The 242,474-nt window shown below is 59.1% G+C and overlaps 127 protein-coding genes and 4 pseudogenes across 131 annotated transcripts; 78 read left to right on the top strand and 53 right to left on the bottom strand.

Annotated features, from left to right (window-relative positions):
- Positions 1–4,076: 4,076 nt before the first annotated feature.
- Positions 4,077–5,496, bottom strand: EXG1.5 (Exo-B-1,3-glucanase (GH 5 family)-like protein; the record flags this gene model as incomplete). The annotated part of the gene is made up of 2 exons (XM_018883617.1): positions 4,077–4,123; positions 4,149–5,496. 2 exons carry the CDS (start codon positions 5,494–5,496, stop codon positions 4,077–4,079), a joined length of 1,395 nt encoding a protein of 464 aa, XP_018740359.1.
- Positions 5,497–10,262: 4,766 nt separating this feature from the next.
- On the bottom strand, positions 10,263–12,041 carry MSY001_1796 (uncharacterized protein; the record flags this gene model as incomplete). The annotated part of the gene is made up of 1 exon (XM_018883616.1): positions 10,263–12,041. The coding sequence occupies one exon, from the start codon at positions 12,039–12,041 to the stop codon at positions 10,263–10,265; it is 1,779 nt and encodes a 592-aa protein (XP_018740358.1).
- Positions 12,042–13,651: 1,610 nt separating this feature from the next.
- Positions 13,652–15,490, top strand: MSY001_1795 (putative phospholipase C; the record flags this gene model as incomplete). The annotated part of the gene is made up of 1 exon (XM_018883615.1): positions 13,652–15,490. The coding sequence occupies one exon, from the start codon at positions 13,652–13,654 to the stop codon at positions 15,488–15,490; it is 1,839 nt and encodes a 612-aa protein (XP_018740357.1).
- A 2,320-nt stretch (positions 15,491–17,810) lies between these two features.
- Positions 17,811–19,256, top strand: MSY001_1794 (uncharacterized protein; the record flags this gene model as incomplete). Its single annotated transcript, XM_018883614.1, has 1 exon — positions 17,811–19,256. The coding sequence occupies one exon, from the start codon at positions 17,811–17,813 to the stop codon at positions 19,254–19,256; it is 1,446 nt and encodes a 481-aa protein (XP_018740356.1).
- A 64-nt stretch (positions 19,257–19,320) lies between these two features.
- MSY001_1793 (uncharacterized protein) lies at positions 19,321–19,962 on the top strand (the record flags this gene model as incomplete). Its single annotated transcript, XM_018883613.1, has 1 exon — positions 19,321–19,962. The coding sequence occupies one exon, from the start codon at positions 19,321–19,323 to the stop codon at positions 19,960–19,962; it is 642 nt and encodes a 213-aa protein (XP_018740355.1).
- Positions 19,963–20,003: 41 nt separating this feature from the next.
- Positions 20,004–21,377, bottom strand: MSY001_1792 (uncharacterized protein; the record flags this gene model as incomplete). The annotated part of the gene is made up of 1 exon (XM_018883612.1): positions 20,004–21,377. One exon carries the CDS (start codon positions 21,375–21,377, stop codon positions 20,004–20,006), a length of 1,374 nt encoding a protein of 457 aa, XP_018740354.1.
- Positions 21,378–21,501: 124 nt separating this feature from the next.
- CHS1 (Class I chitin synthase-like protein) lies at positions 21,502–24,198 on the top strand (the record flags this gene model as incomplete). The annotated part of the gene is made up of 1 exon (XM_018883611.1): positions 21,502–24,198. The coding sequence occupies one exon, from the start codon at positions 21,502–21,504 to the stop codon at positions 24,196–24,198; it is 2,697 nt and encodes an 898-aa protein (XP_018740353.1).
- Positions 24,199–24,252: 54 nt separating this feature from the next.
- Positions 24,253–25,862, top strand: MSY001_1790 (uncharacterized protein; the record flags this gene model as incomplete). The annotated part of the gene is made up of 3 exons (XM_018883610.1): positions 24,253–24,829; positions 24,852–25,303; positions 25,338–25,862. The coding sequence occupies 3 exons, from the start codon at positions 24,253–24,255 to the stop codon at positions 25,860–25,862; spliced, it is 1,554 nt and encodes a 517-aa protein (XP_018740352.1).
- A 15-nt stretch (positions 25,863–25,877) lies between these two features.
- MSY001_1789 (uncharacterized protein) lies at positions 25,878–26,915 on the bottom strand (the record flags this gene model as incomplete). The annotated part of the gene is made up of 1 exon (XM_018883608.1): positions 25,878–26,915. One exon carries the CDS (start codon positions 26,913–26,915, stop codon positions 25,878–25,880), a length of 1,038 nt encoding a protein of 345 aa, XP_018740351.1.
- A 225-nt stretch (positions 26,916–27,140) lies between these two features.
- MSY001_1788 (uncharacterized protein) lies at positions 27,141–28,751 on the top strand (the record flags this gene model as incomplete). The annotated part of the gene is made up of 1 exon (XM_018883607.1): positions 27,141–28,751. The coding sequence occupies one exon, from the start codon at positions 27,141–27,143 to the stop codon at positions 28,749–28,751; it is 1,611 nt and encodes a 536-aa protein (XP_018740350.1).
- Position 28,752: 1 nt separating this feature from the next.
- Positions 28,753–30,642, bottom strand: MSY001_1787 (uncharacterized protein; the record flags this gene model as incomplete). Its single annotated transcript, XM_018883606.1, has 2 exons — positions 28,753–30,562; positions 30,587–30,642. The coding sequence occupies 2 exons, from the start codon at positions 30,640–30,642 to the stop codon at positions 28,753–28,755; spliced, it is 1,866 nt and encodes a 621-aa protein (XP_018740349.1).
- Positions 30,643–30,849: 207 nt separating this feature from the next.
- On the top strand, positions 30,850–31,507 carry MSY001_1786 (uncharacterized protein; the record flags this gene model as incomplete). Its single annotated transcript, XM_018883605.1, has 3 exons — positions 30,850–30,967; positions 30,991–31,043; positions 31,067–31,507. 3 exons carry the CDS (start codon positions 30,850–30,852, stop codon positions 31,505–31,507), a joined length of 612 nt encoding a protein of 203 aa, XP_018740348.1.
- On the bottom strand, positions 31,497–32,933 carry MSY001_1785 (uncharacterized protein; the record flags this gene model as incomplete). Its single annotated transcript, XM_018883604.1, has 2 exons — positions 31,497–32,823; positions 32,857–32,933. 2 exons carry the CDS (start codon positions 32,931–32,933, stop codon positions 31,497–31,499), a joined length of 1,404 nt encoding a protein of 467 aa, XP_018740347.1.
- Positions 32,934–32,986: 53 nt separating this feature from the next.
- Positions 32,987–33,351, bottom strand: MSY001_1784 (uncharacterized protein; the record flags this gene model as incomplete). The annotated part of the gene is made up of 2 exons (XM_018883603.1): positions 32,987–33,231; positions 33,258–33,351. The coding sequence occupies 2 exons, from the start codon at positions 33,349–33,351 to the stop codon at positions 32,987–32,989; spliced, it is 339 nt and encodes a 112-aa protein (XP_018740346.1).
- A 159-nt stretch (positions 33,352–33,510) lies between these two features.
- On the top strand, positions 33,511–34,880 carry MSY001_1783 (uncharacterized protein; the record flags this gene model as incomplete). Its single annotated transcript, XM_018883602.1, has 2 exons — positions 33,511–34,184; positions 34,208–34,880. The coding sequence occupies 2 exons, from the start codon at positions 33,511–33,513 to the stop codon at positions 34,878–34,880; spliced, it is 1,347 nt and encodes a 448-aa protein (XP_018740345.1).
- Positions 34,881–35,619: 739 nt separating this feature from the next.
- MSY001_1782 (uncharacterized protein) lies at positions 35,620–36,928 on the top strand (the record flags this gene model as incomplete). Its single annotated transcript, XM_018883601.1, has 2 exons — positions 35,620–36,800; positions 36,832–36,928. The coding sequence occupies 2 exons, from the start codon at positions 35,620–35,622 to the stop codon at positions 36,926–36,928; spliced, it is 1,278 nt and encodes a 425-aa protein (XP_018740344.1).
- Positions 36,929–37,401: 473 nt separating this feature from the next.
- MSY001_1781 (uncharacterized protein) lies at positions 37,402–39,810 on the top strand (the record flags this gene model as incomplete). The annotated part of the gene is made up of 2 exons (XM_018883600.1): positions 37,402–37,406; positions 37,467–39,810. The coding sequence occupies 2 exons, from the start codon at positions 37,402–37,404 to the stop codon at positions 39,808–39,810; spliced, it is 2,349 nt and encodes a 782-aa protein (XP_018740343.1).
- Positions 39,811–39,814: 4 nt separating this feature from the next.
- MSY001_1780 (uncharacterized protein) lies at positions 39,815–41,056 on the bottom strand (the record flags this gene model as incomplete). The annotated part of the gene is made up of 2 exons (XM_018883599.1): positions 39,815–40,595; positions 40,806–41,056. 2 exons carry the CDS (start codon positions 41,054–41,056, stop codon positions 39,815–39,817), a joined length of 1,032 nt encoding a protein of 343 aa, XP_018740342.1.
- Positions 41,057–41,206: 150 nt separating this feature from the next.
- MSY001_1779 (uncharacterized protein) lies at positions 41,207–41,521 on the top strand (the record flags this gene model as incomplete). The annotated part of the gene is made up of 2 exons (XM_018883597.1): positions 41,207–41,371; positions 41,396–41,521. 2 exons carry the CDS (start codon positions 41,207–41,209, stop codon positions 41,519–41,521), a joined length of 291 nt encoding a protein of 96 aa, XP_018740341.1.
- Positions 41,522–42,439: 918 nt separating this feature from the next.
- On the top strand, positions 42,440–43,422 carry MSY001_1778 (uncharacterized protein; the record flags this gene model as incomplete). Its single annotated transcript, XM_018883596.1, has 3 exons — positions 42,440–42,460; positions 42,492–42,647; positions 42,676–43,422. 3 exons carry the CDS (start codon positions 42,440–42,442, stop codon positions 43,420–43,422), a joined length of 924 nt encoding a protein of 307 aa, XP_018740340.1.
- A 130-nt stretch (positions 43,423–43,552) lies between these two features.
- MSY001_1777 (uncharacterized protein) lies at positions 43,553–44,248 on the bottom strand (the record flags this gene model as incomplete). Its single annotated transcript, XM_018883595.1, has 3 exons — positions 43,553–43,630; positions 43,656–44,065; positions 44,092–44,248. 3 exons carry the CDS (start codon positions 44,246–44,248, stop codon positions 43,553–43,555), a joined length of 645 nt encoding a protein of 214 aa, XP_018740339.1.
- A 337-nt stretch (positions 44,249–44,585) lies between these two features.
- Positions 44,586–44,930, top strand: MSY001_1776 (uncharacterized protein; the record flags this gene model as incomplete). Its single annotated transcript, XM_018883594.1, has 2 exons — positions 44,586–44,705; positions 44,799–44,930. 2 exons carry the CDS (start codon positions 44,586–44,588, stop codon positions 44,928–44,930), a joined length of 252 nt encoding a protein of 83 aa, XP_018740338.1.
- Positions 44,931–46,074: 1,144 nt separating this feature from the next.
- On the bottom strand, positions 46,075–47,893 carry MSY001_1775 (uncharacterized protein; the record flags this gene model as incomplete). The annotated part of the gene is made up of 2 exons (XM_018883593.1): positions 46,075–47,457; positions 47,483–47,893. 2 exons carry the CDS (start codon positions 47,891–47,893, stop codon positions 46,075–46,077), a joined length of 1,794 nt encoding a protein of 597 aa, XP_018740337.1.
- Positions 47,894–48,307: 414 nt separating this feature from the next.
- On the top strand, positions 48,308–49,011 carry MSY001_1774 (uncharacterized protein; the record flags this gene model as incomplete). Its single annotated transcript, XM_018883592.1, has 2 exons — positions 48,308–48,544; positions 48,574–49,011. 2 exons carry the CDS (start codon positions 48,308–48,310, stop codon positions 49,009–49,011), a joined length of 675 nt encoding a protein of 224 aa, XP_018740336.1.
- Positions 49,012–49,943: 932 nt separating this feature from the next.
- MSY001_1773 (uncharacterized protein) lies at positions 49,944–50,493 on the top strand (the record flags this gene model as incomplete). The annotated part of the gene is made up of 2 exons (XM_018883591.1): positions 49,944–50,374; positions 50,403–50,493. The coding sequence occupies 2 exons, from the start codon at positions 49,944–49,946 to the stop codon at positions 50,491–50,493; spliced, it is 522 nt and encodes a 173-aa protein (XP_018740335.1).
- A 142-nt stretch (positions 50,494–50,635) lies between these two features.
- Positions 50,636–52,105, top strand: MSY001_1772 (uncharacterized protein; the record flags this gene model as incomplete). Its single annotated transcript, XM_018883590.1, has 3 exons — positions 50,636–50,730; positions 51,062–51,425; positions 51,542–52,105. The coding sequence occupies 3 exons, from the start codon at positions 50,636–50,638 to the stop codon at positions 52,103–52,105; spliced, it is 1,023 nt and encodes a 340-aa protein (XP_018740334.1).
- Positions 52,106–52,108: 3 nt separating this feature from the next.
- MSY001_1771 (uncharacterized protein) lies at positions 52,109–57,015 on the bottom strand (the record flags this gene model as incomplete). The annotated part of the gene is made up of 10 exons (XM_018883589.1): positions 52,109–53,428; positions 53,497–53,600; positions 54,394–54,599; positions 54,650–54,807; positions 54,857–54,992; positions 55,386–55,452; positions 55,507–55,989; positions 56,087–56,498; positions 56,577–56,696; positions 56,800–57,015. 10 exons carry the CDS (start codon positions 57,013–57,015, stop codon positions 52,109–52,111), a joined length of 3,222 nt encoding a protein of 1,073 aa, XP_018740333.1.
- A 265-nt stretch (positions 57,016–57,280) lies between these two features.
- Positions 57,281–59,638, top strand: MSY001_1770 (uncharacterized protein; the record flags this gene model as incomplete). Its single annotated transcript, XM_018883588.1, has 9 exons — positions 57,281–57,335; positions 57,425–57,508; positions 57,578–57,909; positions 57,967–58,019; positions 58,168–58,371; positions 58,448–58,608; positions 58,775–58,902; positions 58,967–59,182; positions 59,255–59,638. The coding sequence occupies 9 exons, from the start codon at positions 57,281–57,283 to the stop codon at positions 59,636–59,638; spliced, it is 1,617 nt and encodes a 538-aa protein (XP_018740332.1).
- Positions 59,639–59,756: 118 nt separating this feature from the next.
- Positions 59,757–60,680, top strand: MSY001_1769 (uncharacterized protein; the record flags this gene model as incomplete). The annotated part of the gene is made up of 1 exon (XM_018883586.1): positions 59,757–60,680. The coding sequence occupies one exon, from the start codon at positions 59,757–59,759 to the stop codon at positions 60,678–60,680; it is 924 nt and encodes a 307-aa protein (XP_018740331.1).
- Positions 60,681–60,744: 64 nt separating this feature from the next.
- On the top strand, positions 60,745–61,275 carry MSY001_1768 (uncharacterized protein; the record flags this gene model as incomplete). Its single annotated transcript, XM_018883585.1, has 1 exon — positions 60,745–61,275. One exon carries the CDS (start codon positions 60,745–60,747, stop codon positions 61,273–61,275), a length of 531 nt encoding a protein of 176 aa, XP_018740330.1.
- Position 61,276: 1 nt separating this feature from the next.
- Positions 61,277–64,826, bottom strand: MSY001_1767 (uncharacterized protein; the record flags this gene model as incomplete). Its single annotated transcript, XM_018883584.1, has 4 exons — positions 61,277–63,766; positions 63,937–64,135; positions 64,236–64,339; positions 64,425–64,826. The coding sequence occupies 4 exons, from the start codon at positions 64,824–64,826 to the stop codon at positions 61,277–61,279; spliced, it is 3,195 nt and encodes a 1,064-aa protein (XP_018740329.1).
- A 113-nt stretch (positions 64,827–64,939) lies between these two features.
- MSY001_1766 (uncharacterized protein) lies at positions 64,940–66,664 on the top strand (the record flags this gene model as incomplete). The annotated part of the gene is made up of 1 exon (XM_018883583.1): positions 64,940–66,664. The coding sequence occupies one exon, from the start codon at positions 64,940–64,942 to the stop codon at positions 66,662–66,664; it is 1,725 nt and encodes a 574-aa protein (XP_018740328.1).
- Positions 66,665–66,714: 50 nt separating this feature from the next.
- On the bottom strand, positions 66,715–67,599 carry MSY001_1765 (uncharacterized protein; the record flags this gene model as incomplete). The annotated part of the gene is made up of 4 exons (XM_018883582.1): positions 66,715–66,780; positions 66,827–67,196; positions 67,221–67,314; positions 67,338–67,599. 4 exons carry the CDS (start codon positions 67,597–67,599, stop codon positions 66,715–66,717), a joined length of 792 nt encoding a protein of 263 aa, XP_018740327.1.
- A 199-nt stretch (positions 67,600–67,798) lies between these two features.
- MSY001_1764 (uncharacterized protein) lies at positions 67,799–69,170 on the top strand (the record flags this gene model as incomplete). Its single annotated transcript, XM_018883581.1, has 2 exons — positions 67,799–67,841; positions 67,870–69,170. The coding sequence occupies 2 exons, from the start codon at positions 67,799–67,801 to the stop codon at positions 69,168–69,170; spliced, it is 1,344 nt and encodes a 447-aa protein (XP_018740326.1).
- A 296-nt stretch (positions 69,171–69,466) lies between these two features.
- Positions 69,467–70,546, top strand: MSY001_1763 (uncharacterized protein; the record flags this gene model as incomplete). Its single annotated transcript, XM_018883580.1, has 2 exons — positions 69,467–70,357; positions 70,382–70,546. 2 exons carry the CDS (start codon positions 69,467–69,469, stop codon positions 70,544–70,546), a joined length of 1,056 nt encoding a protein of 351 aa, XP_018740325.1.
- A 197-nt stretch (positions 70,547–70,743) lies between these two features.
- MSY001_1762 (uncharacterized protein) lies at positions 70,744–71,951 on the top strand (the record flags this gene model as incomplete). The annotated part of the gene is made up of 2 exons (XM_018883579.1): positions 70,744–70,775; positions 70,811–71,951. The coding sequence occupies 2 exons, from the start codon at positions 70,744–70,746 to the stop codon at positions 71,949–71,951; spliced, it is 1,173 nt and encodes a 390-aa protein (XP_018740324.1).
- An 8-nt stretch (positions 71,952–71,959) lies between these two features.
- Positions 71,960–73,750, bottom strand: MSY001_1761 (uncharacterized protein; the record flags this gene model as incomplete). The annotated part of the gene is made up of 1 exon (XM_018883578.1): positions 71,960–73,750. One exon carries the CDS (start codon positions 73,748–73,750, stop codon positions 71,960–71,962), a length of 1,791 nt encoding a protein of 596 aa, XP_018740323.1.
- Positions 73,751–73,862: 112 nt separating this feature from the next.
- Positions 73,863–75,001, bottom strand: MSY001_1760 (uncharacterized protein; the record flags this gene model as incomplete). Its single annotated transcript, XM_018883577.1, has 2 exons — positions 73,863–74,351; positions 74,375–75,001. 2 exons carry the CDS (start codon positions 74,999–75,001, stop codon positions 73,863–73,865), a joined length of 1,116 nt encoding a protein of 371 aa, XP_018740322.1.
- A 2,377-nt stretch (positions 75,002–77,378) lies between these two features.
- MSY001_1759 (uncharacterized protein) lies at positions 77,379–79,040 on the top strand (the record flags this gene model as incomplete). The annotated part of the gene is made up of 1 exon (XM_018883575.1): positions 77,379–79,040. The coding sequence occupies one exon, from the start codon at positions 77,379–77,381 to the stop codon at positions 79,038–79,040; it is 1,662 nt and encodes a 553-aa protein (XP_018740321.1).
- A 56-nt stretch (positions 79,041–79,096) lies between these two features.
- Positions 79,097–81,087, top strand: MSY001_1758 (uncharacterized protein; the record flags this gene model as incomplete). Its single annotated transcript, XM_018883574.1, has 2 exons — positions 79,097–81,012; positions 81,063–81,087. The coding sequence occupies 2 exons, from the start codon at positions 79,097–79,099 to the stop codon at positions 81,085–81,087; spliced, it is 1,941 nt and encodes a 646-aa protein (XP_018740320.1).
- Positions 81,088–81,090: 3 nt separating this feature from the next.
- MSY001_1757 (uncharacterized protein) lies at positions 81,091–82,209 on the bottom strand (the record flags this gene model as incomplete). The annotated part of the gene is made up of 1 exon (XM_018883573.1): positions 81,091–82,209. One exon carries the CDS (start codon positions 82,207–82,209, stop codon positions 81,091–81,093), a length of 1,119 nt encoding a protein of 372 aa, XP_018740319.1.
- Positions 82,210–82,248: 39 nt separating this feature from the next.
- Positions 82,249–83,934, top strand: MSY001_1756 (uncharacterized protein; the record flags this gene model as incomplete). Its single annotated transcript, XM_018883572.1, has 1 exon — positions 82,249–83,934. The coding sequence occupies one exon, from the start codon at positions 82,249–82,251 to the stop codon at positions 83,932–83,934; it is 1,686 nt and encodes a 561-aa protein (XP_018740318.1).
- Positions 83,935–85,713: 1,779 nt separating this feature from the next.
- Positions 85,714–87,375, top strand: MSY001_1755 (uncharacterized protein; the record flags this gene model as incomplete). The annotated part of the gene is made up of 1 exon (XM_018883571.1): positions 85,714–87,375. The coding sequence occupies one exon, from the start codon at positions 85,714–85,716 to the stop codon at positions 87,373–87,375; it is 1,662 nt and encodes a 553-aa protein (XP_018740317.1).
- Positions 87,376–93,829: 6,454 nt separating this feature from the next.
- Positions 93,830–95,610, top strand: MSY001_1754 (uncharacterized protein; the record flags this gene model as incomplete). Its single annotated transcript, XM_018883570.1, has 6 exons — positions 93,830–93,861; positions 94,016–94,023; positions 94,073–94,288; positions 94,432–94,679; positions 94,818–95,394; positions 95,558–95,610. 6 exons carry the CDS (start codon positions 93,830–93,832, stop codon positions 95,608–95,610), a joined length of 1,134 nt encoding a protein of 377 aa, XP_018740316.1.
- Positions 95,611–95,783: 173 nt separating this feature from the next.
- MSY001_1753 (uncharacterized protein) lies at positions 95,784–96,429 on the top strand (the record flags this gene model as incomplete). The annotated part of the gene is made up of 2 exons (XM_018883569.1): positions 95,784–95,952; positions 95,978–96,429. 2 exons carry the CDS (start codon positions 95,784–95,786, stop codon positions 96,427–96,429), a joined length of 621 nt encoding a protein of 206 aa, XP_018740315.1.
- A 261-nt stretch (positions 96,430–96,690) lies between these two features.
- On the top strand, positions 96,691–98,295 carry MSY001_1752 (uncharacterized protein; the record flags this gene model as incomplete). Its single annotated transcript, XM_018883568.1, has 1 exon — positions 96,691–98,295. The coding sequence occupies one exon, from the start codon at positions 96,691–96,693 to the stop codon at positions 98,293–98,295; it is 1,605 nt and encodes a 534-aa protein (XP_018740314.1).
- A 200-nt stretch (positions 98,296–98,495) lies between these two features.
- Positions 98,496–99,633, bottom strand: MSY001_1751 (uncharacterized protein; the record flags this gene model as incomplete). Its single annotated transcript, XM_018883567.1, has 2 exons — positions 98,496–99,574; positions 99,603–99,633. 2 exons carry the CDS (start codon positions 99,631–99,633, stop codon positions 98,496–98,498), a joined length of 1,110 nt encoding a protein of 369 aa, XP_018740313.1.
- Positions 99,634–100,713: 1,080 nt separating this feature from the next.
- Positions 100,714–101,633, bottom strand: MSY001_1750 (uncharacterized protein; the record flags this gene model as incomplete). Its single annotated transcript, XM_018883566.1, has 2 exons — positions 100,714–100,817; positions 100,931–101,633. The coding sequence occupies 2 exons, from the start codon at positions 101,631–101,633 to the stop codon at positions 100,714–100,716; spliced, it is 807 nt and encodes a 268-aa protein (XP_018740312.1).
- A 746-nt stretch (positions 101,634–102,379) lies between these two features.
- Positions 102,380–105,139, bottom strand: MSY001_1749 (uncharacterized protein; the record flags this gene model as incomplete). Its single annotated transcript, XM_018883564.1, has 1 exon — positions 102,380–105,139. One exon carries the CDS (start codon positions 105,137–105,139, stop codon positions 102,380–102,382), a length of 2,760 nt encoding a protein of 919 aa, XP_018740311.1.
- Positions 105,140–105,204: 65 nt separating this feature from the next.
- MSY001_1748 (uncharacterized protein) lies at positions 105,205–106,767 on the bottom strand (the record flags this gene model as incomplete). The annotated part of the gene is made up of 1 exon (XM_018883563.1): positions 105,205–106,767. One exon carries the CDS (start codon positions 106,765–106,767, stop codon positions 105,205–105,207), a length of 1,563 nt encoding a protein of 520 aa, XP_018740310.1.
- A 105-nt stretch (positions 106,768–106,872) lies between these two features.
- On the top strand, positions 106,873–107,391 carry MSY001_1747 (uncharacterized protein; the record flags this gene model as incomplete). The annotated part of the gene is made up of 1 exon (XM_018883562.1): positions 106,873–107,391. One exon carries the CDS (start codon positions 106,873–106,875, stop codon positions 107,389–107,391), a length of 519 nt encoding a protein of 172 aa, XP_018740309.1.
- Positions 107,392–109,698: 2,307 nt separating this feature from the next.
- On the top strand, positions 109,699–111,730 carry MSY001_1746 (uncharacterized protein; the record flags this gene model as incomplete). The annotated part of the gene is made up of 2 exons (XM_018883561.1): positions 109,699–111,691; positions 111,720–111,730. 2 exons carry the CDS (start codon positions 109,699–109,701, stop codon positions 111,728–111,730), a joined length of 2,004 nt encoding a protein of 667 aa, XP_018740308.1.
- A 145-nt stretch (positions 111,731–111,875) lies between these two features.
- MSY001_1745 (uncharacterized protein) lies at positions 111,876–113,264 on the bottom strand (the record flags this gene model as incomplete). Its single annotated transcript, XM_018883560.1, has 1 exon — positions 111,876–113,264. The coding sequence occupies one exon, from the start codon at positions 113,262–113,264 to the stop codon at positions 111,876–111,878; it is 1,389 nt and encodes a 462-aa protein (XP_018740307.1).
- A 110-nt stretch (positions 113,265–113,374) lies between these two features.
- MSY001_1744 (uncharacterized protein) lies at positions 113,375–114,139 on the top strand (the record flags this gene model as incomplete). Its single annotated transcript, XM_018883559.1, has 2 exons — positions 113,375–113,406; positions 113,431–114,139. The coding sequence occupies 2 exons, from the start codon at positions 113,375–113,377 to the stop codon at positions 114,137–114,139; spliced, it is 741 nt and encodes a 246-aa protein (XP_018740306.1).
- Positions 114,140–114,167: 28 nt separating this feature from the next.
- On the top strand, positions 114,168–115,622 carry MSY001_1743 (uncharacterized protein; the record flags this gene model as incomplete). The annotated part of the gene is made up of 3 exons (XM_018883558.1): positions 114,168–114,788; positions 114,865–115,289; positions 115,382–115,622. 3 exons carry the CDS (start codon positions 114,168–114,170, stop codon positions 115,620–115,622), a joined length of 1,287 nt encoding a protein of 428 aa, XP_018740305.1.
- Positions 115,623–116,490: 868 nt separating this feature from the next.
- On the bottom strand, positions 116,491–118,227 carry MSY001_1742 (uncharacterized protein; the record flags this gene model as incomplete). The annotated part of the gene is made up of 1 exon (XM_018883557.1): positions 116,491–118,227. The coding sequence occupies one exon, from the start codon at positions 118,225–118,227 to the stop codon at positions 116,491–116,493; it is 1,737 nt and encodes a 578-aa protein (XP_018740304.1).
- A 61-nt stretch (positions 118,228–118,288) lies between these two features.
- On the top strand, positions 118,289–119,325 carry GPI18 (ER membrane glycoprotein subunit of the GPI transamidase complex-like protein; the record flags this gene model as incomplete). The annotated part of the gene is made up of 2 exons (XM_018883556.1): positions 118,289–119,194; positions 119,266–119,325. 2 exons carry the CDS (start codon positions 118,289–118,291, stop codon positions 119,323–119,325), a joined length of 966 nt encoding a protein of 321 aa, XP_018740303.1.
- Positions 119,326–119,550: 225 nt separating this feature from the next.
- MSY001_1740 (uncharacterized protein) lies at positions 119,551–120,448 on the bottom strand (the record flags this gene model as incomplete). The annotated part of the gene is made up of 2 exons (XM_018883555.1): positions 119,551–120,379; positions 120,408–120,448. 2 exons carry the CDS (start codon positions 120,446–120,448, stop codon positions 119,551–119,553), a joined length of 870 nt encoding a protein of 289 aa, XP_018740302.1.
- Positions 120,449–120,951: 503 nt separating this feature from the next.
- MSY001_1739 (uncharacterized protein) lies at positions 120,952–122,160 on the bottom strand (the record flags this gene model as incomplete). The annotated part of the gene is made up of 1 exon (XM_018883552.1): positions 120,952–122,160. The coding sequence occupies one exon, from the start codon at positions 122,158–122,160 to the stop codon at positions 120,952–120,954; it is 1,209 nt and encodes a 402-aa protein (XP_018740301.1).
- Positions 122,161–122,392: 232 nt separating this feature from the next.
- Positions 122,393–122,864, top strand: MSY001_1738 (uncharacterized protein; the record flags this gene model as incomplete). Its single annotated transcript, XM_018883551.1, has 2 exons — positions 122,393–122,666; positions 122,692–122,864. 2 exons carry the CDS (start codon positions 122,393–122,395, stop codon positions 122,862–122,864), a joined length of 447 nt encoding a protein of 148 aa, XP_018740300.1.
- Positions 122,865–122,948: 84 nt separating this feature from the next.
- Positions 122,949–123,584, bottom strand: MSY001_1737 (uncharacterized protein; the record flags this gene model as incomplete). The annotated part of the gene is made up of 1 exon (XM_018883550.1): positions 122,949–123,584. One exon carries the CDS (start codon positions 123,582–123,584, stop codon positions 122,949–122,951), a length of 636 nt encoding a protein of 211 aa, XP_018740299.1.
- A 125-nt stretch (positions 123,585–123,709) lies between these two features.
- MSY001_1736 (uncharacterized protein) lies at positions 123,710–124,639 on the top strand (the record flags this gene model as incomplete). The annotated part of the gene is made up of 1 exon (XM_018883549.1): positions 123,710–124,639. One exon carries the CDS (start codon positions 123,710–123,712, stop codon positions 124,637–124,639), a length of 930 nt encoding a protein of 309 aa, XP_018740298.1.
- A 2-nt stretch (positions 124,640–124,641) lies between these two features.
- Positions 124,642–125,691, bottom strand: MSY001_1735 (uncharacterized protein; the record flags this gene model as incomplete). Its single annotated transcript, XM_018883548.1, has 2 exons — positions 124,642–125,485; positions 125,510–125,691. The coding sequence occupies 2 exons, from the start codon at positions 125,689–125,691 to the stop codon at positions 124,642–124,644; spliced, it is 1,026 nt and encodes a 341-aa protein (XP_018740297.1).
- A 663-nt stretch (positions 125,692–126,354) lies between these two features.
- GPI17 (uncharacterized protein) lies at positions 126,355–128,608 on the top strand (the record flags this gene model as incomplete). Its single annotated transcript, XM_018883547.1, has 3 exons — positions 126,355–127,751; positions 127,820–128,070; positions 128,334–128,608. 3 exons carry the CDS (start codon positions 126,355–126,357, stop codon positions 128,606–128,608), a joined length of 1,923 nt encoding a protein of 640 aa, XP_018740296.1.
- A 24-nt stretch (positions 128,609–128,632) lies between these two features.
- On the bottom strand, positions 128,633–130,043 carry MSY001_1733 (uncharacterized protein; the record flags this gene model as incomplete). The annotated part of the gene is made up of 3 exons (XM_018883546.1): positions 128,633–129,234; positions 129,259–129,461; positions 129,799–130,043. The coding sequence occupies 3 exons, from the start codon at positions 130,041–130,043 to the stop codon at positions 128,633–128,635; spliced, it is 1,050 nt and encodes a 349-aa protein (XP_018740295.1).
- Positions 130,044–131,387: 1,344 nt separating this feature from the next.
- MSY001_1732 (uncharacterized protein) lies at positions 131,388–132,247 on the top strand (the record flags this gene model as incomplete). The annotated part of the gene is made up of 2 exons (XM_018883545.1): positions 131,388–131,602; positions 131,629–132,247. 2 exons carry the CDS (start codon positions 131,388–131,390, stop codon positions 132,245–132,247), a joined length of 834 nt encoding a protein of 277 aa, XP_018740294.1.
- A 38-nt stretch (positions 132,248–132,285) lies between these two features.
- On the top strand, positions 132,286–133,179 carry MSY001_1731 (uncharacterized protein; the record flags this gene model as incomplete). The annotated part of the gene is made up of 2 exons (XM_018883544.1): positions 132,286–132,633; positions 132,658–133,179. 2 exons carry the CDS (start codon positions 132,286–132,288, stop codon positions 133,177–133,179), a joined length of 870 nt encoding a protein of 289 aa, XP_018740293.1.
- Position 133,180: 1 nt separating this feature from the next.
- On the bottom strand, positions 133,181–134,796 carry MSY001_1730 (uncharacterized protein; the record flags this gene model as incomplete). The annotated part of the gene is made up of 3 exons (XM_018883543.1): positions 133,181–134,105; positions 134,221–134,443; positions 134,496–134,796. The coding sequence occupies 3 exons, from the start codon at positions 134,794–134,796 to the stop codon at positions 133,181–133,183; spliced, it is 1,449 nt and encodes a 482-aa protein (XP_018740292.1).
- Positions 134,797–135,085: 289 nt separating this feature from the next.
- MSY001_1729 (uncharacterized protein) lies at positions 135,086–135,598 on the top strand (the record flags this gene model as incomplete). Its single annotated transcript, XM_018883541.1, has 1 exon — positions 135,086–135,598. One exon carries the CDS (start codon positions 135,086–135,088, stop codon positions 135,596–135,598), a length of 513 nt encoding a protein of 170 aa, XP_018740291.1.
- A 3,354-nt stretch (positions 135,599–138,952) lies between these two features.
- Positions 138,953–139,640, top strand: MSY001_1728 (annotated as a pseudogene). The gene is made up of 3 exons: positions 138,953–139,069; positions 139,165–139,419; positions 139,542–139,640. Coding segments are annotated over exons 1-3 (471 nt in total).
- Positions 139,641–140,046: 406 nt separating this feature from the next.
- On the top strand, positions 140,047–140,929 carry MSY001_1727 (annotated as a pseudogene). Its single transcript has 2 exons — positions 140,047–140,319; positions 140,342–140,929. Coding segments are annotated over exons 1-2 (861 nt in total).
- Positions 140,930–141,479: 550 nt separating this feature from the next.
- On the top strand, positions 141,480–142,913 carry MSY001_1726 (uncharacterized protein; the record flags this gene model as incomplete). Its single annotated transcript, XM_018883540.1, has 1 exon — positions 141,480–142,913. One exon carries the CDS (start codon positions 141,480–141,482, stop codon positions 142,911–142,913), a length of 1,434 nt encoding a protein of 477 aa, XP_018740290.1.
- Positions 142,914–144,614: 1,701 nt separating this feature from the next.
- MSY001_1725 (uncharacterized protein) lies at positions 144,615–146,118 on the top strand (the record flags this gene model as incomplete). Its single annotated transcript, XM_018883539.1, has 2 exons — positions 144,615–144,876; positions 144,902–146,118. 2 exons carry the CDS (start codon positions 144,615–144,617, stop codon positions 146,116–146,118), a joined length of 1,479 nt encoding a protein of 492 aa, XP_018740289.1.
- On the bottom strand, positions 146,115–147,377 carry MSY001_1724 (uncharacterized protein; the record flags this gene model as incomplete). Its single annotated transcript, XM_018883538.1, has 2 exons — positions 146,115–147,270; positions 147,373–147,377. The coding sequence occupies 2 exons, from the start codon at positions 147,375–147,377 to the stop codon at positions 146,115–146,117; spliced, it is 1,161 nt and encodes a 386-aa protein (XP_018740288.1).
- Positions 147,378–147,541: 164 nt separating this feature from the next.
- On the top strand, positions 147,542–148,576 carry MSY001_1723 (uncharacterized protein; the record flags this gene model as incomplete). Its single annotated transcript, XM_018883537.1, has 1 exon — positions 147,542–148,576. The coding sequence occupies one exon, from the start codon at positions 147,542–147,544 to the stop codon at positions 148,574–148,576; it is 1,035 nt and encodes a 344-aa protein (XP_018740287.1).
- An 11-nt stretch (positions 148,577–148,587) lies between these two features.
- MSY001_1722 (uncharacterized protein) lies at positions 148,588–150,169 on the bottom strand (the record flags this gene model as incomplete). Its single annotated transcript, XM_018883536.1, has 2 exons — positions 148,588–148,858; positions 148,881–150,169. 2 exons carry the CDS (start codon positions 150,167–150,169, stop codon positions 148,588–148,590), a joined length of 1,560 nt encoding a protein of 519 aa, XP_018740286.1.
- Positions 150,170–150,259: 90 nt separating this feature from the next.
- MSY001_1721 (uncharacterized protein) lies at positions 150,260–151,071 on the bottom strand (the record flags this gene model as incomplete). The annotated part of the gene is made up of 2 exons (XM_018883535.1): positions 150,260–150,680; positions 150,704–151,071. The coding sequence occupies 2 exons, from the start codon at positions 151,069–151,071 to the stop codon at positions 150,260–150,262; spliced, it is 789 nt and encodes a 262-aa protein (XP_018740285.1).
- Positions 151,072–151,164: 93 nt separating this feature from the next.
- MSY001_1720 (uncharacterized protein) lies at positions 151,165–153,609 on the top strand (the record flags this gene model as incomplete). Its single annotated transcript, XM_018883534.1, has 1 exon — positions 151,165–153,609. One exon carries the CDS (start codon positions 151,165–151,167, stop codon positions 153,607–153,609), a length of 2,445 nt encoding a protein of 814 aa, XP_018740284.1.
- A 150-nt stretch (positions 153,610–153,759) lies between these two features.
- MSY001_1719 (uncharacterized protein) lies at positions 153,760–153,957 on the bottom strand (the record flags this gene model as incomplete). The annotated part of the gene is made up of 2 exons (XM_018883533.1): positions 153,760–153,908; positions 153,933–153,957. The coding sequence occupies 2 exons, from the start codon at positions 153,955–153,957 to the stop codon at positions 153,760–153,762; spliced, it is 174 nt and encodes a 57-aa protein (XP_018740283.1).
- A 101-nt stretch (positions 153,958–154,058) lies between these two features.
- On the top strand, positions 154,059–154,809 carry MSY001_1718 (uncharacterized protein; the record flags this gene model as incomplete). Its single annotated transcript, XM_018883532.1, has 2 exons — positions 154,059–154,337; positions 154,654–154,809. 2 exons carry the CDS (start codon positions 154,059–154,061, stop codon positions 154,807–154,809), a joined length of 435 nt encoding a protein of 144 aa, XP_018740282.1.
- Positions 154,810–155,086: 277 nt separating this feature from the next.
- On the bottom strand, positions 155,087–155,811 carry MSY001_1717 (annotated as a pseudogene). The gene is made up of 2 exons: positions 155,616–155,811; positions 155,087–155,475 (listed from the first exon to the last, which is right to left on the bottom strand). Coding segments are annotated over exons 1-2 (585 nt in total).
- A 1,449-nt stretch (positions 155,812–157,260) lies between these two features.
- MSY001_1716 (uncharacterized protein) lies at positions 157,261–158,119 on the top strand (the record flags this gene model as incomplete). The annotated part of the gene is made up of 3 exons (XM_018883530.1): positions 157,261–157,578; positions 157,602–157,763; positions 157,835–158,119. 3 exons carry the CDS (start codon positions 157,261–157,263, stop codon positions 158,117–158,119), a joined length of 765 nt encoding a protein of 254 aa, XP_018740281.1.
- A 1,436-nt stretch (positions 158,120–159,555) lies between these two features.
- Positions 159,556–160,674, top strand: MSY001_1715 (uncharacterized protein; the record flags this gene model as incomplete). The annotated part of the gene is made up of 2 exons (XM_018883529.1): positions 159,556–159,665; positions 159,708–160,674. 2 exons carry the CDS (start codon positions 159,556–159,558, stop codon positions 160,672–160,674), a joined length of 1,077 nt encoding a protein of 358 aa, XP_018740280.1.
- Positions 160,675–160,685: 11 nt separating this feature from the next.
- Positions 160,686–161,625, bottom strand: MSY001_1714 (uncharacterized protein; the record flags this gene model as incomplete). Its single annotated transcript, XM_018883528.1, has 2 exons — positions 160,686–161,374; positions 161,397–161,625. 2 exons carry the CDS (start codon positions 161,623–161,625, stop codon positions 160,686–160,688), a joined length of 918 nt encoding a protein of 305 aa, XP_018740279.1.
- Positions 161,626–161,929: 304 nt separating this feature from the next.
- MSY001_1713 (uncharacterized protein) lies at positions 161,930–162,742 on the top strand (the record flags this gene model as incomplete). The annotated part of the gene is made up of 1 exon (XM_018883527.1): positions 161,930–162,742. The coding sequence occupies one exon, from the start codon at positions 161,930–161,932 to the stop codon at positions 162,740–162,742; it is 813 nt and encodes a 270-aa protein (XP_018740278.1).
- Positions 162,743–163,484: 742 nt separating this feature from the next.
- On the top strand, positions 163,485–165,163 carry MSY001_1712 (uncharacterized protein; the record flags this gene model as incomplete). Its single annotated transcript, XM_018883526.1, has 2 exons — positions 163,485–165,088; positions 165,112–165,163. The coding sequence occupies 2 exons, from the start codon at positions 163,485–163,487 to the stop codon at positions 165,161–165,163; spliced, it is 1,656 nt and encodes a 551-aa protein (XP_018740277.1).
- Positions 165,164–166,120: 957 nt separating this feature from the next.
- MSY001_1711 (uncharacterized protein) lies at positions 166,121–167,187 on the bottom strand (the record flags this gene model as incomplete). Its single annotated transcript, XM_018883525.1, has 2 exons — positions 166,121–167,020; positions 167,044–167,187. 2 exons carry the CDS (start codon positions 167,185–167,187, stop codon positions 166,121–166,123), a joined length of 1,044 nt encoding a protein of 347 aa, XP_018740276.1.
- Positions 167,188–167,245: 58 nt separating this feature from the next.
- On the top strand, positions 167,246–169,311 carry MSY001_1710 (uncharacterized protein; the record flags this gene model as incomplete). The annotated part of the gene is made up of 2 exons (XM_018883524.1): positions 167,246–167,326; positions 167,350–169,311. 2 exons carry the CDS (start codon positions 167,246–167,248, stop codon positions 169,309–169,311), a joined length of 2,043 nt encoding a protein of 680 aa, XP_018740275.1.
- Positions 169,312–169,337: 26 nt separating this feature from the next.
- On the top strand, positions 169,338–170,309 carry MSY001_1709 (uncharacterized protein; the record flags this gene model as incomplete). Its single annotated transcript, XM_018883523.1, has 1 exon — positions 169,338–170,309. One exon carries the CDS (start codon positions 169,338–169,340, stop codon positions 170,307–170,309), a length of 972 nt encoding a protein of 323 aa, XP_018740274.1.
- Position 170,310: 1 nt separating this feature from the next.
- Positions 170,311–171,333, bottom strand: MSY001_1708 (uncharacterized protein; the record flags this gene model as incomplete). Its single annotated transcript, XM_018883522.1, has 1 exon — positions 170,311–171,333. One exon carries the CDS (start codon positions 171,331–171,333, stop codon positions 170,311–170,313), a length of 1,023 nt encoding a protein of 340 aa, XP_018740273.1.
- A 167-nt stretch (positions 171,334–171,500) lies between these two features.
- MSY001_1707 (uncharacterized protein) lies at positions 171,501–172,994 on the top strand (the record flags this gene model as incomplete). Its single annotated transcript, XM_018883521.1, has 1 exon — positions 171,501–172,994. The coding sequence occupies one exon, from the start codon at positions 171,501–171,503 to the stop codon at positions 172,992–172,994; it is 1,494 nt and encodes a 497-aa protein (XP_018740272.1).
- Positions 172,995–174,117: 1,123 nt separating this feature from the next.
- On the bottom strand, positions 174,118–175,609 carry MSY001_1706 (uncharacterized protein; the record flags this gene model as incomplete). The annotated part of the gene is made up of 2 exons (XM_018883519.1): positions 174,118–174,151; positions 174,201–175,609. 2 exons carry the CDS (start codon positions 175,607–175,609, stop codon positions 174,118–174,120), a joined length of 1,443 nt encoding a protein of 480 aa, XP_018740271.1.
- A 51-nt stretch (positions 175,610–175,660) lies between these two features.
- MSY001_1705 (uncharacterized protein) lies at positions 175,661–178,312 on the top strand (the record flags this gene model as incomplete). Its single annotated transcript, XM_018883518.1, has 3 exons — positions 175,661–175,991; positions 176,054–177,223; positions 177,933–178,312. The coding sequence occupies 3 exons, from the start codon at positions 175,661–175,663 to the stop codon at positions 178,310–178,312; spliced, it is 1,881 nt and encodes a 626-aa protein (XP_018740270.1).
- A 3,193-nt stretch (positions 178,313–181,505) lies between these two features.
- MSY001_1704 (uncharacterized protein) lies at positions 181,506–182,525 on the top strand (the record flags this gene model as incomplete). Its single annotated transcript, XM_018883517.1, has 1 exon — positions 181,506–182,525. The coding sequence occupies one exon, from the start codon at positions 181,506–181,508 to the stop codon at positions 182,523–182,525; it is 1,020 nt and encodes a 339-aa protein (XP_018740269.1).
- A 40-nt stretch (positions 182,526–182,565) lies between these two features.
- Positions 182,566–183,308, top strand: MSY001_1703 (uncharacterized protein; the record flags this gene model as incomplete). Its single annotated transcript, XM_018883516.1, has 2 exons — positions 182,566–182,850; positions 182,913–183,308. 2 exons carry the CDS (start codon positions 182,566–182,568, stop codon positions 183,306–183,308), a joined length of 681 nt encoding a protein of 226 aa, XP_018740268.1.
- Positions 183,309–183,312: 4 nt separating this feature from the next.
- On the bottom strand, positions 183,313–184,575 carry MSY001_1702 (uncharacterized protein; the record flags this gene model as incomplete). Its single annotated transcript, XM_018883515.1, has 1 exon — positions 183,313–184,575. One exon carries the CDS (start codon positions 184,573–184,575, stop codon positions 183,313–183,315), a length of 1,263 nt encoding a protein of 420 aa, XP_018740267.1.
- Positions 184,576–184,691: 116 nt separating this feature from the next.
- Positions 184,692–186,209, top strand: MSY001_1701 (uncharacterized protein; the record flags this gene model as incomplete). Its single annotated transcript, XM_018883514.1, has 2 exons — positions 184,692–185,927; positions 185,949–186,209. 2 exons carry the CDS (start codon positions 184,692–184,694, stop codon positions 186,207–186,209), a joined length of 1,497 nt encoding a protein of 498 aa, XP_018740266.1.
- A 123-nt stretch (positions 186,210–186,332) lies between these two features.
- On the bottom strand, positions 186,333–187,581 carry MSY001_1700 (uncharacterized protein; the record flags this gene model as incomplete). The annotated part of the gene is made up of 2 exons (XM_018883513.1): positions 186,333–186,811; positions 186,834–187,581. 2 exons carry the CDS (start codon positions 187,579–187,581, stop codon positions 186,333–186,335), a joined length of 1,227 nt encoding a protein of 408 aa, XP_018740265.1.
- A 941-nt stretch (positions 187,582–188,522) lies between these two features.
- On the top strand, positions 188,523–189,989 carry MSY001_1699 (uncharacterized protein; the record flags this gene model as incomplete). The annotated part of the gene is made up of 2 exons (XM_018883512.1): positions 188,523–188,627; positions 188,661–189,989. The coding sequence occupies 2 exons, from the start codon at positions 188,523–188,525 to the stop codon at positions 189,987–189,989; spliced, it is 1,434 nt and encodes a 477-aa protein (XP_018740264.1).
- A 55-nt stretch (positions 189,990–190,044) lies between these two features.
- On the top strand, positions 190,045–191,397 carry MSY001_1698 (uncharacterized protein; the record flags this gene model as incomplete). Its single annotated transcript, XM_018883511.1, has 1 exon — positions 190,045–191,397. One exon carries the CDS (start codon positions 190,045–190,047, stop codon positions 191,395–191,397), a length of 1,353 nt encoding a protein of 450 aa, XP_018740263.1.
- Positions 191,394–193,075, bottom strand: MSY001_1697 (uncharacterized protein; the record flags this gene model as incomplete). Its single annotated transcript, XM_018883510.1, has 2 exons — positions 191,394–191,641; positions 191,665–193,075. 2 exons carry the CDS (start codon positions 193,073–193,075, stop codon positions 191,394–191,396), a joined length of 1,659 nt encoding a protein of 552 aa, XP_018740262.1.
- Positions 193,076–193,417: 342 nt separating this feature from the next.
- On the top strand, positions 193,418–193,754 carry MSY001_1696 (uncharacterized protein; the record flags this gene model as incomplete). Its single annotated transcript, XM_018883508.1, has 2 exons — positions 193,418–193,554; positions 193,580–193,754. 2 exons carry the CDS (start codon positions 193,418–193,420, stop codon positions 193,752–193,754), a joined length of 312 nt encoding a protein of 103 aa, XP_018740261.1.
- Positions 193,755–194,314: 560 nt separating this feature from the next.
- Positions 194,315–194,914, bottom strand: MSY001_1695 (uncharacterized protein; the record flags this gene model as incomplete). The annotated part of the gene is made up of 5 exons (XM_018883507.1): positions 194,315–194,347; positions 194,371–194,509; positions 194,533–194,680; positions 194,755–194,884; positions 194,909–194,914. The coding sequence occupies 5 exons, from the start codon at positions 194,912–194,914 to the stop codon at positions 194,315–194,317; spliced, it is 456 nt and encodes a 151-aa protein (XP_018740260.1).
- Positions 194,915–194,987: 73 nt separating this feature from the next.
- MSY001_1694 (uncharacterized protein) lies at positions 194,988–196,762 on the top strand (the record flags this gene model as incomplete). The annotated part of the gene is made up of 2 exons (XM_018883506.1): positions 194,988–195,329; positions 195,353–196,762. 2 exons carry the CDS (start codon positions 194,988–194,990, stop codon positions 196,760–196,762), a joined length of 1,752 nt encoding a protein of 583 aa, XP_018740259.1.
- Positions 196,759–198,600, bottom strand: MSY001_1693 (uncharacterized protein; the record flags this gene model as incomplete). The annotated part of the gene is made up of 2 exons (XM_018883505.1): positions 196,759–198,231; positions 198,262–198,600. 2 exons carry the CDS (start codon positions 198,598–198,600, stop codon positions 196,759–196,761), a joined length of 1,812 nt encoding a protein of 603 aa, XP_018740258.1.
- A 140-nt stretch (positions 198,601–198,740) lies between these two features.
- On the bottom strand, positions 198,741–199,886 carry MSY001_1692 (uncharacterized protein; the record flags this gene model as incomplete). Its single annotated transcript, XM_018883504.1, has 5 exons — positions 198,741–198,939; positions 199,149–199,155; positions 199,242–199,388; positions 199,521–199,598; positions 199,733–199,886. The coding sequence occupies 5 exons, from the start codon at positions 199,884–199,886 to the stop codon at positions 198,741–198,743; spliced, it is 585 nt and encodes a 194-aa protein (XP_018740257.1).
- Positions 199,887–200,085: 199 nt separating this feature from the next.
- On the bottom strand, positions 200,086–200,671 carry MSY001_1691 (uncharacterized protein; the record flags this gene model as incomplete). Its single annotated transcript, XM_018883503.1, has 2 exons — positions 200,086–200,115; positions 200,141–200,671. The coding sequence occupies 2 exons, from the start codon at positions 200,669–200,671 to the stop codon at positions 200,086–200,088; spliced, it is 561 nt and encodes a 186-aa protein (XP_018740256.1).
- A 188-nt stretch (positions 200,672–200,859) lies between these two features.
- On the top strand, positions 200,860–202,081 carry MSY001_1690 (uncharacterized protein; the record flags this gene model as incomplete). Its single annotated transcript, XM_018883502.1, has 3 exons — positions 200,860–200,886; positions 200,984–201,057; positions 201,349–202,081. The coding sequence occupies 3 exons, from the start codon at positions 200,860–200,862 to the stop codon at positions 202,079–202,081; spliced, it is 834 nt and encodes a 277-aa protein (XP_018740255.1).
- Positions 202,082–207,179: 5,098 nt separating this feature from the next.
- Positions 207,180–208,127, top strand: MSY001_1689 (uncharacterized protein; the record flags this gene model as incomplete). Its single annotated transcript, XM_018883501.1, has 1 exon — positions 207,180–208,127. The coding sequence occupies one exon, from the start codon at positions 207,180–207,182 to the stop codon at positions 208,125–208,127; it is 948 nt and encodes a 315-aa protein (XP_018740254.1).
- Positions 208,128–209,182: 1,055 nt separating this feature from the next.
- Positions 209,183–211,444, bottom strand: MSY001_1688 (uncharacterized protein; the record flags this gene model as incomplete). The annotated part of the gene is made up of 1 exon (XM_018883500.1): positions 209,183–211,444. One exon carries the CDS (start codon positions 211,442–211,444, stop codon positions 209,183–209,185), a length of 2,262 nt encoding a protein of 753 aa, XP_018740253.1.
- Positions 211,445–211,853: 409 nt separating this feature from the next.
- MSY001_1687 (uncharacterized protein) lies at positions 211,854–212,304 on the bottom strand (the record flags this gene model as incomplete). The annotated part of the gene is made up of 3 exons (XM_018883499.1): positions 211,854–212,123; positions 212,187–212,244; positions 212,294–212,304. 3 exons carry the CDS (start codon positions 212,302–212,304, stop codon positions 211,854–211,856), a joined length of 339 nt encoding a protein of 112 aa, XP_018740252.1.
- A 221-nt stretch (positions 212,305–212,525) lies between these two features.
- Positions 212,526–212,775, top strand: MSY001_1686 (uncharacterized protein; the record flags this gene model as incomplete). Its single annotated transcript, XM_018883497.1, has 2 exons — positions 212,526–212,596; positions 212,622–212,775. The coding sequence occupies 2 exons, from the start codon at positions 212,526–212,528 to the stop codon at positions 212,773–212,775; spliced, it is 225 nt and encodes a 74-aa protein (XP_018740251.1).
- A 208-nt stretch (positions 212,776–212,983) lies between these two features.
- MSY001_1685 (uncharacterized protein) lies at positions 212,984–213,537 on the top strand (the record flags this gene model as incomplete). The annotated part of the gene is made up of 3 exons (XM_018883496.1): positions 212,984–213,220; positions 213,250–213,462; positions 213,529–213,537. 3 exons carry the CDS (start codon positions 212,984–212,986, stop codon positions 213,535–213,537), a joined length of 459 nt encoding a protein of 152 aa, XP_018740250.1.
- A 417-nt stretch (positions 213,538–213,954) lies between these two features.
- On the top strand, positions 213,955–214,977 carry MSY001_1684 (uncharacterized protein; the record flags this gene model as incomplete). Its single annotated transcript, XM_018883495.1, has 1 exon — positions 213,955–214,977. One exon carries the CDS (start codon positions 213,955–213,957, stop codon positions 214,975–214,977), a length of 1,023 nt encoding a protein of 340 aa, XP_018740249.1.
- Positions 214,978–215,036: 59 nt separating this feature from the next.
- Positions 215,037–216,281, bottom strand: MSY001_1683 (uncharacterized protein; the record flags this gene model as incomplete). The annotated part of the gene is made up of 1 exon (XM_018883494.1): positions 215,037–216,281. The coding sequence occupies one exon, from the start codon at positions 216,279–216,281 to the stop codon at positions 215,037–215,039; it is 1,245 nt and encodes a 414-aa protein (XP_018740248.1).
- Positions 216,282–216,388: 107 nt separating this feature from the next.
- Positions 216,389–217,512, top strand: MSY001_1682 (uncharacterized protein; the record flags this gene model as incomplete). The annotated part of the gene is made up of 2 exons (XM_018883493.1): positions 216,389–217,405; positions 217,429–217,512. 2 exons carry the CDS (start codon positions 216,389–216,391, stop codon positions 217,510–217,512), a joined length of 1,101 nt encoding a protein of 366 aa, XP_018740247.1.
- A 1,238-nt stretch (positions 217,513–218,750) lies between these two features.
- MSY001_1681 (uncharacterized protein) lies at positions 218,751–220,105 on the top strand (the record flags this gene model as incomplete). Its single annotated transcript, XM_018883492.1, has 2 exons — positions 218,751–219,972; positions 220,047–220,105. 2 exons carry the CDS (start codon positions 218,751–218,753, stop codon positions 220,103–220,105), a joined length of 1,281 nt encoding a protein of 426 aa, XP_018740246.1.
- A 117-nt stretch (positions 220,106–220,222) lies between these two features.
- On the bottom strand, positions 220,223–222,031 carry MSY001_1680 (uncharacterized protein; the record flags this gene model as incomplete). The annotated part of the gene is made up of 2 exons (XM_018883491.1): positions 220,223–221,864; positions 221,889–222,031. The coding sequence occupies 2 exons, from the start codon at positions 222,029–222,031 to the stop codon at positions 220,223–220,225; spliced, it is 1,785 nt and encodes a 594-aa protein (XP_018740245.1).
- Positions 222,032–222,834: 803 nt separating this feature from the next.
- Positions 222,835–223,404, top strand: MSY001_1679 (uncharacterized protein; the record flags this gene model as incomplete). The annotated part of the gene is made up of 1 exon (XM_018883490.1): positions 222,835–223,404. The coding sequence occupies one exon, from the start codon at positions 222,835–222,837 to the stop codon at positions 223,402–223,404; it is 570 nt and encodes a 189-aa protein (XP_018740244.1).
- A 389-nt stretch (positions 223,405–223,793) lies between these two features.
- MSY001_1678 (uncharacterized protein) lies at positions 223,794–224,540 on the bottom strand (the record flags this gene model as incomplete). Its single annotated transcript, XM_018883489.1, has 1 exon — positions 223,794–224,540. The coding sequence occupies one exon, from the start codon at positions 224,538–224,540 to the stop codon at positions 223,794–223,796; it is 747 nt and encodes a 248-aa protein (XP_018740243.1).
- Positions 224,541–224,693: 153 nt separating this feature from the next.
- On the top strand, positions 224,694–225,099 carry MSY001_1677 (uncharacterized protein; the record flags this gene model as incomplete). The annotated part of the gene is made up of 2 exons (XM_018883488.1): positions 224,694–224,942; positions 224,968–225,099. 2 exons carry the CDS (start codon positions 224,694–224,696, stop codon positions 225,097–225,099), a joined length of 381 nt encoding a protein of 126 aa, XP_018740242.1.
- Positions 225,100–225,112: 13 nt separating this feature from the next.
- Positions 225,113–226,162, bottom strand: MSY001_1676 (uncharacterized protein; the record flags this gene model as incomplete). Its single annotated transcript, XM_018883486.1, has 1 exon — positions 225,113–226,162. The coding sequence occupies one exon, from the start codon at positions 226,160–226,162 to the stop codon at positions 225,113–225,115; it is 1,050 nt and encodes a 349-aa protein (XP_018740241.1).
- A 150-nt stretch (positions 226,163–226,312) lies between these two features.
- Positions 226,313–227,968, top strand: MSY001_1675 (uncharacterized protein; the record flags this gene model as incomplete). The annotated part of the gene is made up of 2 exons (XM_018883485.1): positions 226,313–226,362; positions 226,396–227,968. The coding sequence occupies 2 exons, from the start codon at positions 226,313–226,315 to the stop codon at positions 227,966–227,968; spliced, it is 1,623 nt and encodes a 540-aa protein (XP_018740240.1).
- A 77-nt stretch (positions 227,969–228,045) lies between these two features.
- On the bottom strand, positions 228,046–229,101 carry MSY001_1674 (uncharacterized protein; the record flags this gene model as incomplete). The annotated part of the gene is made up of 1 exon (XM_018883484.1): positions 228,046–229,101. The coding sequence occupies one exon, from the start codon at positions 229,099–229,101 to the stop codon at positions 228,046–228,048; it is 1,056 nt and encodes a 351-aa protein (XP_018740239.1).
- Positions 229,102–229,209: 108 nt separating this feature from the next.
- Positions 229,210–230,955, top strand: MSY001_1673 (uncharacterized protein; the record flags this gene model as incomplete). The annotated part of the gene is made up of 1 exon (XM_018883483.1): positions 229,210–230,955. The coding sequence occupies one exon, from the start codon at positions 229,210–229,212 to the stop codon at positions 230,953–230,955; it is 1,746 nt and encodes a 581-aa protein (XP_018740238.1).
- A 59-nt stretch (positions 230,956–231,014) lies between these two features.
- Positions 231,015–232,925, top strand: MSY001_1672 (uncharacterized protein; the record flags this gene model as incomplete). Its single annotated transcript, XM_018883482.1, has 1 exon — positions 231,015–232,925. The coding sequence occupies one exon, from the start codon at positions 231,015–231,017 to the stop codon at positions 232,923–232,925; it is 1,911 nt and encodes a 636-aa protein (XP_018740237.1).
- MSY001_1671 (uncharacterized protein) lies at positions 232,915–233,681 on the bottom strand (the record flags this gene model as incomplete). The annotated part of the gene is made up of 2 exons (XM_018883481.1): positions 232,915–233,484; positions 233,508–233,681. 2 exons carry the CDS (start codon positions 233,679–233,681, stop codon positions 232,915–232,917), a joined length of 744 nt encoding a protein of 247 aa, XP_018740236.1.
- A 692-nt stretch (positions 233,682–234,373) lies between these two features.
- Positions 234,374–235,415, top strand: MSY001_1670 (uncharacterized protein; the record flags this gene model as incomplete). Its single annotated transcript, XM_018883480.1, has 3 exons — positions 234,374–234,857; positions 234,881–235,000; positions 235,024–235,415. 3 exons carry the CDS (start codon positions 234,374–234,376, stop codon positions 235,413–235,415), a joined length of 996 nt encoding a protein of 331 aa, XP_018740235.1.
- Positions 235,416–235,494: 79 nt separating this feature from the next.
- On the top strand, positions 235,495–236,580 carry MSY001_1669 (uncharacterized protein; the record flags this gene model as incomplete). Its single annotated transcript, XM_018883479.1, has 1 exon — positions 235,495–236,580. One exon carries the CDS (start codon positions 235,495–235,497, stop codon positions 236,578–236,580), a length of 1,086 nt encoding a protein of 361 aa, XP_018740234.1.
- Positions 236,581–236,642: 62 nt separating this feature from the next.
- On the top strand, positions 236,643–237,610 carry MSY001_1668 (uncharacterized protein; the record flags this gene model as incomplete). The annotated part of the gene is made up of 2 exons (XM_018883478.1): positions 236,643–237,028; positions 237,097–237,610. 2 exons carry the CDS (start codon positions 236,643–236,645, stop codon positions 237,608–237,610), a joined length of 900 nt encoding a protein of 299 aa, XP_018740233.1.
- Positions 237,611–238,955: 1,345 nt separating this feature from the next.
- Positions 238,956–242,419, bottom strand: MSY001_1667 (annotated as a pseudogene). The gene is made up of 3 exons: positions 239,866–242,419; positions 239,053–239,775; positions 238,956–238,966 (listed from the first exon to the last, which is right to left on the bottom strand). Coding segments are annotated over exons 1-3 (3,288 nt in total).
- Between the last annotated feature and the right edge of the window lie 55 nt (positions 242,420–242,474).

Here is a 242,474-nt window from a genome sequence, read left to right as displayed (position 1 = left end):
TCCCGAGCCGCCCCCCCAACAGGCTAGCTCTCAACAGGAGGGCGCACAAGCCCCCCTCACCGGCCAAGCTAGCCGCGACTCGACTCCAGAAGAACGCGCATGCTTCCCACGAGGCATCCCTCCTTCCTTGGTCGATCGCGTCCATACATTCGGCGCCCTCACCACACACCGCGAGATCGCCCACGAGCACATCGAAAGCGTCCTCATCGACCTCCAGCACCAGGGTCTCGACACACCAGACGGTCTCCTGGCCATCTATCTTCAGGTCGTCACATCCCGCAGCGTATACACACCACTGCCTAGCAAGTGGTAGCGGTCGATGCGCAAGGCGCTGGACGGCCTGTGTGCGTACCAAGTGCAGCATGGCTCACCCATTGTAGAGCTCATGATCCTGCTTCTGCCCAAGCTGGGCGTATTTCCCTGGCTGGATGGACGCCTGTCGAACGAGGAGCGCGACGACAAGCTGGCGAGTCTCGAGGCGTATCCAGTGCCTCAATGGAAGGCGCTGATCAGGCAGACGGTGGACCGAGGTGTGCAAACGATCCTGGCCGACTATTCCAATGGGTGGGACGTGCAAGATGAGACCGAGGCTGAAGTCGACATTGACAGGCAAGATACCGAGTCAGGGCAGCTGGACGCCTCGTAAGACCTGTCAGACCTGCCAGACCTGCCAGACCCCCCTGAGCTTGGATGGGACGAGGCGTCGGGCAGGGAAGACTCAACAGAGGGAGAGACTGACAGGGCAAGCACGCCCGACTTTGAGCATGCCGCCCACGGGACACCCAACGAGGCCACCTTGTCCGAGGGACTACTAGCCCTGGACCTGAGTGTCTCACAGGCAAGCGTGCGCTCTGAGAGCCCGCTCGCAGAGAGCCCGCGCGCACAGTCGCCGGAAGCACGCTTAGCTGCTCTGGACCTGTGTTCAGTGAGTCCTCTACCAAGGGCGTCGAGTCCAGTGGGTTCACCACATGGGCCCAACGGCGAAATGTTGACCGTGGACGTCTCGGCTGAGGCCTCCTTGGGGCCACAGTCAGAGGTCAGCCCTGGTGAGTACATTGGGTCCTTGAAGGGTCCTCCTTTGGCGAGCCCCTTGACGGGCCCCTTGACGGGCCCCTTGACGGGCCCCTTGACGGGCCCCATGACGGGCCCATTGACGAGTCCTTTGACGGGTCCCAAAGTCAGGCCCCCATTGAACGGTCCCTCCTTGGCCAGCCAACGCTCGCCCCCCCCGAACGAGGCGGCTTGGACACCAGCAGGCCTCTCGTCTCACCGCCTCGTCCCGTACAACATGTCCCACGTCCTCCAGCGCACCGGCCGCCAGGGACGCATCCGCGAAGCCACTCGCATCCTCGAGGGCCTGGTCCACAACGAGCGAGGCGAGGTCGCCCCTGCCACGGCGCAGACCCAAGCTGAACTACTCTCTCTCCACCCTGCTGGCGAGCCCAGGCCATTCGCAGGCACGGCACGCCACGCAGGTTATCGCCGCATTCGCATCACCATGGACCAGATCATCGACACGGCCAAGCACATGAGCACAGACAGTGCTGCGGGCCCGTCTGGCTGGACGGTTCTCCTGTGGCGCGACATGCTCACGATGAAGCAGCTGGGTCCTGATGCGGTCCACGAATATGTGCAGCAAAAGGCCCGCGAAATCACACAGGACACGGGGCCTGACCAACGTTTCCTATGCGGCGCGCGCATCACCCCTCTCCTCAAGGCGAACGGACGTATCCGGCCGATTGCTGACGGCGAGGTCCTGTACCGCTTGCTGATGCGGACCATTGTCCAACACCTCAAGGCCGACATCCAGTCGAGTCTCGGGCCTGGCCAGTTTGGCGTGGGCCAGGCGGGCGACGTCGAGCCCATTGTGCGCCTCGTCGAGCACGCCGTGGCACGGCCAGAGCTCGGGTACACGCACCTGACCAAGCTCGACTTTTCGAACGCGTACAACTGCGTGTCGAGGCGAGTCATGGCCGAGGCATGCCGGGCTCACTGCTCGGTACTGTACCGTACGGCGCGGTGGGCATACAAGTAAGCGACGCCGCTCGTGGCCATGGCGCAAAAGAGGCGAGTAGGCGCTGCAAGTGGGCAAGTGCCTGCTCTGGCTTTCCAATCTAGCGAGGGCGTGCGTCAAGGCGATCCTCTTGCTCCTATCCTCTTTTCCCTTGGCATGCGTGGTTTTCTCGAGGCGCTTCAAGAGTGCCTTGGGCCGGAGCACCTAGTCATGGCGTACTTGGATGACGTTGTGATCCTGTCCAAGATGGGCAGTGACTCAATGGAGAACAGCACCGACACAGTAAGCACCGCGGCCGAGGTCGCAAGACACGCGGCACCAGGGCTCCACCTCAACGTGAACAAGAGCTCATGCGCGCCGCTTACAGATATCCGCGAATCCGGCACGGAACTGCTCGGCACTGCGCTTGGCAGCGCCGCGTTCCGCTGGGAGTTTGGCATGGCCAAGGTCGAGCGCATCGAGCGCGTCCTGCCTGCACTGTGTGAGCTACCCAAGCACTTGGCTTGGCTCATCCTGTCCCGGTGCCTTGCTGGACGAAACGCACATCTCCTCCGCCAACTCAAAACAGCCGACCTCGTCACATACGGCATCAATCCCATTTGGGAGCGTCAAGACCGCGGCCTCGCATGGGTCGTGCGACACCTTCGGGGCAGTTCCATTTCTCTTATCACTGACCCGATACTGTTCGCACTACCACTGCGTCTGGGCGGCCTGGGCCTCCGATGGTACTCGTACGTGGCGCCACTTGCGCGACAAGCGATGGGCACCATGACGGACCACAAGTTGGTTCGTCGGGGGCTCGTCGACGGCGAGCTACTAGGCCTAGGCGACTTTGGCACGCAGAGTGACGAGGAGCAAAGAGACGCCATGGGTCGACTGCCCAAGCAGGGCATGCTGGTCAACGACATGTACAAGCGCATGGCGGACCATCTAGTACTGCATGCACCCGACGGCGTAGGCCGTGTGTTGCTGGAGCAGAGCGTCCCACTAGGCCGACGGTGGCTCCAGGTGCTCCCCTACTTTGGCCGGCTGTCCTTGCAGGATTACGACGTGAGCGTAGGTCTGCAACTTCGGACCATGTGCCCACCGCACGCGGCAGGGTGTCGAGCCTGCGCGGTAATCGGCGCCCGGCTGAGCCACGGCGAACACTGCGAGGACCGGGGGTACCGTGGAGAAACACTGCGACACGATGGCATTCGAGATGTGTTGTACGAGCATGTGCGGCGGAATGCGCATGTCGAGGTGGAGAGAGAGGCACGGATCGTGGCGGACCGGCAAGAGCGGAGTGATCTGCTAGTGCGAGGTCTGCACGCANAAGATGCGATGGACCCTTTGGCCTGGGTATTTACCGGGTACCTGGGTTGACTGCACGCGGCTGGCTCAGCCGAGGACCCTGACAGGTGCCTGCTGTTGCCTCATTGGTAATAGAGGCCTCCACTGAGTGGCCCAAGCGCGGATTTCTCCCATCTACATTCACCACTCGTACTATAGCTGCTATATCGTCTCGTAGCCAAGGAATCAGACCCCCTTCCCCTACCGGAAATGAAAGAAAGTGTTTATCAAGACTTTCTTTCTCACGATCCAACGATACTTCACTGTGCTTGACCATGGTAGATCCTTCATATGCTACCAAGGGGAGGTGAAGATCTAACAAATATTCAAAGCAGATATTTAAACCAGATACTCATTACAGTCACTAAAAGCTGTGATTTGCTTCGTTACGCTCGCCCAAATTTCCACCTCTAGTTTACATTACTTATATGACTATTAGAGAAACCCTCTTTTCATATCTACCACAGGGTATCTGTAGGCCGATGCCGTCGATGAACGATATTCGAAAATAGCAACGAGCCCTCCTGCGCTGCGCATCGATTTTTACCCGAGCGTGAATAGGAATAGACCTTACACTCAACATAAGAAACCCCATTCAGGAAACCCTGGTTGTAGTGCTCAAAATCAATTCCCCCATTCTGTGCAGCTGAGCGTCGGCTCCACATTATCCGGATATATTCATCCTTAAAGCCTAGTCGAGATATCGGGGATGTTGTAGCCAGCTTCTTGGCTATATGAAAGCCATCCTTAAAGCCTTGCGCCTTGTCATTATTACCACTTAAGGAAGGGAAGACAGCCCCACTCATGGGAGGAATAAGGGTAGGCAAATGGGAGAGAACCATGTTCGACTCTGACAAAGTCAGGTCATAACCTCCGTATGTGCTGATGTACTTTCCGTACATTTGGTCAAAGCACCAGCCTCCCCAAAATTTGCAGTTTTCATACTTATAGGACCAAAAGTACATCGCGGATGAAACGTTGCGATATGAGTCCGTCTGAGTCTGGCAAAATTCTCTCCTCTGTTGTACATGTTGCGCAGAATTGCCACTCATTGATCCTGCGTCCAGTGCGCATGACCATTCTCCGATGACCAGGCGGCCTTTGAGGGAGTTTTGAAGATTCATGAGCCTGTCATGATCAGAACCCCGGACCTTTTCCAGGATTTCAGACACTGGCGCGTTCCTATTCACGAACGTGTAATACTGGTGCTTGTCATAGGCCGTATACGAGGGCTTGTTCTCCGAATCGGCAATATTATGGGGAACGGCCGGGTCACTGTAGTAGATCGGCAGGTTTGCAACATGACCCCCGATGTCATGAATCGCTTTGGCCGTGGTCTTGAACCACCAACCCAGCCCAGACTCATTCCAAGGCTCGTTCAAGAGCTCAATGCCGACGAGGTTCGTGACATCTTTCAGGTCATTAGCAATCCAGACTAGTGCTTCCTTTGTGCGCCTTCGATTTTCAGGTTGGGAAAATTCAACAGAAAAACGATTGAAGCCGCTGTTCTCCTGCCCGTTCTGCGAGCCATATGCGCCATGCATATCTAAGAGTACACCAATGTTGTGGTCACCAGCCACCTTGATTGCACGTCGCACGTACTTCCAGCTATTTTTGTATACTTCCGACCACGCTTCGAAAGGAGTTCCCTGGGTGAACTGTGCGCCAGGCAAGTTCCAGTACCCAATGGGAATGCGGACCGAGTTCACGTTGTATTGGTTCCGCATCTTCTTAAAGTCTTCCTCAGTAATCCACGTGTCCCAGTGTTTCTCAAGAAGCGCACGCGCACTTCGGATACCCTGCGACGTGTTGCCGTAGCCGCGCAGGATTGCAAGTTCGCCCTTCTCGCCATCCAGTGTGCAATTAAAGAGCGAAGGAGCAATCCACTTTTCATTCACAAACCATGATCCCAAATTGACGCCAGCCTGGAAGCGGTAGCGCATTGCTTCCGCCTTTTCACGATCGTATGGAGGGAACCATACGTCCAGCCATGAACTAGGCCAATGGTCGGGAAGAACGGGGCAATTGTTGCCGACCGTGTTGGCACGGACGCTCAGAGAAGGGGCCCTTGATTCGTCCTGCGAGACATGCGAAGCCTTAGCAATGGCAATTAACAACAGCAAGAATCCCACAACCCTGGCAACCCCCATAAGGATATACGATCGCAACTGTGCAGGACCCTTAATCCATATATATATGGTCGCTCGAAATTTAATATTTCCCCGCTGCTTCTAGGAACGTGCCCTTGCTGCTTGGTGCTTTGGAATGTCTACCTTGTGGCGTGACAAATTCAGCTTCTAATGCTATTGGTCCCCCCCGTCGTTTACGTAGGTTTAATGTGGGGAGCAACATCATTTGTGGAGTTTATGCATAACTATGTATATTATGTTTACGCGCGGTTCTAAAAACGGAGGCTTACGTACTGTTGGTTGGTACCTTGCAAGTGGAACTTGTAGACCGGCGGCTTACAGTAGAGTGGTGATTATGAGGGTCATAGGCAGACCGGATGAAATCGACTCAATGTCTTCGGAGATTCTCAAATTATAGATTTCCCTTGTCTTTTCCAGAAATAATTATATGTCTTTCCCCAAGTTCGTGTTTATTGTTATTCAGCTTTCCAACCATGTAGGAGCGTTTCCTCAGCGAAACACCGTACAAATAGAACGTAAGCGTCACAGGAAGCAAAAGTATTGCCATTCCACCCAGTAGACTACATCCTCCTTGCACAGTGAGTTTTTTAAACATTTGCCTTGAGAACAAAGGAAATGCGCCACCCATTAGGGATCTGAATAGTCCATTACTAGCATATGCCGATGCTGTATATAAGGGATACACCTCACCAATGTATCCCAAAAACCCTTGAAATAATAAGAATACGGCACACTGAAAAATACCATATGCCGATAAAGGTACATAAGGAGGTACTTTTGGAAATGAAGTCCATCCAAACTAATGATCAGCTTTGCGTCCACCTACCCAAAATAAAGATACAGGGAAGAGAATACCACCGACAAAGCAGACATGCATCCTGTACTCAGGCTTCCAATTTCCGGAACGGAACCGAGGAAGTACAAAATTTTGGTTGTAGAGACAGTATAGCACGAGAGCCACAGCACACACAATCCAACCTGTGATAAAGGCACTGCTTGACTGTCCGATAGAAAACTCATGCTTCTCCTGGAATGTCTCGAGGTTAAAACAATCTTGCATACCAAAGGAAAAGCCTCAAAGCTGAGTCAGTGGCTATGACACACGCACAAACAAAATGTAATACCATACACGTACGCAATGTATAAGTCGCTAAAAAATAACACTGGCTCTGTGAATGTCATTCGTATTGGTCGACAAAGGGTGTTGTAGACAAGCTGCCGAAGCGTTCCCTCCTCATCCCTCTTTTCTCCTTGGGAGCGGATGTAATGTTTCCCCGTCATTCTCCGAAGTTGTTTTGCTCGGCGACTCAAAATCGCATCGGCGCTTGTTTCTGGCAGAAGAAAAAAGATAAAAATCCATGTAAGTGCTGTACCCATAAGAAGGGGCCAGACTACCCAAGGCCAACCCCTTTCTTGCACGGCAAATCCAGAGAGCAGGGGACCCATGCCTGGCCCTGCACAAGCTGCGTACGACCAAAAGGCAATACCATTCATTAAACCACCATTTAAATTCCAAATGTCCGCCATTGTAGCCCCACCTGTAGCAAGAACAGGACTCCCAAGAAATCCAGCAATGAACCGCAGGACCAAAAAACCTGCAGCTTCATGACATAGGACTGTAGGTACTTGCATAATCACAAAGAGTCCAATGCTGATCACGTACGGCCAATTTCGCCCGATGCGAGCAACTTCTGTGAGAGGGGATAGTAGCATAGGTCCTATACCATATCCCCATACGAAAAGTGATAGGCTTAGTGCTGCCACAGGTTGCGAGAAGTTAAATTTTTCTTGGAGATCTTCCATACCTGGTACCACAATACTGCTGCCCAGATAGACAAAGATCGTCATTACCATCACCAGAAAAGTTACAAAACACTTGTATACAAATGACCAGTTTTTTGGATTATCCTCATCGCCTTCCCCGTCCCAGTCGACGACTTCTCTGTCATTCCACGCTACATCAAAGTCATTCGATTCTGTCTTTTCTTGACAAATGACAGAGCTGAGAAGCTCTCGGATCCAAGAGATAATATCTCCAGAGGTAGTATACACGGTCATGGTTATTTTACTTGCGTTTCTTTTGCTACTATCCCATATAAGAGTGCACGACCTTAGGCCTCACTCACGCGCTTACCGTCGGATTTTCCGCGGACATACCATAATAATTCTTAAGTCAATGCTAGCAAATTTGGATGGATAAAATCCATGACATTGAAGTTTTTATATGCAAAGTAGGACGATGATTTTGGAAAATAGGGCTATTACATCGTGCTGAATGACCAGATGATCATATTACGTGGGCGAACGGCCCAGGTCTCAAGGATGGAGGACAGTAAATGAAGGTTGCGTTTAGTCATCAACAATTGTTTATTCGATTCAGCGGACACAAAATTGACGGTCAATGATGGGCGTACGTTGAGGACATTGTTAACTCGATGCCCCAATCCAGAAGAAAGAGAAAATTGGGGAAGGAGCGTGGTTATGAATTCTGTGATGTATCTAATGGCTCATACACAAGTGATGTGTCCTCTAGGAAGAAAGCTACATCGTCCCGGGCGATCAATTGTGAGCCCTGCCGCAAGAGGAAACTGAAATGTAACCGGGTACGACCATGCAGTTCGTGCGTGAGTCGACACGAAGAAGACCAATGTACATGGGAGGAAGGTACAAGGCCACTGTCTTCGAGTCTGCAATTAGACTCCGCGGACGTGCTGGAGCGGATCGAAGCGCTCGAGTCATCTATACAGTCTTTGAACTCCATTTTGCGAGAAACAGCTCAGTGCACATCATCTAACGAACAAAACCGTACATCTCTATCTGAAAGAGCTGGTGGCGTGAATTTGGAAAAACTGCGGAACATCCACGACGAGAAACAGACGGTATCGCTGTCATTCCATACCTCTGACATTCACAGGACCAGAGAACTTCTGCTTATGATTCATGCATTATTACCTTCTGTGCAGGTAATGAAAGATTTGGTTAACACGTTCTTAGCCAATGTGGACTGCCTGGACGACGTTGTGGGCTCATGTTTGGCGCATTACCATCTTTATCATGTCATTCGATTCAAAGATATGCTATCAGAGCACACAGACACAATATTCCGCTATGATCAAGAACAACTCCATCAATGCATGTACTCATGCTCTTTATGTCTAATCATGTTTGCATCCGCCTCGGCTTATTCCCACAGCCTCATCCGACACGTAAATAAAAAATCTCATCTTCTTGACTACATCCATATATCTTTGAATGGACTTGCTAGTCTTAACATCTACCAAGCACCTGATCCAACATTTGTTCTTATTGCAGCCTTACTCTTGACGAATTTTATGTACGCTCTCCGGCCGTTGACAGCGGCCGAATTATTATTCCAGGCTATGAATGTCTCCGCTCTGCTCGGCCTTAACCAAGAGCCGCCCGAGCAGATGGAGTATGACAAGGCAAAGAGACATGTAAGGTGGTTCGCTCTTTTATGTGCCAGCGATTGGGATCTTATGAGTGTCATGGAGAGACATCCGATTATTAACGTGGATAAGGAACGCTTTCCTTCTATTTTTGGAACAGATCAAAATCGTTGCCGCTATCTTCCTAAATCGATTCTGTGTCGTCTACTTTGTGCACGACTATCTTTTCGTACCACTACTCTATCACGTTCTTTGAACAGGACAAAAAGTAACACCGAAGAACTGCATCAAGATATCCTAGATGCCATGGCAATATTCCAGGGTGTTCTCAATGCATCTACCCCAGACAATGAAAATTCTCCCCATATTGTCAGGTCCAAGTTCGGCATTGCCTTCTTACATTACCTCCTCATCCACCTTCATGCACCATATTACGTTCGCGGCTGGGACAACGATGAGTTTTCCTTGTCCAAAAATACTTGCTTTGAAAGCGCCCTATTCCTACTACATCTTTTCAGAGATATCTTTCAATGTTCATTGTCCATCAAAGACGATGACAAGAGCGAAGGATCGCTTTCTCGAATGGCTAACCATTTTCAGTTTGCCTCCCGATGGTGTTGTGTGGCTGCACTACTGCTGGTGACGCATTTGTCCATGGCACATGAGCGAGAGTTTCCAAAGCCTGCGGATCCGAATCAAAAGTTTATTGTGGAAGATCTATGTACATTGAGCAAAATTTTGCATTTCCTTTCTCCCGTATCTGTGTCAGCCCGGGAAGGTTACACCGCCCTACTGCGAGCCTCTATGCATGTTATGAAAACTACGAATTCTTTATTGCAAACAGACGGTGAGAATGGGATATTGCTCTGGGCAAAAAGATTAAATGATCCTCAAACGGAAATGCAAGATTCCAGTTCCTCCGAGCCAATATCTCTATTAACGAATGTCATGACAGGAAAATCCAGTCTCTCGTCTCTTATGGCGGACCCAAAGTCGTCACAGCACCAAGAAAATAACGCTAATCATTATCCAATTTTGAGCGTAGGGCCCCACTCTGGTCAGGACGGGGGTACATCCAATGAAGTCACGCTTTGGGATCACTTTGGCGCCTCAGTTGCTAGTGATGACGTTTCAACTCCTCTTCCTGGATATCTTTGGGACACTTTTCAAGAGGATTGGGATCCTATGGGGCAGTTGCCCCTGAACGACTATGACTTGGACAAATTCATCAGTAGCTTATTGCCCCCAGTCGATCCTTAAGGATAGGATGGTCTACTATCCGTAGCTTCGTAACAAGGCCACAAGTCGAAGTGGGTCAATCATTATTATGCTATGAAAGTACTGTTGCAAAATGATGCATTAATGTTGCTTTTCCACATCTCTCTGTTCAGCACCCACCTCCTCCGGCGGCTCGGGCGGGCCTGGCTGATGCTTTTCCTCGTTGAGGGCTTGGGCGAACTTGGAGCGACCTCTAATGGCCTCACCATGATAGTAGAATACGAAAATAGGAACAATCACAAGGATCGAAATGAAGCCCAATAGCGTACTAGCCCATTCGTACGAGTTTGACTTGCCCATACCCTCGTACATGGGCACAGCGAACATCGCTGAAATACCGGCGAGCAGATCACGCGCCAGCGCATTACCACCTGTCGCAGAAGCCGAGTACATGCCATATGACTCCACCATATAATCAATGGTAGCCATGTAAATGGCGTAGTTAGCAATAGCAATGAGAAAGGCAAAGACAAGGGGTGCAATCCAATGGACTTGGGGGGGTCCAAGCGATGTCCATGCAAAACCGAACAGACCAATAATCTCCAACGGTGCCAAGAACAATAGCCACCACAGGCGGGCTTCAGGCGTAATCTTTTCAGGTGCCGCACGACGCATATGGCGCTGATGCATGATTGTAGGGAAGAACGAGAAGAATGAGACAATGTACCCAATGTTGATCGACAAGAACATAAGCCCAATCTTTAGGTGATTAGTACCGAACCACTGTGCGAATACGAGGTCAAACGACATCTCGAAGATGAAAATCAGAGCATCCGAGAATCCACTAAGCAGCGACAGAAACAGCACAATCGGCTCCGTCACGAACATGTAGAAGGGGCGCATCCAGTAAATGCCGATCTCTTTTATGCTGAATCGGTTCGGACGCAGCTCGTTGGGGCCGTAGTACTGCGTTTGACCTGCCTTGCGAAGACGCTTGGCCTCCCGATCCAGCAAGACTGTATTCAACGTCTCCGGAACGACCAGCGCATGCACCAGCTGTGTCGCACCACCAAAAATGAGCATCAGCCAGAACATCCAGTACAAGGGGTTGTATGGCATCACCTGTTGCACGATACCACCAATGAACGGACCAATCGATGTACCAATAACTGAAGACAACACCACAAAAGCAATGGCATATTGGTGGTCGTCCGAGTCGTACAAGTCAGCCACCACACCCAACGTCACACTACCACCGGCAGTGCTAAGACCGCCGAAAAACCGTGCAGCAAGCAAATTCTCATAGTTCGGGGCAAAGACGGCCCACAGCTGGAAAATGTTAACCAGGAACATAGAGGCCTGAAGAATCGGCCATCGTCCCAGCTCCTCACTCCAAGGGGCCCAGAGCTCGGAACCAAACGCATAGGCAACCAGGTAGATCATCTGACTCGCACGCGCTGCTTGTTCACTCACACCTTCGAAACGAGGATCGTCGGGAATCATAGACGTGGCGTTCGGATAGATGGAGGTATTAAAGTTCATGCTAATCTGCACCATAGCAATAACAGAGAGAATCATCCACTTCTTCCAGGACGGAAAGCTAAACGCTGTTTTATCGAAGGCCAGCTCCCGCGTAAGCTCAACCTGCCCTTCCTTGACCACCGGCTTGATACGCAATTCCACGTTGTTGGGCTTGCCGTACTTGTAATGGGCCAATTTACGTTGCAGACCCGACGTCACTTTCTGGTGCTCATTTCGCTCGCCCGAAAACAGAATTACTTCCGGCGTTCCGGGTCGATTGATGTCGCGTTCCGGCACCACCGTTTCATACTTTTGCGATGGCTCCGGAGAGAATGACTTGGGGTCCGGAATTCCATAATCAGGATTCGAGGTGGCCTCTTGCGCACCACTCTCAGCCATTATAGAGAAAGAGGATAACTGTCGAAGGCTGCACCGCGAGCCGCTGTGTATTATTCTGACATAATATATACGATATTATAAAAGTGCGTGGTATCTCACAACCGAATGAAGTGAAGCTGAATTGTAGCGCTGTGATTGGCCAAGTGAGCCTATATCTGGTCTCCGCCTTTGTATACCTCGTGGCATCATCCAGATTGTACCAATCAGAAATCACGAATCTATCCTCCGCTTACGTGCACTCGATGGTTCACATAGCCACGTGATGGATCTCACGTGTGTCGCGGATTTTGCTCAGATTGGGTGAATGTCGCGTGTGAGCAGAGATGGACCCTGTTGCTTCCTCCGTGTCTCATGGTGACGACGGGTTCAAGAAAGCCTACTTCCCATGTGTCGAATTGGGACTTTGATTCCAATGCTTCTTACATGAGGGATAATATGCACACAGGTCCGGAAAACACTGCCAACGAGTGTTTGGCACTTTCGGAACGTCGCGATCGGTCCAGCCAAATTCTTGACGCTTCAAATATCGAGAGTCTTCATGCTCGCTTTCGGGATCTGGAGGATCAGTACAATCGTGCATTTGGCGGTGAATTTCAGCCAGGACTTTACCCGCGGAAAGATCGCAAGCGGCCCAACCCAGCGCCTCTGGGCCTCTGTGGTATGGCCATGTGCAACTTCATTCTCGCTCTCATCAATCTTGGCACGAAAGGGCTGTCTAGCAACGCAATTATGATATCAGTTGGGCTCATATATGGTGGTCTCATTCAAATTCTCGCAGGGATGTGGGAAATGGCGATAGGAAACACGTTTGGAGCGACAACGCTGACCTCCTATGGTGCCTATTGGGTCACCTACGCTATCATTCTGACGCCGGGCGGCTTTCAAATCCAGGACACCCTTGTCAAGACGGAAGGGATGGCCGGTTATATGAACACACTCGGCCTCTACGAGCTTGGATGGTTTATCTTTACCACGATCATGGCTTTCATGACCGCTAAATCAACTGTCGCCTTCTTATCATTGTTCGTTGCCCTGGACTTGACGTATCTCTTTTCGGGCCTGGCGCTTCTATTCAATGATGGCTCGAATGCGAGTGTGACCCTTACACGCCTTGATGGTGCGTTTGGCATTACCACCGCCTTCATCGCTTGGTACAATGCTTATTCGGGCATTGCAGACGACACCAACTCTTTCTTCACTACACCTGTCCTTCACTTCCCGTGGTCTGCGGAAGCTCCGTTGATATCTAGGTCGCGCAGATCCTCAGCACCCCAAGTATAACCTGCGTCCCATAGCCACTTCTCCCCCGATGTATGTAAGCCTCGCAATTATGTACAGCCGTCGTAGATGACAAATGCCCTCAAAATTTGGCCAGGTTCGCGTCGCAAATTATAACCCACCCATATGATTGGTGCACGTGCGAATCCGACCTCGTCCACCATTTCGCTCATGCAGCCCTAAGTAACGGGCACAATTGCGTCCGTCGGGCCCCCCGACCCACACAACCCACCACCGACATGCGTGTGTCTCAGGCGTTGGTTCTGGCTGCGGCGGCCGCTGTACCCGCTCTGGCCGATGATCTCTCGAACATCAAGCACATTGTCCTGTTCATGCAGGAGAACCGTGCGTTTGACCACTACTTTGGTACCATGGCTGGTGTGCGTGGTTTCCAGGACCCCAACGTGCGCGTGTCGAACAACACCGGCAAGTCGGTTTTCCACCAGCCGGTGAACTCGTCGATGGCGACAGTCAGTGGTGGACCTACGAACGACTACTCTCCTCCGGAGAACGTCACGGAGCTGCTGCCCTGGTACCTGGGTTACCAGGGTAAGGACTGGCCTGAGCGTGCGCAGTGCATGCTGGCTGGCTCAAACTCTTGGCAGCAGAACCACGCCGCATGGAACGACGGCAACATTGATCGCTGGGCGCTGAACAACACGCCGTACAGCATTGGCTACTTCAAGCGTTCGGATGTCCCTGTCCACTTCTCGCTTGCGGAGAACTTTGTGGTGGGCGACTCGTACTTTGAGGGCCAGATTGCCTCGACGGACCCCAACCGTGTGACTTGGTTCTCGACTAGCATCAACGCGAACGGTAGCTCGGTTGGCGGCAACACGGACCTGGGTGGTACGGTGCTGGAAAACAACCGTGACCCTTACTGCTTGAAGGGCGAGGACGGGGCCAAGTACTCGTGCCGTCCCCTCTATTGGAAGACTGTGCCTGAGTACCTGAGCGAAGCCAACATTGACTGGAAGGTCTGGCAGAACTACGACAACTTTGGCGACAACACTCTTGTTGAATGGCGCCAGTACCAGGTGGCCGCGAAGAACAAGACCGACCTTGCTCGTCGCGCTCTTTCTTACAGCGGTCTCGATGCCTTCTACGAGGCTGCGAAGAACGGCACGCTCCCGGAGGTTTCGTACATTGTCGGTCCCGAGTACCTGTCGGAGCACCCGCCGTACACGCCTCAGGACGGTGCGTGGCTGCAGCGCAAGGTGGCAGAGGCTGTCATGACTGGTAAGAACTGGAACCAGACTGCCCTGATTGTCTCGTACGATGAGACGGGTGGCTGGGCCGACCACGTTATGGCCCCCCATGCGCCGAAGGGCACCCCGGGCGAATGGCTCAACGACCCCTTTGACGCGAACGGTACGCTGCGCCCGACCGGTCCCGGTTTCCGCCTGCCTTTCTACATCATCTCGCCGTACACGCGCGATGGTGGTGTGTTCACGGAGGTGTCATCGCACGAGAGCCAGACGCTGTTCCTGGAGAAGTGGGCCGAGGCAATTGGCAAGCCGTTCCACGTGAAGGAGATGAACAAGTGGCGTCGTGAGCACCTGAGTGATCTGGTGAGGGCGTTTGACTTCAGCAAGAAGAACCCGAGCGTGCCTAATGTGCCTGAGGTGCCGACGGCGAAGAAGGACCCGATCACCGACACGTACAACGGTGCTTGGCAGTGCCTGCTCAAGTTTAAGGGCGATGTGCAGCCCAAGGTGCCTTACGGCAAGCAGGATGTGCACAAGACACTTGAGACAGAGAAGGGTGTGAAGATGGTCCGTGGCAACCTGACTGAGGGCCGCTACCTCAGCTTCAGCTCGTCGGGCCGCCGTCTCTCGCACTCAGGCGATAAGCTACAGACAGCCAAGGACGAGGGTGACTACTCCCAGAAGCAGCTGTTTGTCATCCACTGGCAGGGCACTGAGCCGAAGGACAACCGCTACTTGATTTCGACGGCCGGTAACTCGACGCAGTACCTGACTTCGTCGCTGCACTTCACCTCGAAGAAGAGCCATGCCGCGTCGTTCTCGCTGACCGATAAGGGCAACGGTCAGGGTCACGCGATCCAGGAGCTCAGCTCGCACAAGTATGTGCAGCTGTCCTCGCAGGGCAACGTCTCGCTTTCGAGCAAGGACGATGCGCACATCAGCGTGGTGAGTGTCTCTCTATAGAAGGTAGTTTTGGTTCATTTGTACACTGGACCGCGGACGAGCCGCGGACATGCTTTGCTAAGCGTGACCCGCGTTGCTTGCGTCTGGACCGGCGTAGGAGTGTCTGGGAACGTAGCGTCAAATACGCGCCGCAAAGGAAGCTCGTCTTGTGGCACATCAGGCCACGCTCTTTCCCATTGAGGCCCAGAACCCGCGTCCAATGGCGTAGAACGCACTTGTGTACTCGTTTCTGTGGCCTCTGAAATGCGGTACATTGCGCTCGTTGGCTTTATCGATGTCGTGAGCGGGTCGTCCTGGGCCGGCGCAGCCGACGTGAGCGGCGGGCTGTAAAAATGTGCTGGCGGGCCCTGCATAGTATCGTGCAGCACAACCTGTGTCATGGGCTGGGGCGCGGAGATCGACATGACACTCGCCTTATCTTGGCTTGACAGGCGTTTCGATCGGCGCTGATGCCTGATGGAGAGCACCTTCCAAGTTACATACGATGCAAAACCCACGAAAATGGCAGCAACGATTGCGCCGACGACACCGCCTACTATGCCCTTGGAATGGGCTTCATCATGGGGCCTCGTGACACACACATTGGACGGGCAGATATGACAGTCGTTGGGATACAGTTGCTGGCACTGCTGGTGAGCCGTGCACGGGGGACAGGGTGGTATATTATCGCAAGGGACACAAACTACGTCGTCTCTCGGTGTCAGGATCATGAAGCTCGACAACGGCCACAGCCCTCAAAATGGGGTGGGCAGCCATTTGTGTCATGGAGACATAGGGGCCCCAGCGCCTGTGGAGGTTGTTCGCCCTCTTGGCATGTCCCCTGACTCGTGTGTAGCTGCTGGCTCACTGTAGCATCACAATCCATGCCAAGGTAATAGTGCCTGCGGATGTGGATATCCGGGGCACAGTAACCATCAAGACCGGTACAGTTCTGCATCCCCGCGTCAAGCTCGACGGGTCTCTAGCACCCCTTGTCCTGGGCGAAAATTGCATTGTGGAAGAGGGTGTACAGCTGACGAGTGGCCCTGGCGGCCTACAAGTAGGCGACGGCAATTGGATCCGTGTAGGATGCCGCGTAGCCAGCGAGGTTGTCGGCAACTGCAACGTATTCGAGGTCGGCTGTCATGTCCCAGCGCATGTGCGTGTGAGCAATTTTTGCGTCATCGGCGCGGGCTGCGATATGCAAAAATTTGAGCCGACGGAGCTGCCGGAGCGCACCGTCGTCTACGGTGCCGATGCAGCGCAGCGCACATGGAGTGGCGACGGTATTGGGCAGCAGCTCGCAACGCATGCAAAGCATTTGCACTATCTGCGCATGACCCTCCCTCAACACCACAAGCTGCGTGTTAATCGAACTTAGGGCCTATATCACAATACAAAAAAATCGTCCACCACACCCGAGCGGGCCAGGGTATCCACTTGACGCGCGAGGGCGTCCTGCGCAGGAGCACGACGCATCGAGGAAGCCGCGCGCGCGCGCGACCGGGGCACCGGGTGAGGTGCAGGGGCCGCGCGCCGAGGCCGCGTCGCCGCAAGCGTGGGATAGGCAGTCAGCAGATCCGAGGCGTCCACTGGCACAGGCAGGGGCACTGACACAGGCGTATGGCCCACTAGAGGTGCTGCAGCCAGCATGGACGCTGCCTGAGATGCGCGCGGTAGGCCATCAAGGGCCGGCGAGAAATCGTAGGGAAGGTCTGGAGTAAGCGGTAGTTCACGTACCACGCGCATGCACAGACGACGGCATAGCGCCCACTGGCGGGTACAGCTCTTCCTCCGATAGGGCAGGGGCGGGCACTTCGGTGTCGGCCTCATTGGGTGTAGGAGCGCCTGTCGTCTCTCCCAGATGCGCCTTGATTTGCCCTGCACGCCCGATATTATCGGCGGGCGTGACAAGGTGCATCGGTGGCGCCTGCCATGGGGTCTTGGACGGTGAAGCACCCCATGGGCCATCGCCTGCACCCCGCTTGGATGGCGACCGTGCGGCGGGAGACTGATTCGTCTTGTCTCCAAACGCGCTGCGGCCCGTGTACGACGAGCCGATCATAGGTTTTCCAACCCGATCCGCACGCTTAAACGGCGACGCAGCGCGGCTGCTGCCGGCGACCTTGGAAGGTGAGTGACCTTGTGCGCGACGCGTACTAGGCGTGCGCATAGGACTCAGAGCATCCAGATCATTTTCCTGGGTGAACGCGCGCGCGTGCAGCATAGAGGCAGCCGCGCGAGCGCAGCCGCCGCTGCGACGCGGGCGTATATCATCACGTGATACGCGTCGCCCCAAGGGGGGCAAGCCGCGGGCGCCTTGCGACGAACGAGCAGCAGGATGCCTGGCGTCTATGGCGGCGACGAGATTAATGCGATCGTCCTAGATCCAGGTGCATCGATGTACCGCGGTGGCTGGGCAGGCGAGGACCAGCCTCGCGCTATTCTTCCGTCGCACTACGGCTGGCGGCCCATGACGGCCGAAGAGCGTGCCGAGGCAGACAAGGCTGCGAGCAGCGCGGCTCCTGCCGCGGAGCCATCTCAGGATGGAGACGTGAGTATGGCGGAGGCGGGAGAGGATGGGCCGCCACCTGCTCCCAAAAAGGCACTGCCGCGCGGCGTGTCGTATGATCGCGGACAGGGCCGCACGCGCTTTATTGGTGACGCGGGTGTGTCATTCTGGCGTAGTGGCCTCGAGATCGATACGCCATTTGATGCGAATGGCATTGTGCAAGACTACGATACATTCGAGGAGCTCTCGCGCCATGCGCTGCAGGTGCTCTCCGCGGACCCTGCCGAGAACCCGCTGCTGCTCACCGAGCCGTCAACGAACCCGAAGGCGGTGCGCGCCAAGATGGCCGAGGTCGCGTTCGAGGGCCTCGGTGTGCCTGCATTTTACCTTGCGAACCGCACAGTGCTGAGCGCCTTTGCGTCGGGTCGGCCTACGGCGCTGGTCGTCGACGTCGGGGCGTCGCAAGTGTCGGCGATTCCTGTCGTCGATGGATTTGTGCTGCGCAAGGGCATCTGCACGCAGCCAAACGGCGGTGATGCCGTTTCGCGGGCGTTGCTGTGGGGCCTCACGCATGAGATGGGCGACAAGAACCGCAGCGGCTGGCTCGCCGACAGTCTTGTGCCGCAGTTCCTCGTGAAGAACAAGCAGCCTTGCGATCCCGGTGCGCCTGCTAATGCGACACTCCGTGAGGAGCGCTTAAAGGCGACTGCACCGTCGTTCCGCATGTACCAGACGATGGAGCTACTGAATGACATGAAGGAGGCCGTATGCCAGGTGCTCGAGGCACCCTGGGACGAGGCGCAGGCTGCCGCGCGGCCGACCAAGATGTACGAGTTCCCCGATGGCTCCAACGATGCGTACGGTACGCTGCGCTTCAAGGCACCCGAGGCTGTGCTCACGCCCGGGCTCTACGCGGATGTGCCAAATGTGCTGCCCAGACGCGACGACCCATACCAGTCGCTGACCGACCTTATTCTGCAGGCCACCAAGGCCGTTGACGTCGACTCGCGTCCCGCCATGTTCGGCAACATTGTGTGCGTGGGCGGCGGCACGCTTCTGCCCGGCTTTATGGACCGCTTGAGCTATGACCTAAGCACCGCTGCGCCGAGCCAGCGTATTCGTATCCATTCGCCCGGTAACTACACTGAGCGACGCCACTCCACGTGGCTGGGTGGCAGCATCCTGGCGAGCCTCGGTACTTTCCACCAGCTGTGGATCAGCCGGCAAGAGTACGAGGAGCATGGCAGTGCGATTGTGCATGTACGGTGCAAGTAGAGTCGTAGCTCATATTTCCCCGATTCCATCGCTTCGCGCGCCGCGCGACGCTGACACACTCGCCATGGCAGACGCCGGCAAGAAAATGAGCCGCCAGCAGCGGCGGCAGATGAGCAAGCAGGCGCGCGAGCAGGAGCGTCTCGATTCGATCCGTGCGGAGGTGGAGCGGGAGAACCTCGAGAACCCGCCCGTGGACCAGGGCGCCGTGGAAAGCGAGGCCATGCAGCGCCTCTGCCACGAGCTCCATGTGGAACTGCACGAAATCACACCGGATGGACACTGTCTGTACAATGCCATTGCCGACCAGATGAACATGAGATACCCTGCGCCGGAGCTGTACACGTATGCCAATCTGCGCAAGGCGGCAGCCAACTATATGCGGCAGCACGCGGACGAATTTATGCCGTTTATCTCTGACTACGACGAGCAGGCCGCTGGCGTGCCTGGGGAGAGCGGCAGCGGCTCTGCTGCTGATCCCAGGAGCAAGTACCTTGCATACTGCGACGCCATGGAGACAACCGCCGCGTGGGGCGGCCAGCCTGAGATCCTTGCGCTGTCCAAGGTCCTGTACACGCCCATTCACATCGTGCAGGCCGGCATGCCTGTGGTCAAGATTGGCGACGACGAGTTCCGCGAGCGCGCGCCCCTGCTCATCTCCTACCACATCAAAATGTATGGTCTCGGAGAGGTATGTACGCGGTTCTAACCACAGCACTACAACTCGCTACGCCCATCGAATATACAGACTCAGTAGTCACCGAGCAGACGCCTCTCTGCACTGGACCGCCGCACCGCACTTGAGAGAGCACGCCCGCCCGTCGTCGGCGTTGGCGCGGTCGAGGGTGTGCGCCGCGCTCCCAAGCCAAACAAGGTGTCGTCCTCGATCGAGCGACTGTGGCCCGTCGACGGCGGCGGCGCCACGGGCTCGTCGTCCTCGTCGTCCTCGTCCGCCAGCATCGCATCGAGCGTGCTGGCCTTGGTGGCAGGGGACGGCGCGAGCTCCGGTGGCCACCCTTCGCCCTCGTCCAGCAGCTTCCCGGCGCGGCTGTGCATCGTCCCGTCGCTGCGCCCAGCATCGGCCGGTGGGGGGTATACTTTCGTGATCGTCGGCGGCGTAGGCAGCGAGTCGCGACGCTGGAGTGTCGAGGTGCGGCGCTTGGTCAATGGCGTCTCAACGACACTTTTACGGCGTGCAGAGCTGGGAGGTGGGCGCAGCGATACCTCACCTGCCGATGCATCGGTGTCCTCCGCGCCGACCGAGCGCAGCAGGTCATCAACGACGCGCCGCGCCGCCTCGCGCGCCGGCGTCTTCAGGTACGTGCTGGGCGGTACACTGAACTGCATCGTGACGGGCGGCGACATGCCATCTGGCAGAGCCAGCGACGTGTCGTCGTCGTCGTCATCTGTGGCGCCAGCCGCCCGCTCTGCACGCAGGGGCGTCCGACGCAAGTCGGCAATGCCATTCCACATGCGCACCGTGTCGCCGGTCGCAAACGGATTGGCTGGGACGCCGTCCTGGCCAGGCACCACACTCACGCGCGGGCGTGCTGACAGGCGGCGCCGTGCCTTGAGGGGGCTCGATGAGCGCGGCACATCACTCACCGCCATGGACGGATCATTCGCCACTGAGAGGTCCGCGGCCGGTAGGACCTGCGAATGCGTCGTGTCTTCTGCGCGACTCGCTTCCACATCGCGTCGGAGGCGCTCAAATGGCGTATCAAGTGATGAGCCTTGGCTGTGCGGTACATAGCGACTCGTGCTCAGCCGCGGCGGCGAGAGCATCTCGTCGCTATCGCGTGTCATGTGCTCGGCACCGCTGTGCACCGCCGAGTTCCCCTGCTCGGGCTCATACATCGAGGTCGTATCATCCAGCTCCGCCAGTGGCTGCTGCGTCAAAGACACTTGGGCGGACGCCTCAAAAAACTGCTTCCAGAAACGCGCGGCCTGCCAGGTCTGAGAGCACGAGGCTTCGTAGTCGCGCATCGCCGGCAAGATGCGCGCCGTCACGACCTGGTGTGCGCGTGCAAAATTCTCGTCAATCTCCTGCAGCGTTAGCGTAATGGCCTGGTCGAGCTGCATGAGCTGCTCGCCAGCCGCCATGGCATCCAGCGGCCCACTCATGAGCGAGGCGTGAGCGACGCGCGCGTCGCGGGCCGCGCGTCATCAACGCTGACACATCATGACACATCCTCTTGAAACCAACAGAGGCTGTGCCTGCGCAGGGGCCGCTGGCCCAGCCAGCGCCATGGAGCCGCGGCGGCCGTCGTCGTCGACCGCGGGGCCTCACGAGCTTGTAGAGCAGCACATAATGCGCCCTCTGCCATTGTCACCGCAGGCGCCGGCGCGCCAAGGCCTCCGAGGACCACGCCCTCCTGCTAGATCCCCGCCCCCCAGCCACCAGGCGTCTCTCTCGTCCGTATACCCGCTCGAGGAGGCCGAGTTCAGCGGGCCGCTACACCCACACTTAGCGCCTGCAACGTGGCAACGCACGAGCAATGAGTCGCTCCTACCGCCCAAGAGCAGCTTCTCCCATCCCGACGAGTCGGAGCTGCACCTTGGCTTGCCGCCCGACGTGCACGTCGAGCCATGGCACGCACAAAGCGAGGGATGGCTCGCACGTCAGCAGCCGCCCGAGCATGGCGATACGCGGCAGGTACAGCTGACAGACGGCCACTGGATCGTGGACCATCCCGTGCCGACGCCCGTTGCCAACGCAGTCGAAGCTGCGTACCGCGCACAAGGCCAGTCGACGGAGTTTACGCATCTGCGCTACTCGGCTGTGACATGTGATCCTGATGAGTTCTTGAGCGAGAACGGGTGGGGTCTACGTACGTCGAGCGAGTATGGCCGCGAGACAGAGCTGTTGATTGCGCTTACCTACTACAACGAGGACCGCCATCTCCTGACGCGTACACTGCACAGTGTCATGCAGAACATCCGCGACCTCTGCAAGCACCGCTGGTCGCGCTACTGGCGCGCGTGTGAAGAGGAGGGACGGCCTGCATGGCAACGCATAGTCGTGTCCCTCGTGTTTGATGGGATCGATCCGTGCGATAAGGAGACGCTCGACGTGCTGGCCACGCTGGGCGTGTACCAGGATGGCATCATGAAGCGCGAGATCAATGGACATGAAACCGTCGCACACCTGTTCGAGTACACGACACAAGTGTCTGTGGACGCCACGCCGCGGCTCGTGCAGCCGACGCCCGGCAACGACTCGAACCTCGTGCCTGTGCAGATGATCCTGTGCCTGAAGCAGAAGAATGCGAAAAAGATCAACAGCCACCGCTGGGTCTTTCATGCGCTCGGCCGCCTCTTGCAGCCGGAGATTGTGGTGCTTATCGACGTAGGCACCAAGCCGGGCTCCAAGGCACTGTACTACCTGTGGGAGGCCTTCCACAACAATCCGCACTTGGGCGGCGCGTGCGGCGAGATCCATGCCATGATCCGGCACGGCACTAAGCTGCTCAACCCGCTCGTAGCCGCACAGAACTTTGAGTACAAGATCAGCAACATCCTCGACAAGCCGCTCGAGTCCATGTTTGGGTACGTGAGCGTACTCCCCGGCGCCTTTAGTGCGTACCGCTACCGCGCCGTGTGTGGGCGGCCCCTCGAGCAGTACTTCCACGGCGACCACACGCTGGCTGAGCGGCTCGGGCGCAAGGGGATCCAGCATATGAACATATTCCGCAAGAACATGTTTCTTGCCGAGGACCGCATTTTGTGCTTTGAGCTGGTGGCCAAGGCGGACGACCGCTGGACGCTGTCGTACGTCAAGCCAAGCAAGGCCGAGACGGACGTGCCGGAGCGCACCGCCGAGCTCATTTCGCAGCGGCGCCGCTGGCTCAATGGGTCGTTTGCGGCGTCCGTGTATGCCCTCGTGCACTTTTACCGCTTCTACCGCAGTCAGCACGGCGTGCTGCGCCAGCTTGGCTTCCACGTCCAGGCGCTGTACAACGTGGCGCAGCTCATCCTCTCGTGGTTCGCGCTTGCCAACATGTGGCTCACCTTCGCCATCATCATCCAGTACTTGCCGTCCATCCTGCTGCGCGACTTCTCTGACGCGTGGCTGATCGCCTTCCACTACGTGAACCTCGTGGCCATGTGGGTGTACGGCTTCACGCTTGCGCTGCAGTTCGTACTGGCCCTCGGCAATCGGCCCAAGAGCGAGCACCACGTATACGCCATCTCGTTCGTGGTGTTTGGCGTCCTGGGGCTGTACACGCTCGGCATCTCCCTGTGGCTCACAGTGCAGTCACTCGCGGGTCTGCACGTCGAGAACGGCGACTATGCGTCAGTCGTGCTCAGCAACACGACGGCCGTCCTCATCGCCTCGCTCGCGGCCATGTTCGGCTTGTACCTGATCGCCTCGCTGCTATACGCAGATCCATGGCACATGCTCACCAGCTCGGTGCAGTACACGCTGCTCGCGCCATCGATGGTCAATGTGATGAATGTGTACGCATTCTGCAACCTGCACGACGTGAGCTGGGGCACCAAAGGCGCCGACAAGGCCGACGCACTCCCCAGCGTCGGCGGCGCGCCCAGTGCAGCGCACGTCGAGACCGTGGAGGAAGTGGCCCTCACGCAGGAGGCGCTGGACCTGCGCTTCCGAGACGTGGTCGCGCGCGCCGTCTCCCCATTCCCGCGCATCAGCGAAGAGAGCACGCCCACCATGGACGACAGCAACAAGACCTTCCGCACGCGCCTCGTAGCCTTTTGGCTGCTTACGAACGCCATCCTCGTGGCCGTCATTATGAACCTGTACAGTTACCGACCACGCGAAAAGCTCGATACCGAGGCACGCGAGGGCCGGCAGAACCAGGAAATCTACTTCAAGGTCATGCTCTGGTCGACGTTTGGCCTGGCATTTTTCCGGTTTATGGGGTGCGTGCTCTTCTGGCTGCGTCGCCAGATGACGCGCTGCTGCCTCCGCACCTAGTTAGATAAGCAGCACGCCATCGTAGCCCCGCACGCACCACGCCACCGGCTGGCCATGTCGAAGCGCCCAGTGCTCCCTGCGATGCCGCGGATCCTGTACGGGACCGCGTGGAAAGGCACACGCACGAGCGACCTTGTATATGAGGCATTCGTACAGGGGTTCCGGGGTGTGGATACGGCCGCCCAGCGCAAGCACTACCGTGAGGACCTCGTCGGCGCAGGGCTCGCGCGTGCGTGCCGCGAGCTCCAGCTGCAGCGCGAGGACGTTTGGATCCAGACCAAGTACGTCGTGCTACTTACCAGATTCACGCCCCTGAGCGGCCAGGACACCAGTGGGCCACTGCCATACGACCCGGCTGCGAGCGTCGCGGACCAGGTGTGCCCGAGCTTCGTGAGCAGCCTCGCCCACCTGCACCCTGGTGCGCAGGTGCCAGACGTGCGGGCCCTGCTCGCGCGGTACGCCGTGCGCGCGAACCCCGGCGCCACGCACGCCGAGGCGCCACGGCAGGCCGTGTACCTCGACAGCTACCTGCTGCACTCGCCGCTGCCGACGCTCCAAGGCACGCTCGAGGCGTGGCTCGTCATGGAGGCGCTCGTGGATGCGGGCCTCGTGCGGCACATTGGCCTCAGCAGTACGTGCACTCGCTCACACAGACGTGTATGACCCCAGCATATTTGCGCTGCTGTTTGAGCGCGCGCGCATTAAGCCCTATGTACTGCAGAACCGGTGGCATAGCTCGACGGGCCACGACGTGTCGTTGCTCGGGCTCCTTTCGCCAGTGCTCTCGCCGAACGCGTTTCCGCCCCCGGCCGATGTGCTCGAGGCGCAGCCGCGGGGCGTCACGTACCAACCGTTCTGGACGCTGACCGGCAACCAGCGCTTCCTCCAGTCGGACGCCGTCGCCGTCGTATCGTCGCAGCGTGGCCTGACGCCCGCACAGGTCGTCTACGCGTTCGTGAGTCAGGGCATGGGCCTCCCCGGCCTCACGACATGTGTGCTGAGCGGCACCACAGATCCACAGCACATGCGCGAAGCCGTCGACGCCGTGCGTGTGGCCGAGATAGACCCCTGGGACGACGCAGAGCTGGCCTCGCTGCGTCGCGAGGTGTACGGAGAATAGGTCGTAGCGTCCCGCCAAGGTGGAGGAGTCTCCCATCTCCATGTTGGTGCCGCCGCCCAATTTTGGCATGGTCGAAGAGAGCCTGTACCGCTCCGGGCAGCCGGACCAGCTGAACTTTCCGTTCCTCGAGAAGCTGGGCCTAAGGAGCGTCATCTGGCTCGCGCCCGAGGAGCCGGACGTGGGCTTGTACGTGCACGCTACTCACCACAGCCAGCACTTTTGTGCGGACCAGAACATTGAGATGCACCACCTCGGTGTGCTGTACAGCACGAATGCGTGGGATCCAATTACCGAGGAGATTGTGCTGCAGGCCCTGCACCTGCTTGTGCGGCCATCGACGTACCCGTGCCTTGTGATGTGCAACCTCGGGCGGCACCGCACCGGCACGGTCATCGGGTGCCTGCGCAAGCTGCAGCACTGGAACCTAAGTGCGATCCTGGAGGAGTACCGCAGGTACGCGGGCCCCAAGGTGCGCGTCATGAATGAGCAGTTCATCGAGCTGTTCGACGAGGAGCTCGTGTTTGGAGAGAACCAGGCTGAATAGATACCCTATCGTACACTATGCACTTGCGCCTAGGCGCAGCACCAACTCGTAAATCGAGAATGTCACCACCGCGTTGGGAATCACACGCATGAGGTGCGCACTTAGTCCGCCGTAGAACGCCGCCGCGCCCTCCTCGCGCAGCACGACACGGAACGTCTGCACGAGGTGGCGGTACTTGCGCACGCCGTGCGCTGGCTCCTGCCGCAGGCGCGTGCGGATGACCTCGTGGGGGTATGTGATGATGGTGGCGATCATCTTGGCCGTGCCTGCCGCGCTCACCGTCGGCAGCACCGACGGCACAGATGGGTCCCGATTCCGCTGCTGCACCCGCTTCAGCTGTTCGTACAGCACCCACTGGATCGTGCTCTCCGACACGCCCAAGTAGCTCGCGCTCAGTCCCTTGTACAGGCCACGCAGGCCTTCGGTGCGCAGAATGGTCAGCGTCATGCGCAGCGCGTTCGTCGTAGGAACTGGCGGCGGCCGCGACGCTTCGAAAAACCGCGCATGGCGCCACGCCGAGGTCGACAGCGCCCGGCGCGAGAGCCCCTGCGCTGCGGCACTCGCACGCACTGCGTTGGCCGGTGCATGCACCGTGCCGACAGCGGCTGCACGCGCAGCGCGCGAGCGCGCCTCGAGCTGCTGCGACTCGAGTTGCAGGCGCGTCTTGACGACCCAGATGGGATTCGTCGCAGTCGCAGTCAGGACGCCAGCAAGCGCGGCTGCACTTAGGTGCACGAGTGGCGACTCGGCGCCGCCGTGCCAGTGCTCGGCGATGATGCGCTTCCCGTTCCCGTACGTGTAAAAGTTGATCGCGCGCGCGGGAATCACACCGACCAGTGTGGGGCCCAGTCCCTTGAAGAGGGCGCCCGAGCCTTCGCGCGCGGCGATCTCGACCAGTAGGCGGCTCGTGTCGACAAACTGCAGGAGCCCACGCAGCAGGACACCCGCAGCCCCGCGCTGCGCGATCTGGATGCCCCGCCGATCACGGTACAGATCAGACTGCAGGCGCGTCTTGACGACATCTAGAGGCGACGTGATGATGGCGCCACACATGCCACCAGCGCTGCATAAGTATACACGACGTACCCTCCGGCCGCAAAATGCAGCCAGGGCGGCGGGCGCCGCTCAGGAACGCGGCGCGTCGCAGAGGAAGCCATCTACGAAGGATCGGTGGCGCAGGTGCCGAGCGATCGACGCTGCTTGATCGCCCGTAAAATTTTTTTGTCCACGTGGGGCGACTCGCTGCTCCCCAGGTCGTCCCTTTTCCGCCCACTGCGAATGTGTGGAATCATTGCCGTGCTGTTGCAGCAGGGGCATGTTGCGACGGAGCTACACGAGGGTCTCGGTGTCCTGCAGCACCGAGGCCAGAACGCGGCCGGTATCGTGACATGCGGCCCGAAAGGGCGCTTCTACCAGTGCAAGGCGAACGGTATGGTCCGCGACGTGTTTGAGCCGCGCAACGTGGCGAACCTCGTGGGCTCGATGGGCGTGGGCCATGTGCGCTACCCCACCGCCGGCTCATTTGCGCATGCCGAGGCGCAGCCGTTCTATGTGAACAGCCCGTACGGTATCGTCATGGCGCACAATGGCAACACGGTGAACCAGGATGGCCTGCGCACCATGCTCGACACCGACGCGCACCGCCACGTCAACACGGACTCGGACTCGGAGCTGCTGCTCAACCTCTTTGCGGACCGCCTGCAGCGCACGGGCAAGGTGCGGATCAACGAGGAGGACATCTTCACGGCGATCCAGGGCGTCATGACCGAGGCGGTCGGGGCGTACGCCTGTGTCGCTATGATCGCAGGCTTTGGCATCCTGGCGTTCCGCGACCCCCACGGCATCCGCCCACTGGGCATGGCGAAGCGCCGCGCGGACGCGCCGGCGCCGGACGGCCACGGCTTTGACTATTGCTTCGCGAGTGAGAGCGTCGTGGCCGACTCGCTCAGCTTCGAGAGCTGGGAGGATGTGCGCCCCGGCGAGGCCGTGATCGTGACACGCACCAACTGCACGCGCCGCACCCTCGTCGACTCGCAGGCGTTCACGCCCGACATTTTCGAGTACGTGTACTTTGCGCGCCCCGACAGCGTGATCGACGGCGTGAGTGTGTACCGCAGCCGCATGGCCATGGGCGACAGCCTCGCCAAGGCCGTGGAGCGCAACTTGCTGAGCAAGGGTGAGCAGATCGACGTCGTAATCCCGGTGCCAGACACGTCGCGGGTGGCCGCACTGCAGCTCGCACAGACGCTCCGCATTCCGTTCCGCGAGGGCTTTGTGAAGAACCGGTACATTGGCCGCACGTTCATCATGCCGGGACAGAGTGTGCGCCGCAAGAATGTGCGCCGCAAGCTGAATGCCATGGCGCTCGAGTTTTCAGGCAAGAGCGTGCTCCTCGTCGACGACAGTATTGTGCGCGGCACCACGTCGCGCGAGATCATCCAGATGGCCCGCGACGTTGGCGCCAAGAAGGTGTATATGGCAAGCTGTGCGCCGCCGATCCGCTACTCGAACGTGTACGGCATCGATATGCCGAGCCGCCACGAGCTCGTCGCGCACGACCGCTCGATCGAGCAGGTCGCCGAGTCGATCCAGGCGGACGCAGTCATCTACCAGACCCTCGAGGAGCTCGTGGAGTCGGTGCGCTCGCTGAACCCCGGGCTCACCAAGTTCGACTGCTCCATCTTCGACGGCGTCTACGTCACAGGCGGCGTCAATGAGGCGTACCTCGCCACCCTCGAGAAGCACCGCGCCGACAACGAGCAGGCGAAAAAGGCCGCCCAGCAGCTGGGCGGCGCGCCGGCCGCGCCCGCGCCCGAGGGCCTCGTCAGCTGCAGCGGCCCGATGAACGGCGCCGAAGACTTGGGCCTCCATAACGAATGGAGTCGATAGACTACGTACAGTGTCCCCACCAGCCCTGCTCGTGACGATCCGCGTGGGCGCGCAGGAACGCCGGTAGCGTGCATAGGCCGTCTGCGCGGTCTTCGCACCCGTGCAGCTGTCGCAGCGGTACAATCGCATCGTTCAGCTTGAGCCGCACATACTGCGCGGGGGGGTACGTCGACAGCGGAAGGCGCCGCTTGTGTGGCGTCTCGGTCGGCGCCGGCACAGGACTCGCGCAGTCCCACACCTCAAAGATGAGGCGCGCAGCAAAGGGAATGACCTCGCTCGTGCGGAATGCACGCGCCTCGTCGGCACGCTGCGGCGGCGTGCCAAACGACTCCAGGCGCAGCGCGGCCAGCACACTGGTGAGCACGGAGTCGTGCGTAAAGTCCGCATACACCGCACGATCCACCGGGAAGAGCGCCGCATTGGCATTGCGCGTGCGGTTCTCGGACGTCTGCGTTGTCGCATTCCACGGCGTACGCGTGACGCGGCTCAGAAACTCGTCAAGCCACCCCAGACCCATTGCGGCACCAGTGGGGTGGCCCGCCCCATAGTCGTAGTAGAAGCGCTGGTCCCACCCATACTCGTACGCAAGCCAGTCCTCGCGCGTGAAAAGCGCACAAAAGTCGCTGCGCCCAAACGCGACTGTGTCGTACGAGCACAGCTGCTGCATGCCGTACAGCAGCATGGGCGTCAGCGTAGCGCCCTTGACGTATTTCTGCAGGCGGTGCGCCGTCGAGGCAAGCGTCTCGTTGACGTACGCTTCCGTGCGGAACGCATCCTTGGCCGCGCGACATGCAAAGTTCGGCGCGAGGGTCGTATTAAAGCCGGGCGCCTCGATCTGCACATCCATGTCCGTGTGCTGCGCCCACGATGCGCCCCAAAAGCCCGTGACCCACGCCAGGGCACTGTCGACAATGCGCTGCTGGCTGCCCGCACGCACAAAGAGGCGCCGCCCTTGCGCTTTGTCGGCCGCCGCAAGACGCCCATAGTCCATCGCCGCTTGCACACCGGCCATGTGCAGCTGCTCGCGGCCAAGCGGCACAAGAAGTTCCTCGCCCAGGCGGTACTCGTACGTCTTGAGGAACTCGAGGGGCCCGGAGAAGGCAAGTGTGTGGCGCGTGGCGAGCAGTGCCTTGACAAGCTCTGTTGGCGCGCCTTGCGTGGGGTAGCGCGCGCCGTGGCGATGTAAAATGTGCACTTGCGATAGCTTGCACGTTCCGTTCGCCGCCTGAGGCGTCGCCAGGTACCGCGCGTTGTCGACGCCAGCGAACTGCGCCGATTTGTACGGCGTAAGGGGGCCCATATGATCAAATGGGCGGAACTGTGTAAAGTGCGGAATGGCCGTCTGGATCGGCGAGGCACCACGCGTCGGCGTCGCAGCGACCATCTCGTCGGCAAAGTGCGGCGCCTCCCCCGCCCGATACGGACCGGGGTACCCTACATCCGTGCCGAACGTAGCGGCGGCCTGTGACGCCATGTCGATGTGTGCCTCTGTGGTAGCGGCCTGTGTGCTTGGCGCTGCCGCCGCGGGCTCCGACGACGACGGGCCTAGCGCAAAGTAAAAGAGGCCCGCCACCATACCTAGGATGACGACGAGCGTGCCAAGACGAACAAGTCGGCGCTGCGGTGGAGGCATCACCTGCAACGTCATGTTGCGCAGCCATTCAGGACGCCCTTGGTGATCGAGGTGGTCGTCGCGCTGGGCAGGCGGCACGTAGCCCTGCTCCAGTGGCGCAGACGCGTTCTCGACACCCTCACTCGGCACCGAGTGCATGACCGGGCGGCCATACTGGTCCGAGTCGATATGATGCAGGCTATCGTCAGAGTACGCCACATACATGAGCTTCTCCTGCTCGATCTCGTCCCCGTCCATCGAGTCGCGGGGGCCGTGCATGGCCAGCGAGGAGCGGACAGCCGAGGCGCAGAGCTCGGTAGGCTCTAGATCACGTGACAAACGCGATGTCCCAGGCGGCGGCGACCAACACGCGACGCTGCGATCATGTTGGGGTACGCGGCGCCGCTGACTGCGAGGCTTGCACGACCAACGGCGTTCTTGCCGAAGCGGCCTGCCAACGAGGGTAGCAGGGCCTAGTACGTCCCCATGACTTACCTCAGCCAGCTGAAGCGGCTCGCCGAGTCGACGCTGGGAAGCGGCAACCTTCGTGTGGCCGTCCAGGTGCCGGACGGTGAGCTGTTCGAGGAGTGGCTCGCCGTGCACAGTGCGTGTCGAAGGCTGACGCAGCGATCGACTTTTTCAATCATCTCAATATTTTGTACGGGACATTGACCGAGCTCGTACGTGCCGTGGGCTGACGCAGTGCACGCCGCGCGAGTGCCCTGTGATGTGTGCAGGACCCCGGTTCGAGTACCACTGGCAGGACCCGACGTCCGTCAAGTACCGCCGCTCGACGCGCCTGTCTGCGCCCGACTATATCGAGTGCCTGCTCAACTGGGCGCAGGCGCAGATGGACGACGAGCAGCTGTTCCCGGTGGCGCCAGGCGCGCCGTTCCCCCCGTCGTTTGTGGACCGCGTCAAGGCCATATTGCGCCGCCTATTCCGCATCTATGCTCATGTGTATCACCATCATTTTTCGCACGTGTGTGCGATGCGCCTCGAGGTGCACCTCAACACGTCGTACCGGCACTTTTTCCTCTTTGTCACCGAATACCACCTGATCGACCCCAAGGAAATGGTGCCGCTCGCCGAGATCAACGAGGCGATCCTCGAGGAGCAGGCGCGCCAGACTGCTAAGCCGTAGCCTCATCGCGCAGCACGAGCAATACACTCTCTAGCACATCCATCGCATGCGCCACCTGCTCGGTGCGCACCGTCAGACTGGGCGCAAAGCGCACCGTATCGCTGCCTGCCGTCAGGAACAGCACACCGCGCTCGCGCGCAAGCGCAACGACCCGACCGGCGTGCGCTGGCGTGCGCATGCTCATGCCCAGTAGCAGGCCGCGTCCGCGCGGACTCGCCGCGGTATCGACCAGGTCGGGGAAGAGTGTGCCAATGCGCGCGAGGCGCGATTGCAGGTGCGCCGACTCGGCCTGCGCGCGCGCCCGCAACGCAGGGTCCGCGAGGCGCCCCAGCACATGGTGCGCAATGCGGCACGTCAGGGGACCGCCGCCAAACGTCGTCCCATGGTCGCCCGGCTGGATGGCCGCCGCAATGTGCGCACGCATCAGCACCGCGCCAATGGGGAACCCGTTCGCGAGCGGCTTCGCGATCGTGACCATATCCGGATGAGCCTCTAGGGGCATCGCCGAGTGGCACCACATGGTGCCGGTGCGGAAGAGGCCACACTGCACCTCGTCGTAGATCAGCGCTGCGCCGACCTCGGTGCAGCGCTGGCGCAGAGCCACGAGCCACTCGGTATCGGCCGGCAGGACACCGCCCTCGCCCTGAATCGGCTCGACAATCACGCCGGCCACATCGTCGCGCACAAGCTCGGCGAGCTGCGCCGTGTCGTTAAAGTCGCCGTAGCGCACGTCGCCCAGCAGCGGCTGGAACGGTGCCTGGTACTTGGGGTTCGGCGTCACAGACAGCGCACCCATCGTGCGGCCATGGAAGCCGTTGCGGAAGGACACAAGCACAGTGCGCCGTTTGTCTTCGTTCTTGTGCGTGGCCCACTTGCGCGCGAACTTGAGCGCGGCCTCGTTCGCCTCGGTGCCGCTGTTGGCGAGGAACACTTGCAGCTCCTCACCAGGCGCAGCGCGCGAGCCCGGCGCAGCGCCGAGGCCGCCGTGCTCCCGCGTCATGGCCACGAGACGGCTCGCCATCTCGCCGCTCCACTGGTTGTAAAAGAGGTTGCTTGCATGCACGAGCTTGGAGGCCTGGTCGCCGGCGATCTCCGCAATCTGCGGATCCGCGTGGCCCAGCGAGTTGACGGCGATGCCCGCAGAAAAGTCCAGGTACCGCTGGTACTGCCGCGGCATGCCTGTTTCGGTCGGCAGCTCCGCGTACAGATCGAGGCCGGCGCCATGCGTGAACACCACGCGCGGACGCACATAGGTGCCCAGCGTCGTTTCGTCGAAGCGCGCGAGCTGCTGCGAGACGTCAGCAGTCAGCGGTGCGCTCATCAGATCAGGATGCGTCACATTCAAGTACCGGGCACAGGGACGCGCATTCGTGGCGTACGCACGGACGCTGCGTGCACGGCTGGCCCAGGCGCGAGCGCGGAGCATGGTGGTGCAATGACTCGAACAGGTGGAGAATTCGGCGCATTTCGCCCAGGCAGCTACGGAGGCGCGGCGAGGCGCTGCAGGACACTATCGCGCTTGCGCTGGTTCTCCGTGAGAGCGGATGCCGCAGACGTCGGTGCGGGATGATCGGTGCGAGTACCGAGGCGGATGTCTGTGGCGATGCGCTCGACGCCCATCGCATGCACCGCCTCGTGGCACCGCTGGAGCGCGCGCCACACAGCCGAGATGGGGCCCTCGAGATTCGTGCCATAGCCACTGACGGTCAGCGCATTCACACGCACTGGAGCTAGGGTCAGCAGCGTACACGCACTTCGTAGTGGATCCCCTCGCTGGCCATGCTGGCCAGCACACGCTGGCACTCGGTGATGTACGCGCCGACGGACGTGGTCGGTGTGCCCATGGGGATCACTGCATCAGCACCACACACGCACAGCAAAAGTCACTGCATTAGCAGGCCGTACGTACGCAACCGCATAGAGCTCCGCAGGCGGCGTCATGGTGGGGGGAGGTCGGCGTGCTCGCTACGGTCCTCCACCTGCTTGGGGGCCCAACGACGACCATGGCGGATGTGCCGGCGCCGAGCTTCGCGGCGCTAGGCATCTCACCGACACTTGTGCGGGCACTCAAGATGCTTTCGATCACGACGCCGATGCCCATTCAAGCTGCGACGATCCCTGCGATCCTCGAGGGCCGCGACGTGATCGGTGGCGCACAGACGGGTTCCGGCAAGACGCTTGCCTTTGCGCTGCCGATCCTGCACACGCTCATGAAGGAGATGGCTGGCGGCTACGCGGTCGTCCTCACACCGACGCGTGAGCTCGGTGTGCAGCTGCATGAGCAGTTTCTCGCGGTCGGACAGGGCAGCCGCATGGGCCTGCGGTGTGCGCTCGTGCTGGGCGGCATGGACATGACGCGCCAGGCCAACGAGCTCGCCGAGCAGCGGCCGCACGTTATTGTGGCGACTCCGGGGCGGCTCATGGACTTGCTGTCCAGCGGTGCAGCGCAGGAATGGGGCCTGGAGCGGTGCAAGTACCTCGTGCTGGACGAGGCGGACCGTCTCCTATCGGCGACGTTTGCGCCCGCGCTCGCGTACCTGTTTTCCGTGCTGCCGCCGCCGCGTATGCGCCAGACGCTCCTATTCACAGCTACACTCACGCCGGAAATTGAGCGGCTCACGCAGAAAGAGCCCGAGGCGGGCAAACTGCCGCCGCTGCTGCGCAAGATTGAGATGGAGTACGTGCCGCCGACTGACCCAGTACCGCCACGCCCGCGACACTGACGCAGCAGTACCTGCTTGTGCCCTCGCACATGCGCGAGCCCTACCTGGTGCACCTGCTGCACGACCCGCCGTGCTGGAGCGACTCGGCACCGACGGCGCATGCGGCGCCGTCGGACGTGTACCGCCCGCGAGGCCGGAGCCATGCGCCGGCGAAGGACGCGGCGCCGACCGATGCGCCGCGCGTCCCCTTTACGATCATCTTTGCGGCGCGGTGCAAGACGGTCGAGCTGCTCTCGCGCATGCTCACGGAGCTCGGCCTGCCGAATGCGTCTCTGCACTCGATGCTGCCACAGTCGAAGCGCCTCGCGCACCTGCAGCTCTTCCGCGCGCGGCGTGTGCCGATTCTCGTGTCGACCGACGTCGGCAGTCGCGGCCTAGACGTGCCGGACGTGGAGCTCGTGGTCAACTGGGACGTGCCGGCGGCGTGGGAAGACTATGTGCACCGTGTGGGCCGTACGGCCCGCAAGGGGCAGCGGGGCTGGGCGGTGAGTTTTGTGACGGAGCACGACGTGCGCCTCGTGCAGGCCATCGAGGACAAAATCCAACACACACTCGAGGAGCTCGAGATGCCCGAGGCACAGGTGCTCGAGCGGCTCTCGCAGGTGTCCGCGGCGAAGCGCGTCGCGTCGATGGTGCGTGGCTTTGACTGACCCCCAGGCCCTACATGACGAAAAGGTAGGCGAGGCCAAGGAGCGCAACAAGCGCAAGGCCCAGGCGTCCGACAGCCAGCGCGCGCGCCAGCGGCAGCGCGATACATAGGGGGTATAAAGCTAGGGCCGCATGGACGGCGGTGGCTTGCTAAAGTCGGGCGGCGGCATGCCGGGTGGCGGCTTGCGCAAGTCGACCGGCGGAAAACCGGGCGGTGGCTTGCTAAAGTCTGGCGGCGGCATGCCTGGCGGCGGCTTGCTCAGGTCGGGCGGCGGCACGCCAGGTGGCGGGCGCATCGCGGCGCCGCCCATGAACGGCGCGCGGCCTGCGTCAGCGCCAGGTACGTACCATTCGGCATGAGCGAGGGCGGCGGCAGGCGGTATGCGACATGCGGCGCTACGAGCTCAATAGGCGGCGGCATGCCCCGCTTCTCGTACTCGCGCCGGATGCTGTCGAGCACCGCCTGCATGTCGGCCGGCGCCATCGCCGCATAGTAGTCGCGCACGTTCTGTAGGTGATTGCGACCGCAGTTGTGGGCCTTGCGCACTGCTGTTAGTCGTCCATACGTGCCAGACGTCGAGTCGTGCGTGAGGAACACGTCGCAGTAGTCTGGGTCAGCCGCCGCCACGTACCGCAGTAGTGCTTGCCCATGGAGCCGATCAGAGGGACGGTGGAGCACGTGGCGAACGTTGGTCGGGTTTCGGTCCGCGCTGTATGCGTGCACTGGTCACGGACGGGACCATGACACCCTCTCTGCTGGCGCATCTGCAGCACGGCCTTGTGCGCATTGCGACGATCTCTCCTCGCGTGCTCGCCAGCCCGCCGACGCAGCAGCGGCGCGCGAGTGTGGCGCTGATTCTGCGCATTCGTCCGGCGGCGGAGGACGAGGCCTGGCTGCGCACCAAATGGCGCGACGGCGAGGTCCTCGAGGAGGATGCGCATCTCTTTCCGTCGATGATGCAGCAGGACGCCAATGGTACGATGAGCACAGAGGCGCGCCTGCGCCACTTTTTCACGCTGCCATGGGTGCAGAGCGGCACGCCCGAGCTCCTGTTCATCAAGCGCGCCGTGCGTGTCAACGACAACTGGTCGTCGCATGTGGCGTTCCCCGGTGGGCGCCGCGATGAAGAGGACGAGAATGGGCTCTTCACGGCGATGCGCGAGACCTGGGAGGAGGTCGGTATCGACCTTGCGGAGAAGGACTTCTTGCACGTCGGGCACCTGGAGGACCGAGAGATCACGAGCAGCCTCGGGAAGCGCCTGCTCATGATCCTGAGCCCCTATGTGTTTGTGCAGCTCTCGCCCTTCTCGCCCCCACCGAGTCTGCAGCCCAGCGAGGTGGCCACGCTGCTTTGGGTCCCGCTCTCCCGGCTCTTCACCCCCACGCCGGCGTGGGGCACACTTCATCTCGACATTGCGCGCCACACGCCGCGCCACACATTCCTGCGCCGCCTCCTGGGCCTGTTGGTCGGGCGGATGACCTTCCGGTGCATCCAGCTGCCGAACGCACCGACGGCCATGACGCTCGTGGATGCCGCGCAGGTGCTGCCGGACGCGCCCGCGCCAGCCGCGACCGCGGACGACGACGCCACCAAGCAGCTTACCGAGGCGGAGCGCGAGTACGTCGCCGAGCACACCGAGCCACTGCAGCTCTGGGGCCTCACGCTTGGCATGACGCTCGACTTTCTCGGACACATGGCAACGTACCAGATACACCAGACGCCGGCGGAAGCCCCGACGATGCGCGCGCTCCGCCGCGTGCTATCGCACACGCCGTCCTCGTGGCTGCTAGGCTCGCCGCACCGCTCACTGCTAGCGCGCAAGGCGCCCAGCATCGTCGAGGTATTCCCGCGGTTCAGCTACCCAGACGTCAACCTGTGGATGTGGGTCTTTGGGTGGCGCTACCGGGCGATCCAGCGCAAGTGGGAGCAGAGCATGGGCACGGAGATGGAGCGCCGAGCCCACTGGTCGGGCCTCGCACTCGCAGCATTCTACTCGTGCGTGCGCCGCGCCCTCATCGTCACGACCCTGCTACGCTGTCTCGGCCTAGCGAGCCTGCTCTCTCTCGGGTCGTGGATGGCCGTACGCCGTTGGCAGCGACGGCCGTTGTGGCTGTCTGTATAGGACGAACTACGTCACTTGTTCAGCTCTTCTGAGCGCTTCTTCAGCTCCTCATCCGCTGGCGTCAGAGCATCAACGTACATAGGGGCGTCTCGAGCGAGGACGCCGTCTTCGGGTCCAGCTGCTGCAGGCCCGGCGGCGCATGGATCGCGCCGCTGGTAGCGTCATGCCCAGCGTCCGGCTGGTTCGCTGCGTCAGTTCACATGCACGCACACGTCGCAGGATGCGGTCTGGGTCAGCGGCGCACACGTACTGGATATGGACGGTCGAGTCGCTGTTCGACATGGTGGCAAGGACCGCTCGTCGCGGGGCGCACGGGCGGTGCGCGCGTCCGTGCACCACGTGATAGGCCCCCGCTTTCGGCGTCCGAACTTCCCTACTGCGTCTCGTCCGACTGTCACGATGCGGTACCTCTATGTGGGTTTGGCTGTGATCGCCCTAGGCGTCCATGCCTCGCTCGTTCGTAGAGATGACGCCCATCATCCCGAGACTCCCGATACGGCTCCGAATTTACCGGTAATCCCATCTGTGCCGTTCCTAGGGAACGATTCGATGCCCTTCAGCCAGCCGTACTACCCATCGCCCAATACGTCTACGAACGGTTGGTGGGAGCATCCCGTGAAGCGCGCACGCGCCGCTGTGCAGGACATGTCACTGGATGACCTGGCCGCGCTGGTCACCGGCTCAGGGTACGGCAATGGCCCGTGCGTGGGCAACATCCAGCCGATCCCCTCGATCGACTTTCCTGGTATGTGCCTGCAGGACGGCCCTACGGGCCTGCGCGGCGTAGACTTCGCCACAGCCTTCCCGCCAGCCATCACCGTGGCTGGCACCTTTTCCACGGAGCTCATGCGCCGCCGCGGCACCGCGCTCGGCCAGGAGTTCCGGGGCAAAGGCGCGAATGTGTATCTCGGTCCTATGGTCAACCTGATGCGCGCGCCAGCTGCTGGACGCAACTGGGAGGGCTTTGGCGCGGACCCGTACCTGAACGGCGAGGCCGCCTACCAAACGGTGCTGGGCGTGCAGAACGAGCGGGTGCAGGCCACGGTCAAGCACTACCTGGCCAACCAACAGGAGCACTTTCGCAATACGGGCTCGTCGAACCTCGACGAGCGCACGGAACGTGAGCTCTACTTGCATCCGTTCATGCGGGCCATCCAGGCCGGCGTCGTGTCGGTGATGCCCGGCTACAACTTTGTGAACAACTCGTGGATGTCGCAGAACTCGGCGCTCCTCAACGGCCGCCTCAAGACCGAGCTCCAGTTCCAGGGATACACGGTCAGCGACTGGGGTGCGCAGCATTCGGGCGTTGCATCGGCCCTGGCAGGTCTGGACATGACCATGCCGGGCGGCACGTCGTGCTGCGACCTTAACACGACGAGTTTCTGGGGCCAGAACCTCACCCAGGCCGTTACGAACGGGAGCGTGCCACTCTCTCGCGTCCAAGACATGGCTACGCGTGTGCTTGCCGGCTACTACTTTGTGCGGCAGGACGAGGGGTACCCCAAGCCCAACTTCAACTTTCTGGACATCACGGATCCCGCCACCAACGAGCATGTGGATGTGATGGCCGACCACGACGTGGTCTCGCGCGAGATTTCCACGGCCGCGATTGCCCTGCTTAAGAATACCAACGAGACACTGCCGCTGTCCAAGCCCAAGAAAATCGCGCTGATCGGCTCGGACGCCGGGCCTTTCCCGCTGGGCCTCAACTACTACCCTGACAACATCGGGTGGCCCTCCGGCGCGCTGAGCATGGGCTGGGGCTCCGGCTCCACGATGAATCCGTACCTGGTGACTGCGTACGAGGCGATCCAGCAGCGCGCGCGCCAGGACCACACAGCCATTAACTGGTCGTTTGACGACTTTGACTATAAGAATGCGCAGAAAGTCGCCAACTACTCGGACGTGGCCATGGTGTTCGTCACGTCACTCTCGGGCGAGGGCTATGGCACTGTGCCTGCCACGAAGCCAGAGGACACGGCTGCCAATATGGGCGATCGGAACAACATCACGCTCTGGAATAGCGGCGAGCAGCTGATTCAACAGGTCGCTGCGATCAACAACAACACGATCGTTGTCGTGCATGCGGTCGGCCCCGTGCTGATGGAAGAGTGGATTGAGCATCCCAACGTCACGGCCGTGCTGTGGGCGCACTTGCCCGGCTCCGAGAGCGGCTCGGCGGTTGCAAATGTCGTGTATGGCGACTACAACCCGTCTGGGCGTCTGCCATACACGATCGCCAAGGAGCGCAGTGACTACCCAGCCGAAGTGATGTACAACTCGGATATGCCACAACCCCAGATCAACTTTACCGAGGGCCTCCTCATCGACTACCGCCACTTTGATGCCAATGCGATCGAGCCGCGCTTCGAGTTCGGGTTCGGTCTGTCGTACACCCAATTCCAGTACGCAGCACTCGATGTCGAGTTTGTGGGTGACGATGGCCACAACTGGAACCACAAGTGGGGCCACAGAATTGCGCCGGACGGCCTCCCAGCGTGGCTCTTCGAGACGGCCGTGCGCGTGTCGTTCACCGTGCGCAACACGGGCGATAGGGATGGCCACGAAGTCCCCCAGGTGTATCTGCGCTTCCCGCAAGACAGTGGCGAACCGCCCAAGGTGCTGCGTGCATTTGAGCGCGTGTGGGTACCGCGCGGCGAGACGGTGCGTGTGAACCACACGCTGAACTACTACGACTTGTCGGTGTGGAGCATTGCGCACCAGCAATGGCGCCGTCCTTCGGGCTCGTACGAGATCCTCGTAGGTGCCTCATCGCGCGATATCCGCCTGCGGCAGCCACTACTGTAGAACATTATGAAATCTTATGAGACTTGCGCGTGCCCAGCGAGTCGGCCATGGGAATATGGACCGCTGAGGTATGCGGGCCGGGGGCCGGCGACCATGCGCCACCGACAAACGAGGCTGCCGAGCGGCGCGGCGCAAGAGGCGAGAGCGGCGCTTGGCTCACTGGGCGCGATGGTGCAGGCGTGGGCTTGGGCGGCAGTGGCGGCGCCCAGCGGCGCACGAGCCAGCGCCGCAGCTGCACGGTCGGCCAGAACAAGGGAATACGGGCAGGTAGGAGCCAGGCAAGCAGCTGCTCGCGGCCGCCCTGTACTGTCGAGGGCAGCATGGAGGTCTGTGCCCCAAACGCAGAGCTGTGGGGCTGCGGATCGGCGAGGTACGCAAGGACAGTGCAGATGGGAAACACGAGCATGAACAACATGAGGTTGAGCAGGCCGCTCGGATGGAAGAACGAGATGGCCGTGGATGGCACGCCAAAGCCAAGGAGAAACGACCAGTGTGACTCGGCGAAACGGAGTCGCTTTTCGAGCGACCACCCACGCACGACCCACACCTGCTCAAAGCAAAAGTAGCCGTCAACAAAGCACATAAATACAAACGCGAGCAGTGGCCCCACCCAGGGGAGCGACTGCACCGCAAAGCAGGCCACCGAGTAGTTCAGCACCAGAGCGAACCGGACCACATGTTCAACCCACGGGTGGTCCACTGGTGGTGCAGCGCGCGGCTGGATGTTCTGCGCAAGGAAGGCCGCCTCAGCAATACTGGTGCTCCACGTCGAGGCCAGCAGATAACTGCCAGCGATCAGCGGGTACAGCCAGAACACATGACCCACTGAGCCAATCCAGGCGGACGCACCTTCTTCGCGGCGCTGGAGGAGTGCGTGTGGCACGAAAGATAGCCGAAAGACATGCACGAGCACGCACACGAGGCCGCTGAGCACGAGCCCTTTAAGCAGGCCCAGACGAAGGGCCGGGGATCTGTGGTGAGTATGTTCCACGTACGATCGCACCATTGCGAACACACGCTGCCATCTGTTCGCGTCACGCAATCCTGCTAGCGCCCAATCGGCATGGAGCGCAGCACTCTTGCCCAGGCTAGCGCGAACCGCGTGCGAGCTCGGCCCCTTGGCGCTCCACAGGCCTGCCTTCGAAAGGCCTAGGCCCTCGTCGTAGTGGTCGTCGAGCTGCACAGACACGCTAGCATCAGTATCAAAGTCGATAGACTGCAGAGCAGCGCGATCTCGATGGAACATGAGGTGACACCGTCGCCTCGCTGCCCACGACGGCGTGGCACGGGCGTCGCTGCAGCTCGACGTTTGTCGTCCTCGCCGCCTTAGCTGACATAATCAAACAAGGCGCGTGTCGACCGCAGCGCGTGGGCACAACAGGCTGGACGCGAGGCGATGCCCCAGGAGTTCCCAAGGGTGGACCTGGAGCATCCCAGCGACATTGACTTTATCATAAATGCCGTTTTACGGTACGCCACAGATGTAGGTCACGAGCGCTTGCGTACGCGCGGTCGCGGTGCAGCAGCGCTCGAGGGCACGCTCGAGCAAGCTCTAGCGCGGGTATGTCCACGCACTCACACGCAGTGGGTTTATGCGGCGCGCGCCCGTTTGATCCCCAACGTACACATCAATGGGCTTTCCCTGTCAGACTATGCGAAACAGTCAGCGGGTAGGTCGCGTCCCACTCACAACAGCGATGGAACCGTTTGACGAGGGCCTTTCTCAGCGAGTCCATACACTGTCCAGCGAAGTCGACGAGACGACCGAGCGCGTGGTGGCTTGTCGAAAAAATCTTCCCTCAGCTTATGCGCGTGCAGTTCAGCGCCGCGCGGAGGCGCGTAGTGCGTTGGCGGACGCGAAGGAGGAACAACGCCAGCGGCGGCTACGCAAAATGCGGAATCGCGCGCCCTTCCCTGCACTGGCTCGTGGCCAACCTCTCTATGGTTCGTATGCGTAGCTAACACTAGTCGATGCAGCGGCCAAGACAAGGTCGGAGGCTACGCTGGACACCGTGTTCGCAACTTTGGAACAACTACAGACGGTGAGTACCGTAAAGCTAACAAGCTAGGGCCTGCCTGAACGGCGCCAGTCTGCTATGAAACAGGAGCGGCTCATCCGCCGCCTCCAACGGCCGTCGCGATAATTGCTTCTAACACCGATACTATCCATCTGCTGTGCCGCAACGCAGGTTGGATGTGTGTGCTTTTTCAGCCCTCTCCTGCGCTTTGCCTCTCCTCTGTGATTGGTGCTTGGTCCGCCCTTTGCGACTGACCGGCCAAGCTTAGTAAATTTATAGGTAGAAAATTTGTCTGACAAATAGGCCGGCAAAGCACCGGTATTGAGGGCATGGGGAGGTGCACATTGGGGACCGCCACGTACCTGTCCGCTCGTCTGTCGCAGCTTTTCCGACTACCCCGGAGTCTTCACACCATGGTTGGACAAAAGCAGAAAGTCGCTATTATCGGTTCCGGAAATTGGTATGTTTTTGTGCACTGGCAAAGGAGCTAACACTGCCTAGGGGCAGCGCCATTGCGAAGATTGCAGGTAAGCGCCTTCGCTACCTGATCGTTCTAACACACAGGCTACAACACTGCGCGTCACACGGACATCTTTGAGCCGATCGTCAACATGTATGTGTATGAGGAGGTGGTACGTAAATACCCTGGATAGCTCATCCCAGATCAACGGCAAAAAACTCACTGAAATCATCAACGAAGACCACGTCAATACGAAGTACCTGCCGCACGCCCGTCTGCCCGACAATGTCGTGGCGGTTCCCAACGCGGAAGATGCGGCTTGCGGTGCAACGCTGCTTGTGTTTGTGCTTCCCCATCAAGTACGTCTTATTCGCTGCTGACCCACAGTTCATTCAAAACGTGTGCAAGTCGCTGAAGAACTCGCTTGCTCCTGATGCCCATGCTATTTCCATGATCAAGGGTGTGGATGTGTCCTCTCACAACATCAGCATCTACGCCGACGTGATTGAGAAGGCTCTGAATATTCCATGTGCGGCCCTCAGTGGTGCGAACATTGCGAATGAGGTGGCCGCGGGTCTTTTCTCGGAGACCACCGTCGGCTACCGTCCCCACCAGCGTCACCTGGCAGAGTACTACGTGAAGCTCTTTGACACGCCCAAGTTCCGCGTGGGCATGATCGAGGACGTGGCAGGCGTGAGTCTGTGTGGTGCTCTGAAGAACATTGTTGCGATTGGCGCTGGCCTTGTCGACGGCCTCGGCTGGGGCGGTAATGCGAAGGCGGCGATCATGCGCATTGGCTTGATGGAGATGCGTCGCTTCTCGCTCGAGTTCTTCGAGAACGTTCGTCCGGAGACGTTCACGGAGACCAGCGCCGGTGTGGCCGACCTGATCACTACTTGCTACGGTGGCCGTAACCGCAAGTGTGCTGAAGCATTTGTCAAGACGCGCAAGCCTTTCCACGTCCTTGAAGCGGAGCTGCTCAATGGTCAGAAGCTCCAGGGTACTGAGACGGCCAAAGACGTGTACGAGTTTCTCAAGGCCCGGGGTAAGGTGGATGAATACCCCCTTCTGAGAACCATTTACGAAATCTGCTTCGAAGGCGTTGACCCCTCGCAGCTTACGGAGCGTCTCTAATAGACGACAGCTTTTCTGAGATAGACTATTTCATCTCGTCTCTTGATCGTCCATGCCAATACGCCCATTCGCGTTCACAAGCCTGTGTACTGGGCTGGAACATTTTGCATCGAGACTGGAATACTGCGTGTTAAGATCGACCCGTACCTTCCAACGAGCGCCGTCGCACAATCGACTCAACCATGAGTTCGTTGCGAAGCTGGCGCGCCTGCCTGTCAGCATGATGCACACACCATAAATTCTGCTGTGCTTTCTCCCCGGCTGCGAGAAATCTCAATAGGTGCGCTCCGCTCTCGTGCTTGTGCGCGATCGAGATCGAGCAAGTCCTCCTTATTTATGGGGGCCTGGGCTGCCTGGGCCTGCTGCGCTTGTTGCGCATTGATTTCCATGCAGTACTTAATGGTATCTTCCCTGCGTGTCCACAGATCCACCAGGTCGAGCCAGATGGACGCACACATCGTCTCGGATACCGATGAGTACGTGGAGCGACCAAGGTCCGTCGCTGTCGATGACGAATACGATTTATCATGCTGCATGAGTAGCGACGGCGGCAAAGATGTGCCGCGATCACGAGAATGAGCAAATGCTCGGTTGAGACGTAGCGTCACACTGTCGTCGACAGCGCGGAACTGTCGGAGCATGTCTGGGCGTCAGACACCATGTTCCTACCTTTAAACTCGACCAAAGACAAGCACAGGGATGGTGTCACATCCCGCACCGAAGGTGGCGTAGGGATAGGTGCCATCTCTTCCAAAGACTGCTTCGCATCGACCGGCGCACTGGGCCGTGTGCGCATCGTCGGCGTCCAATACACTGCGGGGGCCATGAAGCAATTGTGTGTTGCGCATCGACCGTCCAAGAATTTACACGTGATCGAACCGATGCACGGACACCTCGGGCTCGTACGACCGACTTGGCTTTCGCCGCTGTCGACAAGATTCTTCGACCCACAGCCCGACTGTTTCAACAAGCTAAAATCATGTCTCACGACGCTAACTGTATCTTTTGCAAGATCGTCGATGGAAAGATCCCATCGTTGAAGTTGGTCGAGACGGAGAAGTCTTTGGCCTTCGTGGGTATGTCGTCGTGCATTCACCGCCACAGATATTGGCCCCTGCGCGCCCGGCCACAGCTTGATCATCCCGAAATACCATGCAGCGAAGATGCATGAGCTTCCCGATGACAGTCTCGCTGACATCCTTCCTGTGGCCAAGAAGGTGGCCATTGCCACGGGCGCCGCGGAATACAATGTCCTGCAGAACAACGGCCGCCTGGCTCACCAGGTATGTACTCTTTCAGCGTCTAACTTTGCTAGGTTGTGGATCATGTTCATTGTATGTACAACATCCTTACGTCTAGTCCATGTGATCCCCAAGCCCTCGCAGGAGAAGGGTCTCGTGGTCGGCTGGCCGTCGACGCAGCCTCCCAAGGAAGAGCTTCAGAAGGTGCGCATACTGGTATCTCACATTCAGGTACACGAGAAGCTTATGTCTCAGCTTCCCAAATAGGTATTACATGTAGGGGTCCCATGTGCTGGGAAGAGTAGCCTCATTGCCACTAGATTTGGCCACTCGATCGATGTATTTCCCCGGCACCATCAACAATGGAACAAAGCGGCTGGCGATAAGCTGCCCTGTTGGCTCTACCAAGTACTCTGTCGTCTCCTGCAGGATGATATTCCCATGGGTATCAGCACAGACGAGTAGACCCAACAGGGCGCGACGCTTGTCATTCAAATGCACCAGCAGATAATGTTCCAAAAATTGATCCCGCATTGGAGCCTCGCGCTTCTCCCGGAGAGCTGCCTCTTCCGGGGTCATGATGCGGCCAGCGTTCAAGGCGCAGCTAGTACGGCAGGTCGTCGCGGCCTCTGGGATCGCTGACTAAAATACATTGACTCTTGGCGCGGCACGTCCATGGCTGAGAGGGAGCTCGATGCGGGGAAGCCTCTGTTTAAGAAGCGCACGCGCATTGGGCGCCACGCACATCGGGTCACAGCATACGAGTCCCTACAATCTGAAGAAGGATCGCCACAGGACAAGTCTGTATCTGTTGACGAGCTTGTTAACCTGCGCGACATGCTACGCAAACCCACAGGCATCGAGCTATCATGCCTGAATGCCGGTGACAACAAGCGCCAGAGAAAAGTAGAATCGACAGATCAGATCCAGGATAATGATGAAATACATCGTGGAGGCGCTGTTTCGTCGCCACCCAATGCTGATCGACACTTGTATGTATAGCGCGCATTGACATCAGGTTCCAGTTTGTTAAAGCAAATGTCGCCAGACAAGAGAATGATGCACCTTCAGCACCTAGCCAGCCTAGTAATTCTCTTAACTCGCACTTGAAACCGACCGCAACGCCTGGCCCTAACAATCTACATAACGATGCGCTACTTACTAGTGTCCCAGAGGTGGATCTCGGCGTGCAGCCTCGATTGGACAATATCGAGGCCACGGAAAAAGCCAAGCGCGCCTTAATGCAGCGTACTATACCCAATCCTTTGCCTGAATCAGAACCTGGCACGCTCGATGAGGCTCGCAGGCAGGCTCAGTACGGACCTCCGACGTCGCATGCGCCACGCAGAGAACGGCCCTCGGACGATCGTGTATACAAGCGCTTTCGGCAGCGCACACAGCGATAAGGTAACTACCTGGATGTATCATGAGGTGCTGTCCAATCCCAGACTCTCACTGTCCCATCATCTGCACAACTCGCCAACAAGCCCTGGACCTTGTTCCACACCGTACTGTAAACCACGACCTGCTTGCGACTCACGTGTGTGGGTCCGTCCGTGGCAGTGCACCACTCGGGTGTTGATTTGGAGAGAGGTGCATCAATACCATGGCCTTCAAGTGTTTGCAACACGCGTGAGTTTTCTTGGCCCCACATATATACCAAACCGTCTTCAGAGCCACTGACGATCAAACTAGGGTGAGCAAAGGCACAGCGAATAAAGTTTTTGGACGTGTTCTGGTGCCCCTTGAAACGCTGCAATGGTCGCAACATGCGCATATCCCAAAGTCGATGTGAATTGTCTTTCGACGAAGTCAAGAGCTGCATGCCATCATCGCTCATTTCCACGGAAGTGACTTCCCCGAGATGGCCAGGTAATGACCTAACGCAAGTGCCACTGAGTGTATCCCAGAATCGCACACTGGTGTCTTTAGCACCTGTAATAACAAGGCTGCCCTGAGGACTAAACACCGCGGATGACACGCCCAGCTGGTGTCCGGGGAACATGCGCACGGCCGTGCCATTATTGAGGTCGTACAGACGAATCAGCTTGTCGTACCCGCCCGTCACGAGCTGATGTTGGCTGGGACTAAAACGGCAGCAGTACACATCACCAAAACCGCCTCTCAGTGTCAGCTGTGGCAGTTTGGACTCTGTGCTCCAGATTCGCACGGTGGCATCGCTGCTTGCACTCGCCAAAAGAGCGCCATTCCGCGTTGCATCCACATCCCACACACGACTTCCGTGCCCTTCCAGAATGGCATCACATCCACCTGTTTCTGTGTCCCATAGGCGTACCGTGCAATCACTTGAACCGCTCACTAGTTTCCGGCCATCCTCACCCACAAAACGCAAACATTTGACATTCTGTGTATGTCCGCGCAACGCCATACGGCAGCGATTGGGTATCACGAAGCCAGCGTAATCGTGCAGCAATGAAGACACCACCGGCACAGTACGCTTTTGATAGCGCGCAAACTCCACTTGGTAGGCCACGGCCTGGTGCAGAAGCGTAAGCAGTCGATGAGGCGGCACGTAAGTCTGGTCTCGCGGTTTCGATCCTGCACCTGGGGCATCATCCAACAGAGCCTCGCGATCCAGTCGATCCGGTTCCAAAAGCGGCGAAAACTCTGCTACTAGAGCTTCACGTCCCGGTTGAATGCCTTCCCACATCCGGAAGGAAGGTGCATCTGTCACGCTCTTGGCCGATAGTAAATAGCACAGGTCCCCAAACTCTGCTGCATGAGGCTGGTAGTGTTCCAGCGGTTTGAGACGCTTTGTGAGGAATGTAAATGCCTGATGATGAGCATGTACTGCATACCTTTTGGTACTCTCTGTGCTCAATGATCTCTAGGAATTGCTGCCGGTAAATCGCATACAAAAAAGCCTTGTGTCCTTTAAAAAACGGCTTGGCACATATCTTCTCTACTTCAGCCCAGTTCCCCTCTTTCGTCAGTGTTAGATACGCACCTAACAAGCAGGTCCTTAGCTTCCATTTCTCATTCTTCTCATCTTCACTCTCGCGAAGATTGAGACCCGCCTCTTCTAGTAAGGCCTGCCGTGCAGCACCGAAACCCTCATCGGCTAGCCATTGCGTGACGATGCGGACAATATCCTCCTTGATATACGCGCTTCCCCACGGCATAATGACAGTGTTATTTAAACTGGACGACGTATTAGGGCCACGAAGGACACTCGATTCCATGTTAGCCATAGAGCCAACCTGGTCCATGTTGCCGCTGGATTGGTATGCGTTAATCTGTCGGGACTGGCGGTTTACAACAACTTGATCATTCGCAATATTAAGCAATCTAGGTCAGAATTGAGTACGTACTCTTTCCTTTGTTTCTCCCAGTTGCTAGAGCTTCTTTGCTCCTCTATAGCTTGCGACTTGGCTGCAGAAGCCGTACCTTTGGCATCTTCCTCTGCTCCATTCTTACTGCGATCATATGAGAAATATGGAGCAAGGGAGTGGATCTCTGTCAAAATTGAATCTTGGCGGGCCTTGTCCGGGGAACCCATGGTGTCTACCCACAGTCAGGCGCCCTTCTTGTGAACGGGGAGACTTAATCGTCTCCCACAATGTGGAGGTCAACTGAAATCCTTGGCTGACTTTCTGGTTCCCGCAAGTTGCTGTATTTGAAATATGTCGCAAGCCACACTGGCTCCTTACCAAGCGGATTACATTGACTGTGCACTTAAGTGGGACATCCTACGCTTTGGAGGACCTTTCACGCTCAAGTCAGGTCGTCAATCCCCGTATTTCTTCAATGCTGGTCTCTTTAACACTGGTATGAAGCTTCAAAAAATGGCGGAATGCTACGCCGACCGCATCGTTGAAAGTGGTGTCGAATTCGATGTTCTTTTTGGTCCTGCATACAAGGTATGTACCTGTATCTTCTAACATGATAGGGTATTCCTCTCGTTGCCGCCACAGCTCTGGCACTTGCAAAGAACCACGGTCGCGACGTGAATTTTTGCTTCAACCGCAAGGAAGCTAAGACACACGGTGAGGGAGGTAACCTCATTGGTGCTCCCTTGAAGGGCCGCGTGCTTGTTGTGGATGATGTGATTACGGCAGGCACTGCGATCAACGAGGCCGTTGACATCATCAATGCCCAGCCGGATGCCAAGCTGATCGGTGTTGTGATTGCTCTTGACCGTCAAGAACGTGCAACGGAGGATGTTCCTGAAAGTGCCATCATGCAGGTGGAACGTCGTCTTGGCATCAAGGTGTACAGTGTCGTCACTTTGAGCCAAATTATCCAGCACATGTCGAACACTCGGGGTGAGTCGGCACGTGCAGACATTGAGAGTATGCAGGCGTATCGCGCTCGCTATGGGTGCTAAATATCCATTTGCTTTTCTGTGCATCGCGGCTGAGCGTACGACATAAATAAAATGCTACATTTATACCTATTCCAATGTAAGATCTGGGTATATATATGCCCAAACAATGGGAACTTCCATACATCGGGGAATTAGCTCAGTGGTAGAGCGCTTGCTTAGCATGCATGAGGCCATGGGTTCAATTCCCATATTCTCCATCCTTTTTGCCCTCTATCGTGAAGGTCCCTACCATGTAGGCATATCCTTTTTTTTCGTCAACTACATACCGTTTATAATGCATCTCAAGATTTTGCACTTTTGTATTCTACTCTAAAACTATGAAAAGAACCATTGTAATACTACTATGCATTCCATAATGGAGAATACATGGGTATATTTTGCCAAGTCCATTATAGATTCCTGCGTCCGTGTGAGGACTTTGAGTTTAACTGCATGATTTAGAAGAAGAAAAACCATAATGCCCAGAGAACTACCAATGACCCAACGATCCCAGTCGTAACACGATGAGAGCCAGCATAGTTAGTCACTTTATGAGCAAATTGTTTGGCTGTGAAAGTTAAACTTGCACCTAGTTGATCAAACGTATTTGACTTGTGTGTAAGTTTGATAGACACACAATATACATACTGTCTCACCGATGAGGCCCCGTTGCTGGTCTGCATCTTCATGAATGTTTACAGTGACCTCCCTCTGCCGGTAAGGAATACCAAAATACGTACTAATGATCTTACTTTGTTGAAAAGACGATTAAGAGATTCGTCATTTTGTTGCTCATATGTATTGGGATTGTCGTAGACTGCCATCAGGTGTGCAACAAGCCGTCGTGCGATGTCAGATTGGTTCGACGTAGTTGGCGCCTATAAAAATTACGGATATACCCACAAGAAGAAGGGTTGTGATCGCTGCCGTCCCTCCGCTTGCCTGTGTGCGTCATGTCATTTCGCGCTCTTTTTACTGGCGCAAGCGCACCATTTTCGAGGTTTTCATCACCATTGCAGCGTTCTTTGGCGGTGAATCAGCCGTTGTCAAATATGAACATGGGCCAGCAGCGTTTTGCCTCGAACCTGGGACCACGACGTACTAAATATCGCAAGTCCCAAAAGGGTCGTGTTTCATTTCCCACTGGTGGTTCTGTGAAGGGCACTACGGTCACCCAAGGGATGTACGGAATTCGTACCCTTGAGCCATGTCGAATTACTGCCAACCAACTAACTGCTGCGGAAACTGCCCTTAAGCGTAAGTTGAAAGTAGTACGTGGGTCTCAAGTTTTTATGCGAGTATTCCCCGATGTGCCCGTATGCGTCAAGGGAAATGAGACTCGTATGGGCAAGGGTAAAGGCTCTTTCGAGTATTGGGCTTGTCGGTACGTTTTCTGTCCCTGCTAACTATAGTGTGCCGGTGGGTCGTGTCCTATTCGAGATTGGTGGACATGTAGAGGTCCGGGCTGAGGTTGCTAAAGATGGTACGGGTGCTATCCACTAACTTTCAGCTCTGCGCCTGGCTGCGGCCAAATTACCCATTCGCACCGAATTTGTCACAGCCTCGACGCCACCGCGTCTTGGTCGCGAGTGCGATACGAGCTTGACGCCGGCAAAACTTACGAGCTCTGAAGCTTAAGTGATAGATGTACAATCGTTCCTACTCTTCATCGTCGTCGTCTTCATCGTCTTCGTCGACGTCGTCGGCATTATCCTTTCCCACTTCCCTATTCGCGCTAGGGTAGTGTTTGTTTCCAATACCATGGGAAGAGTCTTGCTCGGATCCTACGAGGTCTTTCCAGTGAGTAACAATATCATTCAGGTGTGAGCGAGTCGTGTCGAGCGCCTGAGCAAGCGCTGCAAGCGTGCTCTCTCCTGAAGGAACTTTTGTTTCAGAACTTCCGCATGAGGGTATCTCTTGTGTTGTCCGCGAAGGCTCTGCTATATTATTAGGTGCCTCAAAGGACCAAGTAAACTGGACCGTAGCCATCAAGGCTGATGTCGTGGATGAGATCCACGTGACAGAGGTTGGCTGGATCGACACGTGGTCCGAGCTCTCCGTAGCTGGATAGGTTCATCTTGACGATGAGGCTGGGTGCTTGGCTCGTGGGTGCACTCACCATCCTTGTCACGCTCTTTACCGCAGATGTATTGGCTTCTCAAAATGAAGACCCATTTCTGAAGCTTGCGCAGCGCTCTCCTGATGGCGTGTTGAAACTCAACCCTGCACTTTTCAGGGATTTGATGACATCGAAACGCGACTACGACGTGTTCATTCTATACACAGCCCTGGGTGCTCGATTCCGATGTGTTGCTTGCCAAATGGTCGACCAACCATTTAGCGAAGTGGCTCGTGGTGTCAAGGCCAGCAAACATCGTAACAAACTATTGATGGCCAAGGCTGATGCCGAAGAAAACGTTGATATTTTCCGAATGGTACGTGTCCTTTTCATTAACAACAGCTAAAATTGCACCATGCTCCAGTTTTTCGCTACTATAAACCTTCTAACGGTGCCATGGATCACTCCTCTGAATACGATGCTATCCTGAAGGGCTTCAACTCGGACGACATTGCAGAGTACCTGGGTGGCAAGCTCAATGTGAAAATTAAGCCCAAGACTGCTCTGTTCACACCGCTTAATATGTTTTACGCATTCTCGAGTATCGTTAGCGTGGGCGCATTTTCTTATGTCGGCACTCAGTTTTCTTTGGAAAACGGGCTCCGCTCTGTCGCCATGGTTTTGGCCATCGGTCTTGTGTTCATGTTCACATCTGGTTATATGTGGACTCGTATCCGCTCAGCGCCTTTTGTATTGCAGGGGGCTTCTGGTCCGAAACTATTTGCAGATGGTTTCCAGAGTCAGACTGGCATCGAGTCGTCATTGCTGATCGCGACTTACGCCGGGCTTACTCTAAGCTTGATCTTTTTGATCATCATCGGCCCATCTATCAAAAGCCCGATGCTGCAGCGACTTGTGGTTCTTCTTGGTCTCTTCGGTTTTCTCGCGCTTTTCAGCCTGATGATCAAGTTCTTTACGTTCAAGAAGTATGTACAGACAGCACTGACAACAGCGGCGCCTATCCTTACCGTCTATTCCTCTAGCATACCTAGATAGAACCTAATCACGCTTGAAAGTGTGTCTATCGTACGTCTTGGTTTTTAAGCGGCGGCGCATCGGTTGTACCAGACGTCGACTCTCGGTCAAACCACGGGCTTGCAAATTTTGGAATCGATCCCAAAACAGGTTACCCTCAGGCTTGAGCTGCCGCAAACTCTCACTGAGCTCATCGCCTGTTTGAACATCAATCCGTTCTTCGGGAACAGCATATTTGCCGACCTTGGAGCCTGCCATACCACTCTCTCGCATACGTGCAAGCTTTGCTTCCCGGCGTTGCTCGATCAACTTGGCTCGTTCCTCTGCTGCTTTACCCAACTTCTTGCTGTGACTAGACGCTTCAGATATGAGTGCACGCATCTGGCGCTCTTTCCGACGCTGCTGAGCCTCGTTGTATTGGTCCCTGGCCCTCGCTTCTCGTCGACGTTGGGCTGCGGTCTTGCGACCGGGAAGCTTTGTCCGTTGAGACGCATTTTCGTCATCATCTTCCTGCTCTTCCTCGTTGGTGGTAGAATCGTCGATCTTCATACTAAGCGCACCGGCTTGATCATGCCCTTGGGTAACATTACGCATTTGCTCTCTCCATTGGCGAAGCGAATTTTCATCCAGCTCTTGCTCCTTGGCCTTCTCAAATGCACGTTGAATCAGAGATTCGTGGCTATCAAAATCAGGGTTGTAGGAAATGCCGGGGTGCGGTTTGGAAACAGCAGAAAGGCTTTTAGCCGGAGCTGATGGTTCGTGGTACATAGACTTGGGCTTGTGAACAGCGCTCTTCATGGCTGGTGTGATCCATTCATTCTCTACTTTGGGCACTGGTGCTCCCCAAAGGTCATGCTTTTCCGCGAGGACAGCGTCGCTCTGGAACTTTCCCGCGCTGCCGTGCTCATCCTCTCCCTGAAGTCCCTCGTGTGGGCGAGAAGCCAATGTACGCAGTCTTTTCTTCACCTTTTCTGGGAGACCAGCCGCATTCGCTTTACCAGCGGCCGTCTTGGTGTCCAACTGGAAACTCGAGCGTGCCTTCTGCTGCACCGCTGGCACAGCACTCCGCTGTGCCAGAATCTCTTGCGACTTGAGTTTTCGCTTCTCACGAGCCTGACGTGCTAGCTGGGTTTCCTGTCCGCTTCGGTCTTCCACAAACAAATCTTGATTTTTCTGTGAATGCGCTGCGGTACCCATGACACGCTCTTGTTCGCGGATGTCCTCCAGCGCTGCTTCCGTGGCGCTCAAATCAATATGCTTTCTCCATGCTTTCTTCCCCTTTCTAGAAGATCGTTGATACTGTGCCGGTCGTCCTAGGGCCGACATGCCCTCAGACACCTGGGTCTTCGTCATAATAGCAGCAGCCGCGACGTGTGCAGCAGCCCAAATTTTTCCTCAGAAAAACCACCCACGTGGTCTTTGACAAGCGACCGTGCGCCGTGCCATGGTTCAAGGCCTGGTCGATTATACCGACTCAGAAGACGAAACTGAAGCACCGCTCCCCAAACTTCCGCCACTGAGCATGGGCGATGAAGGCTATAAGAATGAATGGCTTAGCTTTGTGTATGTACCAGGTATGTACTGGCATCTAACCCAGTGCCCTATTCTCTATCCGGTCTTCCTTCCTTGCTGGAAAAGGTTGTTGCACATTCACATGACCTAATGCTTGCCTATGATCATATGGATCATGAACCATCACTTCATGTATCGCTGACAAGGCCCATTATTCTTCGAAAACACGAAGAACGTTCTTTTGCGGAAGAAGTCCTACAGGCAGTAAAATCGCTTTCTCTCCCTCGGTACGCTGCAAAGACTAATACAGATTCTCCTTGGCTTTCTCTAGATTTATTTGTCTACCAAGCGATTCCTCTGAGCGTGTATTTCTATGCATGGAGCTGAGTGCAGGATGGCATGAGGTTGGTATGATGTGTCTTATATTAGCTTTACGCGCTTGTCCAGGAGCTCAATCCAAGATTCCAGCGTTTGTTTGGTGCTCGGGGATATTATGATAAGGCACAGTTCCATGCTAGCGTTGCTTTTATGGACGATGTATCGGTCCCGCGTCAACAGCTCATCCGACATGGTCACACTCTAGCCGAAGCATTGAACGATGCATTAGGACAAGAGCTTTGCCGCGTCGGCCCATTACACGTATCGGTATTAGCTGCACGTGTTGGGCAACACGTCCACAACATTTACTTAGCAGGTTGACTAGGTCCCTGCTCCTTTTCTGCGCTGCCTTGCTTCTCTTGGCTATGCGCCTTGAGATTTGATTCTTGAATGACTTCTGTAAGTATAGATGTACATACTCTTTTCCCAAGAATGATCATCTGCCGTGTGTGACTTGGAAACCAGATCATCACCCGCAGATGGAATTTGCGTGACGGCTGCCATGCCGATTAGCGAGGCTACAGTGAGTCCTTGAGCCCAAACACGCGCTTGTACGAGCTTCTGAGCAAAGCTCAAAGGCTGAGTTTGGATGTACATCCACGAGCCAGCCATAGAGGCGATCCAGCTGGTGGTGAGTCAGGGACAAAGACCTACCTTCCAATCACAACCTTGAACTTGTGCTCTTTGGCAAAAGTAAGTGTCTTATCGAAAGTAGAAAGATTCTCCCATTTCTGTTCCGACGCTGATTTTGCCTCGCGTTCGGCCAACGCTGCTTTGTCCTTGTAGTGCATTTGCTTGGGGTGAGCAAGAAAGACGTACATCAAACCGGATGCCTGCATGATCGGCAAAAATCACACCCACACCCGTACCACAAGAGGCGACCAAAAAGGTTTTCATGGTCAAGGTGAGATTGCGGATGTGCGCATAGCGGCGCTGAAGGAGGTAACCACCGGCCAAGCCCGATGCGATACCTATCAAGAAACCCTGCCCCGCTGCTCGCAATGCATAGTTGTACTGTCTGTGTGTTACGAAACTGAACGTACGCCTCCCGATGAGCCACATTGCCTACTTCGCGGTGTGTTCCATACGACATGTGTGATGTGCTAGACGAAGAGAAAAAACAATTTCCCGTGCAACTTACTTTTATGGAGGCACCTTTGCACGACGCCACAGAGGTTTGACTGCTTATGTGATCTACCTTCGGAGACTTTATATGGATGATCGACCTATCAGGTACACGGAAGATATTTGTAAGGGTTCATGAGGCCTTTCGGATCGAACACTCGCTTGATGTCTGTCATAATTTGAATTGAAAGCGCATCCTTCGAAAAGCCGATTTTCTCCGCTTTCATGAGACCCAATCCATGTTCCGCGGAAATTGACCCACTGTAATTAGCCAGGTAATACAAACTCGACGTTCTGGATCCATTCATAGATAAAAGGCTCGATGGCAGCTTCAATCTCTGTATCGTATGCATCTGCCACAATATTGATATGGAGGTTGCCTGGATGTAAGCCACATAGCTACGTACCATCACCGACATGACCGTATCCACAAACCGCCTTTACTCGGCCAGGCTCTTGCGGTGCAGGCATCAATTTTTTGGCGACCATGCGCGCACGAAGCGTCTCCACTAGCTCATACATCTTCTCAATGGGCATACTGATATCATACTTGTATACTTTTCCATAATGGCCCAGAGCTTCTGGTACACCCTCTCGGAGTGACCAAAGGGCCTTGACCTGCGTCTCGTCTTGTGCGAGAACGCCGTCGGTAATTACACCCGATTCAAGCAAGTCTTCCAACAAAGCCTGAAGCTTGGCATCGTCATGCTCTTGGTTCGAGCCACTAGTCTCAATCAGCACATACATGGGATGTCGACTTTCAAAGGGGTCACGTAAATTCATCGACGAATAGGTCTGAACGACATCAAACGACTGATGATCCAGAAATTCGAACGCCGAGAGAATCTCTGAGCAGTGCCTTCGTACCATCTGGAACGTCTTTTGCACCGCTTCAAAGGAGTTCACACCAAATACGGCCACATTGTTCGCCTGAAGTCAGTCGTGTTTCACATACATTGGGTCGGCGGGGCGTCGCAATAGCTACACCAGTGATGATACCTAGAGAACCTTCGGAACCAATGAAAAGCTGCTTGAGGTCCAAGCCCGTGTTATCCTTCCTTAGCGTACGAAGACCTGGAAGAATGCGACCATCCGGAAGCACGACCTCCAGGCCTAGCACTGTGCCATGCAGTGACCCATAGCGCAGGAATCGTAGACCGCCTGCATTGGTGGCTACATTACCTCCAATGTGGCAGCTGCCCTTCGCCCCCAAGTCGAGGGGCATCATGTAGCCATACTGGGCCACCTCATTGTCCAGCGTTTCCAAGACGGCCCCCGCGTCGCAGACCAAGGTGCCCGAGACAGCGTCAAAGCTGCGAATTTTATTCATGCTGCTGAGATTGAGGACCACCTCATCATGCACGGGCACACCACCTCCTACAAGGCCAGTATTGCCGCCCTGTGGCACAACGGCAATATTGTTCTCATAGCAAATCCTCATGATGTTGGAGACCTCTTCTGTGCTTTTAGGACGCACTACACAGATCGAATGACCTTTGTACTTGCCCATCCAATCATTATTGAATCCATCAAGCTCACTAGCATCCACTGTATTCCAGATCTTTGCATCAGAGGGAATCGTGCTCAAGAGCGACGACTGGGGAACAGATAAAACCGAGGCAAACTTATGCAAGAGGGCCGGGGTGACAGACCCGAAGGTTTCGTGGCGCACTGGTGCTACAGAATACATTCTCGCATACCCAGCGATCGGAAGAGTTGGCTTGGCACTCCAACGAGAAGCCCAGGCCGCCCATCTTGGGATTGTGCGTCTCATCGCCAAGCCCAGTCAGAATCGACGCCGAAGGGGTAACAGTGCACCTCGCTGCTAAGATCACGTGATAGGTTACTGCGCCTACGCGCCTTTCACGTCCAGCCGTGCGAGCCGCGATCATTGTCGATATCCGATCGTTAGGCATATTTGCGTGTACGAGCATAAGGCTGAACACACACGCATGCTGAAAGGATCAACGAGTAAATATGTCTATGGATCTTGATCAGTAAGGATACAGTACTGACGCGAGACAAATTCAGCAGTTAAAGTCATGTCAGCCCCTATCGGAGGCGCAAGTAAAAGATCTCTGTGACAAGGCTCGCGAAATCCTAGTGGAAGAGAGCAATGTGCAACGTGTCGATGCGCCTGTGACGATCTGCGGAGATATTCATGGACAATTTCATGATCTTATGGAGCTCTTCAGCGTGGGCGGTATGTGCCCCCAGACGAGCTATCTTTTCCTTGGTATGCATGCGAGAGCTTATGTGCAGGTGACTTTGTTGATCGTGGCCTCTACTCTGTCGAGACATTCCTTCTTCTTTTGGCCCTAAAAGTGCGGTATCCCGACCGGATCACGCTTATCCGTGGAAATCACGAGTCTCGCCAGATCACACAGGTGTACGGCTTTTACGATGAATGTCAGCGCAAATTTGGTAGTGCCAATGTGTGGCGCTATTGCTGTGACGTGTTTGACTATTTATCCCTAGGCGCTATCGTGGATGGACGAGTATTTTGCGTACATGGAGGTCTGAGCCCGAACATTACTACACTAGATCAAATCCGCCTGATTAGTCGCAAGCAAGAAGTGCCGCAGGACGGTGCTATGTGTGATTTGCTCTGGTCCGATCCGGATGGTACGTGTATCAGCCTCACCAAAGACATTACAGGTTGGGGTGTCTCGCCAAGAGGGGCTGGCTTCCTCTTCGGAGGCGATGTGGTAAAAAAGTTTGTGCATACCAATGATCTGGACTTTATTGCGCGTGCGCATCAACTCATTCTTGAGGGTTTTAAGCCCATGTTCGACTCTACAATTGTGACGGTATGGAGCGCTCCGAACTATTGCTACCGCTGCGGGAATGTGGCGAGTATATTACAGCTAGATGATGCGCTTAACCAGAAATATCTGACGTTTGATGCAGCCCAAACGATGTACGTACCCGCATCTGGGCGCTGACCTTAGCTCTCAGGGCATGCCGCCCAAGCGCCCCGCCCCCGATTACTTTTTATAGGTATTTAGTCAGCAATGATGATGCATGCAAGTTTGACCGTATGTGGAGGTGACCGGTGCTATTGTAAGATTTGCCATGGGTTTCATGGGGAGTCGCTTTGAGTTTCCCGCTAGCTTTTATCCTGGCTATGACGGAGGTACGTGGGTATGGCTCACCTTCAGTCTTCTGGCACTCATATTCACCTGCCTCATCCTCACCTGCCCCATCCTCATTTGGGCCAGGGATCACAGCTCTCAATCGGCTCATGGATTGATGAGCTGTGCTCAAACAAGGTACGTGGCTAGTAGCTCTCACGGCTAGTACACAGAGACTTCGTACGATGGGTATGTGCTTTACTTCTCATGGCAGCATCGCCGAGCTTTCGGATGTTGTGAATCGCACGGAGGGCGCCGAAAAGCTGGTCGCTCCGGCGATTCGCAAGCACCTGGAGGGTGACTCGATCTATGCACAGAAGCGAGTTCTGACAGTGCTCGAGGGTCTGGTCGAGATGGGCTCGCCTAAATTCCAACGTGTGTCTTCCCTGCTTACGGTTAGAGCTGTTCGCGACTACTGATCTGTGTCGGTCGCTTGTGTCGACGGCACGCAGCCTTGCGACGGACAATGGTGTGCGCCGCAAGCTCATGTTGATTCTACTCTCTTGGCACCGTCACTTTATGCGTGACCCCTCAATGACAGTCGCGTCAAGTCTCTACGGTTTGTGCGGTGGTGTCGACCGCAAGCCGGCGCTGCCGAATCAGGTTAAGAAGATGAACACGCCGAACAAACCGGCACTCAACATTGACATGAACGGAGGCCTCTCTCACGTACGTGCCTTTCACTCACCTTCAGGGCTTTTCAAGTGTCGAAGGCACTATTGAGTCGACTAAGAGCGAGACGGATGATCTGCTGGCTGCCATGGTGGATGCGAAGAAGCGTGATGTGCCGCTACTCGAGGATCCTAAGGTGCACACGCAGACTACGACGGTGTTGGAGTTGCAAAAAGTAATTGTTCGCTTTATCCATACCGTCAACGACGAGGACTACCTCGGCCGCCTCGTCTTGGCGAATGACAGGATCGTCGACGTGCTGCAGCGTCTGCAAATGGTGCGTATACATCTCTGACTCCAGGCCGCCGCCGGTGCCCCACTTGAGAGCCACGAGCTTGGTACGGCCCAGCCACCCAAGGAAGATGTCATTATGGGTGCTGCGCGCCGCCTGTCTCTCACCGGTGAACAGGGCACCACGAGCCCTGTGCACGAGGCGCCTCCCTCGGTGTTCCCTCCGTCTTATCTTTCGACGGGCGAGGACCACATCCTTGGCGCAGCCCGCCGCCTCTCGCTGCCAAGCGTGCAGGATGGCGATGGACCTGTCAACTCGCTCGGCCTCTCGCGTGAGGTGGACCGCTCTCTCTTGCTGCATTCCGGCTTTACGAGCGCGGCTCCCTCGCGCTCTGCGGTCGACAACCAGGCGCCCGCTAACCCGAACGAGATTGATATGGACGTGGCTGCGCAAAACACCGAGAACTTACAGGGCAGCGTGTCTTCTCTGAACCCAATCTAGAACATATTTTCAGCTTGTAGATGGACCTTGTTGGATGGGCGGTGCACCTGGCGCGCTGCACGTGGATGTGGAGTAGAACGCCCGTGCAGCGATGGGCGGGCGATATTTGCGGACTGCCATGGCCTCTGTTTCGAACGCATCGGGATTGCGTCAGCGCGGAGGTTCGGAACGCAAAGAGTCGCGTTGCGACTTGCGTGAGGATGCGGAGCAGCAATTGAAGCGTTTCATTGAGACGAATGGCCACTTTAGCTTGGTTCGGTACGTGGCGGGTCCTGACCACAGCAACTTTCATCTGGCTGATGCATTTACGCTCATGAATGGATTTTGCGGTGCACAGTCGCTCTACATGTCGGCGCGCTTCCTTGTAACGGGAAACCCACTTCATATGTGGTGGGCGCTGTGGCTCCCTTTGTTTGGGTGCCTGTTTGACTTTTTGGACGGCAAGATTGCGCGGTGGCGCCGATCGAGCAGCATGCTAGGGCAGGAGCTGGACTCGCTTGCCGACCTGGTATCCTTTGGTGTGGCTCCGACGGTCGCCGCCTTTGCTATGGGACTGCGCTGCCCACTCGATACTCTGTGCTTGACCATGTTTGTGTGCGCAGGCATCGCGCGGCTCGCCCGCTTCAACATCACCGCGGCCAACATTCCCCACGACTCCCAGGGAAAGGCGCGCTACTTCGAAGGCTTGCCCATCCCCTCGAGCCTCGCGCTCGTGGGCGTTCTGGCCCTCTCACTCCTCCTGGGCCGTTTCGAGACGGCCACAGGCCCCTGGGTGCCAGGAACGAGCCTACCCTACACGGGCATCTGGCACTCGTATATGCCCGGCACGGGCATGCTGTTTGGCACGCTCCGTGTGGACGTCTCGGACGCGCTCTACCGCGCTCTCCAAGTCGGCGGCATTCTGCCTCGCTTCTTGCGCCCGCCGACACTTGCCGCACTCGCCGAGCACGGCGGTCGCTTTGCCATCCACAAGTTTTCTTTGGTGTGGCTCGGTTGGTCCGTGGCAATGCTCAGTAAGACGCTGCGCATTCCCAAGCCATAGCGCGGCGCGGCCCGTTTGTCGATAGTATCTGGGCCCGCCTGACTAATTCTCTCGTCCACGACTCATGCCCACGCTCGCCCTGCAGCTCCAGGCGGACTTTGGCCAGGTCGTCGGCCTTGTTCCTGCCGACGGTGTCGAGGCTGCGCTGCTTTTGCCTATCGAGTGCACGTCGTGCCACGAGGCGCACCCAAATCCCGTCGCCCTAGAGCCGTCGAACCTGACGGACATGCAGAAGAGCCGCGGCACGGCGAATCTTGTCGTCCACTGCCCTAGCTGTCGCCGCGAAAACTCGGCAACATTCGTGGTGCCCAGCTCGCGCAGCGATGCGTCGCCATGGACGCCCGCGGCCCCAGACGTAGACCACACGACGGGGTGGCACACGCTCTGCACCATCGACTTTCGCGGTATGAACCCGCTCGACCCCTCGATCGACGCGCTGCTCCCCGAGTCGAACTCGTGGACGTGCAGTGGCGCCGAGAGCAGCACGCCTTTCACTGACGTGCAGTTTGACGACGGTGAGTGGCATGACTACGACGACAAGGCCGGTGACGAAGTAAGCATCACGGATGTGCAATTGCGCTGGCAAAAGGTCTAGTCTATGAGCGCGGCAGGCGTCCCAGCGCCTGCAGCAGCGCACGCTCGCGCTCCAGCGCCACAATGGCAAAGCCATGCAGCTCCATGCGGTACGTACCTGTGCCGCCGGTTAGCGCGCGCAGTCGTGTGCTGTAGCGCATCATCCGTGCGAGGGGCACGAGCGCCTCGAGCCGCATTGGGCTGCCGGTCCGCCCCGCCGGCTCGGCGTCCTCCGTCGCAGGAATGTACACCTCGTACGTAGTCGACGCTGTCTCCTCCGCACCCTCATGCACCATCTCGATGATCGAGCCATGCTGCTCGACGGTCACATCGGAGGCTAGGGCGCCCGCATACTTGTCGGGCGCTGTGATGGTGACGCGCATCATGGGCTCCATCAGCCGCGTGTGCCCCTGCACCGCCTCGCCGGCCGTGCGGCGCACGGCGTAGCCCAGTGCACGACGCAGGCCCTGCATAACGGCCACGCGCACGGCCGCAGGCGTGCTCAGCTCGGTGCCATGCGCCTCGATGCCGCTCAGCGTGACGTGCAAGCCCTGCAGCGGGTAGCCACTCAGCGGCCCACGCACGAGCGCCGCCTGCATGGCCTGCGCAAGCACCTGCTCGAGGCTGCGCCCCGCGTCGAAGACGAGCGGCGGTGCTTCGCCCATATCGAGCACGACGTCGTTGCCGCCGAAGCGCGCCTGACCCGGCTCATCATCGCGCAGTGCACGCACATGCACCTGCACGCCGAATCGCGCGGGCTTGCCGCCCAGCTCCTGGTCCAGGCGCTCCGTAGCATGGCCCGACATGCCCTCCGCTAGCGTCTCGCGGTAGCCCACACGCACATGGCCCAAGTGCGCATGCACATGGAACTCGTTGTCAAGGCGGTGCTTCGCGATTTCGAGGTGCAGCTCGCCCATGCCGCTCAGCACCGTTTGCGCCGAGGTGCCCGTACCGCCCTCACTCACATGCAGACTAGGATCAGTCCGCACAAGCATGCGCAGCGCGTCCGCCACGGCCCCCTCATCCGCCTTGCTGCGTGGCTCCACGCTGACACTAAACACGGGCGGCGGCACATGCACGCGACGCAGGCGCAGCGTGTGCCACGCATGCGGTGGAATGTGCGGCGGCGCACCGCCGCCGCCCTTGCGAGCGTCGACGAGGGTATCGCCAGTACGGGTGTCCTTGAGGCCTAGCACGACGCCAATTTGCCCGGCCTGCAGCGCAGGTACATCGACGTACTGATCCGCATACGGGAGGAGCAGGCGCGCAATGCGCTCCTTCTGGTGCGTCGTCGTGTTGATCAGCGTTGCGCCGCTCTGCAGTGTGCCAGCGTACACACGCACGAACGTAATTGGCCCCTTACGCTTGTCCCACACGACCTTGAATGCGAGCGCAGCCGTGCTGCGCGACTCGAGCGGGAGCGTCGTCGCACTGCGCCGCGGAGTGTCTGGCAGCAGTGTGCCATCCACAGGCGGGCGGTCGCGGGGACTCGGCAGGTACAGACCGATCGCATCGAGCAGCAGCTGCACGCCGACATTGCACGCAGCCGCACCACACAGTACCGGACAGATCTCGCCTTGGATCGTCAAGCGGCGTACGGCCGCATGTACCGCGGTGCGCGGCAGCTCGGTGGCGGCCGCGGCGGGGTCGTCCAGCTCCAGCACACGGTCGAGCAGGTCCACGTCGAGCGACGACACGAGCTCCACGAGTGCGTGGCGCGCCTCGCACGCACGCGCATACAGCGGCCCATGCCGCTCCTCCAGCGCCACGCGCGTCATGTGCTCGCCGGCGACGCCCTCGAACCGCACGAGCTCCATCGTCAGCAGGTCCACTACGCCAATCAGCGGGTCGTCGGACTTGAATCTCGATAGATCGCCAGCGTCGTCCGGCGCCTGCGATGCATACACTGGGAGCTGCAGCAGTGCCGGACGGGGATGCAGGCCCCGGTCCACGATCGAGCGCAGCGAGCGGGAGACGCACGCGCCGGCACGATCAAGCTTGTTGATGAAGAACAGGTGTGCATGCACCCCATAACGCTTCGTCTGGCGCCACACATTCTCGCTCTGTGGCTCGACTCCTTCGACGCCATCCAGCACGACGACCGCACCGTCTACGACACGCACGGTGCGCTCGACCTCGATCCCAAAGTCGACATGCCCCGGCGTATCGACCAGAGTGATGGACACGGCCTGCTTGGGTACCGACGGCTGCAGGTGCTGGTCAAGCTGCTCACTCGCCCACCACACGGGCCCGACCGCGGCACTTTGGATCGTAATACCCCGCTCGCGCTCCTCCTCGAGAAAGTCGGTCACCGTGCTTCCGGTGTCCACATCTCCAGGCGCCGTGTAAGGCGCCTGCACCGGCGGCGGCTTGAGGCCTGGCAGGCTGAGCGAGTGCGTCAAGTGCAGGAGGCGCTCTGTCAGAGTCGTCTTGCCGGCGTCAATGTGCGCCACAATGCCAATATTGCGTAGCGCTTCAACACAAACGCCTGCATCCTGCTGCACCAAGCGTGTCTGGTGCAGTCGGCGCGCCGTGCAGGGCCTCGCGGCCACGGCTCGCGCCCGTGCCACGCACGCGAACCACCGTCGCATCCGAATCGGAGGCGAAGGCGTGGAGATCGGGCGCCCGATCGCATGCACCACGCGTTAGGGACTATCGGACGGCGACGCCCGCCGGGGGCGACTATGGGACCACCGGTCGGCCTCGGCGTCCGCAGACCGATGCCACCGTGCACCGCGCTCGTCGTAGCGCGAGCTGCGCCAGTCATCGCGGTGCCGGCGCCCGCTGCCCCGGTCGTGCGTGCGGCGCGACCAAGACCGATCGTCGTCGTCGTGGCGCGACCGTGAGTGGTGGTCATCGTAGCGCCGCGATCGAGAGCGATGCTCGTCATCGTGCCGCAACCGAGGGGGGTGCTCAGACCGGTAGTCGCGACGGGCCCGGTCTCTGTCGCTCGGGCGCGATCGCGACTGGGCTCGCTCATACCGATCTCGCGACGAGTGCGCCTCTCTAGGCGCATGCCGCTCAGCCGAGCGGCCTTGCTGTCGCGCGCGCTGCTTGAGCCAGACACCATGCAGCCTCGAGACACTCTGCGAAAAGTCGACCCAAATTCGGCGGTCATCAATGAGCACGTTCTGCATCTTGACATAGGCCTGTGTTAGTGCAGCAGCGTACCTGTTCTGCCGATGCCTTGTCCTCAAATTCAATAAAAGCGTACTGCAGACTATCGCCCGTCTGTTGTGAGTAGCACGTGCGTACCTTCTTATCCTTCATGACCTCGCAGCTCGATATCGCTCCAAAACGCGAGAAAATGAGCTCCAGATCTTCACTGCGCGTCACAGGATTCAGCTTGCAGACAAATAGCACATTCTCCGGCGGCTTGACCTCAGCATGCGGTAGGTCGCCCACGATCTCGAGCGTGAGTGCTGCGGCTGACGCCTCCTTGCGCCGGCGCTCACGCTCCTCCTCGTCTGTTTCAGATCCATCTGCTACGTCCTCGTGCAGCGCCGGTACAGGCTCGATTTCGCGCGTCTCGTGCGGCCGCGGCTCCGCGGCTCCGCTAGGCCCCCCCTCCATCGTAGCGAGCGCGAGCGTGGAGGTGAGGTTGCTGACTCAGCTAGGCACGCGCCGCGCGCGCCTAGGACGCGGGCGCGGCGCGTGCCGACAAGTGCGCCGCTCTTCCTCCCGCCATGCTGCGTACCCGCGACTCGCTCGCGACGCCGGCGCCGTCGTCGGACCATGATGTGGCATTCCCTCCGGAGAAGGTGACAGTGTCGGAGCTGAGTGGGCGCCCTGCCCATACAGAGCGTCTGCCATCGCCTCCTCCAAGCTCGCCGCCCCGCGACGCGCCGATGGATGTGCCCAGCCGCCGCGGGTGCTCGCCGACGAAGCCGGTCCGCACGACGCCCATGCGTCTTAAGAACATCGAGCCGCCGCGTATCGTCACTATGGATGCGGCAGAGACGTCGCTATCTGCCAGCTATACACACACGTACCTTTTTGGACGGTGCAAGGACACCGAGCGCGCCACACAGCTGGCTGCGAGCCCTGCGTTCCTTGGCACACAGCCCGTCGTCCTTGTCTGCCTACCCGAGTCCGCGAAGCATGCGAGCCGCGTGCATGCGCTCCTCCGCTGGGTGCCCTTCTCTCAGTTGGCCGGCCAAAATGGCGCGCCAATAGGTACATTTGTCGTGCGCATCCTCGGACAGAATGGACTCGTGGTCCAGGGCCGCCGCCTGCGTCCGGGCCAGGTGGTGCGCCTTCTCCCCGGTACTACGCCGCTTGACTTTTTCGGCGCTACCGTCCATGTCGATACCCCCCCTGCGACGACGGAGCGGGCGACGCCCCCCACGCTTGCCCGCGCTTCGGTTACATCTGTGTCGCCCACCAAGCCCGTGCAAAGTGTGCAGCCTGCCATCCCACGTGCGCCGTCGCCAGATGCAGAGCCTGCGCTGAATGTGCCGTCGAGCCCGCCCCGCTGGCACAACGATCGGGACGCGTCGCCAGACCCTGAGCCGGAGCGCGGAACGTCGCCCGAGCCGCGCGTGTACTCTCCTCCGCTGTGGCTATCGTCGCCGGAAGACGAGCCTAGTGCGCCGCGTACGGCGACCAAAGTGTCGGCGAAAGACTCGGCGGCAGCACTGCTGGAGCAGGCGCGCTCACTCGTGGCACGCCTGGCGCCGACCTATGACCTCGGCGGTCTCCTGGCCGGAGCCATTGTATTCCACCGCACCGCCACGATTTCTGCGAGTGAGGCCGTGCGCAGTGTGCTGGCGTCCACGCCGAGCATGCTGCGTGGCGAGGCAGGTGCTCGCGCCGCTGCTTTTAGCCCCTCGTCGCGGACCATCGCGAGCGAGGAGGCCTCGAGCCGGGCGCCCGGCCATGGCGAGCGCATTCTTGGCTGGCACTCGCAGGATGCGCGCTGGGCCTCTGTGGCACGGCAGGCGTGGCACGAGCGCTTGGAAGACGAGCTCAAGACGACGCCCATGTTTGGCGAGATTCAGCGTCCTGGCAAAGACACGCGCGGCAACCCACTTGAGTGCTGGTACTACTACGACAAGGAGCACGACATGGACCGCGAGCGCGCCGAGAACTTGGGCGCGTTTGTGAAGCCGATGCGCAATGCTGTCCGAAGCCAAAAGCCTATCTTCTGGAAGAAAAGCGAGTACGGCCGCGCGACGAGCCACAACGGCGCCGCGTTCGAGGACGAGAAGCTGCCGTATTCGCCTCGCACCGCCAGCGACGAGCCCAAGGGGCGCGCACGCAAGAGCGAGCTGCTAGACTTTACGATGGAGGAGCCGGCGCAGACGTGGGACCGCCACGGCGACCAGGAGTGGTCGGCGCGCCCGCGGAAAAAGCGCGCGGGGCAAACAGGTGCGCCGTCGCCCGCCTCGCCCTCCGTGCCATCGACGTAGCTATAAGAGAATATCACGGGCAAGGATGCCGCGCTCTACCCAGCACTCGATCAAGTCGCACACGCCGGGGTAGGGCTGCGGCTCGCCGGTTGCGCCGACAGGTGCGGCGGCCATGTCTTGGACCCCGGGCGTCTCCATCGCCGGGTGGTCAGGCCCGCCGACACCGCCGAGGCATGCCGGCGCGCCGAGCGCCGGGTTGCCGACGCCCTTGAACTCAGCAAATTGGAAAAGCTGGAACTCTTTGCCAAACACGAGAAAGTGCGCAAAGAGCGAGTTGATATGACCCTCGCAGCTGAGGTGCAGCAGTAGCGGAAAGTGCGCATGGTATAGGTGGGCAAACACCCGGAGCATCTGCTTGTACATGTGCTGAGCAGTTGTCAGGAACGTGGGCGGGAATTCGCGCAGGGGCTGAGTGGGAAAGACGGCCTCGTCGTTCAGAAGGCGGTGGATCCACGTCATCACATAGTCAATGTACTGCGACGCGGGCAGGTGGATCGGGCGACGGTTCACGTCGACCCAGGTATAGTGCAGGCTGGCGTTAGCACACGGCACGTACCCTACGCCAGCAGACATGGTGGGATGCGCGGTCGCCGAGCAAGACTCGGCAATCACTTCGCAGAATTGATTCAGGTTGTGGAAGAAGTCAAACACTGGGTCAGCTGGGCGCACGCACAGTTCATAGCAATCCATTCGTACGGGTGCACATACTTGGGCAGCGCGACAATCGTGCGGAACGAGCCCCTGATCAACGTGCTCCGCACGAAGGGCTGGCACAGGTACAGCGGCTTCGACATAGTGCCTGGCGCCACGCCCGATGGGTCCGCGGGAGGCATGCCCACATCAATTGTTTGCTCGACCGTTGACGCAGGCATGGGCCGCCCTTTGGACTTGGCCGCGATGCCCATCGAGCGCCCAAGCGAATTGAAAAAGCTCATGGTGCCAGGGTCCGCAAGCCGTGCGCAGCTGCGTGACAGGGCGGTGCGTGAGCGGGGGCTTCGAGCCGCTTGCTGACTCAGCACGAAACCCCGGTCGCACGCGTTTTTCGTCTTCTTCTCGAGCCCGCGAGCGATGCACGCCCTCCGAGTGGGTAGCTTTCTACGGCCGGTGCTGGCGCCGCGCGCGCAGGCAGCGGCCATGTCGACCTCTGCTGTCGTACTCGCCGCGCCTAAGGCGGCAGGTGCGTGACGATTTGCGACTGACCATAGCGCCCAAGAAGAAGGTTGCCGTGCGCCGTGGCCAAGCCACGGGCGAGCGCCGCACAGGCGGCCTGCGTAAGGGTGGCGTCGACTCGGCGAGTCAGCTGTCCAAGTCGTCGCCCCACTACCGCCCGGTGCCCGACCTAAGCGACATATCGACGCTGGACTCGGCGGCTATTCTGCAGAGCCCGCCCGGCGAGCCGCTCGCGTGGTCGAAGCGCGCTCAAGCGGCATTCCAGGCGTTTGGTATGCCCCGTGAGCTACAGCGCAAGCAGTCCTTGCAGCCGCGTCCGCGCTCGATGGTGCGTGCGACGACCGCCGAGCTCGTTCGCAGGCTGGAGCAGCACGATGCTGCCCCGCGTCACCTGCTGATCGGGGAGCCGGGCTGCGGCAAGTCGACGTACCTGCTCCAGGCTGTCGCACACGCGGTCGAGTCAGAGTGGGCCGTGCTGTATGTGCCGCGTGCCATCGACCTCATCAACTCGTCCGCGCCGTATGCGTACTCCCAGGCCCTTGCCACGTATCTGCAGCCGACCCTCGCACACGGCCTGCTCGAGGCTCTCCTCCGCGTCAATGCCGCAGTACTCCCGCGCATCGCCGGCACGGCCGTACAGCTAGACGATACGCTCTCGTTCCCTGACAAGACGCCGCTCGATCAAGTGCTGAAGGCCGCTACGAAGGACGGCGCGAGCCCCGTGGTGCAGCAGCGCGCACTCGAACATGCTCTCCGCGTGCTCACGACGCAGACGGAGGTGCCGTTCCTCGCGGCCATTGACGACGTGCAGGCGCTCTTCCGCGAGTCCCTGTACCGTGACCCTGACTACGTGCCGCTCCAAGCTTTTGAGCTGGCCATTCCCCGCGCGCTCCTGTCCCTTGTGGTTGCTGCGCCGCAAAGTGTCCAGCGCGGCGCTGTGCTCGCCACAATGAGCTCAGCGCACGCCAGCTTCCCGCCTTCGGCGGAGCTGCTGACGGCGCTGCGCCGCGGCGCCATGCAGCCCGGCGCCCCAGTGCCGTGGGAGCGGCTGCTCGCGACGGTGACGTGCAGGAGCGCAGCGACGCGCGTGCCTGAGCCGCACGCTTACACCCCGCTCCAGGATACCCACCTCGCGCATGCGACGGCGTCGAACTTTGTGCCTATGGACGTGGGCCGCCCGTTGGACCGCGCTGAAGCTGCGTCGCTCCTTCAGCTCATGCACCGCGAGCAGTCAATCTGGACGGTACCGAACGATGAGGCGCTGGTTGCGAAGCTCGTCGAGAGCGACGGCAACATGAAGGCGTTCGAGCGTAGCTGGCGTTCCACTCTCCTATAGTCAGTCCTCCACGTGACGTGTCACAGCGTCCGGGCGCCGCCCGTCCGACAGGTGACGCACGAGCCGTCCGCCATGTCATCGCGACAGGGCCTTGTGCCCCTAGTGGCCTGTGCGCTTGCCATCTATACAATGTTCCTTGTATGGGGCTTGCTACAAGAGAAGAGTACGTTGCGCCGCTAACGTGAGTCACTAGCACGACGTACCGCACTGGCGACGACCCACTGGACCCGTTCAGCGTGAGCGAGCGCTTCACGTACGGTGCCATGCTCAATGCCATCCAGGCGCTATGCTCATGCATGGCCGCATCGCTCTACCTGCTGTACCGTCGCCGTCGTGTCGTCGTGCCGGCCGGTCAGTCGAGCGGCACGCTACAACGCCTTGGTCTTGACGTGCTGACGCCCAGCGGCTGCGAGCGTGCGCTCGTGGCCCGTGGCCGTCTGCCGGCGGGCAAGCGCCTCACGGGTCTTTCTCGTTACGTTTCGCCCCTTCTGCAGCAATACCTACTGGTATCAGCGCTGCAGTCGACTGCGTCGTGGCTGAGTCTCGTGGCGCTGCGTCACCTGTCGTTCCCGGCCATTACGTTGGCCAAGTCCAGCAAGCTCGTGCCGGTGCTTGTGATGAATGTACTGCTGTACCGCCGGCACTTTGCGACGTACAAGTATGTGGTCGTTGCCCTCGTGACTGTCGGCGTGTGGATGTTCATGGCGCTTGGCAAGAAGAAGGCAGCGGCAGTGGCTCATGGCAACAGTGTCCTGGGTATGACGCTGCTTGCCGTCCACCTTATGCTCGATGGTGCGACTAACAGTACACAAGACGAGGTGTTTGCGACGTATGCGTCGTCCGTGTCAGGCACGCAAATGATGCTCGTCATGAATGCCATTTCGGCGACCTACATGACGACGGCGCTCCTTGTGCCGGAGGGCCTTGTGCACTACTTGGTAGTGCATGCGCGCCAGCTCCTTGCGTCGCTCGTTCATCCCCACTGGATTGCAGCGGTGCTTATGGCTGGTATTAGTACGCCCAAGCTTTCGTGGACGCCGCAGCTTGTGAGTGGCTGCCAGTTCCTTATGCGCCACCCTGACGCAGCACGCGACGTGCTTGGCTATGCCATGGCTGGTGCGCTTGGCCAGATTGCCATCTTTGAAACGCTCGAGCGTTTCGGCAGCCTGACCCTTGTTTCGATTACGGTACGTGCAAAGTCCTTACATCAGGTCACGCGCAAGTTGTTCACGATGCTGCTCTCCATTCTCGTGTACAAGCACCACCTGCGCTCGCTGCAGTGGGTCGGTGTCGCTGTGGTGTTTGCTGGTCTGTTTATTGAGATGCGCCAGAAGCAGCAGCAACAGCGTGCGGCTGCGCAGGCGAAAACTCAGTAGTCCCACGAACGTCTATGGTCATTGATGCACCCTGCATGCATCTGCGGGGCCCGTGCGCTCTCTTTCATTGTGTGAGTGGAGGCCATCCTTGCCTAATCCCCTGCCCATGCCTCGCAGCGCTTGGATCCTTTGTGGCGGGCTGCGCTGGCGGCTATTTAACCCGCCTTAGTATGACTCCCCTGTAGCTGACTTCTGAAATGGCTGCTGTGCAGAAGATAGAGGAATACAGGTACGCCGCGCACGCTAATGCAGGTCGGGGCTCAGCGTGACGCACCTACGCGAGCTGGCGCAGCGCACCGAGTCGCGCAAGGAGGATCGTCGCGCGCTGACCGTACGCAAGGCCCGCGAAGATGTGGGCCGCTATTACCACGTCGAGTCTATCATTGGCGAGGGCGGCTATGGTGTCGTGTTCTCGGCCGTGCACCGGAACACGGGCTTGCGCGTCGCGGTGAAGCGCGTCGCTCCGTTCGAGCACCATTTGCTCGCAGTGCGCACGCTACGAGAGCTCCGCCTGCTCAAGTTCTTTCACGACAACGATGCGTGTGATAATGTGATCCGACTCGTCGACGTGGTGATCCCCGGGGACCGCGCGACGTACCAGGACGTGTACCTCGTGCAGGAGATGATGGACACGGACCTGTACCGCGTCCTGCGCACGCAGGCACTGAGCTTCGACCACTCGCAGTATTTTACGTACCAGATCCTGCGCGGCCTCAAGCCGATCCACAGTGCAGGTGTCGTGCACCGCGACATCAAGCCGAGCAACTTGCTGGTCAATGCAAATTGCGACCTAAAGATCTGTGACTTTGGCCTTGCGCGTGACCTCACGGTGCGGCCGCCCGGCTCCTCAGACATGCAGCTCACCGAGTATGTCGCCACGCGCTGGTATCGTGCGCCTGAGATCATGCTGTCGAGCCGCACGTACACCAAGGCAGTGGACGTGTGGTCCGTGGGGTGCACTCTGTACGAGATGCTTGCCGGGCAGCCGCTCTTTCCGGGCAAGGACTATCATCACCAAATGACACTCATCCTGAGCGTCCTCGGCACCGACTCAGTCGACTCGATGGCCTGCCTGTGCGCAGAGAGAGCGATTGACTACGTGCATAGCCTCCCCCACTTTCCCAAGAAGCCTTTCCGCTCGCTTTTACCGAACGCGCACCCCGACGTGATTGACTTTCTTGAGCATACAGTGTGCATGGACCCACGCCAGCGCATGTCGGTAGAGGAGTGCCTGCGACACCCATTCGTGGCGCCATACCACGATCCTCACGACGAGCCCGCGGCGCCCACGCTCGACCCATGCGTCATCTGCTTCGACACCAAAGACCCAGCGAGTATCGATGCCCATCGCCACGCGCTCTGGGACGACGCTCAGCTGTACCGCTTGCCTGCTTGTCGTGTGTAGTCTACGTATTACTTGCTCCGCTTGACTACACGCGAGCGCTCCGCCTCGGGCACCAGCTCGCCATCGTTCCACGCCGCTTGCAGGTCGCGCACACACTGCTCGACACGCTCGGCGGGAGCGACATGCTCGTGATCGATTTCCCATGCCACGGCAAATGGCAGCAACCGACTGATGAGGTGCTTTTCGCAGCCGAGCGCTTCGGCGATGCGCTGGCCATCGACGATCGGCTTGGACTGGGCATACGCGGCGAGACCCTCGGTTTCCACATACGTCCAAAAGGCCGCATACGTATCCAGGACGCGCGCCGCATCGTCGCGCCGCAGGTCAGGACCGTCCACCAGGGCAACAAGCTCGACGAGCAGCGCGGCCATAAGTGCATTCGGCAAGGACACCTCGAGCGCCGGGCTCGTGATGCTGGAGTGCCGAAGAAGTAGACCAATGCGTGCGCGACGCGAGAGTACGCCCTCTGGCGCAAAGCGTTCCAGCGAGGGGTCGTGCAATAGGTCCGCGGCCTCGTACAGGTTCCGCACGGGATCCTTGGTCGTGCGGTGCCCCAACTTGAGGCCCACTGCCATCGTCGCGACACCGGCCCACACGGTGTGCTTGCCTTGCGGCACACGGAGGCCACGCAGGGGGAGGAGCGCAATGCAGTACCACAGAAGCCGTTGTACTGCCCGAGCATTCCGCCCGTCGCGCAGGTGCGCGAGCCAGCTTGTTGGGAGGCGCGTGTACAGTGACGCGTACGCCTCCGTCGACCGCAGCATGCTGTCGAAAAATGCGCTAATAACAAGCACAGGCGCCTCTGGCGCAGCATGCGTCGGCGAGCCATCCGCTGTCGTAAGCTGCGTAGACATGGGCGGCGGCGGCTGAAACACGGCCGGGTATAGGTGCAGCTCGGCGAGCAGAGTAAGGGCGCGGCGAGGATCGGGGCCCGCAAGCATCTTGTCCACTTCGATCCCGACGCGCTCGCGACTGACCTTGCGTGAGAGCGCTTCGCGCAGCGTCTCCGCGCGCGTGTGCGCTTCGGGCGTCTCGGTGCCGGCTAGGCAGGCGACGATCGACGGATGCACCGCGTAGCCAAAGCGACTCGCGAAGCGGATGCAGCGCAGTATGCGCAATGGATCATCCTCGAACGTAGCCGCAGGCTCGAGGGGTGTGCGCACGAGACCGGTGCGCAGGTCATCGAGGCCATGGCCGGTCCAGTCCTCGACCCGCTGCGTGTGTACGTTGTAGAAGAGCGCGTTGACGGTCATGTCGCGGCGCATCGCATCCTCGTACGGTGTGCCAAACGACATGATCGGGATGCGGCTCCCGCCCTCATACACTTCCTTGCGAAGGTTCACAAAGTCCACGTCGAGGCCCAGCACGCGCGCCGTCGCTGTCTCGAGGTTCTTGCTCTGCTCCGGGTTCGCAGCGATCTTGCCAATGTGGCTGATCGCCGTGGCACCATGTGCGTGTGCGTCCATCGTAGCTTTGAGGGGCGTCGCAGCAAACGCATCGCTGGCAAGGTACGCCTGGAGAAACAGCGCAAAGTTGTGGCCCGTAAGCGTCGAGAGCGAGACGTCGAGGTCGTGCGAGGGCAGCTGGAGTAGCTTGTCGCGAACCCAGCCGCCCGCAATGCGCGCCTCACAGCGCAGCGCAGACGGCTCATTGGGCCGGCACAGCTGCGAGAACGAGTAGGTCCGGCCCTCGCACTCGACCTGCGGATCGACATCGCTCATCCAGCGGCATGCATGGTCCAGCAGACCACATAGGAGCGATTCGAGTGGCGTCAGCGAGAGCGTCGGCACCGCCGACATCGCTCGCGGCAGCACACACGGCCGCATCGAGGCTTGCCAACTATGCGTCCCAGCGTGGCAAACGGCGCGCTCCCAACGCACGGCGCCCGCCACCGCAAACCTGCACGTGATCCTATGAGGGCTCCTCGACCAGGCCGCCCAGCGTGCGCACCGCGCGCCAGCGCAGCTCAGCTGCGTCGAGGCTGCGCTTGAATGCGGCGGCCTTAGCCACATTCGCACCACGCCGGGCATGCTGCACGCTGCGCAGCGCGCGCACGAGGAACGGAGTGAGTGCCTGCACGGGCCAGTGGGCCGGAACGGCGGCCAGCACCGACTCGAGGGCAAACTCGCCCGCATGCGCGTGGAGCAGGGCCGCACACGGCGCGCAAAATGCATCACCCGATGCACCGGGGTCCATATAGAGGTCGAGAAGTGCGCGGCGCATGCGCACGCTCTCACTAGCGGGCAGGGACGCCGCAGGGACGAGGGCCAGCAGCCGCTCCCAGCCGGGCGGCGCGTCGTCCCACGGCGCGAGTACGCGGCCCGCCGCACATACCCGCTCCGCCGCCGTAAATTCGTGCGCATGTACAAGGCGCTCAAGTGCGCGCTCGTAGTGACCCGCCTGTGTGAGAGTGGTGTACGCACCTTGCTGAGGAGGATGGCCTGGTCCACAGGCCGGCCTTCGAGTGAGTCAACCAGGCGCTCATCCAGGGCGGGCGAGCATGCGAGGAGGTGCTGCCGCTTGGCGCGGGTTGGGACGTCGTCCGCCGTAAGGTACTGCGTGAGGAGCGCCTCGTGCAGTGACTGCATAGCGAGCGGCGCCGAGAGCACCACATGCTCAAGGAGCGCCGCAGCAAGGTCCGCATCCACCTCCTGAATCGCACGCAGCGCCGGGGCTGCCTCGACCGCAAGAAAGTCCACATCGCGGAGAACCTGGCGTGAGAAAGAGACACGTACGTGGAGTGCGCATGCACGGTCGTGGCGTGCAAGCACAAGGCCCAGATCAATACGCGCAGCCGGCGGTAGTGAGGGTGCATAGGATGCGAGCGCCGGCAGTGGTACAGGGCCATCCACTTCGTCGCGTACGGTGCCACCGAGAAGCTGCTGCGCTAGGTCAATGGCCTCGGCTGGCCGCGCACGACGGAAATAGAGCATACACAGCGCATGGTAGCGATGTGTGCGGCGCAGCATGGGCACAGTGCGTTCCATATCGCAGGTGTCAAGGTACGGCTCAAGCGCCGCGAGTGACTCTGTCGCATCGCGCTGCAACATCAGCTGGCACAGCGCTGTCGCAACGTCGCCGCGCCGTGTGTCGCTCGCCTTCAGAATTTGCAGGAGCATCTGCTCGGCGCGCCGCATGAGTGCTGCATGCAAATCGCGCACCACAGGATCGTCGAGTGACACATCTGGTGCATAGTTCCAGGCGAGGTGTTCGTGGAGCAGCGCCTCGATCGAGGGCGGCAATGCGGCCCACAAGCCCGCGGCCGCCTGCGGCAGCGTGGCTGTGTGGGGGGCGGATGGTGCCAAGTCGGGGTACAGACAGAGCACGAGGCGTGGATCGAGCTGCCCCCGTACGAGCCACGGCGCTGCCTGTACAAAGAGGCCCTCGTGCAAGTAGTGCAGGCCCAGGAGAATGCATGCAGCGCGTGTCTCGTCATCCAGGGAAGTCGCTCGCGCGAGGTGGGCGTGTGCAGCGCGCCATTCTCCGGCGCGTGCGCACCGGATGAAGGCGCTACCAGGCGTAAAGCGTGCAAGGCTCTGCAATGTGCGCTTTCCGCCAAAGAGCACCCGGGGGGGCTCAGTGCGGGCACATGCGTCCGATGGCAGCGTGCTTGGCGCTGTGCCTGGCGAGAGCGGCGCTGTGGGCAGCCCGGGGCGGTCGTCGCACAAGTGCTCATTGGCCGCTGTCGGCACGAGAAAGCGCGGTTCGCAGGCTGGGTCGATAGCAAGCGTCTCCACGAGCGAGAGTGTCGGCAGGTAGTGAATGTGGATGGTATCGTTGCGCAAGAGTGCACACACATAGGGAAAGTCGACGACAACAGCGCGTGGGTGGCTGGGCCACTCAAGGAGTCGGGCGGTCGGCTCGCCATCCGCGCGAACAAACGCACCAAGCGTGCCGTTTTCTGAGTGCGACGTGATCAGGAAGCACGGAAGTTCGTCACCGTAGGCGGGAATCGGCACGATTGACGGGCGCGTCTTGGCCGAGCTCACCTGCGTGCTCTGCGAGATGGGCAGGCCGATGGGCTGGAGAGCGCCAGACTCGAGGTCAACGAGCGCGTATTCGGAGGCCGTGGCTAAGCATACACTCTCGTTGTATCGGTGCGCAATAAACGCGTCGCGCGGAAGAGGGATATCCTTGATCACGCGCCAGGACGAGTGGTCCAGCACACCTAGGAGCAGGCTTTGCCGCCGGATAACGCACAGACTTACAAATGTCCACGCACCGCTATCGACTTCAGCCTCATCCGTGATGACTTGGAGCACGCCGCGAATCGGCGGCTGGGCCGCGCTGCGGACGGGAGTAAGGTCGGGAAACGTAAGGAATGTGAGGGTATGATCGCACAGCACGGCCACTAGGCGCAGCTCTTCGAACAAGAGCACTTTTTCCACAGGTCTTCCAGCCGAGGACACGCTCGCGCTCGCGCGCCACACCCACGATGCATTCTCCGACACAAAATAGTGCAGAGCGCCATCGCTCGTGCCGACCAAGGTGTGCGTATGGCGCACGCTCACGCATCGCATCGCACGCCCGAGGTCAGCCGGAGAGCCAGCATGCTCACCCGTACTCGGCAGCACGCACGGCACAACCGGCTTGAGGGTGAAGAGCGACGTGGATGCGGACATGACCGTCCAGCGTCGCACCCGTCGCGGACCAAGGAGCTCGAGGGCCACAGCCTCCACTTAGGCCTGCCGCGGGCGGCGCAGGGGAACGAGGACTATGGCTAGGACGGTGAGCACGCCGAGCATGGTTGACGCCATGCGCAGGGCCGTCGAGGGCACAAGGCCGAGGTACAGGCGCTCAAACGTGATGTCGATCGGAATCGCCGCGGGCGCAGGTATCGCGGGCGGTGCAGCCCACCCGAGGGCAACCTCAGCGGCTCGTGTGAGCCACGAGCGTGCATGGGGGTGTGGAGCGACACGCACACCAGTAGGGTGCACAGTGATGCGGGCTAGAAGCACAGAGCATGGACGTGCCTCCGAAAGAGGCGTGGATGGGCCAGGAGCCTGTACATCGAGATCCACATCGGCGAGTATCTGCATCAGTGTGCTCAACATACATTCGCGGGCGCCGAGATGCGCAGTTGGTACCTTTGCGTTAGCGCCCAAGACCACCGTGTAGGAAGAGGCAGATATGTCTCGAGCCAGCGCTCCGACAAGTCGGGATACAGCACAAACTCAGAGGGGCCCGCAAGGGGCAGGTGGGCGCGGTGGGGCACGGATGATGCGTGCAAGGCCGGCCTGTGTGAGTGGGACGACGTACCAGCGGACCCACGCATCCGGTGCGGCTGTTGGCCCGCAGAGGAGAGGCCCTACGTTTTCCAGCGCGGTGTTCGCCCACACATGAGCCGCGCACAGCACGAGCAGCCCCAGGAGCATCGCTGGAGGACGCGGACCTCCACTTGCAAGTCGGCCGCGAGCGACGACGGCAATGGGGCACGGTACGAACGACAAGCTGTTCATTACGCCGTCTGAGTACAGCGGAGTGTATGGACAGCATGGTGCGACGACGGGTATGCGTACAGAGAAGAGCGTGATTGTGCCGTTCCATCTGTGTGCGATTACGCACCAGCCATGGACGGAGCCCGCGTGCCTGGCGCAGGACGGCCTGGTGTGTGACCGCGCGACGCTTGAGGCGTTTGTGCAGCAGTACCATGTGAGTCCTGCCACAGGTGAGCCTGCGTCCCTGGACGATATAATTCTGCTGCATATCGCGAAGAAGGACGATGGCACGTGGCAGGACCCCGTCTCGCTGCGTGAGCTAACAGACCACAGCCACCTCGTTGCGATCCGCCCGACCGGCTATGTATACTTGTACGACACAGTACAGCAGCTGAATCTCAAGACCAAGTGCTTGCGTGATCTCGTGACAGACGAGCCGTTTGCGAAGGCCGACATTCTCACGCTGCAGGACCCCCATGACCCGGCCAAGCGCCGCATGCAGGACATGCACCATGTGAAGCACCAGCTCACACTCAAGAGGGACGCGACTGGCGACGATGTGAATGCGGCTGCTACAGGCAGCTCCAAAGCTCTTATCGAAAAGATCCGGCGCGAGAAAGAGGCCCGGGCAGCATCTGAGACCCGTCCTGCGGCGGCGGCGGCGCCGGCGGATATCCCCCGCACGCGCATGACGAACCGCTCTACAGGTATGACGGCGGCGAGTTTTACCTCGTCTGGCCTCACGCCACGCACCAAGACAGAGCGCCTCGCTGTGGACGAGGAGGAAGTCATGTTCGAGAGCATCACGCGGACGCGAGCCAAGGGGCTCGTGCGGCTGCAGACCAACTTTGGCGCTTTGAATTTGGAGCTGCACTGCGATAAGGCGCCGCGTACATGCTACAACTTTCTTGCGCTGTGCCGACAGGGCACGTACAACGGCACCATCTTCCACCGCAACATTCCCGGCTTCATGATCCAGGGCGGCGATCCCACCGGCACGGGGCGGGGAGGCCAGTCGATTTGGGGCAAGCCATTTGCCGATGAGCTGTGCCTTCCAGCCGCAATGCGGCACACGGACCGCGGTGCCCTCTCGATGGCCAACAAGGGGTACAACACCAACGGCTCGCAGTTTTTTGTAACGTACCGCCCCACGCCGCACCTGGACGCAAAGCACACGGTGTTTGGTCATCTCGTGAGCGATACAGCGTCATCAGGCACGTATAGCGTTCTTGATGCCCTGGAGCGCGTGCCAAACGAGCCCGGCACCGAGCGCCCGATCCGGCCCATCCAGCTCCTCGAGGCCGTCGTCTTTGAGGACCCGTTTGATGATTACCAGCAAAAGCGCGATGCCAGGCACCGCCGCGAAAACCCCGATGATGAAGAAAAAGTCCGTCGCGACGCCAAGCGTCGGAAACGCGAGGAGGACAGGACGACATGGTGCGTAGACTCGACTCACAACAGGCTCGGCACACGCCTCACTTCGACAGACAGCACCGACGCTGCACCATTGAGCATGACAGATCGTCTCACTCAGAACGATGAACACGGCCTCGCAGGCCTTCTACGTACCAAGCCGTCCGCGCCCCGCGCGCCCACCGCGCATCCACGCGGCGGCCGTGCGGGGGGCTGGGGCGACTTCGCGCATTGGTAGTCACGTGATACCTCCTCTACCCCGTGGGGCGCTCGCCCCCCCTTGTCCAACGAAGCATGGCGTTCTCGTCAATGCTGTCTGGCGCCGAGTGCTCGGCATCGAACAACCAGCTCTCGCAATTTCTCAAACATGCGCAGACAGACCGCTCGCTGCAACAGGATACAATGCAGGGACCGACCGGACTCGCATCTCGTCCCGCGTTCCGCACGCAGCCCGCAGGCGCCCGGGGTGGTGCGCCAGAGATGGAGGCGTTCCTGCGTGGGCGCGATCCAGCATCTACGCCGTTTGATATGCAGTCCATGCGAGCCGAGATGGAGGCGGTGCGGGACCTCGGTGTACCCGCTCCGGCCGGTGGCGCCCATGCCTGGGCGCAGGAGCTGCACCGGCCAGCGCCACACGTCGGCGGCGCTTGGAGCGAGCAGTTCCACTCGATGGGTGCAGGTGTCGCGCCCGTGCGCCCTACTGTGCACACCCAAGCGCCGCGGCCGCACGAGGCGTCCTTCCTGCGTGGCCCGGGCGCCCCTATGCCCGGATTGCGCATGGGGCCGCATCCTCTGATGCCAGCGGGCCTCGAGCGCGAGCAGGTTTCAAATCGCTTTGTGGAATTAGACGAGGCGCAGTGGCAGGCACAATTTGACCGTCTGGAAGCGGAGGCGGCGGACACCAAAGGCAAAGGCAAGGCCGCTGAGAGTTCGGCAACCGAGGCGCAGGCGCCTAGCCAGGCAGACACCGATGCACTCTCTGAAGAGGCGCAGCTGAAGGAGCTACGTGAGATGGAGGCGCGCCTTCGTGACGAAGTCCATGACGAAAACCCTCGCTTTGAGGAGCTGTGGAATGCGCTCAAAGATACGTCGCTGCTGGACAAGCGCGAAGACCTCGCCGAATGGGAGCGGCAGCTGATGGAGGCTGTCGCCGACGAGGACGCGGCGAGCATGATGCATCCGGGCGGAGGTCTAGGCTACGGCGAGTTTGGACACAATGAGCTCGATGGGCTCGGTGAGGACGAGGCAGCCTTGCGGCGGCACTTGAACGACGTGGACGAGCGTGGTTTTCCGACGCTGGGCTCGTACAAGTACGAGTCCCACAATCCGTATGTGTCGCATGCGGCACCGTACGCTGAAGGAATGCGTCTCGTCGAACAAAATGGCAGTCTCACGGATGCAGCGCTGCTATTCGAAGCGGCAACGCTGCGCGACGCAGCAGCCCAGGGGGAGATTGAGCTCACGCATGAGGAGCGCTCGCGCGCATGGCAGAAGCTGGGCGAGTGCCATGCAATGAACGAGCACGAGACCAAGGCGATCCAGGCGCTCGAGGAGGCGGTGCGCCTCGACGCGGGCAACGTCGGGGCACTCATGTCATTGGCCGTATCGTACATCAACGAGGGATACGATCAAGCAGCGAACGAGACGCTGCTGCGCTACCTCGCCCGCTCGCATCCCCATATGGCATCCAGCAGCGAGTTTCCGACGCTGCCTGACGAGCAGAGGAATCCGTGGGCGCGGTTGGACTATGTGCGTGGACTGTACCTCAAGGCTGTGCGCGAGGACGCAGCAGAGCAGCGCCTAGACCCTGATTTACAGATTGGGCTGGGACTGTTGTTCTACGCGAGCTCGAGCTACGAGCAGGCCCGCGACTGCTTCCGTGCCGCACTTTCAGTGCGGCCAGACGACTGGCAGCTATGGAACCGGCTGGGTGCAACACTGGCGAATGGCGGGAACCCTGAGCTGGCGACGGAAGCGTACCACAAGGCACTCGAGCTGCGTCCTACGTTCACACGTGCGATCTATAATCTCAGTGTATCTTGTCTCAACCTCGGCGCGCACCACGAGGCGGCCGAGCATCTGCTCTCGGCGCTCGCGCTGCAGCGCACGCAGACCCTACCAGACACGCCCGGCACTGTGCCGACACCCATGCTCGCGCACGTCCAAGAAAGTCAGGGTCTCTGGAATACACTGCGCAGCGTCATGGTCATGTTGAACCAGTTTGACCTCGCCAACAAGTGCCAGGTCGGTACGGATCTAGAGGAGTTCCGCAGCGCAGGCTTTGAGTTTTAGGCTTGCTCCACGCTTGCACACACATCGCGCAGCGCAGGCACCAGCTGCTTGCGCGATGCACGCACGTCGCGCTGCGTCCATGCACGCGCCCATCCATGCTTTGGCGTGGCGACGTCGAGTGGCACTAGATCAACAAAATGCGTGTGCGTAGCCGCAAGCGCCTCGGCCAGCGCAGGTGCACCGCTCGCGATGCCCGTCGCCGGCACGTAGAACAGTACCTCACGCGCCAGTGTAGCATGCTCGCCGCCCGGAATCTCGTAGCTGGTCAGAACCACCAGAGCATGCAAAGAGCGCGCACGTGCAAAGGCATCCAGATCCTCGAAAAAGTGCGGCGTGGGGGACCATGCAGACAGAGGCTCTGTTGTGGATGCTGTGCCGATATGCCATGTACGTGGTGCATTGCGCGTGGCGCACTCGAAAGCCTTATAGTCGCGTCGTAGCTTTTCAGATGTGCTCAGATGAGATACATCGTTTTTGGTGTGCTGCAGTGTGTCGAACCAGAGCTCGGCGGCATCTGACCGAGCCCATGACGATGCTGGCGCGAGCAGGTCCCGCGCGGCAAGATCACATGCTTGCGCCTTGCCGGCGCGTGCGCTGAGCCCGATGGTATCAACGAGAATGGCACTGTACAAGAGGTCCGCCACGGTGCGGTCTACCCCCCGGGAGCGCTCGAGCATGTGTGTCGCTAACACGCTCGCACACGAGCCAGCGTCGCCCGGCGCATAGATGGTGCGTAGCGCCTCGCCATGGGCGTGTTCGTCGTTGTGGTGATCAATGATACGCACAACGTTGGCATCACGAAATGGCCCCGTTGCGCGATTGTGGTCGACAAGGACGACGCATGTAGACGCCGGAAGCAGCTTTGGCAGTTCGTCGACGCAGCAGAGGTGGGCAGGATCGATACCACAGTGAGCTAGCACACGCAGATTCTCAGGACGCAACACAAGGTCTGCACGCGGCGTCTGTACAATAGGAACCCATGGCGCACTGTCGTTGGCTTGCGCAAGGTACGCAAAGGCAATGGCACATGCCAGGCTATCGAGATCTCCGGCCTCGTTGCCAACAACCAGGTGCGTGCGCGGTGCCTGCTGGCGCTGCGCGAGAAATGTGTCCATTTGGCAAAAGGAGTCTCCACTTTTTTTTCGCGCTTGACCATGGCGACCGACGGGGCACCAGGCTTCCAGGCATATGCGCATCTCCTTGATGCGCGCCTGCTGCGCGCTCTCGCGGAGCTCAAGTACAGCATTCCCACTCCTGTGCAACGGGCAAGTCTCGAGCAGAGCTTGGGAGGCAGCTCGCGCGATATTGTTGCGCGCGCTCGCACGGGCAGTGGCAAGACACTTGCATACGGCCTGCCTATCCTGCAAAAGATTCTCGCGGAGAAGGAGAGCTTGGCACGCTCTGATCCAGCATATGTAGGCACACGCGCACTCGTGCTTGTGCCGACACGCGAGCTGGCTGAACAGGTGCATCGCCAGCTGGGCGCCGTGCTCACATACTGTCGTGACGTGGTGCAGGTGGCGAATGTCGCACGCGCGGTCAGCACCAGCGTGCAAAAGCTGCTGCTTTCTGAGAAGCCAGACGTCGTCGTTGCGACGCCTGCTCGTGCGCTTGCATGCTTGCAGGCCGGCGACCTCTCACTGCAGACGAGCTTGCAGTCGCTTGTCATCGACGAGGCCGACCTCATCCTGTCGTACGGACACGACGCCGAGGTGCAGGCAATTGTGCGTGAGGGCTTCCTCGCTCGTGCACACCAGACGTTCCTTACGAGTGCGACGCTCAGCGACGATACGAGTGCGCTGCGCGGCCTGGTGCTGCGCGACCCGGTAGTGCTGCGTCTCGAGAACGACACGTCGCTCGCTAATCACCTGTCGCAGTACTATGTCGAGACATCAGAGGAGCAAAAATTCCTTCTAGTCTATGTTATACTCAAGCTGCGGCTCATCCGGGGCAAGTGCCTACTGTTTGTCAATGATATTGACCGCGGCTACCGCCTCAAGCTTTTCCTCGAGCAGTTTGGGCTGCGCACGTGTGTGCTCAACGAGGAGCTGCCGGTAAACAGCCGCTTCCACATGGTGGAGGAGTTCAATAAGGGCAAGTACGACTATATCATTGCGACGGATGCGCATGACGCCGACGAACGCCGCTCAGGCGATGCCGGCTCGCGCGAATACGGCGTATCGCGCGGCATTGACTTTGTCGCTGTGGCGTGCGTGATCAACTTTGACCTCCCGACCTCCGTGCAAGCCTATACACATCGCATCGGGCGTACAGCGCGGGCGGGCCATACCGGTACTGCGCTCAGCTTCGTCGTGCCGCGTCACGAGTATGGCCAGAAGAAGTCGCTTTCATGCCCTACCTGCAAGAAGGACGAGGAGGTATGGGCGCTTATCCAGGAAGATCAACGCAAATCCGGCTTAGTTGGCGCAGCAGGCATCCAGGCATGGCGCTACGATGAGGATCAGGTCAATGCGTTCCGCTACCGCATGAACGACGCGTTGCGCAGCGTGACGAAGGCGGCCATCAAGGAGGCGCGTATCCAGGAGATCAAGACCGAGATTCTGAATAGCAAGGCCCTTCAAGCTCACTTTGAGGCAAACCCACGCGACCTCGAGTATCTTCGCCACGATCGCGCCTTGCACCCTGCGCGCGTACAGGCACACATGAAGCATGTGCCGACGTACCTGCGGCCACGTATCGCTGCAATGCCAGGTCAGACCGCGCCCGCCGAGCCGCGCGTGGGTTATGTCCCGAAGAACAAGCCAGGTCGCCGCACACGCAAGGATACGCGATCCAAGCCTGCCCGCAAGAAGCGCGATCCCCTGCGCACCTTTTCATAGCCGTTCCCTTTCGCCCTGTCACGTTTCGATCATGTGGAGGCTTGCCTTGGGATGGCACGCCGCGCCAGTGCACACTGGCGGCGCGTGGTGCCCGCAGTGGTGGTATTCCTTTTCGTGTACCTATACGTAGTTGTTGGGTACGGCTATTATGGTACGTATTCCATGACCAACGCAGTGTGTTATGTGCTTTTCTCTAACGGCGTGCGGTCATGGTCCGGTGTTGGCGTCCTATTTTTGCACGTCCTCTTTGCATACTGCGTCGCACTCCAATGGCGCCTGAGCACGGCGGTACCCGTGTATGTCGATGCTATATCATGCCATAAACAGTCACTCAAACTATCAGACCGGCCATGGCTCACTCTCTTACTGCTGCACCCAATTCCTCTATATACAGCGCGCTTCCGCGACGACGATCCATCGTCCGTGAAGTATATCGCTCATGCCACGAATGAGCGCGGTGAGCCAGAGCGCTGCTGGCGTGATCAGTGTCGCGGGCACTGGAAGGCTCCGCGTATGCGCCATTGCGGCGCCTGTGGCGAGTGTCGCTTCTTCTTTGATCACCACTGCTATTGGGTACGCGCCATTTTTCTAACGCCAGTTTGACTCCGATATTACATGCCCCGCGAGTATGCTGGCGTATCTGTGCATGATGCTTGTGCTATCGTGCCTGTGCCTACTCGCGTGCGTGCCACTCATCCGCATTGCCTCCATTCATGTGCGAATGCTTTGGACGATTGGCCATAGCGTCCCAGGAGCCGCCTACACATTCTGGTCCAGCAAATGGTCGTGGCTTCTAGGACCAATTGGCCGTCCGATCGTGGGTCTTATTTTGGGTACGTACCCACTACTCACCCAGCCTCGTATGCTGTCGAACTAACACCCTATCACAGTGGGTCTATCTATTCTATGACTGAGCCGCGACCCACTGTGCATGTTCCAATTGCGATTGGTCTTCTATGCCTAGGAGTCTTATTGCCTCTAAGTTTTTTTGTACGATCACTGTACTACCTAGGTGAAAATCGTCTTACGGTCGAGGTCCTACGCGAAAAGCACTTGTGCAAGCTGCAGGCAGATCCCTCGCCTAAAGCACAATCCAGATATGAGTCTATGCGGCCATTACGATATCGCTGGGATCCTGATCGACAACAAAGCTATTTGACACCCTCTGCCACCGTCGCGTCATGGTCCCTACTGCATGCCCAAAATCTACTGGGCCTATACTCTAGAGACTAAGCTGTGCAGCTGGACTACTGCATCTATGAGCCTAGCCCAGATTAAATGCTTCCTCTTGCCCCGTCGAAGACATGCAAAAAGGACTTGCTGCTCTTGTTGGAAATAAGTGTTTTAATAAAAAGATCGATCTGGGGAGTTGGGCGTCATGGCGAGATGTGCCGCTGCTTCGGGGCGTTTCCGTCCAAAGGGTCCGACCCCACAGCCACGCCTCCACAAGGCTTGGCACGGAGCTTTCTCGGAGCCTTTCTGTATGTATATCAACGGCAAGCGACTAAGTTCTTCGCAAGCACTTTCTGCCTCCGCTCTCGTATCATGGAAACAGACTACAAATATGCGGATAAAAGTGCAGTTCGGACGGTACGAGATAGCACCGCTCCATGGGCATCGCATACACTCTATGCGAAGCGCGTCTCGTACATATTTTGTGGTTTCGTGATCCTTGGGCTCATTATCCACCTCATTCGTTTACTGCGCGCGTATCGTCCGCGGCTGTCATTGCCACTGGCCAGCATTCCGGGAATTTCATTTTTGACAGCCATTTGCCGCATGTTTGGCTATCGGCGATTTAAGGTGTTGGGTACGTGGCTTCTCCAGAGTCACTATCTGATCATTATTGGGGCCGTCTACATTGGAACAATCGTGTGGTGTTTGAGTATGTGGCCATACTACCGCACCTCATATGCATTTGGTTCTCCTCCCCTGGCCTTGCGTAGTGGGATGATGTCAGCGGCCATGTACCCCTTCATGTTTGCCATGGCTCTCAAGTTCAACCCCATCTCCCTGCTTACGGGCATCTCTCATGCCCATTTGCAAACATTTCACCAGGCTACATGCATCCTGGCCTTAATTTTCGCGATTATTCACACGGCCGCGTTCGTAAATTCACCTCTACGAGAGGGCGGTATGAATGCTCTCAAGGAAGTCTGGTCCGCACACTTCACGACATACTGGAGCGGTACTGTTGCCGTATTTTTTATGCTCTGGCTCTGCCTTTCGAGTTTCGGAGTTTTCCGCAAAATGTCCTACGAGTTCTTTGTGGTGCAACATATTACGAGTGCGGCCTTGTTCTTTGGATTCTCATTCGTGCACTTTGAAAACCTTCTCAATTCGCATATCTGGCTGTGGGCTACGCTGGGTATCTGGCTGCTTTCAATTGTTGTACGCTCTCTTATGGTGCTCTTTTCCTCCAACTTTTTCTGTGGCCCTCGCGCCAAGGTACGTGTCTTGACGCAAGTGGGCAAAGAAGAGAGTCTGGATCAAGAACGACCCGCAGAATTTCTGCGTCTGAGCTTCGAGACCCCACTTCGATGGCATGCGGGCCAACATGTATTCGTTCGCTTTCCCGGAGTCTATCCATGGCAGGCGCATCCTTTTACATGCTTGTCAATTCCTAGCGCCTCGCCTCATCTACCCAACAAACTGGTCCTGTTTGCCCGTGTGCAAAAAGGAATTACTAGGCAATTGTACGATATGACAGCTGGACACGGTAAGGAGCATACTGTAAAAGAACGTCAAGCTCCTATACTTGAAAAGACCAGTGACATGAGCCCTGAGTCTGGTTCTAATTCTAGTATGGATGGTTCCGTGGACAATTCGCCGACCAAACATATTTTCCAGGACAAGCCGCTTCCTTTTGACCAGGATACACGGGAAATCACGGCGTACTTGGACGGTCCGTACAGTCACAACTACAGCCTGGGCATGTACGAACACGCAGTGCTTGTGGCCGGTGGTTCAGGCATCACATTCTGCCTTCCTCAGGTATCGGAGTTGGTGCGGCGCTCTGTCCAGGGCGACCCGATTATTACAAAAACCGTACATCTTATTTGGACCATTCGGTCCTATGATATGATTCGTTGGATCAAGGAGGAATTGCAGCAGCTTGATGACCTTACGCACAGGTCTGATGTATCTGTTCAAATGCACGTGTTTGCGTCTCGTGAAATGGTTGCCTGGAACGAGGAGCCTATGCATGACTTTTTGAATGTGCACCATGGCCTGAGGGCAGACTTTGTCTCTGAGTTAGACCAGCAAGTGTCCCAGGCCATGGATGCACAATCCAGGACCATGTGCATTTTGGCCTGCGCCCCGAAAGATCTTGTCTGCACGGTTGGCAATAAGGTTTCTTCTTTGAATGCTCGCATTGCTATGGGTGGTTTGGGTACCCTACGCGATGTACGGTTCGTACCAGAGCTCTTCTCTTTCTAAAATCTCGATCCTGTGGGTGCCAACTACTATGCACTGCAAACATAGAATTGAGTTTTCTTGGGGTAAATAGACAGTCAATGTAATGGGTTTCATCTATGATACACAAAGCTGGTATAGGTTCATTCTAGTTGTTTTCGTCTGAATTGGCGTGACGAACGCCTTACAGGCTGACAATATCGGTACAGTTGTGCCAACTGAGATGCCATATGGTACAGAGACTGTGCCTGATCATCAATGATCCATCGTCTTCGGCGGAGCGCTGCCAATGTGTCGGTCCACTCACGAAGCATAGTCAACTCATTGAGACCCTGGCGCCACAGACGCTTTTTGTGCGGCGTTGTATGCCATTTCAACTCTCGACGAAAGAGGCCCTGTTGGAAGCGCAATACCTGCCTTACAATGCGATATGCATCCATTTCCAAACAAAGGTCGAGTAGTCGCTGTATGGGTCGTAAATCAAGGAACATAGGATGCCACGAAGGGTCCATTCTAGCGCGCCAGCTACCCCAAGAACGGTCTACGCTCCTTAAGAAGGAGAGCAGCTTATCTGGCAGATCCTTCGAATGGGTCTCAGCCTTCACCATGGCATCCATTACCAAAAGAATGATATTGTTATCAGGCTCAAAAATATATTTATTTTGACGAAACAATGGGTGAGCCAAGTTCAATTCACCTTGCGGTCGTAAGTCGGTATGGGTCAATGCAGCAAAGGCTTGAAGAACAGCATTTGAGTCTTCCTGTAATTTAACCGCTTTGAGGATATAATATAGTATTCTAGGACCAGGTATCAGGGAGTTTGGGCTAGTAAGTAGGCGTGAAGATCCATTGCGAAGTATGCGAGCTTGACTCCGGTTAGACGAGCGACCCTTGTTTTCATGCAATTGTATATAAGACCAGGCCAAGTCTAGCGTTGGACCGACTTTACCTGACTTGGAATACAGGTCCAGCAAGGCAGCTGTTATCCAGGACGGAAGGGGTTTAGATATATTCGAAGATGTAAGCTTTGGTTTCTGCCAGTATTGCCAGAACTCGCGCAAAAACATGCTCCATAGTATTTGTTTTGCCACAACGTCGTTATGTTCAGGGGTATCATCGTTGTCATTGTCACTCGAACCGAGCTTAGAAGGCGTTAGATGATGTTGAATGCGAGTAATCATATCCAGAGCGCCGCGTGATCGAAGCATCGCAAGACACATCTGAGGAGTCCAACGTTTGCGAGGATGACGAGATGTTGCTAACTTGAGCATCACTTGCCAATTCCCTTGTTTTGCCGCAAGTACAAATAAGATTCCGTCAATTTTTTCACTTAATAACGCTGTGCCTCCAAGGTTTGCTCTTGTTTCGCTACTGCCCATTTCATGTTTCCAACGTTGGCTCCATATTTGAGCAGCTGGTTTAAGTCGCCGTAATGTACGGATATCGTGCTGTTGTGCTGCATAGTTTATCAAAAGGAGATTGGAATGATAGCTATCCGCACTCCCTTGCAAAAGTCGGCTGCGACTCTCCTTCAGTCGTTCTTGATACCATTCTAACATCTGAGCCGGAGATTCCCCTGGATCACTTCTCAATTTTTCCTGTAATCGATCATAGAGGTGCGACTGGGCCGAACGAGCTGATACTAAATCACCAAATAGTGCTGGTCCATTGTTTGCATTTGTAGGTATAGACGTCCAAGGTTGAGGAGTCGGTAGCAAGTCTTTCCAGCGAGTCGCTTGTGTGAAAAACCTCCGATATCTAACCCTCGTTGAAGATTGTGACTGGACAAACACACCTAAATATAAGCAAGCGATAGTACTTACCGATTCCTGTTCTGCGGAAATTCCACAGCATGTCCTCCTGGCGTAAGCCCCAAATCCAGCGATCAGTGCAGGATGCTTGGACTTGCATCGCAATCTTCGAGACCTGTCACGTGACACTCCTCTTCCTTGTTTGTTTGCAACATTCGTGGTGGCAGCCAGTACGATGGAGGATCCTGCTGAAATTGCAGTGCTTACCACGGAGTACATCTCGAGTATGTATATTGTCAGTCTTATGTTCAGGCTTAGACAATCTTCCTGCGGAAGTGTCGCACATATTGCGTGAGATTGAAATCAAGGATGGTAAAGTGCAAGGTAAGTGCCAGTTACTCACCGAAGACACACTCTCACGCATTTCATCTAAAGAATCGCAAATGAAAGAGGCATATTCCTCTATGATGAACAACTCTGGCACACCATCTAACTCTGACAACTCACAGACCAAGCTAGATAAGCTTTCTACTCGAATTGCGGCGGACTATTCGCGCGCAGAAGAGCTTTCCTCTGAGAAATCGGCCCTTGCATTAATGTTATGGCGCAAGGTTTATGCGTATCATCAGCGCTTGCTCCATGACCTGAATTCAATCAATGAGGATCTTGTGGCTAGTGTGTCGTCTTCGGTACCTAAGCCTCCTGTCTTGGCTGAACCTTCACAATTGCCTCTTCTGTTACTCAATGCAGGTATCGGCGACAGTGAGAGTGACGTAAGTGAAGTGCGAGTCCGGAGGAAGCGCGCATCTCATATAACTGAGGCGCCTGCTCGTGCATCATCCTATATCTCAGGCAGAGGCACTGGGAGAGCCTCATCGAATGGAGATGTTTCAGATGGAAGATCCAATGGCAAGGATGAGACCATTGCTGCGGATGGCGAAGAGGAGAGGGATGAAAATCTATACTGCTTCTGTCAGCGTGGTTCTTTCGGCGAAATGATTGGGTGCGACTCGGACGATTGTAAATACGAGTGGTTCCACATTGGATGCGTGGGTGTCTCTAAGCCTCTCCCTCAAACATGGGTGTGCAGTGATTGCCAGGCGAAAAATAAAAAGAGAAGGCGTGGATGAAGTCCAGCATCATAGACATGGCTCTTTTATACCCTGTATCATAGCAAATACAGTTCATTGCCAAACTTCCTCGATATGCTTTGTTGAGAGATCTGCCTTTCGTAAAATATCTGTGGCCACTAGTCTAGCACTAGTTACGCAACCTGAGAGTAAGTGAAATACCACTGTACCTTCTAGCAAAGGAACGCCGTAGCTCCAACTTCCACAGAACCAAATGCTTGGCATCTTCATGTCCCATAAGCATTTAGAGTCTAGCCCTTGCAAGATCCCTAGTTTGGGATGCATAGTATATTTGCCATTTGCCACCTCAAAATCAAAGAAGGACCTGCGAGCTTCGCGGCCAGAGAGCGTGAGTACAAACCGTTCAAAATCACTTTTGGAAACCCACGTGTTTTCATGAGGGAAAAGCCAAGGTAGAGGGTTTGTTGTCTGCATAAAGACAGAGTCTGGAGTCTGGTATATGACATGCGTCGCCATTGTATACGTAGGATCGTCATTTGCTGTATGAATAGGCCGAATAAAGTTCAGATCTCTCCATGCCTCTTTTTCTGGGGCGAGTATACTCACATCAGTGTGACAAACGACAGTACTCTGCTCGTAGCGGAGCTTGCTTAGCTGATTGATCTGTTCTTCACAATGTTCCAAGTAGGATCGCGAAACATCTCGATCCAAATGACCACACAGCTGTCTGAGCATTGCTGCGGTCTGAGGTGCTTGTGAAGCAAATATGATATGATCATAATGCAGATGGCTTTCCATTCCTGTCTTTTTATTTTCACACACGAGTTCAATGCCTGTTTTATCGCCCTCTGTGATCGGGATCATATCTTTAACAACCATATTCAAATGGATATGGTCAGCTTTCATATTGGCCGACAAAGCTGCAACCACTTGCGATACCCCACCTTTAACAGTAAAGTGCCGGTAAAATAAGGTAGCAACGAGGTAATTCAGCATCTCAGCTGCGGGTATCGAACGCACAGTCGCACAATCGGCTGTCATAATCGAACACAACATAGGTAATAGTAACTCAACGAAAAATGAGTGATAAACCAAAGAACTGTCGCACCACTCTCCAAAAGTGATCTTGCTGATTCGATGCTTGGGATCTCTTGTGTGGCCTGACTTGACATGGTACCACGCCACCACATTTAGTATCAGGTAGGACCATAGTATCTTGAAAATATAGTAAATGTACTGCAGGAATGTCTTACCAGGCAGCTGAAGTCTAAAAGCACGGCGGGTCGTAAGGCCACTGTAAAGGATGGAAGGCAATGGTCCTTGCTGGCGTGTCTTGGAGGCCGGTGAGGCTCCAAAAGAGAATGAAAAAGACATCGGGGCGAAGGGAATATGTAAATGTCGATACAGCTTTACAAGCTCTGGATAAAAACCTCGCATATTAGTTTCACCACATACCTCGCGAGAAAGCACGCATAGGCACGTCGATTCGGCGCTTCTGACCCCCGTACTCCACTGTTACGCTCTCTGAGTCCATGCCTAATGTTGCGCTACGCTCTAATAGCTCAACTTGAATTTTTTGCTTCGCATCTGCATTACCGCTTGTTAATAAGAAGGCAGTTGTAAGTCCGGCCAAACCTGAACCTATGATGGCCACCTTTAAAGGAGTCTCACATTGCCTATGGCTTTCCATTTACGCAACGAGATGGAGGGCCGTGTCAAATCTCCACACCACCTCTTGTGTTTGGTCCGGTCACAAGAAGTGTCAGTCATCAAGCCCGGCTTCACCGAGATTTTAGTTGACGTCTTGATGAACTCCTTGGCTTTAGTCGTTGGCTGATTTTTAGCATGGTTGAGCGGTTTCTGTTGATCCAGATTACGTCGTCATTTGAACCGTGCAGAGCGTGGACCTTCCTGGTTGTGTGACTGCAGCAGCGAGGTATTTTTGGACGCATAAAAACTGATGAGGTGGACATATCCCTGAGTCTTAAAGATGATGAACAAAGACCTGGGACTGTATTTTCGAAAAGATGGCCTCCTGGTCCCGACGCTGTACAAAGGATATAGCCCAAGAGTTCCAACCGTTTGAAATACAACAGCTCTACGATCGTAAGGGAAATCCAATCATTCTTTCAAAGAAACAATACTTTGATATTGTAGTAATTGGTTCAGGGCCTGCCGCACTTACTTTTGTTACTCGCATCCTTGAAGATCGCCCCGCGGCCATTTATCTGGAAGATGAACGGAAGTACTTGCACTGGCTAAAACGACAGACCCAATCGGCACCCACACTACAGACTCGTAAGCCAGGGAGAAGCAGTGACCGAGTTATTAAAGGTCTTAATTCTAAAACCAAGGGTCGCACAAGGACACAAAAACTATCTATTCTCATCCTCGACAAACTTGGCGACGGTTGGCTTGGCCAGTGGCACAGAAACTTCTCTGCACTGGAGATTCCCTATCTTCGATCGCCTATGTTTTTTCATCCTGATCCAGCTGATTTGGATGGCCTTCTTGAGTATGCCGTCCAGACAGGTCATGCTAAATCAGGTCCATTCACTTATTTGAGCGAAACTATGGGTCGCAAGCCGAGTTTTGGACGCCGTCGCTCTGCTAAAAGTGCTGTGCCTGAGCGCCCAGACCTACTGGAGGTTCCAGGAGTAGTTGGAAAAGAAGTGAGCAAGCATAAATTCAAACAAGCGAGGCTCAAGAAGCATGCACAATTGGTGACTAACTTAGGCCCTATTGTTAATGAGCGTGATCGGAGGGACTACCAAAATCCATCAACGCCTCTATTTCGGGACTTCACGAATCATCTTGTGGAACGATACCAAATCGAACCTGAGCGAAATGCCGAGGGAGCTGTCCGTGCTCTATCAGATTGGCTCGATGATATTAATTCTTCTCAGAGACCTACTGCTACACTCCTGCAAGCTGAAGTGACGAATCTTGACTACGGACGCTTGCAGGTAGCAAGCTTTGATGAATCATCAGAGGATATCGAAGGGTTTTCGATTGAAACACAGGATGGGTGTGTCATAGGTGCGCGCTACGTTGTGTCTGCAATTGGATATGGAGGTCGTCCCCAAGTCCCAGAGTGGCTGCAAGATACGTATCGGTCAAATTCTCAGTCAAAATTTTCGAGGACTGAAAGTTACTCTTTCTCCTATTCGGATGATAGCCAGGGTCAGCACTCCCAAGATTCAAAGGATGAGTCGACATATGAAAAGCCAACACTAGGCCTAAGACCCTGCTGCGCCTCTTACGGTGAGGGATGGGCTCATTCATCGGCAATATGCAATCCTGCGTTTGATTTCCCCAATGCAACTTTAAATGCGCACATGAAAACCGGTCAATCGACCACTGTCGTCATTATTGGCGGTGGCTTATCCTCAGCTCAACTTTGTGACCTGTGTGTTCGCAAAGGGTTTACGAAGGTGATACTGCTCCTTCGTGGCTTTTTTAAGGTAAAGCCATTCGACTTTAGTATTGATTGGGTCGGAAAGTATGCTAATGTTAACAAAATGCAATTTTGGCAGAGTGATAACGCTCAGGAGCGCATGAATATGATTAACGAAGGAAGGAACGGCGGAAGTATTAATCCCCCTTACTCAAAAGTTTTACTTCAACATGCGCGAAATGGAGTGCTTGAAATCAAGACACATACGGAAGTAGACTCTGCTACCTGGGATTCACATACTCAGAAATGGACGCTTATTTTTCATCGAAAAGACTGTTTAGACAACGAGACGCGATTTATGAACAATAAACAGGCTCCAGGCACATATGTCTCTTGTGAGGCAGACTTTCTAATTTCATCGACAGGGTCACAGGTCGGTTTCAGCACTTTACCGTTTATGCAAACTCTTTCAAAAAAATTAGCGGTCCCAGAAGTTTGTGGTATTCCTATTGTAAATGAGGACTTGCAGTATGGCTCACTTCCTCTATATGTGGTTGGGACCTACTCAGCCATCCAAATTGGCCCGACAGCATACAACCTTGGTGGTATTCGCGAAGGTGCCGACCGGGTAGCTGCAAAACTTAATCAGTTGGCAGGCGGTTCATCCGACGAACTGGAGCCATCTGCTGACGCAGTCAGTCAGTATGACTATTTCTCCTATCATTTTTTGCCGCTGGATTCTAGCGAATAAAATTGCTCCATAATATTGATAACAAGTGTCGAAACGGTTGTTTGTTAAAACTGAGATCTTCACTTTCCGGCATGAGGTTTACTCTCCTAGCCCTTCTGGTGGTGATCTTGGGCGTCTCAAAAGGCTGGGCTCAAGAGCCAGCAACACCTAGCTCCGAAAGCTCTGACGCAGCTGCGACAAGCGCCAATCCCCTTGCGACAGCCAGTTCTCAGGCTAGCCCTGAAACAAACAATGAAACCACATCCAGCCCTGATACGCTTATGCCAAAGGTGATGGTCGTGACCTTGTTTGAGCCGGAAAGGAAAGCCTGGATCGGTCGTAATTTCACCTACCCAAGGGTAATTGAGGTTCCTGGATTAAGCCCTCTTTTCCCAAACGTTTCTTGCACTAGCAACAGTGATGTCTGTCTTGCTACTCTAGGTGAAGGTGAAATAAATGCTGCTGCTTCTATGACCGCCCTGTTGTTCAGTCCTAAGTTTAATCTGACACAAACCTACTTTATTGTCAACGGCATCGCCGGTATCAACCCTGCTATGGGGACTATCGGCAGTGTGGGTTTCCCTAAATTTGCTGTCCAGTTTGGTTTGCAATATGGTCTCGATGCTCGCGAAATCCCTTCCAATTGGACTGATAGTTTCTGGAACTATGGTACTTCACAGCCTGGTGAATATCCCGGCTGGCTCTATGGAACTGAAGTGTTTGGACTCAACACAGGCCTGCTTGATAAAGTTTTCCCTATCGCAACTCAGGTTCAATTAAACGACACCCAGCTTGCGATGGATCAACGTGCGGCATATTCGCAGCCACCTGCCCGTTCCCCTCCTGCTGTATTCCATGGCGATGTTATGACAAGCGACCTGTATTTCACTGGTGCCAAGTTCGGTGATATGGCATCAAATCTCACATACACTCTTACAAATGGCACGGGAGCCTACGCTCTCACGGCTCAGGAAGACAATGCTGTACTTGAGACATTGGTGCGCGCCCACAAGGCTGGTGTTGCTGACTATGGCCGCACAATCCTTTATCGGAGTGCGAGTGATTTCGATCGCGGTATGTAAATGGCAACTAACACAAGCTCCTCCGGGCTCCAACGACTACGAGTATTTCATGAATGTCACCAAACTGCCTGACCTGGCTAAACCCGCTCTCGAGAATTTGTTTCTGGTTGGTTTTCCTATCGTCACAGCTGTACGTTTGTTTTGCCTTACAATAGATTACTTCCAACTGGACGGACTGGCTGCAAGTTCCCAATTCTACAATCCTTAGTGGTTACGGGGACGTCTTCGGCAATGTTGTCAACTAATATGCCCTGCCCGCATTGGGACTCCATACATGTGGAGAAGTTATAGACTTAACTTATGCATCTACCGCTAGCGTGTCGTTTACGTAGCGTAAGTTGTGGTCGTGCTCTGCATATTTCTCGATCAACTATTTGGACCATGTCTTCTGCGCTGGATATCAGACAATCTCGTGTACTAAAATCTCGGCCATTGAGCAATGATGATGCAAAGTGGGTTGGATTACGTGCCATCGACTGGAAAGATGCATCCGGCAAGGCGAGGGTGTGGGAATCAGCGGATCGCCGGACACGCGCAGGCGATGTAGATGGTACGCTTTGGTTACTGACATGAAGCTGTTGCAATTTTAGCCGTTGTTAAGAGACCATCTTTGGATCCGCATGTGCTCCTTGTCAGCCAGTTCCGACCACCCGTTGGCTCATGTGTGATTGAGCTTCCGGCTGGCTTGGTTGATGCTGGTGAAGAGGGAGAGCAGGGAGCAAGGTCAGCAGCCCTTCGAGAACTATACGAAGAGACAGGTTTTAGTGATTCGGCCAAAGGCGTTACTATCACCGTTAAGTCGCTCTCAACAATCATGTACAATGATCCTGGCCTAACCGGTGCAAATATGAAGCTCTGTGTAATTGACATTTCCCTTGACCGTGATGCACCTGAGCCTCTAGCGGAGCCCGATGAGGGGGAATATATTGAAAAACACCTGGTTCCCTTGCGTCATTTGAGCGAAAATCTACGAGGTATGATGCCTTTTATTGACACCAGAATTCGAAACCAAAGGCTATGCGATTGATGCACGTTTAGCCCATATAGCAGAGGGTGTTTCCCTCGGTATTAACCTATAGATAGTGTCTGATAGCATCTGTCTTCTACAAGGACTTGTTGCTAAGCCAGGGCCCTGCGTCTCCATCCTTCCGTTGAATCGCGGGGTGGCCAGATGTTTATGTGATTGAGAGTATTTTATTGGACCGTCGTGCCACGCGTGACGGAAAGGAATCCTACCACGCCATTTTGCCTTTCTGCGCCATTTACAGCGTAGAACCCAACTACTAGCATGTTGGACTTGCTCGCTACTTTTCAGGCACTTCCGATGTGGCAGCAAGTAATCGGCGGTATTTTTCTGGCGATTTTCTTGTCTGTTGTTGTCAATGTGCTCTCGCAAGTACTCCTGCCTCGCAATAAGTCGCTGCCCCCTGTCGTGTTCCACTGGTTCCCGGTGATTGGTTCCGCCGTGACGTATGGCATGGACCCATACCGCTTTTTCTTTGAGTGCCGTGAGAAGTACGGTGATGTGTTTACGTTCAAGTTACTGGGTCGAAACCTTACTGTGGCTCTTGGTCCAAAGGGCTCAAATTTAGTGTTCAATGGTCGTCTGAACCAGGTTTCCGCAGAAGACGCGTATACGTCCCTTACCACACCCGTCTTTGGTAAGGGCGTTGTGTACGATGTTCCGAACGCGGTGCTCATGGAGCAGAAGCGCTTTGTGAAGGCTGGTCTATCTGTGGAGAACTTCCGTACTTATGTGACACTGATTGCGGCAGAGGTCAAAGACTTCATTAAGACGGACCCTGCATTTTTGCCGCTGCAGAAGGGAAGCCCGTCGGTTGTGGTGGATATCTTCAATGCTTTCAGTGAAATTACGATCCTGACTGCCAGTCGCACTTTGCAAGGAAAGGAAGTGCGCGAAAATTTGGACAAGTCGTTTGCAAAACTCTACCATGACCTGGACTCTGGATTTACACCAATCAACTTTGTTATTCCCAACCTGCCTCTGCCTAACAACTTCCGCCGTGACCGTGCGCAGCGTCAAATGAGTGACTTTTACATGGGCATCATTAAAAAGCGCCGTGAGGGAAGCATCGAGGGTACGGAACATGATATGATCAATGCCCTTATGGAACAATCCTACAAGAATGGACGTGAGATTAACGACAGAGAGATCGCTCATATGATGATTGCTCTTCTTATGGCGGGTCAACACACTTCGAGTGCCACAGGTAGCTGGGCAATGCTTCGCTTGGCAAGCCGTCCTGAGTTTATCGAGGAGCTGTACGAAGAGCAGGTCAAAGTTTTCAGCGATGGTGCTGGTGGTTTCTCTCCTTTGGACTATGACATTCAAAAGTCGTCGCTACCGGTTCTTGACGCGGTGATTCGTGAGACACTGCGCATGCATCCTCCGATTCACAGCCTTATGCGTAAGGTGAAGTCGGATATTCCTGTTCCTCCTACTCTGGCCGCGCCCAAGTCTTCCAAGCCAGGTGACAACAATGCGTATGTTATCCCCAAGGGTCACTATGTGATTGCGGCTCCTGGTGTGTCGCAGATCGATCCCCATCTCTGGGAAGATGCGGATGTATTTGACCCGCATCGCTGGTTGGGTGATCGCGCAAAGAAGTACGAACAGTCAGACGACAAGCAAGAGGATTTCGGTTGGGGTATGGTCAGCACAGGCGCGAACAGCCCCTACCTGCCCTTCGGCGCTGGCCGCCACCGCTGCATTGGTGAGCAGTTTGCTTATCTCCAGCTAGGCACGATTATCGCTACATTTGTGCGCGCCTTCAAGTGGCGTCTGGAAGACAAGCTTCCTCTGCCTGACTACACATCGATGGTCGTCTTGCCGTCGCAGCCGGCCAACGTGGTGTTCACCCCTCGCAAGTGAGCCACGAGGTGGAGTCACTGCAAATGCGGGGTAATCTGGGTTACATAATCCGCACCAAAGACACCAATCCCCCACATATTGGTTTTGCAACCTGTACTTCTCTCCATAATCTTGCAAACTTGCGCCAAAATAGCTACTTCAGTAGAGATGTCAGGTTTGTGTGATATATCAGTGGGCTTAAGAGTCTAAAAACTATGTGTTTATCCCCGACGCTCAGCGACACGCACCAAGTCAGCGACGACGCCCATGGCTGTGACATCAGCGCCAGCCCCGGCGCCTTGAACTAGCAAAGGACGGGGGTATCGTTCAGTAGTGAACGAAATGATATTGTCAGACCCTCCCAGGGAGGTGGCAAAGGGATGATCAGCCGGGTACGATTCGAGACCAGCCTTAATAATGTTCTTTTCAACGTCGATCAGGCCGACGTAGCGCAGGACACACTTCCTCTCTTGGGCACTTGCACGAAGTTGATCGAATTCACCATCAAACTCGGGCAAACGCTTCACATAGTTATCAGCGTTTTGCTCGCCCGCCAAACCGGAGGGGGTCAGGGACTGGGTGTTGACGGAATTGAAGCCCTCAGGAAGCTTGTCGGCAAGCTCCGGAACCAGGCGCGAGAGAATCGTGAGCTTTCGGGCAACATCAGAGCCAGATAAGTCATCTCCAGGGTGGGGTTCCGTGTAGCCATTTTCACGAGCCACACGAACAATGTCGCTAAACTTGGAGCTGCTGCCAGAGGCAGGGCTGAACTCATTGAAAATGTAACTCATGGTACCGCTGAGAACGCCTTCAATCTTTTTAATCTTGTCCCCCGTAACAATCAAGTCATTGAGAGTGCCGATAATAGGAAGTCCAGCACCTACGGTACTTTCTTGGTACGTGAGAGGGCCGTTAGGCTTAGCCTTGGCGTTCACAATCGCCTTGAACAAGTCCAAGGATCCAGAAAAGGCCTTTTTGTTGGGAGTCACGACACTAAAGCCAGCTTCCAAAAACGAAGGATAAAAGGAGGCCACGTCATCACTAGACGTATTGTCGATAACGGCAATGTGGCGCTGGTTCGCGGCCTCCAGCTCCTTAAGCGAGCTCACAAGTTTTTCAAGAGAAAGTGCAGCAACCGGGCTGGCATTCAGCTGCGTCTTCCAATCCTGAAGCGAGAGGCCTTGACCATGCTGCGCCAATAGCGTCTTCTTGCTGTTCTGCAGCGCGATGACGCGAAGCGCAGAAAGTGCCGGCACAGTGGCGAGTTGACGCAGCACAGATGATCCGACCAGACCCACACCTGAACTGTCAGATAGATAGATACGAACCGATAATAGCAACGTCGATTTGTCCTGACATGGCGTACGGGAGAAAGGGAAGCTGGGCAACCGGGGATCCAAGCGCTCCACGTGACGGAAACGTGGGGTTGCCGAAATTGCCATAGCCACGCTCGCTTGTAGGCGGTCATGAGCGAGTCGGTGTCAGTGCATCCCCGCCGGGATCTCGTGCGGCCAGGATGGGCGCATAACTACAGTCACGCAAATGAAGAGCCGCCAACTTATTCAGATTCGTTACGATGGCTGTTGTATAATTCGCTTCGCCCTGCCTTCATTATAGCACATGGCCTAGCTGCATTTGTGTCCATTGTACTAGCTGCAATTCATTGGAGATCACTTTCTCTAGAAGATGGAAAGGTGAAGACACTGTCTATCGTTTCTGCATTATTGTTCACGTTGGTTTTCCTAATCGAATTGGTGGGTTTCCTGATGGGCCTTGCTGCCCATGTAGGGATGGTAAAGCTATTCAGTCGCACTTGTATTGTGGCACTTATCATGGCGCTCATTGCCCAAGTGGTGTCGCTTGCGAACATCTACGCCAATCGGCATCCCATGATCTCTCAATGTATCGCGTATGAATCTCGTTATACTGGTGATGTGGAACAATCGGGGGATGATGCTACTGTCGGATTGAGTGCCAGCGAAATTTGCTCAGATATGTGGCATTCATCGGCCATTTGGAATATTGTATGGCTGGTTTTGATTACTCTTGTTGGCACCTTAATTTACGTGCTCACCCTTCGCTACCTGAGCAAAATCCAGGATCCCGGCGCAGGCACTCGACTAACACGCCCGTATACCGCTGACGATAACCATGACCCTGAAATGTCGAATGCATACCCCATGAGTACAATGCCGTATTCTATGTTTGGCAGAGATGAGTTGGATACGCGCGATGATGCTTTCGACGACCCTAAGATCGATTTTGACACCGACGCCTGGGAATACCCCCACATTGATCATGATGCGGAAGAGGATGAGTTTTTGAACTCGATCCCCTTATCCACGAAAGAACCGACAATTATTATGAAACCGACTCGTGCTGCTCGCTCTGAGTCTATGTATCATACGTAGCATGTACAGCCTATGATAAAGTATCTTCCTAGTGCTTGTCGTCTTTCGAGGACAGACCATCGGTGCGCACATTGTAGCCATAACCACCAGCTGGGACATTGGGCACCTGGTCAGGTACACCCTCGTAATGGACTAGGGTTAGTCTGAGGTCACGTACGCTGCATAACATCGTAGTTAGCGATAAACTTCCATCCGTTGGGGCCCATATGGTACAGGTTGATAGTCTGTCATTAGTTCAAACAAACTTACGTTTCCTGAGTACGCATCGCGGTGCGTAGCGGCGTAGATGCTTCGGCGGCCGAGGTCAAGCGCCTCTTCGTCCGACAGATCCCAGTGGTATCCCTGGTCCAACACACCGTATGCAAATGTCGAACCCGAGCCGACAGAAAACAAATCACCCTTCATACGCGATCCATCCGAGTCCACGTAAAAAATGGCAGGACCCGTCTTGTCCCATCCACAGATCATTGTGCCCATGCTCAGGCCCATGCCCTTGTAAGAGTAGACTAGGTTGCTTAGAATTTTAGAGGCGGCAGCCACCGAAATGCGCTCCTTATTCCGCAATTCGTGCAAGCGACACTGAATGCCAAGGTAAGTTTCCCAGTACTGGCAGTCTGCTGCACCACCTGCCATCGTACCAAGGAGGTAGGGATTAATTTCAATCACCTTTTTGACAGAGCCTGACGCGATATAGGAGCCAGCAGAGGCGCGAGAGTCCACAGCCACCACTACACCACCTTTGTATCGGAAAGCAAGCGTCGTCGTGCCGTGGTTGAGCTTGATCCGAGCGTTTTGGTTCGTAGAATCCACATCGGTAAATTGGGCCAAGAAGCGACCAGGGTCAGAAGCGGGCAAAGAGAACTGAGAGTTTAGTGCGCCTTGATCCTCTTCAAGATCCCGGATAGGGAGAAGATCCGAAGGGGCGAACTTGCTCAACACACTGTTCATTGCAGTCGACGCAAGCAACAAGCGGTGAACCACCGACGCGCAAGCGTGATCAAGTAAGCCCTACTAGGTACAATTACATGTCTAATGGGATGCCACGCGCATGGCCGCCGAGGTGGAGGGCACGAAGGCCAGCGGCTGCTGGAAATGCTGCGTGAAGACCGCGTACGCGTTGTCGAAGTTGGCCATGGGTAAGCTGTCAGTACGATGTTGAGTATCACTGATCATCTCAATAATACCGTTGCCCAATGAAGACGTGTTTTCATACACTTGCATATCTCCGTCGGTGGCGCGATAAGATATTCGAAAGGGCATGTGGTCAAACTGTGAGCAGTAAGCTTGATACTCGCGGGCTTCGGCTCGTGATATGTAGGGCGCCAATGTGCGTTGCACTAAAGACTCGAGTGTGTTGGTATGATCATGGTTTGGCTTTTCAGAGCCACGGGACGTCACATGAGGGCCTGCACCCTCGTTGCTGGCGGGCTGGCCGGGCGTCTTCCCTGGTAGTTTGTGGCGTAAGCCCTGTGAGGAGCCCATCCAGCGACGCATACCACCGATGATTGAACGGTGTAGAGATCCCGAAGGAGAAAGAATCACAGAGTTCGAAGTGTGTGAAGGCATGGCTAGTGGCGGCGGCAGCGTCTCCTGGTCCTCGTTCAGAGTCGGAAGAGGGTCGCCCAACTCGGCACTCGCAAGGTGTACGGCAGTCATTTTGTATGCATGATGTCGTTGTAGACTGAGTTAGTGAATTAGACGTACTCGGTAAATAGGCTTGGGCGGTAGTAACCCTCCCAGAATCCCTTCTCGGTATTGGCAAAGTGGACCAAGTGCGCAGTTTTGGCACCTACATCTTCATCAGAAGCCAGGTGCTGGATACAGCAGGTCTCAATGGGACCAAAGTCCGAGTGGGGCGGCACCGACATCTCGCTGGGCGCTTGGCCTAAGAAGAGATCGATGGAAGCCTGTTTTTCCGCATCTGCAAACGAATTTGCATAGTACCGCCGGATGCCCTCGAGCATATCGCGTGAATGCGAGGACCAGTGATTGATCTTCCGGTACGTGTCGGTCGTATGCGCGAGCGCCGACCCACCATACTGAAGTGCAATGGTGTCGCCCAAATCGTGGTACATCTCCGTGAGCATATTTACAGCGTCCGAGTCGAACGAAAGATGTACGTGTTTCAGGAGGCCCAAAGCATGAAGTTGATGAGCAAATGCGGCTTTGCCCAGAACAAACTGCGCAGCATTCGTACGATCGAGACAGTCGACACAGTTGAGCCGCACAACACCATTCTGCAGGAGGATCGGGTGGCTGGGCGACCCGTCCGTGCGCTGCAAGCTCGAAGGCAAGGGTCCTGAATGGAAAAAGCGGGTGGAGCGAAGCGTATCTTCCGAGAGGCGCTCTAGAAAGTCGATCACATTGTCAGTCCGGCTCTTGCTGGCACGACTCATGTCCCATGCTAAATAACGTATGCGGCGATCTTTCCCAGCATCGTCTGGAGGTAAAAACTGGTTAAGCTGCTGAATACATTCATTGTAGGCCTTAAGCAGTTTGGACTCGCGAGGCTGTCGCTCTTTCCCTTTCACGAGATTCAAGACAATGACTGGTGTACCATACGAGTGGAATAGCTCATTGAAATGCCGTGCGGCCGGCGCAAAATATGGGTCCACCACAGAAATCTCGATGGGCGGTCGTGGCGACATATTCGTCGAGTCCTGTGTCCAGTAGACGGGGATCGAGCCGCGCATCATCACGTACGACGTAAAGTGTGGTGATGGGCGCAGCGGTGCTGGCTCTTTTTCGGTACTCCGTGCCGGCGGCGCAAAAAAGGGACTGGTCACAGGCTTGTGAACGACCTGCTCTGTCTCCACGTCGTTGGCCACATGCCCGTCGGCGTCAATGCCACGCTTGTAGAAGCGCGCGCCGGCAAAGTGTCGGGAGCGCCGCGCAATGAGAGACACATAGATAGCGGTGCCCAGCACACTGAGCTTCGCCTGATCCACAAACCCGTGCACAAGAGGAACGACCCACTGGCGCTTTGCGAGCTGAGACGACGCCATTGGTTCGTCAGGGCGCTGGCACTGACAGTCGGAAAAGGCAGGGACAAGCAGATGGTAGTTCCACATAAACTTTTCCTTGTAGCCCCACGCCGAGGTGCTGTGGATGCGATGGGCCACACGCGGGCCCGTCATGTTTTCCTGGAGGGTCCGTGTGACATCGTACGTATGACTGAAGTAAAAGTTTTTGCCAAGATCCACCTGGCGGAACGATCGCAGCTGCTGTGCCTCCTGCTGGTCCTTAAGCTTGGAGCGACCTGGTACGCTCGATAGCGTGCTGGGATGGCAGACAGGGACGACCTGCGTCTCGTCGCAATGGTAGATATAATGACCGCCAATGAGGCTAACGGCACTTCGTTTGGAAATGAGCACCATGTAGTACCCCGACGTGAACCGAACAAAGCCCACAAGACCAAAGAAGCGCCCGACATCGCGGAGACCGCCGCCAGGCCGAGACTCTTCCCGGATGCGCTCCAGTAAGTGCTCCACTTGAGCTGGTGTGTAGTCGGTGCTGTATCCTGTAACGTGAAGCGCCCATGCAGCGTCGCTAGACGGATCGAGCATCATGTCAGGCTTGTCTTTGGGCTCTGTCGTTGCCGGCTCAGGCTCTTTGGAGCTCGCCACGTGCGACGTGCGGTGCGACGATTTGGGCGAACGACTGGAGCCCAACGCGGAGATGGGCGGCACAGTGCGCTCCGGCGCATCTTGCATGAGGTGTAGATCGCCTGCATCGCCCACGTAGCTCTTCCATTCGGCCGTCAGTCGCAGGTGCTGTATATCGGAATCGTACAGACCGAGATACTTGCCATGCTGGTCAGGCGGTGGGGTAGCGCCTGCATCGCGCTCCGAGACAAGCGACGAGGCGAGCTCGGTGATCTCAGAAGATAGCGTGCCGGAAGGCGCATTTCCCGCCCGCAAGTGCAGATCGTTTTCATCGCCAGCGATACTGAGCACGACACTGGACATGCTCTTGTCCCGTTTGTGAGAGTGCTTGGGCCGCGTGGGTGTCGCAGGCGGCTGAGGTTCGGGCACCGTCACAAGTGGCACTGTACTGGGTGTCTCATGCTGTGCCGCATCATCCTGGACCGGCTTGTCCTGCGTTGCAATAGGGGGGACACGATCGATCTTGAGGACATGATATTTAGTCTGGCTGGAGTTGCACGAGACGAGGTAGAAATGGCGCCTAGACTCGTACATGGTAAACCGTATGAGATCGCCGGGCCGTTCATTCAGCTCACCTGCAGCAGGAAGAGTCACATCTTGGTCGTCTGCGGTCGAGAGGGTGGCCCGATCAGTGTCGCGGGTGTCCGCAGCGGAGGGGGCCTCGGCACTCGCTGGAGCTGGAGCTTGTGCGAGGAGAGCCGGCAATGCCACGTCGCCGCCTACGGTGGCGAGCAAATGTGCGTCGGAGCCAGGGATAGGATCGCCGGCCGGGAGGCGAGCCTCGCTCATGCAGGTCGCGGCGCACGGAGCGGCGCGGGGGGTCGCCGTACGAAGCACGTGGCACTACAGGCTACTTAATACACGAACGGAATGAAGCGGTACGGCACGATTTGGCAGTACTTGTCCCAGTCCTTGCCGTACTTGCGGGCGCAGCGCTCGAAGTCACGGCCACAGCGATGCGTGAGCACGGCAAGGAAAAAGGCTGAGTAGTAGTAGGGAATGATCGAGCGTGTGCCGGCGATGGCGCCCCACAAGAAGGCCTGCGTCCAGTCCGCCGTGTAGTTGGGCTTGCGCAGGAACTGCCACCAGCCATCGATGAGCAGCGCATTGCCGTGCCTTGTCTGCAGGTAGCGTGGGTCCTTCAGCGTGTTCCAGGGCCACTGCGGGAACGACCAGCGCACCTTGAGCGTGCCCTGCAGCTGCATGCGGAAGCGCGACTTTTGGGCCATGGACGAGTCAAAGACAAAGTGCGCAAAGAGCAGCAGCGAGAACATGAACACGTACGTTGGCGTCGAGAAGCGGTAGTATTCCGGTGGGTGCGCCGCCATGTACACGATGCTGTAGCAGTACGTGAACGGCACACCAGCAAAGTTCCAGAAGATGACCATGAAGCCCCACTTTTCGTGGAACATGTCCCACGTCTGGGGAATGCACTCCTCGCCCTTGGCGCACGCGTTGATGTACAGACCCGTTGCCAACACCATGAATGCCATGTTCGGTGTCACGTATCCGTACTTCTCGTACTGCTGGCATGCACCGCTCACGCTGATGAGGAAAAGCAGAATCCAGGGAATGCGCACCTCGGCCCACATCTTGAGGTCGATCGGGCCGATACGAGGGTTCAGCGCGGCACCCATGAAGAAGTCGTACACAAAGTTGCCGCTCATTCGGTGCGTCGTCTTGGTGATCACGGCGTGGAAGTAGGTGGCGAAACTTACCGCAAAGCCTGCAATCATACTCACTGTCATGTACTCGCCAAAGTGCTCGATGATCTGCGTCAAGCGGTACACGCCCGTGACGTGCAGCGTAGCGGCAATGATCAGCGTTACGTAGAGGCATCCGAGCGCATTACACTTGTACATGAGTGTCTTGTATCCAAGGGACGGCACCGGGAGACCCTCCTGCATGTAGCCGGGCATCACCCACGCAAGGACAAACTCGACCAGCATAAGCCCCCCGTAGCCGATGAACGCACGCGACGTAGGGAACGCATCCTCATACACATGGTGCGCCATGCGCTGGAAGAAGGGAATCACATCCCGCAGGCTCTGGGGGTGCGCAAACTGCCCATCGTAGAACCACAGGCAAATCCACAGGTAGTACATGAGCATGGGGAAGAGCGTGATCATGGCCGTCACACCCCAGGGACCGCCAAACTCGTATTCGTAGTGGCTGTCCATAGCCTTGTCGCGCTCGCGCCCCTGCTCGGAGATGACGATGCCGGGCATGTACTGCACGACCGCGCGCTCCTTGCCGCCGCCGACGATCTGCGGGTCGCGTAGATCCGGCTTGCAGTAGCCGTGAGCATACTTGCTCTCAGTAGGAGGCGGCGTGACAGGTGTCTGGGCGGCTGTGGCTTGCGCCTGCTTGGCAGCCGAGCGCGTGCGAATGCCCTCGCGGATCGGGGGAGCAGCCATCGTGGTGGCAGGGGAAAACGCGACGGGCGGCACCCGACGCGTTGCATCACGTGCCTTTCTGCTCGGCGGCTCGGTCGTGGTCGATCTTCGTTCTCTGTCGCCATAATGATGCCCGCCTCTGTTGCTGCCCGCCGCGCCGCGCTGGCCCTGCGCAGCGCCCGGCCTATGCCTATGAGGATGTTCAGTCAGTCTGTGCGTGCCCTGGAGGACTCGGCTGCGTCGCCGAAAATCGCCGGCATCGTAGACAGCATCGAGAAGCTGACCCTGCTGGAAGCCGCGGAGCTCGTGCAGGAACTCAAGACGCGTCTGAACATCACCGACATTGCGATGCCTGCTGCTGCGCCCGCCGCGCCGGCGGCGGCGCCGGCGGAGGAGGCGCCGGCGGAGGAGAAGCCGAAGGAGAAGACGCTCTTCACTCTCAAGTTTGTGGGTCTGGCGACTGACAGCGCCAAGGCCAAGGTCATCAAGGAAGTCAAGGCTATCAACACCAATATGAACCTGGTCGAGGCGAAGAAGTTCGTCGAGTCCGCGCCACAGACCCTCAAGGAGAACGTCACAAAGGAGGACGCGGAGAAGATCAAGGAGGCCGTCGAGAAGGCCGGCGGCAAGATCGAGCTGGCCTAGGCGCCGTCCCGATGGGGCGCGAGGCCCTCCAAAAGCGGCAGCAGGCGACCCCGATCATGCTGGCGCTCGACGTAGTATTTAGCCTGGTACCACAGCCGCAGGCCCAGGCGCTGCACACCATCTTTTACCGCACTGCGCGCCATGTCCGCGCCTCCGTGTGCGTCAGGAATACGCCGGTGCAGGGCCCACACGCCCTGGGCGACGGGCGTTATACTCCGTAGGGCAGTCTGCGCGTCGCTCGTGGCCCAGTGCGCCAGGAGGTCCGAGAGCGCAAGCGATAACAGCGCAATGCCTGGGGCCAGCTGGGTGTAGTCGTGTGACGGTACAGCTGCACCGCATACGCGTGCAAGCGCGCCCAGATCAGGGCGCAGCTGCGTATAGGATGTCTGCAGCACCAGGTGCCATGCCACGCACGCACGCACTGCGCGCAGGCCCGAGGGCACCGCATGCACTAGCGCCACCTGCTCAGACGGCCGCAATGCGAGCCCTAGATGTACGAGGCGCGCAGCCACAGCAGCGGAATCGGCCACCTGCATCAGCGAGGTACACGTACCGCATCAGCCAAATGCGTCAGGACGCGCTCACGGAGCCACGGACGCCTGTCCAGCGGCGCAGTCACACCCATGTATACGAGAACGGGGAGCAGAGGAAGCGCGATATCGGCATCACTGCGTTAGTGACACGCACGTACAAGGAGCAGCTGGCCAGCAGCTGCCAGAGGCGCATCATGGCCTGGAGACGTGGGCTGGGCATGTTCCACGCGGCGAGCGGCGCCACCGCTGCGCCAGCGGCGCGCGCGAGCACGTCGGTATCCGCGCCCATCGCCGCTAGCAGCGGCACTACGAGGCGACCCACGCAGTCGCTGCGCACCACCAGCGCTGCGCGCGCACGGCGAGCTAAGCACTCGTCTCGCGCAAGACAGAGCCGCATCATCGGTGCCACAAGATCGGAAGAGAGCCACGGCTGCCACCGCAGGCACGAGAGCACCGCTGCCTCGCTCGGGTCGACCTCGATCACGGGCGGCGGGTCAGTGCGCCAGAACGAAGACAAAAGGGGGGTATGTGAGGTGCGTCCGACTTGGTCGAGCTTCACGAGGTGCACGAGGTGCTCGGCTTCAGGCGCGTCGAGTGTCGTCCAGAGCGCCGCATGGGGATCGGTCCGGTCCGTCGGCGCGTCGATTTGCGCAATCAGCGCGTCAACGTCCGCATATTGCTGTGGTAGGAGGCCACGGCGCTCGCGACGCGCCTTGTCGCGGCTGAGTGCCTCGAGCGAGTACTTGCTCTGGGCCAAAGTCAGCGGTTTCGGCACGCCATGCTGCCGCTGTGCGCGTTCGTCCGCAGGCCGCGTAAGACTCAGCTTGTCTCGGTACGTGCCACGCTGTGACGCGGCGCGGCGCGGACGGCGCGGCACGCGCAGTGCCTCATCGTCCGAGTCGTCGTCCAGGCCCAGCATGTCGGACAGCTCGGGGGTGGCGTCCATGGCAGCGCGCGCGCGTTCGCGCGCCTCCGCCATGATGCGCGCGCTCGCTGACACAGCTGTCGGTGAATCACTTGCCGCTGGCACCGCATCGCCGATGCCCCCCACCTCATCGAGCGCCGGCTCCGAGGAGGGCACGCTCGGCCGCCCCATGGGCGGCGGCGTCGCCCAGGCCGTGGGCATAAGGTGGAGGTGCATCTGGTCGCCCGTGCTGCCGAACGCGTGATTCAGTTCCGCCGCCACAGCGCCACGATGGGGACAGTAGCGCATGCAGGCGACGCAGGTACCGAGCGCGTCGAACTGCATGTGAAGGGCATGACATGCGGCTCGTGTGTGTCGAGCATCGAGACGATGCTGGGGCAGCAGTCCGGTATCGTGAGCGTCTCGGTGGCCCTGCTGGCCGAGCGGGCCGTCGTTGAGTTTGACGCGGCGCAGTGGACGCGTGAAAAAGTGGCCGAGGCTATAGAAGACATTGGCTTCGACGCAGAGGTGCTGGAGGAGGCGCGCGACAATGAGGTGACGCTGTCAGTGTACGGGATGACGTGTGCGTCGTGCACGTCGTCTGTCGAGCGGGCGCTGCGCGATGTGCCGGGCGTGACCTCGGTGGCCGTATCGCTTGCGCTGCAGCGCGCGCAGGTGCACTTTGAGCACGGCACTACGAGTGTGCGGGCGCTTGTGCAGGCTGTCGAGGACGCCGGCTTTGACGCGATTCTCTTTGATGACCGCGACGAGTCGCAGCTGAGCAGCCTCACGCGCGTGCGCGAGGTGCAGGAGTGGTGGCAGGCCTTTGTCTCGTGCCTGTACTTTGCGGTGCCCGCGTTTCTGCTGCATATGGTGCTCTCACGCCTCTCGTTCTTCCACGCGGTGCTGCACGCACAGCTGCTCCCGGGCCTGTACGCGCAGGACTTGCTCGCGCTGCTTCTCACGCTGCCTGTCCAGTTTGGGATTGGGTGGCGTTTCTTCCGCAGTGCGTACAAGGCGTTCCAGCACGGCACCGCAACGATGGACACGCTTGTGGTCCTCGGCACGATGGCGTCGTGGACGTTCAGTGTGGTGTCCATGCTGCTCGCACTGCACTGCAGTACGCGCGACACATGCAAGCCGCCCAAGACGTTCTTTGAGACGTCGACGATGCTAATTACCTTTGTCACGCTCGGGCGGTACCTTGAGAATGCGGCGAAAGGGCGCACGAGCGAGGCGCTCACGCGGCTCATGCGCATGACGCCGCAAAAAGCCACCATCTACGAGGACGACGCTTGCACGGTCGAGCGTGTCGTGCCCGTTGAGCTGCTCCAAGTGGGCGACACGGTCAAGCTCGTGCCTGGCGAGCGCATAGCCGCCGATGGAGTCGTAAAGCACGGCGAGAGTGCCGTGGACGAGAGCCTGATCACCGGCGAGTACGTGCCAGTGCGCAAGACGCCCGGCAGCCAGCTCATTGGTGGCACGGTCAACGGCACGGGCACACTCGACTTTGTCGTGACGCGCGCCGGCAAAGACACGGCGCTGAGCCAGATCGTCACTCTCGTGCAGGACGCGCAGACGAGCAAGGCGCCGATCCAGGCGTACGCGGACCGCGTTGCCGGCGTATTTGTCCCGTGCATCCTCGTGCTGAGTTTGTGCACCCTCCTCGTGTGGCTGACGGTCGCCTACGTATTCCCCCCGACATGGCAGCCGCACATGCTGCGCAGCGCGCAAGGCAAGTTCATGGAGTGCATGAAGCTGTGCATTAGCGTGATTGTCGTTGCATGTCCCTGCGCCTTGGGGCTCAGCACACCGACGGCCGTGATGGTCGGCACCGGCGTCGGCGCCTCGAACGGCATCTTAATCAAGTCGGGCAGCTCCCTCGAGGCGGCATGCAGCATCGCGCACGTCGTCTTTGACAAGACAGGTACCCTCACGCGTGGTGAGCTGCGCGTCGTAGACCGCTGGGACGCCCCGGACGTGCCCGCGGGGCGCACCGCGGCCCTCGTCCACGCCGTGGAGAGCCGCAGCGAGCACGTCCTGGCGCAGGCACTCGTGCAGCACTGCGAGACGTTGGCAGGCAGCTTGCGCGGCACGGTGACGGTGACGGACTTTGAGGCTGTGCAGGGGGCTGGCGTCCGCGCGAGGGGCGTATGCGAGGGGCACACGTACGCCGTGCACGTTGGGCGCGAGTCACTGCACTCGACGCCGCTCCCGCCCGGTGCGGTAGCATTTCGCGAGCCGCACGAGGCGCGCGGATGCACGATGGTGTATGCATGGCTCGACGATGCGCTTGTGGCGGCCTTTGCCCTCGCCGATACCATCAAGCCGGACGCGGCGCGCGCGGTGGAGCTCCTGCATCGGATGGGCATGACCTGCAGTATTATGACGGGCGACACAGTAAGCACGGCGCGCGCGGTCGCCAAGGAGGTCGGTATTCCCCTCGCGCACGTCCAGGCGGGTCTGAGTCCCAATGGCAAGCTCGTGCTGCTGCACCAGGAGCATGTGGCCCCGCGCGAGCCGCCAGCGACGCGGTGGGCGGCGCTGTGGGCGGCGCTTGTGCCTGAGGCGCCGACAGGCGTGGCGATGGTCGGCGATGGCGTGAACGACTCGCCGGCGCTGGCGGCCGCCGATGTGGGCATTGCGCTGAGCTCCGGCTCGGACATTGCGATGAGCGCGGCGTCCATTGTGCTTATGCGCAACCAGCTGATGGATGTGCCGATCGCCTTTTTGCTGTGCCAGCGGATCTTCCAACAAATCCGTCTGAACTATGTGTGGGCTACGATGTACAATGTGGTAATGATTCCGATTGCGATGGGTGTCTTCTTGCCGTGGGGCATCCACATGCATCCCATGATGGCCGGTCTCGCGATGACACTGAGCAGCGTGAGTGTGGTGCTGAGCTCGCTCTCTCTCAAGGGGTGGCACCGCCCCGATACGTCGCTCGAGTTGCAGGAGCCGACCATGTTCAGCACACTGCGCGCGACCCTGGCAAGCTTCGTGGGCCGGCGCGCACGGCAAGCCGAGTACTTGTCCCTCGAGCTCGCCTAGCTGCGCACGACCAGCATCGTCGAGGGAAAGGTGCCTCGCGCCATGTCCCACGGCACGAGCATACGGCCGGCCGGCCCCGTGTGCACGAGCCATACGCGGTTGCCGACGCCGACCTGCTGCAGCCACGGGCCGGCATGGGCAAGCAGCTCGTCAAGGTCCTCGCGTTCCAGAGGCAGCGCGGATTCGGCCGGCGCAACCCAGTGGAGAAGGCGCAGCGCCGGGAAGGAGCGGACGGCTCGCGCCAGGACCTCGGGCTCGGCATCGACGACGTACACAGCAAGCTCATGCAGGTGTGTGGCGAGGGGAGCGGCCGCCAGCCGCGTGAGCTGCGCTTGCGAGACGGCGAGGCCGTGGATTTGCAGGCCCTGCAGGGTCGTGGCCGAGCGGCTCATGCACAGACGCTCCAGCCACCCCGGGTCAAGCCGCCACTGCGGCGCGGGGTCGGCGGTGTGCGTCGGCGCCTCGCTCGGGCCGCCGGGGGCGCGCCCGCCTCTTGCATACATAGTAAGGTAGCGCAGGCCCGAGCAGGTGTCGACGAGATGTGCACTCGCCGCAAAGAACGCGGGCGCCTCGTTCAGGCGCCGCGGCGTCGTCAGCGTGAGGCGCTCGACCTGGGAGACGCGCGGCGCCAGTGCGACGAGCTCATCGGGCGCGAGCGCCACAGCCTCCAGAGCGAGCTCACGTAACGCAGGCGATACGAGCGCGTGCACGCCGGGACCATGCACCTGCTTGCACCCGACGAGCGTGAGCGACGTGAGGCGCGGTGCATGCGGCGCCAGTTGCACGAGAAGCGCATCGGTGACCACCGACGAATCGAGGCACAGGAGCGTGAGGCGGCGCAAGCGGCCGTCGAGGCGGGCCACGAGCGCCACGAGGTGCTCGGCGAGCGCGCGGTCAGGGAGCACGAATGAGAGCTCTGTGACTGTGCGCGGCATGTGGCGCGCGAGCACCGCCGGCGACCAAGTGCGCGTGTTCCCTGTGAGCTCGAGGCGCTCGAGGCACGTCATCTTGTCGAAGAGCCCGACCAGCACGCGGTCACTCAGGCTCCCCGTGCGCGTCCACGCAAGGACGCGCAGGTGTGTGGCGTGCTGCAGTGCCTGCACGATATGTGCCTCGAGCTCTTCGAGACGCTCAGCTGGCATCCCAAATGGGAACACACGCAACTCGACGATGCGCAGCCACCGCGCGAGCGCCGGTGCACTGGCGAGCGTCTGGAACACGCGCACGAGGCGCGTCTGGTCACGTAGCCATAGGCGCTCGTACAGGAGCGGAACCGCATGGTGGTACCACCAGCGGCACACGAGGCAGCACCGTGCGAGATCGGCCGTGCGCCAGGCGAGCTGTGCGAGGACCAGCGGTACGAGCTCGCCCGGCAGCGGGCGCATGGCGGGGGCCGGCGCTGCGGCGCCGCACGGACATTTCTATCACGTGATAAGAAGACGACGCGAAGGGGGCGGCGGCCTCTCCTCTGACCATGGACAGGGCGTGGCGGCCGATGGCCGCGCTGCAGCGCCAGGCCCAGGTGATGTGCGCGCGCGCATATGCAAGCAGTGCGCGCAGCGCCAAAGTGACTCGGCACTTTGCGTACCAGGACCGCCGCACCAAGCTGAGCGACCGCAAGACGTACCTGTATGGCATGTACGAGCGCCTGATGAAGGAGAGCGAGCTGCTCCTCCTGTTTGAGACGGAAAACGTGAGCATGCCGCTGATGAACGCTGTGCGTGCGCAGATTGCACACGTCCCGATCCCGACCACGGACCATGAGCGCCTCGTCGCGCTGAACGGTGGCCAGCCGTGGGACCGCCCGGCGAGCCGCTTCTCGGTCGTGCGCACCGGCTTGCTGCGCCCCGTGTGCCGCAAGCACGACTCGGAGGCCATCCAACAGCTCGGTCCCTACCTGCACGGGCAGCTCGCGCTCCTGGCGTGCCCCGTCCTGTCGCCCGAGTACGTCGGCCGCCTGCTGCGCGCGATGGAAAAGCCCCTGAGGGCAGCCGCCGCTGCCGTCGACCCCAAGAGCGGCAAAAAGGTGCCGAAGATCGCGCCGCTCGTCGCTGTCGTGGAGCATACGCGCCTCATCGAGGCGCAGGGCCTGCCGGCGCTGACCAAGCTGCCAGACCTCGCGACGCTGCGGGCCCAGATCGTCGGTCTGGTCAGCGCGCCCGGCCAGCAGCTCGCCGGCGTCCTCTCGCAGGCTCGCGGCGGCCTCCTGGCAGCCACGCTCGATGCGCGCCGCCGCGACCTCGAGCCTCCGTCCCCATAGCCTCCACTAGCCACCATTGTGCGGCCCTATGGGCGTCCCAGGGCTGTGGCGTGAGCTCGCGGACCACGCTACGGACGCGACGCTCGCGGACCTGGCGTGGGCGCACTGGGCGCGCACGTCCACGCTCTTTCGCCTGGGGATTGATGCGACGTCGTGGCTGTACCATGCGCGCAAGAGTCGGGGCGGCGCCGAGCCGGAGCTGCGCCTTGTCTTCTTCCGCCTCGTGCGGCTCTTGGCGCTCCCGGTCGCTCCCCTATTTGTATTGGATGGCACGGCGCGGCCTGCGATGAAGCGCGGCGCGCCCGTGTGGCTCGGCACGCATCCCCTCGAGGCGCCGTTCCAGGCGCTCGTGCGTGCCTTTGGATTTGCGCACTGGCGTGCGCCTGCCGAGGCGGAAGCAGAGCTTGCGTGGCTTAGCGCGCATGGCACCCTCGATGGCGTACTGACCGACGACGTCGATACCCTCCTGTTCGGTGCGAGCGTCGTGCTCCGCCATCGCGCCGTCAGCGCCGAAGCGCTGCCAGATACGGTCGCTGTGCTCGATACGCGCAGCGCAGCGTGGCCGTACGACGCAGATGCGCTCGTGCTGGTCGCCCTGCTGGCAGGTGGCGACTATGACGCCCATGGCTGTCCAGCGTGCGGTATCCGTGTACGTGGCGCTCTCGCTTACCCAGACGGCCATGGCTCTCGCACGCGGCGGCTACGGCAGCTCACTCGCTGCGCAGTTTCGCCAGCATTTTCCACCGACCGCCTCAAAAGCACAGCTGGACGCCAGCTGCGCGGCATGGGACACCTTCGTAGCCCAATGGCGCAACGATATGGCGCATGAGCTACTGACGAATTCGCATGGCCGCCTCGCACGCAAGCAGCCCAGAGTAGCGCAGACGCTTCGTACATCCGCGTTTCTCGGCGACGCACGCGCGCGCCGCTGGCTTTTTGACTATATCTGGCCTTGCACGTCGGAGCGCACGCCCAGGCGCACCCAGCTAGAGCGCCTCGCCGCGCACAGCGGGGCCGCGTCGCTGCGCGCCATGGCACGCGAGGCACAGACGCTCTTTGCATGGAGTCCGTCGACGGTGCTCGCACGCTTTGAGCGCGCCGTGTGGTCTGGCGTGTATGTGCGCCGACTCCTGGCCACGGCGCACCGCACGTCCGTGGACGAGCTGACCGATGCGATGGCCGCCCTAATGACAGGGCCACGGCGCTCGGCTGTTCTCTCTGTTCATGCCCGGCGGCGCGTAGGGCAGCGCGACGAAGCGCGCGTCTCGTACGAGGCCCGGCCTTTTGTGGACCAAGTGTGCCAGGCGCTCGACATGCGCGAGTCGTGTGCGCCGTGCAAGCGGCGAGCGTGGGTGCCGGTCGCCCTCCTGCGCGCACAGCGGCACGACGCAGCGCATGTGCAGGCATGCCTCGTAGCGGTGCCGCGGGCCAGCACGCCGCCGCCGCGCCTCGACGAGTACCTCGAGCAGATGGCGCCGTCTGATGATAGCGACGTGCAGTTCCTTGAGGCACGCGTGCGCGAAGTGATCGTGCTAAGTGATGACTCTTATAGTACATGAGCGCTATGCAGCTTGTCGCGAAGCTGGCCCCACTTTTTCCGCACCCACTGCCAGGGGCCCAGTGGATAGCCGTCGAGAAACGGCGGGCGCAGTGCATGCAAAAGACGCCGGCGGCGAGACGTCGGGTCGACGAGCACGGGCGCAGGGTCGCCTGAGAGCTGCGGCGCAATCTGGTGGATCGACCAAACAAGCCCCTGCCGCGACGACTCCATGTGCGAGAGGTAGCGCTTGAGCCCAAACTTTTCAATGCGGCCACGCAGGAGGCGGAACGACACGCCCGAGCTCACATGCGCAGCGATATGGCAGTGCGTCATAGACGCATCGCGCGGCATGGCCTCAGTGAATCGCAGCGCCTCGGTGACGGCCAGCACCGACGTATGGTCGAGGTTGCGAGTCCACGTGGACATGGTACGTGGTGCGCCGTCTTCCGACGGCATAAGATCGACTTCGCTCTCTTCGAGCACCCAGGACGTCGAGTTTTTGATAATGCCCGCTGGCGCCCACTTGGGCAGCGAGCCGCGCTTCAGCAGGAGGCGCGATGTGCACAGCACCGGCACCGGTGCGCCACCGGCCGTTCGGGGGGGTCGCTCCTCGATGTGGCGATCAACTACATCGACCGTCAGCACATGCTGCGCCTGTGGGTTGGGGTATCGTCGATAAAAGGCCTGGATACAGGCTGTCCATGGATATCTGCGTCAGTCGGCGGCGCGTACGCATAGCTGCTCTCCTGCGCCACGGTCCGCACCATGGCCTGAAGAAGAGTGGAGGTGTCAAAACGCCGAATTTCTACGTCTACGAAGAACCTCCACGCATCGCAGACATCAGGCCGCCCAGGCCGCCCATGCCCTGCATCATCTGCTGCATCTGCGACATGTCGGGCAAGCCACCGCCCAGGCCAGGCAGGCCGCCCAGGCCGGGCATACCGCCCATCGCAGCGAGGGAGGGCGGGACATTGCCGCTCTGTAGCTGACGCATCAGCTGCTCGCGCCCACCGGGCTGGCGCAGCTGCGCCTTGATGTCGGCGGGCAGGGCATTCTGCATCTTCATCACCTGCTCGCGCGACATGCCAGGCGGCAGCATCGGTGGCGCACCGCGACCGCGGCCGCCCTGCATCTGCTGTAGCCAGCTGTTCTTCCCGCCAACCTTTTTGACCATCGTGCTGATTGTGCGGTACTGCAAAAGGAACTCCTCGACATCGCGCATGCTCGTGCCACTTCCGCGCGCAACGCGCCGCGCACGCGCATTGAGACGCAGCTGCGGCTTGGCCTTGTCGTCCTGCGCTTCCTTGCGTGCGACCGGCGTCGTGAAGCAGCTACCGTCCGAGTCGAGCTCGGCCGGTGTCATACTGTCGATGATGTAGAGCATCGTTTTGAACTTATTCGATGCCATCTGGTCGTTCGCGCCATCATTGAACATGGCGCCCATACCAGGGATCATCCCGGCCATCTTCGACATGGGACCCATGCTCATAATCTGGGTGATCTGCTCGCGCCAGTCGCGGATCGTATAAGCTCCGCCTTCCTGGATCTTCTTCATCATATCCTTGTGCCGCTCCTGCACGTCCGTATTCATCTGCACCTCCTCGATCTTGTCCATAAGGCCTGACAGGTCACCCAGGCCGAGCAGCTTGGACACAAACGGCCGCGCGCGGAATGGCTCGAGGTCATGAATATGCTCGCCCGTACCGATAAAGAGGATCGGTGTCTGCGTCGAGGCCACCGCCGAGATGGCACCGCCACCCTTTGCGTGGCCATCGAGCTTCGTGACAAACAGCGCACCGTAGTTTGAGGCCTCCTTAAATGCGCGGCACTGCGCCTCGGCTGCCTGGCCAATGCTCGCATCGAGCACCATGATGGTCTGCGTCGGCTTGATCGCTGCGCTAATATCGATCATTTCGTCAAACAGGTCCTTCTCCTGCTTGTGTCGCCCTGACGTGTCGACAATAATGATATCAAAGCGGTTCTTCTTGAACGACGCGACACCCGCCGACGCAATCGCCACGGGGTCCGTCTCGGTGTACGAGCCGTAGAACGGAAGATGCGCCTTGGCCGCATTCTGCTTCAGCTGATCAAACGCACCCGCGCGGAACGTGTCCGCGCACACCAGTCCTGTCTTGTATCCGCGCTTCTGGTACCACAGCGCCAGCTTCGTGCACGACGTCGTCTTGCCTGAGCCCTGCAGACCGACAAACATAATGACGCTCTGCCGGCCCTTCTCGAGGCGGTGGTTGGCGCTGCCTCCCGCATCGACGAGCTTCACAAGGTACTCGAACACAATCTTTTGCACCTGATGCTTGCGCTGCGCATCTGTCTGGCTATCCGCATGGCTCTTTTCATTCAGCATCGTTTGGACCTCTGCCTTGACGTCCTGCCGCAGCTTCTGTACGAGGCGCACATTCACATCGCTCGCAAGCAGCGCACTGCACACTTGCTTGAGAAGAAGATCGACTGTTGCCCCATCGACGGTCGGCTGGCGTTGCAAGTCCGCAAACGCCTGGTTCAGGCGCCGCCCCAGGTCAGCCAACACCATCGCGCCAGGAAGAAGACGCTCACGCGGCCTCCACGTGATGTAGCGCCGCCGCCTTCTCCACATGCAACGCTCCGTGCGCCGGGCGGCAGCGCGCGTGCTGGTCGCCTCGGTCCTGTGGCGCCTGGTATGCGTGGCCACACTGATTATCACGACCCACACACAGACGGCCTTCGATACATCTGGAGCGCTTCTGCGATGGACCATCCCTGGCGCTGATAGGGAGGTCGCCTGGGATACGTGGGCCGTGCCGTTCGTGCGCTGGGATACGGTGTACTTCGTCGGCATGGCGCACCCACTTGGTGGGTACCAGTACGAACAGATGCTTGCATTTCAACCGGGTATAGTGGGCATACTCCGTCTGCTGGGCACTTCTCATGCGTCGCCTTGGAGTCCCACGCGCGCCGTCGTCCGCACGACCTTGCTTGCCAACATCCTCTCGTGCGTGAGCCCTGTGCTGCTCTATCTTGTCACGCGTGCCCAGTTCCGATCAGAGAAGTTCGCTGTACGTGCGGCACTCCTTTCCGTGTTCGCCCCCGCATCGGGGACGGCGCTTTCGTCGCCCACGCCCGAGCCCTTCTTCTCGTTCCTCGCGCTACTAGGCCTCACGTGCCTCTCATGGGATGCCGCGCCGCGCCTCGCCCGGCTCTGGGCGGCTGCGTGCTTTGCAGGCGCCACCTTGTTTCGGGCGAATGGCGTCCTCCTGAGCGGCTTTCTCATTTGGCACGCACTATGGCGCCCCAGCCTCCGCCGCGTTCCACGCAGTGTGGCGGCGTGGATGGCCGATGCTCTCACGGCCGGTGGCAGTGTCTTGCTCGCAGGACTGCCTCTCGCGCTGCAGCAGGCATGGGCCTATGCACACTTGTGCCCCGGGCGTCCCTGGTGCCGCGATACGGTGCCACTGCCCTACTCGTATATTCAGGCGGCGTACTGGGATGTGGGCTTTGGGCGCTACTGGACGTTGGCACAGGTGCCCAACTTTGTCTTGGCAGCACCTGTCCTTGTCCTTGGCGCCTGGGCCTGTGTGCGTCTTGCGCACAGCTGGCGCCGCGTGTGGACGGATACGTGGTGGCCGTGGCAGAGCGCAGGGCAGGCCTGTGAGCTCGCCCACGTGTACTATACGGCCGCCGTGCTCGCGCTCCTGCTCTTCGTGAGCCATGTGCAAATCGCACTGCGCTTTGCGACGCCTGGCGGCCTGCCATTGCTATGGTGGGGCGCGGCGCTTCTGTGCGACGAGCATCCGCGCGTGGGGCGCGTCTTCCTGGGTTATCTACTATGGTACAGTCTGGCCGCGACGGTGCTATACGCCGGCTTTTATCCACCAGCCTAGTCGCGAAGCTCGTTCAGCTCCATGGCGTCGGTGCCATGCGACTCGAGCAGCTGGTGCTCGGAAAATCCGACGCGCATCTCGCGCTGGATCGCGAAGCGCTCGGCACACACGATGCATAGCGTCGCATGCAGAGCCATGACAAGCCACCAGTAGAGCGAGTAGGGAATCGAGCCTGCGTACCACGATGTGATTAGGAAGTGGACCACATGCATCGTGCACACAAAGTCGAGGACGTGCGTGGGTTTGCGCACCAAGTAGTAGAGCACTTGCACATCAAAAATGATCGTTAGGAGCCATCCAAATGAGATGGCCCAGCCACGGCGCACGTCGTGCGTCTTGTGCCATTCCCACTGTTCCAGCTGTGTTTCCTGCTGCAGCAGGGTGTTGCTCGGCGCCGGCGTGGCGGACGTAGCCACCGAGTCGTTCCGCGCGTCACTAGCCTGCGTATCGTTCCAGCGGAACGCAGAGGGTGGCAGCACCTGCGGCACAGCAGATCCGTTGATGTACGCGACATCCAGCCACACTGAGCCTGCCGTCCAGTTGTGCACGGCCGCCTGCTCCGCGTCGGTCCACCTAGGCGCATCTTGCCCCTTGGCCGTCCAGCCGGTGTACATGTTGACCAGCTGCGTGAGCATGTCCCAGTCCCACGTCGGCTGGCTCGCTAGCTCACGCCAGTCAATGATCATGCCGACCTGCGCAGGCCCGCCCTCAAAGCGCAGCGCTGCAGGCGCCGTGAAAATAGACAGGAGAGGCGGCACAAACGCTGCAAGCAAAATATAGTGGATGGCCTGGAGCGCCGTGATCTGTGTGGGTAGAGGAGCGTACCTGTGCCAAAATACGCAGCGGGTCCCACCCATGCAGCGTAGATGTGAGCCTCAGCTCTCTGAGCTTCATCGCGCGGCTCGAGCGTCGGAGGGCAAGGGGCGCCTCCACTCGGTTCAGTGTTGGCGACCATGATCCGATTCGTTCTCGTGCAGAATCGGCAGGGCAAGGTGCGCCTGGCCAAGTACTATGCGCCTATCGAAGAGGCAGAAAAGGCGCGGATACCTATCGAGGTGCATCGGCTCCTTTTGACGCGTGATCGACGCAACCAAAGCAACTTTGTGCAGGTACGCCGAATGCCTGACCCAGTTCCATAACGACAAGATTGTGTACCGGCAGTACGCAGGCCTGTACTTTTGTATGTGTATCGATATGCGTGATAATGAACTTGCCTACCTCGAAGCTATCCAGCTCTTTGTCGAAGTCCTCGACGCACACTTCTCGCCGGTCTGCGAACAGGACCTCGTGTTTCAATTCTACAAGGTATATGCCGTACTGGACGAGCTTTTTCTTGCTGGCGAGATCCAAGAGACAAACAAAGATGAGGTGCTCGCACGTCTGGCAACGTGTATGGGCTAGGCGGGGCCCGTCAGGTTCGTGCCGTTGTGGCGCCACAGGTCCTCGAGGCGGTATCGCTCGCGCGCGTCCGCCGTCATGACATGCACCACGCACCATCCCGCGTCGATCAGGCACCAATCGCCACTACCGCGCGAGCTGACGCCCTTCTGGCGGCGACGTCCTTCGGCCAGGTCCGCACTCGACACGAGGCCCTCGAATCGCACTTCGTGCTCGTAGCCCTGGTCGACCACCGCTGGCGCTGGCGGGCGCGGCCCAATCTCCATGTCAATGCCCTCGCGCAGCGACGCCATCTCCTCGTCTTCGCGCGTGGTGCCGCGCTTCGCCGCATGGGCCGCGCGCGCACGCTCGTTCTTGCGCTGCGCCTCCTCCTCTGTCGGTCGCCACCTGCTCTTCAGGATTCGGCGCACACTCTCTGGACTGATGCGGAAGCGCCGACTGAGCACGGAGATATCGAAGCGCGCGGGGTCAGCCGCGTGCAGCAGCCGAAGGCCCTCCTGCGCCTCATGCGACAGCTTGGTCATGGGGGACCATCCGTCTGGGTATTTGCGTGTGAGTGCAATTTTCTGAACCTGCCAGGCAGGCAGGGTATGGCCCACCTCGTGCTCGATCCGCGATAGGCCCGCGGGGCGTGGCTCGCGCGTCGTTTCGGGCGCGGCGCCCTCACCGACGACTTGCACAGGCCCTAGAATCGCATCCAGTGTGACGGCCTCGGGCTGCGTCGGTGCCGGTGGTATCGTGCGCTTCAGGTACGCACCCAGATCGGTTGCGACGCGGCGCACTGTGCCGATACCTGAGCCTCGCACTTGCACCACAACGATCCAGTCTTGGCCCTGCTCGCCGACCGTTTGCGCCCGGTCTATCGGCTTGATAACCGCGAGAGGCGATCCACGAATACGTTCAGACCAATCGTCGATATCAATGTCGTCCATAGCCGCTGGCCGCGCGACAAGTGCGCTCAAGGAGCCCGTGACGCACATGTCAATGAGCCGCGCAAGCTCTTCGGGGATGTCGCTGGTAGCTGGTAGATAGGGCGGCAGCCATGCAATGGGCGGGAGCATTTCATCGTGAGTTGGTGCTACAGTCTCGATCGGCGCCTCAACAACCTCCTCGTCCATAAACCAGGGCACTGTCGGTGCCGGTGTGGCGGGCGTTGGCGTGCTTGGACTCGTGTTGGCAGCTGGCAGGGGCCGCGAGCGCGGCCGCATGCGCGGGAGTTGGCTGCACCCACTCGTATGAAGCGCTCTTGCCGTCCGACTCCGGGTTAATGCATCGCCTTGGCGCACAGACGCACGAACCCACTGTCGAAGCATGGCCTGTGCCAATGCGCCCGAGGCCGCGACAGCCCAGCCTTTGAACATCACGTGACCGGGCCACGGCGGACTGCCAGTGCGGTCTGGTCGCGCTTTCCACCCTGGTCGACCACGATGCGTGCGTAGCATGTGCCTGTGTGCTAACCGTGCAGCTCAGAAAGAGTTTGAGACAGCTTACCCTCCGATTGACGCTGATCCTCACTTCCGGCGCGTTGTGCGATACTTCCGCCCGTCGGACTACTATGCGATGGCCGGTGCCACGGTGGCTTTCCCGGGCGCGCTCTATCTGATGGAAAATGCTGACCCGGCGCGGGGCAAGGGCAAGCTCGGTGCGGCTATGAAGCTCTCTGCCTTTTTGGGTCTCTGCGGTGGTTTCTTGTATGCGTACCAGCGCTCGACGTGTATGTGCGGTTTGCTAACGTACAGTCCGCTTCTGGGGCTGGACCGAGAATGAGCGGGAGCAGTCGATGGCACAGGCCGAGGCTGCATCTGGCAACGTGATTGGGCAGGGCAAGAGCTCATTAACGAAAGAGATGCAGGGCGCTGCGTACCGCAACAGCATCTTCTCGCAGCTCAACCTGGGTACGTGTGAAAACTAACGCGTAGCGGTCCTGCCTTGGTTCAATGTGGTGGACCATGAGTACCACGGCACGCAGCAGACACAGTAGACATGATAGTTTCGTCTATGGAAGCTCCGCAATTGCCTTGACAAAGTCTTCATTGTCCGGCTCGAATTGGTGCCCCAAATCGAAGGCAGCGCGAGCTTCGTCGTAGCGCTGCAGCGCTGCGAGCGCCTTGCCTTTGCGGAAGTGGCCCTTGCCCCACACCCGATTGATCTTGGTGACGGCGTCGGCGTCGCAGAGTGCCTCGATGTAGGCCTCCGCCGCGAGAAAGGCGGCACTGCGGTTGGCCAGCACGACCGACAGCTCCTCAGCCACAATTCCGCTAGCCTCCCACATCGGCCGGCTAGACGCCATGGCGAGACCCATCGTGTAGTGCTTGATCGCTGATACATAGTCCTTTTTTTTGTATGCCTCATTCCCTCGGTCTTTGGCCTGCTTAACCATATCGCTCAGCGGCTTCTGCACAATATGAGGGGGCGGCGGGAATGGCGCCTGCGGCGGAAGATTCTTCATCCAGCTTGCAATCATATTCAGCAGGGACACGTCGTGCTCATCCGTGTACACTGCACACTCTTTTTCATCGACTGCAAACTCAAATGTCTGGTTCTGGTCCACCGCAACGAGAATCGGATGCTCCTCATTATCTGTGACCTTCTCATGGGCCGCTGTCGGCGCAGGACGTGCGTCATCCGACATACTACTTCGTGGCCGCCGTGCCCTGACCGAGGGCGGCGCCGCGGTGGGTCTGGGCGGCGCGTGTCACGTGCCTAGATACTGTGGAGGCCTCTCGCTGGCTCGCTCCTTCGCTAGCGTTGAGAGCAATGTGGCGCTCGCTGTGGCAGGCACGGGCCGTGCGCATGGTCGCCGTGGGTGCGCGTATGCCCACAAGGGCGATGCATGTTTCTATGACGCGCTTTGACGCACCGCGGGCGGAGCCGATGCCCTCTGCGCAAAAGGTCGAAAAGACCATGCAGCGCTTCTGGAAGGATGTGCAAATCGCCTTCGAGGAGCCTGCAGACGACGACGAGCACTTTGTAGTGCAGTTGGACAAGCGTTCTCTGCGCACTCCTGGTGGTAACAAGCTGACGGTCCCGTCTGACCGCCCGCTCCTCGCGTGCCTCATTGCGCAGGAATGGGATGAGCAGACCCAGGTAGTCAAGCCGCATTCACTGCCGCTTACGTCGCTCGTGTCGCGCGCCATCGACGGCCTTTCAGAAGATCGCACTAGAAAAGATGTCGAGGAGTTCTTAATGCGCTACTTTGACACGGACGCTGTGTGCTTCCACCAGGACCAGCCGGCCGCCCTCGTTAAGCTGCAGAAGGAGCGGTGGGTGCCGCTGATCGACTGGGCGCGGCGGTATCTGCAGATTCCCATCAACATTGCGCAGGGCACACTTACGCACAAGCAGCCTGACGAGGCCAAGGCCAAGCTGACCCGCCTACTCGCCGGCCTGCCGCCGCTCGATCTTGCTGCGCTGGAGCGGGCGGTGATGACCAGTAAGTCGATGATCATTGGTCTGGCACTCGTGCATCGCCACATTGAGGCAGAGCAGGCCGCGCTTGCGGCCGAGGTCGAGACGGCTGCACAGGCCTCGACGTGGGGTGCTATTGACGACTCGCACGATGTTGATCACGCTGAGCTGCGTCGCCAGCTCGCGAGCTGCGCATGTGCGCAGGTCTCGACAGAGTCGGGCCTCGTCGAGAAGTTCGTGACGGTGCTCCGACAGCGCGGAGGGGCGTTCCGTACGTAGGTCTATGAGCTGCGCTGTACACCGTATTCGACACTCTGAACTAGCACGGCCGTGCGGAGCCAGCGGCGGCGGCGGGTATACCGTCCCATGCCGCTCTGCTTGCTGAGCTTTTCCCAGGCGTTGTCGCCGTACTGCCATCCCTCAGCATCGACATCCATGCTGACAGCTGGCTCGGAAATAGGCCGTGCCACATCCTTGACCTCGTCTGGCACCTCAACAGGCTCCGTATGTGCCGTAGCGAGCTCCTTGCTGAGGCGCTGTGCCTCAGATGCATTCATGCTCCTCTTTGGCGTGTAGGAGCTGGACGTGATGCTCTGCACGCCGGCCACATGCCACTCAGAGTCGACCCAGCGCCACTGCGAGGTGCGCAAGTCGTCCTTGCCAGGATAGCGCGAGGATGGCATATACGTGCGGATGCCCCGCGGCAACGAGAATGAGGCCGGCGGCGCCACCGCGTGGTTTTCGCTATCCGACCAGCTGGGGCGCTCCTGGGGCAGGAGCGCCGCCGTCCAGTCGAGGCCAATCCACCACCGCTGGTTCTCGTAGATCTCAAACACAAACTCAGTCTCAAACTCGTCTGTTGCGTGGCGCTTGCGTGGGGAAGGCGGCTTGGGGCGTAGCCGCGACGCGACGCTCTCGGAGCCAGACAGCACACGCACGGTGGTCAGTACCACATGGCGCACAAACGCACTGTGCCAGAGTGCCGAGCGAATGAGCGTTGCCCAGGGTGAGCACCACGTCAGGACGATCACGCCGCCCACCAGCAGCACATGGCGTAGCGTCAACGCAGCGATAGGGAATGGCGGGAACGTTTGCAGCGACAAGCGCATATTCGGCAGGTCCCAGCTGCGCACGAGTGGGATCACGTACTGATGAGCCCAAGCGCTCACCTTGGCATACAGTGCACAAAGGCGTGGCGCGTTGTTGGCCATGTGCGTGTGCGCGGCCGGTGCAAGTTGCGTGTGATAGTAATTTGACAGCGCCGCCACAGGCGCGCTGGCACCGATCGACGAGAACGTCGTTGATGCATAGTAGATCGGCGTCACCCACATGTGCTGCGGAAGCATGCACAGAAGCCACAGCGGCCACGAAGCGATGAGGAAGATGACCAGTTGTACTGGCCCATACCCTGGCACCTTCCAGCACAGGACATCGTGTACGGGACGAAGGAGGCACTCGTATACAGCCGAGAAAAAGTCGGAAATTTCAGAGAGCTGCGACACCGCCTTGCGAAGAGTGCGTACACTTCCGCTCTCGTCCGCGGCGCGGCGCTGGCCAGTGATACGAGTGAACGAGCGGCAGAGCCACGTGTAACCCAACACCAGGAGAAGAAGCGCCTGAGGCGCATAGCGCAGCACCTCGTAGCCATACATGCATGTGAGTATGTATCCCACGAGTAGCAGCCACGACTGGACCCGCATGGCATAGCCGCCACGCCAGGTAACGAGCAGCAAGATCCGGTGTACTAGGTCGATCGTCGGCGCTAGGGCGACTAGTAGCTGGATCAAACTGGGCGGGATGCCTTCAATAACATCCATGAACGACAAAGACTTGATATTCGCGACACGCGAGCCGGAGGCCGGCATCACTGCGCTCTTCTCCGACATGGCGGACGTGCAAGCGGCGCCCCGCATGCAATGACCGGCGCATCGGCCAGTAATATCACGTGATAACAGGGAACCGGCGAGAGCGTCTCGCGGTGCACGCCCAGTGCGATGTCGGTGCAGGACACGCGCGTGCACATTCGCATTTTCGCTGCGTTTGTTGCAGTCATCATTGCAGCGTTACCGGCATGGTGGTACCTAACTACCATTGAACGGCTTCCCCTGCCGACAGAGCGCGTTCGTGCATACCAGGAGCGGGGCACGTGCCCTGTGAAGAATACCTTTCGGATCTGTGTCACCGAGCCTGTGGGTACAGATGTGGTCATGGATTCCCTTAACGAGATGAAGCGCATGGAGGAGCTCGCATGTATGGAGGACAACTTGTGCCTGAAGTACGACATGGCAGATACCTGCGATCCGACGCCGTCCCTTATGCCGCCTCACCACGCGCTTCGACCTGTGCATGTACCCTTGGAGGGCACGAAGAATGTGCCAAAGCAGGTACACAAGCATATGGCACACTATTTGGGCATTCCCTTGGCGCATACGCAGCAGGGCAAGAATTGTACCACCGAGGATGCGCGCGTGATACCCTATGCTCCACGACTACGAATCGTTTTCAGCTTACTGCAGGAAGATGCAAGCCGTGGCCATGCGATCCATGGATGGGACCTGCAGCATGCGTTGGAGACCATCGATGCGCCTGCCCTCGCGCCCCTGCGCCGCATCGTCGATGCCATGGCATACGTGCACGACATTGAGCTCGAGAGTCAGATTCAATGGTACGCGCCCCTCGAGTTCGAACCACACGAGGAGACTGTGGACGAGGCGCGAGTGTACACTGCATCGATGGATGACGTACGCGTGTTCATCAATTCGCCGCAATGGAACCTCGAGTCATACGGCACTCACAACACGTCGACCGCTGCCGAGGAGCGTACTCTGCACTTTGTACTTTTCCTCCCGAGCGATACACACAGCCCCTTGTACATGCGTAAAGACGACCAATCGCTCGTGACACAGCCCGCATGGCTCGTGCCCCAGTGGGGTGGCGTTGTTGTGTGGAATCGCGATGCTTCGTTGCGTGCTGAGCCTCTGATGACCTTGGACGAGCTGCAGGAGCCTGTGCGTCTCTTTGCGGAGCAGCTCGCGATACTCCTTGGCATCGAGCTGGAGAATGTGGCCCCTAACGACCACAAGGCCTTGGCCCTTGCCGTGGAGGGCCTCCAGTGGCGCCGCACCCTCGAGATGGCCCGTGGTACCGTCGAAACTCTGGCAAGTATCGATCGACTTGTGCGCAAAATTTCGAACCTGGGCGTCAATGCAGACGTGCGCGATAACTATGCAGCCTCACTCGATATGCTGGACGCGTGCGAAGCGAGCTTGCAGGGGCCAAATAGCTCCGTTTCCACGGCGCTGACACATGCCAGTCGCGCGTATCGTCTCGCTTCACAATCCTTTTACGATCCCTCCATGCTGGCCATGCTCTATTTCCCTGAAGAACACAAGTATGCTGTCTATTTTCCTCTCTTTGGTCCTTTGTTCCTCCCCTTAGCGATCGCGTTCGTGCGTGAAGTGAAGCATCGCAAGGCGCGCCGCTCGGTGGAGGCGCGCCAATCATAATGCCCATAGTTGCCACCGTCATGTCACGACGACGCGAGGCGCAGGACCTTGAGCGCGCTCTGGCCCTGTCCGCCCGGGAAGGCACGCGTCAGAACCTTCCGTCTTCGTCGCTTAGCACACTTGATCATCCAAGTCGCGAGTCAGCGTGCCCGTCGCCAGGTCGCTCTGAGGCCTCCTGCGTCGATGGACAGGGCGAAGAACTAGGTGCTTGTGAGCCAGCGGCAATTCGCCAGTTGGAGAGCCAGGACGAGGCAGCTGCTTCATTACGGACCAAGCGCCCCAAGCTATCCTCGCGGACATCGCACGATGCGCTTTACACGAATGACTCGCATGAGCCACGCGACTCACCGGCGCAAGCGTCCCACCCGCCTGACGAGCGCGATTCGCAATCGCGACTTGCCCAAGAAACTAGCAGCCATATACCCTCGAATGGCCCTCCTTCATCACTCTCTCCCGCGCTCCAAAAGCTCGATGCGACATCGGCGCGAAAACGCCTATTTGGCAAGCGTACGCTCCCATCACTGACGCAGCTATTACTTCCCTGCTTCCCTCATCGCCTTCATATGTCCCTGGCTTGAAGCGGCATGTTCGTCTCCCACCCCTTCATACCAACCGGCGCCCACCCCCACCGCCCAAGCCGCGACTGCCCAAGAAGGAGCCCAAAAAGACTGCCGCGGACTCTGGGTCAGAGGAAGGCGAGCCTGAGCCTGAGATCGACTACGAAAACGAAGGATTTTTGTAGCACGCGTGTGTGCAGGGTATATAACTAAAATCCATCGGGGTTCGCCGCGTACGCCGAGAAATCAATGTGGTGGAACTGCTCCGAGCCGTCCTCTTCAGCTAGGTCCATGGCCTGCCGTGCATCATTATGAGTGAATGGCTGCGATACCACAGGCAAGGAGAGTGCCGGGCGGAAGGGTCCACGAGACGGCAGTGGCCGCATGGGCCGGCTACCGGAGAGGGTAGGGCCGTCCATTGACGGCGGACTGTTCTCTTCAGGTACCATGGGTGCGTCCCACGATGCGCCAAAGCTACCGTCTTCATCAGCAAAGGCACCAGCCAGGATCGCATCACTGTCGTCTTCACCCATGCCACGCTTCAAGGAGAGCGAGGGCACACTAGAGCCGAAGGATGTATTTGCCGTCTCCGTGTCCGAGGACCATCGTGACATCATATTGGGCGGCGGCGGCGGCGGCATCATATTTCCATGGCCGCGCAGGGCACCATTCGGCACCGAGGCGGTGCGTCCCCACTGATTGTAGGTGCTCTTCACATTCTCAAGCGTCGAATTAGCCGACTGAAACTCGGTGCCGCCCGAATCTTGGGCGTCATATGTCTTTGTATGGCCCAGGTAGCCGCGGCTCACATCTAACGTCAGAGGCTATCACGTACTTGACCGTATGCGCCAGCTCATGCTTTGCAGTCGATTCTGAATATCGGACGGGATCGTATCATAGGCAGAAGAGACGCGAGAGAGTCCCTGGTGCTCTGAATCACTGCGCAAAACATCGTGAGAGCTCACTGCACGTTTGGTCAAAGGCATCGTTGGCGTATCCCCAGTGATCCGCCACACCACGTCGCGGTCCGAAGCGCTGCTGCTGACGCACGATGCGCGTGCACGCGTTGGATGCGTATCACGTGGCCTGTAAGCCCAGGCCGGCCGTGCACGGCCCTCGCCGCCAGGCGCCGGCGCCCCCAGCGCCGACCGCTTGGCCCCATGTCCCCGCCCTGTATAGCCGGTAGAAATTGATCCATACTAATGCGCGGTGAATTCACAGGTGTCTAATACTATGAGCCTGTGGTATTACTATCTATCCGATTACACTTCCATATCGTATGCGAGCACATCTAGCGTCAGTCTCATGATGCATACCATCGACGTTGGGAAGGATGATCATCTTCGAAAAGCTACTGTTAGCATAACAAACATACTCCTTGTGATCATTGTCTTCCTTGTAGCGCTCGAGATCCTCGCGCGTCTCAAAGATAGTATAGAGACCGTAGTTGAAGCCGTGTGCCCGAGTGTCCCAGATCGGGGGACTGAACTTGAGCTGCTTCACAACGTCCTTGGTAATCTGCAGATCACGGAGCGTCTCTAGACGGGCCTTGAATTCTTCAAAGCCATTGTTCAAGACTTGCGGCTTCACTTTGAACAGCACAATGTGTACAAACACCATGGTGGCCTAGAGGCGGGTCCTGTCTCCCACGTGCTTATTTAATTCCTACGTGACTTGCGCCTGCACCTCGTCCCAGAGATCGCGCTGGCCCCACACGCCAGCGACTGCCGTGATGATCATCCATGCGCCCATCTCAGCCTCTAACGTATCAGATTTTTCGTCACAGAGATAGTCCACTTGGCTGCGCACGCGTGCTATGCATTTCATGCACACCCGTGCCAAGGTGCGAAGGGAGGCAATGTTGTCACTTGACAGCTGCCGATCCAGCTGTGCGAGTATGGCAAATAGCCATCGCGCATGTGTCGGATGAATAGCCGCACGTGTGACGGCCTGGTGCGTGAACTGGGGGTGCTGCATCCACCTTCGGATCATTACCATTAGCGAAATCACATCCTCTGTATCGAGACGCTGCAGAAAACGAAATGTAGGTTCCCGGAACGCATAGCCAAACTGCTCCAGGAAGTCGCCTGAAACTTCCAGCATCCCACTCACTTCACTCTCTGAATCGTCTTCTGTGTCACGCATGCCAGGGCCAGCTGCGTCTAGCGCTTCCGCGCGCTTCACCATGAGCTGGCGCTCCTGTTCACTAGGTGGTTCTCGTCCATGCACCCACTGGTACCAAGCTCTTTCATCCTGCACATGGGGTATTGACAGGCGCACGTGTCTGTCGGGTATGGGCGTGCGGAGGCTCTGATGTGAGCGCAGGCAACTTACATAGTGAAGGCGACGGAAGCGCTCGAGAAACACCGTACACCATGCCGACGTGGGCATGGACGCGGGCGGTAGCGCGCGCACCTGGGGAGAAGTGGCTGGCGCGTATGGCTGCGTCATGCCTGACTGAGAAAGGATGCGGGGCTGCAAGCTCGCCTCCTGCTGCACCATCGCCAGGTACTCTTCTCCAGTTCGCGGCACTCCATCATCGGGAATAGTGCCTACCGGAAGAATAGGCTGTCCAAATTCTGGAGCACCCGTTCCTGCGGCCATCGCGCGTCGCTTGGCGGCAGGTGTCCCAGCGAAGTTGGTCGTGCGTTCGGCCGACACTTTTTTTGAGCGGCGCGACGCTCGGGGCTGCCGTACGCGACGATGGGCAAGCGTCGGAGCGAGCCTGCCGAGCCTGTTGAAGCAGAGATCCCGCTGGGAAAGTACCTGGCGTCAACAGGTATGTACCCTTGCACCGATACCAGAAAAACGTGTCAGAGATCGGGCGATCCGCTCACTCGCCGCTTTTGTGCTGAAGAGCGCGGAGGAGACCGGTTTGTCGCTTGAACCCAAGGAATTATCCAAACTATGGAAGGGTATCTTTTACTGTAAGTGTATAAGGTTGGGCTGATGCAAGGCTACTGGATGAGTGATAAACCGCTGGTGCAGCAGCAGCTGGCGCAGGAGCTGGCGAACTTGGTGCTTATGATTGCTGGCATCAAGATGGATGCAGCAGGCGAGCGCATCGAGCGCGTGCCATCAAAAGTGGACGATACGGCACGCGCACTAGCTGCTCTCGACTTTTTCCAGGGCTTCTGGTCTACGGTCCACTCAGAGTGGCATGGTGTGGACAAGTTTAGGTAAGTTGGCCCCTCTCATGTCGCAGAATCAACAAATATTATCTGCTCATGCGACGTTTTGTACATGCTGGGCTGCAGCTACTTGCCCTTCATGGCTATCCGTCCATTCTTGTTCAGCGGTTTAATGCAATCATGCGCGGAACCGACGGTCCCCTGTCCTCTAACAATGTGCGTGTGCCTGACAGCATCACCTACCATGTATGTGACATTTTTTTGGACGAGGTAGAGCACTCGCTTGTGGAACTGGAGGACACAGACGTTACCGTACCGATCTTGGAGCTCTTGTCGCCTTTCATGGAACTGGCCGCCACGAGCCAGTCGAAGCGCATGTTCGAACGTGTCATGGCCAGCGTCTTGACGCCATTCTTGAGCGAATGTGAGAGACGTGCATCTCATGACATGCAAGATCGTAAGCGCCGACGAGTCGAATCCGAGGCGAGCGAGCCTCTCTACGACTCCATCTTCTCCCGTGTCCAGGCCGAGGCTGACGACGATGAGGATGACGAAGACAATACCATGGCCTCCATTCACAAGCAGGCGCTACAACGCGTCGTGGCTGTTGCCAGTGGCTCTGATACCTACGCCCCGAGCCGCCGCAAGCTGTACGATCTGTGGAAGACGGCCCAGGAGCGCGACGTCTCGTAGAAGATCAATTAGTCAGCGTGCTCCATCCTCCTCACACCATGGAGTCTGAGTATATCGAGGTGCAGCGGGTGAACCCCAGCTTCATAACCTCGCTTCTGGCGGGCGCTATGGCAGGTTTGTCAGTGGACTTGCTATTCTATCCTATCGATACCTTGAAAACACGTTTACAGAGCGCGCAGGGCTTCTGGAAGAGTGGAGGGTTCTCCGGCGTGTATCGCGGCATGGGCAGTGTCGCGGTGGGAAGCGCACCAGGTGCATCGATTTTCTTTGTCACATACGAGAGCGCGAAGTCTTTCCTGTCCAGATCGCTATACCCTGAGCACAGCCTCGATGCCAAGGTCATGTCGCCTACCGTCCACATGCTGAGTGGCACGATCGCAGAAATGGTACGCTGTTACTACTCACTATAGTCTGCGTGCATGGTGCGCGTGCCCACCGAGGTGGTAAAATCACGGCAGCAAACATCAGCGTACGGCAGGACCTCATCGGCGGCGGCTTTCCGCCAGGTCATCGCACAAGAGGGCGTGCGGGGCCTGTATAGGGGCTATGGCAGCACCATTTTCCGGGAGATTCCATTTACATGCATCCAATTTCCCTTGTACGAGGGTCTCAAGCACAAAATGGCAGGATACAAGTCCGAGCCAACATGGCTGCAGGCCGCCGTGTCTGGAAGCGTGGCGGGTGCGGTGGCTGCCGCTCTTACGACGCCGCTCGATGTCATCAAGACGCGCATCATGCTGGCTAAGGCTCATGGCAGTACTAGTACTCCCCGTATTCTTCCAACCCTCCACAGTGTCCTGGAACAACGCGGCGTGCGTGGTCTCTTTGCGGGTGTTGTTCCTCGCACGCTTTGGATTGGTCTCGGTGGAGCCGTCTTTCTAGGCTCCTTTGATGGTGCTGCCAAGGTTCTCGAGCTATCTCAGAGTCACTAAACTAGATGGCCAGCACATCTGAGTTCCGTGCCAGGGTTTCTACCACATGGAGCAGGAGCTGGTCATGGCCCCATTGCGCTTGGAAGGAAATCCCTGTTGGCAGACGCACGTTCTCCACAGACACAGTACGGGAGGCTGGCGCAGACAGTACAGGCATACCCGTTAGATTGGCAGATACTGTCAAAACATCTTGCGCATATTCCGAGGCAGTTTCTTCGTTCAGACGGGGGGCGAGGCGCATGGCTGTAGGGTATACAAGGAGATCCACATCATCGCCGCTGCGCTCATGTGACGAGACTCGCTGGTCGGGCGCCGCAAAGCTCGAGCGCATCTGGTGCGTGATAGCGTTGCGTATTTGAATTGAGGTCTGTAGGTGGCTCTTCCATGCTTCAGATGTGAGTGCAAATGTGCCAAGAAGGATCCGGCGCTTAACTTCCTCACCAAAGTTGGCGCTTCGGTTGGCTGCAATCGTTTTAAAAAACGTGCCTCGTGGTTCCTCATGATGGGAACCGTAGCGGATGCCATCATAGCGTCCAAGATTGCTGCTCGCTTCTGAAAGCGCTTGGATATAGTATGCACTCGAAGCTTTGGACAAGACGGAGAACGATACATCCACTAGTGTCGCACCCAAATGCTGGAGTGCATCTAGCACATCGTCCGTAATATCAGCAATCTCGGGGTGAAGCTCCTTTGGGAACATCTGCGCCACAATTCCAACGCGCAAGCCTTGCAGCGGTTTTTGAAGGCGAGACAAAATAGAGCCCACATCATTCGCGAGCTTCGCCCGCATTGGCATATCAATGCATGTTGCATCGTGAGAGTCCGGAGCTGCCAGCGCGTCAAATGTGACTGCCAGATCTTCCGGCACACGAGCAATAATACCCACAGTATCAAGCGAGTCTGCGTAAGAGACGACACCCCAGCGGCTAATCATTCCGTACGATGGCTTGATCCCATATACACCGCAATAGGATGAAGGAAGGCGCACAGACCCGCCTGTGTCGGTACCAATCGATCTGTCTGTTAGGATGATTTACATACACTCGACAGAGGTTGGCACGAACAGCAGCAGCAGCACCACCCGAACTGCCACCCGGCGCACGAGGGGGATATTTTGCAAAGTCAGGCTCATTCACATTTTCGTAAGGGGCTGGGTTGGCGACTGGGCCAAAGAGCGAGTGCTTGTTAAGACCGCCCATCGCAAACTCATCGCAATTGTTCCGGGACGTGATGCGGGCACCGTGGCCACGCAACCTGCGAACCACTGTCGCATCGAAAGGAGAGACGTAATCTGAATTAGCATGAATGAGACGCACTCTCCAGCATCTTGCTTGAACATGTTGTAGGAATTCCTTCCATGGCGATATTCTCTTTGACGCTCACGGACCATCCGCCAAGTTTGCCTTCACCTCCGGGCACGTCATCCCACCTAGCCGTCAATGCGTTATAAGGGTCATATCGGCCCGAGGAAAACGAAGACAAGCCACGCGATTGCGGAGGAATTGTTTTCCTACCGACAAAAAAACGAGCATAGCCCAGCATGGCGTAGATCAATATCTGGAGCAAGCCTGGGGAGACGCTTTTTCGCACGTGACATACAGGTTCGCTGCCATTCATGACGATGTTGGCTGTGGGTGGCAAAGCGTCGGGCACACGCCTTCACAGTATCGGTAAGGATGTCCTTGTGTGTATACACCTGTTTGCGCCATTGCCTGAGAGTGTGTATCTACACCTGTCACTTTGTACGACCTCCGATCAAATCATGCAGGGGCTTCAGCAGGCTCTGCCTGGTGCGACGCCCCATTTGTATTTAACCACTCGAAGTGGTCGCCTCTTTGCGCCATGGATGCGTTTGAGTGACATATATTCAGCACCATGTACTAGCATTGTGGTAAGGATCCGCTGTATGGGTGGCAAAGGTGGTTTTGGTAACATGCTCCGTGCCCAGGGCGGTCGCATGAGTGCCCGTGGTAAACACGAGAGCCAGGACTCGTATCGGGACCTTGAGGGGCGCCGCCTTGGATCTATTAACGAAGCCAAGCTTTTGGCCGAATACATTGCCAAAGCGCCTGAACGTCAGGCTGCCTTGGATGAAGCGCAGAAGCGCAAATACGCCAAGCTGGAGAAAATGCTCGGTCGAACGCCCAAGTCTATGGCCGACTTTCAAGAGGCTGCAGAAAAACTAGACGATGCAGGCGATTCACTGGATGCCAGTCCAGAGCTGCCTGGCGAGCGTCCTGAGTCTAGCCGCGCAGCTTCCAAGCGGAAAGAGCGCCTGGAGGATCATGAGTACGTGGAACAAAGTCGTGAGATCGTGAGCAACGTGCGAAGTGCCGTGGTATCCGCCATGAAGAAGCGCAAGGGAAAGAAACGTGCCATTGCACCCTCTGTGACAGATCAGCCCGAGCCCGTTTCATGAAAACGAGGCGTGGGTCGCGGGTTAGGCCGCGGAGACGCCTGATTCCTTTGAGGCATGTGCAAACGCTGTTGGTGGTATAGCTTGGGCATCGCAGGAAAGTGCTCATCTTCATCACTGGAAGAAAGATCAACGTAAGAAACCCGTTCTAACGATGCCTTTCGTTCTGAGCGACGTACAGGGAGCTTTTGCTGTATCAATATATGCTCCTTGGATTTAGAGGGTGGAGTGTACGACTTGTCTTTCTTTGCACGCTTAGGCGAAGCCCCAATCCAGCTTCCTGATGCACGCTTGGTATCATGGGCCGAGAAGGCAGTGTCACTCGCGTACATGGCAATGCCGAATTTGCTGCTTTCCTGCCGAACTTCCATGGCTTTTTCATATGTAATGCCCTTTTCTTCACCACCTAGATCGTCTTGGATCAACATGCAAACGAGCTCGGGAAGTAGCACTTGATCCAAGAATTCATGTGTCGTTAATGGCTGGATGCTTTTGAGAACAGGGCTCTGGGTCAGGTCCAGAGAGGGTAAAAGTGGGTCTTTGATGAATGCCGAATGTAAAACATCATGGAACAACTCCCATCCCTGCTCCCCATAGCTGTTGTTAATGGATGTACACGTACTATCCAGGCTGTCGCTCATGGAATGTATCAATTTGGACTACGCTAGAGCTGGCCTTTTTACCGACAGATTCTCGTCGAGATTTGACATGCTGAAACCAGAAACTCTGTTCTGGCGTAAGGACGTGTTCTTCAAGGACACGCAAGTATCGTTGCGCTGGATCCGAGATTCGTCGGCGTAAAGTTCGAAAGTCGATTGCCGCCGGCCAACCTCTAGCAAGACCCTGAGGAATCACGTCTTGTTCGTCGCGATGCCGCTGACAGACAGCTAGGGTATCTGTCGGGCGTAAAACTTGCCCTTGGCGTTGTCGTAAAAGCCAATACTGAATCATGGAATGTAGTTTGGATGATGGCTTATTCATAGGCGCGTCACAGAATGGGCATCGATCCCACGCTACGTGTTAATATCGCAATCGTACCTGACTGGGTGGGTGGCCTTTCGCTCGCAGTACCAACGATGTTCGCTGTGCTAGATGTGCCAAACTCGGCACAAAGATCTGCAAACTGAGAGTTTGATATAAATGAACTGCTTCTCTTAGGGATGATAAGTGTCGGACCCCTTTGCGGATCTTTCGACTCACACGAGTCGCTCGTCATTGCATGTAGTCGGGCAGCTAGCTGTCGCACCTCATCACCTCCACCTGGACACACCAACCTCTTTTAAAACGTGGTCCTAACTCATCTACATCCATAAGCCTACGTACTAGATACCAGCTGCGAGTTCTTTGTCGAAGTGTCGCGTTTATAAATCCTTCCATTCCAAGAGTGATGGAGGAATTGGTGCGTGTCAGATACATCAGAATTATTTTCCATATCGTTCGAAAATTTGGACGTTCCGGTCACTCGTTGAGTAAGACTCACGGCACCGCTCGCCAGCGAGAAGGCAGACACATCGGGGCGACCAGATGCGTCAACACTCAAAGTGTAGTCAACATCCGCATGTACATTAATATGATCTGACCCACGGCCCAATTTTTTCGTAGTCGTCTTTAGCGACAGAGGCATGCCATACTCCTTTTGCTCGTTAAATTTCGGTGCATACATATTCTTGGCCGTGGTCGTCGTGTGGAAATTTTGGTTAGTTGTTTGGACGGCACCATCACTGGAAAGCTCATTTTCGTTAGAATACACGAGAGTTTGATGCCAAGTTCCTGCAGCGGAGGAAATATTCATAGAGCGGGTGACCTGCACCTTGGCATGCATGGAGCTATTCTTTGAATGCGAAACTTGTACGTGAATCTTTGGTTCATTCGTTAACATTTTAGGTCGCTCATAGTGACTCTTCCCTTTCTTAGTCTTGCCGTAGAATACAAAGATTTTTGCCGATCCTAGCCAGTAGTGGGCAATATCGTCTGTCCCAAGATACGTTGAGTTGGTCTCCATATCTTGTGTAATACCCACTACACGCATTTCAAAGGTATGGCTCTTTCCGTCCGTTAGATACGGCAACCAAGGCGTAATGTCAATCTCTTGCTCACGCATATCAAATGCATCAATGCCAACAGTCGGGCGCCAAAGATTCGGAGCAATTCCACCAGTAAAAATGACAGGCATCGGCCATACAACACCTGCAAGATAACCATCAATAAGAAGCTGCACTTCTCGAAAGGGACCACCAGCAGGAAGCGAGCGCCCATTGGAGCCAAAGTCGTCCTTGAACTGATTAAACACATTCGTGTACCAGAATTCTTCATCCTGCTGTCCAGTCGCTGCAATAGAAACATGGGCATGGACAGCCTTTTTCGAAATATGATGATACACCATTCCTCGTTGGTATGGAAGGTGAAACACACTTGGATTACCTTGCTGGCCAAGTTCCCGACTAATAGGGAGAATCTTGTCTGCCACCTCTGGCGGATGACTATCGTACCAGAAATGTGCCGTCAAACTGGTGTGGTATTCACCGGTGTATGTCTTATCCACAACATTTGGTAAATCAAAGATGAATGTCTGGGTTTCTTTCCACAGGGAGAGGTAAGCTGTCAAATCCTTGTCGTACGAGAATTTGATACCATCAGAGGTCGGCTCAGCCGTGCTCGTACGCCACACCTCTGTGCTGCCCAAATACATGATACCCAAACGATCGAATTGTTTACCCTTGCTTGTACCATTGAAATGGATGACTACGCGATTAAAGTGGCAATCTGGGGGTGTGAACTGGGTCTTGAATGGCTCGTTCGTATTTCCAAAAGTATGTTCCATGAGTGTCACACGTCGATTACATTCGGCCTCAAGAGGCTCTATCACCGGTGCGCTAAGCTGAAACACATTCTGAAGACCCCCCTTCTGTGCAGACCCCACATCGCTAGCAAAACGCCCTGGCGTGGCTGAGGCATCTCCAGCCCACAAGAAAACGACCAAAGCGGCGCTTAGGGCGCACAATTGGTAAATGCGCATGGGGTGGGAAAGGGAGTGGGGATTAGTGTATAAAGTAAGATGTTGGCAACGAGCGAGTCAAAAATAGATTAACATCAACATTAGCATGCAAGCTGCGCGCAATGCACGCAAGGGGCTGCTACCTCCACATAGCACGCCACCACAGAGGCGGTAGCAGAAAGTGTTGCTGTGCCTTGGTCTCTTGCATAATTATGTCGTTCTTGGGACGCGCAACGGCACGTTCTGTGCGTTTTGGCGCTGCACGCATTCGTGTTCCTCAAACACAGAGGATTTTTGCACGGCCCACCAGGTGTAGACATGGTATCATCCGCTGTACGTACTCATTTTCTGATGAGCTAGGCTATGCTACCGAGAAGAGCCCAGAAGTATCCCTGAATGATCCTACGGAGCAAGAAGCGCAAAAACTACTGGAGAGTGGAACGCTAAAGCTGGAAGTAGGCGACACGGAAGGGGCTATGGTATGTCTTTAAGTATTTAATTCCAGGCCGACTACCGTCAAAGCATTGAGGTACATAAAAATGCCTCCGCCTACTACAATCTCGGTATTTGCCAGTACCAAGAACGTATGTCTTTCTTTTATTTACATACAGGCGATTTGGTCGGCGCTATTGAATCATGGAAAGCAGCTCTTGCCATCGCACCCGACAGCCCCGATGCGCATACGAACTTGGCCTCTGCCTACATCATGTCAAAGCCTCCTCAAGGTGAACTGGCTTTGAGCCATCTCAAGTACGTCACCGGAACTTATAGCAGAACGGCTGCCGAACTAAGTCCTGACGACGGCGAGATTCAGTTCAACTTGGCGACCGTGCTGGAAGCCTGTACGTATACATCTTTCTAACTCAGGCGAACAACTCGAAGAGGCTATCCATGCATACAAAAAGGCCAAGGAAAATGGTATTGATGTACGTGAAAGTTTACTTATTCTAGCGTGCCGACCAAAATGTTCGCAATTGCATGGCCAAGCTAATGGCCGCGCGTGTTGATATCGAGCGTCAAGAACGTGAGCTTCAAGAAAAGCAGAAATAAGATAACACTATCCATATATAGCCTTTTGCACCTATATATCTAGGGTATATGTGTTCTTTTCGAACTGATAGGCGTGAGTCGTCGATTTTTCACGTACCTCAGCGTCCAACATAATACGAAGTTGATCGACCAGGGTGGTATTCACGAGTACATGCGTCTCGTCGAGATCCATAACAATACATGGCATGTGCTCATCAATAGACAGAATCATTTGTTTGACAGCCACATCGCTACATAAGCAGCGCCACAAGCGTACCAAGTTATTAATGTCCCTGCATATGCTCTCATAGAAAATGGGCGGGCGGCAACCCTGATAGATGGTTAGTCATCGAAAGTATCCCTGCTCCACAACGATCATCGACCATGAGCGAAATTAGGTTTGTACCCGTGATAGCTTATTGTGAGACAATGGAATATCTCCTCTGTTCTTGATCCAAAGGCTCCTAGAAACACTCCCTATGCCCTGATTTTACTGAATACACCTATATCAGAAAAACATGCTATTGTTTTCTATCGCGTTTGGCAGCAAGCGGCAATTCGCATCGTTGCTGATGGGGCAGCCAATATGCTTCTTGAATTTATGGATGCGCACAAAGATAAATTGTTCAAGATGCCTGACCTTATTTGTGGTGATTTGGATTCTATATCTGATCATGCACGTTCTTACTTCGAGGAGCGAGTATGTCCGGCTGCTTACACAGCATGTACACATACAACGACTAGCGTCCCAATATTCGACCGACCTTCAAAAATCTATACAACATTTGGAGCTGGAAGAAGACACTTCATCGTTGCAATATGATCTTGTAATATTTGGTGGGCTTACTGGACGATTGGATCAGACCATGCACACATTGCATGTACTTTGGCAACTAGCGCCTGGTGTTCCTGTGGACGACATTATTACCTCGCACGATACTTCGACAGACGAGAACAAAGATGGCCGCCTACGAAAGAGACCTCATACAGTGGTCCTTTCTGATACGTGTGCTACGTGCTTGCTTGGTCCTGGGAAACATGTACTTCAACACAACCGGTCAATTGTGGGCAAGTCCTGTGGAATCCTGCCTTTAGGCGTTTCGTCAGCGTGTATTCAATCGGAAGGGCTGGAATGGAACTTGGGCATGTACAAATCACTAACACCAGAATCACAGAAGTCATCTTTGGGAGGATTTTTGTCCACATCTAACCACTTGGCACCCGACAACCTCTCAGGGACGGTTTTGATTGAAACTGACTCACCTGTTTATTGGACCGTGGAACTACAAGTAGACACGGAATTGCTCTAGCTTTTTCTTCCATAGATCCCTGTCATGACATCTTGTATCATTCCTGAATGGAGTGGCTCCGCAATGCCGCCCAGAACACGAAATGCATGAACTACCAGGATATACGTCTTTGGTGACTCGGGTGTCCATGGACTTCCAGCTACTTGTGTTTCGACAGTATCCAACTCAATCGAGCACAAATCGATAGAGACATATGCGCCACGAAGTTGAGTAAATCTGAGATGGGGAGTCACTGAGTGAAACTTAGCTATGCTCTGTCGTGTGAAACGAGCTGGCATATAGTGCGCCTTGTCGCACACCTGCACCCATACGTCCATATCTGCAAATGGATTCTCTTCTGGGCGAAACGTCAAGAACTGAGTAAGACTACGTCAATACAAACACGCGCGATCTGAATCCGGCTTCCTTCACAGGCATAGGCATGGCTCGACTGATCAGCCACGCGACATTGGAGCCACGCGCGCAGACTCCGACTCATGCCGTTGGTCCATGTGGAGGCGGGAACGTCTTGGATGCTACAACGTGCGTTTTAAGTTTTCTACCCGCCACCATGAGTGATAACCAGGCCAAATTTGTTTCTTATATCGAGGAGAACCAGAAAAAGCTGATTGATAGCCTAGCTGAAGTGGTTGCTATCCCCAGTGTTTCGGGCGATGCTTCATATCGCCAGGATGTATTCAAGATGGGCGAGTGGCTCAAGAACAAGCTTTCGACTCTCGGCGCTGATGTTTCGGCGCACGACTTGGGTATGCAGGTCCTGGATGGTAAAGAAGTACCCCTTCCTCCTGTTATTGTAGGATCCATTGGCTCGGACTCATCGAAGAAGACGGTCTTGGTGTATGGCCACTATGATGTCCAGCCTGCTCTCAAGTCTGACGGCTGGAACACAGAGCCATTTGAGCTCGTGCACGATGAAAAGACTGGGTGTCTATTTGGTCGCGGCTCAACCGATGATAAGGGCCCCATTCTTGGATGGCTGCACGCGATTGAAGCTCACAAAGAGCTCGGTCTGGACCTTCCTGTGAACTTGAAGTTCTGCTTTGAGGGAATGGAGGAGAGTGGCTCCGAGGGTCTTGATGAGTTTGTTGTGAAGAACAAGGATTCACTTTTCGCAGGTGTGGATGCTGTCTGTATTTCGGACAACTACTGGCTCGGCACGAAAAAGCCTTGTGTGACCAATGGCCTCCGTGGCATTGCGTACTTCAAGCTGGCCATCTCCGGACCTGCTCGTGACCTTCACAGTGGTGTATTTGGTGGTATGGTTCATGAGCCGATGACTGATCTTATTAAAATCATGTCGTCGTTGGTGACGCCCCAGGGTGAGATAACCATTCCCGGTATCAACGAGCAAGTGGCGCCTCTCACAGATGAGGAGCGCAAGGTTTATGACGTGATGGACTTTGACATTGCCTTTGTGGATGAGGCAACTGGCAGCAAGACTACGGTGAGTGACAATAAGCCTGATGTCCTCATGGCCCGTATGCGCTACCCCAGCTTGAGTCTGCATGGTATTGAGGGTGCTTTTGCCGAGGCTGGCTCTAAGACTGTCATTCCTCGGCGTGTTGTTGGCAAGTTCTCGATCCGCCTCGTTCCTGACATGGACCCAGGCAAGGTGATTGAGTGCGTGGAGAAGCACGTGGAAAGTGAATTCGCCAAGCTTAAGTCGAAGAACACAATGAAGCTCTCACCTGACCACCCCGGCAAGCCCTGGGTTGCTGATCCCAAGCACTGGAACTATGAGGCAGCGTTCAAGGCGACGGAGAAGATCTACGGTGTTCGCCCAGATCTTACTCGCGAGGGTGGCTCCATCCCTATTACTCTTACGTTCGCTGATGCTCTTCAGAAGAACGTCCTTCTGCTACCTATGGGCCGCTCGGACGATGGTGCGCACTCGACCAACGAGAAACTTGATTTGTCGAACTACGTGAAAGGCACGCAGTTGCTCGGTACCTACCTGTATGAAATTGCGAAGGCCTCGCAGTAAGCGTAGCAACTCCACTTTCGCACGGACCACGATGAGTATGTCGTGTGTCAGTCAGGCTGAGCAGAGTAGGAAATGGCACACATCCAACAGCATCACTATTTAGGAAACTAATCTGTGCACTTTTATCATCGTATCTTAATGTCAACCATTCGTAGAGTACATTCGAGCCCTAGCATGCGGAAGTACGGTGTTCCGCGCACGTCCTCTAACTCTCCTCCAACACGTCATTCAGAGAAGGGCAGGTCCTACAAGTCAAGGTGTCATGGAGCACCAAAAAATGTGCAAGAATTGAATTTTAGCGGAGTTCAACTCGAAGATTGTGTGTCTCCTAGCACCCAACCATATCTCGTTTTTCGCACTTCTCGGACAGCAAGATTCACTGATTACCTACCTCCCAAGGATTCTGCGTCCTGCTACAAGTCCGGAGAATTTATCCCAGCAATTCTATTAGGGGATAACGGCAAGATTCAAGGACATTTCACTATTCCAAGAAGTGGTAGTCCTGAAAATCGACTGTTTCAGTGCGGCATTCACGCTGATACTGGTCGGCGAGTAGTGCGTTCATACGCACTTCCTATACCCAACGCAATCCCTTTGCCCGAAATTCCATCTCCCCGATTACCGCCAGGCGTCATCTTTCCTCCAGCATGCGAAGGGCACCAGCCTATTTCGATTAAGGCCGAGGCAGATTCCTTAGAAGAACAAAAATCTTATTCCATCATTTCAAAAAGCATTTCAGATTTTGAATCGAATCAATATACAAACCGCAGCATAAGATCAGCAGGCGGGGTAAAGGACTTTAGATCGCCATCAATGCGCTCTGGCACCAAGGTCGGTCGCAGCTGTCATTTACGGCACAATTTTGCGACAGCTTCGGAAGAGCCTAACTTATGTGATAGCCTGGAGACGTACAAAGTTCTGCAAGGAGAAATCCAGATATCGGAATGGCGAGAAGCATTCACTGTATTCCGACGGGCTCCTATCGAGACCTCTCGCGAAACAACCCAGAAAGATGCTTCAAGAGAGGAGTTGCCGCGGCTTTCCTCTCCATTTGAATTGAAAGAGGAATCAGCATGTATTGATCAGAATTCGAGCAGAGACACTTTCTCAACAAGCGAGCTCGTCGAGTCTTACTCGATGAGACAGAGCTCGTCGAACGAAAAGGAAACGAACCAGGGTAAGTATACCCTGCCGTATTTCAGATATACACGCCGCACATGGAATCAGCCGCGACATGCCAATTTACAAGGGTATCTGGATGCAAGTCTCGTGATGAACAGTGATGAGGACACATCCTCACCAAGGCCCACAATTGCTTCCAAAAAAGAGACAACTGACACAAAGTCGGGGGATGAACTGTCTCATGTTAATTTAAACCAATTCATTAGCTCTTCGCCGTCATTTGCAGCGCCATGGGGCGACATCGACGCTACTTCACCTGGCCTCTCCCCAAAGCCCGCAAGGCCACGCATTTTTGTCGGTCGCAAAATGCCGTCAATGGCTCTCAGGCAAGCTTGGAATGATTTCGCGGATGGCTCTGTACGACACCTTCCAAAATTCAGGCGTCATTAGAAAGAGTCATAGCACTCAAGTCAACTTATGGCTTCGGCACTGCGGAACCAACCATAGCGCGCACGGGCATCTTAGACATGTGGAGGTAGTAAAGATCTAATCACGGTTGGCATCCACGATGACGAAAGAATGGGATTTGGCCAACTTGGTGACCCTAGATCTCACACATGTGCAATGTATGCCTACGAGCTGACACTAGATGGGCGAAGTGATCCTTTTGGTAGTTTTTGGGCTTTAATTACTTTATTTCCTGTCCTTACACTTGCTGTATACCTAACCGTAATTGTACAGCGTCGCGACACTGTATACTTAAATGCGCTCGTTGGTCAAATTATTTGTGAATACATGAACGGAAAGCTTAAGAGGCACATTCAGCAACCCAGACCTACGAGTACGTAGAGCCTATGCTTATCCAGATATATTGGGTATGGGCTATGGCATGCCCTCCTCTCACTCCCAATTTTGTGGATTCTTTTGTGCGTTTTGGTCACTGCATATCCTGTTACATTGGCCTAAATCTACACCAAGACTCGCTCGGAGCCTCTGGTGGGCGCGTGTGAACCAGACGTACTTGCTGTTCCTCACGATTTTGTTCTCTGGTATGACATGTTATTCGCGCCATTATCTTTTGTACCATACACCAGAGCAAATTTTTGTGGGTGCCTTTCTGGGTTTTTTGTTTGGAGTGCTGTACTATGGTATCACGGAGCACTTTTTCAAGCAGGATCCGTGGATGCGGAGCCGCTGGATAGCGCTCCTGCGATCCAATGTATGCCGCATTCTCCGTGTATGCGACTCGTCCTTGGGATGCCCAGAGGGCCTAGTCGAGGCTACCTATTCAACCTGGTACGGGGACTTGTGCCCCACAAATATGGGTCCCTCTGGTCTCGACGGGACGCATCCAGCGCACATTGCCATGATGCTTCGCGCGCTGCATGAGGCAGATCATTGCGATGCAGTAGGCACTGCCTTCTCTGTGGGATCCGTTCTGGCCATCAACGGTATGCAGCTGGAGAATGTGAATGCCGATTGGACAGGCGAGATGGAACCGCTAGCCTTGACCACAGGATTTTCGCGCGAGCTTCCTGGGAACACCCATGCCGAGGAGTGTGCGATGGAAAAGCTCTTGAGGTATTGTGCCAAGAGGCCGGAAGCTATCTCGGCACAGAAGCTTTCGGAGGCACGGAAACGATCGCCGCTCTACTTGGCTCTATACACCACCATGGAGCCATGCTCCGAGAGGCTTAGCGGAAATGTGCCATGTACGCAGCGCATCCTCGCGTTCAACCAGCACCCACCTGTTTCTACGGCCGCTTGGCTCTCGAGACGTATCTTGGATAAGCAAGCAACGCCCCCACGATCCTCGCTGGATGACACACTCCGGCCCCTCAAAATCGTCTTAGTCGTACAGGGTGTAAGAGAGCCAGAAGACTTCGTGCAATGTAAAGGGACCCGATGGCTTCGTGCGGCCGATGTGCATGTCACGCAAGCGATGCCCACGGGCTCGCCGGCTGTCATGGGCATGGCATGCCCGAATCTCACGTCGATGGCTCTACAGGTGTCGCGCGAATCTCCGCAGACCTGGCTCGAGAATGCATGTCTTCGCATGGCGCGCAAAGGGCACACACATTAGCGCACGCGCCTGCGCGGCCCTAGTGCGACGGTCTTTCCTGGATTCCATACATCCAACGTGCGCTGGATGGGCGCCTTGGGTTTGGTAGAAAGGGCTAGATGAGCGCCCGGCATCGGATACTGTGCATCGTCCAAATCGTCTAGTAGCTGCGCAGCGCACTTTGTGCTAGGCGTCTCCCGAACCGGACTGCTAGACAGGTCGCTGGGCTGTGGGCACTCGGCAAGGGGCGCTCGGTGGGTATCAGGAGCAGCGCGCTCCATCGCACGAAGCTGGTCGTGTAATTCTTCCAGACGCGCCTTGTCGGCCTTGCGCTTGGCGCGACTCTCAGCATGCGCGCGCTGCATATCACGCATCTGGTCCGCAAGGCGCTGATTCCGAGCGCGAGTTTCCTCCAGGGCTTCTGCGACATCAGCGGCACGCTCTTCAGCGCGGTGCATTTGCTCCTCGGCCTGGGCTACTTGCTGCTGTGCTGCTTGCTCAGCCAGTGCTGCCCGTCGGATAGCTTCTGCACTGGCGCTTTTTGCCTGTGCAATGCTTTCTTGCGCACGCGCCATGTAGGTACTTTTCTCTGTTTGCAGCGCATTTTCGCGCTCGCGCATCGAGGTCGCATGAGCCTCGACCTCCGCCTGCGCAGCGAGGACCTGCTTCTGTTTCTGCTTCCAGAGAATGCGCTCTTTGTGAAACTTCCGCTTTGCTGCGTCCAAAGCAATGCGATCCTCCCTGCCGCGAACTTCCTGTGCATGCAAGCGTCGTGCGCGCTCCGCCAGCGACGTGTGCGCAGTGGAGAGATGGCGGGACAGGTGCTCCGCCTGGGCAACAGCACGATGGAGCGCTGCCAGTGCATCCTGAAGACTGGAAGCGGCATGCGCATCCCGGATGGCGCCTCGTTGCAGAGCGACCTGCACAGTGCTCGCTGCGCGTGCCATGGCGGCGCTGCGCAAGCCGTGTGCGGCCATCGCATACGACTGAATAGCAAAAACGAGATCGCGCACAGACATGAGTAGCTGATGGCTTTCGTCGTTGGACTGGCTATGCACGGCGACATACTGGTGAAAGTCGTCTGCATCGCCAGGCCACAAGGGCAAGATCGACGAGGGCGACGCCGTAGCTTTGCAGAGAGGGCACCCTGCAGGAAGCGCACCATGACTGCGGCTGTTAAGCCAGTCATGCACACAATTTGCATGAAATATGTGCCCACAAGGCAGGGCGGCGGGACGCTCATCGGCGGTGTACGCCTCTAGGCATATGCCACACCCCATGCCCGACCGCGACGCGTAGGGGTGGAGTTTCGCGCGTCGAGAGAACTGGCCACGTGGTCGAGCCGGAGTCCTGCTGACAAGGCTGCCGGTGCAAGGCTGCCCGGTTATTTCACCCCGCACTGGACCCTTGGCTGCAGGCGCAAGGCTGAGGCTCTATTGTGCTGATGAAAAGGGACAAAACAAGTGCGCCGCAGAAAAAGAATTGGGACTATGTTATCCGCAGTGGATTGGCAGGTGGCATTGCTGGATGCGCTGTACGTGGGATGAGTACTGACAAGCAGGCCAAAACAGCGATCGCGCCACTGGATCGCGTCAAGATCCTGTTCCAAGCCAGCAACCCTGAATACCAAAAGTATAGCGGTCGGTGGCTTGGCTTTCTGCAGGCTGGCCGCCATATTGTGCAGCAGCAGGGGATTATGGGCCTCTTTCAGGGGCACAGCGCAACGCTCCTTCGTATCTTTCCCTATGCGACGGCCAAGTACATGGCATACGACTTTTTGCACATGACTTTGATGCCGACGCCCAAAGACGAGACGAGCGTGCGGCTTTTCCTTGCGGGCTCCATGTCTGGCGTCCTGAGTGTCTTTCTCACGTACCCATTGGATCTTGTGCGAGTCCGCTTGGCCTTTGATACCAAGAGCAAGCCCCAGCCAGGCAGCTTGTACCACATTGTGCGCAAAATATACCACGAGGGTATCAAGGTATCGACCGACGGTACGCCGCCTCGAGACCTCTTGCTCAACCGCTTCCCTCTGCTCAAATTTTACCGAGGCTTTGTCGCTACTCTGATGGGCATGGTTCCGTATGCAGGCACGTCCTTCCTCGTGTTTGGGCGCACCAAATCGTTCATGTACCGACTTCTGCTTAACCAGGATGCGCACGGACACCCGCTATCGTCGGAGCCACCGCCTGTGCCTGTTAGCCGAACGACGGTGGACCTGGCATCCGGCGCACTGGCTGGTGCCATTTCGCAGACCGCATCATATCCCTTTGAGGTCGTTCGCCGCCGATTGCAGGTCGGCGGCATCCTGCATCCTGAGCGCCTGATGCGCTTCAGCGAGACAGCCGCATGGATCTACAAAACCAACGGCCTTTCCGGCTTCTACATTGGCTTGGGTATCGGGTACTTGAAAGTCGTTCCCATGACCGCGATCAGCTTTGCGGTGTGGTCGGGCATGAAGCGCTATTTGGGCGTCTAATGTACTATATGTTATGGGCCTTTTCGCGGCGCTCGAGGGAGCGCACCCAGCCGCGGTCGGGCCAGACCCAGCGTGCGAGGCCGGGTACCCAGCATGCCAGGACGCACGGCGGCAGCACGCACAGTGCCGTCAGTGCGAACCGAGGACCCCAGTGACGATGCCCCCAGCGAGTTGAGTGCCGAGACAAAGCCGCTGTTGGGTCGAGGCACCTCGGTGGTCTCGCTGGGCGCGGTGCGTTTTTTCGTCGGTGCATGGAAGCGCCGAGCAAGTGGCGATTGAGCGCTGGGTTAGTATGTGGACGTACAAGGCATGGCACTGTACAGCTACAGCGGCCTCTGTGAGCGGAGGGCGGCCCAGCACCGCCGCAACGGACGCTAGGCCCTCGTGGTGTAGTACCGGTACGTCAAAGCTCCACGGCACCTTGGGCGGTGCCCCCCGCGGCAGCGTGCCGCCCCGCTCCTTGGGCAGCAGCGGTGCTAGGAACGGCGACAGGGTCCGCGAGCCCCACTCCCCAGCCACGCGCCGACGGTCAGCGTACGTCAGGTACAGCTGCGTCTGAGCGCGCGTCATGGCCACATAATACAGGCGGCGTTCCTCGCGGATTTGCTCGGGTGTAGTGCATCGGTAGAACGGATAGGTACCATCTTCACTCGCTGGCAGAAACACAATGGGCCACTCGAGGCCTTTGGCGGCATGGCACGTGCTGATAGTCACCTTGTGGGCAGCAGTCTCGGCGCCCGTCGCCTCGCTGGCCAACGAGCTGGACTCGAGGAATGCACGGAGCGGAGACGTGTCTGCGGCGGCACCTTGTGCCGTAGCTTCGGCACTCGAGGCAAAGTTAATGAGTTCCTGCACGTTCTCCCAGCGCGACTCAAAGTCATCGTCACGACGCAGGTGCTCCTCGTACTGGACCTCGCGAAGGAGCAGCTGCAGCAGCTCAGCGGTAGGCATGCCCTGCTCGGCTGCATGGCGCACCTGCTCGATACAGTGCACAAACGACTGCACAGCCTGGAGTGTCGCAGGTCGTAGACCTGCCGGAGGCGTGCGCGCGGCGCGCTCGAGCCAAGGCAGCAATGGCATCTGGTCCGCTTCAGCCATGCGGAGGAGTGACTGGATCCCCTTTGCACCGATCCCGCGGCGGGGCACGTTGATTATGCGCACGACTCCTGGCGAGTACTGCGGGTTGTCCACGACCAGAAGATAAGCGAGCAGATCCTTGATCTCAGCGCGGTCAAAGAAGCGCATGCCGCCCATGATGCGGTAGGGGATGCCCAAGCGTTGCAGTGCCCCTTCCATCGTACGACTGAGCGCATTGAAACGCAGCAGGATGCACACGTCCGCGTAAGTCAGCAGCCCCTGGCCGCACTGCACCTGCCGCGCAATCTCATGCGCAAGAAAGTCTGCCTCCTCGTCCGCATCTGCACACGCTCGGACCGTGACAGGGGGGCCTTGGGCATGCGCAGTAAATAGATCCTTGTCGATCCGCTGTGTATCTTGCCGCATCACCTGCACGGCCGCCTGCAGAATACTCTTAGTGCTCCGGTAGTTCTCTTCCAAGAGTACGCGATGTACGCGGGGAAAGTCGCGTGACATGTTGTCGAGGTTGCCGACTTCCGCATTGCGCCAGCCTGTGTTAGACGATCCACGTACTGTAGATGCTCTGGTCCGGATCGCCCACCACACTCACGCAGCGCGAGCTGGCCGCCATGAGCCGCATAAGCTCGTACTGTACGGCATTGGTGTCTTGGAACTCGTCGACCAAGACTGTGTGAGGCGGACCGACGTACCATGATCAATGTGGTCTGCTAGAGCGGGGTGCTCGCGGAAGAGCTGGGCGCCCAGCATGAGCAAGTCATCAAAGTCGAGCGCGTTGCTTGCGCGCAGCTGCTGCTGGTACTCCTCGTATACCTGCGCCACAGCGCCATGCGCGTGAGCCGATGCGGAACCGGGCGGGCACTTGTGTCGCGTGCGGAATTCGACGGGCGATTGACAGCGGGCTTTGGCATGCGAGATCTGCGAGAGGACATGCTCAGGCTTGAGCGTGATATCCTCGGCGGCCCATGCCGCTTCATGTGACTCAATCGTTTCCTTGATCATGCGTTTCCTGCGTGAGTGGCGCACACGTACACGTCGTCCACATCAGCGATAGTAAAGTTGGCATCCACGCCAATCTTTCGGCCCCAGCGCCGCAGAAAGCGGGCACATGTCGCATGGAACGTCCCGAGAATCAGTTTCTGCGTCCTTTCTGCGCCAATGAGCGCAATCAGGCGCTCTCGCATCTCGTTCGCTGCCTTGTTCGTAAATGTGACCACGACGCATCGCGACGGATCGAGGGGCGCACGGTGCTCGTCGCCCAGTACGAGCCAAGCGACGCGCGTCGTAAGCACACGTGTCTTGCCAGAGCCTGGGCCGGCCAGGATCTGTAGCGGCTCCGCCGCATCCCACGTCACGGCCGTGCGCTGCGCGTCCGACAGCCGGTCAAGCGCGAGTACCATGCAGGGTACACCGTGGAGGGTGCACGTGGCAAAGGCACGCAGGCCTGCGACCCCAACCAGATCGGACCACTAGGCCCTTCCTATACGAGCGGCATGAGGGACGAGAGTCTCGATCCCACGTCGACATCGGAGCCGGCCCCCATGCATCCACCTGTGTCTGAAGAGGCGAGAGTTCGTGCGCCCGTGGCCACAGTACGCCAAGAGGCCACGCAGCCAGTGCCAGTGCCCGGAACAGCGACAGAAGCGGTCGCTACCTCCAAGGAAACGGAGGTGTCGGCGCCAAGAGGGGAGTCGGCGTTGAAGCGGACCTTGCAGTATGTCGAGGCCGACTTGATGCAGATGCTCTCCTCGCTGCCTATCCCGCTGAACGGTGTCCTGCCCAAGGTGCTGGTCAGGTACATGGCGCGTGTTTTACACCGCGGTCGCTTCCTGGCGACCGATATTCTCTACGATACCTCACTCACCATTCTTCGCTCAATTCTAATGATCTTTCTTCGAGAGGTCCAGCCACGCTCGTCGTGGCATATTCCCTCCAAGGGCCCCCTTATCTTTGTCTGTGCTCCGCACCACAACCAGTTCCTGGATCCCGTGATGGTGGCTTCAGAGGTACGCAAGGTCGGGCGCCGCGTGTCGTTCCTTATTGCGCATAAAAGTACGAAACGTCCGTTTGTTGGTCGTCTTTCCCGCATGCTGCAGTCGATCCCGGTGCATCGAGCCGCGGACGAAGCCAAGGAGGGCGAGGGCTGTGTGACTGTGCATCCGTCCGGTGACCCATACATGCTGCAGGGTATCGACACCCATTTCACGAAGCAACTGGAAGTATACGGCCAAATCGTGCTGCCGAAAGAAACCGAGTATGCGTCGGTCCATGTGGCCGAGGTTTTGAGCGACACCGAGGTGCGCCTCATGAAGCCATTCACAGATGCAGCGGCGCTCGAGGCACTGCAGGGCAAGATACCCGCGTGTGGTACCACAGGCTCGCAGTACAAGTGCTTCCCCCACGTCAACCAGAGTGAGATGTACACGAGTGTATACCAGCAGCTGTCGAAGGGGGGCTGCCTGTGTATTTTTCCCGAAGGTGGCAGTCACGACCGCACCGACCTGCTGCCGCTCAAGGCGGGTGTCGTGATCATGGCGCTCGGTGCGATGGCCAATGACCCGAGTCTGAACGTGCAGATTGTGCCTGTGGGTTTGTCGTATTTCCATCCGCACAAGTTCCGGTCACGCGCCGTGATCGAGTTTGGCGTGCCGCTGAACGTGCCGCCAGACCTTGTGGACCTGTTTAAGAAAGGCGGTAACGAGAAGCGTGAGGCGGTTGCGAGCATGCTGGACATTGTGTTCGATGGACTCAAGAGCGTCACGGTGCGCGCGCCCGACTATGACACCCTGATGATGATCCAGGCTAGCCGCCGCCTCATGTCGCTGCCCGGCCAGCACCTGAGCCTGGCCGACAAGGTGGAGCAGAACCGCAAGCTGATCATGGGCTACATGCAGTTCAAGGACCATCCCAAGGTCGTGGCGCTGCGCGAGGCCGTTGTCACCTACAACAAGCACCTCAAGCAAGTGGGCATTCGCGACCACCAGGTCGAGCGCGCGAACCGCTCTATTCTTCGCAGCTTGGCGCTGCTGCTCTATCGCCTAGGCCTGCTGTGCTTCTGGGGCGGATGTGCGCTCCCGGGCACGGTGCTGAATGCGCCCGTGATCATCCTGGCCAAGGTGGTGAGCCACCGCAAGGCCAAGGAGGCCCTCGCGGCATCCCAGGTGAAACTGTATGGCCGCGATGTGCTCGCGACATGGAAGGTGCTCGTGTCGCTCGGCGTCACGCCCGTGCTCTACTCTACCTACGCAGCCCTTGCGACCTACTGGGCGTACCGCGCGCGCCTGCCGCTCTTGCACAAGCGCCTGATGCCCCTGTATGTGATGTTGGGTCTGCCGATGCTCAGCTACAGCGCGATCAAGATCAGCGAAGTCGGCATGGACGTGTACAAGTCGCTGCCGCCGCTCATCGCGTCGCTGCTGCCAGGCCGCCGCCGCGTGATTGAGCGCATTCAGCAGGAGCGCGTCAACTTGACCTCGCAGCTCTTCTCCACGATTGCGGAGCTGGAGCCTGAGGGCTGGAATTACAGCGATATTGCGCGTGGCTCCTACACAGCACAGGCGCCCCCGCGCCCCGAGGAGCTCGACCAGCTGATGAAGCATGGCAGCACGATGTACTCGTCAGGCGGACACTCGCTGTCACACCCGATGAACCTCGTCGACGAGTGGCTCTTTGGGTGGCGCACGGCGCGCAACAAGGACAAGTGGGGCGCACACCGCGATGAGGTGAGCGGCGATCTAGGTCCTGACTACGAGGAGGCCATTGGCGTGTACAACCAGCGCGCCTCGGACGCCGAGACCGCGGCGTCATCGTCCGACAATGCGCCGTCGCTGCGCCGTCGCCCGCGGCGCCGCGCCTCGCATGAGTACCGCCAGCGCGTCAAAAAAGGCACTCTAGAGCTCGAAGCACTCACGCGCGAACAAGATAGGAACACATCGTAGCTACAGTCATCATGCACGAATTTCAAATGGATAAGGGAGCGTCGATTGCGAGATGTCGTGGTGCTTGATAAACATGACATCCACGTTGTCCACACGCGCATCTCGCGGACCCATGTGCAAATAGTCGCGTCTGCGGTCAGCCGCATCCACCTACAGCCGCTGTACATGCTCCGTCGCGCCTGCCGCCTCACCCGACACCGTGCCGTCAGGCTCGTTGCGCACCCAGCCACGCAGGTCCAGATTATGGGCCTGCTGAAGCGTGCTCTTTCGGAACATGACACCCTGAACAGAGCCAGTGACTGACATAAGTCGCACACACGTACCGCGGAAGTAGATATAGCTGGACATGGTCAGTGAAGAAGCCCCGTGGCCTGCCGCCGCCGCGTCGCGTGCAAGTAGCTGACTAAGCGGAGATCAACACGCGTGGCGCCGCGCTGCCCTACGCCGGCATGGCGACGACAACGCCGCGCCGCACGTCGACGCCGATCCGCGTGCTGTCAGGCAGCACGCTTTCGTCGCATGCGGGGCGTTCACAGAGACCCACAGTAACTCCGCTCACGTTCCTCGAGGATGAAGCACTACCGATCCTGGCCGAGGAGACAGCCGCGCTCCATGCGAACCTGGCCGACATGGCCGACATCCACCAGTCTCTGAGCACCTTTAACGAAAGCTTCGCCGCGTTCCTCTACGGCATCAAGATGAATGCATTCTGTGTAGAGTGGCCCGAGGTGCGTGCACACCGCTGACACAGGCCCCGACCGACGCGCATCTCCAGGCGTGGGCGGCGCGCCCCGCCGGCCCCGCGCAGCGCGCGCGCACCCCGCGGTCCTCGACGGCGCCGAACGAGCTCGCAGCGGACGAAACTTATGTGACGGAGATGGATGCTGATGAGCCCCGCGCACGAGTGTCGCCGGACACAGGCGCCCGTACCAGTCGCGGCCCCCGCCGGCCCGCCGCGCGCCCTGCGACAGAGCGGGCGCCACGGGCGCCGCCAGCCTCGAGCCTATCCTCATCCCGCACCCAGGCGCCACGCAACAAATCTAGTACGACTGCACCACCGGTGCGGCAGCGAGTACCGCCTGCCGTGCTCAAGCGCCGGACCGTATGTATTGTTGGCTTACGCAGACCTTTGCCGACGATATTATCGATACCATGCCCCTCGAGTACCGCCAGGGCGATCCCGTGCGTAGCGCTGACTGACCAAAGAAGCAGCGCCTCCTAGTGCAGCACATTATCCTGGCCCTCCTCGCAGCCGGCGAGGCAGGCGTTCGAGGTACGTGTGTGCTATTGACGCAGCCGCCGAATTGGCCCAGGCACCTGATCGGCCGCTCGGCAAGGTCAACAAGGCGCTCATTGCGTTGCTGGCTGCGAATCATGTGGTCCGTGTATCGAATCATGTATGTACGGCACGTCTCACCGCAGGGCGTTGTGTACCGTCTAAATACGCAGCGGCATCCAGTGCGCCCATAGTGCAAACCTACAGGCCCTGGTAGCGCAGCCAGTTCTCGACTTCCTTGATCAGGCCTTCTTTTTCATGCCACGCATCGCCGAGCACCGTCGTACGGCGCGCAGGCACAACGCCCTCCCAGGCCGACGTGTCTGAGCCTTCCGGCACGACAAGCACAGGCGTGCCAGAGGGCCAGTCGCCCTGCTGGAGCGCCTCCTTGGACGTGGGGTGTAGGAGGACGAGGCCCGACATGGGACCGCGCGTGCTCGTAAAGAGGCCGCCGTGGCCGAGGTACGACGGCACCACCGTGTCAGCGCTGCCACGCAGGAACAGCACCGGCTGGCGCTGGAGCGAGCTTAGGCGCACCTGCTCGGAAATTTCTGTGTCAGCGGGAGCCACGTACGGGCAGCAAGCAGGTCCTGCGGTGTCTTGTCCTCAGGACGCTTGTTAGGGCACTCGACCTTCAGGTCGATGCAGTCGTAGCCCTGCTCGCGGAAGTACAGAATCCACGACTGCCACCTGCTGTGAGTACGACACACGCACTTGTCACGGGGCACACCCCACTCGGTCGAGCTGACAAACACAAGGGTGTACGGCTGCTTCGTCATCGCTGCCGGCGAGGCTTCGCGCACGATCGAAGAGCTCTCGCTCGTGCCGAGCACGTCCGACACACTGCGGGCCGAGAAGAGGCCCAGCAACGAAAAGCCAAGCGACGCTGTCGTCGAGAGCGTACGCACACCCTTGGGCTTGTCAGTGCCTACACGCGACGTAAAAGTACGCGCAGGCACAGGCGTGCGCAGGGGGGACACACTCGAAAGAGCAGAGCGCCACAGGAGAGGGCGACGGCCGAGCCACGACATTGTGATGAGAGTGGAGCGGGAACGAGCGTCGCGCTGGCCCGTGCGAACTTTGTCGCCGCAACAATGTTCCTTGTTCGCAGCGCCGTATAAGGGCGCTCGCCGCGGCCATGGCGCCCCTATGTTCTTTCGCCTCGTTGTTCCACCTTTGCTGCACCTGCTGGCTGTATTCCTAATTGTATTTGCGCTCGTGAGCCCCGTTCCGTTTCACGGGTCGAGTCTCTCGCTGCTGTATATGATGCCCGTTCCGGCGCCAGAGCCGGCCGCCTCGTCGAGTGCAGCGCCACTATCCACGCCGCTCAGTCTGACGCTTGCAACGACGCAGACTCCCGCGCTGTCGTCTGCATCGACACCTGCGCCTAGCACGCCAGCGTCACTCCCTATGGCCTACACGGCCACCGACGGCGACGTGGCCCCCGCGAGTGCGCCGGCCACACTGCAGCGGCGGAATGCATCCTATGCCCCTGCACAGGCTCTCTCCACCACATTTGTGCGCTATGCTACAGGCCTTCTTGGCTCCTGCTACATTGATGCGCACCACACAATCCACTGCACTCCATCGCGCCTGAGGCCCACCTACAACACGACATGGCTCACCGCCGAGCCCGGCATGAACACAGACACAGCACCATTGCCCACGGGCCTCACGTCGCAGCCGGCGCTCGTGCTCGTGGCCCTCCTGTTAATCCTCGGCACGAGCGTCGTGCAGGTGCGTCGCGTGCTCCGACAGTGCACGGTGCCTGCCGATGCACCGCCCACGGAGCGAGGCACACTGCTACTGGTGCGCATGGCAACGCATGTACAAGACGGCGCGGCAGGCGCTCTACTGCTCATTATGATCGCGATGCGCGTGCAGGTGTCGCATACCATCGACGCCTTTCGTGCGGCCAATGCGGATCGCACTTTAGGGCCCCAACTACTTGCGCGCGTGCCGCGGGGGTCGCAGCCTGCGCCTCTAGTGTGGGAGCTGGATGCGGGCACCGTGTTCAGCGCGATATGTGTGGCAGCATGCCTGCTCCTCGCCACATCGTGGCTCGAGCGCCGCCGCCTCACGGCGGAGAGTGCAGAGATGATGCCCCAGGACAAGGCCAAGGCCTCTAAGCGGGCCGCGTGGCTGGAACGCGCGTGGACTGCGCTTCTACATACGCCGCTCTCGACGCCGATGCGGGAGTCGAAGCCCCCTATCTCGGCGCCACTTCCGCTGCACCCTGTCGCGCCCCCCAAAGCGTTGGATGCCACCCACAATGTAGACAGCATACCATCGACGCCTATGCACGACGCAGGCCGGTGGCGGCCGGCGCCGACCCCGCCGACTCCGTAGGCCAGCGCGGCTTCTCCACTACCACCATGGACGCCGACGTAGCAAAGAAGTGTGTGCTTGTGACGGGCGGCAGCCGCGGTATTGGCCTGGAAGTCGTAAGGTGCCTGCTTACGGGCACCGAGGTGATCCCAGCGAGCCGCGTTGTGTCACTCTCGCGCTCCATTCCCGCCGAGTTGGAGGCGCTCGCACAAGAGCACCCGTCCGACCTCGTCATCGTGCAGGGCGATGTGACGGATGAGACAGACACGGTGAAGGCACGCGATGCTGCTCTCGAGCGCTGGGGCCGCCTCGATGCTCTTGTGCTCAATGCGGGAATCGCAGATCTCGTCTCATGCGCGAACCTGGTACGTGCGCGCCACTCACACAGACGGCGGACCGCTTCTTGCATGTGCTGAATGTCAACACGGTATCGCTCGCGGTAACCGTGCGCGTGTGCCTGCCTGAGCTGCGCAAGCAGCGCGGCACCGTCGTGTTTGTGAGCAGCGGGGCGGCCGTCGGCAACTACGCCGCATGGCCCTCGTACAAGTACGTAATTGTGGCTGACCCAGTGCATCGAAAGCTGCTATGAATGCGTATGCGCGCACGCTCGCGAACGAGGAGCGTGATATCGCGTGCTTCTCAGTGCGCCCCGGCGTCGTGGACACGGACATGCAGAGCCAGATCCGCGCCTCAGACCAGATGCCCGCCGAGGCGCAGGCCAAGTTCCTGACCCTGTACAAGGAGGGCAAGCTCCTCCCGGCCCGCAAGCCGGCGCATGTGCTCGCGGCCCTCTCTGTGCTGGGCTCGCGCACCTCGCCACAGCTAGACACGGGCAACTGCCCCGGCGCTGACGGCACCTTTGTGTCGTGGGACGATGCCGCCTTTGCCACTCTGCAGGCTCCGTAGCTCACGTGCATTCTGCCTCATGCTCCACGGCCAACTGCCGGCGCTGTACCGCGCATGGCGGCAGCAGGCGCGCTGGCTCGCCTACCAGTGGCGTGATCCGTACCTCTACGAGGCCCATTCGTACCTGGCACGGCGGGCCGTGGACCAGTTGCGGTTCGATACTCGCTCGCCTCACACGGCGCGACGGCACGCACAGTGCGAGCGCCGCATCGATCAGCTGGCGTGGGCCAACGCGGGATGGCCCACGGCTGTGCGCCGCGCTCTCGAGCAGGCGTATGCGCGCCGCGGGCCCCTGTGGCACCAGCACCTGCAGCCCATGGCGCCGCCCCACCCGTCGCCGCCGGTCGGCGACAATGCGCGATACCCCAAGCGGCTTCGGCTCCCTGTGATTTCGCCCGTGCTGCGCGCATGGCTCCTGGACCCAGCCGCGTACCGGGGCCAGCAGGCGCCGCGTCCAAGCGCACTCGCGTGCCCGCCGAAGCTGGCTATAGCGCGCGAGTCGGCCGCCAAGATCCCTGGGCACACGGTCAGTCGCCGGCGCACGGCCAATGCTCACTGGCGCTGGCTGCAGGCGCAGTGGGCCAAGCTACATGCGCCTATAGGCGTCGCGCTCGTGCCGCCCTCGCCGTCCGTGGAGCGCGGCCTGCGCGCTCAGATCATGGAGTGGAACCAGCACGCATCGCGCCTGTTTCTCCAGGCTGAGGCGCACGCCAAGTCACGCGGGGCGACCAAGCCGCGGCGCGCGCGCAAATCGCGGCGTGCCGAGGCAGATGCGCCTAGCGCATCAGCGCCAGCGTACCTGGCGTCCGCGCAGGCCCACGTCGCCCACCTCGTCCGCACACGCGGCGCGCAGTACCAGCGCAGTGTGCGCGAAAAGCCCATCGACTATATGCACCGTACGCGCGCACGGCGCCGAGAATGGCAGCGCCTCCTTGCACAGGCGCCTCTACTGGAGTGGAAGGGCAAGGAGCCGGACCTGCAAACGGTGATCGGCGCGCGGCCTGCCTCAGCGCTCGCGGCCGTTGCGCAGGGCCTACACTCGCCCCTGCCAAAGGACACTGCCCCGCCGAAGCAGGTGCGCGCACGTCTCTCACCGCATGCCATGTACGGCGGCAAAGGGCCTAGAAGCGTGCTAGCGCGCGCGACGCCCGAGGAAGTAGCGTGGGTGCGGCACGGCGCGCCAGTCGCTCGCGCGGCGCCTGCGCCGCCCGCTCCTGCCTCAACATAGCGTACCTCGCACGTGATATGTGGCCCCTCGCGGCCGCCGCGCTCGATTCGCGCACGACGCCATGCTGAGGCTGCCCGTGCGAGTCGGCTGTGAGGCCGCGCGCGCTACGGCGCTGCGAGGTGCTCATGGCGGCAGCATGCTAGCGCTTGTGCGCACAGTTCAACATAGCGCGCGCCCGAGTCAGTCGGTGCCACAGCAGCCCCAGCGCATGGCCGATATGCCGCTGCGCCCCGAGTTCTTCACGCCTACGAACAAGGCGCTCTTGCCCACTGCCCAGAGTATCGTGGGCAAGTACGTCCCTGCGACAGATGATCCGATGTATGTGCAAGTGCTGCCGCATGAGCCTGCGCCTGCGCCCAGCCACGGCGCGCCGCCCGGGTATGTGCCGGTCAAGCCGATGACGCCGTCTCGCCTCCTCCGCGTGTACCGGCAGCTGTCCAAGTCGCGGCTCACGTTCCTGGTCGTGCTCTCGGGTATGATGGGGTACTCGCTGTGCCCCGCCGCGCTCGCGGCTCCCACGGCTTTGCCGCCTGTCGTCCAGCTGCTCGCCTTGGCGGGAGGCATCACGCTGTGCTCGACCGCTGCAAACGCCCTCAACCAGATTGTCGAGGCTCCATATGACGCGCAGATGGCGCGCACCAAGGCGCGGCCGCTCCCGAGGCGCGCGCTATCCCCGGCCCATGCCTTCGGCGTAGCGACAGCGAGCGCTGTGAGCGGCGTCACTCTCCTCGCTGCGCTCACGAACCCCCTTACCGCCGCGCTAGGCGCCCTCAATATTGCGCTCTATGCATTTATGTACACGCCGATGAAGCGGCACACCATCGCCAATACATGGATAGGCGCTGTGGTCGGTGCGCTACCGCCGCTCATGGGCTGGGCCACCTGTACCGGCACGCTGCACCATGCCACGGATGCGTGCGGCTGGATCCTGGGAGGTATTCTCTTCGCATGGCAGTTTCCGCATTTCAATGCGCTCTCGCACGCCATGGGCAACGAATATGCGCGCGGCGGCTTCCGCATGATGGCCGTGACGAACCCGGCGCTGAATCGCCGCGTGGCGTTCCGCTATGCCCTGGCCCTGATCCCGCTGTGCTCGGTGGCCCTGCCACTCACAGGCACTGTTGAGCCGTGGCCGTATGCGCTGCTGAGCCTCGTGCCCAATGTGCTCTTTGCGCTGTACGCTGGGCGCTTCTGGTACCGACCGAGTGAAGGCTCTGCGCGCCGCTGCTTCTGGCTCAGCCTGTTTCATCTGCCGGCCGTCATGGTGCTGGCTATGGCTTGCAAAAAGGAAATGTGGGATCGTCTCCGGGCGCCGCCCGCTACGTAGTGCAGGATATACTACAAGGGAGAAAGTGTCAGGCCATTGCACACGGCGTTGAGCCCCCGCTGCCACACCTGGTGCTGCCAGTCATAGCCGCCCGCACGGTACTGCGCCGCCGCGGTGCGCGAGGCCCACTCAGGCTTGAGCCACGGATCCACATAGCCATCACCTGTGCCGAGTCCGCCCAGCGACGCGGGCGCCGCCCGCGCCTGCGCGAGGTCCGAGCCGTCATGGAGCGTCGCGAACGGACCCGAAAAGTCAGATTGCGCCACGGCACGGATATATTCTGTCTCGGCGGCGCTCAGCTTGGTGCGCTGTGCGGCAGGCGCCGCGCGCAGGCGCGCCTCAAACTGCTGCTGTCGCCGCTGCTCTTCTTGCTCGCGGCGCTGCGACGCGAGGGCCCGTTCCTCGCGCTTGCGCTCGCGCTCGGCCAGTACGTCATCAATGTTGCGGCCCTGCTCGAGCTCGCGCACCATTTCGCGCTCCTCCGCGTCACGCTCCGCGGCCTCACGCTCCTGCTCTTCGCGCACCTTTTGCGCGCGAAGCATGCGCTCCTGGCGCTCCGCGTCGTCCAGCTGAGCCTGGCGCAGCGAGTCCTGCTCATGCTGCTGCTGCTGCTGAGCAATCGCTGAGCGATGCAGTGCCTCGTACTGTGCGAGACGCGCCTGCGTATGCTCCATGTCGATCTTGTGCACGAGGTTGAACGCTGCGTGAGTAGACGAACGTACTCAGCTCTTCGAACTCTTCCAAGTAGTCATTGTACGCGCGCAGGCTCGGAAAGTCCTCAGCTTTGCGTGTAAAGAGTTTGGCTACGCGCTTGCGCACGTTGACCTCTTCCTCAACGCTCAAATCTTCAAAGATCTGCGCACTGAATTGCTGCTTGCGCACGATTTGGCCACACACCGGACACGCGGCTGGGCCGAGCGAGAAAAGTCGGTCAATACACGACTCGCACATCTTGTGGTAGCACGGGCTCACCATCAGGCGTAGCCTAGGAGAGAGGTACCGGTCTGTCTTGCAGATCGGGCATTTGTCGTCGGACGACTGGCATAAGCCGAGGCTGTACGCACCGAGTACTCAGATATACGCCCGCTTCGATCACGCACCTGTGCCTGGCCAACGAGACTGCGGCCCAGCGCCGAGGATGGCACCTGGTTGCGCGGCTTGGCCGGGCCCGTCGATCCCTGACCGGGGCGCATGGCGGCGGACGACACGGTGGAGAGCCCGATGACCCCGATCCATTTGTTCCACCGCCTCGGCCATGAGCGCTGTGCCGCCGCTGCAGGCCCTCACAGAGTCGGCGCAGAAAGGATCCAAGAGAAGTGCATTACGAACGGCGAATGGTCCGAAGGGCGGAGTCAGAGCGCGTAGGGGAAAACGCGAGACACTCTCGTTCGATGAGGATGCGCGCCGAGACTTTTTGACGGGCTTTAGCAAGCGCAAGCAGCAGCGCAAGCAAGCCGCGCATGAGTTCGTGCAGAAGAAGATCCGCGAGGAGATCCGCAACTCGCGTCTAGCTGCAGCTGAGGCCCGCCGCCGCCAGGCGGAAGAAAATGTGCGCGCGGAGCGCCTCGCCTTTGGACTGGGTGACGAGGACGAGGACGATGAAGAGCAGCCTACGTACGAAGAGAGGGATTTCGAGACGGACGAGCGGCGGGCCCACGTCACGGTCCAGGAGCTCAATTTAGACGACCTGGATGCCCCGCCCGTCGCTGTGGAGTCGCTGCCACCATCGTTGCGCCGCGTGTCCAAGAAGCAGGACGCGCCTCCGGCCAAAAAGACGAAAGCACCGCGTGCCCAGGCGCCTGCCGTGCCATCAGGGAGTCTCACGGCGATCCTTGAGCCGGCCGTGGCCCAGGCCGCGCAGGGAGAGACAATGTTTGAGGTGCTGGACCAGTCGGAGACGAGTGGCAAGCCTAAGAAGCAGTACTATTTGAGCAAGGCTGAGCGTGAAAAAGAGCGCCGGAAACAGCGCGAGTGGAACCACACGCAGGCAGAGAAACGCCGAGTGGAGAAAGGAAAGGTGGCATCGGCCGCTAAGAAAAGGCGCACTGCGATTCGGCGTCACCCGTAGCGATACCTGTACTGTAACTTGATAGTGGCGCAAGGATGGCGACCTGTGCTTGGCATTATCGATGGCGTGCGCCATGTGGAGTGCTTGCGTGATTAGGCCTGGAGAAAAATTTTCGCCACATCAGGCAGACTGATAAAATCTAGCGCGCTGCCACCACAATTCAGCACACCTAGTCAACATGATCACCGACTCCACGCTTACTACAATCTCCAATGTTCTCGGAAGTGGGGCTATGGCTCTCATTGTTGTCTACCATGTATGTACATGTGCAGTGCCTCCTAACAGCTAGATCCTGGCTGTCTCCACCATGCGCCAGGTCGAGTCGCTTTCCAACGCGGCAGCGCAGTCGAACCACAAGGCTGTGAATGCATAAGCGTTTAGCTGTGCATATGCGACCGTGCTCAACGGACAGGTCCAATCTTCTACGTGTAGTTATAGTGTAGCATCGTGTATATTCAACTGATCCGATGAAAATTTTCCAACAGGGCTGGTTGGCGCTGCAGGTGGAGAGCCACGTGCTAGCGCCCGTGCGGAGGTGCGGCGCACGCCCAGAGCGCTGTCGCGAACAACACGATGAGTGGTCGATTCGTGCGGTCGTCCAAGTACCGGTGCGTGCCGATGTCGTCTAACAGACAGTCATGTGTATGGGAATCCCGCAAAGAAAGAGGCATCGTTTGACAATGTCAAGGTGTCGAACAATGTGAGTAGGACATACTGACGGCAGGCATGGGACACGAATCTGATGTCGGCCAGCGGCAAGTTCGTGTCGCTGAACTGGAACGTGTCGGGCGGCGGCGCGTTTGCCTTGCTGCCGCTCGCTTCGCCTGGCAAGCTGCCCGATCTGTACCCCCTCTGCCGTGGGCACACGTCGGCTGTGCTGGACACGGCTTTCAGTCCGTTCGACGATGAGGTCATTGTCAGTGGTGGTGACGATGCGCATCTATCGCTGTGGCGTGTCTCTCCGGACGATGTTGTCCAGCGCCTTGACGCCGCCAAAGACACTGGTACCATCACCGACATCAAGCCGCAGGCAAGTTTCCTGGCCGGCAAGCGGCGTGTGGGCCATGTCGAGTTCCACCCGACGGTATCCAACGTCGTTGCCGCAGCTACAGGTGACCATGCTATCAAGCTGTTTGATATGGAGAAGCAGGTGGCGCGCACCACGCTCGGCGGCTTCACTGACTCGATTCAGTCGATGGCATTTGACCAGACAGGTAGCGCAATCGTCGCGACGTGCCGCGACCGCAAGCTGCGTCTCTTTGATACGCGCGCGCCAGACAGTGTGGTGACAACCGATGGTCACGGTGGTATCAAAGGTGCGCGTGTGGTGTGGTGTGGCGACAAGCCGCGCCTTATCACGACTGGCTTCAGTAAAATGTCGGAGCGCCAGATGTTCCTGTGGGACGCGGCGCAGTTGAACAAGCCCATCAAGACAGTGTCGCTGGACAGCAGCAATGGCATCATCATGCCGTTCTGGAGTGATAACGGCATTGTGTTCCTGGCAGGCAAGGGCGACGGCAATATCCGCTACTATGAGCTGGAGTCGGACGAGCTGCACTATCTCGCCGAGTACAAGTCGATCGAGCCTCAGAGTGGTATGGCCTTCCTTCCGCGCCGCGCGCTGAATGTGAACGAGAATGAAATTGCGCGCGTGTACAAAGTGACCAACGCACTGATCCAGCCTGTGTCGTTCTATGTGCCGCGCAAGTCGGAATCGTTCCAGGCCGATATCTTCCCGCCTGCGCCGTCGATGGAGCCGGCTATGACAGCTTCCGAGTTTTTCGATGAGAAAAAGACGAGGACGCCGAACCTGATCAAGATGGAGGACAAGCGGACCATAGCCGGCGCGGCGGTGCCGCCGCTGTCTATGGCAGCGTCGAGTGAGGCGCCCAAAGCACCTGAGGCCCCGAAGGAGCCTGTCGAGGCGCCTAAAGTGTCCGAGACCCCGAAGGAGCCGGTCGAGGCGCCCAAAGCATCCGAGGCCCCGAAGGAGCCTGTCGAGGCGCCCAAAGCATCCGAGACCCCAAAGGAGCCTGTCGAGGCGCCCAAAACATCCGAGACTCTGAAGGAGCCCGTCGAGGATCGCAAGGGACCCGCTGAGGCACCCAAGGATCCCATCAAGGCTCCCGAAGAACCTGCCGAGGCCCCAACGGCCGACACACCCGAGGATGCATCCAAAGCCGCTCAAGCCGAGACGGTGACCGCGGCTGTACATGCAGCGCCAACAGCTGCAGCGCCTGCTGACGGCGGTGCGACCGCCGAGTTGGACCAGCAGCTAGCCGACCTACGTGCACAACTATCGGAACGCGACACGCGTATTCGCGAGCTAGAGATGGAGAACCTCAAGTACGTGACACACACTTACACAGACTTCGCACGAACCAGACGCGCCTGCGCGAAGCGCTGCTCGGTACGCTGTAGCTCGTAGTCCTCCACGTGATCTGTGCGTCCTCGAGCGACGCGCGATGGGCTCGGCCTTGTACGCATGTGTGCGGTGCCTGTGCATCATCTGTACCGGCACTTGATCCGAGCGGCGTATGCGTCAACGCGATTCTCGCGGACGCGTACGCGGAGTATCCGCCAGCTTCTGCGCGCAGACGCAGAAGCGGCGAATCGCGCGCCGGACTCGGACTCGACGACGTATGCGCAGCGCACCATGTCGCTGCTCCTGCTCGCATCGCTGAGCCGCCAGCCTATGGAGGGGCCTGACATGCCGTCGCGGCCGCACGCTGACTCGTTGGCTGCGCATCTCTCGCAACGCATTGTGCGCAATCTCGCCTCGCTTTCGTACCATCACTTGTCGCCCCACACACAGATGCAACCGCTGCACCGACGCGCGGGTGGCTCGTCGTCCAATACGAACAAGAAACCGGGATCGTCTGTGCTCGATGCGCTGCTGAGCAGTGCTGATGAATGGGACGCTGGCGACGAGGAGGCGCGCCCGGCCGGTCTTCGGCTCGATGCGCTCACCGTGGCGCCCAAGCCGGTGCGGGGCCCGGTCCAATACCGGCATATCTACTGGGACGGTCAGCACACGGACAAGCATGTGCGCGCAGCGAGCGATGCAGGGAGTGCACATGGCACGCTCAGCGAACTGCAGGACCGCCTCGACCGGCTGCGTGAACAGCATGTCCAGCTCGTGCATGAGTTTGGCGCGAAGCACGCGCGTGCGCAGGCGGTGCACGACAAGTACGTGCAGCTGCGTGGCACGGTCAAGAGCCTGCGCCGTGCCGAAGAGCAGCGGAGCACACAGGAGCGGCTCATGCAGTGCCCTGCCGACATGCTGTGTGAGGTCATCGATGCCGCAGCGGCTACCGAGTCGCTATGGCTAGGGCGTGCGCGCTGGGCCATGTGGCGCCGTGGCGAGTTTCTGCCGCCCTAGTGTACGCCGTACACGTCGCGCGCGACCTCTGCCCAGCGGCTGCCGGGCAGTGCGAGCGACTGGCCGTACTCGACTTCCATCGGGTGCAGCTGGCGGCCGACAAGCACGAGCGAGTGCAGCGGCTCGCCCCAGAATGCGATAGCGCGCTGAACGCGACGCGCCTCGCGGCGCGCGTCCATCTCCTTTTCGCTCACGGTCGGGTGCGCCTCCTCAAACGCCTCGTCGTCCTGCTCGTCCTGCCGGCGCTGTGCCTCGTCAGGCTCGGTGCACGCGAGCATGTCCGCCAGCGTACCAGCACGCACGAGCTCGCCGCGCCGCGTTGCCGAATCGTCCGCGCCCATGCGGCAGAGCGCCACGGCCAGCGTGCGCTCAGGGTCGAGAAAGTCGACCTGATGCTCGCGCGCAGCTGCGAGCAGCTGGGCGATAAGCTGGGGAAGGAGCATGTAGCGCGGCGGCTGGTACCGGAGGACGCCGCGGCTCATATCCTCAATACTCTGCTCGCGCACTTTAATGTCGCTTAGGCACAGCGTGTGCAAGCCAAGGTTCATGTTCTCGCCAATGCGCGCGAGCCAGCTGTCCGGGCGCCAGTCGTCGGTCCAGAACGGAATGCTCACGGTCTGCCCGAAGTTGTAGCCTGCGAGGCCACTAGAGCCAAGCGCCGTAGTGATGCTGGCATTGTGGATGATCTTGACGCTCACCGGCGTCGGCTCCGATGCGCCAGGCGCTTGGTAGTGGCGCGCACGCAGGATCAGGTCCGAATGTGTCGTTGCCGAGAGCGGGTCGCCGACAACAAGGAACGCCACATTGCCCTCGTAGGCACCCCGCAAGATATCGTCGGCCTCCAACTCGACAGTCTCGCGATGGGCGAGCGTCACGGGCTGGCCGTACAAGGCTTCCTGGTGTAAGTAGAACGGCATACCATGCGCGCTTTAAAGTCATCCACAAGAAGGATGCTCGTGTAGCTCTCCAGGTATACCTTCGAGCAGGACTGCACGGCCCGCAGGCCCTTGAGCGTAATGTCCTGTTCGTCCGCGAGACCCAAGCCGATCAGGTACAGCACCATGGTGCGACGCCGCAAAAATGCGTCGCATTCTCCTCACCTCCACCCTTCGTTGCTCCGCATGGCCACCTCCCGGCTCCGGCGCAAGCTCGAGCGCGATGGCGTGCCGGAGCATGTCAATCTGTCCGAGAGCTTTTGCAAGGTACGTGCATAAGACTCACGCAGTACGGCACGCCGCTCCCGTCCCTCACCGACCACAAGCGCGATAAGAACGAGTTCAAGCCGATCTGGCAGCAGGAAGTGTACGACGAGCGGGGGCGCAGGCGCTTCCACGGCGCCTTCACAGGCGGGTGGTCGGCTGGCTATTTCAACACGGTAGGCAGCAAAGAGGGCTGGACACCCTCATCGTTCCGCTCATCACGCTCTGCGCGCAGTGAAGCGCAGCCCACATCGCGCCCAGAAGACTTTATGGACGACGAGGATCTAGCTGAATGGCGCGCGGACCGCCCCCTCCAAATGACCGAGGCGTACGCAGGCCCCTCCAATGCTGCGACAGAGGACCCGCTCCTCGCTGCGCTCGCCCCGCCGCCCCCCACCGGCACGCTCGCTCCCGGCTCAGCGTCCGTGCACATGGGCCAGCAGCTGCTGCAGAAGATGGGCTGGAAGCCAGGGCAGGGGATCGGGCCACTCATGACGTACGAGCGGCGCACACAGATTGTCCAACTTCTTACACAGCTGCACCTTGCACCGCCCCACACGCCGAGCGAGGCGCCTCCAAGCGCGCGTTCCCGCAAGTGTCCCCCACCCGACACGCAAACGCCGACGCTCTCACCCCGGTCAGACCGCCAGGGACTCGGCTTTGTTGGCCAAAGTCGCTCTCAAGCACTACAGGACACTCTTGCGCATTTTCATGCCCAGAGGCGATCTCATGTGGGCGCCACAGGCCTTGACTCGGACGACGAGGACCACGTGTATGCGACGGCCCCGTCGATCCACGAATCGACACTCGCACGTCCCGATACAGAGACGCTCGTGCTGGGCGAGGAGCGCGCTGCCGTACCAGATGTGCCAACAGCGCAGGCAACCTGGCACGATGGCCGTCCTCTGCCTGCCGGCTTCGTGCGGTCTACCGAGATGCTTCCGCCCGAGCCACAGTGGCCCGCGCCGCCCGTGGCGAGCGACTGGCAGCCGGATCCACGGCGTGTATGGGACGCGACACCCACCGAAACCAAGCAGCCTGTGCGACCCACCTCGGCGGCCGATCGCGGAGCGATCCTCGGCGAGGCGCAGCATCCTGGGCCGCCACCGGCCATCTCGCAGTTTCTCCAGGCCAAGGCCCAGGCGCGGCTCGGCGCAGGAGCTAAGCCTGTCCACACGCTCACTGTGCACCGCATTGATGCCGAGACAGCAGGGCGTGCCCTAGCAGCCTTTCGTCCTACCGGTGCTGAGCCTGAGAAAGAGGCCCGGTACCGTACGTATCTCCGGTCCTTTGAGAAGGGTTCTACGTACGCGCCTAATACGCCTGGTCTGCCACTCGCCGAGGCACAGCAGGAGCTCGACGACTTTTTCGAGAGCGCCTCTCGACACCGTCCTGTGCATGGCGATATGGCCGCTCGGTTCACTACTAGCACCATCGTGCAAGAGTCGCTGCCCGTGGCGGGGGGTCTACAGTCTGCTGCGGCGCTGCGCGCCGCGGCAGCCGAGACAGCCCCAGCTACGTCCTCGGCGCCTGCGCCGGCCCGCTCAGCCGCACAAGAAGCGGCGCGCAATGAGACTTTCGGTGCATTGACGCGTAACGTCGTGCCATTTCATCCACCGCGCCTCCTGTGCAAGCGCTTGCATGTACCGTATCCGCACCCAGACGGACCTGCACGCGAGGCAACGGCCGGCGACGCTGACGCTCTGCTGCCCACACAGTCTCACAACGACTCGGTTGAGGCCTCCTCCGAGTATATGTTTGCCGAGCCGTCGGAGGAGCAGGTTTCGGCGCGGGAGCGCGAGCTGCAAGAGGCACGGCCACCGAGAGACCTCTTCAAGGCTGTATTTGAGTCGGACGATGAGGACGAGGATGATGCACCTGAACCTTCACAGTCGCTGCGCCCTGCCTTTGCAAAGCGCAAGGCGCCTGCCGCCCCCAAGAAGAAAAAGGCCAAGCGGCTAGGACCGCTCACGTTCGATCTAGCATAGACGACTCATAGGCCTCCACCTTCCCCATGAGCGACAAGGACCGAGCTTCGGGTCATGGCTTGGGTGACGAGCTGCGGGCTATGCTATCGGACCAAGGCAAGCAAGTTGGCGGCTCTGCTGGACCCTCGCGCATACGAGAGGGCCTGGAAAGCTCGTTCAATGCGTCATCTAGTCGGCCCAGTGCCTTTCGCGCAGCGCGCGAGACGAGCGGCCAAGCTGATGCTGACTTTCAGGCCTTCGAACGCTGGTCATATGTGGACCAAAACTTGATGGAGCGCGCCTGGCAGCAGAGTGTCCCCATGGCACCAGTTGTTGCAGCCGCTCCGACGGTGCCGGATACCCAAAAAGACGCCGCGCACTTTCTTGCGGCACTCGAGAGCGAGGAGCACGCGGCCTCGGCTAGCGAGGCCCTGCCTAGGACTGCGCCACCTGTGGTAGCCATCGAGGATGAGTGGCGGCCGCCCTCTCCATCGCATGGACTCGCCATGTCTCGTGAGCAATATGCGATGCACGAGCGCTTGGCGCAGCAGCAGGCGGGTCTCGACGCTGAGCAGCCCTACCGCCTGGCCGAGCGTCTCGAGCCCCCAGCGGACGATGCGGCGCTCGAGGAAGGCGTGTATGCCCGCGATCCGTCGGCGGCACTCGAGACTGTATGGGGTGCCCAGGAAAAGCGCGCCGCACGCGTACAACACGTACAGGCGACGCGCGCCGGCTCGGTGCCCACCTCGCAGTACACGAGGGTGCGGGGCCAGGAGATTGTGGACCGACTTCGGGGCTGGCTCGTGCGGCAGGGCTACACGGATGAAGTGTATGGCCTGCCGCCCATGACAGCGCAGACATTTGGCGAGGCGGTCATGGAGGCTCCCGATGCCCAAACAGAAGAGCGCCGCGCCACGGCTATCCGGCGCCTCGATGCCCTGTATCGTCACCTGTCCGTGTCAGCACCGTCAGGAGGCGCATCAGATATGGAGGCATGGCTGCAAGCGCATATCAAGTAGACTACATAAGAGCCTTGGTCGCCATGGTCAGGGCGCCTTCCTTGGTCTGGTTCCCTCCAATAAAACCAGACTGGTGCACAAAGATGCAGCCGGGAATGCCGGTGAGCTCCGAGAGCTGCTCGTCGCGGATGCCGCGCCATGGCTCGGGCAGAGCTCGGCGACTCTCGAAGCTCTCTAGACTGACCGGCACGGCCTGCACACGCCACTTGCCAGCCTCGTCCGGGTATACGATGTACAGCGGCTGCTCGGCTTCGGGAATGCCCAGGTGCTTCTCGAGGTCAAAGATGTGGCTCTTCCAGGCAGTCGCACCCTCGAACAGAACAATGCGTCCCTGTGCGTCCGCACCAGGGAACGACTTGCGCTGTTCCAGAGCGTCGATGACCAGCTGGCGTGCAGGGAACCAGGCCGCCACGGCATCGTCGACGCGGTCGAAAAACTCGGAGCCAGCCATGTTGGAAGCGCGGCGAAAGCGCGTCATGAGGTCATTATCGTCCCATTTCTCATTCCAGCGGGGGTTCAAATAGCTCACGCGTGACGACAGATCTGTGCGCGAGCGGAACGCTGGCGGCCCGGCCGCGTCGGGGTACATGGAGATGCCGTTGTCGTTCGCATCAATCGCCTCCACGAAGTCATCGTACATCTTCTTGTAGAGGACGGGGAGGCGATCGTCGTCGTCCGACACACCCAGATGCGCTGCCAGAATGTCGCGGCCAAAGTGCTTCCACACGAGACCTGCACTGCTCAGCTTTGTCTTGTGTTCGTCGTCAAAGGTCTCGAAAAAGCCGCGCTGGTGGTGGTCGAAGCGGTTGCTCTCAGGCACATACTCGGCTCCCACGTCAACGACTACTGTGCCTTTGGCAATCTCGGCCGCATCGCGTGTGCGCACAAGCTCGGCATCTTTGAGAAGGGGCAGCTTGTACAGGAGGTGCACGGCGAGCGCCTCATCCGCATGGAAGGTACCTGAGTGCGTCACAATCACAGGGCGAGCTCCCTGATCCAGTTTGATGCGTTTGGCGTCCGACATGAATGTGCGTAGGGCCCAGGAGCGGCAAATTAGGCGTGAAGTGAACACGGTGATCGTAACGACCGACAGCGCGAAGTGGAGGCGTCGTTCGTTCTGTCGGCTTCGAGACGGCCGAAAATGTGGCAAGTTGCAGTGTCGTGCGCGTCCCAACTTTCCCCACTGCACACATGAGCAACGATCCCTATTTCAAGCCCATCGGTGACCAGGTGAATGCGGCTGCTGGCCAGGAGGATGAGCCGAAGCCCTTCGAGGAGGTCGAGTCGCTCTGCATGGAATGCGGCAAGCAAGGTGTGACTCGGCTGATGCCCACCTATATTCCTTACTTCCGTGAAGTGATTGTTATGAGCTTTATGTGCCCACACTGCGGTAACAGAAATAGCGAGGTCCAGAGTGCGGGTGAGATCCAGCCCAAGGGCTGCATCTACTCCATTCATGTCACTAACAAGAAGGACCTGAACCGGCAGCTGATCAAGTCAGAATTCTGCACACTCAGTGTACCCGAGTTGCAGCTGCAGATTCCGGCGAAACGGGGACAGATCACGACCATCGAGGGTGTCCTTACAGATACTCTCCGCGATCTTGAAATGGACCAGCCTGTTCGCAAGCATATGCAGCCAGAGGTGTATGAGAAGATCGAGGCGCTATGTGATCGTCTGCGCGAGGTACTTGGTGAACGCGCCGTGGAAGCTGGTGCAACCTCTAATGAAGAGGTGTCGCAAGGTGAGATGCGCAGCCTTGGCCCTGTCGGTGGCCCCTCTGAATCGGTCGACGACGCCGAGGCGCGCAAATTTACCCCCTTTAAGGTCGTGCTGGACGACCCATCAGGCAACAGCTTTGTCGAGTACACCGGCTCGATTGAGAGCAGTGGCGCAGCCGATGTGAAATGGAGCAAGCGGGACTACCCCCGGACGAAGGAGCAGAATATCGCCCTGGGTTTGGTCGCCGATCCGACCGTGACAAACGAAGTACAGGCTGAAACGACCGGGTTCAGCAAGGAGGAGGGAGAGACGGAGTATGACAATGAGGAAATCTACTCGTTCCACGGCACCTGTTCGAGCTGCAATGCCCCGGTGGCGACAAACATGAAGAAGGTGAACATCCCCTACTTTAAAGATATTCTTATCATGTCGACTAACTGTGCGAACTGCGGATACCGTGACAACGAGATCAAATCGGGCTCGGCAATCAGTGACAAGGGCCGCAAGCTGACGCTGCGCGTATTGGACAGCGAGGACCTGTCGCGTGATATCCTAAAGTCGGAAAGTGCCGGCCTGAGCATCCCCGAGATCGATCTTAACCTTGCGCCAGGTACCTTGGGTGGCCGTTTCACCACGCTTGAGGGTCTCTTGCAGAACGTCTACGACGAGCTGTATGAAAAGGTGCTAATGCGTGGCGACTCGGCCAACAAAAATGATGCAGAGAACTTCGAAGGTTTCCTCGGTAAACTCAAACGTGCAATCAGTGCAGAGGCGTGCCCTTACACGGTCATCCTAGACGATCCGCTCTCGGAGAGTTACATTCAGAACCCCTATGCGCCGGACCCCGACGAGCAGCTTACCGTCGAAGTGTATGACCGCACATGGGAACAGAACGAAATGCTGGGTCTCAACGATATGAAGACGGAGAACTATGAAGCCATGGAGCAGGACCCGCCCAAGTAATTATCCACTAGGATACCTTGTATGTATTATGTAGGTAGTCGACCGGCTTTTTGCCTTGGCCCCTTCCTCCACTCGCACGGTTGCCATGACGGAGAGCGGCGAAGAGGCCTATATTATGCTCATGCTGAGCGACTCCAATTTGCCTACTGGTATGTTGCGTGTCTCTGATTCCAGGCGGCTTTATTGCCTCCATGGGGCTCGAGTCGTACTACTCGCACGGGTTCATGACGCAGGTGCCGCAGAATTTGGTGTCAACAACGACGGCGTTTGTGGAGCATACCTTATCCAACTATGCCAGCAGCGTCCTTCCATACATGCTGGCCGCCTATGACCTTACTCATGCATTCTTGTATAAAGATATACCCATGGACGAGTGCTTTTTGCGTCTGGGTGCGCTTGATTGGCACCATCATACCCTTCTGCTGAACCATGTGGCTAGACGTGCATCAATGATCCAGGGTATGGCCCTGTTGTCCTTATATATGCGCTCTTTTGCATCTGACCAGGACAGTGTGGCGTCAAAAGCCAAGACGCTTATGGAGGGTCTTCGCTTGCGCATCCGGCGCGGCGGCGCTAAGCTGAACAACGGTGCTCTAGCTCTCTCACCGCTGGAGCTTGCAGGGCATTTACCGATATGCACGGGCGTTTTCTCCTGCTGCATGGGCCTATCAAGAGAGAGCATGCTGCGTCTTAATTTATTCCTTCAGGCCCGAAATCTTATGTCGTGCTCCATTCGCCTCAATACGCTGGGCCCCTACATGGCCCACCAACTACTTGTGCGGCAGCTTCGCCAGGTAGTCGAGCACAACATCCAACAAGTCTCCCATCATGCTGCAGAAAAATTGTACACAAGGACCAAGCCACTCCCCTCGCCCGATTGTGCTGATGAGTTTGATTGGGATTGGCCTGACGACGAGGTCGCCGCGTCGGATCTGGACTGCGCGTCCACAACGTGGCCCTTAGGTGAAATCATACAAGCTCGTCATGATCAACTACATTCCCGATTATTCAATAGCTAGACGAGACCGCGAGAAAAGCGACTTCACGCGGTCTGAAAATCCGTGCACTCGGCGCCAAAGTAGAATAAAGCATGCCACAATCGAAACGAAACATCCCAAGGTCGTTACAATGAAGACAGAGCGGTAGCACTCCTCTCCCTTCAAACATTTGTGAGAGTGCCCTTCATTAGGCACGTTGGAGTCGTACACGACGCCGAATAGTAAATTGTATACATTGCCGAAAATCACAGGAGCAAAGCTGCTCCAGCCCCAGTTCTGACTGAACGATTGCATACCGAACCATTCAAAGACAAGTACCGGGAACAGACCAAAGAGGGTACCGTACATAAGCCCCGTCAGGCACGACACCAGCATCAGGTGTTCCACACTGTTGATGACGTTGGGCAGAGCAAAGAGACCCTGCGAAATGGTAGCAAGCACCACCACAGGAATGATCAGGTAGGTGCGGTAGGTTGGCTGCTTGGTGCGCAGCACAACCATATCCGAAAAGATACCAATCACAATGCGACCCAGGGCATTTCCTAGACTGATGCACGATACCTGCAGCGCCTGAATTCGTTGGATTTCATGGCCCTTGCCGCCCTTGATCAGGAGCAGAAGCATCTGCGTAAGAGCATTCGCCTGTTTGTCCTGTCTGTGTGCGTAATCGTACAACACATGCGTGATCATGCCCACATTGTTAATGAGCAGCAGTCCCGAGCCACTAACCAGTCCCAAGATCGCGAACAGCAGCAGAAAGTCCACGTTCTTGACCAGCGCCCAACCAGCGATATTCTCCTGGTAAGGATTTTCCTCCTCATTCTCGTCATCGTCCGTATCCTCATCGTCCACTGTCTCTTCGGCTTCAGCCACATCGCGAATCCACGCAATGACACGGGCACTTGTTTCAGACGAGCTACGCAAACGGCTCAGATGCTTTGGCCATGGCCTCGATTGATGTGCCTCATGATCCTCATCAGGCACCCGGCGGTAGTCCGCGTGGTGGCGGGTTGCCTCCGCATGAATTTCCTCTTGGGTAGGCGGAATTACCTTGAGGAGCGACATTCCCGTCAGGAAGCAGCCAAAACTACCAAGGGCTAGCAAGTCCAGGTAGCCTGTCACGTTGCCGGAGAAAAATACGTGCGATAACGTCGAATATACAAAAGCACTTAGGCCAAAAGCCGAGAGCACAAGGGCCATGGCTGATCCACGGTGTGTGCCTGTCCAATTCTTAGCTTGAACGTTGATGGCCGCATTGTTACCCGCCGAATTCCCTAGACCAGTAAGCATACAAAAAATGGCCAGCACCGCAACGGGCATATTTTGCCATTCGTACTTGTACGCACGCGACACCACACCGTACCCGCTAAGCACAAGGAAGGCACCTGCCAGCACGGCACCATGTGGCCCTGACTGGTCAATCCATCGACCCCACAGGGGACCAGACATGTACATGCCCATATTACCAGCCAAACCCAGCACATTCAGCTGCGTGCTAGAGAGATGCAGAGCTGTCTGTAGCTGGGGCGCATAGGAACTGAACACATATGTGCTTCCTGCTGAGATGGCAATCAGCAGCGATCCAAGCAGCGCCCAAAGGCGACCGGCTTGGTGCATGGTCTCGGGCGAGATGCAAACTGTATTTGGCCCCGCGGGGGCTAGTAGTGCATGCAGCCGCAGGCGAATAGGGCGTATCACGTGGGCGCACGAGCACTGCGCGTCTGCTGGAACTGGATCGTTGCTGTCGCCGCTATGCCTCCAGGCGTACTCGTGCGCTTGGGCATTGGCAAACGCGATCGTATCAAGACGGAAAGGCAGCCGGATCCCTTGTGGTTGCGGTATGTGAATGTGGTTATAGTGGTGGTTTGCGTGTGCTGGGCTTGTGCTATCTACATCTGGCGCGTGTGCTATCCCATGTTGACCGAGCACGCCAACGCCATGGGCTCGCGTAGCATGGGAATCGGCCTTCTTGTCGGATTCCTTGTGTTGCTCTTCTTCTGTATGTATATGTTTCTGACGCAGTGGCATGGAGCTTTGGCGCTACTCTATTCTCGCGGCCAGGGTATGTCAAGGACCTCGTATGGGAGCCACAGCCAAGGCAGGACACGACTAATGATGTTTCCACGGTGCCACCTGAGCCTGCTGAACCGATACCTATTATCGCTCCTGATAACCAAGAGCCTGTACCTGACCAAGAATGCAGCAGTGTGCGAAATTTGGCCATGTTCTCGCCCACTAACGAGCGCGAGCAGCGCTGGCTCGCATTTGAGCAGAGCATGGCTGCTTCGCCAAGTATCAATACGTCGCATGTCGATACAGACTCCAATGCGCGTGCTGCCAATGGGAGTAAGACGTCGTACGACGAGCCCATTCCCTTAAACGAGGTGCTCATTCAAGGTCCAGAGATGCTGGAGCCAACAAGCCAGACCGAGGCACCTTCACCATCGATACCCCCTCCTCGTACCTCTGCTGTGGATACGCGCATGCCGGAACCAACGCGGCGTCCACCGGAAATGTCTGTATATGCCTCTTCTCTTCTGCATTGCGAGCACTGTCAGCGATCACGTCCCCCTCGAGCTCATCACTGTCGCCGATGTGGAACCTGTGTTCTCCGAATGGACCACCACTGTCCATGGATCGGTGGGTGCGTTGGCGCCCAAAACTACCAATACTACTACAACACAGTGTTTTGGGCCCTGATACTGTCGATCTATGTGATTGTCAGTATGGCCCCACTCTTTGCTCGTGGCGTCAAGTCGCAAGAAGGTATGCCATGGTCAGAGCGCATTCGTGGATGGAATGTCGATGGCTATATCATTAGTGTCTTTGTGATTGCCTTTTTCTTTTTCCTCTTTACGGGCTCTCTATTTATCATGCACACATACTTGAGTGGCCACAATCTCACGTCAATCGAGCAACGCGCCATCAATTCGTTCCGAGCGCGCGAAGGTTTACTGCTTCGGCGGTACTATTCAAAGCATGGCCAAGGAGGCACGTTTGGCACTGGCCCCATGGCTGGATGGCGTCGCTTTCGGGCACGGCGACATCTTCTGCGCACATGGAATGAGCGCTGGGGATTTCCACACCGGGAAGGAAACCCCTGGTGGATTGGAAGCATACAGGAATGGGAATATGCTACTTCGTCTCCTGATGCCCTTTTGCGCGAAGCTGACCTTGAGAAATCCCTTGGCTTCTCGTACGCAACTGTGCCCCATACTGGACGCCGGGCCAGTAAGTCGGCACAGGATAGCGCTCCGCTGTTAGACAGCAAACCGTCCATCCATGGTCCGCCATATCTACTCAATATGGAGCAGAGCCTAGGACCGATCTGGGGGTGGTTCCTTCCTATCCCTCTTCGTACTCGAACAGGCTTGCATTTCCCCCTAAATCCACGATTCAGTCACGAGGGTTTATGGATGCCTAGGGAATCATGGCCTGCCGTCGTGCAGAGGTCTTAGAAATCTACCTAATCTGTGAATATGATCAAGTCTCTGGCTTCAAAATTCCTCTAGCGAAGACACTTGCGTCGCTTTCCAATATCTGCGCACACTGGTCATTTCGTGAGATGACAACTACCGAGCAGATTCACGAGATGACAGTAGTGAAACGTACATTGGTGATTGCATCTTTTTTCAATAAATCACCTTTTTGTATCATAGCTCCTACTCTGTGTCTGGTTTATATTTAGACGGCAACGTTTTCTACATAAAACGCTTGCGACTTGGTAGCCGTTAAAGCCGAAGTCAAGGAAGTCCGGGGATGCTGGGAAGTCGGAGACGTCGAATATTATTAATCTTTCGACCTTCATTGCCAAACGGTGAGATAAATAAAGTTGCTTCCAAGTACCTTTCTGTAGCAGGGCCATATAATTGGTTAGCCGGATTCGACATCTGACCGACCGACCTACGTCCCCGGACTTCCTTGACTGCCAAGCCGTAAGCCTTCTATGTAGGAATGCCTCTGTCTAAAAATAGGCCAGATGCAGAGCATGCATTAGGGTACAAAAAGGGTGTGGTTTATGGGAAGGATGCAATCACTATCATGCGGTTCGCCATCGTCATTTCGTTCCTTGCCCTGATCCTTGTCTCGTTCGTCTCGGCTGAGGACCCCAGTGTGGAGGGTGCTAAGAGCCTGGAGGAGACCCTGGGTGGCAAGATTTTCGTTGCCGACGACAACACTCTTCAGGTTCAAAAACCGCACACCGTGGAGCGTGTTTCCTGTCAAAGTGCAAAAGGGTTTGGCTGCGCAGCAAGCTGCGCCCTCCATGGACAAGGCCTCAACGGTGGTATCTGCCGCAATGGAGTCTGCCACTGCCAATAAGTTTGTGATGCTTCTTTTAGTTCGTACCTCCTAATTTGTGATTAAATCGTTTTTTTATACAATCGTACCTATGGGACTTAGTGCAATGGACGAACTGGTCCGTGCATATGGTCGGTAGTTTTCATCTCAAGTAATGGCTAGTGCCTGCTGACATTGGAAAGTGGCGCAAGTGTCCTCGCCAGAGAAATTCCGAAGCCAGGGACTTAACTAGGCCATGGTTCCGTGGAAGTTTATACACCTTCGTGATTAAATCGGGGAATTAGGGGAAATGCAAGCCTTTTCGAGTGCGAAGAGGGATAGGAAGAAGTCACTCCCATATCGCTCCCAGGCTTTGCTCCATAAACTGTGCCTCCATTGGCAACTTTAGTTGAATCGCGGTACAAGCGTTGCGCGTCATCCCAATCTTGCACTTTTCATTAAATTTATAGTGCTAGTTTAGTCTGTACTACTTCATGAAATCAATTATATATTCTTACATCGAGTACCCTCATATCTTCATCTAGTCCGTGCATATAGTCTAGCTCAATATGCACTTAGATTGACGCTCGGGCGTGTCTTTATTCGCATTTCTCCACATACCTCCTTGTCTCATGTCACGCACCGCAGGGGGTCGGTTTGGGCAGGAAAATGAACTGCAGCGTAGTTTAAAAGAACCCGTCACGTAAGTTCCTTTTCCTGACGTCAGACTATGGGAGCGCCAGTGGGTTGTTCCAGTGGCTGTAGCCCACCCGGCGAGTGCCGGTCAAAACTTGACGGATCGACTAGGCCAGGATGCACAGGCGATGCGCTCAAGTAATCCTGTGCGAATCCTCAAGTGGGTTCGCACAGACAATGTTGCTAAATTTGAGAGTCCAGCTCCTGAAGGGACAGCAAATGGTGAGCGGATATCCGAACCTAAGCCTCTTAGCTCGGCATCTGCTACTGCAGATAGCACGACACTAGGCTCCGTGCCAGAGGAGTCTGTGCAAATGGATCCTAAAGCGTAATTGTGTAATTTAGAAGTCATCCTGGTCGACTATATCCTCTGATATGGACTCATCACTGTCACTTCCATGGGTATATAGGGTTTGCTTGTGCCATGGCACCCCGTCTGGCGAGACGCCATCGGCAATGGCAGGATCGTCCAAATCGCGCTGTAGAGAGGCTGGCGGTTCTGTCGTCTGAGAGCTTATAGTTAAGGCTGGTAAATGAGCCGCAGCTCCCTTGTTCGCAGGCCGTTCTTCCACATACAGGGAAATCTTCCATCAGTAGACAATACATACATTGACAACTCCGGACTCGAGTGTCTTTAATGGATGTAATACAGTCGCAATATGGTCTCGTCTAACCCGCCCTGCAGTTGACAATATAGCCGTGGAAGTGTCACTTTCATTAGCCATAAATGGCATGCCATCTGCTGGACTCCATGGGCCATGCGGCGGTGCCTAAGGGTGAGACACTAGTCTCACATACATCTCTGCCACCCGACGGTACATGTCCCCCACACATTTCGAGCAGGATACGAAACGTGAGATCTGAGCGTTAGCTCCAATGCTTACTTCGATCCAAATTTAGAGGTATAAGTCGCGACTCCAAAGTGAGAAGTTGCAAGAGGTACTGCCGCGCTACCATATCTGCGGCTGATGGGGACAGATTCCCGCGTATTCTGTGTCAGCATCGTAACACATACACCAAGTCACGATCGCGCCGATCTGTATCTGAACGAAGCATTTGGAAAGAGAACACATAGCGCTCAAGGGCATCAGGTGCATCAGGTGCGTCCTCGTAGTTCAAGGCCACCACAGCTTGGTTGACCGAGGCCTTGCGTCAGTGTCTTCTCATACCTCCTGGAGCTCGTGTGTGATCGCGCGCACCGCCTGAGAGATATAGTGCGTCAAGCCTGGGTGCCGACTTTTATATACAGGTACATCATACGCCTTGCACCGAACGAACAGGTCTTGCGGATACACCTGCCGCACGGCAAGGATTGTGTGAATCGCACATTCCACTGGTCTTAGCCATACACCACGTACAGAGATCTGCTATCATACAAATCGTTTCTAAAATATAAGACAATATCTACATACCGTTATATGTCATTGGCCCATCCTGAACGCGGTCGCGCACATCCTCAGACATTTCGGCGTGGTTTGCTATCGTATTCGAGTGGAGGATCCTCCCTAGCCGTCAGGAGGCACTAGGTAGAAGCGACCGGCGCATCTCTCGCGCGGCTCGTACCCATAAGCGCAAATCAAGTTCGTTTGTAGTCTTGGCCCAGATAGCCAAGAGTACAAAGCGAGTTTCTGGTGCAACCTGTCTTGAACGTCCACGCATTCTTCTTGCATGCACACTTTGTAGCTTGTGCAAGGACCCCTCGGATGTTTCTGACATCTCATCATTTTCCTCTAGCGTTCCAATGCACATAAGTTTGCAACGTTCCGGCAAGGCAAAGGTATCATTTTCGACAATCAATGTTAAGTCCACTGTTAATGATGCACCCTCATGTACTAGGGTGGCCTTAGCCGTCCGTATATCGTACGATTCACAGCTTTAAATGAGAATGCAGAACATACAATCCTACTATGCGAACTTTACGCTGCAGATCGTTCGGGTACCGTAGGTCCGCTATGGGCACCCATGCCGCAGGGTCCATGGCATAGATGTGCGCCTCCATCGATCCAAAATTTCCTGGATCTGCGCTCCACTTTTTCTCTTGCTACACGCCCCACCATATTGGGAGACGTTTCCAGGCGCTTGCTTCGTGCGTGTGCACAGCGCCTTTCTTTTGGCGCTTCTATTACATTTTCGACAGTATCCAGCATGTCTTCAAGCTCTCACCCTGGAATTCCCAGCCTGGATTCCTTCCCTGAGACGGGCAAGCCACTTCATTCCAAGCTCGAAGGGTACGCATTCTACCGCAGCATTGGCTCTCCCCGACACATTGTTGCGCCCATGGTAGATCAATCCGAGCTAGCTTGGCGCATTTTGAGCCGCAGGTATGGCTCAGATTTGGTGTACTCTCCTATGATCAATGCAAAGATCTATGTTCAGCAGAACCGTGGCGCACATCGCGTGCGGGAAGGCTATTTCAATCAGGATCTTGGTGAAGAAGGGGCGCATTCGATACAGCTGGGTGAGAATACAGATACAGATCGACCGTTGATTGTGCAGGTATGTTGCTTTTCTGACGTAGTTCTGTGCCAATGACCCTGATATGCTCTTAGATGCAGCCAAGTATGTGGAAGACCGCTGCGATGCTGTCGATCTTAATCTGGGCTGTCCTCAACAGATTGCTAAGCGAGGGAACTTTGGCGCATTTCTGATGGATGATTGGGATCTGGTATTCAAACTCATTAATACGCTGCACGTGAATCTCAAGGTGCCTGTCACAGCCAAGTTCCGCGTGTTTGACACACTAGAAAAGACACTCGCTTACGCTAAAATGATCCGCCGTGCTGGTGCTCAGATTGTAACGGTGCATGGTCGCACACGGGAAATGAAAGGCCACAAGACGGGCCTCGCAGACTGGTCAAAAATTCGTGCTGTGAAGGAAGCCCTCGATATACCCGTATTTGCCAATGGAAATATGCTATACCCCGAGGACTGGCGCGACTGTCTCGCTTATACAGGGTGCGATGGAGTGATGAGTGCGGAGGGCAATTTGTACAACCCCACCCTGTACCATCCTGATGTGGGTCGCGATTTGTCGGTTCTCAGCCAGCAAGGCGCTGATCATTCGTCGTATGCACCACTAGAGATTGTGCGCGTAGCACATGAATACCTGGACATTGTGGCTGGATTAAAGACACCTACGTCACCCAGCGCACTTAAGGGCCACATGTTTAAGATAACTAGGCCTGCGCTAGCCATTCACACGGATCTACGTCCGGTTCTTGGGAAAGCCCGCAGTTATGATGAGGTACAAGGGGAAGAGCGCGTCAAGGAGTATCGCGAATTTGTCCACGAACTCCAGAATCGCTTGGCAGAAGATGCCAAAGATGCCAGATACTACCAAGAGGGGCAGGACGTGGCTCGCTACTATCAGACACCGCTGCATCTGCAGGATCCGTCCGATCGACGTACACGCCCCAAATTTATTCCGCATTGGTACCTTCAGCCGTATTTCCGCCCGCCATTGAATCCTCCAAAGCCCAAAGATGAGGCAAAGCCCTCTCATCCGGCGCCTACCGAGCCTTCGGAGGACCACAGCGCAAAGCGCGCCAAAATCGAGTAGTGGAGATAGCCACGTGTTACAATCCTCGACACTGCAGGGTATGGTCCAAGTGTGGGATGTGCACGAGTCTTCGGACCCCCTAAGGCCGCGCGTAGAAGAGGCGTGTGCGCTCAAGGAATCTGGCAATGATGCCTTCTCGAGGACCCAATATGCAGAGGCAATGAACCACTACCAAGACGCGCTCATGCGGCTTCCACCGCGGGTCCAGGACGACCAAGATCGTCCAGAGAACTCTGTGACAGTCGACGAGCACATGTTCAAAGACGACATTGTGGATCTCCGCGTCAAGCTTCATGCCAACTTGGCCGCATGTCACTTAAAGCTTGTACGTTGTAAAGATCTGACATTAGGAACAATACCAAGACGCCATTAAGACAACGTCCGAAGGTACGTTACACTCGGCCTTACTCAGCGCTTGAGGAAGATCCTCAGAATGTGAAAGCATTGCACCGCCGTGCGACAGCTCACGAGCAATTGGGCGGATGGGGTCACCTCTCTTCAGCCCTGAAAGGTGAGTTTTCTTGTCTCACAATAGATTATCAGCGCCTGGATGAGCTCGCAAAAGAGGGACGTACTCCTACCTCGTACCGACGAGATTTGGATGCAGCATTGATTCGGTTGCCACCACTTGTCGACCTAGCTGCACAGAAGGAAAAGGACGAAATGGTAGACAAACTCAAGACTATGGGTAACAAGGTGCTGGGCTACTTCGGACTCTCTACCGACAACTTCCAGTTCCAGCAGCAAGAAGGTGGTGGCTATTCTGTGAATTTTGTGCAGTAGCTTCTCACGTAAACAGTTTATTGACGCTCATGGAGCCGTCCGTGTGCCGCTTGAGTACCTTGGCAATGGCTAGCTCAAAGTCTTCCTGTGACACGTGTTGCCGACGCTCACGCAGAGCGTACATACCTGCCTCTGTGCAAATACCGCGCACCTCGGCACCAGAACACTGGCCCATCTTCTCGGCCAAGGCACGCAGGTTGATCCCGCGTTGGAGTGACATTTTCCGTGAGTGGATGCGCAGAATCGACACACGCGCCTCGGGGCCAGGCGGGGGAAATTCGATCTTTCGGTCAATGCGACCGGGGCGCAGCAGAGCGCTGTCTAGGATATCGATGCGGTTTGTAGCCATAATGACCTTGATGTTCTGCGTGCCTTCGAAACCGTCCAACTGGTTTAGTAGCTCAAGCATCGTGCGCTGGACTTCCGAATCGCCATTGCTGCCGCCGCCTTCGCCGCGGCTCGAGCCGATACTGTCAATTTCGTCCATGAAGATAATCGATGGCGCATGCTCGCGTGCCATGACGAATAGCTCACGGACCATGCGGCTACCCTCACCGATGTACTTTTGCACAAGTTCACTGCCGCTTACGCGAATGAACTTGCAGTCCGTGTGGTGTGCCACCGCACGCGCCAGGAGCGTCTTTCCTGTACCGGGCGGCCCGTACAGCAGTACACCCTTGGGCTGCGCAATACCCAAACTTTCAAAAAGTTCAGGGTGCTTTACAGGAAGCTCAATGACCTCCTTAATTTCTTTGATCTGCTGGTCTAGACCACCCACCATTTCGTAGGTGCTGTCCGGCACCTTTTCAACCATCATGAGCGAGACGAGCGGGTCAACCTTGTTCGGCAGAATCTTGTGCAAGGTATAGGAGTCTGAGCGCAAAGCCACTCGCAGTGATGGCTTGAGCTGCGTCACATCGATATCAGGCGCCACGCCCACCACATACTTGCCCTCGGGCTGAATTTTGACCAGGACTTTTTTCTTGCCCATAACCTTTTCCACCTCACCCACATACGAGCCAGGTTCCTGGAGAAGCTGCAGCTCTTCTCGGATAAGGCGCACGCGGGCATTGAGAGCATTGCGCTGCGCCTCGAGACGGCGCAGGTTTTGCGCCTTCTCATTAATCAAAAGTTCATAAGACTGAATCTTGGACTGGAAGAAAGACTGTACGCCCACGGGAGTTTCCTCCTTGGGTACATACATCTCCTTCGTACTCGACTTGGCCGAGTCGACGGCGACTTGGCTCGGTGCTACAGCGGCCACCATGTCGAGTCGTAGGCCGTAGTCGGTCCGTCGAGCGACGCGTTCCCTCGATCACTATATCACGTGACTCAGAGCGGAGGCGACGACCTCTCCGCCTGGCTTGCGTCGTGCCTGTCGCCATGTCGGCGTTTCGTCGGCGCGCAGGACGGGCCGGCGACACCCCGGCACCTAAAGGCGTACGAAATGCCCCCTTTATTGCACCAGTTCCACTTTTATCCACAGGGATCTCTGCCCTAGATGATATTCTGTGTGGCGGCGGTATCCTCGCCGGGTCCGTGCTGACCTTAGTGCCCTGTGCGGGCACAGCCAACGTGTCTGCTGCTGAGCTGGGCGCATCGGCACAGGGTGGAGAGTTTGGTGCAGTGTTCAATGAGCAGATTCTCTCCGCCGCAGACGTGTACACGGACCTGTTTCTCAGTTACGTGACGGCGCAGGGCCTAGCGTCCGAGCACCACTGTGTGGTGATAGGTGAATCGGCGAGCTCGTTCGTTACGCACCTCATGGGCCGCGTCGATGACCCCGAGGCGCCGAATATGGACCGCTACGTCGAACGCGCAGCCGAGTCCGAGCCCTCCGCCGAGTCGCTGCAGCGGATGAAAATTGCGTGGCGGTACGAGCAGCCCAAGCCTGCGCCGCCTCCGCCCTCGCTTGATCCAACATTTACGACCGTATTTGACCTTTCCAAGCGCATATCTCCGCATCTCCTACGCCAAGCCGAGGCGAACCATACCCTCACAACGTCGTCCCTCGATGTGGGCCATGCGCTCACCTCCGCTTGGCATACCATTGAGCAGGCCGCGAAACATTGCCAGGCAGTCGCTGCAACCAGAAAGCAAGCGCCGGTATTACGTATCGTTGTCCGCGCGTTTGGATCGCCCGTATGGATGGACCAAGCTTCCCCTAGCGACCTGGTGCGTTTCTTGCTGCGGCTACGCGCCCTGGCACGGTCCTTGTCGATGCCGCCTGCCGATGCTGATACCCCCCCGATTCCTTGCCTGGTTGGCATTTCGCTATCGTCCTTCTTGTGCTCGAGCGAAGGGCAGGTGAATGTGATCCACCGGCTGCTTCATGCGTCGGACGCTTGCCTCGGGCTCTCGTCCTTTGCAGCGACGCCCGGACTGAGTGAAGTATTTCCCGACTTTACAGGAGCGCTGCGGATCTTTCGCACGCCAGCTATCGGCACACTTACAAATCCCTCGCTGCGTGCCTCGGTACTACGTGGTATGGCCGCCGGCTCTGCGCCTGGCAGTCAGCGGGGCGATGGTGGGGCAGGGGGTGGTGAGAACAATCTCGCCTTCAAGGTCAAGCGCAAGCGCCTCGCCATTGAGCCGCTGCATCTGGATACGGAAGGCGGAGTCAGTGAACGACGCACACAGCCGCCGGCAAGTGCAGTCAGCTCTAGCATTTCCATGGCGGACAAGACGCCCAAGGTCGCTCGTGCGGCGGCACCCCCTGCGGAGCCGCTGCCGGAGGAGCCTCAGCCTGCGACAGCCGCGCCTGCACCGACACCAGCGCCCCAGGCAGCGGTCCCTACTTCTAAGCCCTTTACGGGCCTGCAGAGTCTTAGGCAGCGCGGACTCGCGTTGGCCAAGGATCGTCCGAACATGTTAGCTCGACCGCAGGATTATGAATTTTGATGTACCCGATCCGGGCACCTCAGAGCCCAGCGCTCGAGGACGCGCTGGGTCTACGGGTGCCCTACATGGACAGCGCGAGCGGGTGGGGCGCTGATAGGCGGCCCTTCCCTGCACTGTGCGATATTAGAGACCAGTTGAGGCCGCCCATTTGACGAGCACCGAGCCGAGCATCTCGGCACGCGCTGGGCTCTCGACGCTAGCGAGAATAGCCTTGGCTGACACCTGTGCATACACCGGCAGAAATTCGGGGATGACAGTAAGGCTTGGTAGCGTGCCATAGGCCGTGGTCACAGGACCCGTCCGCGAGGCAATGCCCGATGGAAGCGTGAGCGATAGACGCGCCGGCTCCGGGAGGAGCAGCTCCATGTCCAGCAGAGTATGGAACGCTTGGAGCATTGGCGCACGTTGTGCGAGGGTATCGAGGCCTGTGATCGCTAAAGGCGCCTGGTGCCCTGCCGAAGCACCGCTGTTGAGGTCGCGCTGTACGCGCTGGACAAAGTGGCGCAGCCCATGGAAGCACATTTCAAACGTGAAGGGCTCCTTGTCACGCAACTGCAGGTGTCGTGCAGCAATCATGAGAGCCATCTCGGGCACGTTCAAGTCTGGGTGAGTAGGGTAGCGTACCAAGTAGGAGTGCCTCGAGTGGGTCAGCTCGTTGTGCAGCCGCAACGCGCGCAAACGCCTCGGGCTCAAGCGTGGGGGCGCCTGGGTGCAGGGCAGCGACGGGCGGCAAGAGCACTTGGTATAATAGGCGCACATCACCGCTGAGATTGTGCAGACCCTCTAGGCACGCGCGGAACGTGGGGTTCTGGATCAGGTGGTCGACCTCCGCAAGCCACGCCTGGCCCCAGACAGAGGACGACGACGCCCCTGCCGCCAGTGCCATACGCGCGAGGATCATATACTGATCGAACGAAGGAGGAACCACATGCACAATTCGATGGGAAAAGCGGCTTTTCACGCGCTTCTCGAGAAAGTCAGCGGCGTCTACGCGACTCGTCATGCCCAGCACCAGCATGCCCGGTACATAGCTGTTCGCCTGCACGGCGTCAAGTAAACAGTAGAGAAGCGCTTGCCGAGGTCGCTGGGTGAGCAAGTCAAATTGGTCCAGTACAATGATGAGAGGATGCCGCGATGATCCCGGTGCCGAGCTGGAAAGCAGCGAGAGGATGTGGGAAAGGGTCGCAGCCATAGTCGAGAGGATCGCATTCGAGGAGGGCTCAGGCTCGGAAAGAGAGGCAAGAGGCATCTCAGCCTCCTCATCCGACTCCGACTCCGACTCCGGGCCCGGGCCCTGGCCAGGCGCCCGTGTGACAGTTGCCCAGTCGTTGCGCTGCTCGTCATTCATGTCCGCGTCAGTCTCAGGCTCCATGACATCGCGCAAGGTCTCATCTACATCGCCACGTGCGATCGCATCCTGATCCATAAGCTGCTGTGCCATTGCAGCCAGGCACTGGCGGTCCGTTGGGTACAGGAGCGCTGAGAGCGAGACGACCCAAGGCGCCGCCGCGCTACACTCTGCACACTCGCGACGGACTCGTCGAATGACTGACTCAACAAGCTGAGTAAGTAGGGCACACGTACAAGGCTCTTTCCACACCCGCTTTCGCCCAGTACGAGGCAGCTATTTCCCTCGTGTCCACGCACCGAGCCTTGTACGAGCGCGTACAGAGAGCGCCACGCGTCGCCGAGGCCAATGCACTCTTGCCCAGTGTACGGCTCCTCCGTCGCTGCCGGAGGCACAGAAAGAGAAAGCACACGTAGCATTGCTGCACGCTGTGCTGGCAGGTACGCCGCTACGACATTATGATTCACGCCCGCGACGGGGTGTTGCATCGGCGTTGGGTCCATCGTGGCCAGTGCAGACACCTCCACCTTCGGGCGGCGTCGTTCTCTCCCACGATGCCCCTGGCATCGCCGGCGCCACAGCCGGCGAAGCGGCCGTCCTTGGACCCGGCAGCCATGGACGAATATGTGTCGCATGTGCTAGGGGCTACAGGCACTGCTGCAGATCTTGACGACGCCTTTGTACGGGATGAGCGGGCCCAGATGGTATGGGCGCGGCACACGGTGGATAAGGTCCTCCTGCCATTCGGTGCCAGTCTTGCACCCTTGGATGCAGATAAGGAGCCGTGCGGAGCCGCAAAGTATTTCGTGGATGCACTGCGGCCGCGTCTATTCGCGTCTCCAGCACCTCAGCTGCTGCGTGTGTATGCCATGATCCGGGCACTGGGAGAGCGCGATATGAATGTATACCGCTGGCTGCTCTACCCCCACGGAACATGCCTGCTGCCAGGCTGGATCCGCCGTCTCATGCACAACGTATGGGCAGGATTCTACGCGTCGCAGGCGAGCTCATCCGTGGCGTCAGATGCGGCCATGCGCTACGGGCCAGCGCTCCCGCTGCCCGGCGCCGCGGTACGTGTCGAGGGCGTGTGCACCGAGGCGCAGGCGGAGCGTATGGTGCTCCTGGGTCTGGAGACTCATGCTCTCGAGCTGTTGCACCATGTGCTGTGTGCTGTGCGTCTGCGCCCGAGCGACCTGCGTGGGCTGACCGTGCACTTCGTTGACCACCTATTTGATACCATGGAGCTGGCGCAGCAGGACCAAGAGGACGAGTACTGCATGCGTCTGATGCGTGTAGTCCTGGCCCTGCATGAACAGTGCCTTGTCCAGGACCCCTCTTCCAGCCTGCTCGGTACAATCCGGCGCCGCCTGCACACAAGCAAGACATTTGGTGAGACCCTCGTGTTCCGTCTAAACCGCACGTCCAGCGCGACGCTATCTGGCTGTCTCTTCCACTTTCTCACGCTCAAGCTGCTGGCAGACGTATTTGCGCAGCGCGAAACAGCCTCCTACTTCTACACTAACGACCTGCGTGTTCTGGTCGATATCTTCTTACGCGAGCTCGCTAACTTGGCGGAGGCGTACGAGCTGCTCCGGCAAGCGTACCTCTGCGTATTTCGCGCGCTGCTCACACAGACACAGCTGTGCTCAGAACCGTACAAGCGCGCTGATGTGCAGCTCCTGCTCACGCACATGGTCGGCGGCGCACAGTGGCACGACGTGAGTCCTGTGACACTCGCACTCGCAAACGACTGCCTCGAGTCCGAGTGGTTTGTCGGCCTGCACGATGGTGCGACGCTCGTTGCTCCGATCCAGGGTGGCGAGGTGCATGCGGCACAGCTTACGAAAGAGCATGCGGAGAATCAGGTGCACTTTCACGCCGAGCCCACGCTGCAGACGATCCAGCACACGCTTGTGCTCCGCCGCATTCAGTCGGCGGCCGCGGCCGTCGCGTGCATTCAAGGCACATACACGGATGCGGAATCTACGGTCCTGTGGCCCGCCCGTGTCGCTGCTGCAGAGACGGACGTGGCACCCAGCGAGGTGGATGTCCTCGCTCTCGAGCGGTGGACGACGGAACCGCCGCCTTCGCAAGCGCCTGTGCGCCGGCGTACACCGCCTCCGCGACCGCACAAGCCGGTGCGCACAGTGCCTGTGCACCATCCTGCGATGACGCAGTCGCTTCCTGATCTCACCCACATACCCCCTATGGATGCGCACGAGACGGACTCTGTGCCTACGAACGAGGCCCCGGCCTCAGGGTCCTGGCGCCACCGGCTGCGCCGCTGGGGCAAGGGCCGCGGAGAAAAAGAGGGCCACGCGAGTGTAAGCATCGGTGCTCTCTTCCGACCCGACACCAATACAGGACCGTCGGCGCCGACGCAGGAGGACGTGCGGCCAGTGCGCCGCCGAGCGCCGCCGCCGCCGAGATAGATCACGTGATAGCGAGTGTAGCGCTTCGCTGCGCGGACCGTCGTGGTGCGACGGCATGGCGTCTGTCCAAGGGGGAAAGGCCCCTGGTGCGTCGACCGCTCCGATGACATTAGAGCAGGTCGTCAAGGACCGTGCATCGCAGATGGCTGTGCATGAGCTGGGAATGCGTCTCCGCCGGCACCAACTCACGGGCACAGAGGCGATCGCCGAGGCCACGGCGCGCACGCTGCGCGCGACCGTGAGTGCTGCCAAGTTTACGCGCCTCGACGAGCTTGTGCAGATGATCCGTACGGTCGGGCGGCACTTGCAGGATGCTTTGCCGTCTGAGCCGGTGATTGGGAACATAACGCGGAGGATCCTCTTTCTGCTGCGTGAGGAAGCCAAGGCGCTGACCAGCCTGGGGGCGACGGTGCCTGACGCTGCGCCACGTACGCAGCCGCCGCCCTCTGTGGCCCAGTCGCTTGCAGCACTCTCGCTTTCGACGCCTGGCTCGCCGTCGTCCTCGATGCATTTGCCAGCGGAGTCATCCGCGTCGGTCACGCCGGCCCGTTCCTTCTCGATTTCGGACCTCGTGTTCCCATCGATGCCCTCGCCGACTATCGTGTCATCGCCTAGTGCGTCGTTCAGCCAGGCGAACAGCCCCGTACCGGCGTCGCTCTCGACTGACTCGGGCTCCTCGGATGACGAGGGCCCCACCGATTCGTCGGCGTCGCATGCGTACCAGCTCAAGCCGCTGCTCATCCAGGCAATCCAGGAACTGATTGATGAGGTCGAGTCCGTGGACGCGAACGTCGCGAAAGAGGCGCGCGACCACGTCCACTCGGGTGAAGTGATCCTCACGCTCGGCCACTCGTCGACTGTGCAGAGCTTTCTACGTGCGGCAGCTAAGCACCGCAAGTTTATCGCAGTGGTGCCAGAATCCGCGCCGTCGTTTGTGGGCCACGAGATGGCGCGCTCCCTCGCAGCTGCGGGTCTCTCGGTCCTGCTCGTGCCTGACTCGAACGTGTATGCCTTGATGCCGCGTGTGTCCAAGGTAATCCTTGGCGCGCGGTGTGTGCTGGCCAATGGTGGTATTCTTGCCTCGATAGGCGCACGGGCGATTGCCATGGCCGCGCGCGAGCACTCGACGCCGGTCGTGGCGCTCGCTGGTGTCTACAGGATCTCGCCCGATTGGGCGTGGGTCGGTCCTGAGCGCATGACGACGAGCAACCAAGGCCCGTCGTCGCAGGTCGTCAACTATGCGTCGTCCGCGCGGCTCGCGTCCGAGGCGGACGTGGCGAATCCGCTGTGGGACCTGGTCATGCCGAACGACATCGATGTGATCATCACGAATGTGGGCGAGCATCCGCCGTCGTACGTGTACCGTTTGATCCAGGAAAACTACCATGAAGAGGACCTCTACTTTTAGTCGCGGAACTGGTTCTGGCTCCAGCGGATCACCTTGGGGTGCGCCATGACCTTGGTCGGCTGGAATCCGACAACCTGCAGCGCGTCGAGCGATGTGGCGCGCGAGAGCGCCACGTAGGCCTGGCCTGCGGTAAGATAGCACGACATACCTTTCTCAAAGACGCGGCGCAAATCAATACGACAGTACGGCAGCGTTTGACCTTGTCTGGGGTAAGTAGCAACGACGCACGATTTGTGGATCGACACTGGGTAAGTAGCGCGTACGTACTGGCCCAAGCAAGAAGGAGCGGCACCTGTGTGCGGCACGCGACAACATCGCCGTGGGGGTCCTCGTTCTTCCACGTTTCAGGGCGCACGAGCTGGTCACGCACCTTGCCGCGCCCCAGGTGGAAACGCACAAGCGGCCACTGCGCACTGCGTGGCTGGTCCTTCTCGGGCGAGCGGCTCGTGCGCGTGGCGCCCGGCGCACGCTCCGCACGCGCAAGCAGCGTCTCGGCCACGTCCGTGCGCAGCAGGTCGGCGTCGTCGCCATACGTGTTCTGGAACGTGCTCTCATCCATAAAGTCGAGGACGGTGCCGATCGAGCCGTTCGCTAGCGTGCTGTCCAGATTCTTGATCAGCATGACCTGCGCGCCCTTCTTGAGGAACACCTGGCGCGGCGCCATAAAGTTGTCGAGCACGCGCTCGCGTTGGTCCGGCGGTAGTGAGCCGCCGTCGAGACTGGTATATGTGCGGGCCTCCGTGTCCAGCGCATCGAGACGCTGCTTGTTCGCGCGCTCCACGTCGCGACGCAGGGGGTACAGCTCCGTCGGCGTGATGCCATCGGGCAGCGCAGGCACACGGTCCAGCTGCGAAAACGCACGCACCGTATCTGGCGACAGTTTGCCGAGACGCATCTCGTTGAGCATGCCGACAAAGCGGTGGTCTTTCTGACGAAACACCTGCGTGAGGTTGAACTGGTCCTGGATGACCTCTGACCACTTGGGCGACTCGAACACAAAGTGCGCGTCGCCCTGCACCGACACGGGCGGCAGCTGGAAAAAGTCGCCTGTCATAACGATCTGCATGCCACCAAACGGCTTCGTTGACTTGCGAATCATGCGCGCAATGGCCTCGAGTTTCTCGAACAGCTTCGACTCCAACATGGACACCTCATCGATGATCAGGACCTGCGTGCGCATCCAGCGCGTCACAGCGCCGCGGTTCCGCCTGATGTATGTGAGGAGGCGTTCAGGCGACTCTTTGGCAAGGCCGACACCGCCAAAGCTGTGCAGTGTAATGCCGCCAATGTTGCACGCGGCAATGCCCGTCGAGGCAGTGACAGCCACGGCATCGCTCTTGCTCTGGAACTTGCGGCGCAGGTCCTGGATAATCTGCCGCAAGAGGTGCGACTTGCCCGCACCGGCCGAGCCTGTGAAGAACACGTTGCGTCCCTGCGTCACGACCGCATCGAGGATGCGCTGCTGCTCCGGCGACAAAAAGACCTTGGCCGTCGCGCGGTGCTCCGGCGCGACGGGCGCTGCGGGGCCTGTGGACAGCGTGCGCGACAGGTCTTTGACAGGCGGGCCGACAAGGTCAAAGAGACTCGAGTCAGAGCTGGTCTTCGTGCGCTTGGCGGTCGGAGCGCGATTCTCTTTCCACGGCGGGGGCGACTCGACGAACGGCTCAAAGTCCGCCATAGACTCGGGCACCGCGGCGCTCAACGGCGCATTGTGCTCGCTAAGCGTGCGCGGCGGTGCTGGACTTGCCTCGTTCTTAGGTGGCCCAGACTCACCACTACTCCATGTGCGCTTCAGCATGCGCAGGCCGGAGCGCAGCTCGTCCGGCATGGCAGGCGCTGCGACTCGCGCGGCGCGCCACCGACGCGTCGCGCGTGCCACGTGAATATCGGCGGATCGGGCGGCCAGGGCCGCGGCCGCTCGCTCGCTTGGGAGCCGCAGGCACGCCGCTGACGATGGCAGCGCGCCAGGAGGCTGTGCCGATGCGCCATACGGTGTACGTGACGAATCTAATGCAGAACAATGCAGATTCCGTGTCCGGATGAGACAACGGCTACGACGATCCAGCAGGTGCTCTGGGTCGATCGCGAGCTGCGGCCGCAGGACGTCGTCAAGACGGCGCAGGTGCACCAGACGCCCAGCGGGTGTGTGCTGGACGTGTACGTCGTGCTAGCTAACATGCAGGCACATCCGAGCGACGACGCTGCGGCACTTGCGCCTTTCGCTAAATGCATTCTTGGAAGATACCGCGCTGGTTGTGCGCACGATGGATGCGTTCCAGACGACACGCAAGGACGCAGAGAGTGTGACCGACGCTGACGGCCCACTCGAGCAGGGCTCCGTCGGTCGTGCAGGCTGAGTGGGCCGATATACCTATCGATAGAGTCACCCCGTCGTAGGCCTCACTCCACACTCGTCGCCCCTACGATCGATGCACGACGCGCCGGCGTGCCTGCAGGCCGAGACGCACGAGGCGTACCAAGACGTGCAGCCGCTGTGCGACAAGTATGTGTCGCAAGCATCGGCGCTCTTCCAAACGTATGTGGACCTGAAGTATGCGGCGCGGTGGCGCGAGCTCGACGCGCGAGCGATAGAGCGGCCAGGCGGCCGTGCCGACGCTGCAGCCTTTGGCGCAGCGGGCTGGGCCGTGATTGTCGGCCAGGCGCCGAGCAGCAAGGCACGTGTGGCGTGCTGACCGCAGGAAAAGCAGGTCGTTCTGCCGATGGCCATAGAGCAGGCCATGGACTCGGCTATGTACGTACGACGCACTGACGGTAGGCTCAGCGACTTGTTCGCGCAGTTGCCGTCCGACGCAGTGCACACGCATGTCCTCCTAGCGATGATGTCGAACGACGCGACGGTCGTGTACTACCGACTATCGCAGGGCATGGTCAAGCCGATCAACTAGAGTACAGTAGGCTATCCTGAGCGGCTGCCGATGCGCGCAAGGCCCTGGCGTTAGCGGCGCAACGCACCTCTTCCCCTTGCTCGGCCTCCTCGACGCCATCGCCCTGCAGGACGACGCGGAGCACGGACTTTTTGCTTGATTCCTGCAGCTCGCCGCCGACAATCAGCTCGTCGAGCACCTGGTACGCCTTCTGGAAGTTGAAAATGCTGCGTAAGACCCACGGACGTACAGGTCGAGCTCGCACACATTGCCAAAGTAGCGGTCGAGCACCTCGACGAAGCGGTGGATGATCTCGAGCGTCACCAGCTCGTTGTCCTCGGGCGAGATGCCCATCACGAAAAACAGCGACGCGTACCGGCGGTACACAATCTTGCTTTCTGCGGTTAGTGCGGCAGCGTGCCTTTGTATTCAATAAAGTTGCACATGCGCGACTGGGGTCAGCGAGCCGGACGTACACGTCGCGCGAGGATCAGCTGCGTCACGTCCTTCACGATCTTCGCCTTGCTTTTCTGGCTCAGCGTGCCGTACCACTTGGACAGGCGCATCTTTCCCTGGCGGGAGATCAGGAGCACCCACTGGATCTGCGGTCAGCGCAGCCAACGCACCGGCATGGCCCGCGGTGGACGTCGTGGCCCTGAGCGACGCTGGCGCCGGCCTCCACCTATGGCGCCTTGCCACGGGTCCATGCTGCCGATGCACCGCCGAGACGCGATGCACGACGCAGGCGGCCCCCGGCCGCGTCTGCAGGCCATGCAGATGGAGGAGCCGGTGCGTGCAGAGGGGTCGCGAGGCGTGACGCTTGCGACTCCCGATGCATACGCCACAGAAAGCGCCGCCGGTGCAGCGCCGCCGGACGTGCCGCCGGCACGGTGGGGGACGTGGGAGTTCCGTGCGTACTACCTGCTGGCCCTGGTGGTCGTGCCATACATGATCTACGTGCCTATATACCTCAGCTCAGAGTCGCACCCCCAGTTCGGCCGGTACGCCAACTACCTGGTCCCTGGATGGATGGGCGGCCGTCTCCGAGTACGTTGCGCGGCTGACGCCAGGACGACAGCGACTTTCAGTACCGGCTCTTACGGGATCATGCGGGGATCATTGGGGCGCTGATCGTGGCGCATAGCAGTGCTTCTGCGGCGGTGCGGTGGCTTGCGCCGAAGCTGGGCGTCGCCCCGCGCCGCGCGCGCGCCGCGTTCCTGCTGCTCACCGGCGTGCTGTATGTGGGCGCGCTGCATGGCGTGAATCTGCTCAAGATCCTCGTGATCGCCGCCGGAAACTACGGCCTCGCGCGCGTGTGCACGCGGCTGCCGCGCCCGCTGGCCTTCGCGCTCGTGTGGGTGTGTCATGTGGCCGTCCTTGTCGCGGTGTTTTACCTGGAGGGAGTGCCGTTCCGCATGCTGGTGCCATCACTCGCATGGCTGGATGAGTACAGCGGCCTGATCCACCGCTGGTACATCAGCTACAACTTTAGCATGCTGCGTCTCGTCAGCTTTGCGCTGGACAGTGTGTGGGCGTCGGACGCGTACCAGCCGCCGAGCCACGCGCGGGCGCCAGCGAAAGCGCGTGTGCAGACGCCGCATGCGGTGGCGGAGTACACGTACCTGTCGCAGGTCCTCTACCTGCTGTACCCGCCGCTGTTCATCGCGGGGCCGATTGTCACGTTCAACGACTTTCACAGTCAGCGCGTCACGCCGCTCGCGATATCGCGGCGAGCCGTCCTGGGGTATATGGTGCGGTGTGCGGTGGCCATCCTATCGATCGAGTTTGTGCTGCACTACATGTACGTCAATGCGATCAAGAGTGCGCGGGCGTGGGATGGCTACACGCCGATGGAGCTCGCACTGCTTGGGTTCTGGAGCCTCGAGTTCGTGTGGCTCAAGCTGGTCGTGCCGTGGCGCACGTTCCGCCTGTGGGCCCTGCTGGACGGCGTGGACGTGCCAGAGAATGTCATCCGCTCGATCACGAACAGCCCGTCGGCCATTTTGTTTTGGCGGGCATGGCACCGCAGCTACAATTTGTGGGTGGTGCGCTACCTCTATGTGCCGCTGGGCGGCGCGCAGCGGCAGCTTCTGGCATCGCTCGTCGTGTTCACATTCGTCGCGCTGTGGCACGACCTCTCGTTCACGCTCCTCGCATGGGCGTGGCTCATCGTGCTGTTCATCGTGCCCGAGGTGCTCGGCCGCACGCTCGTGCCTGCGCGTGTGTACGGGCAGCGCGCGTGGTTCCGCCATGTGCGTGCGCTCGGCACCGTCGCGAACGTGTTCATGATGATCTCGGCGAACCTCGTGGGCTTTGTCGTGGGTCTCGACGGCGTGCAGTATGTGTGGTCGCAGCTCCTCGGTACGCGCGCCGGCGCCGTGTGCCTGCTGCAGCTTACGGGCGTCTTGTTCGTGGCGGCGCAGCTTATGTACGAATATCGCGCCGAGGAGCGGCGCCGCGGCGTGCTGCGCAACTGCTAGCGGTCCATCCACGCCGACGGGAGCGTCGCGAGGCACCGGGCCCAGCGCTCGAGACGCCCCTGCTCCTGCGGTGCAATGACCGGGAGCGTCGGCAGCGCCGGCGGCCCATTCGTCCACACATCGTCGAGGCGTGCGCCGGCCGGGACGATGGGCTCGCCAGCCAGCTGCCTGAGCCGGTCCTCGGCATCGCACCAGAACATGAGCCAGCCGCTGGGCAAGCGCACAAAGCCGCTGCTGCGCTCCAAGTACCACGGGTTCACCACGTTGGTCGCGCGGCTCTTCCACACGAGATCACGGCCGCGCCCCACACCGCCCTTGCCGCCGTTGCTGTTGAGCGCGTCGAGAAGGCCAAGCCCATGCACCTCGTCGCGCAGAGCGTTCCATAAAAAGTCCACGGCGCCGCTGCCCTGCAGCTGGGGCCGCACCGCAAACTTGTCCAGGTAGGCGATCGGCGGCGCCCCCGGCGCATCGTCCGGTGCATGCTCGCGCGTCACAATCGCCAGGCCATCGTAGTCGCCCATCACAATGACAAAGTCGAGAGAAGCCGCGAGTCGCGCCTCGTACGCCGCCCGGTCGAGTCGGCGCTGGAAGCTGTGCTCGAGCGTCGCTTGGACGCGGCCCATATCGACGTCGCGCCAATCGTAAAGCACACGCACCGGGAGGCCCGCGCGCACCACGGTCGGCATGTGCCGCATCTCACGCCGCGCGGCGAGCAGGCGCGGCGGCAGGCTAGGTGAGTACGCCGCCTTGTTCGTGATCAGGTTCCCGATCAGCGTCTGTGGCGAGCGGTGCGTAGCCAGCACGCCAGATGCGACGCTGGGCATGTACGCTAGGCAATCGCGCACCATGGCCAAGTTGCGCAGCGCGGTCGGATGGGTATCGTGCCAAATGTACGACGAACGGATCGACTCGTACTCCGACGCCAAGTTGATCATCAGGTGGGGATGCCCACCGCGCGCATGCGATGGCACGCCGCCCTCGCGCGTGATGACAAGCAGGCGCACGGGCGTCAACTCGAAGACAGCCGGGTCGGCCATGTCGCGCGTGAGGGCGACCATGACGTCGTCCGCGTCGACGCACACGCAACGGGGCGGCGCGTCGTGGTGCGGCCCATCGGCGAGGGCCATCGGCAGCACCACGGGCATGTGGCCCGCCTGCAAGTCCGCATAGACGTGCGCCAGTGAGACGTCAGAGACAAGAGGCGTGCGCGGCTCGTGCGCGGCCGTTGGGAGCTCGTGCGCGGTGCCAACGCGCACGACCGCATGCGCCTGCGGGCGCGGCTGTGCGCCAGCTGCCGAGAGTGCATCCGTGACGCGCCACAGCTCGCGCACCATGCGCGCTCGGAGCCCTGCCTCGGCGAGGCCCACGCGCTCGTCGCGCGAACGAGGGGACGGCGTCCACGCCGCGAGCTCATCGATGTCCACGCCAACGCGCTCGCCATCCGCGCCAAAGCGCGGGGGACGCGGCCACTGGTCGTGGTCGAGCACCACGGCACAGACAAGGCCCAGCGTCTGAAGGTAGACGAGGCCGTCGGCGATCGAGGCGAGCTGCCGATCAGTAAACGGGCCCTGCAGCTTGACCAGGGCAAAGTATGTCTGATCGAGCGTTGGCACGCGATGCGATGTGCGGTCGGCCGTCGATAGCGGGTCCGTCGCGAGACTCGAGCGCGATGGGGCGGACAGCGGCGGGGCGGCGGCGGCCGTCGCCGGCTCGCAGGACGGCGCCGTTGAGGGAGGTCTTGCAGCGGCACGGGCGAACATGTCTAGGTACGACTTGGACGCCCGGCGCGTCGCGCGCGACTGGAGCACTTGGAGAATGAGCTGCTGCACGCGCGACATGGCGACGGGCGTCCACGCACCTGTGCCAGTGCGCAGGAGACAGGAATGAAAGTTGCCTTATCTAAGCGAGCTACAAGACCGCACAGGGGACCCGAGCATGGCGGTTGGGCGGATATAGGGCCTGAACGAGGCCTGGACCGTTACGCGTCGGGTGCGCCGATCACCTGCTTGAAGATCGCCTGCGTCGGCATCATCTGGGGGGGGCGGAACTGGAGGTACATTTTGGGCACGGGGATACCATTGCTCTTGTACATCTGCAGCCCATACACAGATTTCACGCCGGGAAAGAATACCGGATCCGTTTCCACGAACGTCGTCCAGTTTCTCATAAATTCCACCCTGCTGGTCAGAGCGCGGCACGTACTGCGAGAAGTAGTCGAGGCGCACCTGCGGCTGCAGGCACTCGCCCATGGACTGCACGGCTCCGTCACCCTTGTACGGGGTCATAGTGAGCGTGTTGCCATCAACCTTGTATGTACCGTGCTGCCAAAGAAGTGTCGCATTGAAGCAGTGGGGTTGGCTCGCTGGCGTCAGCGCACATCACGTACGATTCGACTGGTAGAAGAATTGTGCCGTCTCAAATTTATTATCTTCAGTAAAGCTGTACGAGTAGCCGGCCGTCGGGGGCACAGAGAACTGACGCTTCATGGGGTTATAGAACGAAGTCTGCGTCAGCGGCTGCTCACGTACTCCATTCGGACCCTGCCCAGTCAGCACAGCGCCGGAGCCAGAGCTCCATGTGCCGACGAGTGAGCGGGGATCGTTGTTGTCCGCTGTGGCAAGCTGAACTAGCACACACACGAGAAGAGCGAAGAGGGTACGGACAAGCATCGCGACTACCACCACGCTGCCTCACGCGAAAGTTAAGCGTCTAGGACCGTGGCCACCGCCGCGCCGCTCGCAGCGCCTGGCACGCATACCAAACACTTCGGCCGAGTCGGCACGACAGCGCCAGGCGCGCGCACTTGCTGCATCGGCCGAGGTCGCTGCGATCGTGCCTGGCCTCTGGCGCGCGAGGCCAGCGCGCATGTGGGTACAGCTCGTCGTGGATTAGATCTATACAGGGGGAGACACTAGCTTCTGCCACAGGGGGGCGAAGGCTCGGCGGATCTACGCTGTTAGATGTGCATACATACCGGACTAAAGCAGTGCTCCGCCTCGCCAAAGTCCGCGAGAAATACAAAGTATGCGAGGGTACCAGTGGCCGTCGTGCCAGCCACCAGCTGCGCCATGCGCTGCCACATGGCTGGGGTTGGATCTTCCGGCAGTGGATCCCCGCGCCGCATGGTGGCCCACGCACGCGAGTGGCTGAGCGCGCGTGCACGGCCACAGCGCTCATACATAGAGCGCGCAGCCGCACACCGCCTAGGGGCAGGCAGCGTGCTGGTTCGTAGGAGCGCCATGGGCGGCATCGTGGCCAGAAAAACTGTTCACCCACGACGCCCGCACCTGCGATGAATGCCACGTGGCCAACTACTAGAAGTCCTACGCACTGCGCGCCTTGAGCGCCATAATCTAACGTCAGTGGGCCTCTACGCACCAGTTGTACTTTTTTCCGGATCATATCCGCAAAGCGACGGCGGTGGCGCTCCGAGCGCTTACGCCGGCGCATCTGGTTGGGCTTCTCGTAGCGCTCGACGAGCTTGAGTTCTCGACGCACGTGGTTGCGCGCAAGCAGCTGCGAGAGCTGGCGATATAGCGTCGCTGATGTGCCGTTGTAGGAATTGGCAACAGACACCGAACGTCCCGTCGTGGGTGTGCCAGGGGTCGCAAGGCCATACGTGGGGCGCTCACGGAACTCCTGGTCCAGCTGCTCGATCATTGCACGCATGTCCTTGGTGCCGTCCGGCTTCCTCGGACTCGCGCCAACGCCGCCACCTGGTGTGGTGCGGCGGTGCGGACTCGCGCCACCCAGGTATCCATCGGCAGGGTCCACAATGATCGTGTTCAACATCTGGTTCCAAAGCGCCGCACGATCCGCCTCGCTCTGCACAGGCACACGCTCGTTTTTCGATTCCGCGGCGGGCTCCGGCGGCGATGCAGGGGTTTCATGGAACACTCGCGACGTCATGCTCAGTGGGCGCACGAATGCGGTGCGCGAAGGCGCCCATACACGGGCCGCTCCGCCGGCCAGCAGCCTGAACATCGCACGTCGCACACACGACGAAGACGCCGCACGGCGGAAGAGATATGTCACGTGATGTGTCGCCGAACGAGCGCGTTACGCGCTTGCACCTCGACCCCGCCCTCGACTCAGGCATGGCGCCAGCCATTGAGAACCCCTACGTATGTACTACTGTAGATTAACAGTAAGGAAGAGCGTCAGGCCTTTCTTCTAGAACGCATCATCAAGAATGTGGACCTTCTGAACGAGTCGTTACAGGAGATGAACCGATCTGTCGCCGCCATCAACAACCATAACCAAGAGATCACAATCGTCGCCGAGATGTGGAATGGGTACCACCGGAATGTTGAGTTCAATCTGCAGAATATGGACGCCCATCTGCAGCCGAGTGCATCCCAGGCCGGCCCCGCCAAAGACTAGTGTTGAGGCTTGTGCCAAGTGGAATTGATACCATCCATGGCACTGTTTCAACGCACATAGGCCGTGCTGTAGAGATTCAGATACCCTGCGCCATCGCACCTCCGACGGACGCGCCGCCCGACGGCCTCAGATGATGACTAATTGTGTTGGTGCACGACCGCCACCGGGCGATGCTCAGACCGACCGGCTACCATAATGACTAGGCTGTGGGCATATGTAGGACTCGTTGCTTTGGTGGCCACCCTCGCGGCTGCGGCAGGAAAGCAATTTGCCTCGCCATCCAGCAATGGAGGGAAAATACTAACGAGGCAAAAGGAGCCGCTGAATGTAATCATCTCGGGGACGTCGGACCCGAGTGTGCTCACCAAGGATGGCTTCGCGGCCTACGTCAGCTCGTTGCAATTCGACCCTGATTCTTTTGCTGGCCAAAATAATGATGATGATGCACAGCAGGCGAATCTTGGCGACGGAAACGGCTGGATGAACCAGACAGGACTCTACCGCAAGACCCCTGCCTTGATGGAGGTGCTCCAGGGCGGAAACCACTTCCGCTACTGGATGCAAAACGGCCAAAAGGCCAACACGGGTGCTATCTTCATTGCTGCCTCAGTGGAGATGGGCCTCAAGCAACAACATGATATTGTACCCAATGGGTACGATCTTGGCCGGGACCAGTTCGTCGGCAATGCTACGCAGGGCCCAATCCACTCGAACACGACGCAATATACAACCAAGCTCCTTACCACAGACACCTCGTTGATGAAGGGCGTGTCGAAGAGTGACCTGAACCACCAGATCGCTTCAGACGGCAAAGTGGCTGTGCTGGAGATCACCACGGAGCCATGGCGTGATAATGGCGCTAGCTCCCTCGTCCTGGCGCCCGTGCTCGTAGGGGCGGGTCTGTCCGCGATTGCATCCGCAACTCTATGGCTGTAACATTATGAACCATAGAAATCGTAGGTAGCCCATCTATCAATCTAACATATAAAATTACGTGCGTTCGTTTGCCGCGGCCTCACCTTGGCCTAACGACTCACGAATGACACGTGAAGAGCGAGTGGGGACGGCTTGGCCCTGACTGCCAGCATTCCACGGCTGTGAGAATGCACCCACAGGCGAGACGTTCGACACCAGCTGTCCAGGCTGCATATGGAAGGCACGCGGCGGTAACGCCTCGTCTTCCATCGTCGCATGGCCTACGCCTGCGCGACCATAGGGACTGTCAGCGCTGGCCCATGTGTCTTGCCACAAGTTCGGGTCAACATCCGCATACTCCGCGTACGGCGATACGCCCTGGCTCTGGTTGACCCGGCTCTGACTACCAGGTGGAGAACGCGAGGCGCGCAATGGGCGTGCATACGGCAAATTGGACGCTGGCTGCGTAGCCATGGCACTTTCCGCCATTGGAGGATTTGGCTGGTACGTTGCGGACGTAGTCGGGGACGAAGTGGTAGGAGCGGTCGTATGGTAGGGGGGTGCTGAGGCCAAGCCGCCAGCAGCTAGCCCAGCACCTGCTCCCGTCACGCCTGATGCCAGGGGCGCGTTAGCCGCCGCGGTGGGAGCAGGTGCAGCCGTCGTACGAGAAATGGTCGTTGAAGTTTCAGGCACAGCTGCACTCTGCTGCGGCGATGCACTGGGAGGGACGGAGCTGACAGAACCAAACGAAGGACCCGGCTCTTGTGATACATCATGTACGTAAGTAGCTTGTTGGGTACGTTTTTTCTTGCGAAGTGCCCAGAAGAGGAGCCCTGCTAGAACCGCAAGTAGAATTAAACCCACTACACCACCAACGACACCACCCGCAATCGCACCTGTGTGATTATCACCCGACGAAACCTGTTCGTTGGGTGACACGGGTACAGAAGACGAAGGGGTCGGCGGAGGAAGAGTCGACGACGGAGGAGACGCGCCGCTCCCAGTCGGAGACTCATCGTCAGACGAAGAGCGTCCGCGCGTTGAGCTTGACTGGCGCGACGAGGACGAACGAGAAGAGCGCGTACTCGAACTCGAGCTCGAACTCGAACTTGAGCTCGAACTCGATGTTGACGCTGGTGAAGGTGTGGTTGAAGACGTCGATGTCTCATCGTCCAAAGACGAGGAGGATCTTGAGGACAGGGAACTAGAAATCGAAGAGCTCGCCGAGTTCACACTGCTCGATAGACCAGCGCCGCCCAATGGGCCTGCGAGGGTAGAAGAGTAGCCGGCCAGAATGCTGGAAGCTGCCCGTAAGTGATCTCTAGTACATACACTGTCTCCTAAGACTAGCCGGTCCCATATCCAGTGTACTTTGAGTGAGGAAAAAGGTCGTCGACGGATCACCATCTTCATCATAAATAGTTGATACAGGTGCACCAACCACAGTCACTCGATCACCATCACCATCAGTCGTCCTGATAATGCTAGCAGCCTGGCGCTTGCGCATACGATGCAAGCCAGGTGTAGACGTGGGCCTCGCCGTCGGCAAGCGAACCCCCGGTCTGTCCACCATCAACGAAACCTCCTAGATGGTAGCGTGTTCTGAGGGCGCTGGCACCGCAACCTCCTGGGCAAGGCCCGCAGCACCCTGGCATTGATTATGTGAGCAATCAGTTCGAGCTCGACCAATCCTATGAAACAAAATTATATCATCTGCATACAGCCAAGCCAGAATGCAAGCAGGGCAGCGCGTTCGGTGCCCCACAAAAACAGCGTGTGTTTTGCAAAACAATCAACAGCCGCAGTTGCCTATCATACAATCTTTTTGCTTACGCACGCTCGTAGGCATTTTTATTAGACCCATGCCGAGTATGGCCACAGTGGAGCTCATGCTCACGGTGACGTGAGGATCCATGACCAAATGCCTGTGTTGGTCTTGCGGCGCCATCATCGCCGCTATCATTGTCAGAATCATCAAAACTAGATGACTCATCGTCAGATCCGACAGAGCTTTCTGATGACGACTCATCAAAGGCACGCTGTTTGTGAAAGATGCAGCAGACTGTGTGTATAAGCAATAGACAGTACGTACTCTTGCTCTTTTTCTTTCCCATTCCTTCATTATCAACGGTATCTTCCGACCACACCACACGGCTTCTATGACGCCGTGCACCTTGTGTGTGTTCATGTTCCGAGGGCTCCACACGATGTCCCTGCAAATGAAGTCGTCCAACCACAGCAGCTGAAGGGTCGGAATCATGAGATTCACTAGTACCTGCGCGTTCCACAGTCAGAGTTCGTGACCCATGTGACTCGGGTCGCTCTGTATGGCGCTGCGAAGGCAACGGTCGAGACGCCATCGCATCACCAAATGCGCAGGTGGCGATCGATCATGCGCGTAGGTGTCGCTAGGGTGGATATTCGCAATATTTTTGGCCGCAGTTTTCGAGAAATCGATCCGGCCAACAATATGCACGGTCTGAAGAAACCAGACCGAAGTTTTTTTGTGTGTGGAGGGGTGCGAAGATATAAAATACGACTGTGCCACAATTTGTTTCCTTTAAGATCATAGTATGTATCATGCTAAAGTGAATGGGATCCTAACCATGCGCAGCTTTACGGAATCACTTAATAAAGTTGATAACCGGATCTTTCGTGCTCAAACGCATGTCACAATATTTCAGTCTAGTCGATGAAACCCGGGCGTTATAGCGCATGCGCTTGCCAACTCCCTTTAGCCAGTGAGGTATATGGGCCAAGTCGCCCGTCGATGATCTGCAGCCCATTATTTGCTTTGAGGCCTTTGGGTTCTTGGATTTGTCTGGGACGTTCGGATTCTTCGAATTGCTCAACAAATAATGGGGGGATTGGCCGCTCAACTCTGATAGACTAGAACTATTGTACATGTTTTTGTGTATAGAATGAAATGAGTACTTTAGGTGGAATCTGAGAGTGTATATCAACTACATGGAGAGATAGTGCGGCTACGTTTTGCATCACGTGACCAGTTCAAAGGTCACAAAAAAAACCTGCGATGAGGAGGTCCACAAGGGTCCCCCATCATCGCAGATCTAACAGGTTCCGATCCGGAACGAAGTCGAAAAAGTCGTACATGCTGCTATCATTGTGGGACCAACCCGGTTGAATCTAGTAAAAGGCGAGGTTCAAGTGTGTGGAGAGGGTCCCACAGCAGCAGAATGGGGGCAGAATTTAGGAAAATCGCTCTTTATATAGGTTTGTAATTTCCGACGCCAGTTTGGCTCTATCTCCACCATTGGCCGTTGACCCACTGCGGATTCGCACGTGGATTTGGAACCCTCCACGTCAGACTGGCTCGCACGGTCTTCTAGGAGACACGCCACTTGACCCCAGGCAAGACTACCATGAGGGTTACATGTCTTGCGGGCATTGTCCTTGTTTTGGGCTCCTTTATTTTGGATTTTGTTAATGCTGATGCTAGCTCACCATTTGAGGCACCTGGACGATCAAGCGGAGAGTTTCTCCGGGAAGTGCTTGAACCGGATAACCAGGTTGCCGATGACCATGAGAAATCCATCTGTCGTCCCACCGGACAAATTCATGATGCTTGTTTGGACTATGAGAGTGTTGAAAAGATGAACGACCATGACATATTTGAGCGACTGGATAATCTACGAAAAACGAGATACTTTCGCTACTTCTTGGTCGATTTATTCAAAGAATGTCCCTTCTGGAATGACGATGGACTTTGTATGAACAGGGCATGTACAGTGGAACGCATGAATGAGACGGATATGCCGGAAGAATTTCGTTCGTATCGATTGAGTCAGTTGGAGCGGTCCAATGATGACCATGAACAAGGTAGTATGGCCAGTGGCGAAAACCCAACAGACTTCTGCCAACTGGACGATGACAACCCAAATGGAGATGCTATTTTCGTCGATTTGATGAAAAATCCAGAACGGTTTACTGGGTATGCAGGACCAAGCGCCAACAGAGTCTGGAGAAGCATCTATGAAGAAAATTGCTTTGGCGGAGTGAAGTGGACAGAGCCGCCACGGCCTGTCAGCTCAGGTGGCACTGGGTTCATCTCGCAAAATCAAGTAATCAATGCAGTAAAAGGCATCCCCTATACGTTGATGAACCCGCAAGCCAATGATGGTGGATCCTTGGAAAATCTGATTGATTCAGTGAAAGCGCCTACCGATCCAGCAGCTATGGAACAGTGCTTGGAAAAGCGAGTATTCTACCGCGTTATTTCTGGACTGCATGCCTCTATTTCCATCCATATTTGCAACGAATACCTGGACCCAGAGACTATGACGTGGGCTCCCAACTTGGAATGCTTTATGACGCGAATTTCCCAGCATCCGGAACGGCTTCAGAATGTGTACTTTGACTACGTTTTGCTCATGCGTGCTTTGTCAAAAGCCTCAGAGTATCTGGAGAAGGTGGGCCTCCGGGACAGTGACAGGATCACAGACAAAGAATCCCGCGAACAACTCATGGGTCTTCTAGAAGCGGCGCGATCGGATCAGGCCTCCTTCGATGAGCATAAGTTGTTCACTTTAAACGACGATCCTGTACACAATCAAGAGGTTCTTACTCTCAAAGAAGATTTTCGTCTGCACTACCGCAATATATCTCGTATTATGGATTGCGTCGGCTGCGACAAATGTCGGCTTTGGGGCAAAGTCCAAGTGACGGGCATTGGCACAGCTCTTAAACTGCTGTTCGCATTTGAGGCATCAGACAAGGAGTATGTATGCATTACTTACACTAGACATCATGTGCAGCTACGGAGAAATGAATTAGTCGCTCTCATCAACACAGCTCATCGTGTCTCGGAAAGTGTACGTATTGCTGAGGGACTCACGCCAGATTCGTGCGGTGGAAACGTTCCGCGACATATATCAAAATTCCCTCAGAGAGGATGAAGGTGCTGAATCTCGCGGGCAACCAAGAGAACCACCGGCAAGAGAGAGTCCGCAAAACCTATCTCAGGCCCCGCCCGGCCAAATGCATGACGAGCTTTAGGCAGCCCACCCATCATAGTCACGTGAATACTATCGAAGAACCCCACCCCGGCCGGGGTGACTCATCTTCGTTGGTCATGATGCTGGGCTCAAGCTTGCCCACAATGTGGCGCGCCGCGGCATGCGGTCGCGTGGGGGCTCGCGAGCTTCTCGTGGCGCCCCGCCACTACTCCTCATCATCGCATAATCAAGAACGCTTGTCTAGCACCTCTGCGCTCGACCATAAGCTGTCCCATCGGCATGGTAAGCTGCCGCCCCTGCCTGCGATGGATCGGCCCATTATGGAGGCTGGCTATGCGGTGAGTAACATTTTATACAATACGCCACCGCCAAGCACACAGCCTTTTCGTCGTCACATCCTAAACATGTTCGTGCAGGATGAACCGGGTGTGCTGGCCCGTGTGTCAGGCTGCTTGGCTGCACGTGGAGTCAACATTGACTCGCTCGTTGTTTGCGCCACAGACGTGCCTGACCTTTCCCGTATGTGCATTGTTCTCCGTGGGCAGAAGGGCACGATCGAGCAAGTACGTCGCCAGCTGGAAGATCTCGTACCCGTGTGGGCGGTGGTTGACTACTCGGAGACTAAGGTGATTGAACGCGAAATTATGCTCGTGAAAGTGTCTACCCTGGGCCCGGAGTATTTTGAGGCGGAAAACCTGAGTATGAGCAATAATGCAGAACAAGAAGTGGATTATGCCGTTGCTGAGGCTGAGGGCAAAGCCCCGGTGCCCAAACCGAACTTGACGGCCACAGAAGCATTGACCTTGAAGAATGAGAACTTCCGCTCCATCAAGTCTCTTGCGGAGCAGTTTGATGGGCGCATTGTGGATGTCAGTGACTCGTGTGTGATTGTGCAGCTGTGTGCTAAATCGTCACGGCTCGATTCGTTCTTTAAGCTGATCCGCCCTTTCGGCATTCTCGAGTTGTCCCGCTCGGGGACAATGGTGCTTCCACGCACGCCTATCAAGTCTGAATGGAAGAGCTTATCTGACCGGGAGGAGATCGAAACGCAGGTCGCAAGTATGGATGCCTCCCTCCTTCCCCCCGGATAGGTCGGTCGTACATAGTGAAGGATCGACCGCCGACCATGCATAGATACTAGAATAGGAATAAGGTAGAGTATCGGAACACATCAGCTGGCCATCGAGACAGTGTGGGGTATCCAATTGGCATCTATGGTAAAAATGATCGTATACGAGATGATCCCGTCCGCTTTCAGTCGGTGTATACACTCTTGAGTTGCCTTCTGCTGTGCTTCCTCTGTGATAAGCTGCTCCTGGATGCACAGGGAAAGATGTAAGACAGTTAGGATAGTGTGCGTTCTCCACGGTAGCTTACCCATATAACAGGCACAGTTGCTTGATCGCACGTAGACGTGACTAGCCCAGGTGGGCGCGAGCCACCTGCAGAGCGTCGACTAGGGTTTGATGGCGTGCCTCATGCTGGCTCATTGAGACGGCTGTAGTTTCATGTAGCTGCTGTATCTCCTCGTCCAAGGACTGCAGCGCCTGGGCAACATCGTCCTTCCACGTTGATAAAGCCGCATACAAGGAAGACATCGCAGCTTCGCCCTCAGGAAGAGGAAGCACGTCGCGAGCAGAAGTAGTGGACACGTAAAAAACTTCGCCAACGCCGTCTAGGCGCCCATCCAGCATGCCCTGGTCTATCGTATCGAGCACAATATGTTCTGTAGCCAGTGAGTCGTGTGAAAGACCCAGTGCGGAGGCGATTTGGTTATACGGTAGGCATCGAGATTCGTGAGACAAGGAAACGAGGGTAAGGCGTCGCAGTTGAGCTTCTTGCGCATCGGAGAGCTTTGGGAACACACCCTCAGCAGCCTGCGCATAGTCACTCCAGGCGCCCTGAGCAAAGAGGTTCAGAAGGCGCACCAATGGAGCCGATGCAACATCTTTTAGCTAAAGTCAGTGGATCCGTGAGGCTTACCGTTTGGATGGTTGGATCAAGGTATAGATCCACGTAACTAACTGTCCCAGGTCTTTCTGTGGCTTGCTGTACGCGAGCTTCGACGTCCGCCAAGGTGTTCATTACGGTGGAGACGAAGCGCTGGGGCCAACGCCACAAACGGCCCAATTCTCCACTACATACGCTATGATCGAAGCAGCTCCTTGAAATACGAGTTGCGACGGCGTGTCTGAAAGAGCGCGTCTGGATGCTGGCAAACTGCCACAGCTTTCCGCATATGGCTGTCAAGATACGTCAACCCCACCTGGAAGCTCGCGTTCATCCACCCAAAGCCTTCCTTGGGCACATACGCAAAGCCCAAGCCTTGGTTGCCGTACTCGGCATTCACCAGATGGCTGAGTGTGACTGCGTCAAACTTTTCAGGCACAACACCGTTAAAGTCAACGAATGCGATTGTCATCATGAAGATCCAGCGATACGCAAGACGACGGGCGTCTTCCATATAGCCGTATTTTCGGAGGCCCTCCCAGGCAAGCATCTGGTGCGGCGGCCATGCGTATGGATAGTCCCATTGACGGTTCGGGCGCGAGAGCGACACGGGGCCTCGTGACTCCTCTGTTCCAGACACGAGACCTCCTGTGACTTCAAATTTGCGCAGAGAATGGCGCACCATGTTTGCCGCTTGCTGCTCTGACGCCATACCCGACCACATCGTCCAGAATGTTGTGACACTTTCATAGAGGCTTTGCTCCTTTTCGATGATATCGTAGTCGAAATAAAGACTACGCCCGTCATTCCACAAGTATGTATCCACCTGCTGGCGTCGGAACTCGGCGCGAGCAAACCACTCTTGGCTCTGGAGAGGCGCATCGATCGAGCGGCGCTGCGCGATGCCTGCATGTGCATGCATATCAAAGTCTTCGCTGAGAATAAAGTTATCATCATATACATCACGAATCAGCTCGCCCAGATCCATCTCGTACTTGAATAATAGTGCCTGTAGATCAATTGTGACCAGGTTAGCGCAACGTCGCTCTACGCGGTAGGACGTGTCGTGCCCACTCTCGCGTACTGCTCGGTCATGGCGGAAATATTCGTCAAGCTCAGGTTCAGACACTTTCTGGTAGTTATACATGCGCGTGAATTCATTAACACTGCATCCGTATTTGTCGGCATATGGACGCAGTAATGTCGTAAAATGTGAAGCCTCTGTCTCCGGCGGTACACCGAGTCCTTCAGGATGGTAGCGTGACAAGCCCGTCTCGGGATCGTACCGAGGCTCGCTCATCCAAACAGTGAAGTATTCCTTGATAGCGGCGCTCAAAGCTGTATGGAGCCAGCTTCTGTGCTCCTGCGCTTTATCGGGCGACTCCTTCATGAGGTACTCATAGATGCGGCGAGAAAAGTCGGTAAGGAAGGGTGGCTGCGAACGGAGTAGGTAATAAGTGCGATTCCCGTTCATGATCTTGCCGTAGTGCTTGATCTCAAAGATAAAGTGATCCACAGCCCCTTTAGCAAGGTCAACACGCCCATCCTCAAGTAGTCCCAAGGCGATAAAGTAGCTATCCCAATTGTAGAGCTCGTTGAATCGTGCACCTGGCACCACGAAGGGAATGCCTTTCATATCAATAAGGCCAGTCTCTTCATCAGGACGGGACTCCATGGCAATGGCCAGCAGGCCAGGGCGTCGGTTCAGATCACGCACATATTCGGGCGAAAATGTCTCGGGCAGCACTTCGACCTCGAGTCGCAGCCCTGGTCGTTCTTCTGCCACGCGACGGTAATACTTTATCATCTCTGGCTCCCCCGCCGGTACATAGAGGACCTGCCTGTTGTACGATGACCGGTTTTTCGGATCAGAGAGAATACGCTCCAGGCCATCTGCATCAATACGGCGCGTCAGATTGTCCCAGAAAGTGTCGCGAATCATGCGCGAAAGTCGATTGATCGGGTTCTCCGCCAACCGCGCCTCGGAGATGACAATGTGCTGCAGTCCCTGTTCCTGTGCCAGGGCCAATTCCTGCAGCAAGTTTGAGAGCATGTATGTGCCTCTTACTTCTCCTGTCTTTCCATGCCCATTCAATAGTTCCAGCTGAATAGATTTCGGTCCGTGGTCGGTGATGCTTATTTGGTTATCGTTGTCTGTGTCCTCCTGCTCCAAAAGCTTCTTCATAACAGCATCCACTTCCACTAGGTACTCGTGGAATTCACCCCTAGGCATATCTGTTCCATGGCTCATGCGGCGGACAGGTTTCGGCTGGTCCCACGAACGGGAGAACGGAGGCTTTTGTTGCGGTCGTAGACTGAATGTCCGCCTCACGTTGGGACGCGGGGTCATTTCTTCCGGTTCCTTCACGAAATCCGTGTCAGGCTCCGTCACCATGCGAGCCAACCGCAGCTCTTCTTGAATCTCGGCGAGAGTTTCAAGTTCCGGTGGGGCACTCATCGTGGTGTGAGATAGGGATCTGGCGTCTCCACACTGACGGCGTCGATCACAATGCAATCAGGCACCAAGCCGCCGCAGTCATTGCTGCGCCACATCGGCCGCAGGGCTGCGACTACTCTAGCTCAGCGACGTGCGCGAGCAAACACGATTCTATGGCACAGGCATATGCTTGGAGGGGTTGATCGCATCCTCCCACACACAGGCAGCAAAGGGAATCGGAGTATATTTTTCACCACTACTCAACAAGGGTGTCTTGTTCAGAGTACAGAGGGGTCAACCGTCGTTAGCAGACACACAGCACCCCGTAAGAAAAACTGGGGAAGCTAATGAGTCGCGGCTGGAACACCATGGCATAAGGAATGCAAACGAAGCGATGCGTTCTCAGGGTTAGACCATCGAAATGAACATACTAGTCGAACAGACCGAAGCCCATGTCGTCATCCGACTCCTCCTTCTCCTCCTCCTTCTTCTTCTCCTCCTCCGCAGGAGCCTCCTCGGCAGCACCAGCACCGGCGCCAGCAGCAGGGGCAGCGGCGACAGCGGGGCCAGCCGAGCCAATGTTGGTGAGCAAGTCCTTGATGTCCTTGCCCTCCAGCGCCTTAGCAAGAAGCTGAGCCCAGATAGGCTCGACAGGCACACCAGCGGCGGTGGTGAGCTCAACGATCTTGTCGCTCTGCTCCTGTTAGTCACCGTTCAGGTCATTTCCTGGGCCGCCTTGACGGGCGGACAACAGCATACGTACGGTAATCTCAAGACCCTCGTCGGCGAGGATCAGAGCAGCGTAAGTAGCAGCGAGATCACTGTCTTGTGTTAGCAATGTTCCACAACGGCGCATTGTTCAATACATACGCAGAAGCCATGGCAGTGATAGAGTTCTTGCTCGGTAGAGAAGGAGCGCCGTCGTGCCCTACGAAGTCGAGCCTTCCCAGGTCAGCACGTGACGACTGTATAGCTTCACGTGAAGGTCCGTCTAGCAAGGGGGTGCACCTGTAGTGTGGAGGTGTGCTCCGTGCGGTGGCGCAAGCCATGCAGCCGTGATGCTTACGCGTGCAGCTGTCGATCGCCATCCGCATCGACTACCATGTCGGAACCAACAAAAATCAAGACAGCTGCACATCTCGTGAGCGAGAAAAACCCGAAGGGGATCAGGCCGTACGTCCTATATCTAACACGGTAGCTGCTGTGCATGCCCTGAAACGAAAGCTGCACGCGATGACTGTTTTCTCAAATTTGGCCACAGCGTGGAAGAGCACGGCGAGTCTGCCCGCCAATGCGAAGAATTGGTACGACGACACCGTGAGTGCATGGCATCTCTTGGATTCCAGGTCTAGATGCTTCTTTCGATAGCGCATCACATACCCTAGAGCGTCACCTCACGACGCTGGTGGCGCGCCTCTCCACATTCGGAGGTTCGACGAACGAGGCAGCACGTGGACGTAGAACACGTGGGTCGTGCACTGGTGGGCCCAGCGAGGACCCGCGGCACCCACTCGCCTGCCCTGACTCGTTGCGAGTCGTGTTCGGAGACGCTCATACCCCATGTCCGCTTCTACCTCTTCTGCTGTCGGCGAGTACTTTTCTCGCCTGTATGAGCGTGCTTCTGACATGGTCACGAACCTGACCCAGCCTCAGGACAGCGAGAGTCGTCCGCTGTTGCATGGCCAAAGCAGCAACGCCGAATATGGTGCCACAACCGACAACAGCATCCCTGTGCCCAAGCCCCGCAAGGTGGTTACGCCTATCAAGGTTGAGGCCAAGGTCTGGTTTGCCAATGAGGTACGCACAATTTTGCCGCTCACATTTAGCGAACGTGGATCTCTTGGCTGCGTGCCTCGCTGCTCATCGGCACACTCGCTCTTGCTCTCTTCAACTCTGCCTCCTATTACGACCCTGTGCCTGGCTCAGAGGTGCCCACTGGCAACCCTGGTGCCGCGAAGATGGTCCGTGGCTTTGGCATTGTGTATGCACTGCTTTCGGCTTTCATCCTGCTTTGGGGCCTGTACAGCTACCAGCGCCGGGTGACTCTCATCAAGATGCGCTGGCCAGGTAGCTTTGGTATGTGTGCGTGTGTGGCTAACATGCAGACGATCTGATCGGCCCGCCGCTGGTGTGTGCCGTGACCTTTATCGCCATTCTTGCCAATTTTCTTATTGCCTGTGCGTAGAAATCTGCTCACTCAATCAGTGCACCAACGCATGTAATTCTGACGGGATGGAAAGCCGATCTTCTATAGCTGTCTATCAAGATATGTATGCACTCTACCTATGATCTACGCCAACACCGCTGCACTGCGCGTGTTCTGCGACCCAGTGTGTCGCTGCCAGCATGCGAGCTACCTCGCGGGCTGTGTCGCTTGGATGTCCTAAGATGAGGTCGGACGTCCACGGACGTTTGCATGGTTGGCCGTCGGGCAAACGGTGGCGCTTGCTATCGAATTACGTAATGTTTGAAATCCATATAAGGCACGGACCAGGCGGTGCGTCCCGTCACACGACTTTGACTTAACGGAAATGGTTACTGTGAACCTAGGCACTGTGTACAAGGGTAGCCCTAGCGGCAAGATTGTCGAGTCCCAGGGCGGTACTCGTGAGCTGCGTCCTAGGGATGTGGTGATTGAGATTGCCTACTCGGGTCTCTGTGGTACGGACCTGCACTACCGCAACGCGGACATGGTGCTCGGCCACGAGGGCGTGGGTGTCGTCTCCCAGGTGGGCCCCGAAGTCACCAAGATTAAGGTCGGCGACCATGTGGGCTGGGGCTACAACCACGGTTCGTGTGGCTACTGTGACCAGTGCTGGAATGGCTTCGACATTCTGTGTGCCGATCGCCAGATGTACGGCCAGGCGGACCTGGACTTTGGTAGCTTTGGTGACCGTGCCGTCCTGGATGCTCTGTTCGTGCACAAGCTGCCTGAGGGTATGGACCTGAGTCTCGCTGGTCCCCTGCAGTGTGGTGGTGCGACGGTGTACTCGGCCATTGTGAATGCCGGCGTGAAGATGAACGAGCGTGTGGGTGTTCTCGGTCTTGGTGGTCTGGGTCACCTGGCGATCCAGTACCTCGCCAAGATGGGCTGCGACGTGGTCGTGTTTAGTGGCTCGGACAACAAGAAGCAGCAGGCACTCGAACTCGGCGCCAGCGAGTTTGTGGCTACCAAGACGAACCCGAAGTTCGAGGGCGTCAAGCCGGTCAACTACCTGCTTGTGTCGACGAGCTTCCAGCCGGAATGGAAGCAGTACTTCAACGTGCTCGCTCCCCGCGCTACGATTGTGCCTCTGACAGTCAGCTTTGAGGAGATGAAGCACCCGTACGCTGAGTTGCTGTTCTATGAGTACAGCATCACGGGCAGCCTCGTCGCCCGCCGTGTTATCCACCGCCAGATGCTCGAGTTCTCGGCGCGCCACAGCATCAAGCCTATCGTTGAGATGCTGACTATGGACGAGGCGGGTGTCAACGAGGCGTTTGAGCGTCTCGACAAGGGTGACGTGCGCTACCGCTTCGTCCTGAAGAACCCCCGCTTCAAGTCGCCTGTCTAGGGACTCGTAGATAGTCAATGCCATTTGTGAAGTAACGTCGATCTAGGTATCATGCTCGCTTACGCCGATGTCGGCCAGTAGCTACCGTCCAGCGTGTTCCAACGGCGCGCGAGCCGCTCGTCGCCGTCGGGCGCGCCATACTCTGGCTTTTCTTCGTCCGAGTCGGGATCCACAATGGCGCCGTCGCCATCGTACTGCGGCTCGTCGTCGTCGGGATCCGCGCGCTGCTTCGCGCGCACCTTCGCGAGGCCAGAGCGCGAATCGCGCAGGCTCATATCGCGCAACAGTGCCTTCATCTGGCCTTCCTGCGATGCTGCGAGGGCGGCCTGCTTCTCCGCCAGCTGCTTCTCGAGCTGCGGGCGCACGTCGGTGATGTACTCCTGCCGTGCATCGCGGACGGCGTCCAGAAACTCGTCCATGCCCTGCCCCGTTGCAGACGAGACACCTACTGCCTTTAGGTTCTTGTAAAACTCGTCCAAAACGAGGCTCATACTGTTCATGAGACTGTTCAGGTAGCTCGGCTCCTCGCCGCGGCTCTCAAACGTCGACGGCGGCGCGTCGGGGTCCGCGCCCTGGGTGGCCTGCTGCGACGGATCACGCGCATGCCCCGCCATGAGCGCGCGCTGGAACGCCTCAAAGTCGCGCATCCAGTTGAGGGCAAATTCGTGTGACTGCACGTCAATCTTGTTGAACACGACGACGAACGGCAAGCGCGCCTTGTACAGAATGCTGCACGCATACAACATGTTACTCATGAACGTGGCCGGCGCCGTCGTGCGTGGCGTGTCGACCACGTACACCAGGACCGTAGGCATCGCGCTGGCGAGCGCGTCGGTGATGATCGAGCCGGACGCAGACCACGTAAAGATCTCGATCTGGCCCGGCGTGTCCAGCACCACATGGTCAAGTGCATGCGCCCGCTTCTCGACCAGCTGGAGCACCTGGTCAAACTTGGTCGTGAACAGGTTGAGCGAGGTGAGGATGCCGCCATTCGGGCCCAGCCTGTACTCCTCCATCACGCGCGTGTAGTCGACCGTGTCGCGGATATCGACATTCGGCGCATACCCCAGCGCCGCGACCGCCGGATCAATGTTGATGAGGTAGGGGCGCGCCGGCGCCTCAGCGGGCACCGCCGTATCGGCCGCGAGCGCCTCGGCCGCCGCTGCCTGCGCGCGCTGGCCCAGGTGCGACGCCAGCTTCGAGACAAACGTCGACTTGCCTGAGCCCGCCATGCCGATCACGATCATGGCCGTAGCGCGCGGCACGGGCGGTAGCCCCGGCGCCGAGCCTGCGTCAGACGCCATCGTCGGTGGAGGAGCGCCGCGCCGCCGGCCGCCCGCTGGGAGCAAACCACGTGATGCCCTCTCCCACCACCATGCGAGTGATTGCGGGGTCGGCGCCGCTGGCGCGAATGGGCACACGCGCGATGCACGCAAGCGCCTACGGGCTGCAGGCAGCGCCTGGATCGCGCCTCGATGCACTGCGGCAGCGCCTCGCCGAAGACGCACAGACGATCGATGAGTTCGTCGGTGCGCCACCGCGTGTCCAGATGGGCCGCGTGCACGAGGCGCGCCTTCCGTCGTACACCAAGACGAAGATCCCGAAGGGCGCCAACTTTGCGCGCATCAAGCGGGACCTGCGTGGCCTCGGCCTCGCGACCGTGTGCGAGGAAGCGCGGTGCCCGAACCTGGGCGAGTGCTGGGGCGGCGCCGGCGGCAAGGAGGCCGCCACCGCGACGATCATGCTCATGGGCGACACCTGCACGCGTGCGTGCCGCTTCTGTGCTGTGAAGACGTCGCGCGCGCCGCCGCCCCTCGACCCCCACGAGCCGGAGAACACGGCGGAGGCCATCTCGCGGTGGGGCCTCGGCTACATTGTGCTCACGTCCGTCGACCGCGACGACCTCGCGGACGGCGGCGCCGCACACATTGCCGCGACGATCCAGAAAATCAAGCACAAGGCGCAGCACATCCTCGTCGAGGCGCTCGTGCCCGACTTTGGCGGCGCGCTCGAGTGTGTCGAGCAGGTGGCGCGCAGCGGCCTCGACGTGTACGCACACAACATCGAGACGGTCGAGCGCACGACGCCGCTCGTGCGCGACCGGCGCGCGGCGTACCGCCAGAGTCTCGCGACGCTGCAGCATGCAAAGCACGTGCGCCCTGACCTGGTGACCAAGACCAGCATCATGCTCGGCTGCGGCGAGACGGACGCCGAGGTCGAGCAGACGCTGCACGACCTGCGCGCGCACGGCGTGGATGTCGTCACGTTCGGGCAGTACATGCGCCCGACCAAGCGCCACATGAAGGTGTCCGAGTACGTCACGCCCGACAAGTTTGCCGCATGGCAGGCGCGTGCCGAGGAGCTCGGCTTTCTGTACGTCGCCAGCGGGCCGCTCGTGCGCAGCAGCTACCGCGCCGGCGAGTTCTTCGTACGTGCACCCCACTCACCCAGATCGAAAACGTCCTCCGCCGCCGCCGCGGCGAAGGCACGCCTGTCGACACACCGACGGTGCAGTCGCTCCGTGCATCTACGTAGGCTGCAGCTGGCCCCACAAGTGCGTACACAGCGAGTCGAAGAGCACGCGGTCCGTGCCGTACGTCCAGTGCACAAGCACCTGCGAGGCCTGCGGCTCCCACACGAGCCGCAGGAGCGGCGCGCTGCCCCGCGGCACGCTCTCCTCGCCGCGCGCGCGTGCGCGGCGCGCGGCGCGCGTCCAGCACGGCGTCCATACCGCCAGCGCGAGCGGCCCCTCCCAGTCGACGGCCTCGGGCGGCAGCGTCGGCAGCGCACGCAGCTGCGCAGCCAGCGCCGCTGGATCGCACGGCGCAAGGGGCCATGTGCGTGTGTTGGACGGCGGGACGTACGCCTGCAGCGACGCACTCGTCGCGCGCGCGAGCGTGTCCGGCACGCGCGCAGCGCGAAACGACCATGCGAGCGCCCAGCGGCGCGTCCTGCCCTGGACGAGCTCGGTGAGGGCATACTGCGCGGCGGTGCGCCGCACGAGCGGCACGAGCGCAGCCACCGACGCAAGGCGGCCCAGCATCGACGAGTACCACGCCGTGCGCTCGCGGTGCGCTGGCGCCGCGCTCTCCTCAAGGAGCCGCGTGACAAACGCCACCTCGCCGCCGGGCGTGCACAGCTCCGCCTCGACCGCCTCACACGGACGCACATACTCGGCCTTGGCGTGCAGGAGGGCATCGCGCTCATCCAGCGACTCGTAGAACGGCGGATTGCACAGCACAAACGTATACGGGCACGCGCTCGGCACCAGGAGCGGCGCAGGCTCGGTGTGCAGCAGGCGCACCCGATCGCGCCACGCATGCCGGTCATTGCGTGCATCGTCGACGACGCGCTGCGCCCACGCGATCGCGCCGGCGTCCGTGTCCGTGCCCGTCATGCGCCACGTCGGGTGCAGCGCACAGACGAGCAGCGCATACACGGCCACGTGCCCCGTCCCGACGTCGAGGCCATGCACATCGCCATGCGCGGCGCCCGACGCCTCAAGCACATCCTCCAGCCAGTGAATGTAGTTGAGGCGGTTCGGCAGCGTCGGGCACAGGCGCTCCGCGGCCACCTCGCATTCAATGCCGAAGTCGCGCCGCAGGAGCGCCTGCGTAAAGGCACGCAGCGCCGCAGGCTCGCCAAGATCCACACGCCGGCCCTGCCAGGCACGCAGCGACGCGTCGCGCGCGGCCAGCGCCGCCCAGTCGGGCGGCACCCGGTACGCGTTGCGGGGATGCATCGGCCGCCAGGATCGCCACGACCTCCACTCCATGGCGTCGGTGTGGCGGGCGTGGGCCGCAGCGCCCGACGCGCCAAGCGGCAGCGCCTGGGAGGCGGGGTCCGCGGCGCCGGCCGTCGCTGTCACGGACCCGTCTACGGCGGCGCAGCAGGCCGAAAGCAGCGGGCCGAGTGCCGCAGCCGGCCTGCTGCGCCGCGTGCACCGCGACGGCGAGCCGGGCCCCGGCGCGGTAAGGCCGGCGGACGAGGTCGTGGACGAGCCAGAGGTGCCGGCGCCGGCGCTGTACATGGTGCTGAGTGCTGCCGGCAAGCTCGTGTATGTGCATGGCGACGATACGGCGTGGGGCGGCGCGTATACCCAGGCCGGGGTTTTGCACGCCATGCTCACGCTCTTCGGCGCGCGCGAGGAGCTCCAGCACATCTCGCTCGCGCCTGCGCTGCACGTCGCGTTCCTGAGCCGCGCGCCGCTTCACGTCGTGGGCGTGACGCACTGCGCCGAGGCGCGCGCGCTCGTGCGCGCACGTCTCGAGCACGTCTACGCGGCGATCCTGAGCCTGCTGAGTGCGCCGCGCCTCGAGCGCCTGTTTGCGCGAGCGCCCAATGTCGACCTGATGGGCCTCATTGGGCCCATGGCGCAGTACGTCGATGCGGCCGTGGAGGCGATGCATGCGTCGCTCGCGCGCGCGCTCGATGCGGTGCCGGTGCGCCCGCTCGAGCCCGCGCTGCGCGACGCCCTCAACGTGGCGCTGCTTCGTGCGCTTGGCGCGCAGGCGCCGCAGGGCGTGCTGTACGTGCAGCTCTGGGACGACGACCGCTTGCTGAGCCATGCGCATCCGCGGCACCACACGCCCAGTCCGACGGACCTCGCGCTGCTGCATGCGATGGCGCGCTGCAGCGCGTCCGAGGAGGAGGGGTGGGCGCCGCTGTGTCTCCCCCATGCGGCGCCGCACGGCTTTGTGTACGTGTATGCAAGCCGCCTGTTCTCCGGCGCACACGCGCCCCTGTTTGTCCTGGTGTGTGCCGACCGCGACGGCCTGCGCGCGAGCCGCGCGAGCCGCGATCGCGTGCGTGAGGCGCGCTGCGTCGCCGCGCTGCCGGGGGCGCTCGCTGAGCCCGTGCCTGGGGCCCTGGCGCCCGTGCCGGGCCTGCGCGACGTCGCCTATGCGTCGCGGCGCCGGCGGCAGTGTGTGCTGCCGCGTGCGATGCCCGAGCGCCGGCGCACGCTGTACGCGCATAGTCTGCAGGCGCTCCGTGGTGCGCCGCCGGTGCGTGCTACGCCCGGCGCCGCGGACGACGCTCGCGCGCCGCCCATCGCGGCGCCGCTGCAGATGGTCGTGCAGCGCACGGCGCACGAGGCGCTCCTCGGCTGGCGCACGCAGGCGTTTGAGCTGTGCATGCATGCGAGCCCGCTGCTCTCGGCCTCGGGGCTGGGCGAGCTGGCGAACCGAGTCGTGCAGCACATGCGCACGCACGAGCGGGCCATGTTTGCTACGGCGGCTACGTTCTAGTGGTGGAACAGACGCACATTCGTGCGCGCGACGACCATGCCGTGCGCGTCGGCCGCGGCGACGCACGCCTCGTCCATGACGCTGCCGCCCGGCGCCGCGATGTACTTGGCGCCTGAGCGGGCGGCGCGGTGCACATTGTCGGGGAAGGGGAAGAAGGCGTCGCTGGCGACGACGACGTCGCGCAGCGCCTGGGCGTGCGCGGCACGCTCGTCCGCTGAGAGCGCCGCGGGCACCTCGTCAAACACCGACTCCCACTGCGCGCGCTCCTCGCCGTCGAGTGGCGTGCCCTCGACGAAGAGGTCGATCGCGTTGCTCTTCTCGGGGCGCTTCGTGCCCTTCTTGAACGGCAGCGCCAGCACACGGGGGTGCTGGCGCAGCCACCAGTTGTCCGCCTTGGCTCCCGCGAGGCGCGTGCAGTGGATGCGCGACTGCTGGCCGGCGCCGAGGCCGATCACCTGGCCGCGCAGCGCGTAGCACACACTGTTCGACTGCGTGTACTTGAGCGCGATCGTAGCGACGATCATGTCCAGCACCGCCGACTCGGGGACGTCCTTCGCCGCGCTGACCACGTTCTGGAACAGCGCGGGCGTGATGGCCAGGTCGTTGCGGCGCTGCTGCAGCGTCACGCCGTACACCTGGCGCGACTCGATCGTGCTCGGGACGTAGGACGCGTCCATCTGCAGCACGCAGTACTTGCCGCCCTTCTTCGCGCGCAGCGCCTCGAGCGCGGCGGGCTCGTAGCCCGGCGCGATCACGCCATCACTGACCTCACGCGAGATCATCTTCGCCGTCTGCTCGTCACAGGGGTGCGAGAGAGCGATAAAGTCGCCAAAGCTGCTCATGCGGTCGGCGCCACGCGCACGCGCGTACGCCGTGGCGACCGGCGAGAGCTCGCCCAGGTCCGCGACAAAGTACGCGCGCGCCTCGGCGTCCGACAGCGGCACGGCGACGGCCGCCCCGGCGGGCGACACGTGCTTGAACGACGCGGCGGCGGGGCGCTGCGTCGCCTCGCTGAGCTCCTTGACGAGCGCCCACGCGTTCAGGCCATCGAGCAGGTTGATGTAGCCGGGCGACCCACTGAGCGCCGTGAACGGCAGCGCGCCGTCCTGCACAAACGCCCGCGCGGGGGTCTGGTGCGGGTTCGCGCCGTAGCGCAGCGCGATGTGCTGCACAGGCTCGCGCGGCGGCGACGCGTACTGCTCGCGGAAGTACTGGCTGATCGCCGTGTCGTAGTGCGCCGTGTGCGTGAAGCCCTTGAGCGCGAGGCGCTCGCGGCTCTGCTTCGCGGCCTCGGTCGCCTCGCCGTACTGCGCCAGGAACGTCGCATAGTCGCTCGGGTCACACAGCACCCACACGCGGTCGTGGTTCTTCGCGGCCGCACGGATCAGCGTGACGCCGCCGATGTCGACCTCCTCGACGGCCTCGGCGATCGTCGGCGCAGGGTCGCGCGCGACGGTCGCCTCGAACGGGTACAGGTTGCACACCACAATGTCGATTGGCGCAATGTGCTGTGCCTCCAGGTCCTTGCGGTCCGAGTCGAGCGACGTGCGCGCGAGGATGCCGCCATGCACCGCGGGATGCAGCGTCTTGACGCGCCCGCCGAGGATCTCCGGCGCCTGCGTCACATCCGACACATCGCTGCGGTCAGTCGCCTGCACCTACCCGATCTCGAGGCCCGCCTCGCGCACAGCGCGCGCGGTGCCGCCACTGCCGAGAAGGCGCACGCCCTTCGCGGCGAGGCCCTGCGCGAGCTCGATGAGGCCCGTCTTGTCGTACACGGACAGAATCGCGGTCGGCTGCGTCATGGTAGAATGGGGCGAACCAGGGCCACGCATACTTCCCAGGTCCCGTGGGCCGCGGGCACTACGAACCTATAGTGGGGACGCGCAAGAGTAAGCCCCATTGTGTTACCGGTGCACGGCGACCGCATACCTGTATCCAAGACGAACGTGGCGAGGACGCGACAAGCGCACGCCCTGCCACGGCCGCCGCAGAGGCTCCTGGGCTAGGCGCACACACCGCGCCCGGCTCAGCCGGCGCGTGGGCAGCCACGGCGCGCTCCTATCTTCGCGCCACCGCCGCATCCCACAGCCTCGTGAGCCGTTCTGCGATGCATGCTCACGCCGCACGCCGCGCGCACATGGTGCCGCCGATGCACCGCACCACGCCTGCCCGCACCGCGGCGCGCACACGTTGACAGCGTACTCGCTTTCCGAGGCCGCAGCACGGACAGCACGCTAGCCATGCATAGGCACACACGGCGCCAGCGCCACCACACCCAAGTCTGCGCCGGCCGCCACAGAGGCCCCCGTGGGGATCCATCGCCGCTCCTGTCCGGGGACTTTCCCTACAGCAGGGTAGGTGCCTTGCGACACCCACATCATGGCTGCAATCAAAGTGCGGTCCTTTGCGCGTCCCCCAGCCGCCCCGCCCGCACCACGCACCGCGCGCTACGGGCGAGACGAAGAAACGACGGCCGCGACGAGCCGCGCTACCGCCTTGATCACGTGATTGTGGAAGTTACGACGTCGCCGCCAGTAACATCCAAACGACCCAAGGGGCCGCGGCGGCGCTTTTGCTCTTCGTCGCTCGCCCCTTCCAGCTTGTGATGTCGCACTACCCCATGCCCCCCAAGTGCAATGCGGCCGGCCTCGCGCCGGAGCACTCGATGGTGCTGCCGGAGCGCGCCGCACGCGAGGACGAGTCCTCGATCCTCGAGGCGCTCGCGCACCCCACGGACCTGGCCGCGCAGGTATTCGCGCCGGACGTGATCTACTCCATGCCGACCGGCGAAGTGGTTGTTGGCAAGGACGCTGTGCTCGCGCGCTGGGTCATGCCCCAGCATGCCTCCCTGCGCCTCCTCGAGACGCCCGCGTCGCTCCCGGCGCGCACCATGGTCCTCGACAAGGCGGGCGCGAGCGCCGAGCGCAGCCTCGTCGTGCTCAAGCGCCGCGAGCACGACGGCCTCATTGCCAGTGTCACCGAGGAGATCGGGCACCGCAAGCCGACCGTGCCGCTGGCGGCGCGCGCCGCCACCCACGTGTTCAGCTCGCCCACCGATATGATGATGTCGCCCTGCAGCTCCAAGCTGCATCTCGCCAAGCGGCGCCACCACATGAAGGCCAAGCCGACGCGGCTCTTTGCGGACCAGATGGATTCGGCCGCCTCCCGCACGTAGCGGCACGAGGCGCTCGCTCCCCGTTGTTCATACATATCCTATGACCTGCCATAGATATCTCATGCTAATCGTTGCCTTGGAGGATCAGAAATCGGCTGCAGCTGGCGCAGCGCCGTCTCGCGCTCGCGGTTGCGCGCCAGGTCCTCCTTGCGCTGCTGCTTTTCCTGCTGGCGCTTCTCGTCGCGCTCCACGCCCTTGTACATGGTCTGCATCAGCACCCAGCACACACCTCGCGCTCCTTGATCTGCAGGTAGTGCACGCCCGCCACAATGCTTATGGTCGCGACGATCGATGCGCCCAGCGTCGTCTTCGCCGCGCGCGACATGGTGGCCAGGGGTCGGGCGCAGCGACCGCGCCACGTAAGCACGTGGAGGAGGGACTACGGCGGCCTACAGACGGGCGTTGACAATGTCGACGAACTCGGGCTTGAGGCTCGCACCGCCGACAAGGAAGCCGTCAATGTCGGGCTGGGTCGCGAGCTCCTTGCAGTTCTTCGCGGCGACACTACCGCCGTAGATGATGCGGGTCGACTTGGCCGCCTCGTCGCTCACGCTCTTGCCGAGCCACTCGCGGATGGCGGCGTGCACCTCCTGCGCCTGCTCGGCCGTGGCGACCTTGCCGGTGCCAATGGCCCACACGGGCTCGTACGCAATCACGATCTTGCTCCAGTCCTTCACGTCCTTCGTGCCGGTCTGCAGCTGGTCCAGCACGACCTGGTTCGTCTCGCCCTTCTCGCGCTGCTCGAGCGTCTCACCAACGCAGAGAATCACAGAGAGGCCGTTCTCGATCGCGGCCGTGGTCTTCTGGCCGATCAGCTCGCTGCTCTCGCCAAAGATCTGGCGGCGCTCCGAGTGGCCGAGAATGACCCACGGGATCTGGGCATCCTTCAGCTGGGCCACCGAGATCTCACCCGTGAAGGCGCCCGACGGCTTGTAGTAGGCATTCTGCGCGCTCACAGCCACGTTCTTGCCCTTCACGAGCTCCTGCGCGGAGAGCAGGTACAGCGCGGGGGGCGCGACGACCACCTCCGTGTTCGAGTCGAGCTGCGCACCCAGCAGGTGCTGCAGGAGCGACTGGGTCTGCTCGATCGAGCCGTTCATCTTCCAGTTACCACCGACAAAGAATGTGCGAGACATTGTGTAGATGAGGTTGGGATGCAAGTTCGGTAGGTCCCGCGCACGGTCAAAGGGCCCCGCTCGGCCCCGGGCCGGGTATGACACATGATTATGTACGACTCGGCGTGGCGCGGCTGGCCGCCGACGTGGCTGGCCCCGACGCACAGCAACACCATGTCGTGGCAGGGCTACGTCGATACCAACCTCGTGGGCACCGGCAAGGTCACGACCGCGGCCATCATCGGTCTCAAGGGCGGCGTGTGGGCGGCCTCTCCCGGCTTCAATGTGAGCCCTGAAGAGCAGCAGGCCATCATCAAGGGCCTGGATGACCCCACGCCACTGCAGGCGAGCGGCGTCTACGTGAATGGCAAAAAGTACCTCACGCTGCAGGCGAATCCCCGCTCGATCTACGGCAAAGCAGCGGTAAGTGCATCTCACTCACACGCAGGGCGACGGCGTCTGCATCGTGCGCACAAGCCAGGCTGTGCTCATTGGCGCCTACACATCCCCCCTCCTCCCCGGCGACGCAAACAAGGTGGTCGAGGGCCTGGCCGACTACTTGATCTCGGTAGGCTACTAGCTATAGAATGCACTTAGCGGCGGCGCTGGTCACGCACAGCTAGGATCTGCACAAGGCGCGTAAAAATGTTGATAAAGTCCAGCTCCAGGCTAATGCTCTCGCGCAGCGGGTCCGCGGGAAGAATGCCCGCCTCAGCCAGCTTGGCATGGCGCAGAATCTTCTGCGTGTCCCACAACACAAAGCCACCGAACACGGCGAGACCACCATAGAGCCAGATCGCCTCAGTCGCAGCCAGCGTGCGCGCAAAGCGCATCGGCAGAACCAGCGGCGCCAGCGACGACAGCGCCACAATCGTGACGCCTGCCAGCAAAGGACCACCGAGCCACAGGTATTGGTTCTCCTTCGCCGTCGCACCCACGTAGCACAGACTGCCCATGAGGCCAGCCGTGTACAGACCCGCGCGAGCGAGGATCGCTGGGTTCAGGAACAGGAGCGGCGAGAGTACGGCGGCCTGACTCAGGTTGAACAGCAGCCAGCACGGCACCTTCGCAGGGTGGCTCGGCGGCAGCGCCTGCGCACCCATCATACCACCAATCGAGGCAACGAGGCCCACACCGAGCACCAGCCACGGGTTCGCCGTCATCAGGCGCGCCGAGTAGCCGAACCGGTGGAGCGCGTACGCAGCCCCCGCCGTGACAGTAAGGCCCCCTCCCAGGTAGGTAAATGTCGAGTTCAGGTAGTTCGACTCGTACATGCTCAGGGCGTCGCGCGTCTCACGGTTGAAGAACAGGTTGAGGCCAATCGCCGTGCCAGCGACAATGCCGGCGCTCACGAGAGCACGCGACCAGCCGCCCTGAGCAGCAAAGGGGTTCGATCCAGAGAACCCCTCGCCTTGGCCGTAGCCCGCAGACGGCGCCGGCGCCGGCGACGCATACTCGTGCGAGCGTGGCGACGGGCGGTTAAAGCGGGTGTGGCGGACGTGGCGGGCCTGCTGAGCGATCGGCGAGCGGGTCAACGACGCGCACGGCACCGGGCGCGCAGCCACTCGGGTCGAAAAAGAGCGCACTGCAGCCAGTGGAAGCGGGCTGGCGAGGCGTGGAGCCATCCGGGCAACCGCAAACATGGTAGAGGGACAAGACTAGGTCTACGGCCTGTCTGTGCGTGGACGCCACAGTGGAGCCCACGTGCTACCCAGTCAGAGGCCAGCGTTCGATTGGTGGAGCCGTCGTTGAGTGTCCGCCGAGCGCCGCGCCGAGCCCAGCGGGGTAGTACCATGTCGGGCATTCCGCCTGAAGAGTTGCCTATTCTGGAGGCGCTGATTAAGTACGTTGTGTCGTAGCATGACTTACACTGCAGCATCCGACACCAGCTGACAGCGTTCAAGACATTTAATACGGAATTTGCCAATCCTCATGACGTGCAGATGATCTACAATGCCGTGCTCAAGCAGATTGCCAAACTGAATCGGATCCGCGAAGAGCAGCACGTATCTAGCGTGGCGCAAGATGCAAGCAACGAGGCCGCGACCATGGATGCCACGTCGGCGACCAACACAGACTCGACAGCGACGAAAAATACCCGTGTGGATACCATGTTGGTGGACGTGTTTTACTTGCTGAGCCTCTTCTTCATCACGGTCGGACGCAGCCGCGAATGCCCCGCGCTGTTTAGCCAGATTGGATGCATGAAGCAGCTGCTTGACCACCTCGATGAGTCGGCCGTGTATACGGAGGCGGACTTGACGCCGTTTGTGGCGCGCATCCAGGAACTGCGCGAGATTGTGCGCAACGACGAGCGTGAGAACAAGCATCCGCCCCAGCTGACCAAGCTCATGTCGCGCAAGTTGGAGGCGTGCCAGCAGGTGACGAACAAGCTGCAAAATGCGCTGTCGGTGATTTCCGTGGAGCTCCTGCCGATCCACCAGAAACTCGTGCAGATCCGGCGGCAGCTGAATGCGGCCGCAGCGCGTCCCAAGCCGCCCAAGGCAGAAGTACGGCAGCTGCAGGAGGAGCTGCGCAAGATCGAGAGCAAGCGCGTCGATGGTAAGTTCCTGGGTCCCGGTGGCTCCTCGGTGCCTGAGGGGCAGGAAATGCTGGCTGGCCTGCTGGAGAGCTGCTTTGAGCTGAGCAACGATATTCTTGTGCGCAACAGCACGGTGTCGCCAACGCTGCAGCCAATTTATGACCGTCTACTTGAGACGAAGCAGCAGCTGGAGCATCTGGAGCAGCGCCACCGGTGGTCGCTCAAAGAGACGGACCTGTGGACGTACCATTTGACGCTGAAGGACATTGACCGCATGCGCGTGGACGGCCGGTTCGTCGATAGCGAGGGCAGGCAGCCTGAGGGCCAGCTCGTGCTGCTGTACCTGCTGCGTCGCTCATACGGCCTGATCAACAAGCTGCTGTCGTCGTCCGAGCCGCTATCAGAAGAACTCATACCCATATCGGACAAGCTATCCACCATTTCCAAGTGTCTGCGGGAGGTAAGCAAGTTTGGCGGCACCTTTACGCTGCGGGACATGTACCCGTACCGCCTCGCACTGCACCAGATCGCTAGCCTTCGCAAGCCAATTCTGGACAAAGAGGGGCACCCGACCGACGAGTTGCGCTGGTTTGCCTCGGATGGATCGGTGCCCGAAGGGCAGGGCATCATCCAGGCCCAGTTCGAGGAGGTCGAGCAGACCATTGAGGAGCTACTCAACCGCGAAGAGGAGGACGACGATGACGACGAAGGCACAATGTGGGACAGTTCCGCCGTCTCAAGCCGGAGCGGCACCTATGAGAGCGATACGGCGAGCGATAGCGATCGCATCCCGACGACGTCGCAGATGCACGGCAGCCGCTCTGGGCACAGCCTGACAAGCCACTCGCTGGATACGGAGCCGCTGGCGGAGCAGCTGGCCCAGAGCACCCAGCGTCTCGCACTATAAGCCTGTACTATAGCCTGTGAAGTCGTAGAGACAGTAACAGCGCAGGTCGTTCGCTGGTGGCGCTCGTAGGGCGGGTATCATGGTGCTGCGTCGAGACGCGCTCGCTCCATGAGGTAGTCGAGCTGCGGTGTCACAACGACCTTGCCGTTCAGTTCACCAAGGCACTCGGCAGATTGGCGCTCCGTGTCCAGCAGCATGACCTGCTGCAGGAAGCTCGACTCGCTGCCGCCGCCCACTTCGTAGGGCATATCCCCGATCCGCAGCACAATGCGCCCACTCGGGTAGACATCGAGGTGGCCAATGTGGCCCTCAGGCGCCGCCGGTGCGCCATCCTCGGTCTTGGGCGCCTCGTCGGCACTCCCCTCGGCGCGCTGGAACGACAGGCCCGACTGTGGGAATTGGAAGAGGAAGAGCTGCCCCAATGGCGACCCCGACTGCAGCGACGACGAGAGAAAGCTCGCCGTCTCTTCTTCCGCGTCGTCTTCATTGTCGCTCAGGTCGAGTGCCTGGGATTGGTTGACGTCAGGCACGTCGTCCATAGGTTCAGGCTTGGCCGACGGTTTCTCGCGCTTTATTGACGGCGGCGCCTGCATGAGCGACTGGGGAGCCATGTCGTCCAGCTCATGCACATGCTCAATGTCGACGCCCCTGGCTTCGGTGTCACCGGAGGCCGAGGGGGCCGCCGCCGCGGTTACCATCGACATGACCGCAGGCGTACCGGCCCGTAGTGCCGCCGCGCGCCGCGAGGATGAGGCGGAAGAGCTTGGTGCAGCGCCCAGCGCAAATGGACCTGTGGCTGTCATCTCGAGCGGCGGCCGCGGTGTCGGCCGCGGTGGGGGACGTGATGGCTTCGGCCGTTCCTCCGCCTCACTCTTCACCTGCGGCGTAGACACATTCGGTGTCCGGCGGCGCTGCGGCATCACAGGGCGAAACTGGATGCGGCTGGCGCTCGGCTGCGGTGTCGACGAACGAGAGGCAGCAGACGACTCGGACGGCGACGCCGCCGCTGCGGCGCCGACCGCCGAGCTCGTACGGCTAGGCACCATGCTTGTTGTCCGTCCAGGTGCCGGTGCGCGCGTGCTGGGCGCAGTGATGCGGCCGCGCGGCGCATGGCCCTCTGGATGCTCCGGCATGATCGAGGCGCTGGACGCTAGGGCGTTTTTCCTCCACCCACTGGCAGGCGCTAGCTGACTCAGCCGAGCCCGTTGCGCCACTGGAGCGGGCCGTGCGTTTCGTCGTCGATGACCTGGACGAGGGTAGTGCGGCCGACGGTGCGTTCGGCAGCGGTAGTTCGGGCTGGCGCACTGGGCCAGCGCGCCAAGTCGGGGGCGGCTGGGTCGGCAGCGCCGCCGGCGCTGCGGGTGGCCCCGCCGACGCTGGACGAGGAAGCACACCAGTTTGAGGAGGCGGTCCGCGACGTTGAAAGGTGGCTCAAGTCGCCGCGGTTCGAAGGTCTCACTCGTCCGTACAGCGCACGGGATATCGTGTCCAAGCGCGGTACGATGCCCGTGCAGCCGCCACCATCGTCGCTGCTGGCGGACAAGCTCTATGCCTCGTTGCAGAAGCATGCGCAGGAGCGGACGGCGCTCACGACGCTGGGCGCCGTCGACCCTGCGCAGCAGTCGCAGATGGCCATGCAGCAGGAGGCAGTGTATGTGTCAGGGTGGGCGTGCTCTGCGCTGCTGACTACATGCGACAATGAGGTGGGGCCGGACCTGGCCGACTATCCCTACACGACCGTGCCGAACCAGGTGCAGCGCCTGTTCAAGGCGCAACTGCATCACGACCGGAAGCACTGGGATGAGCGGTGCCACATGTCGGCGAGCGAGCGCGCCAGTACGCCTTGGGTCGACTACCTGCGGCCGATCATCGCGGATGGCGATGCAGGTCATGGCGGGCTTAGCAGCGTGTTCCGCCTTGCCAAGCTCTTTGCTGAGCAGGGAGCTGCGGCCGTGCACCTCGAGGACCAGCTGCACGGCGGCAAAAAGTGCGGGCATCAAGCAGGCAAGGTGCTCGTGCCCATGGCCGAGCATATACACCGCTTGGTCACAACGCGCTTTGCATGGGACCTGCTCGGCGCCTCGAATTTGCTCATTGCACGCACGGACTCTGAGAGCGCCAAGCTGATCTCGTCCAATATCGATGAGCGCGACCACGAGTTCATCAAGGGCGCCTACAACCTGCCAAGCGACACTGCGTCGTTGGCAGAGACACTCTCGGAGCTCGAGGCGCGCGGCGCGTCGAAGGCAGAGCTCGACCGCGCTGAGCGCGAGTGGATGGAGGGCGTTGTGCTGCTGACATTCAACGAGGCGGTGGCGAATCACAATGCGTCGAACCCGACGCGCCTGACCGAGTACGACCGTCGCGTAGAGGGCGGTGTCTCGCATAGCAAGGCGCGCCGCATTGCTGAAGAAGTGTTTGGCGCGGAGGGCGTGCCGCAGTGGGACTGGGACGCGCCGCGCACGCGCGAGGGCTACTACCACTTTAAGGGCGGCCTTGCAGCGGCGATCAAGCGGGCGAACCAGTTTGCTCCGCACGCGGATCTGCTGTGGCTAGAGACCCACACGCCGGACGTGGTGCAGGCCCAGGGCTTTGCGGCCAAAATCCACGAGCAGCACCGCGGCAAGTGGCTTGTATACAACCTGAGCCCCTCGTTCAACTGGGCCGCGCATGGATTCAGCGACACAGACCTGCGTAACTTTGTCTGGGACCTCGCGCAGGCCGGCTTTGTGCTGCAACTCGTCTCGCTCGCCGGTCTCCACCTCACAGGCGCCGCGGCGTGCGAGTTGAGCCGCGCGTTTGCCAAGGACGGCATGCTTGCCTACGTGGAGCTCGTGCAGCGCAAGGAGCGCGAGCTGCGCACCGATCTACTGACGCATCAGCGCTGGAGTGGAGCTATGTACATGGACCGCGTCCTACAAACGGTCCGGGGCTCGTCGAGCACGAGCAGCCACGGCGCTGAGAGCACAGAACACACCTTCTCCTAGCCTGTAATGTCACGTGATAGAATAGGGCGGGGCGGCGGCACCGTGTCGCTAGACCAGCGATGCCACGCGGGGCGCTTGTGTGGGGCCTGCTGTCTGCGGCGGCGGCGTGTGTGGCCGCACAGCAGCATGTGTTCAGCATGGAGAGCGATGCACCGCTCTCCGGGCGCTTCCTACACATCACCGATATGCACATGGACGGGCACTACCGGGAGGGCAGCTCGGTCGTATCCCAGTGCCACAGGGACGCACCGCACAAGAAGCACGGTGGTCAGTGGCGCTCGGGGTACTGGGGCACGCCTGTGAGCGACTGTGATGCGCCGCTGCAGCTTGCCAATGCGACGCTGCAGTGGGCCAAGGAGGCATGGCAGCCTGAGCCCAGCGACGCTTTTTCGGGTGTGCCCGCGGTCCCGTTCGACTTTATCCTGTGGACGGGCGACTCGGCGCGCCATGAGCAAGATGGCACGATCCCGCGCACGCCCAAGGAGATCCAGGACCTCAACCGCTACACGGTGGGCCTGTTCGAGCACTACTTCCCTGGCGTGCCGCTAGTGCCGAACTTTGGCAACAACGATATTCAGCTGCACAACACCATGCCTGGTGGCCCGACGCAAGAGATCGAGGCTTTTGCCGATATCTGGCAGAAGCACATCCCTTCTGACCAGCGCGATACCTTCCTGCGAGGCGGCTACTTTGCCAAGGACGTGATTCCCGACAAGTTGGGCGTCATCAGCCTCAATACCCTCTACTTTTACGACTCGAACAAGGCCGTCGATGGCTGTCCTCGCAGGCGCAGGCAGGATAGGGACAGTCACGTCGATCCGGGCACGCTGCAGCTCGAGTGGCTCACCGAGCGCCTCGTCGAGTTCCGGCACCGCAACATGCAGGTGCACCTGATCGGCCATGTGCCGCCGACGGCTGGCAACTACTTTGACCGCTGCTTCGATGTGTACACAGAGCTCGTCCTGCGCTTCCAGGACACGATTGTGGGCCAGCACTTTGGCCACATGAACCTCGACGCCTTTTTCGTGCAAGAGTCCGCGCTCGCCTCGAAGAAGCACCCGCGGCCCAAGATCCCGATTGTGTACAAGCCGATCGAGGAGGATTTGCGGTACGACTACGAGTCGCTGCCAGGCAACGCGCGCACCAACATGGACCTGTACAGTGTGTTCTACGAGGCGCCCAGCTTGGTTCCGACCTATCTGCCGTCGCTACGTGTGTGGACGTACAACACGAGCCTCGAGCACGACAATCGCCCCGTGTGGAACCGGGAATTTACCAATGACCTCGCCGTGCTACTCGACTACGTATCGTATGACCTGTGTGACGACCACGAGGCATCGGACGAGTGCGAGCCCTATCCGCTGCCGGGCGATGTGACGGTGTGGAAGAAGGACCGGCAACACAGCCGCCCGCCGCACCGCCGTCGCCACCGCCGCCGGGACCAGAGGCTCCCCCGGTACGCGTCGCCTCTGTCGCCGTCGCGCACCAACACCTTCCTAACGCCGCTGGGCTATAGCCAATGGGTGCTGGACCTCGACGCTGCGAACGCCGAGTTCCTGCATAAGCGCAAGAAGCACGGCGGCAGGGCGCCCACAAACCTGACGCTCGACTTTGACCTGGAGTACACGACCTACACGGCGCCTGTCCTGTGGCACCAGTACCACGACAAGCTCGTAAGCCCCAGCGAGATTATGCCGCCGCCGCACCACCATGAGTCGCCGCAGGACCACCACATCCCGGTGCCGCGCGCGCTGCTCGAGCGTGCTCTCAGGCAGGCGGGTATCACGTCGCCCTTTGACTGCGACGGCAGCGTGTGCCGCCTGGCCAAGCCCGTCAAGCCCCTTACCAACTATGCGCGGGACGACATGACGCTGCGCTCGGTCATGGACCTTGCCCGGCGCCTCGTGCTCGACAAGAAGCTGTGGAAGACGTATGTGCATCGCATGTACACCAACAGTCTCATAAACTAACGGCTTGCCTCGGTCGCGGCGGCGGCCGTCCGAACCGCGCTAGCGGCCATAGAATGTACTCGACACGCGACGTGATCAGGCCCAGGGGCACCGGGCCAAACTCGCGACTATCACGGCTCTTGATGTCAGGATGCAGCCGGCTTAATTGCGTCGGTGCGTGGGCACTGGCATCGCCCTCAACCCAGGCGTACTGCGGTGGAATCGTGATGCTGAGCCACGCACCCGATGCGTGGTCCTCGATCTCCGAGGCCAGCTCGCGGAGCGCTTTCTGGTAGATATTGGTGTATGCGAGCGATACGACGTCGGCACGTCCGCGCCCGGACGACGCAGGAGCTAGGTCCATGCCCCTGGGCACCCATACTCGCACGGTATCGCCGCCCAGCGCAAGAATCCGCTTTGTGATGAGTCGGTTCGGATCGTTCGGGCAGTACAGTGTCACAATGTCGCCCCGCTTATAGTTGCGCCGCGCCGTGACCGTGCGGTTGAGCAGCACAATATCACTCGAGGGCCGCTCGCTGGGATGCCCAAACTGCTCGGGGTCAATAGGATTGAACGTAGGCTGCGGTTAGCTAGCAGACATACGCTCATGCTGTGGCCATGCACGTTGGCAATGCTGCACACATGACTCGTGACAAACATCACCACGGGGACCCACGCCAGGACCCGAAACACGGAGCGCGCCCACGACGTGGCTGGCGGTGCCGTCTTCTCCGGCGCCGCGGAATAGAACCGTGGGCATACCGCCCTCGTCCACATAGGCGACGACGGCACGCACACACGCCGCGCAAGGCCCAGGCCCGGCTCGACTCGACCCCAGCGCATGGCGTTGGCAGAACACGAAAGACACCTCCACTGCTACGAAGACGGCGGCGTACGCCGGCGGTGCGCGAGCCCCAGCTTGTGCATCTCTTCTAGCACAGGCGCGCCCAGGCGCACGCGGCGAGCGCTAGGATTCGCGAATATTTCATCCAGCATTTTGTTGGCACGGCGCATCATGTACTCGACCGTGGTAAAGTCGCGCTTCGAGAGGCCGCCGCCCATCGACGGGTGGCGGAAAAAGTGGCGCAGGTATAGCGTGAAGTCGTAGCGGGAATCCTTCCATTAGCCACTCGCACGTACCTCTGGCTTGGTCCGTATGAGACGCAGGCCGCGCCGGTACAGGGCCATCACCGCTCGTTGACTCTGGGAGTACTTGGACATGCTATAGAGACTAGAAGTGTGCTTGCTTGGCCAGGGCGCGATCACAACGTCACACGCGTAGCAGGGCCTACGGCAAGTAGATGCTCTAGGTCGCAAGATAGAGGAGAAAAGGCAGAGAGTCGCTCACGGCGGCCTTGACTCCCACAATAAGCGAACACGAAATGAGTAAGGAAGAAGCGCCGTGCGTCGCGCGGCTCCACCCCTTGCCACGTGCGCGGCCGCCACGACCGGGGCTCCCTCGCGACGACATGCCGAGCACCCCGCTCCCGTTCCATCTGCAAACCACGCGCATGGCGCTGGTGCAGCTGGGCCAGATTGGCGCTGACAAGGCGTTCAACCTGCAGCATGCGCGCTCGTCCGTGTTGCGCGCGGTGAAGGAGGCGCCGCAGGGCGGCGTCGATCTGGTCATGCTGCCGGAGTGCTTCAACTCGCCGTACAGCGTCGACAAGTTCCGCCAGTATGCAGAGTCGTTCTCGGGCCTGTACGAGCAGGTGAAGCGTGGCGGCACCGATGTCGCAAAGAATGGCGGTCAGCGCGCGTGGCCTATAGACAACCTGGACAACGCACGCGCCGTGACACTGTCACAGGCGTGTCTCGAGTCGAGCCCCAGCCTCAGAATGCTCAGCATGCTCGCGCAGGAGGCGGGTGTGGTCCTCGTGGGCGGCAGCGTGCCTGAGATCGATCCAGACACCGACCGGATCTACAACACCAGCTGCGTGTTTGACAACGAAGGTACGGGCTCGAGACTCACGCAGGCCGCGTACTTTCTCTGCATCGCAAGCTGCATCTCTTCGACATTGACATTCCCGGCAAGATGACGTTCCAGGAAAGCAAGACGCTCTCGGGCGGCGACCGCGTCACGATCTTTGACTGTGGTACGTGGCTAGTACTTACGCAGCGCACGGTCGCTTTGGCCTAGGTATCTGCTACGACATGCGCTTCCCCGAAAGTGCGCAAATTGCCGCGCGGCTCGGCGCTGGTGCTCTGCTGTACCCCGGCGCCTTCAACACTACCACGGGGCCGCTGGCCTGGGAGCTGCTCCTGCGCGCCCGGGCGGTGGACAACCAAGTGTACACGGTCGGCTGCTCGCCCGCACGTCCCCCGGAGGGCTACCCCGCATGGGGCCACAGCACCGTGGTCGACCCGCTCGCAGTGGTCGTCGAGACGTGTGATGAGAAGGAAGCGGTCGTCTACGCGACGCTCATGCCGGAGCGCGTAGCCGAAGTCCGCCGCATCGTCCCCATCTCGATGCAGCGCCGCTTCGACGTGTACCCCAACGTGGCGCACTGACGCGAGGGCCAAGGTCATAGTCACGTGGTTCAGGGTCGAGCTGGCGCGGCGCCCAACGCGCGCACGTTCCTAGGTGACCATGTCGGCCGTAGATGCGAAGCTAGCCAAGCGCCAGCGCTTTGAGGGCGTGTTTTCCAGGATTGTTGAGGAGCTCCTGGACTACCTGAAGTCGCAGTCGATGCCTGAGGAGGCCATCGACTGGTACAAAAGGAATCTCGAGTACAACACGCCGGGCGGCAAGCTGAACCGTGGTCTGTCGGTGGTCGACACGGTGGAGATTCTGCTGTGCACGAACGAGAGCAGTGAGAAGGTGCGGGAGCTGACGGACGACGAGTACATGCAGGCGGCGATCCTGGGCTGGTGTATCGAGCTGCTGCAGGCGTATTTCCTCGTGGCTGACGACATGATGGACGCGTCGATTACACGCCGCGGCCACCCGTGCTGGTACCGCTTGGAAGGCATTGGCAACATCGCGATCAACGACGCGTTTATGCTTGAGGCGGCGATCTACTTTATGCTCAAGAAGCACTTTAAGGGCCAGCCGTACTATGGCTACCTGCTGGAGCTCTTCCACGACGTGACCTTCCAGACGGAGCTGGGCCAGCTGATCGACCTGATCACGGCGCCAGAGGACTCGGTCGACCTGAGCAAGTTCTCGCTGAAGAAGCACCACCTGATCGTGGTGTACAAGACGGCGTTCTACTCGTTCTACCTGCCCGTGGCGCTGGCCATGCGCATGTGCGGCGTGAGCGACGAGGACGCCTACAAGAAGGCCGAGGAGATCCTCATCCCGCTCGGCGAGTACTTCCAGGTGCAGGACGACTACCTGGACTGCTATGGCGCCCCGGAGGTGATTGGCAAGATCGGCACCGACATTCTAGACAACAAGTGCTCGTGGAACATCAACGTGGCACTGGCGCACGCGACGGCGGAGCAGCGCAAGGTCCTGGACGAGAACTACGGGCGCAAGGACGCGCAGTGCGAGCAAAAGGTGAAGGACGTTTTCAACGCGGAGAACATTGACCTCAAGGGCAAATTTGCCGACTACGAGCGTGCGAGCTACGACCGCATCCATGGCCTAATCAATGCCATCCCTGAATCGTCGGGGCTCAAGCGCCAGGTGTTTGTCGCCTTCTTCGAGAAGGTGTACAAGCGCAGCAAGTAGGGTCCTTCCTTAGTCAGCGCTCAAAAATTTGGGTGCATTTCCGCTGCGGCTCTCCGCTGAGCATGGGCTTGTCGGAGCCGCGCAAGAAGCAGCGCCTGGTCGGCGCGGCCTCGCAGCACAATACTGCATGGCTTCAGGACTCGTCGCTGCCGGGGCAGCGCATGATGTCCATGATGGGCTGGGCGCCGGGCACGGGACTCGGCCAGTCGCGGCAGGGCATGTCGAGCCATCTGACCGTGTCGATGAAGCTGGATAACAAAGGCATCGGTGCGCAGCGCCACGAGCGCGAGGCGCGTGAGCAAGGCAAGGAGGATGCATGGGTCGGTGCTGGCGGCGATCTCGGCTCTCTGTTCGATCGCCTGAACCAGGCGAATGCGGCGACGCGCGCCGACGAGCCTCCAGCACCCGCGCCCGAGCCGGCGCCGCGCCCAGCCTTTTCTCGACTTGCGTACGTATCACCTACTAACGCAGACATCGTGCCAAGTTCCGCCAGGCCAAGGCGCTGGTCGGCACGAGTGCCCTAGGTATGAACGAGATTCTCGGCATCAAGCAGGGCACGGCCGAGGCGCCTGCGAGTGCCGACGCATCTGGGCGCCCTAGCCCGACCGACAGGGAGACGGAACAGAAGGAGAAGAAGGAGAAGAAGGAGAAGAGGGAGAAGAAAGAGAAGAGGGAGAAGAGGGAGAAGAAAGAGAAGAAAGAGAAGAGAGAGAAGAAGGAAAAGAAAGCCAAGGCCAAGAAGCACGAGCCTGAGAAAGCAAAAAAGTCCAAGAGTAAAGATACCAGTGAGGACGACTACAAGACGGACAAGAAGTCCAAGCTCGGCAAGCGGAAGCGCGCTGCAGAGGCCGGTGAGGCCGGGGCGCCTGCAGTGACGAGCATCGAGGTCGTGGAAGAGACGAATGTGGTCGCCAACGCGCACGGCCAGTTCGTCTTCCAATACTTGTCCAACAAACTCATACGGCGAAAGGCCGAGGTCGCGAAGCAGCGGCGCGAGGCCGGGGCCTGGTGGGGGCCCTCGCCCATGTAGATTACGCCTTTGTACGCGGCTCTCCGGCAGGCGCATCCACCGTCTTGCGCAGATCACGCTCCGCCATCATCTTCTGCATCGACTGCTCAACGAGCGGCTGGAAAATGTAGTAGCCTGAGGCCACGCCCACGACCGTCGCGATGATCAGGCCGGCGGCGCCTTGGGACCGCATCGTGCGAGGCGAGGATGCATCACGTGGGATTCGGAGGTCACCGTGCGCGTATCTCGGTGCCACGATGGGACGTGCTGTTCCCGCGTACTTGCGGCTGCCCCAGCAGCTGCGCATCCAGAGCTACCATGTGTACATGATTGCATTTCTGGCCTGTGTGATCCTTGTGGGCACCTGTACATCGGCCCTCTTCCGAATGAACCACTATAACGAGCGGCTCAGCGCCACACGCGCGACGGACTATGCGGCGTTCGTCGAGCTGCAGCGGCAGGTGCCGTCGCTGCTGGCCGACCGCCGGAACTGGATGAACACGCTGTTTGTTAAGCGTGCGTGGTTCTGGAACACGCTGGCGATGGGCCTGATCGCCGCGACGCTGAAGCGCACGGGCGGCGGTGTGCAGGGCGAGATGGGCAAGGTGCCGGTGCCTGCGCGCGTGCGCTCGTGGCACGATGTCGTGGCGTCAAAGACGTTTGTGCGGTGGCTCATCGCAACGATCGGCTGGTTCCTCGTGGCGCAGTGGTCGTTCGGCGCGAGCCTGCTTGAGCGCATGCACGTCGCGAGTGGGGGGCAGTGTCTCGTGAATGCCATGGAGGTGGACCCGACGCTGTGCCGCACGCGCGCGCCGCTGTCGCTGAAGACGCACCCGCACCTCCTTGGACAGCTGCACCCGACGCTTCTCGAGCGACACTCGACGCTGCATGCGGGATGGCACGGCGGCGTGAATGTGTCGGGCCACACGTTTATCCTCGTGCTGAGCCTGCTCGTGCTCGGCGAGATGCTTGTGCCGTACGTGCCTGTATCGTGGGCGCCGCTGGCCATCCCGACGGCGGTCCGCTCGCAGCGCAATGTGTGGCGGGACGGCCCGCCGGCGGTCCGCCACCGCAACCAGCTGGTGCTGCTCGGCACGCTGGCGCTCATGGCGCTGTGGACGGGCATGCTGTGTGCCACATCCATGTACTACCACACGGCTGTCGAAAAGGCGGCGGGCTTCTTCACGGCTATCGCGGTATGGCTGCTGGTCCCCAAAGAGACCGCATTGGTATAGAGAAGCGCCATTCCTGCTCCAGGAAGGCCAGCGCCCCGCTGGGGTCGCGTGGCTCGTCGTCGTCGTCGCGGGCGTGGAACAAGCGGTCGCGCAGCGCATCCCACTCGTCGCAAAATGTAGGAGGTAGCATGTCATAGTCGATCTGAACGAGCACATCGTCGTCGAGCAGGGCTGCGAGGCTCTCGGCCATGCGCTGCGCGCGCGCGCTCGGGCCGCGCAGGCACACACGGAGGGGCGGCCTATCGTCCAGTCCCAGGCGCGCGAACCTGTCGAGCGGGTCGTCCGACGTAAGCGCCCAGCGCACCATGGCCGCATCCTTGGCCGGGTCGCCATACTCTTTCGGGGTCGTCAGGAGCAGCGTCTGCAGCGCAGGCATCTGGCGGATCGCACGCGCCTCCGAGAGCGACACGTTTACATCACACAGGACGAGCGTGTGGACGCGGCGGAAGATGGGCGCGTCAAAGCCCGAGATGAAGCTGTGCGGGTTGATCGATGTGAGGCGCCGGGGCTGGCACGCCGTTCCGTACGAGCGCACCACATCGGCCGCCACCAGCGAGCCACTGAGCGCCACATCGTCAAGGCGACGACATGCACGCAGCACGAAGCGCGTCTGCACATACACCTGCTCCCGCCGCTGCTGCACATAGTCCGAGTCGCCCGGCATGGGCAGCGACAAGAGTGCGAGCAGGTCGGAGCGCGCATGCCGCGGCCCAATCCACAGACGCCGCACCGCACGCGCCGCCTCCGGGCGCCGCTGCACAAGCTCGGCGAAGCGCGCGAGCGCCTCGGACGAGCCGAGCTGCACACGCGTATAGACGTACGGCGCTAGGGCAAGGTGCCATGCGCGGCTCAGGCACAACACGCGCTGCACCGCTACCTGGTCCCACTCGATGCTGTACAGCAGGATACGCTGCACGAGCTCCGTCGGTATCCCACACGCCACAGGCGCAGCTGGCGCCGGCGCCGGCGCGCGGCTGGGGCCGCCCGGCGCCGTCCTCCGACGCATGGCAGGGTGGAGGTGTTCAAACTGAGCCTACGTACGCTTCCCGAGCCAGCGGCTGGCCATGTGGCGTACCCGCTGCGCTGTGCGCTTGGCGCCGTGGACACGTTCATTAGCTTCGTCCGAGGGGGCGTCCATGGGCCGCGGCCTCTGCATAGATGCACGGGGCGCAGCGGGTGATGTGTGCGACGGCGGCGACTGCGGCGGCGGCGGCGGCTTGGCCGCCTGGGGCGGCGCACGCCGACCGGACGAGGCCGCCGGCTTTGTCGGGACCGCCAGCGTCACACGCGAGCTGACCGTCGCGGGTGGCGGCGCCTCTGGCGCTGCGCCCGGGGCCTGCGCGGGCGCGGCCGGCTTGGTCGCGCCGGGCGGCGGCGTGGGCCGCTGCTGGGACTCTGGGCGCGAGAGGGACGAGGTCGGGCGCTCCGGTGGGAACCGCGCCTTGCAGATCCCTGCCGCGGCAATGGCCCACGCGGGCGGCGGCGTGAGCTTGTGCGTGATGATATTGTGCAGCGTGTTCATCCACTCGATCTTCTTGTCGTCCGAGTCCGCATAGAGGTAGATCCGCTCGCCGTTGCGGAACGTGAGGCAGAACGAGTGGGGCACCTGGCACACCTCGTCGGTATCGCGGCCCTCCGCGGGGGGGTGCTCGTCGACGGAGAGCGCCTGCACGAGGTCAATGCGCGTCACTGGCCGCCGGGTCACCTCGTTGTAGCACACGAGGTTCAGGCCGACAATGCGCATCGGGCGCCGCCGCCACGTCGCACAGTCGCCGCCCAGCTGCGTCAGTATGCCCTCGTACGACGTCGCTGTATCGCGCCACGCGACCGAGACCATCCCCTGCACGGCCTCGTCCATATTGCCGGGCAGGTGCTCGTGCACGGCCTCGGGCAGTGGCGGCAGGTAAAAGACACGCACACGCAGCGTGCCACGCCCCTTTGGCATCGCGTGGCGCCGGAGCGTGCGCTGCTCCGCGTCACACACCGGCAGGTCCAGCGTCGCGCAGCGCGCAAAGCAGTTGTCCAGGATGTCCGCCAGAACAAGCCGCGATGCGCCGATCGTGCTGAGGCGCGCAGGCGCCGGCGGCTTGGGGCGCCACGGTTCGCGCGCACCCTTGGAGCCGAGGTGCCGGCTCAGGAAGCGGCCCATGCCTGTGCGGGCCTCCGTGGGCAGCGCGCCCGTTTCAGCGACCTCGTCGTCCAGGACATCGTCGCCGTCCGCGTCGAGGAGCAGCGAGAGCGTCAGTGCAAAGCGCGCGCTCTCCACCAGCTCAAACTCCTGGTGTATCGGCGAGGCGCCGCCGGGCACGAGGGGCGCCGACGGCGTCTTGACACGGTGGATGCCATTGTCTAGCACACAATAAAAGGCCGCGTTGAACGGCACCTGGAGGCCCGTAGGCGTGAATGTATCGAGCGCCAGAAACAGACGCCCATGCGTCGTGGCACCATGCGTGTCGAGCCGCGGCGTCGCAGCGCGTGTGCCCTGCGCCAGCGCGGCCACCTCGTTCGGCTGCTGCACACGCTTCCACGGCGCCTGTGAGCTCGCGAAGCCACGCTCCATGGGCCGCTTGCCAACGTACACGTCGCGCTCGCGCACCTTGTACCGCTTGTCGCTCTCGCGCACAATGCGTGTGAGCTCGCGCTCCATGAGATGGCGGAAGGCCGTCGACGGCTCGGCGTCATCGCCCGGTGCCTCGGCGGCCGGCGCGTCCTCGTCGGGCAGCGCACCCTCGTCGGGCAGCGCCGAGACACGCGAGAGCGGCGATACAAACTCGTCGTGGTCGCTGTCCTCGTGCGTCTCGTCGGCGGGCGGCGCAGCGGCCGCGTCTGCCGCGCGCGGGGGGTGCTCGGCACCGAACCACTGGCTCTGGCGCTCCAGCTCCTTGGAGAGCGGCGGAGCCGCCTGACTCGCGCCTGACACGGTGCGGCCCGCCTGGTCCTGGAGCGCCGTCTTGACTTGCGCGAGGGGGCTATGCAGGGACGGAAGATCCGGCCGGCTCGTCGAGGGCCCCGGGGCACTGTCCGTCGATAGCCGCGCGGGGCCACGCGGCGGCGGGCGCACCGGCGCTGGCTGCCGCCGCTCCGGTGGAATCTCGTTCAGCACATGCGACTTTTTCCGCTCGACGCGTGCGCGAATCGCGTCGCGCGAGATGCGGGGCCGCACGGTGCGGGCAGGCAGCTCGACGGCACGCGGCCGCTGGGCGGCTGGCTCCACGTCCGGCAGGAGCGAGTCCCATACAATCGGGCTCCAGCTCGGCAGCGTCGGCAAGTCCACGTCGGGCGCCGGCGCGGCCTTGTCCTTCGCGTCCGTGTGGATCCGGCGCATGGTCGTGCTGCGTGCCATACCCGGTCCGTCGGCGTCCAGCGCATCTTCTTGCAGGAGGTCGTCCACATCCACACCGCCCGACTCGTCGTCCTCCGGCTCGCCCTCCGCCAGCAGCGCATCCACATCGAGGAGGTCGTCCACCTGCCCGACGGGCGGCTCATGCAGGCGGTCCGGCGAGGCATCGCGCGCGTCGTACAGGCGCTCGGGGCTGGGCAGCGCGTCAGGGTTCGCCAGGTCGCCAATCTCGGCTGGCACGGCGCGCTTGGGCGAGCTGTGGCGCACAGGCGATGTCGTTTGCGTGCTCGAGACAATCTTGTGTACGGGG

Source organism: Malassezia sympodialis, genomic scaffold (genome assembly GCF_000349305.1).
Source record: "Malassezia sympodialis ATCC 42132 genomic scaffold, msy_sf_8, whole genome shotgun sequence".
In the NCBI taxonomy this organism is placed as follows: Eukaryota; Fungi; Basidiomycota; class Malasseziomycetes; order Malasseziales; family Malasseziaceae; genus Malassezia; species Malassezia sympodialis.
Note: the sequence above shows the minus strand (reverse complement) of the source record. Positions and strands in the feature narration are given on the sequence as shown.